The sequence below is a fragment of the Schistocerca piceifrons genome, chromosome X, assembly GCF_021461385.2.
Source record: "Schistocerca piceifrons isolate TAMUIC-IGC-003096 chromosome X, iqSchPice1.1, whole genome shotgun sequence".
Taxonomy (NCBI): Eukaryota; Metazoa; Arthropoda; class Insecta; order Orthoptera; family Acrididae; genus Schistocerca; species Schistocerca piceifrons.
The window spans coordinates 272422536-272679778 of NC_060149.1; the positions used below are offsets into that span (position 1 = coordinate 272422536).

Sequence of the window (257243 nt, forward strand, 5' to 3'; positions counted from 1 at the left end):
AAATTCAACCCTCTTATTCATCTTTACATCTTCAATCAACATTACAGCTTTTTTACCCATGAAAAATAGCTCCACATATCAAATTCCCTTTCCAGTTGATAGTAAAAGTAATATTCAACTAAATTTGCTGTTGTTTTCAACAAGGAAAGTGTGGCGCCCTTAAGAATGAAGGATTGTTGCTATACAAAGTTGACTTGTTTGCATGCTAGCAGCTGGTGTAGTCACAGGGTGTTTCTATCTTAATACCATGTGGAACAAGTAATAATAATCATTTATTAAAATAAGTCGCGAATGATGCATGATGTAGATACTGTAACTTAACACAGTGAAAGATAACTATTTAATCCATAGAAGTTCAGTCTGTACTGACAGTTTATAGTTCAAGCTTGAGTGCGAGTAGCACCTTGATACTGAGCATTTACTGTCCACCAATTGTTTGTTTCTACCGGCTGGCTGTAACTGTGGCAACTGGTGATGTGCATAAATTGGTGATGACTGGCAGCTGTTCTTGGTAATGAACTGACTGAGTGTTGCTATGGATACACATTTACCCACAAATGGTAGAAGGATGTCCATCTGTGATCTAATTGGCAGATGCGGAAAATAGTTCCTGATGTCTGTGCCCTCTGCAGTGACTGACATATTTACTGGAAGATAGAATGGACTCTACATAGGTCTCGTGGTGGAAGTGTAAATAGATTCCTATTATGAGTGCCACCTATGAGCAACAAATAAGAACTTTGTGGTGCCACAGCTGGAGATTGCTTGTGGTGGTGCCTTCTATAGTTATCACTGTGTACCATATGAGACAGTGTACACAGCATCCCTCCCCTGGGAATACTGAGGGGAGGGGGGACTGTATACTTCCCTGCCTGCCAACATTTGAATATGCTGTGTCCACACATGTTGCTCCACTTGGCATTTGCCCATAGCACTGTGGAATATTATACCAAGAATCTTGGTGAGGGGATAGTCAGTCAAGTGATTTACCATGTAAACTTCTATAGGCTCATCTATGGTGTGAGGTGCAATGTACACCTCCATCTACCCATCATTGGTTGGTTGCAACTGGATCCTGCTGCCAGAGGGAAAGTCAGGAGTGGCTGTCAGCTTCAACTGCAGATCCCTAGGATTTCTGGCTTCATTGAAGTCTTGTGAAACTGAAAAAGAGAATAGCCTACATGTTTTGCCTATATGTGCATGTTGCAGCCTCATTTGATTTCTGAGGTGTGTTGTGTCATTTTTTGAGTTTGAATTTTATACATGACATTGTCAAGCTGCTGTATGACAATGCCTGGTACCCAAGATTTCTTTCCATAGTTGTACACTGCAGTCAGCAGCAGATCACTTACCTTAAAAATTTTTTTGAATTATTGTTGTTACTGATCAGTCCGTAAATGCACAGGTGGCTTTAAAATTGACATGAAAGTGTGATGTGGTCTCCAATACAATTTTTCAGCTGGAGATTTTGTATCATGAGGAGTGGCTCTGTACTGAGAGAAAAATCAATAAAACTCTATTCTTTTACTGCTGAATGAGCTTTATCATGTGAGACTTAAAATTCCATACAAATCTTTCAGCAAGTTCATTGGCTTCAGAATGAATTGGTGCAGGTTTGAAGTGTGAAATTCCATTCCCTTTCACAAAAAAAGTTTGAACTCTTGAGAAGAAAACGGAGTACCGTTGTCTGTAACTACTGATTTTGGCAATCCTACAGTCAAGAAAATCTTTCACAAAGCTTGAATTGTTTGCATAGGAATATTCAATGACATTTGCATCACATATGGAAATTTTGAAAATCATCTATGACAATCAGCCAGTAGCTTTCTAAAAATGGTCCAGCAAAGTCAATATGTCAGTGTGTCCATAGATCTGATAACTGTGGACGTGGAAAACATTGTTGAGGAGGAGCTGATGGTATTTTTGGCATAAGTATCATTTATCCAGCATCACTTGTATGTCATTATCTATATTTTTCCAATAGCAATGTTCTTTGGCAACACATTTAGTATGTATGATGCCCTAGTGGCACTGATGTAGCATTTGTTGCGCTTCAGTTTTAAGCACTTCAGGAGTAACTACTCATGACTTTCCTCATCCTTAATGCACCAGAATGACTCTGTAGATAGTGAGAGTGATGATTTAATTCTCAGTTGATTAATCAATTTTTTATCTATATGCCACACCGACTAACTGTACTGTTTAATCTCAGATAACATTGGATTGTTTGGCATAAGTTTTGCAATTAAATTATAATTCAATGGAAAATATACCTCAGTGTCTTGACTGATTAAATCTAATGCAAAACATATGTCAGCAGAAGAATCAAAAATTTTATTCTTCCCTATCTGTAGCTGTGATACCAGATCTGCGCTCACATTTTGAGCTGTGGACCTGAGAATTATTTCATAGTCATAATTTGTAAAAGCAGCACCCAGCACTGCAATTGTCAAGCTGCCCAGGAAAGAACAGTATTATTTGGTCTAACCATATCTGCTAATGGTTTGTATGGATAATAAAGGTACAGTCATAAATATATTCTCCAATCTTTTTAACAGTATAGATGATTACAAGAGCATCCTTTTCACTGTGACTGTAGTTCCTCTGAGCAACTGTTAGTGTTTTGCAATGAACGCTATTGGCTGCTCAAAACCATGTGTCTGTGTGACAGACTGCATCAGTTCTGTATTTGGAAGCATTTGCTGCAATTGTTAACATTTTATTTGGGTTATACATTGTGAGACATCTATCATTTTGCAAGCTCTGTTTTAATTTATCAAATGCATGTTGACTTTCGTAGTTCCAAATCCACTTCACACTTTTTGTATGTTAATAGTATGTGAAGTGTTTTATTTATGGATTCATCATGTAGAATGAACTTCCTGTAGTAATTAATTTGGCCTAGTACAGCATGTAATTGCTTGCAGAATCAGAAGGTTTTTAATTGCATCAGTATGTTGCAGTTGATGCCTCGTTCAGACAGGATGAGTCCCAAGTACTGTACTTCATGTTCAGAGGATGTGCCTTTCTGTTTCTTAAATTTTAAATTGCAGTTTGTTAAGTTTAAAAACAGGTTCCAAATAATGCCCCAGTTCTTCTAGAATTTTTCCTGAGTCAATGATGCAATTGAAGTAGCATCAGTGGTTTTCCTAAATAATTATTCTATGTATTGCTGGAATAAGCTTGGTACATTGCCAATTCCAAACAGTAATCTCTTGTATCAGTAGAATCTGAAACATATTTATGACCAAATATCTCTATGTATTCATTATTCATAAACAGGCCTCCTTCAAATCTAGTTTTGAAGAATATAAACCACTAGCTAATGTTGGCATTAATTCTTCTGGTTTTAGAATTGAATAAGAATCCGTTATGGACTGCACATTGACTGTCACTTTGAAATGTATGCGGATCCAAAATGGGTCAATTGGTTTTTGTGCAACCATGATTGTCATTGCCCATTGGCTACTGGTAATGGATTTTATGATGCCATACAGTTCTAGGTGATCTTACTCCTGTTTGACTTTATCCTTCAACCCAGTGCAACAGTTCATAATTGGAGAGAACTTCCATGATTTACAGTCACTATGAAGAAACAGAGATTACTGCATAATAGGTTTAAAGCAAAGTGTAGGGCTGTAGATCAAGAGATGCTGAATGAAACACATTTGGCTGTCAAGAAAGCAATGCGTAATGCCTTCAGTAACTATCATAGCAGATTATTATCAAATGATATTTCACAAAACCAAAAGACATCCTGGATGTATGCAAAGGCTGTTAGTAGCACCAAAGTGTGTGTCCAGTCCCCAATAAAATAATAAAAGTGCTGAAATTGTGGGTAGCAAATCAAATGTTCCCTTACAAAGGAAACCCCAGGAAAATTGCCCCAATTTAATCCTTGTACTACTGAAAAGATAAATGAAATAACTATTAGTGTCAGTTGTGTTTAGCAATAGCTGAAATCATTAAAACGGAATAAAGCTCCAGAACCCCATGGAACTCCTGCCAGATTGTATACTGAATTAGCAGCTGAGTTAGCCCTCTTCTAACTACAACCTATAGTACGTTGCTCAAACAAAAAAAACTGTGCCCAGTTCTTGGAAAAAGGTACATGTAACACCTACCTACAAGGATAGTAGCAGTGATCCACAAATTATCGTTCAGTATCCTTGACACTGATTTGTTGTAGAGCCTTAGAACATATTCTAAGCTCAAACACAACGAGATATCTTAAAAGAATGACCTACTCAATGTCATCCAGTGTGGATTCTGAAATCATCGATCGCGTGAAATCCAATTCACGCTTTTCTCACATTACATACTGAAAGCTTTGGATCAAGGCAGCCAGATAGATGCAGTATTTCTTGACTTCCAAAAAGCATTTGACTCAGTACCATACCTATGCTTATTGTCAAAAGTACAATCATATGGGGTATCAAGTGAAATTTGTGACTGGGTTGAACTTTTTGGTAGGGAGGATGTAGGATGTTATCTTGGATGGACAGTCATCATCATATGTAGAAGTAACTGCAGGTGTGCCCCAGGAAAGTGTGTTGGGACTCTTGCTGTCCATGTTGCATATTAATGACCTTACAGACAATATTAATAGTAACCTCAGACTTTTCCAGATGATACAGTCATGTATAATGAAGTGCTATCTGAAAGAAGCTGCATAAATATTGTCAGATCTTGATAAGATTTCAAAGTGGTTCAAAGATTGGTACTTTGCTTTAAATTTTCAGAAATGTAAAACTGTGCTCTTCACAAAATGAAAAAAAATGTAGTATCCTATGATTATAATACCAATGAATCACTGCTGGAATCAGCCAACTCATAACAATACTTTGTAGGGATATAACATGGAATGATCACATAGGTTCAGTAATGGGTAAAGCAGGTGGTAGACTTTGGTTTGTGGGTAGAATACTGACGAAAAAACACACACACACACACACACACATACACACACACACACACACACACACACACAGGCATTCAAACAATCATTCTTCCTGTGCTCCGTACATGAATAGAATGGGAGGAACAGGTACAATGGGACATACCCTCTGCCATACACCTCACATTGTTTTGCAGAGTATAGATGTAGATTTAGATGTAAAGGGAACATTGTGTGCTTTACAGAATTTCGGCACAGCATTTGGCTTCAATGGGACATGTGGTCTGTTGCTTTTAATACTATTTATAGCTTCTGAAAATATATTATCATATTTTTGTAACAGTGCTTGCAACTTTTCATATGGAATCTCAGTGTGAATCTGATTCACTCTTTTATGGATTGTGAAGTCTAGCATATTGAAGAGATCAAGCCCCAGCAAATTTTTTGCTTCAGGGCTGTTTGGTAAATTGCTTGCACGCAACATCCATTATAAATTGATAATTAATTTAGAGAGATCCACTTCAATTGTACTAATATTTTTCAAACCATGGCTGGTTTCAGGGTTTTAAAATCCCATCTTCAGGTGTATGAAATTATTGCATCTGGTAACACATAACATGTGTTCGAGCCAGTCAGTGCAAAAGTTCCAGTCACTGCATGTTGGCAGAAACTGTCCCTCGCTGGGCAACCAGATGGTAGGAATGCCAACCACTACAGTGTGGAAGGCCACATCAGAGGTCTCCGCGTGGCCCTCCAGACAGTAGCGGGTGGTGTTCCTACAGTGCAGCTGCCCGGCGGCAGACAGTTTCTGCCAACATGCAGTGATTGGAGCTCTTGCACTGACTGGCTCAACCACATGTTATGTGTTAAAAAATACAATAAGTTAATACAATGGAAGGTGGGATTTTAAAATCCCAAAACCAATCATGGTTTGAAGAAATATTAGTAAACCTGAAGTGGATCTCTCTAAATTGTCATGCCTCTCAGTTGCAGATGTCCTACATACCAAATCTTGTGCATTTTAAATTAACCTTTGACTGGAATTTGTTGATTGCTGTGACTATATAGCAAACTCTCAAACAAAGCTAATTTCAGTGATCCTAATATATTGTACACCTGTAGATTGACTACCAAAATTGATGAGTCTTTGTCAGTTTGAAATTTCAATGGTACTTTATTAACCCTGAGTGCCACATGTAAGGGCTTGTCATGTACAAAAAGATAGCAGTCACTTTTCTTCTTGTCCACAAATTTTTATTGATTTCCTCCTGTTCATTGTGAACACCATTTGAATTTTTATTATACTCACTTTTATGTGCTTGAGTATCTTATTGTATCGTCTGATGTGCCCCAGTAGCACTCTTTGGATTTGCAACCTGATTATTTACAGTAAATGCATTGTTCATTTCAAAAGAAACAATCCTTGTGCCTGTGGTTAACTCTGCAGTATACGCAAGATCTTAATTTTCCTTCAAGGAAGCTGTTTACAATCTGTTGTGTCCATTTGCTGCCCTGTGAGATACACTGATGGCCACACCATTCCCTTGGTCCTGGAGGCTGCATTTGTATCACAAACACACAAGCATCTCCTGATGGAACAACTCTGCTGTTACTAGAGTTTGTTCATGTGTCCAAATTAAAAGCAAATAGTCTTCCAATGACAGATTAAATAAACTAAGCAGGCCTTTGTTTAAGGTACTATCAGTGTGACTCAGCATAACAGTGTAAGATATTTTTTACACTTGTCATTTTCCCACTGAAATTTGCAATCTGTAATTAAGCTGTGTAATTGTGGTATCCAATCTTTGAAACCTGGATTTGGTTTCTTAAAGCATTGAGTTAAAGGCATTCTTGACTAAAATTGACTCATCATATCCAGTCTCAAAGCTAACCAACACCCAAGACTGTCACAGTGTGAATTTAAAGCAAACCTGATTTGCAACCTCACAGGGGCTCTACTAGCGCCACTCTTATGTGAATGGTTTAAATTTGAATATACATCATCTTTCAGGTCTAGAAACATGCCTACAAGCTTTAATTTATGTCACACAACTCCTTCTTGGTGTTATGTTTTTATGTTGTAGTCACAAAAACAAGTCTGGAGCCCAATATAAAGAGTAGCAGGAAGAGAACCGCCTACCACAAGGAAGTAAACGCTGTACAAAGTTGGCTTGCTTGCTCACTAGCAACTAGTGTCATCATAGGACATTTATATCACTACACAAGTAATATGGCCAACACAAAATGAACATGTTTCTGTAGCTAGTCCTACACACTAGAATAACCTGACACAGTGAAAGATAGCTATCTAATCTACAGAAGTTCAGTCTGTTCTGAGGTTTCTGACAGTTTATAATTCAGGTCTGAGTGTGACTCTGGCAGTCCCTGTCTGATGATCTCTTCTTTATAGTGGCTCATTATGAGGAAAGCAACTGATGATCTGTGTTGGCTGGCGATAACAGTAAGGCTGTGACAGGAACTGGGTGGCAATTGTTGCTGGCAATAAGCTAACCAAATGTGGCTGTATGTGTGCGTTTGTTCCCAGTTGTTGAAGAAAGTCCATCTGCAATCTTGTGGTTGTGGTTCTGAATTTTCTGAATACATTTTTTAAACCTTATTGTGACCAAACTTTCACTTACATATTTTATTAATACATCAATAAAGTGTTTTTGCCAGTATAGTTTCCAGTTGTCACTGTTAGTATTGGCTCTTCTAAAAAGTGTTCCCTTCTAACCACAATAGTATTGTTCAACTTTTTCCTTTATCTTTTTATGTGACTAACTCTTTATAAGCCTCCAATATTGATCATGATTTTGGTTTCTTCTTATCTCACTGAAAATATTCCTTATCTCCTTCTCTTCCTTAATCCCTTTCAAATACATTATTCTAAACTCCTTTTCACATTCCTCACTGCTATCTTCACCCCCCATCGATAGTCTTACCAAGTGATGTGATGCAGTGGTTAGCGTGCATTCAGGAGGATGATGGTTCAAATCTGCTTGCAGCCATCCAGATTTAGGTTTCCTGTGACTTTCCTAAATTGCTATAGGCAAATGTTGGGATGGCTCCTTTGAAAGCACATGGCCAATTTCCTCCCCCATCCTTAACGTAATCCAAGTTTGTGCTCTGTCTCTAATAACCTTGGTGTCAATGGAACATTAAACCCAGTCTTCCTTCCTTCCTGCTAGTAGTCTTGACAGAGACTTAGAAAATACATTTTCCTTCATTTCTATATAGTTAATAGTGTAATCAAATTGCTGTAGAAATAATGCCCACCTTGTTGTTCTATTGTGATACAGTTTGCATTCTTGTAAATAGCTCAAAGGTTTGTAGTCAGAGTAGATTGTCATTTTGTGACCCAATACGAAATTTGTAAATTTATTGAATGCCACATGGATGACTGAAAGTTCTTTCTCTTAACTATACAAATTTTCTCATGTTCTTGTAGTGTTCTGGTGGCAACATGTGTGGGCATGTGGTCTATTTTCCCACCATTAATCTTCTTCTGAAATGGATGTGCTCTCACAGGAGTATCATCAGACATATGGGGGAAAAATAAGTTTCCTCACTACAAATTTATGAGCCAGGAATCAGCTATAAAACTACACTGCCACTTAAATAAAGCAACTGGGAAACCATGACCTGCATTGTGAAAAGAGTGTAACCAGGGACAAACTCACCAGGTAAAAGCACTCAAGGGCCACTGGCAAGAGTACAGAAAGTCCCATTGTCACCAAAAACGGCACACCATCCAATAAAATTTACAAGACACATCCGCTGGGTAAAAACACTTGAGGATCACTGGCAAGAATACAGAATGTCTTGCAACCACAAAAAATGGCACATCATCCAATAAAATATACAGGACACATCCACTTATGGAAATAAATAAGAATATGTTTCAAGGCAAAGAGCGGTAAGTGTAACAAACATAAGAAACCACATAAATAAGTGTAGAGATAAAGGAACAAATATTGAGGGCTCAGAGATTATATGAGTAATATAAGGAATAAAATTATCTACGAGTCACATGTTACCTGTGTTTATGTGTCCAGATTCGTAACACAACACAGGACATTTTACAACATAGGCGAGGAGTATAAAGCATCACTATCGCACACGTTTATGGCTCCTACTACAGAGCTATGAATCAAAGTGACCGGCACTTACTGCACATAGGTGCCGTTGCCAGGTGGGAAAACAGAGAATGTTTCTAGAGTGTAATGATAAATTTAGATCCATTATATAAGATAAAAACAAGGAAGCACAATTAAACAATATCAACATATAAACCAAGGTCATGAGTGCATAGATATTTATTTAAAAAGTAACATCACAGCCTCAAAGTAACCCTGGTTATGAAAGGTCAGTTCTTTGTTGAGCCCCTTTTGTTTTGACTTGGCCAAACTGTTTAGGAATACTAAGGTACAAATCATGTCCTCTATAAATGTGGGAACACAGTTCCTGCTTCCTCACAGTAAGAAACCTGAGTTTTTCCCATTCTCAAGTTCTAGAGTACATAAAATTAAGTGTCTTGATTGTGACGCACACTATGTTAGCCAAACAGGGAGATCTTTTATAGGCGTTTTTAATGAGCATCTTTTAACAAAAAAAGGCAACTTAAAAACTATTCTTCCTTAGTACAGCATTTGAAAACTCCTCACCATCACCCACCATCCATAAATGATCTTGATATTTTGCACATTGTACAAAAAGGCAAGAAGACGAACATCATTTAAGAATTTGAAATTTTGAAAAGAGTCTATTTTAAGAGCCTGGGCCTGCTCAACGAAAACCTGACCTCTCATAACCAGGGTTACTTTGAGGCTACAATTTTAAATAAATGTAAATGTACATGTGACTTTGGTTTATGCATTGATATTTTTTAGTTGTACTTTCTTGTTTTTATTTTGTTAATGGATGTACGTTCATCATTACATTGTAAACACATTCTCTGTTTTCCTGTCCAGTAGCACCACCTAGTATGGTGTCAGTCACTTTGATTCATAGCTCTGCAGTAGGAACCATAAACATGTGCCATAAGGATGTTTTATACATCTGACCTATGTTGTAAACATGCCCTGCACAATGTTAAGATAATGTACATTTAAACATAGGTAACTTGTGACTCTTACTCACATACTCTCTGAGCCAAGGTCTCATAGCCTTCAGTATTTGTTCCTTTATATCTACACACTTATTTACATGGTTTCTTATGTTTGTTCTGCTTACTGCACTTTGCCTTGAAACATATTCTTATTTATTTCCATAGGTGGATGTGTCATGTAAATTTTATTGCATGATGTGCCATTTTTGTTGACTGGTCCTTGAGTGTTTTTACCCCATGAGTTTGTCTCTGGTTACACTCTTTTCACAGCACGGGTCATGGTTTCTCAGTTGCTTTATTTAAGTGGCAATGTAGCTTTATAGCTGATTCCCGACTCATAAATTTTTACTAAGGAAACTTATTTTCCCCCAGATGTCTGATGATGCTCCTATGAGAGTGAAATGTGTCACAAATTAAATAAATAAACAACCATTTTGCAATCAAAACTGTCTATTATTTCATAAGGATGCAGGATGTCCATGGCATGCCATTGTACCTCAGTCACTACCAGCCATGACCTGAAATCATACCTGATGTCTCCCCACACCATGATGAGAGAAATAACACCACTGTGCCCCTCCAAAACATTGAAAGAGTGAGAGCTCTCCCTAGGTCACCACCATACTTGTCAGCAATGATTATCCATGGTACTGCTAGACCATTGTTCATCACTGAACTCAGTCTGATCCCATTCATCAGCAGTCTATGTTTCATGGCATCATCTCCACATGCACCTGTTTGTGCTGTGGTGTTGATGGTAGCCTTCACATGGTATAGTAATTCCCTAGTCCAGCTGATGTTAGTCCCCAACCAATGATGCAGGATGACTCAGCTGCAAGGAGTCCATTACTTGTTCTTAGATGGCAGGTGCAGATGTGAAGGAGTCACAATATGCTTGGCGCACAATGCAGCAATTTTTCTTTGTGGCGGTCAGACATTGTTGACCAGCACCTTGACAACAAGTATGATTATCCTCACATTCCCATGCAGTCAAACAGCAAGCCACTGTCATATCTGAATATCCTATAAATCCAGATAGTGCATGATTCAACCAATTGGCCAAACGGTGATCCACAATGAGGCTCCTTTCAGTCTCTATCAGGTGCTTATAATGCTGTCTCACTCAAGTATGCAGCATCTCTGTGTTCTCCACAGTGATCGCTCAGCATCCAAAGCTGTTCATATCCCTTATACAGCCTACCAAGCCTAGTAAGAACACTAAACATGTACAACACTAATGCATCCTGGTGGCTATTCTTTCTGCCACAGAGAACTGCAACTCTAATCATTTACATACCCAGCAATTGCATGGATGCTTCCCCTTTTTTTGTCAGGCAGTGTACGAGTTCAGCAACCAAAATGTTAAAGCCAAAAGGCATAACATGGTAATGACAACGTCAACCCCCTTATAAGAATGCAATCTATTTTCTTGAACTTGGTGGAGAAGGACTCTGATGGAATCCAGAAGTGGTGTCTAGGCTAGTCATGAATTTTATATGTTTATATTTATGCTGTACTGCATCTATATCTTCCTGCCAAACAGTTCCCCTTTCCAAAAACTTTTTTAAATGTCTAGAATTAACATCTAATCTTCACTTTTCCACATGTACCTGGTATGCGGTATATTCCCAACATTGTAAGTGGGTCTCTTTTCTCCTTTGCCAATCTGAGATACTCTTTGATCATCTTTTTCTGTTTATAAATAGTTTTTATGCTGTGTCTGTGGAATATGTGGCCAAGTCTGTCGTTCAGTTTGGGAATGTATGGCAGAAAGGTCATATCTGATATTTCTTTTTGTGATGTATCACTTCGTCAAGTGGTTGATTCTGTGACACTTCTTATGTAACTGGTGGAGTACCCATTGCTCCTCAGAATGCTTTCCAGGTGTTGCATGTCATGTCTGAGGTGCTGTAGCTCACATATTTGCCTTCCTCATGTTACAAGCATATTAATGATGCCTCTTTCCTGGCTTTACAAACTGTCAAATCATCATCCAAGCCGAACAAGAGGCACGATTACTTTGCTCATTATGCAAGCAAGATGTATATATGAGCCACAGGTACATGTAATCTGCCACCGCAAGCCTGACTCCAGTCCACTACCAGCAATGGAGAGTGAAGCCTTGACACTGCCAGCCACTCGTGCTGGTGAAATATCACAAAAATCATCAAACAAGTGTCGACCAAAGAACCTGAGACAGAGGCCAATAGGCAGTTTGTCATACTGTGATATTATTCTCCAACCAAACCCTCTACAGTATAAGCATCATCTTCCTAAAAATATCCCCTCTCATTTGCATAAGGACCCCATGAGTTGGTTATTATTTCTTTCTTATTGTTTTTCCTTGCTTATTGTTTACACAATTCAGAATAATTAATTTTGCCTTTGAACAATTTCCACCATTGAAAGTCTGTAAAACTGAATTCTTTATTCCACCAATTAAGTCCCACAATCACTCTACTATCTAGTCCATGCCTAAAATGACATTTTCACTAAAATCCTGTATTATAAGACATCCCTGTGTAAATTCTGTATCATTAACTTTAAATGATATTAGTGCGCTACAGTCGCAGTTTTGAATCCTGCCTTGGCCATGGATGTGTGTGATTTCCTTAGGTAGGTTAGGTTTAAGTAGTTCTAAGTTCTAGAGGACTGATGACCTGAGATGTTAAATCCCATAGTGCTCAGAGCCATTTGATAGTAGTGCCTTCTTGGAAAGCTCTTGGGCTTCTAGCTGGGTAGCAGTGTTAAAATACCATGATATTTCAAAGAGTGTCATACTCATCATTTTCTCACAAAGTAGCCAGACGGTGATGAGTATGGCACTGTATGGTGTTTGAGTTTACTACAAGGTAGGAGTAGGTGAGTGGTCCTGTGCTGGAGGTTGGTGGTGGAATGTGCAAAGAAGGAAGCCAATCGGCTGATAAAATATTTTATTAATGAATGGAAACAGACATGGTTCAGCACAGCTGAAACAGATTGCAGATGATGGGAGGTGATCCTCGGGCCCGAGCACACTGGTACGGGTGTGCCAACGCCAGCATTTCCCATGGACAGAACCGTCAGCCTGGTTATCTGGTTGCCACAGCACACTGGTGGATGGCAGTTGATGGCTAAAGGGTAGTGACGTGCTAGCAAGGCAGTGTCTCTGTGCATGGGTGGGACACTGAAACAGCAGTCATCAGTTCGCCGCCCAGTGAAGGCAGTGTTATAGATGCGATGATGATTGACACAAGCTATGCATCATTGGACAGCCCAGCTGTAATGACTTGTTGACTGGCTAGTCCTAGTGGTTTAAATTCTGTTTCCAAGTGCTGACAGTTGCAGGAATTGCATCAAAACATCTGAAGCGAAGTCCATGGCTTGATGTGGCATAATCTGTAGGTCGGTTGCTCATGTGACTGGAGTCCACGTGACATTCCTCACTTGGGAGAACCAGCTGTGGAAGTGGAAACTATGTCTGCTGATGTTACTGGGCTGGCAGGGCATTTGACGGTAACTGTGGTCTGATTTTGGGTGCTGGGCTTCTGTCCTAGCTGTTGGTGTCTGAGCCATTACAATACTCTTGAAACATCGTGGTATTTTATCACTGCCACCTGGGTTGAAACCCAAGAGCTTTTCATCTATAGTATAAACCAGAAGAGTCTACAGTCTCTCGTACCATAGCACCTGTTTTCTCACAACCTTTGTACGTCTCCCTGTAGCTCCCCTTATTTTAATGCCTATTACAGGTACCTCAATGAAATGTAGACTTTAATTACTTCTGTTCATAAATTTTTCAAAAATGACACAAATGTGAATGTCAGTCTCTACCAGTTACCTTCCCAGTTATCAGTTTGGGAATCTCACATTCACTTTATTGCCTTTTTTATATCACTAATGATCTTCAGTTTCAATCAATGCCATATTTTCTACCATACTTTTTCTGATAAGTGCCTATTTTTCTGGTTGTGAAGCACTCATAGGCTTGTCAGATCCCCCTCACTGTCTAATTTCTTATTGATGGAATATTCTTCAATTTCAGACTCTCCCCTATTATCTAACTTATTTTTCATTTCTTCCCACAAAACTGTAATCATCTTCTCACAAACTTTCTTTACACTACCACTGATTTTCTATTATTGTCACTACTTTCAAATTTTATGTTTTATGATTTTCTCACACTCTTCCTTCTCCTCACTAATGGCTACTGATTTGTAAATGTTGACTTAACATTTGATTCTCATGTACTTCCCTAATAGTAACCTGACTTCCCCAACTGTCGCCACCACTGTTACCTTACACTACTTCTTCCTTAACTTCAATATAAATAATTTCATCAATTTCTTTACAATAATCAGTCTCACTTCTATATTCACCATTATCTTCAGCAACAACTTACAACTATTATATAATAAAATCTTTTCACCTCCCAGTGCATGGTCATCAGACTCACCATAAACTTCAGAATCAACAAGATTACTCTTAATTTCTACTCTCTCGTTATTCATTAACTTATCCATTCTGAGCTAATCAAAGCTATTACTTAACAATTCATCTTCACTTGAAATGTCATTTCCTGACATATGTGGCAACTATCGACTCTATGAGTGATATCTCTCTGCCATAGCAGGCTCTCTGACCCATGCGGACCTACCAACGAGTTAAAATTTCATAGAGTGGCTATAGGTCCGCCATGTTTGAAGCAAATTGAAGTTCTGGCCGCCATGTTTTCTTTAGTCAAGGCATTCGTCTGCTGTGTCCCGCCCCCTTGTAACTGCGTTTGATTTACTTGAAATAGCCCATACTAGCTTTATTTTTTTCTAAAACAAGCAATAGACAGCAGTGATTTCAGTGTACACTGACAGCAAAAAGGGACCTTTTTGTCGAAATATGGCTAAACTTTTCGATGTAGATAACACTACAAGACAACTCAAATAAGTCTGTCCATCCACTATAACGTTACTTGTTGCCCATAAATTAATGCAATTAGAGCAGGTACCACCAGAATATTACGGTGAAACTTCTAAACATGCTGTGGTTAACTATTACAAACAGTAACGGACGCAGAAATTCGATATTTTTGTCGCTATTTCAAAGTAAACAGTCAAAGCCTCAAAAACCAGTACACTGCGAACGAGAATTTATTCGAAATATGTGTTACAAGTAGTTAACACAAGCATAGTAATTCAATAACAAAGTCGAAGCGTTCTTGGGTGGGGTAATTTCACAAATTTTCGCAAGTAGCTGTATGCCTTGGCAGAATAAAAGTGTAGGGTCAGGGCAAATTTCCTTATTTGTTGAGAATAATGGCATATTTTAGCACTGCACTGAAGTTCCAATAGCTCCTTCAACAAACCAACTACATGTTCACTGTTTAACATATCAGAAACTGAACTACATAGCCTTCTTCTCAAACCAGCAACTAAAGTCTGTAACTGCACTATTCTTCTTTTGTGTCGTACACTAAGTTGCTTCATTTGCTTTATCCGCTTCTTTAGTCGCACATTCTCTGCTTGTACTCTGTTATATTGTGTTTTCAACTTCTTAGGGCTTGGTAGACAGTAATTGTGGTCAGCAGAAACAGATGTGGGTCCGACAGGCACTGAAAGAATGTAGTTACATCATAAGTTTATAACAGAGTTACACCATAAGATTATAATAGAAAGTATGTAATTTAAAGTAATAAGAACACGGAGTAAAATTAAATTATTGACTTACTTTGTGCTAATGATGTCACTGTAATAGCACTATCTTGCAAATTGTCGAAAGATCGCTTTCTGGGTTGTGGTCGTAATACTTAATCTTGCTTTTGTAAATGTGGTGGAAAGTTAAGGATAGTAGGAACTGGTTTTGACAAAAGGCGCCTCTGGACATTTGTGTGGTACATATATTTCTCTTCAAAATGAACTGAACAGAGGGAACTGGCTGTAGTAGGAAACCAGTTTTCTCGCTTCATATTTATAACCCATCTTTTTGTAATTTCCTTATCTTTTAAAGGAAATCTGTAATCAACGATAAATAAATTACTTCCTGCATTTGTCTTAAGCATAATTACAGTTCCAATGCAAATGACTCTTTAATAAACATTAAAAAACGTGTGTCGTATTTCGGTACTAATATACTTACTTATAATATGAAATATTTGTTGTTTTATCGCTGCGATTTGTGCAGTTGAACGCTGAACACACTGCAGGCGTGTTGACTTTATATTTTGTAACAAAAAAGTCAACTAGAAAAGTTAAATATTGCAGTAATATCACAACAGCTGACACACTTCCAACACAAACAACAGTAACGCTTTCCTAATGTTTTGACTAAGGAGAACATGGCGGCCGAGTTAGCATTGGTTGCCGCTAGGAGCGCTGCAACTAGTATCTCAGCCACTCTATAAAATTTTAACTCGTTGGGACCTACTGTGCGCCGCCATATTGCTTTCCATTCTGTTCTGTGCTACTGACTGTATAAGATGTTGTAAATATTCACGTATAATAAAGTGGTATTAATGTATGTTGGTGTGTTACTTAATGATCGCTGCCACTCCGCGTATCAGGAATAACAACATTGGTGACCCCGATCTGTTTTAGTTCAATTCACGAGTGCTATTAACAGTGATTTGTATTGTGCTACGAACAATGTTTCAACAACTGTTCAGTCCCTGTGATCCGACTTCGCAGACGCAGTTTTTCAAAGTGGAAAATGAACCCATACCAGAAATCACACTGCAGTTTCAGTGCCAAAGTGAACTCCGCTGTCAACCAGATTTTAACCTACGTGGCCTCGAGATAACCTCAACAGTTCCTGCTTGGCCACCGCAGCAGTTCCCGTGCCTACGGCTGCCTCTCGACCGTCGGACTGCATTCTGCTTATCGACGCCCCAGCACTGCCAGCGCCTGCCGTCCCTGCTCATCTGCTGCACCCACACATGACGCCTGCTCTACAGCCGCAGACTACGCAGCTCTCCACGGACATCTTACAACCACTCAGGTATGATGCAGCCATGCCTCCTGCACCGCACACCATCCCAGCTCCTGTTTGTCTTCCGCATGTTTTCCCGATGGTTTCGTCTGTCTCTGCCGCATCGGTTTCAACCGTGCCCGCTACACTCTCGTACCCGTTGTTACCAGCTCCCGCATGCCTACCGCCCGCTCCTGCGGCGGCACCTGCGCCCCACCCACACCGGTCCACAACGTTTCATCGACTTCCGCGCCGGGTTCTTTCGCTTGGCAAACACTGGTCGTGTGCTTACCAGTCTGAACTGCACCTGTTTCCACGGTACTGGAGAGTCTTCTGCACCCAACCGTGTCCCCACCAGCCGGGGCCCCAGCAACTCTACCTGCCTACACTATGCAACTAAACTCACATGTCAAGACTGAATTCTCTTCTTGCACTCCTGCTGCTTGTAAATCATGTGGTTTTGTCCTTAATAACCAGATTAGTACAGCTACTGTGTGCCAGTCTCCTGGTGCCTACAATCCCGATTTGGCACCACTCTACACTGCTACACCGTCTGCACCTCCAAGTAGTGTGTTCGCTGCACCAACCGTTCCTCAGTACCTCGCACCTAGCAGATTCCCAAAACTGCCAGCCCTACAAACGGAGAACCCTAAGACATGGCTTGCATTAGTGGATAAAATGTTGGACATTCACTGCGTCCTAGACGACGGAGCCCAATTTATGTGCCTTCTTAGTCACCTGCACCATCACATGAATCTTATTAGTGACCTGCTGCTTTCGCCTCCCATGCAGAATAAGTACGAATTTGCTAAAGCTTGTATCGTTGAACGCTTATCCCGTCATCCTGCTGACCCAATCCAACGCATTATCCATGAAGAACACATCCATGACCGTACCCCGTCACAGCTGTGGCGCCACTTACGTGCCCTTGTGGACACAGACTTTCTACCAGATGTCGCACTTTGGACAATTTGGCTACTTAAACTTCCTTCTGAGCTACAACTGCAGCTATAGCATCATTCAACACCGGTACCTCCAGCATTCGAGTCCGGCATCTGCCGCCCCCACGCATTATGCAGTAACAGAAGCCAAGCCTATCTGCGGCCGCGGCAAGACACGCACCTCGCTGTCAGCGCAAGCAATGGCCCCGCCACCCCGTGGTCGCCTGACTGCACTACCCACTTTTACGTTGCCGCCCCAAAGGTCACCGGAGACGGCCGAGCAAGCACCTGAGTACACTCTGGCCGCGCAGCTGGCCGCCTCACCGCCCAGCCATTCTCCTGCACTGCAAGCTGGCTCTCCTTATTGCTGGTTCCTCATTAACTTTGGTGATGCAGCTCACAACTGCAAACCACCATGTGCTTTCCCAAACGCTTATGGCGGGCACGTCTAGGCGCCACGTCCCGCCGCGCTGCCTCACGGCGCCTACCGGCATCTCGTCCGATGCCTGCTGCACTGTCATCTGCTTCGCGCCTCTTTGTCAAGGACACCAACACCGAACTTCATTTTCTAGTGGACACTGGAGCCGACATTAGTGTTATCCCGCCCTCCCTCGCCCCTAACATAGATCCCTTATCTGCACCGCCACTGATAGCTGCTAACAATTCCCCAATTCTGGTGCTAGGTTCCTCACATCTCCTGCATAAATTTGCCCCAGATCAGGTTTTCTCCTGGACATTTTACGTCATGGAAGGTGATGCACCTGTACTGGGCCTCGATTTTCTTCATCACTATGCCCTCTCCCCTAATCTGCAAGCCGGCTGTCTGACTCACGTCTCCGGTTTGAGTGTTCCTGGTACGTCACAATATTCCCCCCCTCAGCTCGAAGTTTCTACTGACTGTTCACACTCTGCCCCTTCACTTGCTGCAAACCTTTCTTCTGCTCTCTCAGCTTTCTTGCATGAGCGCTCAGATGTCGATGCATTGCGCACTCAGAATGTCGACCTGGGTGTTCGTATTGACGAAGTCGATGCACAACTGTTGCAGACACAACAGCAGCTTCTGCAACTCCGCACAGCCGCTCTTGCAATCGTGGACACGCCTCCTCAGCCTGGTCATTGTTCTGCAGCTGTGACCTCATTAATGGTTCGGCCAGCCTTTGCCCCTACCCCCTCTGCCCCTACCCCTCCTACCCCTACCCCCTCTTCCCTTACCCCTCCTGTCCCTACCCCCCCTGCCCCTACCCCTCCTGCCCCTACCCCTCCTGCCACTACCCCCCCGTGCCCCTACCCCTCCTGCCACTACCCACTCTGCTTCTCCTACATTTTTGCGTGCAATTACCAATGGCACATGCCACAAAATAAACACGACTGTAGGACCCCCTGTGCGGCATAAGGCGCGCTGCCGAAATGCGCAGAAACTTCGCCATGCTAAAGACATCGTTAAAGATCTTTTGGATTTCAACATTCTCCATCAATCTGATAGTAACTAGTCGTCCCCAATCCATCTCGTGCCGAAGAAGGATGGTATTTTCCGCCTCTCTGGTGACTACCGTGCTCTTAACGCACACACTACCATCGATAACTACCCTATCCCCCACATTCAAGATTTCACTCAGATGTTGCATGGTTCCCAGATCTTCTCCATTCTCGATTGTGGCAAAGCATATCATCAGATTCTCATGTTCCCTGACGACATCCCCAAGACAGCCATAATCACTCCATTTGGCCTCTTCGAGAACTGTTCCTTCCCATATGGTCTCAAAAACGCCACACAGACATGGCAACGCTTCATCGACGCACTGTTGTTTGACCTCCCTTTCGCCTATGCCTACTCATATGATATACTGATTTTCTCTCCATCTTTCCAGAGTGCTTGCACTGCTCGCTGCTAATGAAGTGGAGATCAACCATGAGAAGTCTCAGCTTAATAGTCCTGAGGTCACCTTCTTAGGTCACACAGTCACGGCCGAGGGCATCTGCCCTACCTCCTCTCGGGTTGAACTCATACTTAGCCTCCCTCCCCCAGAGGACTCCACTGAACTTCGCCGTTTTCTAGGCATGGTGAACTTCTACAGGCGCCACCTGCCCCATGCTGCATCTATCCAGATCCCTCTGACTGACGCTCTGGTGGGTAAGGATACTAAAGGCAAACAGAAACTCGTTTGGACACTGAAGATGGCCGATTCATTCAAAAATCTCAAAACCGCCCTCTCTAAAGCTGTCACACTCGCTCACCCTGCTCCTGATGCACCCATTTCTATTACAGCTGATGCGAGCGACACTGCAATTGGCGCGGTCCTTCAGCAACATATATTGGATACCCCCAACCCCTCCATTTCTTCTCCAAGAAATTAACCAAATCCCAGTCCAAATGGTCCGCCTTCGACCGTGAACTCCTCGCCCTGTATGAGGCGGTCAAATATTTCAGAGCCGATGTCGAGGGTCGCCCGTTCATGATTTACACAGATCACAAACCCTTGTCAGGTGCAATCCGTAACCCCTCACGTGATCTCCCCCCACGACGCTTCCGCCATATGTATTTCATATCCCCATATTCCACTGATGCACATTATATCCGAGGCGCTGACAGTGTAGTCGCTGACTGCCTGTCTCGTGTCAATATCATCACTACCCCACTTAACCTTACCGACCTGGCCCGCTGGCAAACCGAAGACCTCGATATTCATGCCTTGCAACAAGACACAACCTCTTCCCTCCAACTGGAACAACGTGCATTCCCCGGCACCACAGAACAGGTCTGGTGTGATGTTTCCACTGGTAGCCCCCGCCCTCTCGTACCCGCAGCCCTCCACCGCTCTGTTTTTGATGCACTCCACAACCTAGCTCACCCAGGCATCAAAGCCTCCACCAGATTGGTCACATAATGGTACGTCTGGCCCGTGTTAAACATGATTGCAGGATGTGGGCTCACGCATGCGTACCGTGTCAGAGAGCTAAAGTGGGCCGCCATGCACTTCCTCCAGCAGGCACTTTCGACATACCTAAAGGACGTCTATGACATGCCCATATTGATATTGTGGGTCCCCTCCCTCCCTCCAAGGGCTTTCAATATATCCTGTCCATTGTTGATAGGGTCACTAGATGGGTCGAGGCAGTCCCTTTGGAAGATATTTCGTCTGAGTCTGTGGCTCGGGCCTACGTTGCCACTTGGATTTCCCGATTCGGAAGCCCTACCTCACTGACCACCGACCAAGGTAGGCAGTTTGAATCACAGCTGTTCACCTCCCTCTGTTCGTACTGTGGTGTCGTGAAGTTTCACACAACCGCTTATCACCCCCACGCCAATGGACTTGTGGAGCGCTGGCACCACACGCTTAAAGCCGCACTTATGTGCCATGGTGGCCAGTGGTCTGATGCCCTCCCCTGGGTTTTGCTAGGCCTCTGCACTGCATACAAAGAGGACTTGCAAGCCTCCCACACCGAGATCCTTTACAGGGAGCCTCTGGTTTTACCAGCAAAATTTGTCGAGGATACGCTGCTACCAAGCTGTTCCGAGCTCCCAGCACTCGTCGAGAGCGTCAGAGGGCACATCGCGCTCATCAAACCTCCCTTGCCCTCTGCCCACTGTAGGCCTCGTGTGTTCATGCATAAGGAACTGGCCACATGTGAATTTATCATGTTACATGACGACACAGTACCGACAACCCTGCAGCCTCCCTACACCGGTCCATTTAAAGTCCTGTCCCGAGGCCCTTCCACATTTCGATACTTAACAACGGCAAATCAGTAACTGCTTCACTCCACCAGGTGAAACCTGCGTGGACCTTGCAGGAGCACTCTGGAAGTGATCCCGACGTACACAACACCTGCCCTCCTTCCCTGGAATCCCATCATGATTTGGACGGGCCCACCACCCCTGCCCCCCTTCCTCCCCCCTTGCAGCCTACATCACAAGCCAGACGACCAGTGGTTCCACCCTGTTGGCACAGTGATTATGTCCTAGCTTCAGTCGAGCTTGCTACACCTGCTCCCAAGTGTTGTGCGTGTGATTTCACCATGGACATGTGCTTTTGTGACCATCAAGTGTCCCACCCCCACTTGGCTGGCACAGGACTTGAGTACCACCGTGCCCCACACTGCAAAGGGGGGGCTCTGTGGCGATTATCGACTCTACAAGTGATATATATCTGCCATAGCAGGCTCTCTGACCCATGCGGACCTATTGTGCACCGCCATATTGCTTTCCATTCTGTTCTGTGCTACCGGGTGTATAAGACATAAATATTCACGTATAATAAAGTGGTATTAATGCATGTTGGTGTGTTATTTAATGATCGCCGCCGCTCTGCATATCAGGAATAACCACACATATAAACCAGTTCAGGCGACAGTAGCATCACCGGGCAAGGAATGACATGCAGGGTGCATGTAGTATCAGTGAGCATGTTGTACTTGTGTAAAATGGGAAAGGTGGGTGAGCTATTTGAGTTTGACTGATGGCAGATTTTGATGGCCCAGAGGCTCGGCATGAGCAATTCAGAAACTGCGTGACTTGTGTGACTTGTCAGGTGTTTGAGGAGTGCTATGGTGAGTTTCTTCAACACGTGAAAAAACCAAGGCAAAACCATGTCCAGATATCGTGGGATTGGGCGGCCACCTTTCTTTAGAAATTTTGGATGTCATAGGCTGGGCAGATTGGTAAAAGAGGACAGGCAGCAAACTGTGGCAGAACTAACAGCAGCCTTTAATGCTGGGCAGAGTCCAAGTGTGTCTGAACACACAGGGACTGAACACTCCTCATGACGGGCCTTCGCAGACGATGACCCATGCATGTGCAATGATGTTAGTAACTAATACTGAAATGGGCCTGTAACCATTGGCACTGGGCATTGGCGCAGTGGCAGTGTGTTCTATGGTCTGATGAATCATTATACCTTCTTCATATGCCAATGGGAGGGCGCAAATTTGTCATCTTCCAGGGGACCAGCTTCTTGACATCTGTACTGTGGGATGGTGACAAGCTAGCAGTGGCTCCAGTATTCTCTGGGTGACATTCATGTGGGCATCCATGGCTCCAATGGAGCTTGTGCAAGGCACCATGATAGCCAAGGAGTACCATACACTGTTTGCAGACCACGTACACTCCTTCATGATGATTATGTTTCCCGACGGCAGTGGCACTTTTCATCAAGATCATGTGCCATGTCACAAGGCCAGGAGTGTGATGGACTAGTTGGAGGAACACAGTGGTGAGTTCCAATTGATGTGCTGGCCCCCCAACTCAACAGATCTGAACCTGACAGAACACACCTAGGACGTAATTGAACATGGTATCAGGGCTCATTGCCCCCTCCCTGGAATGTATGGAAATTAGGTGATTTGTGTCTGCAGATGTAATGTCAACTCCCTCCTGCGACCTACCTCATACTTGCTATTAGATAGGTCATCATAAAATTCTAGCTGATCAGTGTATTAATAGTCAATGATTTTCAGAATTCCCTATCAAAATACAACCTATTTATCTCGTATGCTCCCATGTTAATTTTCCCATAAGATTGAAAGTTTATTCTCTGCTGGAACATTTTCCTTCCCAATGGGACAACCCTCAAGTTTTCCTGAACATTTCCCCTCTTATCTGGTCTTGTGTTATCTTGTGGTGTGTTGTTTTCTTCCCAAGCCCTACCTCTGTTTTCAGGTTTTCTGTTCCCATTCACATTTCTCTCATCCCAGTGAGTCCTGATACTCATTTCTGTAATCCTCTGAATATCTTCTCTCATGTACTCTCACACTATAATTTTGATTCCACAACCCATGCTGCTAACCACCAAATCCACCCTGATTAAAATAATCTCTCTCATTTTTCTCTAATGCTCTGTCTAACTCGTCAACATGTTTTAGAAACTGTTCAGGAGAGTAATTAGGCTCATACACCAATGCCCACTGCACTTTTTCTGGTGATCTTATTTTAACAGCATCTGTTTTGTTAACAGATCAAAGGGTCTGTCCAAATTAATTAATCTCCTAAGCTATTTTTCACAAAATTCTGTCATACTCCCATTTCCCTCTCTATTTTCTGGCTCATTAAAAATTCACTTTTAATTCTAGCTTTTTCTGTTCTTGCCCAAAATTTGTTAAAGAAACTCACTTTAAGACATATCTGAATTAGTGCTCCAGTTTGCCCATGAAAGTATTTCACCATCCAAACATTTCTTTACAAATTTAATTTTAAACATATCAGTTTTCCAGAAACAAAACTGCTATGACAGGGTCGTATGAAATCAATGGAACATAGTTTATACGTGCAGTACTCCAAACACCGTTACAGTTAGTGATAAAACGTTTTGCAGCAAAATTTTCTTGTAAATTGACAAGTTTTTTGTTAATGCCAGACACATTACTTTTGCATGCATCTATATTACTAGTGACCACTTTTTCCACGTCTAAAACTAAGCATTAATTGCAAAAACCTGTTTTTTTTTAATTTAAAGTTTCCTTTTGGTCTTAGTCGTTCTTCTTGGTTTGAGTTATTTCTGATTCACAATTTTGATTTTACTTACTCATGAAAGTATGAACTATTTAAAAATTATTTGCAGTTTTTTTTCCAATTTTATTCACAAGGTCTAATTCTACATTAACAACTGTAGATTCACCTACTTATACCTGAGCTTTAAATTGTCAGTGCCCCACTTATAACGTGAATTTTAATTTGTTAAGATCCTGTTTTACTTGTGCAACCTGAACACTGTTATTTAGGTGTTTCGATTTTAACTAACTTCTCATTTGTGAGAGCATGTCGTCATTTTAACTAATTTGCATTTAAATTAACGCTTTGAATTTTTGAGTTTGTTATTGAGCTGTTCATCTGATTTGTCTATTTTATAACTTAGTTTACTTTTTCCTTCCTTTTCTGATTGCTCAACAGTTTTGATTCCCTTAGTAAATGTTCAAAAACAGCATTTTCCCCTGAAAGTGAACTGCTAAAATTTTATTCATAACTTGAATTACTCCCCCAGGGTATGTCTGAAACTGATTCTTCTTTGATCATCTTGGTACAGTTCTTCTTCAGTGATATACAAAAAAATCACACTCAAAGTCCTACTGGCACTGCACAAAATCACTACAAAATAATAAAAATATTACCCTCATGGTGGTATAATAAGAGGGGATGGCGCTACAGCCTTAACATGACACGACACAGTCCTAGAGATATGATGAGGCGAGATCTATGAGGTGATGGGGCAAAGGGTGTGGTGGATTGCTTTCCCGCAGAGCTTGTTCTCTCGATGGCCCTGTCCAGCCTCCCAGTTATAATGGACCAGCTTTCGCACCCGGTCGACAAGACGGATGATGCTAGGAAGATGGGATGGTGGTACGTGGAGACGACCTCGGTCTCAGAAGAGTGTGGCATGTCGGAGGGCCATCTGGTGGAGCTTGCTCTGTCAGTGGTACCCTCCTGCTCATCACCTATGACAGACCAGTCGCTGGCAGTGGAACACCAGAAGTATGCTACTAGAGGGTCGGAAGGTCATTATGCAGATGCAGTCTCGGCTGCAGAAGCGAGTGGCCTGGCAGTTCGTCATCAGATGGAGTTTGCCTGCTGGCGACATCCTGCCTGCCACCTATGACCGACCAGCAATCGCACTACATCACTGGAAAATCACGAGCCCGTAAAATGGACACAGATTGATCTGTGCATGTATGCAACTTGCACAACCGTACACATTCTGTCGATGTGTACAACACTGCCATCCACCGGATGGATACGGGAGGCTACCTCTACCGCCAAGGTGGGGGACACAAAAATCATTATGGCAACCTGGAAGACGCAGATGGCAGTGGTCACGCCCGTCGTGCAGGCCACTGCCCCTACGCTGTGCACAGCAGTGCACCCTACCTCACTGAATGCCAATAAGACAGGAGCATCCACCCAGGATGTGGCTCATGCCCTGGCATTCCTAAAGGGAATTCTCCCTAAGGGTACACCCCTAGAAGATCGTGAACACCTGAAATCCTCACGGCGATCGCGGAAATGCACAGCTGCCTCTGATGAAGAAGACTCCACACTGCAATCTACAAGCAGAAAGTCATGGTCAAAGAAGAGGGTGCAGAAGGAAGTTGCTGCGCCTACTCCTAATTGGAAGGAAGATGAAGTGAGATTTATCGTCCCAAGCCAGTAGCACACTGCTTGGGCCAAAGTGTTCCAGACAGTGCAACAGCTACTGATACAAAATCGTTTCGATGATATACCTGAGTCGGGGGATGTTGGCGTGAGTGGCGCTGAGCCGTAACCCGTAACAGAGGAGGAAACCTCCTCCCCCTCCGCCTGTCATCTGATTTTCCAGGTGCAGCCTGAGTACAAGTGACAGTCGAGCCGCTCTGAGCTAAGAGAAGGTGGTCTCAGTGCTACCCGTGCCTGGGCCTTGACCATGTCTTACAGTCTTGTTTTATGCCGCCTTGCTGCGTCAAATGTGCACCCCTTCACCAGAGCAAAGAGTGCTCTCTGAAGAAAGAAGACACGCCACAATGCTGCAACTGCAGTGAGCCTCATGTGGCAAGTTACAGGGGCTGCAAGGCGTTCAAGGAGTCCAACAACAATCAGTGAGGAAAGGCAGTGCCATTAAGAAGGTGCGACCTGGCACCAGTTTCCTGGATGCCATCAAAGGTGGTGCACCCACTGCAGACCCACATCATCAGCCGCAGCCTACCATGGCAATCAAGGAACAGCAAGACAAAGAAGCAGCTGCACCGCAGATAGCATCCAGAGGGCGAGGCTGACGCATGGAGCACCCTCCCCCCCTCACTACACTGTGACCCACAAAACGAGCTGCACAACAGCCAGCAGCTGCTGCCCAGTCGCATTGAGCTGCTCCATCTGTAGAGGATGCCACCGTGGCTGCCACTGCACAGAGAGAAGATGCCAACGAACTCTGATCACTCCTGAGATCACTCAATGAGCTCCTACAGCAACTGCCGGTCCTGGTGACGGCAGTTACAGCAGCCCTCCAGGCCAGCACCGTTCCCATGAAGAACCATCATGGATAATCATCACATCCATGCTCTCACAGTTTTTGGCTTCAAAGCAAACACTCTGTCCCCAGCAGGGTGAATTTCGCCAATTCCTCCACCACGAGGGAATCGATATCTGCTCTCGTGTACGAAACTCGCCTCAAAGCTGGAGTCATCATGCGAGCCTCAAACTACCAATACTATCAAATTAACAGGCTGATGGCTGGCGGCGGAACTGCCGTATACATTGAGTTTGGTGAAACACCACTTGGTGCATCTGCCTGTGCTGGACACCATGGAGACAACAGGAGTCACTGTCAACACCACAGTTGGGCAGATCATCTGCATTGCAGCCTACTGACCACCGAGAGGGAGCTTGGAGGCTGCTGACATTGAAACATTGCTGACGATCCCCGACGAGCAATTCAGGTTCAGGAGCAGACATTCCACCACCCACCAGCTGCTGAGGCTGGTGGAAGAAGCCATGTGTGTCCTGGAGATGCGAGAGTACCTTGAGGCAGTGCTAGTCGATGTTTCCATGTGTTTCGACTCCATGTGGCACAATGTCCTCGTGTACAAACTCTTCGTGTACAGTTTACCGACGCCACATGCACTACTGATCCGCTCCTACCTTGCCGGACGAACATTCCACGTCTGCACTGACGACAGAAGATCGACGCAGTGGCTGATTCGAGTGGGAGTGCCACAGGGATCAGTGCTTGGGCCCCTGTTGTACTCCCTCTACACCGGGTGGCGCGCATGAAATTGACCCTATATGGCGATGACACGGCGCTACTCGTGCGGAGTATGAATCCGATAGAAATGAGAAGGCTGCTGCAACTTGGCTGCGATACACTCGGAATGTGGACAAACAAATGGCGGCTGAAATACAATGCTGCCAAGAGCCAGGCAGGGGTGTTCTCAAGAAAGTTGCTGCCACCTGATCTGCCGCCGGTTACCATCGCGGGAGGCTCCATCCTGTGGAGCAAGACCGGCCGCCACCTTGGAGTCACTCTGGAGCAAAGACTGACATGGCTGCCACACATCAGAGACGTCAAGGGTAAAGCATTAGGGCGACTTCATGCACTATACCCTCTGCTCAACCCGTCGTCCCGTTTCCTCCGCACCACGGCGTCACACTATACCTGACACTAATCAGGACTGTTAGAATACACGGCGGTGGTGAGGGGAAACGTGGCTGACACCAACAATGGGACGCTGCAGAGGGTGCAGAACCGGGTTCTGAAGCTCGCTCTTTGCCTTCCGAGCAGATATAGCACGCAAATGCTACACGAAGATACTGGCATTCCATTACTGTCAGATAGGTACAAGCAGACAGCATGACAGTTCTACGCGAAGACGGTAAGCTCCGAGAACCGGCTCATCAGACTTTGGCCAGCAGATCCACCATAGGCTAACTACGCGCTGGCCTCACCTGCTAAGGGAATAGAAACCTATCCCACCAGCCTGAGGAAGGTCTATAGCCATCCTGAAAAGAAGAATATCCAAGAAGCGAGGCACAACTACCCCAAATCAATGTAGAATGCTATGAACGGTAGCAATAGCGCGCCAGGCGCTTAACCTGCTCACAGTCAAGCCCAGGGAAGCCTTGTCATTTTGAGCGAGCGAGCGAGTACAGGCTTAACGCTGTACATTGCTTTGAAGACGGCGCCGCCGTTTTAATGCCCCAAACTGTTAAATTTATGTCGTGTGCATGCAAGAGTTGTTTTATACAGAAAATGTTCAAGTACTTCCGTGAATAGCACAGCCAGAAAGGCATTTGCAGACGTTTTTCTGGTCTTAGATGCATATTTGATCCAGTAATACGACGAATTTCGAATCGTTAATGTAATTTTCTCTTTGTTAAATGTTTCGAATATCCAAGAAGAGAGGTATGTAATATGAGAATGCTACATCCGCAAACCAGCATTTTTTATAATACAGATTGACGAAACTGATGTTCGGTCTTTGTCCTCTTCCCGAAAATGCTGAGAACATAGTTTGCTATGTTAGGTTGGTTCCCACATCGTTAGTACACAGAGCTTTTCGAGTTGAACTGAGAGGAAATCTAAATTAGAATGACAGAAGTAAAATCACTACAGTAAAAGGTAATATCGCAACCAAAATTAATGTATATAAAAGAAGTTATCACTTGAACGAGTCCACCTAAGAATGACATGCGATTCCTTTACAGTTTAGACTATAATACACCCGTAAACCAGGCAAGCTGACATTTTTCCTCAAAAAGATGGCGAACACTGCAAATCGTGAGTGTGTTAGCGCTTCAAATATAAACGCAAAAAGTGAAAAATATGTGTAGTATACGAATGTCGCGGATTTTATACCGCTCCCAAGTGTATTGTGCCTCATATTATCACAAAAATAGAGGAAAGGGGAAGCAGAAACAGTTAAACATACTGAAGCAAACCAAGACAGCAAGTGCTTAGCGAAATAATCCTGTGAATGTAGTCAAATGTGCGAAAATAAACGAGAGAAGAATCAGGCCTACAGATGTAATTTTTGCTGTTAAAAGAGAATTTGTTACAATATCACGCCAGTAAAATTTGTATAAAGCGTGGACGTAGCGTAAATATAAATCAGTGTATGTATTAGCGAAAACCTTTCGAACATGCGTGTAGTACAATTCTGAACAATATGTTTAAAGTGCCCAAACGAAATGGAAATGAAGACACCGCAGTGCCAATATTCCAGGTATGCTAACTCTAATAAAAAAATTTTTGAAAGATAAAACAGCGACACTGCTGAATGTTCCTTTAATTGTGTCACATCACACGTTCCAGTAAAAGTAAATATTGCACAAACAGAAATGGAATTAGCAGCGAAAGGAACGAGGAATCAATGTAATACAGCTATGCCAAAAACTAAAGTTCTTATGTTGACTGACGAAAACGGCAGAAAGTGTGCAAGCCTCTTAAATGCATTAGTTCAAGAAACGCTCTCTGTAACGTCCTTTGTTAAACCAGGCGCGTTATTTAACGAAGTTACTAGAGACATTCATTGCAAAATCAAACACCTAGGAAAAGAAGACACACTAATGGTCCGTGCTGGATCGAATGACAGCAGAAACTGGAAAAAGACCTATAATTTCAGAAATGCTGTAGAAGAGTTAATCAGGAATACGTTGCACACAGGGGTGAGACTATGTACAATTCCATACCAGCAAGGCAGGGTGCAGACAAATTATGTTATATATCAAATGGCTCTGAGCACTATGGGACTTAACTGCTGAGGTCATCAGTCACCTACAACTTAGAACTACTTAAACCTAACTAACCTAAGGACATCACACACATCCATGCCCGAGGCAGGATTCGAACCTGTGACCGTAGTGGTCGCGCGGTATGTTATATATCAGCTGAACAGGTACATTGTAAAAGCAGGTGAACAATACAATCATGCCACAGTACTTGATGTAAACAGATTCCTAAGAAGACAGGATTTCACACAGCAAGAATTGCATATAATCAAAAGAGGAAGAAAGAAACTGTGCAGAGAATTAAAGTATGCAATAACAACCAAAAAGCAGATCATAGTGATGAGAAATAACATAGTAGTAACTATCATACCAGAAGTAGAAAAATCTTCTGTAGAATCAAAAAACCAGGAAGATGGAAAAACTGGACCATCACATTCCAACAGTGAGATAAACCACACTGAATCAAAAAATAGACGCAGATCCAGCATTAACAGCAATATTGGAACACACACTGTAAAAAAACAGGAAGATCACAATGTGTCAACAGAAACAACTGATAGTGGGTTAAATATAATAAAGGAACCACTGCATGCAGCACCACAAAAAGAATGTGAAATACATCAAAGCACACAACCAACAACTTCAAAATTTGAACAATAGAAAGGAAACCAACATGGGCTTTGCAGAGAGTATGGGCAGTTCCCCACTATTTAACAAAAGATTTTTTATTTCACAAAAGAGAAGACGGGCAGGACAAATAATTATGAATACAGCATAGTCACATATCAAACTCCAACTACAACAGATATTCAGCAATCCAGGACTCACAAAGAGAGAAAAAAACACATGAAAGTCTTGTACCAAAATATTCAGTACTTAGCCAACAAAAAATTTGAAGTGGAAGTAGTCCTGAATGAAACACAACCGGATATATTATGCATCAGTGAGCATGGGCTAAATGAAGCAGAATTTAGCAGCCTAATATTAAGAGACTATGATCTGATTAATTAATTCTGTAGATCAAAACATAAAGGTGGAGGTGCTGCTATATACATACATCAAAAAAAGTTTTTCATCACCCCCGTTCCCAGAACTCCTGAAGATAGATGTTGACTGAGGATATTGTATCACAGACACAGTTCCTTTGACTGTTCAGAGATCTCACTAAACCCGCCCAAAGATGTAAACAACCATGCATGAGCTGTGCCTATTAGACAGAGGGGGGTCTCATTCCACCAGGAAGGAGGTACACGAATCGTGTTGTCTGTAGTTCAACCACGCCTAGATGGTCAATACTGCAGTTTGATCATGTCCACATTGTTACTTTGTGCTGGGAAGGGCTCTTACCAAGGGAAGTGTCCAGGCATCTCTGAGTGAACCAAAGCGATGTTGTTCGAACATGGAGGAGGTACAGAGAGACAGGAACTGTCGATGACATGCCATGCTCGGGCCGCCCAAGAACTACTACTGCAGTGGATGACCGCTACCTGTGGATTATGACTCGGAGGAGCGCTGTCAGCAATGCCATCATGTTGAATAATGCTTTTTGTGCAGCCACAGGACATCATGTTACAACTCAAACTATGCACAATAGGCTGCATGATGCACAACTTCACTCCTGACGTCCGTGGCGTGGTCCATCTTTGCAACCACGACGCCATGCAGTGCAGTACAGATGGGCCCAACAACATACCGAATGGACCACTTAGGATTGGTATCACATTTTCTTCACTGATGAGTGTCGCATATGCCTTCAACCAGACAATCGTCGGAGACATGTTTGGAGGCCACCCGGTCAGGCTGAACACCTTAGACACACTGTCCAGTGAGTGCAGCAAGATGGAGGTTCTGTGCTGTTTCAGATTTCATTATGTGGGGCCGATGTATGCTGCTGGTGGTCATGCAAGGCACTGTAATGGCTGTACGATACGTGAATGCCATCCTCCTGTCTAATAGTGCAACCATATAGGTAGGTAGCATACTGGCGAGGCATTCGTTTTCATGGATGACAGTTCGCTCCCCCATCGTGCACATCTTGTGAATGAATTCCTTCAGGATAACAACATTGCTCGACTAGAGTGGCCAACATGTTCTCCAGACATGAAGCCTATTGAACCTGCCTGGGATAGATTGAAAAGTGCTGTTTATGGATGACGTGACCCACCAACCACTCTGAGGGATCTACGCTGAATCGCCATTGAGGAGTGGGACAATCTTGACCAACAGTGATGAACTTGTTGATAGTATGCCACAACAAAAACAGGCATGCGTCAATGCAAGAGGATGTGCTACTGGGTATTAGAGGTAATGGTGTGTACAGCAATCTGGACCACCACCTCTGAAGGTCTAGCTGTATGGTGGTACAACATGCAATGTGGGGTTTTCATGAGCAATAAATAGGGTGGAAATGATTTTTATGTTGATCTCTCTCCCAATTTTTTGTACAGGTTCGTGAACTCTCAGAACCGAAGTGATGGAAAACTTTTTTTTGTGTGTGTACAAGAAGAAAATTGGAATTGTAGAAGATACTGAATACTGTAACTATGTAAACCTTCCAGCTTGCATTGAAAAAGATTTTGGAATTACTGGTGCAATGAGTGAAAAGCTCAGAATTTTCTGTGTTTACAGGTCCCCAAGTGGTAATATTACACATTCCTGAAAAAACTAGAAAAATTGAATTAAAATGAAAGAAATTGTAGTATGTGGAGACTATAACATAGATATGTGTAAAGAATTAAAACCAAAACAAAAACTGATAGAGACACTATTACACTGTAACATGAAAACAATAACAGATGGGCCTACAAGAGTGACTGATCATAGTCAGACCATCATTGACAACATTATCAGAAATACTGAAAACATAAATATTGAAAATAGTAAATGTGAAGCAAAAGTTCTACAGACAACAATTTCTGACCATCATGGCCTAATAATTCATATCCATATAAACAGGAGCTTAAAAACAGAAGAAATGCAAGATAAGAAAGAAGTCAGGATTATCAATGTACATAACATGAACATTTTCAAAACAACACAGAAAAGCAGGGTCGCAGTAAGAAATGAATTACAAAAGAAATAATTGAACTCCGGACTAGAGTGAAGAAACACAGACAAGCAGGGAGTATGAAGACATATACACAATATCAGAAGTAGTACAGGCAATTAATGAGAGAAGCAAAAGCAATTTCAATACACACAACCATAGAAAATTCGAATCAAAAAAGTGAAACAACATGGTATATAACCAACAATGAAAGATATAGAGTAAAAAACAGCGATTTTATTAAGTGAATGAGAATTGATGACAACATAGTTAATGATGGATCAAAAATTGATAATATACTAAACAACAACTTCATAGATGCCATACAAAATTTAAAAGGGGAAACAAGTCATCAGCGGTCGAAGCATTTGAGCACACACAGCCAACCACCCCACTCAATGTTTCTGGAGACAGTGACAAAAACAGAACTCATTAAAAAAAACAGAAGTTAAAACCCACAAATTATTTAATAAAACATTTGAGTGAAGAAATACTCAAACCAGTTTTGGATATTGTAAACTCCTCATTTAGAGGCGTAGTATTCCCAGAAAAATTAAAAGTAAGCAAAACAGTGCCAATATTTAAAAAAGGAGACAAAACTGATCCACATAACTATAGACAAGTATCTTTAATCTCTGGTTTCTCAAAAACACTAGAGATGCTCATCCATAGTAGGTTGACCACATTCCTGGAGAAACAAGTATTCTGACTCCAGCACAACATGGTTTCCAAAAAGGGAAATCTACAGAAACCGCCATCTCAAGCCTACGAGGCATTATACGTAGCTATTGCAACTGGCACCGATATCTCATTGGTTGGCGGTAAGGGCCAATGAGACGTACCTGCTTGTAGGTAGATCTTTGAACATCTACTTTATTTATGATTTCTGAGGGTAGGGGGGAGCCATCTTGAAGTGTGTATTTGTTGTGCCTTTCGTAACTGAGAGCATTAAATGGACGTATATCGAAAATTTACTAAGTGAAGATATTTGATTTGAAATCATGGGTCAGTTAATATCCCTCCCATCTTTAATGTCGAAAAATGTCACATTTTGTGTTTTGCATTTTTTACGATATTAACATGTGGAATGAAATAAAAATGTTGTGTATACTAATTTTGGATCATCTGATTTCAGCGTCGTGTCATTTCCTAACTGATCTATGTCATGGCCTTTTAAGTTTATAGCAGTTGTTTCCGATGTGCAGTTTTTGTGAATGCTTTACATGGATAATGACCTTAGAATAATTCATTCATTTTGAAATGCTGAAGAATATTTTTTAGCACCTGGGGAAAGATTAGGTAAATTTTGTGGTTTAAATTTACCTGGGGCAACATTCTTGACAAAACGTATTTCAACGTTCAGGGAACTATCAGTTGCTGTTTCGGAAGTCTTAATACGTAGCGTTAAGCATTTTCTTCCCTAAGCAGCTGCCCGTCTCAACCTGTTTTATCGCTTCAAAAGCAGCGTTACATGATCGAATCACAGATAAGCATTGTTTTAAATGATCAGTGATTGGTTTCGTAGAATCATAATAAGACAGAAGTTCCTAGAACAGTAGTTGCTGTAGGTGATACTGCCAGCATTGGTCAATCAAAAGTGGTTGTCTTGTGTTATTGGCCAACTGCAGAGTAGGCTGTTATCCTGAACAGTGAAGTGTGGAAAAGTATATAGGCTAGCATGTATTGCGTGCTTGTCAAGTAGGTGATGCAATTTGGAATTTCTGTTCGTTGAGAGTTAATCAGGGTAGACCTAATGATTAATTTGCAGGCTGTTAATGAGTTTTAGACTGCTTTCTTCAGTGGCAAACAATCATCTGCTATTTGTTTGCGAACACAAATTGTGTGTTGCCATCCAGAAAGCTTTACATTGAAACTGTCAACAGTAATTTAGCACATTTACTTCTCCACAACTTTAAATCCATACAGGAATTTGACATTTTTCTGCATAGGGGTTCCTCATACTCCATAAAATTCAGATCCGTATATGTTTTCTAAATTAGGCCTTCACATAAAACTGGTGACACTCTTCCTCCAGAAGTGCAAAATTGAAAAGCAATATGTGTTTTTTTACTGAGAGACTGTCATTTGAAAGTTAGAGATATTAATGGTGTGCAGAGGGATACGAAAAAAATGGTAAAACTTTACAAAGGGCTTTTGGGGAAATTTAAGACTGCGGAACAGCTGATTTGTGAATCAACGTTTCATATGATTTTTTTTTTCCTCAAATTAAAACAGGAGTGGGGGAAGATAAGTGATCAGATTTTGTCAAAAATAAGAACACATTCGCTCTTCATCATACATGAATGGGTGTTGCCAACATCTGCACATGGGCGGCCCACTGTAAACTTTAGGCAAAAAACTGCAATTTTGAGGTGAATTCCACAAAACACAAAGGTGATATAGGCTACTCCGCCATAATAGTGTCTCAGGATACCATGTTATCTCACCTGCTTGCCAGTGTTACATATTAGAGGTCTCGAACTTGCCAAGCAGTGAGTCAACAAACTGAAATTTGTTGAAAATTTTGTATTGAGAGTACTCACCTTTCCAGGACTGTGTATTCCCAATATCTAAAGGCTCTAAAAATTAGTGATATGATAACTTTGTCATCAGTGACAGAGCCACAGCTGGTGTCTACAGTTTTCAAATTAACTGAAAAGGGTTGCTTTCTGCTAAGATGATGATTGTGGATGTTTAGAAAATAATATTTACATGTTACTCACTTCACGTATTTCATCTGCAAACATGTATTTTCTCTCACTATGACTGCTAATGGGTTTTGCCACTTTGTAACAAAACTGTACATTTAGAGTGATAGACCATTTGCTCAGTCTCTGTTCTGAAACAAGAGCTCTGTTTCATGATGAGCACATTAGCCTATAGCGGTATGAAAATTTGTGCAGGAGGTGGACACTTTCTATTCCCTTCCAACTGATAGTGAAAAAAGTGTTAACAGCAATGTCCTCAAATACACTTTGCCACGTGGAAAAAAGATAAAAGCTGATTTCAATGAAAATTTTTAAGAATGCTGCATACATAACAAACTAGTTTGGATACATTACATCTGCCAACCTGATCCCTGGATGTAATTGGAAAGAGCGGTGCAGTAAGTGATAGGACATTTCTTGACAGTATTAAAATTTTCCACTGCTTGCTTAAGTCGTATCAATACATACTAGAGATGTGATATTAATTTTCGATCTAATCAACATGTCAGCATCTGAGAACAAAGTAACCCATTGTGGAAGCAGGATGATCTGATATTCATTATGTGCACAGTGCGAAAGTATGTACTCGTGCTTGTCATACCAAGTAAGTTAGGATGTGACAGCAGAAATATTTTGAAAGGCTCTCCTCCTTGAATTAATCACTGTATCACTTTTCTCTCGTCGCAAAAACAATTTTTGAGTCTGAACAAGGAAGGCGAATGTTACATTGTTTTCAGTCCACACAAGTAAGACCTTTATACAGTGCATCCACCTGCATTTCTTACTGCACAAAGTAAGCTGTTAAAAGCAAAGTTGGATGCCCTATATAGTAACAGTGAGATCAGTATTGCAGCATACTTGTACAATTTTTGGAAACAGCTAACACCAAAGAATTTCCTGCTGCTCACTATGATCTTACAATTAGTACAGTCTGGAAATTCATAGTTAATACAGTTTTATAGGCATCACTCATACTACAAAATGAAAGGAAGGCTGCAGGTCAAGTGTTTGTTATAACCTGTGGGACATTTCATTATAGTTCACACCTACAATGCATTGCTTTTGAAATTTGATTGTAGTTATGATATATACAGTTACCAGTTTGTTGAAACTGCACAGCTTCGATATTCATGGAGTGAACATTAGAGTTTCTAAAAAAAAAAAAAAAAAAAAAAAAAAATTAATTGCATTTTCCATTTTCTCCGTAACCATTGTAACTTTGAGTGAAGATGAATTGGTAGTGACAGGCGGAGTTACATACAACCTTGAAGTTCACAAAATGCTTTTACCTGTAATGAAACAGGTGCAGGAATATTTTTAAGTAACGCTCATGTCACATTTTGGTACTTTTCAAAGCAATTAGCTTCTTTGGATAATCACTTGTTGAAATGAATTGTGCATGCTGTAGCTGCAAGAGGGCACATGTTCAGAGAACTAGGTCGTACATTCATTCAAAGAGTACGTAATGATCAAGACATTTTTCGAGCTAACATATTCTTTACTTTGGTGAACTACTCTTACAATATGATCTTTCAACCTACGTTGTTACCATTCATTGTCCTTTATGCCTCAAACATTGCAGACCTTTATAATTGTAGTTATTTTCAAGATACAATAAATTTTGCTTTCAATAAGAAGGAGATAACAAGAACTTAAGATTTGTCAAATGCTCTGCGGGGAAAAATTATCTTCCCAACATTGTTCTGAACATTCTGTAGTAGAATTGCAGTGTCAGCAAATTACTACGGACCACCACCCCAAGAATTCAACCATATAACTAATTCAAATTTTAATTACTACATGCATTTGAGATTTACAATTGCAGTAGCATTAGCCTGGGTTTGTGACAGACATTAACTGTTACATTACATTGAAACAACATTTCTTGCCCACAGCTATATCAATTTATTCATTACAACCAATTTTGCTTGCTACAGATGATTGTTAAGGTTATAACACATTAGATGTACACCATGTTATTCAGAATGTATTCAAAAGCAACTGTAATGTCCAATTAATCTCCATGTATAACTAATTACAACTGATTCCATTTCCTGTCAGTGAATGTTACAGATGCATCTGAATACATTCTGAATAACATGATCAGATGTACATAATCTTGAAGGTGGTCTGAAGTGACCAAAATCGATACAGCTGTGTGCAAGAAATGTTGTTCAGAAAGTTCTGAATAGCTGTAAATCACCACTTAACAAAACTCCGTTACATTTCAGTTGCTCAGTTCTTAACAGTTTATCTTCCATTTTGTGTTCATGTGCAGGTGAATGAAATAAACATTGACACAGTTAGTTAAGGTTTGAAACACAGGAGTAGAAGTTGAACACTTAGCACCTGTATTAAACTAAGTTCTGAAAGAATTTACTTACTGGCACCAAAGATAGTCCATACCAACATTGAGATTATAGTCTACTTGGTTCACATCACCGATCTGCAACTATGCTGCTATCACTAAGGTAACAATCTTATCATCCAAGGATCAATAAAACACATTAAATGATATAAAAAATATTTTATTTGATTATTAAGTCTCTTCAGGACACATTTCCATTACATACAGAAGTAACAAAAATGCTTGAAATCTTTCATAAACATAAGAAAACATATCTTAAGAAACAGAGGGAAACATTACACCAGTCATTACCAAAAATCAAAAAGAGTATAAATATATGACAACCATCATGTTGTACATGAACCCACATTATTATAGACAGACACCAGCTAAAGGAAAAACCTTGAACAGACATATACAACAAGACAAGGACATATGTACAATTCAACAAAAAGATGTGTAACATTTGGAAATAGTGGGTAATTTATCTTTGTACTCAACTGGAAATAAAGGATATGACAATGCTTCTAGGTGACTTTTACATTCCTTAAGTTAAACACTATTCTACTTATGTGACAGGATTACTTAGTGATTTATCTTATGAGATGCTATACATCATCATTCTTTCTCTGTAACTCATTATGAAAAACAAAAGCTTTACTGTCAGCCAATCCCAATACAACAAGAATAATCAGTTAAGAAACTGTTTTTTTTATATTTCATAATAAAATTACATAGTTAACAGAAATCCTTACAATTAAATCTGGACAGAGGAGATATCAACACTTTCACCAGGAAACCAACTGTTTCAAAAATAAATAAATAAAAATAGTAGAACATAGGAGGAAAGTCCTGCTAACTAGCAGCTATGGGAGAGGCATGGGCCAGACCTTGTGGAAAAATTAGATGACAGGTACCAATACCATCTGCAATGAATGATACTAATGTTGACTTGGTTCCTGCTTATATGCAGTATGATGGCCCAACTGAACAGCTCCGTCAGGAGGGTCAATACACAGCTAGATCATCTGCTTCAGGCAACTACTTAGTCAGGCATAGGTTTGGTTCCTGTTGATGCATTGGTAGGTGGGACTTTACAAGGCATGGCCAGCATCTGAATAGCAAAGGGGTGAAAAGCAAAATCTTGAGGGGGGGGGGGGAGCAGGCACAAACTTGCGGGGGTAACTCGTTTTTAGGCTACGAACTTATGCTATTAGGGTTATTGCAAATTTTGGTGGTAAGCATACCAGTAAATTAGCTTACTATGCCTATTTTCATTCACTGCTTTCATATGCTGTCACATTTTGCGGTAATTCATCATTAAGAGAGAAAGTATTCATCGCACATAAGTGCAAATCAGAATAATGCCTGCAATCCATCTACGATCAGCTTGCAGACCTTTATTTAAGGAACTCAGGATATTCACAGAACCTTCACTAAACAAATATTCACTTATGAACTTTTTTGTTGTTAATAATTCATCCCAATTCAAAAATAACAGCAAAGTGCATAGCTATAACAGTAAAATAAAGTATGATCTTCACTATTGTGGGTTATATCTGACTTTGGGATGAAAAGGGGTGAATTACACTGCCACAAAAATCTTTGTTCATTTACCTAATAGCATTAAAAGTCTGATAGCCAAACAACATTTGAATTTCTAGATATGATTTTTGCATATGAAGTAGTAATTGTAAAAAAACTGTGTAACAATAACATTCCACTATTAAATGTAGTATTCATGAACTATGGAATAAGTATTAATTTAATGTAATGTAATGAGCAGCTCAGTCAAAAGGTAAAGGGCAATCCCATTCAGAATATGGTCACAGCTGTGGTGCCTCTTTCATAGTTTTACAGGATGTAATATGGCATGGTTAGTGTAAAGTTCTATATAGCATGCACAAAGCACAATCTCTCTGTTGGTAGCCTACAGCTGAAAGAGCAAATGTTCCCGAGTTAATTGCATATGGTGTTCTAATGCTACAATCTTGAGAAGAAATTATACCTATTAGTGCAAATGTGCTGTGTAACACCACTGTTGACTGTGGATGAATCTGGTGCAAGATCCCGTTATTTACTGCCTCACTACACACACACACTAAGCGTCGTCTATGCAGGTTTTTCTTAGATCAGATACAAAAGTTTACTAGAAACACCAAACACAAGACGACAGTCTCATCATCAAAGCTTTTATCAATACAGTTTGGTGATTGTGACAGCTACTACAATTCCAGGAGAGTGTAGTTGTGGTTTATACTGACCACAGGTTGTGTGCCTTGCATGCTGGCCAGAAGTGGAGTCAGAGGACATGCGCAAAACATAAATGGCAATTCAATGTTGAAGAGTACTGTGTACACTGTGCTGAAAAACCTGCACATCCAAGCGCACAAAAAAAAATCTCAGAGCTACTGGATGGTTTCCTTACTTGTCTTTTGCATATACATGGTCTCAGCTACTGTTTCCACTTCCCAAGAGGTCTTGTATAATCGTCTCAATTTCTGCACAGGATGGTGTTGCAAATGAATGTTCCTTCTTTTCACATGTCTTCCTTACTGATTGGAACTGTCTCTGAATCCTGCATGTCTCATTTGGTGGAGCTGAAGTTACTGGAAAATGTGGACCAACGAGTTCTTTTTGCGATGCAATGCCTGCCCTCATTTCTTTAATTAATTTATCAAATGACACAAGGAGAGAGCCAGCAGTTTCACTGTTAGCACTTCTTGCTAATTGTTGCACAATAGTCAGCCTGTCTTCCAAAGCAGCTCGGTAGTCAACAGTGCTGCCAGCACCTGAAGTCTGCTGAGCAACTATGTGTGTTAACTCCTGCACAGATGACTCTCTGCAGAACCTGTCTTGCATAGGGAGCTTTACAGTTCCTTTGCTGATTTCCACTGCATGAATGTGTTCATAGAGGTTACCCTTGATCAAATTGTCTGTGCAAGAACACACCCAACTGTGCACACAGATCTGAAAAGAAATACAAAATAATACATAATACACACATGTGGATTAACATCTCTTAAATTGGCACAAATGGTTGTTACACCTAGGAATTTAACTGTTGAAAATAAGTGTACATACCTTGCACTCAGTACAGGACAATGGGCATGCAGTGCAAGAGTTCTCTGTATAGGTGACAGTATATGGGGGCCGATCAGAAACGGTGTATACATGCCATGTGCCATCTTCAACACAGTGTATCAGTTCCTTATTGATACCACAACCTCTTCTGTGACTCTTACTTATTTCAGCACTGCGTGTAGTTCTCTCTGTCCCCTTACAAAGCCTTATTAATCTTTGAAAAAGTGAGTCCCTCATTCTGTGCAACAGGGCCTGGATACATTTATCTACTCTGTTATTTATTTTCTTCAGTAAGTATGAGTATTTAAGAGTTTTATGGTTTGCTTCTAAGAACATATTTGTATTAAGGCCAAGTCCAATTCTGTAGCTGTATGCCCACATATGTGCCCTCCATGAATATCTATCTTTAAAGTACTTGCCAAACTCCTCAGTTCCTTCCTCCTCTGCACACCAAGTAAGAAAGCCATCCAGCAGCTCTGAGAATTTCTCTCTATCTGTCTGTAAGTGCAAAGTTTTCAGAGCTTTGTATACAGTACTCTTCAGCATTGCATTCCCATTTACTTTTGCACATATATTCCGTCTCCATGCCCGATCAACGTGCCAGGTACATAACAACCTATGTTCACTATGGCCCATAACTACACTCCAGGCACTGTAGTAGCAGTCACAGTCATCAGACATGAATACCTATAAAAATCAAACACACATGTTAATGCTATAGTTATTTTCAGCAAGCAGTGGATCAAACATTCTCTAACGAAACTGTCTTCTTACCTTTGTTTTGATGTTTCCAATACATTTTTTAATCTGCTCAAAGAAAACTTGCATGGACCTTGTATCAGTATGTGTACTGAGGCAATAAGAAACTGGACATCCAGCACCAAATTCATCCACGGCCAACAGTGTGGTCAGATAAAATTTATACTTATTAGTGCCATGTGTGCTGTCTATCAAAACTTTTTCCGCACAGAATTTTTTTGCCATTTTCTGCTGATACTCAGTCATAAGGACTATCATAAAGTCACTTTCTGATAATCTGTTTCCATTATCCTCAGTGCCTTGGGCTTTGTAATAAATCACCGGGGAATCTTTCCCTAGGCGCTCTTGTTGTCTCACCCACAGATCAACACTGGTTGCATCATCTTGGTGTGCACTACTATCGTCCAGCTTGTATTCTTTCCTAATATTTCTAATATCTTGTTTGCTTAAAAGATGAACTCTTCTGAAGAGTCCAACTTGAATGCTCTCTCTCACTTTCTTCAAAATTGTAGTATCAGGAACACCTTGTGCAATTAATTCAGCAACCATTGCCCTGTCAGCTGTGGTCAGATGTAGGCTACCCACAGAGAGACTGTCCTGTGTGTGTCCTGTAGAACTTGACATTAACCATGTTAGATGACACATTTTTTACTACCAAACAGGCAGGGCACGTGCCGCCAATTTTGATTGAAGATTCCCTTAACCTTTTGCCTGAAGCTGTTTTGTCAACATATCCAGAACGGTGGCAAACAAAATAATCACATTTCTGTTTTCCCCTTGGTCTTATGAAGGAAACCTTCTCTTCAGCTTCCATCTGTTCCTTCCACAGAAAGAACTCTGAAAATAAAATTACAATGCATAAGTAATACAAACTTAAGTACAGCATTTGTGTGTTATTCTGAGGAAATAATTTAGTTGAAATACTCAAGATAACACTGAGTAAGATCAAAACATATTAGCAGCTCTCTAATAATTATTATAAGCAAAGTGCCTGTGAAATAATGGTAATGGAGACAGTCTCTCCTACTCATGTGTCATAAGAATCTAAAAATGGTTGTGGTATGTACATACAATCAATGTCACACTGCTTTATGCCAACATTCCAAACTAAGCCTAGGGCTACACTACAGATCAGCCTGTCACCACCACCAAGATTTAGAAACATGTAGCATGCTGGGGCAAATCCAGATTAACAACTTAACAAGTCCAACAGTTTAGAGTAGTTTTAAGTTATACACTGAAGATATATTGCCAATCATTGATTACCCTATGATACTTTCTTACCTATATTTACATAAATGACACCCAACATGAACACTAATAAATACTAAATCATATCATAAACTCACTGGAAAGTCCTACATATACAAACAATGTACAACATCAGTTATCTGGCAAATACAAATAATAAACTATACTTTTGTTTCCTCACCTTCCACAGAATTAAATGTCATTTCCTTGCACTCCATTTTCTGTTGGTGAACACACTCCAAATGGTGTATCAGTTCTTGCCTCCGAGAGCATCTAAATGTATTGCACTCGGTACATGTCATCTAAATAACAAAAAAAAAAACAACAGGTTTTTGCTTAATATCTTAATAGCGTACTGCAACGGAAAAAGAACGTGTAAGCACAATTAATGCACTTATTCGTCCATCATGTTTCATACTGCCAATTATGAAGGAGAATCTTCAGGGATGTGGAACAACACAGTGAAGCCGCGGTGAGAAACTAGGCCCTGCATTACTTAAATATCTAAAATAAGTTATTTGTGCTTCATGAAACTACTTTAAAAATTTAGAGGAAAGGCCGCATCCCTGATATCACACTGGTGATATCTCCATAACGTTTTCGCCAATATAGCACGCTTCACTATGAACCAGCCATCTGCTTGCAGTTACATTAAGATTCACGCAGTACTCATATGGTGACAGAGAGGTAACCAACTTGCCTCCTACCTTTCCAGACGCGAAATTGTGTCTCTTCATGTGTTTGTTTACGTCTGTTACCAACTTGTCGCAGATATTACATATTTCTTTCCTAGGCTGTACATAAATATTCTTGCGATGCTTCATCCTCATATGTCGGTACAAGCTTTTTCTTGTATTAAAATTTGTTCCACACACTTCACACAAGCCTGCCACACCACGAGTCCGTTCAACATTATCCATAGTGTACCTTGCGACGATGAATTCATAAAAGCACCACACACCAAGATGGGTCCCGCGAAAATCATACGAAGCGTTCAAAGATCTACCTACAAGCAGGTACGTCTCATTGGCTCTTACCGCCAACCAATGAGATATCGGTGCCAGTTGAAATAGCTACGTATAATGCCTCGTCTCAAGCCTCACAGAATCAGTTATAGATGCATTACACAAAAGAAACTCTGTGTCTGCTATGTTTCTGAATTTGTCTAAAGTGTTGGACACAATCACCCGCACTACATTTATTCGAAAACTTGAAAGCTATAGTATTCTTGGACATGTAGCAAAATGGATAAAATCATATATCAGAAACAGAAAGTATTATGTGGAAACAGGAACTGGATACAGATCTGAAATCACAAATATTAAGTACAGAGTGCCTCAAGGATCTGTACTTGGCCCATTTGTGTTCAACCTATTTCTAAACGATATTGATGTCAGTGAGAATGATTTAAAAAAATACTATATGCAGATGACATGACAAAATTGAATGCAGAAATAAATCTGGAAACACTGGAAAGAAGTGCGTTCATGTCACTAAATAACACAGCACAGTGTTTTATACAAAATGACTTAATTTTAAATCTAAAAAAAGACAATGTTCATGGTGTTCGCAAATAGAGAAACAGAAGAACAGATAGATATATTCACGGGTGAAACAAGACTGGAAGAAGTCACCTCTATTAAATTTGTGGAGATTGTAGTTGACAATAAGCTCCAGTGGAATCAACATATAGATAATGTTTGCTGTTAATTAAGCACTGCACATTATGCCAACAAGGAGCTTCTATGTACAGTGTACCATGCTCTATTTGAGCTATACCTAAAATATGCAATTACTGTTTGGGGGAATTCCAGCAGCAAAAATACAAAAAGAATATCTAGAATGCAGAAGAAAAGCAGTTAGGACCATCTTGAACAAGAAACAGAGACTCATGCAGAACTGTTTTCCATAGTCTGAAAATTCTGACATTTCCATCTCTATACATTTACAATACAATAATATCATTAATAAAAGAAAATGCAGTACTAGGAAGAAATGCAGACGTTCATACATATGGAACAAAAAATAAAGGTCAACTGAGAAGTGTACAATACTGACTGAGAGTTGCTTAAAAACGGTGCTCGATACTTTGGTGTCAAACTCATCAAGTGCCTTCCAAAGAGTTTGCAGGACAATGTGAGCAAAAAGACATTTCAAAACCTTTTAAAGGGTTATTTAATGGAAAAGTAATTTTATAGTGTAGAAGAGTATACGTATCAGTGAATGAAAAATGCTACTACTACTGTTGTAGAAGTACTGTAAGTAACTGAAGATATTCTGATATGTAAACTACATGAGAACATGAATACTGAGAGAAAAGTGTAAATATGAGTATAACGAAGTATGTAAATAATTTTCAGAACCTAAAAAATGGGTGAAAAATGTATGTAACATTATTATAAGTATTGCCACTCTGATGTATTATATTGTAATAAATAGGTTGAATATTGCAAGAAATTAGGTTTAAGGTGACCTATCCTATATTACAAGAAACACCAAGATGTAATCAAATGAGATCAAATGAAAATCAATCAGTCAAACCAGTAGCTAATTCTTTGGGCAACTAACATGGCGGATGTCGGCTTCGCCTTTTTTGTTACGTCATGACAACTCCACCTCGATAGCGTCTCAGCGATATCGTGTCAGAGCGTGGGTCCGTTGTGGACTATCTCTGCATAGTCTTTGGATTTACAAGAATGAGTGGCGTTTCTGGTTTTGTTTATTGAGAAGCCGGTAGTGTTGTTTGTATGCTCTGAAATAAGCTGCACGGACGGTGACATTTAATATGGAGGAAGAAATTGATGATATATGCCGTCTTTTCGGCATCTTGTCCATTGATGTCAATCGACGACACACCCTGAAGGAGATATTAAATTTAGTTGGAAGCGTCAGGAAAGAAACACTGCAACGTGTTGAAGTGGAAATACAGTTGCCACGCTTGTTTGACTGTCTGAATACATCGGACGAGTGAGTTCATTTTTATATCTATACATCTGCAACATGCTTATTTAGTGTCATAACTATTTCTTTAACTTTTTGAGACCATACAGTAGTTTAACTGTACATAAGCTACTGTCACGTTTCTTAATGCTGTTGTGCCTTTATAGGGAAGAAATCAAGTTGTCTTGTGCAATTTTGGATAAAATTTTACCTGATATGAATCCAGAAATTGTGTTCACTCGTTGTTTGCCGTGCTTACAAAGAGCGCAGAATCATCCAATGAACGAAGTTAGATCCATTGTTTTGAAAGTCGTAAGTAAAATTTTCATCTGTAGCTTTAATTGCATGTAATTAGCATGTATTAGTTGCTTTTGTATTCTTTATTCTTACTATTCGCGTGAGGTATAATTTTCAGATTACCTTTTGCAATGCTGTTCTTTCATGTCACAAAGCGCACAGAATTACATGGTTTAAGATTAACATGTGAGAAGGTTAAATGACGAAATAGTGATTTTACGAGAAAATTTTCTGTGTACACCGAATTGACACTTCTCCCTATGTGCTGGGGCAGTAGAAGCGTTCACTTCTTGAACTTTTTCCGTGTTGTGTGTGTGTGTGTGGGGGGGGGGGGGGGGGAAGAAAGTAGCTGCTCTTTCCTTGAACTGAGTATGCCCATACTGATTCACAGTGTTATCAGAATGTTATGTTTTTTAGCTACTTACTTTGAGCCCCATTGTGGGTAAACTGTCTCACATGGCAATGCGTTACATGATCTGATGAGGTTTTTAATATGTAAGAAAGTGATGACATTCAGGGAATTTCGCTTATTAGTGTGTCTACTTACTTTCTTTCTCAACCTCCCTCGGGATGATTGGGTGTTTGTGTTGTCCTCATCATCATGAAAGTGGGCGAGATTGAGCTGAGCAAAGGTTCGGAATTTGTACGGGCACTGATAACTGCGCAGTTGAGTGCCCCACAAACCAAAACATCATCTTTCTTTTACACTGCCATGTTTAAATGCAGTGAAAGCTGCATTTCACCAGTCTCTGTTTGATAAAAGTTATGTAGTATCCCCCACCTCTTAATCTTTTTGTAGTGTGTGCAATGGCGACTCTAGAGTATACATGCTGGGTGTTCACAAATGTTTAGATTCAGAAAAAATGAGAGTGTGAAATTAATAGCGTCTGCTGTATAACAGTTATGCTTATTCAACAAGTTTATACAACTACAGCATTGCCAATAATATACATAATAATAATATACATAACCTATCTGACAACAGAAATAATTGCTATTGTGGAATTTTGTTGATTTGTACATAATTAAGTACAGTTATAGGGTAATACATAATAATGCACAAGCTTTCGTAGCTCTCCATTTCACCTTTTTTGTGTAAGTGGGGAGTTTTTGTGCTTTTTCATTTTTTTGGAAAAATGTAAGAGATCCCTAACAGATGTATTAGTTCACTAATTTACTTCCTAGGTGCTGCACCCACACAACACCTTATGCTAACTGTACAGGCTCCATATTAAATGTTTGCTCATAGTCACGCTTATTTGATTTTGTCACTTTGTCAGTCAAAGAATCTGTTTCTCGGAGGCCCCAGTTTCTTTGCAACTAATTTTTCTGACAATTTACTTTTCTGTTTCCAGAATGAGATATTCACTGTGCGGCAGAGTGTGTGTTGATATGAAACTTTCTGGGCAGATTGAAGGGGATAACGGAAGTGTCAGATTCCACTCCTCTGCTTTGACCAATGACATTGCCAATATGGTAGAAACAACCATACACAACAACTCCCATACCGCTCCTATGATGTCGTAACGTAAACATTACAACAACAGATATTCCTCCAAAAATATAATGAAACTAACGGGACAAGTGGGGAAATTGGGGGGTTTTTGGGTGGGGACAAACTAAATATAAACACACGCCACTACACCAAATGGCAAAAAAACACTAAAATAACAAGAACCCAACAGCCTTCCCAAATTCCACTACACACAAAAGCCACTGTAATCGATCACTTCCCATGACCTATGTACGTCAACAGCAACTAATGTTACCAAACCAGCCATAGCCACAACCACACCTTGCAATCAAACACTTGCCTATAGTCATAGAAGTAAACAGCAAAGCATAATACCAAACAACTCACAAACACTCCACCGACCATTTAATGAAAAAAAAAAAAAAAATCACAATCACACTCAACAACTACCATAACAAAAATATCCTCTACACAAAATAAAAAAAAAAAAAAATCACCCCCGCCACATCCCTCTACAGACTTCACCAACAATTAACCACCGCACCCCTCCCCCAAGCCAAAGTCACCACCCGCCACCCAACACCTAACTAACCCACAACCTTCGGCCTATGCATCCTACTAACCGCCCTTAAAAAAGCACTAAAAATAAAATAGCCCTCCGTGATGCTTTTCTGCCAACACTACTCATCTAGATGAGGCTGAAGGTTGGAAGAGCACCTCTTCCCCCTCCCAATCACTGACTTAACTGCTGCCCAACACCCCTCTATAGTATATGTACAGACTCCCGTCTCATAATTCTTAAACTCAATACTTTGGTTCACTACTAAATAATTGTACCCCTGCTGACCCAGTCTGAAACTATAGTGGTACCTTCTTCAATAAAATCCTCAATCAATCAATCCCACTAATTCCCTTTTTGTCCGGCCCTCCAAAACCCTAAATACACATTCTGAAAACCCATCCTGCGATACCACAGCCCCCCCCCCCCCCCCCCCCACACACACACCCATAAACCAACCAGAGACTTAACCCTCCCACACTTTCTCTTCCCAAACTGTGGCTCATCAATCTCCACAACAACACCAGGCCCACCCAACCCACACCTGTACATAATATATTCAGAACACACCTGACGACAATAAGAATACCAATCGTGAACCGTTCTCTCCCTCACACCCACCTCATGCGCACAGAAACTGTGAGAGGATTTATAAAAAAAATGATACGTGATTAATAAAATTTCTCGCATACTCAACCCAAACTTCTCGAACCAGGAACCTCGCCCAATGGAGCGCCATAAGTTATCCTTATGACATCTCCACATATAGCCGTCCCTGGTCAGACACACCGGAACTTTAGTAAGGCTCATTTCTTCATGACACACTGAACACTTCACAACTTCAGCCAACAGCCCAAATAGCTGAAGAAATACACTGTCCCCCATCATCACCAACAACCAAAAACTTGACCTTGTCAGTCATATCCATACCTACCAATGACATAAACAAAGTAATTTACCAAAATTCACACATGCCGAACAGAAAAAAAACTACAATAATGTCGACATAACAAAACCAAAATCATTAACTCACTGAAAAATGTTCCGCTGAAAACACAGTCACCACAGATACCACACACGTGCAATGCTACCACGCAAATGAACCCCATACGCCACGTAACACGCTACCCATAAACACACCACCAGAGAGAACCACCGACTGCAACAATACGCCACCTATAAACACGCCACACACACAAACTAAACCAAAAATATCACCTAACATACAAACACACCACCAGAGAGCACCACCGATCACATCAACACTTACAAACACGCCACACTCACAAACTAAACTCCGAGCCGTCGTGACATCACACACAACAACAGCCTTAAGTCATGGGTCAAAGCCGACGGGTGGAATGGGACGCTTCCGGCTGTGTGCTGGACTGAGACTCAAACTTGGGATCTTTGCGTTTTGCAGTCAAATGCTCTACCGACTGAGCTACCCAAGCATGACTCAGGAGCTGTCCTCACAGCTTTACTTTTCTTTTAGCATTTAAAATAGATTCAACATAGTTCATGTTTACATTGCACATGAAAGCCGATTCCCGTAAACAACCATCTCCGATCAGAAAGTGCCGTTTGTGGAAATGCTTAAACTCAGGAAGTAATGTCTACTAACATGATTAATTGACTAGAATACAAATGTGCTGAGATCCATAAGGGCTCCTTCTGCGGGTCCGGGGTAAGAATAAGCCCGAGGTATTCCTGCCTGTCATAAGAGGCGACAAAAAGGAGTTTCAACCTTTTCGGCCTTCAGTGTGATGGTCCCCATTGGGGTTTGACCTCCATTTTTCAAAATTCTACAGGAGTACGAGCCTTTTGGGGAAGGACGCCTTACGTGGTGTATCTCAGTGCACTAAGACCTTGGCACTCATCATCATAACTGCACCCACTGTTCATCAATTTGGGCCTAAACACCTGATGGGTTGCACAAGTTTCGCTCATAGTGCGTCCCCGTCTGCACGTACAATCATGATGGACTTTCCATGGCACCAGAAATCCAGCACAGTAGCCAGCCTGTTGTGATGGGGTCGTCATTTACCCTCTAGGTTGTAGCCCCCTGACAACACAGGGATCATACTGCTGATACCCGAGTTGCACCCTCCCCACGTAAGCCAAGGAGTAGAGGACTCCCGGCAACAGTCATCCTGCCAGGTGGCCCTTGCTGAGGCTGGGTGGCACCCGTGGGGAGAGCCCCTGGTCAGAGTGGGTGGTATCGGGGCAGACGTTTCGCAGATGAAATGTCAACATGCATCAGATCACTCTGCGGTCTCATCTTCTAAGAGGAAAGGTTCTATCTCTGTTTCTGGTTCTGGTACTTCTGCCTTCCCCCCCTCCCTGGGAGGAAGAACAGGCCCCCCGGCTTTGGGCGAAATACTTCCCCCACTATTTAGTCTGTTCTCGGACCGATGGGGGGACATTCACCTCTTCCAAGCCCATGTTATTTGTACAGCATATTGAGGATATCTTCGGAGAAATCGAGGCTCTTAGTAAAATGCGTTCGGGGTCCATTCTCATAAAGACCACCTCCGCTACACAGTTGGCAGCGCCCCAGGCATGTGACCAACTAGGGGACATCCCAGTGTCCATTGTCCCACATCTGGTGCTCAATAGGACACAGTGGATTATTTTCCATCGGGACCTCCTGCTGCAATCTGATGAGGAGCTCAGGGTCAACCTGGAGTGCCGTGGCGTGCATTTCGTCCGGCGAGTCCAGCGCGGCCCCAAAGATCGTCGCGTCGACACTGGGGCCTTTATCCTCACCTTCGAGGGGGATGTTCTCCCGGAGAAGGTAAAGGTGATGTGGTACTGGTGCGACATGCGACCTTACGTCCAACCTCCTATGCAATGCTTTTGATGTTTGCACTTCGGGCACATGTCATCACGGTGCGAAGCTGAGCCCCTTTGTGGCGATTGTGGACGTCCTCTTCATGAGGGACATACATGCACCCCACCACCTCAGTGCGTCAATTGTCCTGGCCTCCACTCGCCTAGATCTTTCGACTGCCCCACATATCAGAAGGAGAAGAAGATACAAGAATTGAAAACCTTCGACCATCTGTCTTATTCTGAGGCCAGGAAAAAATATGACCACCTCCATCCCGTGATGTTGACAACGTTGTTTTCCTCGGTCGTATCCACTCCTTCCGCAGTATCCTCACCCCCATCCTGTTCCCCCTCCACCTCCTCACCCCATCTGGGGTCTATGCCTCCCCCTCCCAAATCCCTCCCTTCCAAATCCTCCTCCCTCGTGGCCCCTGCCACCTCTGCCCCAGGGGCCACCCTTCTCCTCCTCCTCCGCCGCCTGAGAAGCGATCCTCTTCTCAGGCGTCCATCGGGGAAACGTTACGGACCCCGGCTTCCGAGGTCCGGTGTCCAAAAAAGGACCCCGAGCGTGAGGACTTTCTTCGGGTCCAGCCCCCACAGCCCACCATCCCTGCGACTCATCGGTCTTCCTAGAAGGCCTCAAAGAAGAAGTCTTTATCCCCCTCTCCACCCCAGCGCGTTTCGTCTGATGCTCCATCCGACAGTCGCTGCTCCCGGCTGTCCTCAGTTTCACCGGGCCGCTCTGCTGCCAGGCGCTCAGCTGGCCTGTCGTCGGCGGATGATGCTGCCCCTCCTACGCAACCCAGGAATGTGGCCGTAGCTGACGACGACTCGATGGAACAGGATCCGCCTCCCGACCGTTGTAGCAATGTTCCCTCGAAACATGGCCCTCCACGACCGTTGAGGTGACCAGCTCTTCACCCGTTTCGTTCCCCTTTCTCTGATTCGTGATGGCTCTGTTACATTGGAACATAAGAGGTATTCAATCTAATCGGGAGGAATTACAGCTGCTCCTCTGCCTGTACTGTCCGCTCATCATTGGTCTCCAGGAAACGAAGTTACGCCCAACTGACCATACTGCTTTTACCCACTATACCTCTGAGCGATCTGACGTAACCACTGTGGATGGTATTCCAGCTCATGGTGGGGTCATGTTGCTCGTTCGGGACAATGTCTATTACCATCCCATCCCATTGACCACCCCACTCCAAGCAATAGCTGTTCGTATTACTCTTTCTGCCTTAACTTTTTCTGTTTGTACTGTCTACACTCCACCGTCATCCGCAGTTAGTCGGGCTGACATGATGCACCTGATTGCTCAGCTTCCTCCGCCATTTTTATTGTTTGGCGACTTCAATGCCCATCATCCCCTTTGGGGTTCTCCTGCATCCTGTCAGCAAGGCTCCCTCTTGGTGGATGTTTTCAACCATCTCAATCTTGTCTGCCTCAATACTGGCGCCCCGACTTTCCTCTCGGACTCTACTCGTACCTACTCCCACTTGGACCTCTCGATCTGTTCTACCACTCTTGCCCGTCGGTTCGAGTGGTATGTCCTTTCTGACACCTATTCGAGCGACCATTTCCTCTGTGTCGTTCGTCTTCTGTACCACACCCCATCCCCACGTCCCTCGAGTTGGAACATACTGAAAGCTGACTGTGGACTTTACTCCTCCCTGGCGACCTTTCCAGACCAAGATTTTCTCAGCTTTGACAGCCCTTGGCTGTTATCATCAATCCATTCCTTGTACTACCTCTTCTTCACGTCGCGTTTCAGTCCCCTGGTAGAATGAGGCTTGCAGAGATGCTATCCGTTCTGGACGATGTGCTTCACGCACCTTTCGCCGCCATCCTACGCTGGCGAATTGTATTAATTACAAACGACTCCGAGCGCAATGTCGTCGATTCATCAAAGACAGCAAAAAAGCTTGTTGGGCCTCTTTCACAAGCTCCTTTAACAGTTTTACTCCCTCTTCTATCGTCTGGGGTGGCCTGCGCCGGCTGTCGGGCATTAAGGCCCACTCCTCGATACCTGGCCTGACTTCAGGTAATGAGGTACTTGTGGACCCTGTGGATGTCTCCAATGCCTTCCGCCGCTTTTTCACGGAGGTTTCAAGCTCCACCCATTACCACCCTGCCTTCCTTCCCAGAAAAGAGGCAGCAGAGGCTCGGCGACCTTCCTTCCACTCGCTGAATCTGGAAGATTATAATGCCCCCTTTACCATGCGGAAACTCGAACGTGCACTTGCACTGTCCCGGTCCTCTGCTCCACGGCCAGATGCCATTCACGTTTCGATGCTGACACACATATCTCCGGCAGGCAAAAGCTTTCTTCTTCGTACCTATAATCGTGTCTGGACTGAAGGTCAGGTCCCCATGCGTAGGCGTGAGGCCGTCGTTGTTCCCATACCCAAACCCGGGAAGGATAGACACCTTCCTTCTAGTTACCGCCCCATTTCTCTTACAAGCTGTGTCTGTAAGGTGATGGAGTGCATGGTTAACGCTCGGTTGGTTTGGATTCTTGAATCTCGATGGCTACTTACCAATGTTCAATGCAGCTTTCGTTGACGCCGCTCCACTTTTGACCACCTTGTGACCTTGTCGACGTTCATCATGAACAACTTTTTGCGAAAGCGCCAAACGGTAGCTGTGTTCTTCGATTTGGAGAAGGCTTACGATACCTGTTGGAGAGGAGGTATCCTCCACACTATGCACAGGTGGGGCCTACGTGGTCGCCTGCCCCTTTTTATTGATTCATTTTTAACAGATCGAATGTTTAGGGTACGTGAGGGTTCCGTATTGTCCGACGTCTTCCTCCAGGAGAACGGAGTGCATCAGGGCTCCATTTTGAGCGTAGCCCTTTTTGCCATAGCGATCAATCCAATTATGGATTGCATTCCACCTAACGTCTCCAGCTCTCTCTTCGTCGATGACTTCGCGATCTACTGCAGTGCCCAGAGAACATGCCTCCTGGAGCGCTACCTTCAGCGTTGTCTTGACAGCCTATACTCATGGAGTGTGGCTAATGGCTGACGGTTCTGTGAAGATAAGGCGGTTTGCATCAATTTTTGGCGATATAAAGCATTCCTTCCACCGTCCTTACATCTCGGTCCCATTATTCTCCCATTCGTGGAGATGAGAAAGTTTTTTGGGCTCACACTGGACAGAAAACTTCGTTAGTCTCTGCATGTCTCTTATTTGGCTGCCCGTTGTACACGTTCCCTTAATGTCCTCCGTGTTCTTAGTGGTTTATCTTGGGGAGCGGATCGCACTGTCCTGCTTCGCTTATATCGGTCCATAGTCCGATCAAAGCTGGATTATGGGATACTCGTCTGCTCGGCCATCCCTCTTACGCCATCTCAACTCCATCCATCATCGGGGGTTACGTCTTTTGACCGGAGCATTCTATACTAGTCCCGTCGAGAGTCTTTATGCTGAAGCTGCCGAATTACCATTGACCTACTGGCGCGACGTACTGATTTGTCGGTATGCCTGCCGGCTGTTGTCAATGCCCGACCACCCCTCTTATCAGTCCTTCTTCAACGATTCTCTCGACCGTCAGTATGGGTTGTATGTCTCTGCCCTGCTTCCCCCTGGAGTCTGCTTTCGTCGCCTGCTTCGACAATTGGATTTTGCCCTCCCTACCACCTTCAGAGAGGGTGAGAGCCTGACACCACCTTGGCTCCAGGCTCCGGTTCACATTCATCTTGACCTCAGCTCGCTCCCAAATACTCCGGATACAGTGTATTGCTCACGGTTTGTCGAACTTCGTGCGTGACACACCATTAACACCTTTATTTACACTGATGGCTCCAAAACTGACGATGGTGTTGGCTGTGCCTTTGTCGTCGGGGACGTCACCTTTAAATACTGGCTCCTCTACCAGTGTTCCAGCTTTACAGCAGAGCTTTCTGCTCTCTATCAGGCCGTTCAGTATGTCCGCCGCCACTGCCATTCTCCGTATGTACTCTGCTGTGATTCACTCAGTGCTCTTCAGAGGCTTGGAGCTCCATATCCGGTCCATCCCTTGGTGCAACGGATCCAGCAATCCCTCCATTCTTTTGCTGATGATGGCTCTCCTGTTAGCTTTATGTGGGTTCCAGGCCATGTAGGAGTGCCTGGGAATGAGGCTGCTGATGCTGCGGCCAAGGCTGCAGTCCTCCTGCCTTGGCCAGCCTCCCTTTGTGTCCAATCGTCTGACATTAGTGGGATTGTTTGTAAGAGGTTTGTGTCATTATGGTGGGATACTTGGTTGTCACTTCAAGAATATAAGCTCCGGGCCATAAAACCATTCCCAACAGCTTGGACAACCTCCTCCCGACCATCTCGGCGAGAGGAGGTCATTTTGGCCAGGTTGCGGATTGGGCATTGCTGGTTTAGCCACCGCTACCTGCTATTCGCTGACGCCGCCCCGCAGTGCCCTTGTGGTCATGCATTGACAGTGCACCATGTTTTATTGTCGTGTCCCCGTTTTAATCAATCTCGTGTTGTCCTGTCTCTGCCATGTACCTTACAGGAAATTTTAGCTGATTACACTTGAGCAGCTGCTCATGTTCTTTGTTTTATTACCTTGACGGACTTGTCCAAAGACATCTAACTCTTCTAATTATTTTATCTGCGTCTCTGTAAGAACTTTCTGGTGTCCCCCCCCCCCCCCCTCCCCCTTGAGTTTTACCAGATTATATGTGCACTTACATTTGTGACTGTGCGCTAATGACCTTAGCAGTTGAGCGCCCTAAAACCCCACCCAAAAAAAGAAAAAAAATCCATAAGGGCCTAAAGCACACCATTGTCAATCCCATATGTAAGTGAATATCAGAGAAACCAGTGATACAGCTTTTCGTGAATTTTCATTTATGCAATGTGGACCTACAGCATAGATAAACCTACTCACCATAAGATCGACAGATTTAAGAAGCATAAATAAATGCTACCATCTTGCAATTGATGGTGATGTGCTTTAGGCCCTTATGATTTTCGCACGGGAAACTCCCATTGCACCCTCCGCAGATTTAGTGGTAAGATAGTCAAAAACTGAACACAGATCAAACATGAAAACAGGAAGAAGGTGTACTGAACTGTGGGGGGGGGGGGGGGGGGGGGGGGGGGGGAATAGAAACAGTGAATGGTCCAAGCTCGACAAGTAAAACACTGAGCACAGGCAAAGAGCCATGACTTCGTGGCTAAGCGGTGCTGGAGTTGGACTAGAAAACAGATTAGCATGTCCTCCATTGTGTGGGTTTTGTAGCCCCCCCCCCCCACCACCACACACACACACACACACACACACACACACACACACACACACAAAATTATGAACTGTCCATCCAATCATTGACATGTCTGTTCATTGTATTCAAAATTATGTCTGTCATGGTGTAACATCGAGGTGCAAGGAAAAGTCATATGATGAAAGTTGATTCTGCACAACTACTCTATTAGCAGCTAAAAAGGAAGTGGCTTTTGAATGGGAACCACACACATTTCATGACAAGGCAACGAGTCAACTGAACCCCTCATTGGAAAACACATCTGGTGTGTCATACATGGCATTAGTGACAGTACTGTGTCATATGATAGGAATATCTTATTGATGCGCCTAACTTGTACGCCTGGTGAGTGAGTGAGCGAGCGAGCTATGCCTCCGTCCCTGATTTAAGTGCTCATATGGATGTGAACGTTGTCATTCCCAAAGACATAATGACAATATAATAGTTTGTCACATAAGCTGCAACAAATGAACACAACAGTTTCACAATCACACAGTTTTCCCTATGATGTATCAGAACATACGTTTTTGAAGGTGTGTTCCATTTTGGAAGTTTTGACTCTTGAATTCCTTTGTTACAACAGTGTTCACATCCCCGTATTTGTTTCCATTTTGGTGTGATGCTTGTGTGGTATCTTGCCTGCTCTCACTATTCTCATATTATAACCAATGTATAATATGACAGTTGCCAAGACTGTGGAAAGAGAAGAAATATTTCAGTGACCAAATGAACAGTTGATAATTTTGTGAAAAAAAATAAAAATTGGCACAAGGGAGTTTTGAACACTGCTCGTCTACTTTGCAGTCCGACACTGTGACCATTGAACCACGACGCCGTGGATATCTATGTACGAGGGGGGACCCAAAACCAAAATGGGAAATTCATCATAATGTCTTTTTTTCTTAATAATTTTACACCAAATTTTGATCACCTTCAAAGTATTCTCCATTAACCGCAATACATTTCTTCAAATGATCCATCCATTGTTCAAAACAGTTTTTAAATCCACTTATTGGGATGTTCTTTATGCCTTCCAGCAATTTTTTGTTTTACCTCCTCCACAGTGGCAAAACACTTTCCTTTCATGTCCCTTTTGAGTCTGGGTAGTAAAAAGGAATCACAGATGGCCAGAACGATTGAGTAAGAGGGTGAGCAATTGGTGTCATGCCGTTTTTGGTCCAAAACTGCTTTACGGAGAGGGCAGTGTGGACCGGCGCATTGTCATGATGGAAGAACCAGTCGCCTGTGTGCCAAAGATCTGCCCTTTTCTTGTGGATACTCTTGATCAGTCTTTTCAAAACCTCCAAGTAGAACTCCTGGTTGACAGTTTGACATGGGTGAAGGAACTCTGTGTGCACATCACCTCTGCAATCGAAGAAACAAATGAGCATTGTCTTGACGCTTGACTTCAATTGGTGAGCTGTTTTGGGATGAGGGGAGCCACTTATCATCTGCTGCCTTGATTGCTGCTTTGTTTCTGGGTTGTATCCAAAGCACCACGATTCATCACCAGTAACACTTTGGGGGGGGGAAAAAAAAAAAAAAAAAAAAAAAAAAATCAGGGTCCTCTTTGAGCTGATTTTGAAGCTCGAAACATGCCTGAAATCAATGCTCCCTTTGCTCATCTGAGAAGGCGAGGGACGAATTAGGTTGCAACCCTTCCCATGTGCAAATCTCCAGATAAAATCCTCTGAATTGAACTCCATGATATTCCAGATGTCTCACAGAGTGGTTCAACAATGGTCTTCACGAACGAGGACATTGATTTTGTCAACATTTTCGTCACTTCTTGACATTGAGGAGCATCCTGAATGGGGTTTGTTTTCAATTGACATTTCTCCATTTTTAAAATTTGAAAACCACTTGTAGACTTGTTTTATTTAGGGCAGCAGCCCCATAAGCAGTCTTAAGCATTACAATAGTTTATGTGGCCAGTTTCCCTAACAGGAAACAAAATTTCACAGCTGCATATTGCTCTCTACAATCTGTCATCACATTTTTGCTGAAATGCAAAAAGTTGTTTTACTGTAAAAGCTCTCACGGGCGAACAGATACACTCACAGGGACACAACTTCGCACACTGACTTAGGTGGCATACCCGTAATGGACCTCTGGTCGAACAATGGGTTCCACCACTCTTCCTCCCCACCACAGCCCAATTTCCATTACTTTTGGGTTCCTCCTCATACACTCAATGTTGTGCTTATTAAGCTTAGACCATTTGCTGTTTCTATTTTCCTTTTTTTCCGCAGTTCAATACACCTTCTTTGTGTTTTCATGCTTGATCTGTGTTCAGTTTTTGACGGTCTATCCACTGGACCATCTTACAAAATCTGAGAGGGGTGAGATGGGGAGTTTCCCTTGTTGGCACCTCAAATGGATTACTGTGTGATAAACTTCATAACTTAAAATACTATAACTCATTCAGAAACATGCAAAATAGCAGGATTTATGTCGAGTGAACAGAGATAAAAGTCTGCTGCAGTGTGCTACCACTGATGTAAGCTTCTAGTTGACTAGCATGGGCTGGCTGTGCACATCATGAACCTCGCACATTGTTTATCAAATCTGTATGCATTTGCCCCGTAAGGCAATTATGTCATGCCAGTTGCGCATGCACAAAAGCTCTTTAAAATGTACACAACTGAAGGTGTGCTCACGACCCTGATGCCACATTTCACGGAATTAAGAGGAACAGTAGTGCGGTAATTTAAGTGCCGTATCTTTAAGATTGCAGCGTGTATGTTGCACTTAATAGCATTCAAAGAAAAATAACCAATAAATTGGCAAGGTGTAGAATGTTAGGGCGTGGTCTTTCACTGCATCCTCCACTGCGTTTATGTGTAATATGTTTACATAATACACACCACAATACATATCTGAGACTTGTTTATTATCTGATACAAGTTTTCTGAATTTACCTTGCAGTTTTAACTTGTATAATGAAAACTGCATTAAATATGGTGTGAACATAGACATCAGGCTATATATGGGATAACACTCTTACCATTACCTTTATTTCACAGTCAGTCATTGGCTTCAACAACTGGCAACCAGACTGTTATCTTTCATCACATTCTGGACCTTGGGCTACAATGCAGATCAGTCTTTAACAACCACCATGATTTCAGAGGGTGGGGATTCCACCCATTTGATTCCACCCATTACCATTGTTACCAAGATGGTGTACACCCGTATTTCAAGCAGTTTCAATATGGTGACCACATCATCACTCATTACACTCCTCAAAGAACTTAAATAGCATGTGAAAAAATTAATGCTAGCACTAAAATTGATCTAATGAGACAACTGTGGGAAGTAGGGGGCTTTGGGCAGGGACAAACTAAATATACTACAATAAGAATCTCAGCGTTGTTCCAAAACAAATGTCAGCCGAAAAATAATGCATGCGAAATCCTCAGCATTCAACTCGACCAAAAAAATGCGAAAAACACACCATTGGTAGCCTGCATTTTTCTGGATGTATATAGCTGAAACACGACTCTATAAACTAGCAACTTAACTTTCACTTAATGCTATCTCAACCGAAATCCGTGATATCACCAACCCCCACAAACTGACAACACCAGACCATACTCTGCAATATCCACTAATATAAGCTGATAGATATCTGCAAAATAATTTACCAAATTCGTTGAATATAAATTACATCAACCATTCCTAAAACCCACGCCATACCTACTAAACACTGCCCACCCACCTAACAACCAATGCCTATCCCAAACAAAATACCCATATAGGAAAGCCAATTGACACATACACGTATCATTCACAACTTCAGAACAAATAAACCACAAAAAATAAAACACACAAACACCAATCCAGAAAAAGTGTCTTCCTACCATAATACTCCAGACCGCATAAAACACAACCCCCACCTTCCAGTTTGAACTAACCATCTTTGCATTAGCCTGTGCATTTTACCCACAAGCTTCCTAAAACATGTAAAATGACAACAGTTATCTGGCACACTTTCCTTCCAACAACACTCATCAATATGAGATTGTTGAGTTTAAGTGCATCTCTTCCAGCCCCTTCCCTTAGTGCAAGCACTGAATAATTCTTAAACTTTACACTATGATTTACACTCAAATGGCAAAAACCCCAATGATCCAAATCTCTGTTAGAAGAAAAACAATGTGAAATTGTAATTAACCCCCCTGCAATGTAATCCTCTATTAATCTCACCAAAGTGCTTCCCCAAAAGCCCCATCACAACCTATCCCCCAATCAAGAAACAACAGTCCCCCATGCCCATGTTCCCTTGAGATGATCCTCCCTCCCATTCTTAGCCTTTCCAAACTGAGAACCATGTATTTCTACAGTAACCCCGAGCCCCCCCAAAAGACCCATTGTACTGAATAAACTCGGTACATACTTCATGACAAGAAGGAACACCACTCCAACACACACTTATCACTCAGATTAGCCATGTGTGCACAGAACAAAAGGGGATAACAGTAGCACCAACAGTATGTCAACAATAAAATACCTCACAGGGCCAGTTGAAATTGCTCGAACCAGAAACTTCTAATTCATCTTGTAACATTATCCCGATGATACCTCCACATGTACAGGTATGTGGTTCGAGGAGGCGGAACTCTTGATAACTTCATCAGCTCCCCACATTGGTGGCACCCAACATGCTTGGAAAACAAACCAAGCAACTGTTAAAGCTGACACTAGCCATATCATGGTAGCCTCTAACAACTGACTACTAAATTTAACAGTTGTATCCATACCTGGAAACGAACAACAAACATGTGCAGTTAGATTTAGCAAATTTCAGATGGTGAAGTAACAGCTATAAAAAAACTGAAAACCAGTCGGTTACTAATAACCTCTGAAATTAAAAATTAATCATTGACAAGCCAACAACCATCTACAAAAGCATGACTCATAACACTGGAAAAACCCAGTACAACTCTACTGTTACTCAGAACTAATTACAAAAACAAACATAACAACATTAGTGCATGCCACCACTTACATCAGCACACCCTCTACAATTACAGTCCGATTTAAAGCACGCCATGCCTCCATGACATCACACAACACAGTTATGTCATAGGTCAAAGCCGATGGATGGAATTGCAGCTATCAGGACAGCACTATCATAGTTCAGCCCTTCTTTATTACACATTTTATTGTAGCCACTTTTTCATGTTAACTCACATGACCTCTTCATTCTGATTGTTTTCACAAAATCATCATTAAATTTTTTTGTTGCATATATATATTACGTGAAATTCTAAGCTACAATTCAGCTGACTTTGATACTTGCAGCCATTGCTTCTGTTGTGTTCTGAATATGTAGTACCGGTAGTATTATAGTGTTGTGCTCATCATTATCTCATCAAATTTCAGTGTAGAAGTTAATGTATTTTATTGAATGGCGTTCATACTTGTATTGCATAGAACTGCTTTAAAATGACATTAAAATAAAAAATTAATTCCAGCCTTGATGGAAACTATTTCTTACCAAGACAATGTACATCAAAAATTAAAGTAATGTTCAGTCTATGGAAATCTTATTTTCTTTAGGCACTAAAGTTTTACATCTGTGTCACTGAAAATTTCATGATGGAGTACTTTTATTATACTGTATATTATGATTTCTTCCCCATACATTTACAGATGGGACATGAGAAGAATAATTCCTTGAACTGTTGTAGTCAAACTGTATATCAGTACATTGTGTATGGAAGCAGTGTGGAGGAGGCTGGTGAATGTACGAATACATGTAGATTCCACACAAAAGACCAGTTCTTGGCCTTTTGTAGGTAGGTTTTCATGAGATACACCAACTCTTTCTTTCAGTCTCTGACAGTTAAATTTTCTTGACATTCCATTCCACCTTTAAAAGGGTAGTCTGCCCTTGACCATTTGTGATTCCTTTCTTTACACTATCCTTGAAGTTCTCTATTAGTCTGACCTGATATGGATCCCACACTCCTGTTTGGTTCTCCAGTATGGACCAGATGTGCTTTGTAATTCTGTCCATCCCTCTTGCAGCTGCAATAGAACAACCGACAAGAAAAAAAGGGCTAGAGCACAGTAGTGTAGCCTTCCACCTCACTCTCTGAAATCCTGGTTGTGATGTCAGCTTGATCTGTAGTGTAGCATGATGTCAGTGTAGGTTGAGTTGGAAGGTAACAAGTTGGTTAGTTGCTGAATTCAGTGAATGTACATATGAAATACAAAGGTGGTTGTAACAGATTTAGCTGAAGTATAGCCTAAGATGTACATTCATTCCGTATTTAATGCAATTTTCCTCTTAAATAACTAAAATTGTAAGGTAATTGCAGAAAAACTAGTTACATAATAGAAAAGTTGGGCAAGTATTTTGGTGCATGTTATTTGTATATATCGTTCATCAACTACAAAAAATGCAACTGGGATCCACTACATCACTGTTATCCATTGCTGTGTGAATATTCTTGAGTGGTCAGGCATGGAAGATACAATACTTCTTTGTGTATTTTCATTCTTATTCAGTTGACTAAAGTCTATGGCAGTAGCAGTGTCAAAGACAGCTTATCTTCTGTGGTGTATAGATTAACACCCCATCTTTGCATGGCCAATAGGAAAGTAGACTTAGGTAAGCAATGAAAAGCAATTTATTGTGAGTTCCAAGTTTCAAACCAAGTAATATTCTTTACAAATTAGTGGTGGCTATGTTAGCTCATGAAATGTCATCTTAAACTGACCACACCAAAGAGTTTGTATTCAATTCTAAACTGACAGAAAGAAGAAATTGTAGTGCCAAAAAAATATTTAATGTAGAGTCATGAAATTTCAGGAATGCATTTGTGTAGGTAACGTATTTAATTGATTAACATTGCAAAATCAGAGGTTAATATAAGTGTGAAATACACTATTGCAGATGTGAAATGCCGGTACATCAATAACTGGTGTGACCACCAGAATGTTATATGCAAGCTTGCAAATGTGCATGCACTGTGTTGTTCAGGTGCTGGATGTCAGTTTGTGGGATGGGGTTCCATGCGTTTTGCACTTGATCAGTCAACACAGGGATGGTTCTTGCTGGTTGTGGATGATGCTGGAGTTGTCATCCAATGATGTCCTTTTATGTGGTAGATTGTAGGCAGATCTGGTGATGTAGCAGACCAAGGCAATGTGTAGATACTGTAGAGCATGTTAGGTTAAAGCAACGGTATGTGAGTGAGCTTTATCGTATTGGAAAAACTCCATAGAATGCTGTTCATGAGTGGCAGCGCAACAGGTTGAATAACCATATTGACGTACAGATTTGCAGTCTGGGTGTGCGGGATAAACACGAGTTCGCTCCTGCTGTCAAACGAAATCACACCCTATACCAGAGGTATAGGGCATCTTGAGATGTCATCAGTGTGTGGATTCCCCTTCATACCAAGTTGGAAGCAGTATTTGTGTGGGTGCAAACAATCCCAGTGATCACCATTTGCAACCTTTTTTTAAAAAATCCTCCAGGCAAACCACTTACTTGCACTGAGTTGACTACCTTAATTCAACAAGGGCCTCTTCCACCCCCCGACCCCACCCTCTCCATTTTTCCTCTTTGCTCGTACTTGAGAACTTCAGTGTGCACCACATCCCGTGAGGGGAGTACTGCTCTATCTGCTAGGGGCCTTCTAATTGATCAGCTTCTTATTGACCATGACCTGTTTCCTACCCACCTTGGCACCTTTTTTCAACTATCAGCCTAATGTTCCCTTCACTCTGTGTAACTGGCTCTTACTAGTGCAGCGATCTGCCAAAAATTTTGTCAAAATTTCATTTTCTTGGATCACTGAGAAGATAATATGTAGTCTTTCTTACCTGTTAGTCATTTATTTCCACTCTGGTAGTCTGACTCCATGGATTTCGCTAATAATTATAACAACCTTTATCATTCGCACACCCAATCAACCACATAAACAAACAGCGATTGGCACTCACCCGTTCAGGTTTATTCAGTTCAGCTTGTATAGCTCTGTCACCTTTTGTCTGTGGGAAGGTTTTTTATTTCTAGATGCAATGGGAATTCACCTGGCAGAGACATCACATACACTATGCACTCATTGAAAAATCAATTTATGATTCGTTCAGAAATCAACTTAGAATGTGTTCAAAAACCAACAGGAATGCGTTTCAAAATCATATGGACAATTGATAGACAATATGCGCTGGATGCTAGGCACTCCGTGAAATGAGGTTTTTTTCTTCAAGAATATGAATTTGGTGCACCTTAAAATTGGCGCCTCGGGCAGATACCTCAGTTTGCCTTCCCCCAGATCCAGACCTGTTTGGTCACTATATGACAATCGTTTTGACAGTGACCACATTTTGGTGATCCTGTTGATTCCTTGCCACTGCCAGATGAACAGACTACCATGTTGAGCACTTCAAAGAGCTAAATACAGTTATATGCCTGTGGTGTTACCCTCACCCTTCCCTGTTAGACTGCATTGATGAGGTTGTGCAAGACATCTCCAATGCAGTCACCCATGTCACTGGAACTGCTATTCTCCTTTATGCATCTCCCCTCCATTGCCAGCCAGTGCCATGGTGGACCAAGGACATTGCAGTAGGATCACCAAAGAGCTCTGCAACATTTCCTTTGTAGACCAACCTTATCACTTTTACACAACTTCACACTAAGACTCACTATCTAATTAAATGCAGGAAGAAGGAATGCTATGAGCATTATGTCTCCTCCTTGGGAATGTATGCCTCTTCTTTCTAGGTGCGGACTAAACTCCATAGTCTTTGGGGCCCTAAAGATCCGCAATTGTACTGGATCTGTTCCTTCAGCATGGCGTGTGTACTGACATGTTGGCTCCTGTTGAATCCCATTGGACCTACTGTGCAATGACATCGGCGTCTTGTTCTTACGTGACTAACTTCTGGACATGTTAATGACGAATCGGGAACATCCTCCTCTCCTTTACCTCATCTTACAATAGGAACCCGAGCCCTGATGCGATTCTCAGTCAGATGATACAACATCTCAGTGGTTCCACCTATTCAGGGTCTTCATTTGTATTTGGCTCAGCAGTGTCTTTCCTTCACAATGGCAAGATAAGGCAGTCATTCCAACCCTTAAGCCAGGCAAAAACCCCAACACCCATTAACAGTTACTGGCCAGTGAGCTTCACTAACATGCTCTGCAAACTGCGTGAAAGGATGATTGGCCACTGGTTGTAAATCACAGTCCAAAAGACTTTTTCTAAATGCTAACACCTCATTGCAGTTTTTTTTTACACCTGCATAAGACATGTGACCCTGCGTAGTACCATTACATTTTATTACCATCCATGACTGTGGCTGTCAAGGCTCTCTACTAACTTTTATGTGTCAGTTTTTATTGCACTGGTTGTTCAGGTTTAGTGTTAGTACTCCACTCACCCACCATGGGTCAAAGAGAAAAGTATTCTAAAGGGCTCTGTGTTGAGTGTCGCACACTCCCTCATCTACATTAATGGGCTAGTGATTTGTTTGTCAGTGACTTTTGAATTTAGTACAGCTCCCACTTTTAGCCTTTGCTGAATGCCAGTGCCAAGGCTCCATCCAACGGGCCTCTGCTTATACCCTTTGCAACAGTTTCCAAGTGTCTCCTGGGAAAACACCAGTCGTACTGTGATCCATCTTGACCCAGAACTTTACCTGGGTGTGCAGCATTTGGATGTCGTTGCACAGTCTCGATTCTAAGGACTGCTCTTTGACAAGAAGCTGACTCGGCTGCCCCATATTCATCAGCTAAAGACTAAGTTACATGGGGAAACTTAACACTCTCTGCTTCCTTGGCCACAACTCTTGAGGTGTGGACCATGCTGCTCTTCTGCGTATTTACCAGGGCCTGATCTCACACCGACTGGACCATGGTTGTCTTGTTTATGGCTTGGTGGCACCTTCAGCTTTGAAATTTAGACCCAATCCATCATCGTGGAGTTTTTCTGGCCACTGGTGCCTTCCACACTAGTCCTGTGGACATTCTCTCTGCCGAAGCAGTGATCTCCTCTCTTCAGTACCGATAGTACCAACCAAGCTTCTCAGTCACCCCCATAACCTATCAATGTCTGTTCCTTTCAGTTCTTTCACCCAGGGAGCTCACGGTTCTTCTGCGAGTCCGTGCATGGCGCACGTAGGGCCCCAAGCTATTGCATTCCATTCTTACTTCCTTGGCTGCATTTCCTTCGCCCTGCTCCTCCCTCCCTATCCTTGCTCCTTCCCCATTGCCCCCCCCCCCCCTTGTCCCTCTCTCGGTGTTTTTATATATATCCACCTGGTTCCCTGTATTGCTAGCAATTTTGTTCCTTCTGCCTGTTCTCTTTCATCCTTTTTGGCGTTTGGTTCCCTGATTGAAGTTCAACCTTTACTTCTAAGTTTGCTGTTTTCAGTGTGAGCATTTGGGGAAGAACTCGCTCCCTAGTGTGTATGACATGGGTTCCTTCCCCACGACCCTTCCTTCTCCTCCTTCCCTGCCATAGCCCCCCTCCACCTTGTTAGGTCACCAGCACTTGGGGCCAGTCCGTGTGGTGGGCCTATTATGTACCCATGTGACTGAGCCCCCTCACACAGGGATCACTCTACCGATACCTGAGCTGTTCCCTCCCCATGTGTGCCAAGGACTGGTTGCCTGTCTTTCTGGAGCATCAGAACTCCCACCAATGACTGCCATGCCAGGTGGTCTTTGCTGTGGATGGGTGGCACGCATGAGGAGAGCCCCTGATCAGAGTGGGTGGTATTAGGGCGCACACTTGGCACATAAAGTGAATCAAGCTGAAAAAATCTGTCTGTTCTCAAACAGTTGTCTCTTTGAATGGTGAAGGATCATTGAATACTGCTTCGTATGACCTGACCGCCATTCCTTCCCTGACTACACGTGGGAGGAGGGTCAGGCTCGCCATCTTGGGATGAAACACTTTTCCCACTACCTCGTCTGTACGAGGACGGATGGGGACAATTCACCACCGCAAAGCCTCTGTTTTTTTGTGGAGAATATTAATTTGTGGAGAATATCAAGGACAAGTTCGGTGAAGTGGAGTCTCAGTAAGATGCATTCGGGCTCCCTATTCATCAAAGCTTCTTCTGCTACCCAATTTGCAGCTCTTCGTGCTTGGGATCATCTCAGCAATGTCCCAGCTTCTATTACCCCTCACCAATCTCTGAAAATGGGCCAGGGAATGATTTTTCATAGGGACCTCGTCCTGCAAACTAATGAGGAACTTCAGGCTAATCAGGAGTGATGCAGCATTCATTTTGTTCAACATGTGTAGAAGGGTCATAAAGACAACTGTACTGATACCAGTGCCTTAGTTCTGGATTTTGAGGGGTACACTTCCAGAGGAGGTCAAGGTTATGTACTACAGATGTGACATGAAGCCGTACATCCGGCCGCCCATGAGGTGCTTTTGGTGCTTGTATTTTGGGCATGTGTCGTCTTCCCACAGTACAGCAAGCCCTCTGTGTGGTGACTGTGGACACCCACTCCATGAGCGAAGCCCCTGTGTTGCACCAACTGTGTGTGTCAATTGTCATCACTGCCACACCCCTCGCTCACCAAATTGTCCAGCTCACAAGAGAGAAGAGAAGATCCGAGAATATGAGTTCCTAGATTGCCTGTCTTATGCTGAGGCTTGCCAAAAATATGAGAGACTCCATCCAGTGTCACTTTCTTCAACTGTTGCCTCTGTTACATCTGTTCCCCCTCCTACCTCTTCCTTTCCCAGCCCCATCCCCCTCTCCCCTTCGCCACCCCTGCAGTTCCCACGACTTCCCCTCCAGGAGCTGCTCCCTCTCCCTGGCTGAAGAAGTGCCCCCTTCTTTGGCACCTGCTGGTGATGGCACCCCCCCCCCCCCCCCCCTCCCCTTCACCAGGCGTCTCTCAGGCCAGAAGCAAAACGCCTGTACTCCCTCTGTGCCCTGCCCTCCTCCACCTCCGAAAGAGGAGGAGGAGAAGAAGAAGAAGAAACAACTTAAGTCCCAGGGCAAGTGACCCCCCCCCCCCCCCCAAGTGACCCCAGAAGTGTCATCTCCTCCTCGCAATCTGAGTGTGACTCTTATGTATGGATGTCACCCCATTCTTGTTGGTGACGACCACAGACTGAGTGACATGACTTCCTCTTAGCTTCTTTATGTCTAATGATCATCCAGTGGAATTGCAAAGGATACTATCGTCACCTACTGGAAATGCAGTGTCTTATTTCCTCCTATTGTGCTTTCCATCTTGCTCTTCAAGAAACGCACTTCCGTGATGACCACTCTCCAACGTTTCGGGTTTATCAGGCATTCTGTCAGAACTGTACCAGCCCCAGGGTAGCACCTGGTGGGGGTCTGCACTTTGGTTTGCTCCGATATCATTAGTGACTGAATCCCTCTTCGTGCCAACCTGAAAGGCATAGTGGTTAGTGCATATGACTCTGGCAATCACCATTTGTAATGTCTACCTCCCACCAGATAGGCCATTCCCTTATGTTGAACTGTCTACCTTAATACAGCAACTCCCACCCCCATTTCTCCTCCTTGGGGGACTTCAGTGCTCACCGTCCATTGTGGGGGAGTGCCACTTCAATGGGTAGGGGTCTCCTAATTAACCAACTTATTACAGACTTCAATTTGTGTCTCCTCAATGACTGTTCCCCTACCCAATTCAGTGCCATGAGTGGCACCTTTACTGCTGTTGATCTCACGATCTCCTCCCCTGCTCTCATGGCTTCCCTACATTGGTCACCTCATGATGATCTTTGTGACTGATCACTTTCTGGTGATTCTATCGTTCCCCTACTGCCGCCAGGCAGACAGGCCCCCACGTTGGGCATTCCACAGGGCCAGTTAGCCATTATATACGTCTGGTGCGCACTGCAACACCTTCCCCTCAAATTACATTGATTCAGTCATGCAGGATGTATCTGCCACTGTTCTTCTCGCTGGTGGCACCGGTGTCCCCTTATCCACAGGTCATCCTCGCCATGGACCAGTACCGTGGTAGGCCAAGGATGTAGCAGTCGCTGTCCAAGACCACCGACAGGAGCTGCAGCGATTTAAATGACACCCTTCACAGACCAACCTCCTTCCTTTTAAGTGTCTCTGTGCTAAGGCTTGTTACCTTATTAAGCAGAGTAAGGAATGTTGGGAGTGCTATGTATCTTCCCTGGGGACATATGCATCTACATCTCAGGTTTGGTCCAAGCTCTGTAGCCTTCTGGGCTGCCAGCGACAGTCGACTGTCCTGGGACCTACCCTCCACTGTGCTCTGTGCACTGATCCATTACTCGTTGCAGAACACTTAGTGACACACTGTGCAACGGCATAATCATCCTCTTATCCCACTACCTTTCTCCAGCAGTAATGCTGAGTTGAACAGATCCCCCCCACCATTTCAGTGCTCACCACACTGAACCCTATAATGGACCTTTCACTGAATGGGTATTCTTGCGGGCTCTTACCTCTTCACCTGACATGGCCCCATGCCTGGATTCCATCCACAAACAGATGATCCAACACTTGGACATGACCCAGAGCCAACATCTCATCAAGGTCTTTAACCGCATTTAGTTCACTGGTGCTTTCCCACTGCAATGGCGAGACAGTATAGTTATCTCCGTTGTTGATCCTAGGAAGAACCCGACATCTCTTGACAGCTACTGCCCTATTAGCATGATGAACATACTTTGTAAACTGCTTGAGAGGATGGTTAGCTTCTGATTACGTTGGTTACTCGGATCGTGGGGTGTTTTGTCCCCATAGCAGTGTGGCTCCCAGGAAGGACGATCTCCAACTAACCATTTACTCAAATTGGGAACAACAATCTGACAGGCTTTTACTAGCTGCTAGCACCTTGTCGTGGTCTTCGTTGACCTACATAAAACACGGCTTGGTGCCAACAGCTGTTCCAGGTTCGAGTTGGCACTTCATTCAGTGCCCCTCGGATTCAGGAGAATGGTATCCCATAGGGTTTTGTGTTAAGTGTCACACTCTTCCTCATCGCCATCAATGGACTTGTAACCTCTATTGGGCCTGTGGTTACACCAATGTTGTATGTCAACATTTTTTTTTCATCTGGTGCAGCTTCCACTTGATAGCATCTGCTGAGCACTGGCTCCAAGGCACCATCTGATGGGCCTCTGCATTGGCCATCTCCCATGGCTTCCAGTTTTCTCCCTCCAAAACACAGGTTATACTTTTTCGTCGTTGACCCACCCCCTGATCCAGAACTTCATTTAGGCAACCAGCTCCTCAATGCTGTAGCACAGTTCTCTTTTTTGGGCCTTATTTTTTTTATAAAAAGCTGACACTTTAATACTACATGCAAGCAGAAGCTTAATGCTCTCCACCTCCTGGCCCACACATCTTGGGGTGCAGACCGTGCCACTCTTCTCCATCTTTACCTTGCTCTGGTCTTGTACAGACTAGATTATGGTAGTCAGGTTTATGGCTCAACGGCCCCTTCCACTCTGAAAGTACTTGACCCTGTACGCCATTGTGTGGTGCATCTGGTCATTGGTGCCTTTCGCACTAGTTCCGTTGACAGTTTCCTTGCAAAAGCGGGAATTCACCCTCTACAAATACGATGGAGCCAACTCCTGGTTTCTTACGCAGCGGCAGTTCGCCAATTCCCTAGCCATCCCGCGTACCAGGTCCTCTTTGCAAACAAGGGCTATCTCCCTCCAGATAATCACCCATAGGTAGGACTGCCAGTTGGAATGCAACTTATTTCCATCTGTTAGGATCTCCATCTCCACTCACTGGAATGCGCCGCATGTATTCCCTCCCAAACCCCTCCTTGGATGGTGCCTAGACCACGGATTTGGACAGACCTATTCCAGGGTCCTAAGGTCTCTGTCATCCCTATGGTTTTCCAGTGTCTTGTATGTGCCACGCTTGCAGAGGTCCAGGATGCCACCTTCTCCTACATTGATGGTTCTAACACAATAGATAAGGCGGGATATGCTTTCACATCTCCTACTGGTTTAGAACACCATTTATTCTTGGGATCACGTAGTGTATTCACAGCAGAACTTCTAGCCATTCACAGGGCCCTCCATTTTGTTTCTCAGGCCTCCCTCCACGGTGTTTTAATTTGTACCAACTCAGTGAGTTACCTGCAGACTGCAGACCAGTGCTACTCTCGTCACCCTTTGGTCTCTGCTATCCATGAACTTCTCTCTGTCCTTGGCCGTGCCACGTGCTCCATTGTCTTCCTCTGGGTCCCAAGTCCTGTTGGCATTCCAGGGAATGAGCTGGCTGACCATTTGGCTAGAGAGGCAGGTACTTGTCCCCCACTTCCTTTCATGAACCCAGGTGCAGATAAGCAGATACACGTCAGATCTCTCTTTGTCCAACAGTGGAATGACACCTGGCACGGTACTGCTCTCAGTAATGAACTCCTCACGGTCATACCAGGCTCATTCATCTTTTTCTCTTGCATAACGAACCACCCCCACAATGTCGTTGTGGTGCCAGACTGATGGTACCCCATATATTGGTGGAATGTCCCCTCCTTTTGGCCCTTCATACTAAGTGTAACCTTCCAGATTCACAGTTGGTTGAACTGGTCTTCAGTTTCCTATGTTAAAGTGGTTTTTATTTTCAGTTATAAGGTTTTTCTTCACTCCTGGAGCAGGGGCAGGGTGGTTGTGGTCGGGGCCTCTTAGCATTTTCTAGGTCTGGGCCCCTTGAACACTACACTGTGCAACAACCAGTCTTTTATCCCTGAGTTTTTTCCAGATTTTAGATTTAGCCTATCCTTTTACGCCTTTTACTGTGTGTGTTTTAACTTCTTTGCTTTATAGTTTGACTCCTCTGGCTGGATCTGGCCACTTTTAATGGACATTCTATCTTACGCAAGTAACTTTGAATTGCGGGACTGGTGTCATTACTGTTTAATCCCATAACCCCCATCAATCAGTCAGTCAAGCAATCGAAAAGATGGAAATGGAAGCGAGAACCCTCCCCAGGGGACTGACAGTCCTTTTGTCGGTACGTGTGTGGCGCACACGGCTATTGCAGCCTCCTTTCCTTTCCTTTGAAGGCTGCATAACCATCCCTGTTCCTCTCCCTCCCTCTCCTTGCTCCTTTGTCCCTGTCCCCTCTTTTCCCTCTTAGTAGACTTCTTTGTCGACCTGGCTATCCTCCTGGCTTTGTTTTGGTCTGTGCTATTGTTTAGTTTGCTGTTTCCCTCTCCTTTTCTGCATTTTTGGTTCCCTTGGGGTTTGACCTCCATTTCCAGAAATTATCCATTCATTGTGAGCCATTTGGGGATGAACTCCTTACCTAGCTTCCATGGTGCAGATTCCTCTTCCCCTCCCCTCCCCTTTCCCTTTGCGCCCTGGCCCCCTCCTGTTAGGTCACCAGCATGGTAGCCACTCCGTGTGGTGGGGCTGTTAAGTACCCACTTGGCTGAGCCCCCTGGAACCACAGGGATCACACTACTAGTACCTGAGCTGTTAAACGCCTCATGTGTGCCCATGAGTCGATGCTCATCATTTTGGGGCGCCAGAACTCCCGGCAATGGCCACCGTGCCAGACGGCCCTTGCTGTGGGTGGGTGGTGCCCACAGGGTGAGCCCCTGATCGGAGTGGGTGGTACTAGGGCGGACGCCTTGAAGCGACAAAAGCTTCACCATCCTGGCCATTCTGTGGCAGTCTCTAAGAGTGGTAGCAGACGTGACACTCCTTCTTCTGATCCTTAAGCCGTCCCCTCCCTAGCCCCCCCTGGGAGGAGGGGCAAGCTCGCTGGCTTGGGTTAAAACTTTTCCCTCGGTACCCGCTTTGTACCAGGACGGATGGTGGTAGTTTTGCCATGACCAAGCCTTTGTTTTTCGTGGAGACGATTGAAGATAAGTATGGCGAAGTTGAATCGATGAGTAAAATGCGGTCCGGTGCTTTGTTCATCAAGACATCTTCTGCTGCCCAATCTGATGCCCTGCGTGCTTGTGGCCATCTCGGTGACATCCCAGTCTCCGTCATACTCCACCAATATCTGGGAGTATGCGTGCGAAACAATTTGAAGTGGAATGATCACATAAAATTAATTGTTGGTAAGGCGGGTACCAGGTTGAGATTCATTGGGAGAGTCCTTAGAAAATGTAGTCCATCAACAAAGGAGGTGGCTTACAAAACACTCGTTCGACCTATACTTCAGTATTGCTCATCAGTGTGGGATCCATACCAGATCGGGTTGACGAAGGACATAGAGAAGATCCAAAGAAGAGCGGCGCGTTTCATCACAGGGTTATTTGGTAACCGTGATAGCATTACGGAGATGTTCAGCAAACTCAAGTGGCAGACTCTGCAAGAGAGGCGCTCTGCATTGTGGTGTAGCTTGCTCACCATGTTTCGAGAGGGTGCGTTTCTGGATGAGGTATCGAATATATTGCTTCCCCCTACTTATACCTCCCGAGGAGATCACTAATGTAAAATTAGAGAGATTTGAGCGCGCACGGAGGCTTTCAGACAGTCATTCTTCCCGCGAACCATACGCGACTGGAACAGAAAAGGGAGGTAATGACAGTGGCACGTAAAGTGCCCTCCGCCACACACCATTGGGTGGCTTGCGAAGTATAAATGTAGATGTAGATGTAGATCTTTTAACTCAGTACAGGGCATTATTTTCCACCGAGATATTCTTCTGCAATGTGACGAGGAGCTCCGTGCTAACCTTGAGCGGCGAGGGGTTCGTTTTATTCGCCGTGTGCAGCGAGGTCCTCCAAACAGTCGCATCACTATGGGCGCCTTTATCCTGGCCTTTGAGGGGGATGTCCTCCCAGAGGAGGTCAAGGTAATGGTGTATCAGTGTGATGTAAAACCTTATATTCCACCACCAATGAGATGTTTTAAATGCTTAAGGTTTGGGCACATGCCTTCGCACTGCACCACTGATCCCCTCTGTGGTGACTGTGGGCACCCCCTCTGTGATGGGAGTGCCTGTGCTCCTCTGCCAATGTGTGTAAATTGTAATGGACAGCATTCTCCACACTCACCTACATGCCCGGTGTTTGTGAAAGAAAGAAGGATTCAAGAGTACAAAACCTTAGATCAACGCACGTACACTGAGGCTCATCAAAAATATGACCAGCTCCATCCCGTGTCTATGACCTCTACTTTAGCTTCAATTACGTCCATTCCCCCTCCTACCCCCTCCTCTTCCCAGCCCCACCGCATTCGCCCCATGCCTTCAGCCGCCTCCTCCTCCTCCTCCTCCTCCTCCTCCCTCCCCTTCCCCCTCCCCCTCTACCTCAGTACCCATACCCACCCCTTCGGGTGCTGCTCCCCCTACCCCGCCGGAGAAGTGCTCCCCTCCTTCAGCGGCCGCTGGTACTGGAGCTCCCTCCCAGGACTCCTCTTCCCGGCACCCTCCTGAAAGGTGATCTACTGCTCCACATCGGCAGTGTGATCCGCGGCTGGTGGGTGCCAAGATTGCCCAGTGTAATTCCGTGCCTGCCCTCGCAGAAGTCTGCCCTTCTCTTCCTTCCCAAGAGAAGAAGCAGAAACGCAGGAACAAGGGCAAGGCCCCTCTGGTACCCCCTGAGGTGCTGCTTTCCCCTCCTGCAGTCCATGAACCAATAGAGTCTGACCCCACCTATATGGATATTACCCCATCCTTACCGGTGACGGATAGCCACTTGGTGGCGTGACCGACTTCGGTCCATTCACTTCCACTTTCGATTCCAGCTTGAGAATCCTCCAGTGGAATTGTAATGGATATTTGCGTCACCTTCCAGAGTTGCAACCCCCTTCTTTCCTTCTACTCTGCCGCTTGTATTCTGCTCCAGGAGACCCATTGTGTCAATTCTTACTCAACGACCCTTCATGGGTTCCATGCTTTGTCGGAACCGAATTGGCCCCTTGCAGGCTTCTGGTGGTGTTTGCACCTTGGTCCGCAAGGACATTGTTAATAAATGGGTTCCCCTCCATACCACTCTGGAAGCCATTGCTGTCAGGATTCATCGGGCCACTCCAGTCACAATCTGTAATCTTTACCTCCCACCTGACAGGCCGCCCACATCCCGTGCCCTCACTACCCTCCTTCAACTACTCCCTTCTCCCTTCCTGTTATTAGACTTTAATGCCCGCAACCCTCTTTGGGGTAGTCATACGACTACTGCCCTAGGCAGGACAGTTGAAGCTGTTCTGGCAGGGCTTGACCTCTGTTTACTAAGCACAGTGTGGTGCACGGCACTTTCTCAACCATTGACATCTCCATCTGCAGTCCCCGCTTTCTTCCATCCATTGAGTGGGGCGTCCACAATGACTTACGTGACAGCGACCATTACCCGATTGTTTTGACCTTCCTTCAGTGTCTCTCACTCGGTCACCCTCCCAGGTGGGCCCTATCTAAGGCTGATTGGGGTGCCTTCTCCTTTGTTCCCATCCCCCCCTGTATTGCCACACGACATTGTTGATGAATCTACTCAGACCTTGACTGCCTCCATCCTTTCAGCAGCTGTTTCAGCAATCCCTTCTTCTTCAGGTTCACCCTGCTGGAAGATGGTCCCTTGGTGGACTCCGGAAATTGATGCAGCCATAAAAGAGATTTTCCAATACAAAAGCTTTTGTCTTCTGTTCCAACTCCCAGAGCACCCTGCAGAGAATACAGAAAATGTATGTGATAGTGTGTCTTGTCCAGAACATCAAGGATACCCTGTTTTCTCTGCAAAAGCAGATGAAGAGGTTTCATTCTATTGGGTACTGCAGCATTTTGGAATACACAGTTATGAGACTGGAGTTGCAGCAGTGAAGCAGGCTTCTGGTGAGAATTCAGAAGCAAGATCCTCTGTGGACTATAGTGTCAGTACTGAGATGGACAGTCATGGTTATGTGACAGAGTGTGTGTCTGGAAACAAAGTTCAGATGGTTAAATCAAGCACCTGCCCGTGGCTTACTTCTATCCAGTCCCTTATTTAAAACTAGATCTTTTTAGTGTGGCTTCATATTGAGCATATCCCTTTAACCCATGGATCCCAATCACGTCACAAAGCCTCCAGAATGCTACACACATGGCATCACTGTAACAGTGTATCATATTTTAACAGAATATTGGTTATATGTTGATAAGAGGATATTAAATAGTTTAACTGGAGTCATGCCTTCTATTTTATTTTCTTCTGTTGGGTGAATGTAGCTTGAGTTTTAAAATTGTATGAGGAATCAGGACTCATCCTTAAGTTATTAGGGAGTAAATTTTTAGCATGTGAATAGCTGGTTCGTTTCCATTTTTTATTTTAGTGGTCCACCAGCCACATGTATTCGGGGGAACATGTTAGTGTCTTTTTATCTAGCTAATCTTCGTTTCATGACGCAGTGTTTTACTTTATGGCTATTGTAATGTTATTTAACTCCAAGGATGTTTTCTGGAATGTTCATGATAATACACAGTAATGCATATTTTTATTCTTTGTTTCAGTATAGTTTTTGTTCCAAACTGTAATTTTAATAATCAAAAATTGCTAATCAGGAAAGAATTCTTGGCTAACTTCAGAAACTGCATATATTGATGTTCAGCGAGGGCACTGACAACCGCACTATTGAATGCTTAAGTGTCATCAGAAGTTGAGAGGTGTACAACATATGAGTGTAATTGGACCTTTAATTTTACAAAACATGCATATGATGTGGTGGGTAATGTCAGAAGCATTATGAGGCTGTTTACAGATAATACTGCAATATATAGGGAAATTGCAGTGCCAGAAAATTTTACCAAAAATGCAAGAAGACCTGCAAAGTATCAGCACTTGGTACAGGTAGTGACAGCAGATCCTCATCATAAACAAATGTAAAACATCTCTCATAAATAGGTAGAAAGCAGCAAATGTCTAAATCTTTGTTCAATGTATTCTTGGTCATTGCTCATCAGTCTGGGGCGGATAACCAGATATAATTAATACAAGAGAGAGAGAGAGAGAACTTTCAAAGAAGAGATGTGCATTTCATCATGGCTACATTTGGTCGTCATGCCAGCATCACTGATATGCTCATCTGACACCAGTAGATATTTTAAAGATGATTTTCACCCATAACTATGTGAGAGCAACTTTTGTTTGTGTTGACCATATGATTTTGTCCCCCAGTAGATGATGCCTAAAATGTTTCACTACTCTCAAATGAAAATGAGAAAACTAACTTCACATTCTAATTTTTCGCCTCCAGACTGGTACTTGTGGGTTGCAACAATTCCAGTCTCGGAACCTCTGCTGAAAGCCTGGAAGTCAACTGGCTGTTGTGTATTTAATAACTGAAGTGATTTGGTGTAGGTATCTGAAGTGGTATGGAACTGGTTGAGGAGTGGGGAGATACTGAGGCCACAAAATAAAGTGTACTGGAACAGCAATTTACTATCCAAAAATTAAACCTTTTACAATGAGAAAATACACGGTTAAATACAATCCTTGAAATGCAAGGGACTAACATGATAATTAAAAAAAAGCCACATATTGGAGGCCAAAATAACATTATCAAATAATTCAAGTACGAAGCACTTGCAACCAATTTATTAATCACCTTGCAGTGTTTGTTGCTAAAAGACAATTCAAGAACATTAGCTGCCCAAACTTCGCAACTGCGCAAATGCCTTAAGGTTTTATGTACAATAATCATTAAAGAACACAATGCCTTGGCTGTAACAACCAGTTTACAGCAACATTGACCAATCTTGAGTGGACAGAACTGCGCTACAAGAAACGTTAATAGCTTTTACGACAGATACCAGTCAAATGAAGTAGTGGCCAGTGTCCATGCAACAAGTTTAAATTTGGTGTAGGACCTTCAGGATTTACACGAATTACATTTTGAATGATCTTAAGCTTAAACACAGAGACCTTAATGGTGCACTGGCATACCAAACCTTCAGGTTAAACTTATACCAAAGGCTACCTCTACACGGTGTTGTTTGGATTTACTTAAGTGGTATTTGGAAGAAATTAGTTGTATTAAATCATATATAATTGAAATATGAAACACTAGAGCAAAACAATCACTTAAATTCATGGATTACAGGAAAGCAAACAGTTGCAATAGCTGACTAAATATACAGACGGACTCAACTATACCCAGTGTGCAGAAACAACAAAGAAACAAACACAAGATAATTATTACATAGGCAGCTAGTTCAGAAAATAGCAAATGACAAGTAGTACAGAGTTACTATAATCAGCTGCCTGCTGTCTTACCAAAAAAGATAACATTTCCATATATGTATGAGGAATTTACAAAATTGTGTGTGAATGTCCTCAGACCAACCAAAAGCATACAGTGAGACAAGTTTCATTAAATAGTGGGTAATTTGTCCAGTAACACACTTTATGAGCATGGTTAAACAATATTCTAATCAAATACCAAACCAGAAATACGTCAAAGAAGAATGAGATTTTCACTCTGCAGCGGAGTGTGCGCTGATATGAAGCTTCCTGGCAGATTAAGACTGTGTGCCGGACCGAGACTCGAACTCGGGACCTTTGCCTTTCGCAGGCAAGTGCTCTACCATCTGAGCTACCCAAGTACAACTCACGCCCCATCCTCACAGCTTTAATTCTGCCAGCATCTCATCTCATACCTTCCAAACTTCACAGAAGCTCTTATGCGAACCTTGCTGAAGCACTTGCCTGTATATGTGTGGATGGATATGTGTGTGTGTGTGTGCGAGTGTATACCCATCCTTTTTTCCCCCTAAGGTAAGTCTTTCCGCTCCCGGGATTGGAATGACTCCTTACCCTCTCCCTTAAAACCCACTTCCTTTCGTCTTTCCCTCTCCTTCCCTCTTTCCTGGTGAGGCAACAGTCTGTTGCGAAAGCTTGAATTTTGTGTGTATGTATGTGTCTGTTTGTGTTTCTATCGACCCGCCAGTGCTTTCGTATGGTAAGTCACATCATCTTTGTTTTTAAATATATTTTTCCCGCGTGGAATGTTTCCCTCTATTATATTGATATCATTAATTTGAACCCAACAATTACTCCACGTGGGAAAAATTCTATATAAAATCAAAGATGAGGTGACTTATCGAACGAAAGCGCTGGCAGGTCGATAGACACACAAACAAACACAAACATACACACAAAATTCAAGCTTTCGCAACAGACTGTTGCCTCATCAGGAAAGAGGGAAGGAGAGGGAAAGACGAAAGTAAGTGTGTTTTAAGGGAGAGGGTAAGGAGTCATTCCAATCCCGGGAGTGGAAAGACTTACCTTAGGGGGAAAAAAGGACATGTATACACTTGCACACGCACACACATATCCATCCACACATACAGACACAAGCAGACATATTTAAAGACAAAGAGTTTGGGCAGAGATGTCAGTCGAGGCAGAAGTGTAGAGGCAAAGAAGTTGTTGAAAGACAGGTGAGGTATGAGTGGCGGCAACTTGAAGTTAACGGAGATTGAGGCCTGGCGGATAACGAGAAGAGAGGATATACTGAAGGGCAAGTTCCCATCTCCGGAGTTCGGATAGGTTGGTGTTGGTGGGAAGTATCCAGATAACCCGGACGGTGTAACACTGTGCCAAGATGTGCTGGCTGTGCACCAAGGCATGTTTAGCCACAGGGTGATCCTCATTACCAACAAACACTGTCTGCCTGTGTCCATTCATGCGAATGGACAGTTTGTTGCTGGTCATTCCCACATAGAATGCATCACAGTGTAGGCAGGTCAGTTGGTAAATCACGTGGGTGCTTTCACACGTGGCTCTGCCTTTGATCGTGTACACCTTCCGGGTTACAGGAATGGAGTAGGTGGTGGTGGTGGGAGGGTGCATGGGACAGGTTTTGCATCGGGGGCGGTTACAAGGATAGGAGCCAGAGGGTACGGAAGGTGGCTTGGGGATTTCATAGGGATGAACTAACAGGTTACGAAGGTTAGGTGGACGGCGGAAAGACACTCTTGGCGGAGTGGGGAGGATTTCATGAAGGATGGATCGCATTTCAGGGCAGGATTTGAGGAAGTCGTATCCCTGCTGGAGAGCCACATTCAGAGTCTGGTCCAGTCCCGGAAAGTATCCTGTCACAAGTGGGGCACTTTTGTGGTTCTTCTGTGGGGGATTCTGGGTTTGAGAGGATGAGGAAGTGGCTCTGGTTATTTGCTTCTGTACCAGGTCGGGAGGGTAGTTGCGGGATGCGAAAGCTGTTTTCAGGTTGTTGGTGTAATGATTCAGGGATTCCGGACTGGAGCAGATTCGTTTGCCACGAAGACCTAGGCCGTAAATTAGAACAGCATGCCACCCTCCACCTAAAAAAACTATCCAATCTCCTGGTTTCCCACCTCCGGAAAGGCAACTCACTCACCCTTCACAACCTTTCCAGCAAACCTCAACCTCCTCTCATTGCACACAAACCCAGTCTCTCCCATCTACTCAATCTCCCGCTTCCAGCTCCACTCCCTCCAAAACCTCAAAATTCCGATCAACACAATCTGGAACCACAACACCCTAATTCAGTAGTTAACCTTTCCTCCAAACCTCTCTCCCAATCCGAAACCTCTGTCCTATCCAAAGGCCTCACCTTCAGCCCCACTCCCAGATTCAACCAAACAGCCCTCGTCAAAGATTTACTGTCCTACACTCGTACTCTCTGCTGGAAATATCACTTTGCCACGAAGAAAAATGATCCTAATCCTACTCCTAATGATCTAACTCCCCAAGACACCATCCAAATTGAACCCTGCCTGGAACAGTTCCGTCCTCCGTCACAGCGGGACCCACCTCCTCTTCCTCAAAATCACCCTCTCCAAACCTTCCAGGAATTTCTGACTTCCAGCCTTGCATCTCAATCCTTCTTAAAAAACCTTAATCCTACACCCAACATCACCACTGCTGAAGCCCAGGCTATCCGTGATCTGAAGGCTGACCGATCCATCGTCATTCTTCCGGCGGACAAGGGTTCCACGACCGTGGTACTTGATCGTCGGGAGTATGTGGCTGAGGGACTGCGTCAGCTTTCAGACAACACCACATACAAAGTTTGCCAAGGTAACCCCATTCCCGATGTCCAGGCGGAGCTTCAAGGAATCCTCAGAACCTTAGGCCCCCTGCAAAACCTTTCACCTGACTCCATCAACCTCCTGACCCCACCGACACCCCGCACCCCTACCTTCTACCTTCTTCCTAAAATCCACAAACCCAATCATCCCGGCCGCCCCATTGTAGCTGGTTACCAAGCCCCCACAGAACGTATCTCTGCCTACGTAGATCAACACCTTCAACCCATTACATGCAGTCTCCCATCCTTCATCAAAGACACCAACCACTTCCTTGAACGCCTGGAATCCTTACCCAATCTGTTACCCCCGGAAACCATCCTTGTAACCATTGATGCCACGTCCTTATACACAAATATTTCGCACGTCCAGGGCCTCGCTGCGATGGAGTATTTCCTTGCACGCCGATCACCTGCCACCCTACCTAAAACCTCTTTCCTCATTACCTTAGCCAGCTTCATACTGACCCACGACTTCTTCACTTTTGAAGGCCAGACATACCAACAATTAAAGGGAACAGCCATGGGTACCAGGATGGCCCCCTCGTACGCCAACCTATTCATGGGTCGCTTAGAGGAAGCCTTCTTGGTTACCCAAGTCTACCAACCCAAAGTTTGGTACAGATTTATTGATGACATCTTCATGATCTGGACTCACAGTGAAGAAGAACTCCAGAATTTCCTCTCCAACCTCAACTCCTTTGGTTCCATCAGATTCACCTGGTCCTACTCCAAATCCCATGCCACTTTCCTTGACGTTGACCTCCACCTGTCCAATGGCCAACTTCACACGTCCGTCCACATCAAACCCACCAACAAGCAACAGTACCTCCATTATGACAGCTGCCACCCATTCCACATCAAACGGTCCCTTCCCTAGAGCCTAGGTCTTCATGGCAAATGAATCTGCTCCAGTCCGGAATCCCTGAATCATTACACCAACAACCTGAAAACAGCTTTCGCATCCCGCAACTACCCTCCCGACCTGGTACAGAAGCAAATAACCAGAGCCACTTCCTCATCCCCTCAAACCCAGAATCCCCCACAGAAGAACCACAAAAGTGCCCCACTTGTGACAGGATACTTTCCGGGACTGGACCAGACTATGAATGTGGCTCTCCAGCAGGGATACGACTTCCTCAAATCCTGCCCTGAAATGCGATCCATCCTTCATGAAATCCTCCCCACTCCGCCAAGAGTGTCTTTCCGCCGTCCACCTAACCTTCGTAACCTGTTAGTTCATCCCTATGAAATCCCCAAACCACCTTCCCTACCCTCTGGCTCCTATCCTTGTAACTGCCCCCGATGCAAAACCTGTCCCATGCACCCTCCCACCACCACCACCACCTACTCCAGTCCTGTAACCCGGAAGGTGTACACGATCAAAGGCAGAGCCACGTGTGAAAGCACCCACGTGATTTACCAACTGATCTGCCTACACTGTGATGCATTCTATGTGGGAATGACCAGCAACAAACTGTCCATTCGCATGAATGGACACAGGCAGACAGTGTTTGTTGGTAATGAGGATCACCCTGTGGCTAAACATGCCTTGGTGCACAGCCAGCACATCTTGGCACAGTGTTACACCGTCCGGGTTATCTGGATACTTCCCACCAACACCAACCTATCCGAACTCCGGAGATGGGAACTTGCCCTTCAGTATATCCTCTCTTCTCGTTATCCGCCAGGCCTCAATCTCCGTTAACTTCAAGTTGCCGCCACTCATACCTCACCTGTCTTTCAACAACTTCTTTGCCTCTACACTTCTGCCTCGACTGACATCTCTGCCCAAACTCTTTGTCTTTAAATATGTCTGCTTGTGTGGATGGATATTTGTGTGTGTGCGAGTGTATACCTGTCCTTTTTTCCCCCTAAGGTAAGTCTTTCCGCTCCCGGGATTGGAATGACTCCTTACCCTCTCCCTTAAAACCCACTTCCTTTCGTCTTTCCCTCTCCTTCCCTCTTTCCTGATGAGGCAACAGTCTGTTGCGAAAGCTTGAATTTTGTGTGTATGTTTGTGTGTCTATTGACCTGCCAGCACTTTCGTTCAGTAAGTCACCTCATCTTTGTTTTTATATATAATTTTTCCCACGTGGAATGTTTCCCTCTATTATATATATATATATATATATATATATATATATATATATATATATATATAATTGTTGGGTTCAAATTAATGATATCAATATAATAGAGGGAAACATTCCACGCGGGAAAAATATATTTAAAAACAAAGATGATGTGACTTAGCATACAAAAGCACTGGCAGGTTGATAGAAACACAAACAGACACATACATACACACAAAATTCAAGCTTTCGCAACAGACTGTTGCCCCATCAGGAAAGAGGGAAGGAGAGGGAAAGACGGAAGGAAGTGGGTTTTAAGGGAGAGGGTAAGGAGTCTTTCCAATCCCGGGAGCGGAAAGACTTACCTTAGGGGGAAAAAAGGACGGGTATACACTCGCGGCGCGCGCACACACACACACACACACACACACACACACACACACACACACACATGCATCCACACATATACAGACACAAGCAGACGTCTTTAAATATGTCTGCTTGTGTCTGTATATGTGTGGATGGATATGTGTGTGTGTGTGCGCGAGTGTATACCCGTCCTTTTTTCCCCCTAAGGTAAGTCTTTCCGCTCCCGGGATTGGAATGACTCCTTACCCTCTCCCTTAAAACCCACTTCCTTTCGTCTTTCCCTCTCCTTCCCTCTTTCCTGATGAGGCAACAGTCTGTTGCGAAAGCTTGAATTTTGTGTGTATGTATGTGTCTGTTTGTGTTTCTATCGACCTGCCAGCGCTTTCGTATGGTAAGTCACATCATCTTTGTTTTTTATATATATATATGTGGTGTGTGTGTGTGTGTATACACACACACACACACCACAATATCTTTGATGTAGTTGCAACCCTGCCTTTTCAACTGAAATTTAATCTTAGGCAAGAAGAGAGAATTCAAAAGGGACTACGTCAAGTGAATGTGGCAGTTGTGTGAGTGTGGTCATGTTGCCATGAAGCAACTGATATTTCTTGTTTTACACAAAAAAGTCCCTGTTTTGTCAGAGTAACAAAATAGTTCTTCCTCTTTTCTGTTTCACTAGGTGGAACAAATAACATGATGAACTTGACATGCTTTTCTTGACAGCAAACTGGATGTTTTCTTCAGCTGTAGTGATCACTGTTTATTTCAAGGCTATAATCATAAACTAATGATTCATTAACATTTAAGACTTCACAAGAAATTGATCTCATCTTGTGTTGTGTTTTTCAACTCACTGCAGATTTAGGCTGTATGATGACATTTTGAAATATGAGAAATGAGGTTCACCATAATCACTCATTTTGTATGCTAGAATGTCTTTACATGTCATATATGGCATTTTAGTAATACATCAGACATAAGAGATTGACTACCTACAGCCCTCGTGGTTCATTTCACTCACTTTTGCAATATTTTCTGACTTTTCTGATTAAAAGGCATTCTTTGCTCTATAACTGTTTTTGCCCTTAATCAGGTTGGCGGGACTTTTGGAATGTGGGTGGGGTTTCTCTTGCCACAGGTGATCCTGGAAGACCCGTCATCTGCTCTGACCTATATACCAGCGCAATCTGTATACTTTTCTTCCATAAATTGTTTCTCAGCTCTGACACTAGTATTCTTCAGTGCCTCAATAGGCTATTTTCCTATGTTAAAACAGGGTTCAGATTTTTGTTACTCTGGTTGATTATAACAATTAGATAGCATTGATGCTCAATATTCTCACAAAATATGTTATGTTTATGTAATTAAAGCTTTATGTTTATGTAATTAAAGCTTTAAAATCATTACATTTCAAGATCTGGTCACATGATCGAGAACACTGTGTTATTGGTGACATCACAAACTAGGAGTAAGATGAAGCTATATGTGTGTTATAGGAGCATTAGCTGAAGTTATGAGGTTTTTACGCACTTTCTATTTAGTAATGGAAAATGCAATTACAACATTTAAGTAACAATAAAAAGGAATTTTGTGAATGCTGACAGTGGGAGCCTTGCGAAAGTTGATGCACTTATGCTCTACCCCTTTAGAACGGCAATTTGGACAATGGCAGACATTCTTTTCCTGCACCCTGCAACAGCATTAAACTCACTCAAAACTAAGGAATTGTAGAACTTTTGCGAATGGGTCTATATATTATAACTAGATTGTTAACTATCAGTCATAAGCTACAACCCAAAACGCAATAAAACTATTCTTGGCTGAACGTGGTACTGATTTCCTGGATGACTCATTCAGCAGGCTTTCGGTTGTCCAATGGATAGTGTTTCTGATTGTAGATAAGGAAGTCACATGTTTGAATCCTGGTAAAGTCATATATATTTAAAAGTTTTACATGAAATACAAAAATAGCTTTAGCAAGAACTTATTGTAGCAGTTGTTTCGACTATGGGATGTGTTGCATATAGCTCCACATTAGTTTCAGTCTGAGAAATAGACAACAGAGGATAAATGGATTTACTTTGCGAGCACATAGTTATCTGTTTTGGACAACAAGATGTAGGACAGTGAGGTTATATGGAGAGATATAAAGTGTGTACAACATGCAGATGACACAAATGTAGGGGCTCTGATGTTTGTGAATGTAAACTTAATGTCTGCGTCTGAAGCAGACTTACGCCATCTTTATGTAAGGTGATAAAACTGCTAAAGTTTAAACAAGAAGGATCCTAGCTGGACAGTGCAAAGATAAAAACATCGTTCCTTATAAAGTAAAAAGGGTGTGGTCACATTAGCTATAGAATATCTTTGAGAGTGTGACATATGTGAACAGCGATTGCAAATGTATGTGTATGTAAACAGCAAGGAAAACACAATAACATTCTATTTCTGATCGGTGTGGTGAAAATTTGTCATTGTGATTTGGTGTTCATATGAGAGGACTGTCGAGTTGTTTTCCAGATAAGTTAAAATGTTCTTTCGGATTAGACCCGAACCAGCAATCTCTGGACATCATCATATAAAATTAGGCAGTCTACCACTCTAACAACTGAGCTACTGAACAACAGTTTTCACTAGGAGTTTAATTTTGCTGAATAATGCTAGCCTTCATTGTAACAGTAGGAGAGCATACCTCGGAGGCAAGTAATGTTAACTTCACATTGCAACACATTTTTAATTAAGTTAGTGAACTTCGACATTGATGTAGTGGCAATTTGCTGGTACAGTGCAATCACATTTTCCGCATCTTCTCGTTCTCTGGAACACTCAAAAACATCTTTTCAGGAGTCTTTATAGATGTATTTTTACAGTATGATATTACACACCATTTGTAACCAATTTTTATAAATGTAAATTCCAAAACAATTTATCACTGTGAATTAGCATTATGACAATAGGAGCAGCAAGCTAGCCAGTGACATCACAGGCATCACATGACTAGAATGGAGTGTTTTAGTGGGCTTTCTAATTATTTGAATTTCATTTCTGTTTTTATTAAAGAATACTGAAATTCAAGAGGAGAAAAGCATGTTAGGAGCAAAAAGGACATAATTAATCATTAAGACATTTTCCAGAAAACTATCAAATACACTATTCTATCACCCCTATGTACTGTCTTTATCTGATACCAACAACAATGTTACCTGCAGCTATACATGATGATGGTCAACCTGGATATTTGTCATCCTCCACAGCACAGATTCTGCCAGTTTAAATTGAGGTGGTCATGGTACATGCTTGGTATGGTGACATGAAAAACCCTTAGTGTGCACGATGTTGATAATGGTGCCTTATCCACCCAACCCACAGACTGAACGAGATAACATTTGGTTATATAATGAGTCATGACCAACCGGCATTGGTGCCAGCACGAGGTCGGTTGGCATTCCTATCATGTGACATGCTGAACTATTCCATGTGTCTATGTGACAGGAGCTGCCCTCTCCAAAACAGCAACTATATCTTATTCGACTATTTATGAGTAAAAGCAGTGTTGCTGAAGTTTGATCAAGTAATCAATATAAGAAATTTTCACACACGTGCCAGAAATCCTACCAGATACTACTGTCCCATCATAAGTAATGTTGTTCCACATGAGATGATAGTTGTTCATTATTGATATGCAATACTTCTGGTTTTCCACATAATTTTTTAATGTAATACAATTGGTGTTTTAATGTATTTATTGTAGTGTGTTTTCATGAATTTATTATGTAATTGTATGTTAGTTTGTAAATTCTTAAATCACAGAATATTTAAGTTGTGCCAATGATACATTATAATTCTGTATTTCCTCTGTGTATCAGCTTCTGAAAGCAGTGGAATTTGAGAGCCTGTTGCCAGTGATCTGTGAGCAAGGCTTACTGGCAAACTCAGTTATGTGTCTGTTTACAAACGACCTGCACCTCACAAAACTTGCATCGGAATTTATAATAAAAATGTCTAAGAATCCAACGACAATGAAGACTGTTTTATCTGGACAACCTTTGAGTTATATGCAGACATCTAAAGCAATGAATTCAGAATTCTCATTTAGAGTTTATGAGGTATGGATGTCATTCTTTCTATAAGTAAATTGTTGTTCTTTTTCAGACAATACTAAATTTTAAAACTTATAAATTTGTGACAGACTGAAAAATGTTTGGAATAGAGAAATAACTATTAAAAATAGTGATACTTCATGACAGGGAACACAGTTTCAGGACTGATAAGATTGTCGCGATGTGCATGTAAATTCCACATCATTATGATTTATTGTGCAAGTGATTCTTGGAACATGAAACTAGCTAACTCTCACCTTTAGCAACAGATAACTAAAGATGAAAATGTGTAGTAATCAACAAGATGATTTTTTTTCCTTTAAATAGTGTGCACATTCTTTCCCTTAAGTGAGAATATTAATGAATTGGGCACACCCATCTAAGCTGATATAAGAGGCGCGACAATAAAGTAATGAGAATGATGTGAAAAAAAGTTGCTTACCGTTTTAGTAAAGTTTAGTGTTGTCTCCTTCAAAGTAGTTCCCTTCTGATTGCACACACTTCTGCGCTTCTGCCATTGATGGTAACATTTCTCAAACTCATCTTCTGTAATATCCTCCAAGACCCTCGTCACAGCTTTTTGGACATCTTGTTTGAAAATGGTGTCCCTTGACCGCCGTTTTGATTCTTGGAGTGATATCTGGTGAATAAGATGGCTGTGGTAGTACTGAAATTTGTTTAGAGATTAAAAATTGCTGTACTGACAGAGCAGCATGGGATGGCGCATTATCGTGATGCAGAATCCACTTATCAGCAATGTTGGCGCAGACACGAAGAACTCTTTTATGAAATCTTTCTAAAATTTCTATGTAGTAATATTGGTTAACTGTTTGTCCAGGAAGCACCCACTCTTTATGAACAATTCCCTTGGAATCAAAGCAGCACACAAGCATGCATTTCACTTTTGACTTTGACACGCGAGTTTTTTTTTTTCGGTTTGGGTGATCCCTTTGAGCACCATTGCGAACGTTGGCGTTTTGTCTCTGGATCGTACTGAAAAAACCAACTTTCATCACCAGAGATAACATGGCTCAACAATTCTGGATTGATTTCTGTTTGCTCTAACAGATCAGTTGCCACATTTTTCCGTGTTTCCCACTGTTGTGGTGTGAGATTTTTGGGGACCGTTTTTGCACAAATCTTTCTCATACCAAGAACTTCAGTTATTATTAGACGAACCATTTCTCGATTGATGTTCAGTTCTTCCGCAATCATTTTCACAGATAATCTTCGATCAGATCGTACGAGTTCACGCACCCTGGCAAAGTTGACATCCGTCCCTGAGGTTGATGGTCGTCCACTGCGGTCTTCATCTTCAATATTCGTTATGCCTTCACTAAATATTTTATGCCAACGAAAAACTTGAGCTCTTGACATAACCTCCTCTTCAAAAGCTTTATGAAGCTTACCGTAAGTTGTCGTCGCATTTTCACCCAATTTAACACGAAAAGAAATGGCATACCGTTGCGCAGTATTATGCGGTTCCATTTCCGTGACAAGACACACAAACATGTGTTAACTTATTACAGCACAATTCATGACTGAGCAGTTGCATCGTAGTGCCGCTTGGACTAGAAGCAGCTTATAGACCAAGGTCAAAGATATTGTGCCTACGCAAGCCTGCAGGGTTGCCACATCTTGTAAAGAAAATCAGTCTCATTACTTTATTGTCGCACCTCGTAGAGACGTATTTCAGTTTTCACTATTGCAGTGATATGGAGACGTGTTTGTTTTCACTATTGTAGGTTTTTTGAAACCTCTAAAAATCGGGGTTTTTAAGTTATGCCAATGATATATTATACTTCTGTACTTCCTCTGTGTATCAGCTTCTGAAAGCAGTATGTGTAAAATCTGTGGTGTGTGACTTTATCACACCAATAGATTGTGCATTAGTATGTTACTTAGGATTTGAAGAAATGCAAGGCAAGTTCAGAAAGTGTGTATGAAGTTATTAACAATAATCTATTATTGTCTGTATGTACTTACACCAAAGCTACTGGAAATATCAGTAGAAACTTTGATATTGGTGTGGGAGCTATGTAAGAGAGAGTGTCACTGGTAAGGATTCAGTGATTTCTTCTGCTCAATGTTTCAGAGCAGTGAGACAAGCTGCAATCCAAAGATGAGTGAAAACTCTGACTGTGGATAATAGAGTATTATCATTGTAATTTTGGAACATCTGCTAATAGTCAAAAACATAATAATTTATCGTTAATATCTGGGAAGCTGTTGGTCGGTTAGAGTTGATATTAGTTGTGTACATGAGTTTGTAATTGGGAATTTGAATGCACCTGGAGCAGGAGCAAAATGTGAGCTCTAAATGCCTGCATTTATCAGACAATAAAATGACCCTGAATGTACGGTGACCCCCCCCCCTCCCTTTTTTTTAAATTGCTCTTGAGAAATTGTTATTTTTACCATACTATGACTAATCAAAATTACAGATGGTTTTATTGATATAAAATATCTGTCTAAAAAGTAAACATTATACCTATTCTCATCTTATGTCATTTATTGTCTGGATTTTTCTGTAAAAGGAGATAATAATTTTTTAAAAAAGGTTTTGCATTAATTTTTATCTTCATGTACTTTTTTGCCTATTATCTAACCCAGGGGTCTCCCATACCACTATTTTTAGTAGTCATTATCACTGTTATCATCATCATCATCATAATTTGTAAGTCTACTGCCATTTCTTCCTTCCTGGCAGACCTCACGTACATCATCATCTTCTGAGCCAACCATAGCATTGTGATATTCTGTCCCAGACAGTAAGGATCCACTGGTCCAGTATGGATACTGAAGGTTCCTTTAACTCCTATCCCCCACCCCCCTTGGAGTGAGGGCATGATCTCCTTGAAGAAACTTCTGCCTGTAAAACTGTCACAGATGAACCTTGAAAAGTCAGTTCACAACCACATCCATTTCATTGAAGTTGTGAGGTCATACCACCAGAGGTCACACCACCAGGAATTATCGTCAGGTCTGTGTTGTTCTTTGATATCATGTCCCTATCTTCCTATGTGTGACAACCCTTGAAAGAATCCAGTACCAACTTTTTCATTCTGTTAAGCAAAAAACCTAGTATTCTGTTCCAAATAATCTTCTATCAGTGTGGCATCTGTTTGTCTGTCATCAATACCTTTTCTTGGCATTTATAAGTAAATCCTGGAAGCAGTTAAGAATAGGCACGAGGTATTCCTGCCTGTTGTAAGATGCGACTAAAAGGAGTCTTACATGTTTCGGCCTTTATGTGATGGTCCCCTGTAGGGTTTGACCACCATTTCTCAAAATTTTCCCAAAGAGCGAGCCAATTGGGGAAGGGCACCTTACGTGGTGCATCGTGTCCATCATGCATTGAGATCTTTAGCCCACTTTCTCGTCGTCGCATTGCAGTTCCGCCCATTCTCCATCTCTTGGGCGAGGACACATTCCTGGGTGTGTTTTTCCACCATGCACTATGCAGTGTCACTTTCTGTGCCGACAATGACCATGGACTTCCTTGTACCTCCTATCCAGCATGGTAGACAATCTGTTGTTGTGGAGCCACCATGTACACTGTTAGTTGTAGCCGCCGACAACACAGGGATTGCTCTGCTGATGCCTGTGCTGTTAACTCCCCACGTATGCCAAGGAGTAGATGCCCATCACCCTGGGGCATCGAGACTCCCGGCAATGGCCATCGTGCTAGATGGCCTTCGCTGCGGCTGGGTGGCGCCAGTGGAGAGGGGCCCTGGTCGGAGTGGGTGGCATCGGGGTGGATGACACGCCATGAAGCGTAGTACGTCATCTCTTGCAGGTGGTCTGCTGCCAGCAGTCTCTAAGTGGGCAAATTCTAACTTTAATGCTAAGAAATATGACCCCAAGTCATTCCCCTCCCTGGCCACACCATAAGAGGAATGCCAGGCTAAGGATGACAGTGAAACTTACTTGCCCCGGTACCTCGTATGTATGAGAGTTGATGTGGAATCTTTCATGTCCATGAAGCCTCTGTTTTTTGTGGAGAATTTGGAGGACAAGTTTGGGGAGGTGGAGGGTTTGTCCAAAATCCGCTCTGGGTTAGTTTTGATAAAAACAGCATCCTCTGCCCAGTCACTCGCTTGTGGCAAGTTGGGAGATGTTTCTGTTGCCATCACGCCTCATAAGAGCTTAAATATGGTCCAGGGTATTATATTGCACAGGGACTGTCTTTTGCAGTCAGAAATTGAGCTGTGCACCAATTTACGGTGGTGAGGTGTTCGTTTTGTCTGACGCATCCATTGGGGTCTGAGGGATAACTAGGTTGCCACTGGAACATTAATCTTGGCCTTTGAGGGTGACACGTTGCCCAAGAAGGCCAAGGTGATTGTCTACCGCTGTGACATCAAGTGCTGGAAGTTCGACCATCCTCGCCTCCCATCTGTGTCAGCTAAAGAGAACATCATTCACCTTGCTTGCCAGACTGCAGGATTTTACAGAAAGAGAGGAGAATAATGGAATATAAGACCCTGGACCGACTGACCTACACTGAGGCTAAGAGGAAATTTGAGTGCCTACATCCTGTGGCTATGACCTCCTTATAACCCGCCTCTACGAGAACAGTTGTCGCCCCATCAGTTCCTCGAATTCCTGTCACTTCTCAGAACTGGGAGACTACACCTGCCCCCTTGGTCATGGGGGGGGGGGGGCATTTCCCTCCCTGTTGCTCCTGCACCACCTACTTTGGAAGCAACAACCCCCCAACCATTGGGGATTTCAGTCCCCACTTCTGAGCGAGAGAAGCGTAAGGCTTCTTTGGCTCCTCCCGCTCGGGAGGGGTCCCTTGGGTCACTCCCTTCTCAGGTTTGTGCTAGTGGGAAAGATGACACCCGCCAGCAGTTGAAGAGCCCAAAAGCAGCTGGTCATAGGGCTTCACGCTCATCCTCAGTCCCGGAGACTGATTCAGTGAAGTCCTCCCAGCCAGGGAAACCCAAGGAACAGTGCGAGAAATCGAAAAAGAAGACCCCTAAGAACAAGAAACTTGCGGTGGCACCCACACCACCGCTACCTACAAGTTCTACGTCTGAGGATGGGGTGGAGATTCTGGCGTCCCCTGAGGACCTAGATATAGCCGGACCCTCAGACACAATGGATATAGACTGCTCATTGAATTTTCCATGCGTTTCCAGTCTCATGATTATGTCATCATCCAGTGGAATTGCGGTGGCTTTTTCCACCGCCTGGCTGAGCTACGGCAACTGTTAAGCTTCACACCTGCTTTCTGCATTGCCTTCCATGAATCCTGGTTCCCAGCAATGCAGATCCCTGTCCTCCGTGGCAATAAGGGGTATTACAGGAACCATAGCGAATGTAATAGAGTGTCAGGTGGAGTTCGCGTTTATGTCCTAAACTGTCTGTAGTGAACCTGTGCCCCTTCAAGCCCCTCTTGAAGCTGTGACTGTCAGAATACAGACGACGCAGGAAATAACTGTCTGGAATGTATATCTTCCTTTAAATGGTGCAGTACCCCAGAATGTATTAGCTGCACTGATTGATCAACTCCCTAAACCTTTCCTACTTTTGAGAGATTTTAACACCCATAACCCCTTGTGGGGCGACACCTGCTTACTGACCGAGGCAAAGATGTCGAAACTTTACTGTCTCAGTTCAACCTCTGCCTCTTAAATACTGGGGCCGCCACACATTTCAGTGTGGCTCATGGTAGATACTCGGCCATTAATCTATTCATTTGCAGCAGGACTTCTCCTATCTATCCACTGGAGAGCACATGACAACCTGTGTGGTAGTGACCACTTCCCCATCTTCCTGTCACTGCCCCAGCATCAGGCCCACGGATGCTTGCCCAGATGGGCTTTAAACAAGGCGTACTGGGAAACTTTCACCTCTGCTGTCACCGTTGACTCTGCCCCACATGGTAACATCGATGTGATGGTTGAGCAGGTGACTACCACAATTGTTTCTGTGACAGTAAACACGATTCCTCGCTCTTTAGGGTGCCCACGGCGAAAGACAGTCCCTTGGTGGTCGCCAGAAGTCGCTGAGGCAATTACAGAGTGTCAGCAACCTCTACAGTGACATAAGCGACACCCTTCCATAGAGCATCTGATGGCCTTTAAGCGGCTCTGTGCCCGTGTACACCAGCTTATAAAACGACTGCAACAGGAGTGTTTTGAGAGGTACGTGTTGACCATTGGGTGCTATGTGTCACCCTCCCAAGTCTGGATGAAGATCAGACATCTTTTTGGGTACCAGACCCCAACAGGTGTCCCTGGCGTTACCATCAATGGCATGCTATGTACCGACACAAACATGATTGCCAAGGACTTTGCTAAGCACTATGCTCGAGCCTCTGCATTGGAGAACTACCCCCCCCCAGCCTTTCGCACCCGCAAACAGCGGATGGAAAGGAAAGTCCTCTCGTTCACTACACGCCACAGTGAACCCTATAATGCCCCATTTATGGAGTGGGAGCTCCTCATTGCTCTTGCACATTGCCCCGACACAGCTCCTGGGCCAGATTGGATCCACAGTTAGATGATTAAACATCTCTCGTGTGACTACATGCAAATTCCCCTCATTATATTCAACCAGATCTGGTGCGATGGCATCTTTCCATCGCAATTGCAGAAAAGCACCATCGTTCCGGTGCTCAAACCCAGCAAAAACCCGCTTGATGTGGATAGCTATTGGCCCATCAGCCTCACCAACATTGTTTGTAAGCTGCTGGAACATATGGTGTGTTGGCGGTTGGGTTGGGTCTGGTCCTCGAGTCACATTGCCTACTGACTCCAGCTGTAGAGTCGTCGGTCTCACGCTCTCTGTATGCAGACAACTTCTGCATTTCATACTGCTCCACCAGTACTGGTGTTGCTGAGCAGCACCTACAGGGAGCCATTCACAAGGTGCAGTCATGGGCTCTCGCTCATGGCTTCCAGTTTTCGGCTGCTAAGTCGTGTGTCATGCACTTCTGTCGGTGCCGTACCGTTCATCCAGACCCAGAACTTTACCTTTATGATGATCCACTCACTTTTGTTGAGACATATCAATTCTTAGGACTGGTTTTCGACACCCAATTGACTTGGCTACCTCACCTTCGTCAGCTTAAGCGGAAGTGCTGGCAGCACCTCAATACCTTCTGCTGCTTGAGCAACACCAACTGGGGTGCAGATTGCTGTACTCTGCTACAGCTCTACAAAGCCCTTGTTCAATCCCGCCTTGACTATTGGAGTCTGATTTATGGTTCGATCACGCCCTCAGCATTGCATTTACTCGACCCAGTGCACCCCTGTGGCGTTCACCTAGCAACAGGAGATTTTAGGACGAGTCCGGTGGCCGGCGTCCTTGTGGAGGCCGTTGTTGCTCCAGTGGAGATCCAACATGCACAACTGCTCACCAGTTATGTTGCACACATTCGTGGTTGTCCTGAGCATCCAAATTACCATCTCTTTTTTCCACCCACGGCAGTTCATCTCCCGCATCAGTGGTCCAGGTCAGGGCTGACAATTGTGGTTCGCGTGCGATTCCTTCTTTCTGAACTGGATTCTTTCCCGTTACCACCTCCCATCCAGGGCCATCTACATACACCTCCATGGTGTACACAGATTGGTCTGGGTCTTTTGCATGACTTAGTAACTCCTGCCGCTCTTCACTGTCACTCCCTCTAAATTCTTGTTGTGTTCCGTGGCTCTGAAGTGGTTTACACCGATGGCTCAATGGCTGATGGTCATGTTGGTTTCGCCTGCATCGACAGAGGTCATTTTGAACAGCATTCCTTGCCCGATGGCTGCAGTGTATTCACTACAGAGCTGGTGGCCATCTCTTGTGCACTTCAGTATATCCGTTCATGCCCCGGGGAATTGTTTCTTCTGTGTACTGTCTCCTTAAGCAGCCTACAAGCTATCGATCAGTGCTACCCTCGCCATCCTTTGGTAGCGTCCATCCAGGAGTTCATCCATGCCCTGGACCGGTCCCGTCATTCAGTGGTGTTTGAGTGGACCCCAGGACACGTTGACATCCCAGGCAACGAACTTACCAACAGGCTGGCCAAACAGGCTATGCGAAAACCGCTTCTGGAGATGGGCATCTCTGAACCTGACCTGCGTTCTGACTTACGCCGTAGGGTTTTTTAGCTTTGGGAGATGGAATGGCATAACAGTACACACAACAAACTGTGTGTCATTAAGGAGACTACGAATGTGTGGAAGTCTTCTATGTGAGCCTCTCGCAGAAATCAGTTGTCCTCTGCCGGCTCCACATTGGCCACGCTAGGGCAGCCCACGGTTACCTCTTGCGCCGTGAAGACCCGCCTGAGTGTCGGCGTGGTGCCCGATTGACAGTGGCCCGTATTCTGGTGCACTGTCCCACTTTGACTGCCCAGCGACAAAATCTTGGGTTACCGGACTCGTTGCCGCTAATTTTATCTGACAACGGCTCATTGGCTGATTTAGTTTTACCTTGTATTCGGGAGAGTGGGTTTTATCATTTGATCTAAGTATTAAAGCATGTCCTTTGTCCCTCTGTGTCCTCCAGCCTAGTGCTTCTGGGGTGGAGGTTTTAATGTGTTGCAGAGTGGCTGGTTTCTCCTTTTTTATTCTTGTGGTCAGCCGACCACGGTAATCTACTTTGTTGTTTTAATCTCTTCATCGTGTTTCTTGCATTTCTGTGGTTTTCTTGTCCCTTTTGTCCATTTACATGTTTGTTGCCCTTCATCGTTCTTGTGAGTTTTCCTTTCATCCTGTTTTAAGTTGTCAGTCTCGTTTGTTTTATTCTCACACTTGTGGCATTGTTTTTATCCAGAACAAGTGACTGATGACCTCATAGTTTGGTCCCTTTCCACCTCTTTTAATCCAACAAACCAACCTGCTATCTGCTTGTGCACCCTGCATTACGTTATTGCCAGAACTTCTGAAGGGTACACTTTTAACACCAATCACATTGACAGTAACATTTCACAGCTTATCAAAGTGTTGTTCTCTGTTGCACTAAGCTCTGTCCTCTTTATCATCCTCAGACACCAGCCAGTACTTGCTTTGAATTCTTCAATGCATGCAATTTGACAATTCTTCTTTACCTCCCCATTTTGGAATTTCTCGTAGTTGGGAAGCCTTCACTGCATTTGCCTGACATACATCTACATCAACATAGATTCTCTGCAAGCCACCATATAGTGTGTGGCGGAGGGTATCCTGTACCACCACTGGGCATTTCCCTTCTTGTTTCACTTGCAAATAGAGCAAGGGAAAAACCACTGTCTGTATGCCTCCGTATGAGCCCTAATTACTCATATCTTATCTTCATGGTCCTTATGTGCAATGTATGTTGGCGGGAGTAGAATTGTTCAGCAATCAGCTTCAGATGCCATTTATCTAAATTTTCTCAACAGTGTTCCTTGAAAAGAATGTCGCCTTCCCTCCAGGTATTCCCATTTGAGTTCTTAAAGCATCTCCGTAACATGTATGTGTTGTTCAAACCTACCGGTAACAAATCTAGCAACCCACCTCTGAATAGCTTCGATGTCTTCCTTCAATCCAATCTGGTACAGATCCCAAACACTCAAGCAGTACTCTTTTTAAAAATAGGTTGCACCAGCGTGCTATGTGCAGTCTCCTTTACAGATGAACCACTCTTTCCTGAAATTCTCCCAACAAACTAAAGTCTACCATTTGCCGTCCCTACCACAGTTCTCACATGTTTATTCCGTCTTGTATCGCTTTGCAAAGTTACACCCAAATATTGAAACAATAGGACTATGTCAAGCAGGACACTAGTAATACTGTATCCATACATTACAAATTTGTTCTTCCCACTCATCCACATTAACTGACATTTTACCACATTTAGGGCTAGCTGCCATTCATCACACCAACTGGAAATTTTGTCTCAGTCATCTTGTATCTTCCTACAATCACACAACTTTGATACCTTACCATATACCATAGCATCACAGCAAACAACTGCAGATTGCTGCTCACTCTGTCCGCCAAATCGTTTATGTATATAGATAACAACAGCAGTCATATCACACTTCAATGGGGCACTCCTGACAATACGCTTGTCTGATGAACACTTGCTGTCGAGGAGAACATACTGTGTTCTATTATTTAAGAAGTCTTTGAGCCATTCACATATCTGTGAACTTATTCCATATGCTCGTACCTTCATTAACAGCCTGCAATGGGACACCACATCAAAAGCTTTCTAGAAATCTAGAAATATTGAATCTGCATGTTGTCCTTCATCCATAGTTCGCTGTATATCATGTGAGAAAAGGGCAAGCTGAATCACGCACGAGTGGTGCCACCTAAAACCATGCTGATTTGTGGACAACAGCTTCTCAGTCTCCAGAAAGTTTTATTATTTTCGAACTTAGAATATGTTTAAGGATTCTGCAGCAAACAGATGTTAGGGTTATTGGTCCCTAATTTTGCGGGTCCGTTCTTTTATCCTTCTTATATACTTAAATCACCTGTGCCTTCTTCCAGTTGCGTGGGACTTTGTGCTGGGCGATAGATTCGGTAAGGGGCCAGTGCCATAGAGTACTCTTTGTGAAATCGAACTGGGATTCCATCTGGACCTGGTGACTTACTTGCTTTCAGCTCTTTCAGTTGTTTCTCTAGACCAGGGATCCTTATTACTATGTCGTCCATACGGGAGTCTGTCCAATGGTCAGATGAGGGTAGGTTTGTATGATTCTCCTGTGTGAACAATTTCTTGGATGTGAAATTTAAAACTTTGGCTTTCATTTTGCTATCTCCAATTTCCACAGACTGGTCAACAAGGGGCAGAATGGAAGCCTTAGACCTACTTAGCAATTTGATGTATGTCCAGAATTTCCTCGGGTTCTCTGCCAGATCTTTTCCTAAGGTGTGATGGTGGTAGTTGTTGTACGCTTTGTGCATAGATCTTTTCACAGACGAACGAATCTCTACTAACCTTCGCTTGTCATCATTTGTTCATTCCCTTTTGAACTGGGGGTGCAACAACCTCTGCTTCCTCAGCATCCTCCAAATTTCATTATTAAACTATGGCAGGTCTTTTCCATCCTTTATCCACTTACTAGCCACATAACTGCCCAGACCACGATTTACAATCTGCTTAAATTTTACCCATAATTCCCCTACATCCATGTTACTGGTCACTAAGTGATGCCAATTCACTTTCTAAGTGAGATGCTAATAACTGCTTATGTGCCCTATCCAGCAGAAACACTCTCCTAGCCTTCTTGACTCATTTGTTAACATTCATAGTCATAGTTGCTATAATGACATCATAATCACTAATCCCCTTTCCCATACTGACATTGCCAATAAGTTCCGGCCTATTTGTAGCTACAAGATCTAAGATAATCCCATTGCGTGTGGGCTGACGAGCTAGCTGCTCGAGCTAGTTTTCAGAAAACATGTTCAGAAGTATTTTGCATGACTGTCTATCTGTAAACCCCTCCCCCCCCCCCCCCCTCTCTCTCTCTCTCTCTCTCTCTCTCTCTCTCTCTCTCTCTCTCTCTCTCTCTCTCTCTATGACTCTAGAATAGTCACAGCAGAATTGCATTGCCGGTAAAAACATCCAACAATTAATTTGGTTTCACCTACACCTGTTAAATGTGACCAGATAACTTCACTGTCACACTCAACTTGGACCTCACTAGGGACAACAGTTTTCTCAACTGCACGAAACACTCCCACTCCTATGGCCTCTAATCTCTATCTTTCTGATATATGTTCCATGACGCACAAAATATCTCAGAGCTTTCGACTTCAGGTTTCAGCCAGCTCTCGGTCCCAAGAGTAATTTGACTGCGAGAACTGTCCTGGAGGACAGTAAATTCAGGGAAATTTGTTACAAATACTTAGACAGTTTACTAATAAAATTATATTGAGCAACCAGCTGCTCCAGTTCATGAAATATTTCCTGCTTCGGTCCCCTGAAAGTTTGGTGTGTAGAACTGCCATTCTTTAATATGTTCTTCATCTGACATCACCCATGAACATTTGCTCCTGTGACACCAAATTTTCTTCTTGCAGCACAGTTGTTTGTGGTCTATGCTTCATGAATTACCAGTAACTTAAAGTTTTTGTTGTCTTGTCTATCAGATCAGTTGTGAAGTGCAAACTTGTAGACCCAAACTTCTCAGCAGAGTCACTGCTGTGATTTCCATCCATTATTGATTGCAACAATTCACAGTTCTTACAGTGCAGAATACATAAGGAAATTGAATTTCAATAAATGAATTGTGAAATTGTACCACTTCAAGTTAACATTGTTGCCAACCTTGAAAATCAGCAGTGCTGTAGAGCAGTAGCAGCTGTAGTGTGTCTCCTGTAGAAATGTTTAAAGTGCATGCTGACAAGTAATTCCTCCAAATTTTTTATGTGACAACTCTTAAAGCTTTTAAAATAAAACAAATGTTATTAACATTCTATAACTTTGTTCTTCATGCCTATGTATTTATTTCTTAAAATGCTCATCCTGGCGATGAACACATTTTCCCAACAAGAGACCAGTTGATACCATCACTGTAGATTGTTTGACTTTGTTGACAGGGCCACATCATCACCTCTGCCTGCAGTGCTTCATCATTATCAAATTGAAGTCAACCAATGTGTTCTTTAAGTTTTGGAAACAGGCAAAAGTTGGATGGGGCGAAGTTGGGACCATATGGAGGATGATTGATGGCAGTGAACCTAAGGTGTTGGATTGTTGCAGAAGTCGCGGCACTTGTGTGTGATCTGACATTGTTGTGCTGGAGGAGAGGGTGCTCCATGTGTGGATGAACCGCCTGCACTGAGGTTGACCCCTCACCTGTGATTGAGTGGGAGATTATTCCAAAGTCTGGCAGGCAGCGAAAAACTTTCCGGGGGGCTGATTGTAGGGCCTCCCTGGTTCATTTGATGAACACGTTTCAGATGTTATCTGTGGCTGACGATGTCTCTGAGCCGGATGCAGTCGTCCACCCTGTTGCAGAGGAAGCTTCTCGGCCCGCAAGGTCTGGGCATTCACAGAGGGTGGGTTTGCTGGTATTTGAGAGCTCCAACATTAAGTGCATAATGTGGTCCTTTAGGAACATGGATGCCAAGGAGGGGAAGGAAGCCAGTGTGCATTACGAGGGAAGTCATTCTGGATGTGGAAAGGGTGCTTCCGGATGCCATGAAGAGTACAGAGTGCAGCCAACTGCAGGTGGTGGCTCATGTCGGTATCAGTGGCATGCGTCACTTTGGATCAGAACAGATTGTGTCAGGTTTCGGGTGGCTAGCGGAAATGGTAAAGACTGTTGCCAGTCTTGCTTCTGAGATTAAGGCGGAGCTCACGATCGACAGCATCTTCGATAGAACCGACTGTGGTCCTTTGGTGCAGAGCCGAGTGGAGGGTCTGAATCAGAGGCTCAGGCTGTTCTGTGACCTTGTGGGCTGCAGATTCCTTGACTTGCGCCATTGGGTGGTGGGTTTCCGGGTTCCGCTTAATAGGTCGGGAGTCTACTACACACAGGAGATGGCTACACGGGTAGCGGGGGCTGTGTGGAAGGGACTGGGCAGTTTTTGTAGGTTAGAGGGTCTCAGGGAACCACAGAAGGGGCGTCCGTCTAAAAGTGGGCAGGTAAAACACAGTAAGGTAGTTGTAGAAATGATTGGTATTGCAGTTGTAAATTGCCGTAGCTGTGTTTGGAAAGAACCAGAGCTCCAGGCCCTAATAGAAAGCACTGAAGTTCAAATAGTTGTAGATACAGAGAGCTGGCTGAAGCCAGAAATAAGTTCAGCTGAAATTTTTTCAAACGATGTAACAGTGTTCAGAAAGGATAGATTAAATACAGCTGGTGGTGCAGTCTTTAGTGCTGTCAGAGGTAGTTTGCCTTGTAGCGAAATTGAAGTAAATAGTTCCTGCGAAATAGTATGGGTAGAGGTTATACCTGACAATTGGACTAAACTATTAATTGGATCGTTTTATTGACCCCCTACTCAGAAGATATAGTTGCTGAACAGTTCAAAGAAAACTTGAGTCTCATTTCAAATAAGTACCCCGCTCATATGATTATAGTCGGTGGTGGCTTCAATCTACCCTTGATATGCCGGAAAAATTATACATTTAAAGATGGCGGCGAGCATAAAACATCATCCAAAATGGTACAGAATGCTTTCTCAGAAAATTATTTTGAACAATTAGTTCATGAGCCCACTCGAAGTGTAAAAAGTTGCAAAAGCATACTTGACCTTTTAACAGCGAACAATCCTGGACAAATAGTGAGTATTTTGACAAATACAGGGATTAGCGACCACAAGGCAGTTGCTGCTAGGCTGAATACTGTAACACCTACAACCATCAAAAAGAAACGCAAAGTCTATCTATTGAATAAAGCTGATAAAAATGCTCTTAACGCCTTTTTAAGAGACAGTCTTCACTCCTTCCGATCTGCTCATGTAAGTGTTGTGGAATGTTTTGCGAGAGATAGTATCGACAGCAGTTGACCTAAATTAATAAGTGATGGTACTGATCCCTCATGGTACACAAAACAGGTCAGATCGTTGTTGCAGAAGCAACGCAAAAAGCATGCCAAATTTCAAAGGATGCAAAATCCCCAAGATTGGCAAAATTTACAGAAGTTCAAAATATAGCACGTACTTCAATTCGAGATACTTTTAATAATTTCCACAATGAAATTCTGTCTTGAAATCTGGCAGAAAACCTAAAGAGATTCTGGTCATACATAAAGCACACCAGTGGCAAGATGCAATCAATACCTTCGCTGCGCAATAACAGTGGTGAATTCACTGATGACAGTGTCACTAAAGCAGAGTTATCAAACACTGTTTTCCGAAACTCCTTCACCATAGAAGATGAAGTAAATATTTCTGAATTCCAATCAAGAACAATTGCCAAGATATTCTCGGTGTAGCAAAGCAGCTTAAATCACTTAATAAAGGCGAGGCCTCCAATCAGATTGTATACCAGTCAGGTTACTCTCAGAGCATGCTGATAAAGAAGCTCCATATTTAACAATTATATACAACCACTTGCTCACAAAAAGATCCGTACCTAAAGACTGGAAAATTGCTCAAGTCACACCAATACCCAAAAGGGGAAGTAGGAGTAATCCGCTGAATTACAGACCTATATCACTAACGTAGATTTGCAGTAGGGTTTTGGAACATACACTGTATTCGAACATTATGAAATACCTCGAAGAAAACAATTTATTGACACATAGTCAGAATGGATTCAGAAAATATTGTTCTTGTGAAACAAAACTAGCTCTTTATACTCATGAAGTAATAAGTGCTATCGACAGGGGATGTCAAATTGATTCCATATTTTTAGATTTCCAGAAGGCTTTCGACACTGTTCCTCACAAGCGTCTTCTAACGAATCTGCGTGCCTACAGACTATCGCCTCAGTTGTGCGACTGGATTCGTGATTTCCTGTCAGAAAGGTCACAGTTAGTAGTAACAGACAGAAAGTCCTCGAGTAAAACAGAAGTAATATCCGGTGTTCCCCAAGGAAGTGTTATAGGCGCCCTATTGTTCCTGATCTATATTAACCACATAGGAGACAATCTGAGTAGCCATCTTAGATTGTTTGCAGATGATGCTGTCATTTACCATCGTGTAAAGTCATCATATGATCAAAACGACTTGCAAAATGATTTAGATAAGATATCTGTATGGTGCGAAAAGTGGCAGTTGACCCTGAATAAAGAAAAGTGTGAAGTTATTCACATGAGTACTAAAAGAAATCAGCTAAATTTCGATTACGCAATAAGGCACACAAACCTGGAGGCTGTAAATTCAGCTAAATGCTTAGGGATTACAATTATAAATAACCTAAATTGGAAAGATCACATAGATAATATTGTGGGTAGAGCAAACCAAAGATGGCAATTCAATGGCAGAACACTTAGAAGGTGCAACAGGTCTACTAAAGAGACTGCTTACACCACACTTGTCCACTCTATTCTGTAGTATTGCTGTGCGATGTGGGATCCGCATCAGGTGGAACTGACGGATGACGTCGGAAAAGTACAAAGAAGGGCAGCTCGTTTTGTATTATCACGAAATAGGGGAAATAGTGTCACAGACATGGTGTGTGAATTGGAGTGGCAATCATTAAAATAAAGGCGTTTTTTGTTGCAACGGGATCTTCTCATGAAATTTCAATCACCAGTTTTCTCCTCACATTGCGAAAACATTCTGTTGGCACCCACCTACATAAAGAGAAACGATCATCACAATAAAATAAGAGAAATCGGGGCTCGCACAGAAAAATTTAAGTGCTCGTTTTTTCTGCATGCCGTTTGAGAGTGGAACGGTAGAGGGACAGCTTGAAGGTGGTTCATTGCCAGGCACTTTATTGTGGATAGCAGAGTAATCACGTGGATGTAGATGTAAAACTATTTTGCAGTTAGAAACTCATTACAGCATGCTGTTTCTCATGCACCAACATAGTTACATTACACACTGCCATATTACATGTTACAATTTGGAGCCCTCTAGCAGCAGAGGGTTGCATCTTGCATCAGCAAAGCAGGAAAGTTGACCAAGTAATATGCGTGATAGGTAATACCTCAATGAATATTGAGAACAGAATAAAAAATTGGGAGACATTACTTTTCAGCATGCCCTCATCATATACTATTGTTGAGTATTTGTCCAAATGTAAAGTCAGTTCCATTCCAACTAGTATTGGATTCAGAAAAACTGCAATTTGATTGTGGTAGGTGGCCATAAAAAGGCAAGGGACACAATATACATTCCCATTGTTGGCAGCACAACGAAACCTGCTTGTCACTCCTATCCTCACATCATTGTAGTGCCCACCCTACTGAATTATTCAAATTAAATCTCCACGTGATCCTAGTTGCCAAAGCTTCATCTAATACAACCCATATATTAAGCTATTACACAGGGTGAGACTGCCACTTTAAACTGGTAATTGGGGACTTAAATGCCAAGGTTGGTATCAAAAAACAGGGTGATGTCTCAGTAGGCTGCCATGGAATCAATGAGAGGAATGAAAGGGGTGAAAGGCTAGTTCAATTTGCAGAAGAAAATAAATTATTCATCATGAACATCTTTTTTAAGAAACACCATAATAGGAAATGGATATGGAGAAGCCCAAACCATGAGACCCACAATGAAATAATTTTATCATCTCAAATCACACCAAAATAATTGAAGATGTTTCAGTTTTAAATCAATTTAATACTGGTAGCGACTAGAGAATAGTAAGAGCAAAAATAAACATTAATACTCAACAAGAATGAAGAAAACTAATATCACAGAAAAAAGAAATTGTAGATATGGATAAATTAAACGAAAGGAAAAAGATTTTCAGTATGCCCTTCGAGTGAGATTAGAAGAGTCAACAGAAGAAAATCTAGCTGAAATGATAATGGAAACTGCAAAACAAATAGGTGGACTGACAACAATTACTAAACAACGAGTAAAGTTAAGGGCGGAAACCAAAACTTTACTCGTAAAAAGACAAGAATGAAAATTAAAACTTCTTGTGACGAGATAGAATATTCAGAACTGTGTAAGTGTATAAGGAAGAATATGAGAGCCAACATACAAAAATACAATTAAAACACCATAAAATTATCATTAGAGAGTAAAAGGAGCTGCAAGAAAGCTAAACAAAAGCTTATGATTGCTAAAAACGAAATTGTAGCGATTGATAATGGGCACATAATGGAAAAGAAAGAAATTCTAAAGCATATAAAGAATTTCTATAGTAAATTATATGAAAGAACACATGAACCACTAGGAAAATCTTGTGCAGATGATGATGATGATGATGATGATGTAGTCCCCAAAATCATCCCCAAAGAAATAAGAAAAGCTATAAAAGAGATGCAGAATGGCAAAGCAGGGGATCATGATGGTCTGACAATTGACATACTCAACTTACAGGGGAGGAAACAGAGAAACATCTGGCTAAAGTCTTTACTTCAACATATAGAATGGCAGCATCCCAACCTGCTGGAACAAAGCAAACATAATCTTACTACATAAAAAGGGAAGTATTCATGATCTGAAGAACTACCGCCCCATTAGCTTACTTCCTGTTGTATTTAAAGTGTTCACTAAATTCCTGATACATCACATTAAAATGGTAGTGGAGACTGCGCAGCCCATAGAACAAGCTGGATTCTGTAGTAGTTTCAGTACAATTGACCATATAAACACACTGCGTGAGATAATTAGTCGAGCCAGTGAGTATGAAATGCCACTATGCATAGTCTTCATTGCCTTTGGAAGAGCATTTGATTGCCAGCCACACTGCAGTCGTACAAACACTGGCCGAGCAAGGAGTGGAAACAAAATATATAAACATACTGTGCAACATTTATGACACATCTGTAGCATCTATCAACATTGGAAAAAACAAGTGCGAATTTCCCATTGGAAAAGGAGTAAAGCAGGGCGATCCTGTATCCCCAAAGTTATTTATAGCAGTTCTCGACATGGCTATGTCCAAAATTATTTGGGACAACAGATGAATAAGGGTGAATGGTAAAAGGCTCACCAACCTGAGATTTGCGGACGATATAGTGGTCCTAGCTAGCAGTAAAATGGAAATGCAGTCCTCTTTTAGACTTAACAGATCGTTGTCAGGAAGTTGGACTTAAAATAAATCACTCTAAAACAAAGGTTATGCATAATAAGTGGTTGCTGCAGGACAAGTAACACTGAATGGCAACATCTTAACAATGCTACAGAATAGTTTTATCTGGGGCAATTAATTGAGACAAAAGGGGATTTGATACCTGAAATTTTTCGTCGAATTAAACTTGTTTGGAGGGCTTATGGAAGGAGTGCAACAGTTTTCAAATATAACATGCAAGTCTGCTTAAAGAAGACAGTTTTTGATCACTGTATCCTACCAGTTTTAACATAAGGGTGGAAAACTTGGACTTTAAATGAGTTTATCAAAAGGGAACTTAACTCTGCTCAGAGAACTATGGAAAGGTCAATGTTAGGTCACACTAAGAAAGATCGACAGAAAAGTGAAGACATACGAGCAATAACTGGAGTAAAAGATGTTATAGAACAGGTTAAGTCTTTAAAATGGCAGTGGGCAGGATATATTGCACGAACGAAGGATGGAAGATGGACAAAATCAGTTTTAGAGTGGAGTCCCAGAGAAAAATGAAGACCACCAGATCACTGGGATAAGGAACTCGGTGCAGTTGCGGGCTTCAACTGCAGAAGACAACAGCGGACAGAGATGCAGGCAAATACCCCTTAAAAACATATTTAATAACTTAGAGGCTACATCTTGTAAGGATTGAATTAGCTGAACAATAAATAAATAAATACAGTGTAAAAATGTCGACCTCAGAAACAGCAGTTTAATCTGGGGGGGGGGGGGGGGGGATGACAACTTGCCTTACAGTTGGGTAAGTAGGGGGGCACTTCTCATAAAGTATGAATCATCTTCCTTTAATATTCACATTCATTCAGTAGCACCTCTCTCTCTCTCTCTCTCTCTCTCTCTCTCGAAGACAAAGTGAACATAGAAGTACCACAGACATAAGCTTACAAGTGTTAAGTGTCATCTGACACATGTGATTCCTTCAATCAGATGCGGTCAGGTGATACTGAACATTTACAAGCTTATGTCTGTAATACTTGTATATTTACAATATTTTCTAGAGTCTACATTTACTCATGTTGTAGTGGTGCATACTGAGACTTGAACTACATTAGAGTATAAAGTTTCTGTTATGTCTCTAAAACCACCTGAACATTAGAATTCCTTCATACTTTTTAAAAGGCTGTTCTGTTCTGCAGTCCATGTTGATACTAATTTGACAGTAAGATCTTGATATCCTTCTGATTCCATGTTATTCTATATTGGCATTAACTCCACCAGTTACTTTTCCATACTTTTTTCATATTAAATGTAGAATTGGCATTTTTCTGAGGGATAAATGTAATTATTAACATGCCATGTTACATGACACAATATTTGCAATTACATTACTTCACATTTTAGGTACTTGCCAATTGAGAGGAACTTTTAATGATCTCCACTGACTGTATCTGTTCAAAGAAGGAAAAACTGAAAGGTGGAATGAATATGCACAGTTGTTAAATGATGGAAATTAACTTGAAGGCAGTATTATAGAAAGGAAGTAGATGAAGATGATACTGCGAGAATAATTTGACAGAGCTGAAGCCTAAGCTGAAACAGGGCTCTTGGAGTAGGCAACATTCCGTCATAACTGCTGTTATCCTAGGGAGAACCAACCGCAACTAAACTATTCCACTTGGTGTGCGAGATATAAAAACCACGGAAATACAATCAAACTTAAAGAGGAAAGAAATAATTCCAGATCTAAAGAAAGCAGCCACTGACAGGCGTAAATATTACTGAACTATCAGTTTAACAAGTCATTGTTGCAAAATATTGACACGAATCATTTATCGAAGAGTGGAAATGCGGGTAACAGCTGACGCTGTATAAGATCAGTTTGGTTTTTGGATAAATGTTGGAGCATGTGAGGCAACATTGACCCAAGGTGGGTTAAGGAAAGGGAGACATATGTTTATAGCATTTGTAGATTTGGGGAAAGCTTTTGACAATGTTGACTGGAATACACTCTTTGAGATTGTCTGGGTAGCAGGTGTGAAATACCGGAAGAGAAAGTTTTTTACACCTTGTATAGAAACCAGACAGGTGTTATAAGAGTCTAAGGTCATGAGAGGAAAGCTATAGTTGAGAAGGCGGTGAGATGGAATTTTATCCTGTCTCCAATGTTATTCAATCTATAAATCGAGTAAGCTGTGAATAAAAGAAAGGAGAAATTTGGAAAAGGAAGTAAAGTTCAGGGAGAAGAAATAAAAGCTTTTATGTTTGCTGATGACATTGTATTTCTGTCAGATGCAATGAAGGATTTATTAAGAGCATTTGAATGGAATGGGCAGTGTCTTGAAAGGCGAATATAAGATAAACATCAACAAAAGCAAAACTAGGATAATGGAACATGGAGTAAATCAGAAAATACTGAAGGAATCAGATTAGATGAGTTTTGCAATTTGAGCTATAAAATAACTGATGATGGCTGAAGTAGAGAGGATATAAAATGTAAACTGGTGACAACAAGAAAGGCGTTTCTGAAGAAGAGAGATTTGTTAACATTGAATATATTAAGTTTCAGGGTGTCTTTTCTGAAGGCATTTGCCTGGAAGTATTTGTATGGAAGAGAAACATGGACGATAAACAGTTTAGACAAGAAGAGAACACAAGCTTTTAAATGTGGTGCTACATAAGAATGCTGAAGATTGGATGGGTTGATCATGTAACAAATGAGGAGATACTGAATAGAATTGCGGAGAAAAGAAATTTGTGGCATAACTTGACTAAAAGAAGACATCGGTTGATAGATCACGTTCTGAGACATTGAAATTATCAATTTAATGTTGGAGGGAGGTGTGGGGGATTGGAGATGGGGCATAAAAACTGTAGAGGGAGACCAAGAGACGAATCCAGTAAGCAGGTTCAGAAGGATATAAGTTGCAGTAGCTATTTGGAGTTGAAGAGGCTTGCGCAGGATAAAGTAACGTGGAGAGCTCATCACACCACTGTTTTGACTGAAGACAACTTTTTCCTTAGTTGTCAATAGTATCCAGTCATAGTAAGTGCCTACTCTAACAACCCTACCACAACAAAGGTCAAAAATTAATTAAGATTGTAGTGTTGCTCACGCTGCTAAATATTGCATTTTCGGGCAACAACAAAGTTATATTATGTGGCAGGTGTCATTAAGGCACAGTTAATAAAGTCATTTCTTGAAATAATGGATAGACTAGGCACTCATCTTTTTGTGTTTCCCACCCTGGTCTCGTTGTGAACTCATGGCTCAATCGTCGAAAATCTAGGTAGTGATGATTCCCAGCTCGGATGCAAAGAGGCCTAGGTGTTATTCTGCGATATTCAAAAGTTTTATAGATGTGTTTCATAAACCATCTTGAAGATTGAACTTTTGCAGGTTAGGACAATGGTGATGTAAAAAAGTAATCAGCACTCCGAATTTAAGTTACACTTATTTTTTATTACTTTTGTTGCAATATCACGTAACTCATTCCAAAACATCACTTCACAATAGAAAACATACTTGAAAATATCTTCCTCACTGTTAAAGATTGCATCAGCATCGAAGCATACTAGTGTTGAGTTTGTATCTGTTCTTGGGCGCCATGACCGACCTCATTTGAACTCTTCTGTCAAGAGAGTTAATTTGGAGCTGGAACGGCTGCTCATGTCGGGTGCGGGGTCACACATTGGTGTGGTTCATGTTGATTCTCTCAGTAGGTGGGATTATACTAGGCATGGCCTTCACCTCAACAGGAAGGGGAAGGGTAAATTGGCTGGGGAAATAGCAGGAAAGTTAAAGGGGGGAGGCACTGTCATGAGTGGTAAAATACCAGTGGTTATAGGATTCAGAAAAGACCCTTTTTTAGGGTAGGGAGGACAGAAAGAAAGCAAATTTTAAGAGAGGTTAGAACTGAGACAAACCTTCAGTTTGAAAAAGAAATCAAAAAACATAATTCCAGCTTATTACATCAGCATAAACAGCCATTGGTTAAGAATTTTCAACTGTCAGCAGATATTTTAACTCCACCCAATTTTAACTCAGACAATGTGAAATGTCAGCTATCTTTATTGCATCAAAATATTCGAGGACTGAGAAATAAAATTAATGAATTAACTATATGCATAGATGAATTAGAGTCTTCAAACCCAGCTGACATAATCTGCCTCTCTGAACATCATGTGACCACTGGTATAGAACTTTTAAGTGTTACAGGGTTTAGGTTAGCATCTCACTTTTGTAGATCAGAAATGGAGAAAGGAGGAGTTGCCACATTCATCAGGAACTGTCATAAATTTAAGAACATAGACATTCATAAATTTTGCCTAGAACAGCATATGGAAGCATGTGCAACAGAATTAGATTTTCACAAAAAATCTTTCATAATATTAAGTGTATATCGAGCACCTGCAGGTAACTTTAATCTGTTTGTAAACCACCTTGAAGCTGTACTGGCCCATTTAATAACCAAAAACAAAGAAATAGTGGTTGCTGGTGATTTCAATGTAGATTTCCTTAAAGACTCTCCGAATAAGAACTTATTTGAGTTAGTAACACTATCATTCAACTTAATTCCCACAGTAAAGTTCCCCACTAGGATAGCCACTTGCTCACAAACAGCCATTGATAATATCTTTATAGAAAAGTCCAATGAACAAAATTATATTACAAAACCAATAGCCAATGGCCTCTCAGACCATGACATGCAGTTCCTTCTGTTAAATGTTAATACTGAACAGGATATAAAATCTGTTAAATCTGAGCTCAAGAGGGTAATCAGTAAGCCAAAAATTGATTATTTTAGGACACTCCTCAGAGACATTCACTGGACTGATGTTTACAGTGCTCATGGCATGAATGAAAAATATAACATTTTTGCTAATAAAGTGCTTACCTTATTTGAACACTGCTTTCCCCCAAAACTTACCAAGGTTAGAGGAAAATCTACAAAGAAGCCATGGATTACTCGAGGAATAAGGGTATCTTGTAAAACAAAAAGAAAACTGTATCTGTCAATCCGAAACATTTCCAATGTTGATGCTATAGCACATTATAAGAAATACTGCAAAATATTAAAGACTGTAATATGGATGTCAAAGCAAATATATTACAAGGAAAAGATAGTCATATCAGATAACAAAATAAAGACAATATGGGATATAGTGAAGGAGGAGACCGGTAGGACCAGACATGAAGAGGAACAAATAGCATTAAGAGTAAATGATACATTGGTGACAGATGTGTATAGTGTTGCAGAACTTTTTAACAAACATTTTATAACTGTTACTGAAAAGATGGGGTTGTCAGGTTCGGTAGATGCTGCTATGGATTACCTTAGACCAGACATTTCAAGTAATTTCCATAATATGAATTTGACCCTCACTACCCCAACAGAAATATGTCCATCATAAAATCTTTAAAATCAAAAACATCTAGTGGGTATGATGAAATATCAACAAAGTTAATTAAAGAATGTGATTCTGAGCTAAGTAACATATTAAGCGATCTGTGTAACCAGTCGTTTATCAGTGGAATATTTCCTGAATGGCTGAAATATGCTGAAGTTAAGCCACTGTTTAAGAAGGGAGATAAAGAAATAGCATCAAATTTCCGTCCAATTTCACTGTTACCAGCATTCTCAAAAATTTTCGAAAAAGTAATGTACCGTCGTCTTTATAACCATCTTATCTCAAATAACATACTGTCAAAGTCACAGTTTGGATTTCTAAAAGGTTCTGATATTGAGAAGGCTATCTTCACTTACAGTGAAAATGTGCTTAATTCATTAGACAAAAAATTGCAGGCAACTGGTATATTTTGTGATCTATCAAAGGCATTTGACTGTGTAAATCACAATATCCTTTTAAGTAAACTAGAATATTATAGTGTAACAGGAAATGCTGCAAAATGGTTCAAATCTTATATCTCTGGCAGGAAACAAAGGGTGTTATTAGGAAAGAGCTTGATACATGTCTATCAGGCATCATCCAACTGGGAACTAATTACATGTGGGGTCCCACAAGGTTCCATTTTGGGGCCCTTACTTTTTCTTGTGTGTATCAATGACCTTTCATCAGTAACATTACCAGATGCCAAGTTTGTTTTGTTTGCCGATGATACAAACATTGCAATAAATAGCAAATCAAGTGTAGTCTTAGAAAGATCAGCCAATAAAATATTTGTGGACATTAATCACTGGTTCCTAGCCAATTCTTTGTCACTAAACTTTGAAAAAACACACTACATGCAGTTCAGAACTTGTAAGGGGTGTCCCAAGAGTATATGTCTAACATATGATGACAAGAAGATAGAAGAAGTGGACAGTGTTAAATTCTTGGGATTACAGCTTGATAATAAATTCAATTGGGAGGAGCACACCACAGAACTGCTGAAGCGTCTTAACAAATCTCTGTTTGCAATGCGAATTTTGTCAGACGTAGGGGATATAAAAATGAAAAAGCTGGCATACTATGCTTACTTTCATTCCATAATGTCATATGGGATTATTTTTTGGGGTAATTCATCAAGCCAAGCTAATATGTGGTGTGAACTCAAGAACATCCTGCAGAAGCCTGTTTAGGGAACTAGGGATACTAACTACAGCTTCCCAGTGTATTTATTCCTTAATGAAATTTGTCATTAAAAATATATCACTTTTTCAAACCAACAGCTCAATTCATGGAATCAATACTAGAAATAAGAATAATCTTCACAAGAATTTAAAGTCACTTAGTCTTGTACAAAAAGGTGTGCATTATTCAGGAACACACATTTTCAATAACTTGCCAGCAGCCATAAAAAGCTTAACAACCAATGAAATTCAGTTTAAGAGAAGCCTAAAGGATTTATTGGTGGCCAACTCCTTCTACTCCATTGATGAATTTCTTAGTAAAACCAACTGATTTGTATATAAGTACAACATAACTTCTGCACAATTTCAGTGCAGTAATGTGTTCACTGAAAATGTGTGTGTGTGTGTGTGTGTGTGTGTGTGTGTGTGTGTGTGTGTGTGTAAGTATAATCTAACTTCTGCACCATTTCAGTGCAGTAATGTGTTCATTGTAAATAAGTATTACAGTAGTTGTATTACATGTTTATTACCTTATAAATAAATAAAAAACGTTTTTTATTTTAAATTCAGTGCATTAGTATTTGTAAAATGACTCTTAGTGTTCATTAAAAATGATGATCATTCCACTTGGGACCTGTGGAATGGTACATTAGCTTATTTGTTTTAGTTGTAAATATTTGTCATGTATTGTTGTTTTTCTGACATGTTCCACATCCAGGAGGACCTCCTCACTACGGATCAATTGGAATGAAAGTAAATCTAATCTAATCTAATCTAATTTCATAAACTGACTACAATTTGCGTCTTTTTAACATGACGAGTAAAGCTAATAACCGCTTACACGCCCAAAAATCAGAGTTACAAGTACATCAAAGATCATAGTGACAAAAGAAATAATACACATAAGAATAATATCATTGCAATATATACATATCGATGTATCGAAGTACCTCTACATTAATGAAATCAAATCTGAATGTTGTCACAGAAATATGTTAACTATTTTACAGAAACACAGTAGAATATTGCTGGTATCGAGAGATTGAGGTGAGGTGCCGGAATGGTTACATAATTCAAGTACCATTACACTACCCAATGAACGTTGCTGCTGCTATATTAGATATGAATGACAGTCATTCGGTATCATATTTGGCACACTAAATGGGTCTTAAATTAAATATTACAAAGTCATAAATCATCTTTACATCACAATGAAAGTTTCTCAGCTAACAGTTTTGTGAAATTATTCCTGCTATGTTCCACGACGATACCCATTTATCCGTTAAAAGTAATAAGATTTTGGCATAATCTTGCACGAACATCTAAATTGGGAAGAATAAACTGTCACAGCATGGAGGAAGTCACTCTTGCATATATGCAGTTCAAAAATTTATAAAAAATGTTGTGACCTTCACTAAAATGAAACTAATCCTGCCAAATTTACTGTGACGTATTTCAACGTGACTCAAATTGTGAAAACTCCAGATGCTAGCTAGCTAGCGGTGAATGCTTGTGTAAAATACACGCGTAGCAGAATGTCAGTCTTTCTGATGCTCAGTTAGAGTGAATTCAAACAGATAGGCGATATTGATTTTCACAGTCTCTGTTTGCATCGTCATTTTCATAATTTCTCATGTTATCTTTCCTCACATATCAAATACCTATCGTCATTCCATAACTACAATACAAGATCTGATACTTGCAGCATCTTGGCTGTAGCTATCCATTACAGTAAACCTTCCACCATTTCATCCATATTAGTCAACAAACTACCCAGTAATCTCTGTCCAATTGAAAACTACCTTTCTTTTGTCTAGCAGTGAACCATCATATCTGTCACAACGTGAATGCCACCCATGCTCTCCTCACCTCTCTATGTTTCTATTTTCTTTCTTATGTCTCATCTGCTAACTTTACGATATTGTTTCTCACTTTTCCATGAACCATTAGACTAACTGAGATTTGGTTCCTTCTGCACTGATGCCATGCATTTCTGTTAGTGTGTCAGTACTCACATTTGACATTATCATAATGAGGATATTATTCAACATAGTGTTAATAATATCAATATTACCTACATATCATATATTTATTAAAATAGTTTCTTGTTGTTGTTGTTGTTGTTGTTGTTGCATACAACTCTTGTACTATGTATATTGTAATGTTAGCACACTATCTGATTGGATGTAAGAGGCTGCCTCAAGGCTATATTCTTGCCAAGTGAAATAAATAACAATTCCCTCCCTCCCCCCTCTCCCCCACCCACCATCCCCTCCCCCCTTCCCTCTAATCATGTCTCTCTCATTGTCCTGTGCCCAGTTATCACTCTGCCCCTGTTCCTTTCTCCTTTATTAACACGTCACATCATTGCTCAGTGTTCCGTAGACAATCACACTTATCCTTCGACACAGGAAATTCTTCATATCTACTGTGCCACTTTATTTTGTACTTTCACAGGAAGTTAATTAACACTGTTACATAGTAACTCATCTGCTCTTTCCCATGTGTTTTTTCCTCAATACTTCTTACATTGCCTTTCAGTTGTGTAGTAACTGATCTTGAAGAGTTGTAGATTTTAGCAGAATAATAATTACACTTTGTTTTATCCTATATAATTATGTTCTAACCTCAGGTGATCGTGGGAATTGCTTTAACATCTGAAGAAGGTTTCGTGGAGTGTGTAATGTGTGGTCTATTACCAGAACTGATCACTGAAGTTAAACAAGAGGATCCCCTGATGCAATTAAATGCATTAGACCTCATCGGAAAACTTGCTGAAACAAGTTATGGATTTAAATACCTTGAAACTGAAGGAGTTATAATATACATTTGTTCTAAATTTACGCAAATGTACACTGATCCATCACTTTCTTTGTTGTTGCCAGGTAAGATCATCATATATAACTACATTTGCAACACATAATGTCTGCTCATAAATACAAAGTGAACTTGTATCCAAGATCATTAAAGTACAGTGAGAAACAAGTGAAAAATACAAAATTGGTGGGTTTGAATGTGCATCAACTTTGGTTGAGCATCTAAAATTATAAAAGCTGCAGGATCAAAATGGTGTGTTCTTTTTGGACATGTCCAAAAGAACAGACACCACATATAAAATTAATTGGTCATAATAAGCAACAGTATACAAACATAAAATTGTGAGTTAACTAGTTCTGAAATTTTGCATTCCAGTCATCATTCAGTATTCATATTTTTCATAAACATTACAACAGTTAATAGCACATTCAAAGTAAACTACTTCAGGAAGATTATTCTGTATCAGTCATGTTTAACTGGTATTCAGTTTTACCCATCAATTTTGAGTTGTCATGAGAAATTTTCAGTACCATATTGTGTGAGCTCCTGTGCTTTCTTGTGTGATTCTGTACTACTGGCTAGTAAATTTTACAAACTGGAAATTCTTTTCTTTGTATAGTGACAAACAAGTAATGTATGAAGGGAATATTTGTTGCTTCCTGTCTACATTTTAAAGATTGTTAGTGTTGTTTTCAGTTATGATGGTATTACGTATTCTGGATGCTCTTTGGTTTTGTGATTTGGAAATTTGTTTAAACAGTTCACCAGTTTTACTCAACTGTAGTGAGAATGAAAAATGTTTCATATTTGTATAGTGTTCTGAATGACTGTGAAGCCATGCCTCGATCACTTTTGCATATTGTGGCAAAATGCTTTGTTTCTTTCTGACAGTGTCTTAGACTTTTCCTCTTGTTTATGAGTATCTGCAAAAAATATAAATGAAGCACCATTGCACATATATATTGATAAGGTATCAAAAAGAAACCTAAGTAAAGAAAGAACAGATAATACATTGTAGCAAAGTGTGTACAGCCTAGGACTTCTGCCCTGTCGGTTACATAGTTTCCCTATCAACTCAGTGAATGGGGTAATTCGACAAGGCTCATCACAGATGTCATCTGATCATATATCGAATATCTGAGCCACAATTGCACACTGGATGAAAGAAACAAAATCTCATTAAATTTCACAATTCTTGTGGGACTGGCCTGATTATGGTTCAAATAGTCCACTAGAAAGTATGAACATTAGTGCCATGTAAGTGATGCCGTGAATCCGGAAATACCCTCGAAAGATTAAAGGTAACAATGTTCAGGTGGTACCACGTACTCTGAAATATTCACAGAAAATTGTTGGGTGGTTTGTTCCTATGAGCCAGGACTGGGTGTAAAAAGTGAATTGCCACCACAACTTTGTCTTCCGCCTCTTAATTGATTTTCACTCACACCATAAGTCCATCCCACAACATGTAGGAACTTAAAAACTTCTCATTTGTGATAAACACAAATTCCGTCTCAAAATTCGGATTTGTGAGATGAATGCTATTTCACAGCAAATTGTATCCAGATGAGGTATTTCATCAGGGATAGTTTGAAGTAGCTTTATTTTCTGCATATAATATACGAAAGAGTAACTGATTTTACTGATATTGCACATCTGGTGAAGCTCAGCTTGGAAAGAGGATGTACATAAGAATGTGTTTGCAAAATAAAGAGCACACCCACGCACAAATGGAATACTGTATCAGTGCTCTCATAAGTTACACTCTGGTCCCATGTCGAACAATGGTAAAAGATTCATGCAACATATGGCAATGCAGGATTCGACTATGGCGCTAAACGTCTTAGAACAAAGAAATGCTTACATTTGTCTGCTGGTCAAAGTTGGTATTACAGAAAATTGTGGACACTGTAACACGGCAGTTTTAGGTTTTGGATGTCTTTTGAACTATGGTTACATATGATACTGGTAGAATTTGGATCTGAACTACCTTGTTTATGCCACAGCTGACCTCAGCAAGTGATTGTGAGATAGCTGTTACCATATGCTTTGTGCACAGCACTTTACTTTCTGTTGTATCTAGCTCACTATTTTCTTTTCTTTGAAATGAGTGATGAGACTAACCCTGGTCCATCACAGGGTTAGAGTACGACTCTCATGACACCAGAAGGGATCAGCAACTCATGTGAATTCTCCTTTTGCAGAACAATGGAACATTGTTGTAGGCTGGCTGACCTGTAAGAGGGAAGCAGGGCTTCCCCCCCCCCCCCCCCCCCCCCCCCCCCTCCTACTCCTCAATTATCGGGCATTCGAAGTTGTCATTTATTTACATTCACAACTGCCTGCTACGTTATTTGCACTGTAGTGACCACACAGAGAGTATTCCTGTAAGGAGTTATTTTCAGTTGTACTTCCACTTTCACTCTACATTGTCAGTACAATCCATGGTGTTGTCAAAATACGGATCTCACAGCTCACAAAAGGGCTCTGTAATATGCTAATCAGGGCTAATATACTACAGATTTGAAATCAGCCTTCCGCAGATATTGTAATTATTGAACTTTGGGGGGGGGGGGGAGAGAGAGAGAGAGAGAGAGAGAGAGAGAGAGAGAGAGAGAGAGAGAGAGAGAGAGAGAGAGACCTTAAATCAGAAAGCACTGTGTTCACTGGTGAGAAAATGCTGCTGCTTCTCAACAGAAACAATAATTTGGTGGCAGCTAAAGCAAAGACTGTTCTGGAGGAATACTGTTGAAGTTTTTGCAGCAGCAAATATTCCACTCAAAAATCTTTAATAGAGAATAAAACCTGTTTATTCTCTTTCATTGTTATTTTATCTCCAATTACTGTTTTACTTTCTAATCTTCAGGCTTACAGCGTGGCAAACTTTCAGATTTTTTGCATCTAATCATTTAGAAAAAAGGATGCTGATTTTGCAAAAAATAGATGCTACATTTTTAGGTTCCTATTTTAATAAGCACCTGTGTCTCTTGGCAAACATGATGATGCATGTTACCACTGAGGCATATCAAATAAAGTTACTGCTTTGGCTATTAGCAAGGGAATACATCTTTTCAGCTGATATGGCGGCAGAAGGTACTGTTAATTATTTAACTTGTTAACTAAAACAAAACACAAAGATTATGTAGTGACATAGTGCAAGAATGCTAATCAGAATTCATGCATTCTGTTATTCTAAAATTGGTCTGCAATGTAGGACATTTTAATCCAACCACATATATTAATATTGGCTTTTTTCCCTATGATTTTGTAATAAATAGTTGAAACAGACATGGTGTCTATGACGAAATGCCAGCTTGCATATGATTTTTGTCATCCAGCTAGAAGGAAGTGGGTACTGCTATTCTCATTATTTTCAGAACCAAAGAAATCGATGCACAAGCCACATTTGTGAAGGGTGCTGATTTCTTACCTCTAGATTCTTTTTATGTTATAATTTCTGTTTTGTTGGAAATTCACACAAAAGTGACCCTTGTAGGAGATTGTATTTAGATATTCATTCAAAGGTGCTCTTAGGCTCATATTTGGAGATATTATTTAAAAACTATTCATTTTAAGTGTTGTGGAGAAAACCTAAAAATGAGTGAGTGAGTGAGTGAGAGTGTCTCCTTTTATGCTAAGTTGTATGCTGAAAATTCTAGAATACATCAATATATCTTTAAGCAAGAAGTTTTAGTGCCTTGTAATTTCCAGTTTTTATATATTTTGCTATGGCTTTAAAGAAACAAGGCCACACGGTTCCTCCTTTAGAAAAAAAAAACACATTTATTTGGAACAGTTACACAACCATGTCTAGTATTAGGATGTATTAGGACGGTCGTCGTAAAAATCCAGTCATTGTCTCAAGACTAGTTTTGTTGAGTGGAGGATACATGTGGCAGATATAAACATCACAAAGTAGCTCCCATCTTCTCTTTAGACACGCGGTTAAAACAGACTGCCACAATACTTGTCTTTAGACATACATTTAAAACTGACTGCCACAATACTTGTGGACCATAGCTAATGTAGAAAAGGACATTTCAGTTGTCATTAGAGTGAACAGCAGAAAGCTGTGTTAATGAGTAATATTTATGCATTATAAGTCATTGACCATCTCTCTGAACTACAAGCATTTACAGAAACAACATATGTACCAACTGAAATAATTATTCTGTGTCTGCATGGCTGTGTGGTTCCATGGCATGTGAGATTACACTCTCAGGCGAATCTTCCTGGCAGATTTAAGACTGTGTGTTGGACCGAAACTCGAACCTTGAATCATGACTTTAGCAGACTTTCAGATATCCACTGCTCAATCCCTGGGTTGTCCTATGAAATTTTTCTGACACTTAACATAATGATGCCTTTAGCAATGCTCTGCAGATGTGAAAAATGGTGATATTGCTCCATGGTTCAGACATCAAATTGACCTCGACATCATTCTTGTAACTACTATGGTTGTAAAATTAACCCTTTGGGGGAAAGAGACAATGACATATACCCCCTGCGGGTCCGGGGGTTAGAATAGGCCCGAGGTCTTCCTGCCTGTCATAAGAGGCGACTAAAAGGAGTCCAGCCCCCTCAAGGGGGTAGTTAGCGCCTGCGTCCGGAGACGGACGGTCCCACGACCTATGTTTGTGGTCTTTTTGGTTTTTCACTTCTCGTTTCTTCCGTCTTTGATTGGTTCCTTTCTTTGTTCTTCTCCATCTCACTGTCTTCCTTACTCTTTCCCTTGCCTTCTTCTCCTTGCCTTCTCTGGTCTCCACTTCGGCGTTTGAGTCAGTCTGTCCTCTCTCTCTTCCTTTTCCTCTTCTTCCTTCCTCCCTGTGCGCGCCTGAAGGCTGACCCACGCGTTCGCACGCGTAGCCGGTGACGGGGTAACGCGTAATTCCCCGCCCTGGGTAGACAAGTAAGGCACGCACGTACCCCCTGGTAAAGGCCAGGCCCAGGGAGAGGTGATTGCCTGAGCTGATACCTTCTGACCATGCCAATTGATCCCTCCGTCTGTTTCTCGGGAGGTGTGACCTGAGGTGTAAACATTCACCTAAGGCGGGAGTGCCCTCTGAGAGGGTCCCCATAAGGAAGGAGCGCGCCATCGGAGACGCTGGCAATCATGGGGGATTCCTCCGCAATGGATTTCTCTTCTTCTCTCTCGACTTCTGCCCACAAACGGAAACATGACCAGCCCCCAGTGACAAAAGTACTACCACCTACCCCACAGTTCCTCGTCATTTCTCGATCTGAGAACGGAAAGGATTTTTCCTCTGTCAACCGTTTCGTTATCCAGAAGGGCGTAGATGCCATAGCTGGATCTGTCAAATCTTGTACCAGGTTGCGTAACGGTACCTTATTACTAGAAACTGAGAGTGCCTTTCAGGCACAAAAACTGCTTTGGGCCACACTCCTGTACACGTTCCCTGTCCGGGTGGAGGCCCACCGAACTTTGAATTCGTCTCGTGGTGTAGTCTATACTAGCTCCCTCGACGGATTGACTGACGAGGAGATTCAATCTTTCCTCGCTGAGCAGGGCGTGACGGCTGTCCATAGGGTCATGAAAAAGGTCAACAATGACCTTGTACCGACCCGGACACTTTTCTTGACCTTTGATAGTGTTAAGCTGCCATCGCGCATCAAAGCGGGCTACGAGGTTATTTCTGTTCGCCCCTATGTCCCGACACCTACGCGCTGCTACCAGTGTCAGCGTTTCAATCACACTCGCCAGTCTTGTTCCAATGCGGCTAAATGTGTCACTTGTGGCAGGGATACCCATGAGGGTGACTGTCCACCTCCGTCTCCTCGTTGTGTGAACTGTCAGGGTGACCATGCAGCATCCTCCCGCAACTGTCCCGTCTATAAGGAAGAATGCTGTATCCAAGAAATTCAGGTCAAAGAGAAAGTGTCCACCTCGGCTGCTCGCAAGCTATTGGCTAATAGGAAGCCCACGCTGCTCCCAGCGGGGAAATACAGTACTGTCCTCGCCTCTCCTCGGACTACCAGGGAGGTGGCAACCCAGACATGCGATCTGACCTTCAGCACAACGGTCGTCCGTTCGGCCAGTGCTAAGATCGCGCGGTCGACGTTTCCTCTTCCTCCCATCACCCCACAGACACCAGCCCCTTCATCAGCTTCTGCTAAGACGAAGACCCAGAAGTCAGATGCACGGGCCTTCAAGAAGGAACCGTCCCGTGCAGACTTCCTATGTACCTCGACCTCCCAGCTATCGACCGGTACTTCCACCAAACAACCTTCCAAGAAGGCTCATAGGAAGCACAGTTCTCCTTCTCCGCCAGGGCGCATTTCTTCTCCTGCGCCACCCAGCGGTTGGCGCCCCAGGCCGTCATCCGTTTCGCCTGGCCGCACCACTGGTAGCCGAACATCTGGCCGTTCACCGGCGGAGGAATCTCCCCCTCCCGGCCATCCTCCCGAGATGGCCGATGAACCTATAGAACCAATGGACGATGACTGTCCACCTACTGATAGCGGCGGCAGTGCTCGCTTGAAGCCAGGCCCTCAGCGGCCTTTGAGGTGACCCCTTCTTTCATCTTCCTTTTCTTCTTACGATGGCACTTATTCACTGGAATATTCGCAGCATTCGCTCCAACCGAGAGGACTTGAAGTTGCTGCTCCGCTTGCACCGTCCGCTCGTCGTAGCCCTCCAGGAAACGAAGCTACGCCCATGCGATCAAATTGCCTTGGCACACTACACCTCTGTGCGTTTTGACCTACCCCCTGTGGTAGGTATCCCGGCTCATGAAGGGGTTATGTTGCTGGTCCGGGATGATATTTACTACGATCCCATCACGTTGCACACCGGCCTGCAGGCAGTTGCCATCCGAATTACTCTTCCCACTTTTACATTTTCCATTTGTACCGTTTACACTCCATTGTCGTCTGCCGTTACCAGGGCAGACATGATGCAAATTATTGCTCAGCTACCTGCACCATTTTTGTTAACTGGAGACTTCAATGCCCACCATCCCCTTTGGGGCTCTCCAGCATCCTGCCCGAGGGGCTCCCTGTTAGCAGACCTTTTCAACCAGCTCAATCTTGTCTGCCTCAATACTGGCGACCCTACTTTTCTTTCGGACACATCTCACACCTATTCCCATTTAGACCTCTCTATATGTACTACCCAACTTGGACGCCGGTTTGAGTGGTATGCACTTTCTGATACATATTCGAGTGACCACTTCCCGTGTGTTATCCATCTCCTGCAGCATACCCCCTCTCCGTGCTCATCTAGTTGGACCATCTCCAGAGCAGACTGGGGGCTCTACTCTTCCAAGGCGACCTTTCAGGATCAAACCTTCACAAGCTGCGATCGTCAGGTCGCACACCTCACGGAAGTCATTCTCACTGCTGGTGAATATTCCATCCCTCACCCTACTTCTTCTCCACATCGCGTACCGGTCCCCTGGTGGACGCAGCATGTAGAGACGCTTTACGTGCTCATCGATGTGCTTTACGCACCTTTAAACGCCACCCTACAGTGGCGAATTGTATCAATTATAAACGATTATGTGCACAGTGTCGTCGTATTATTAAAGAAAGCAAGAAAGCCAGCTGGGCTGCTTTCACAAGCACCTTCAACAGTTTTACTCCTTCTTCTGTTGTCTGGGGTAGCCTGCGCTGGCTATCTGGCACTAAGGTCCACTCACCAGTTTCTGGCTTGACGGTCGCGAATGACGTCCTTGTGGCCCCTGAGGATGTCTCCAATGCCTTCGGCCGCTTTTTCGCAGAGGTTTCGAGCTCCGCTCATTACCACCCTGCCTTCCTCCCCCGCAAACAGGCAGAGGAGACTAGGCCACCTAACTTCTGCTCCTCGAATCGTGAAAGTTATAATGCCCCATTCACCATGCGGGAACTCGAAAACGCACTTGGCCGGTCACGGTCCTCCGCTCCAGGGCCTGATTCTATTCATATTCAGATGCTGAAGAACCTTTCTCCTGCGGGTAAAGGTTTTCTTCTTCGTACTTACAATCGCATCTGGATTGAGGGACATGTTCCCGCATGCTGGCGCGAGTCTATTGTTGTCCCGATCCCTAAGCCGGGGAAGGACAAGCACTTGCCTTCCAGTTATCGACCCATCTCGCTTACCAGCTGTGTCTGTAAAGTGATGGAGTGAATGGTTAACTCTCGTTTGGTTTGGCTGCTCGAGTCTCGACGCCTATTTACCAATGTACAATGTGGATTTCGTAGGCGCCGCTCTGCTGTTTACCATCTGGTTACCTTGTCGACCTTCATTATGAATAACTTCTTGCGGAAGCGACCGACCGCGGCTGTGTTCTTTGATTTGGAGAAGGCTTACGACACCTGTTGGAGGGCGGGCATTCTCCGCACCATGCATACATGGGGCCTTCGCGGTCGCCTCCCTCTTTTTATTCGTTCCTTTTTAATGGATTGACAGTTCAGGGTACGTGTGGGTTCTGTCCTGTCAGACACCTTTCACCAGGAGAATGGGGTGCCACAGGGCTCAGTTTTGAGTGTCGCTCTCTTCGCCATAGCGATCAATCCAATAATGGATTGCCTCCCAGCTGATGTATCAGGCTCCCTTTTCGTGGACGATTTTACCATCTATTGCAGCGCGCAGCGTACATGTTTCCTGGAGCGCTGTCTTCAGCGTTCTCTTGACCGTCTTTACTCCTGGAGTGTCGCCAATGGCTTCCGTTTTTCTGCCGAGAAGGCGGTATGTATTAACTTCTGGCGCTACAAAGTGTTTCTCCCACCGTCCTTACGACTCGGTCCCGTTGCTCTCCCAGGCGTGGAGACAACAAAATTTTTAGGTCTTACATTTGACAGGAAACTTAGCTGGTCTCCACATGTCATATTTGGCTGCCCGTTGTACCCGTTCTCTAAATGTCCTCCGTGTTCTCTGTGGTATGTCGTGGGGAGCGGATCGAACCGTCCTACTTCGCCTATATTGGTCGATCGTCCGGTACAAGCTGGTTTATGGGAGCTTCGTATACTCCTCTGCACGGCCATCCATCTTACGCCGCCTCAACTCCGTACAACATCGGGGTTTACGACTTGCGATCGGAGCGTTTTATACTAGTCCCGTCGAGAGTCTTCATGCTGACGCTGGTGAATTGCCACTCACCTACCGGCGCGATATACTGCTTTGTCAGTATGCCTGTCGGCTACTGGCAATGTCCGACCACCCGTCTTATCGTTCCTTTTTTTGACGACTCTCTCGACCGTCAATACGGGTTGTATGTCTCTGCCCTGCTACCCCCTGGAGTTCGCTTTCGTTGCCTCCTTCAACACCTTAATTTTTCACTCCCTGCAACCTTTCGAGTGGGCGAGAGCCACACGCCACCTTGGCTCCAGGCTCAGGTCCGCGTTCACCTTGACCTCAGCTCGCTCCCAAAAGAGGTTACCCCCGGTTCGGTCTACCACTCCCGTTTTTTGGAACTTCGTTCGAAGTTCATCAACATGACTTTCATTTATACAGATGGCTCTAAGACCAATGACGGGGTCGGGTGTTCTTTTATTGTCGGGGCACAAAGTTTCAAGTACCGGTTCCATGGCCATTGCTCGCTCTTCACAGCTGAGCTCTTTGCCCTCTACCAGGCTGTTCTTTACATCTGCCGCCACCGACATTCTGCTTATGTCATCTGCTCCGATGCCCTGAGCGCCATCCAGAGCCTCAGTGATCCGTACCCGGTTCACCCTTTCGTGCACCAGATCCAACGCTCTCTTCAGCAGCTGGTGGACGTCGGTTCTCCGGTTAGCTTTATGTGGTTCCTGGCCATGTCGGTATCCCTGGGAACGAAGCTGCAGATGCCGCGTCCAAGGCTGCGGTCCTCCAGCCTCGGACAGCTTCTTGTTGTGTCCCTTCGTCAGATTGTAGCAGGGTCATTTGTCGGCGCATTTTATCGCTTGGGCTGCACTTACAGACAACAAGCTTCGGGTCTTGAAACATCTTCCCGTGGCTTGGACGTCCTCCTCACGCCCTTCTCGGCGAGAGGAGGTAGTTTTGGCCCGGTTACGAATTGGACACTGCCGGTTCAGCCATCACCATCTGCTGACGGCTGCGCCGGCGCCGTTCTGCCCATGTGGGCAATTGCTGACGGTCCGCCACTTTTTAACGTCCTGTCCGGATTTTAACACACTGCATCTTGATCTTGGCCTGCCATGTACTCTAGATGCCATTTTAGCAGATGACCCACGAGCAGCTGCTCGCGTTCTTCATTTTATCAACTTGACAACCCTCTCTAAGGACATTTGATTATGCTGTTTTTTTAATCCTATGCCTGTCAGTCTGTCTTTCATCGTGTTTTGCGTTTCGTTGCTGTTTTAAACTTGTGACTCGCGGTGCATTCCTAACGTAGTCTGGGTGCTAATGACCATTGAAGTTGTGCGCCCTAAAACCACAAAAAAAAAAAAAAAAAAAAAAAGTATCGCCAACTGTAGTAATATGTTGCTGAGATTGAGCAGTTTGTCTCCTTTACTTCATCATTTCATAATCTTGATAAATATTTGTGGTCATATGACCTTGGAAACATTAGTACACACTACATGTTTACTTGAAATTCTATCTTCATGGGAGACTCAAGTTTGTGGGAACTTCGGTCTATTAAAGAGTGACGACTGCGATTCCTTACCCTTGAAGTCAAATTTAATGGGAAAATTTCATTATGTGCAATATAACATCATCTTACAACTGTGGATCCTTCTAGCATATTATGCAGTAGCCAAAACAATGCTGGCAGAATAGATCTGCAAAACTGTGGGTTGTAATGTGTTGTCATTTTTTGTGTTTTCTGTCATTTCTTATTAAAGTTGCTTCTATATTCTTTAAAATGTGGTTTGTCTAATGCAACTAAATTATAGGCCGTTTGTATTGTGCCATAATCATTTCTCTTCTTTTTACTTGTGAAGCATTTTCAGTGTTCATGCTGGTTTTTGTATATAATAATTGTGTCATATGATGACAGATTTCTTACTAAATTACAGTTTTGTTATTCTATTATTGTTAGGTGGTGGTCCATTATTTTATGTAATTTATCGCCTTTGTCATTAGTACAAAAACGAAATCCATTTGCAAGAAACACCTGTCTAAAACTGAGCCAAGTGTGTCCTTTATCACCCACATTATTCAACATATACATAGACGAAGTCATAGAGACATGGCAGAATAAAGTAGTGCACCATTATAAGCTTAATAATCAAGTTATAAATACATTCGTGTTTGAAGATGATCAAATAATCTTATTGGACTCAAAAGATAAATTACAGAGAGCAACTTGGTTCTTGCACAAGGTAGTAAATGATTATAATATGACAATATCTGAAAGTGAAACTAAGATAATGACATTCTATGGTAAGAGCAAAAATAATAATTAGTGATAAGCCACTATAAGAAATAAACATTTTAAAATACCTAAGATGTGAGGTCTCGCATATCACACGCAATGATTAAGAATACAGAGTGCAAAAATTCCAGCAGTTTGTATGTACCATAAACACACACTCCTTAAGAAAGTTGGAAAAGAGACAGTTCTGAAATTTTGTAATGTAAGGGCAGTGCCAGTTCTAATGTATGGGTCAGAGGCTTGTCCTCTTAACTGCCATTCAAATGAGGATTGAGGCAGCAGATATGAGACTCCTAAGACCTCTAGCTGGTTACGATTTCATAGACTGAATAAAAAATAATGAAATAAGGAAAGAACTAAGTGTCAAAATCATAATTCAGAAAATAGAGCCATACAGAAATAAATGGCATGAACACACTCAAAGGATGCCAGAAGAAAACCTAAAATAATACAGAAGTATACACCCCGATGGAAAAGGAATGTTGGGCGTCCTAAGAAGAGATGCAAAGATAAGCTGCAATGTACTTGAAATTGGAACAGGCAAGGATGTGTAAACCAAAACCGGATATTATTATTATTATTATTATTATTATTATTATTAGTAGTAGTAGTAGTAGTAGTAGTAGTAGTAGTAGTATATTGTTAATGTAACTTCTCAACTTCAAAGAGTGTGTGTTAGTTGGGCAAGATTGGCTGCTATAAAATAGCTCGGACGGTCAAGAACTTTACTGTCTTTCTCATTTGAAAACAAATTTCATGCACATTATAAGATTACTGACCTGGATTTTACCTCTGTAGTATGGCTGCAACTCTTAAGAGTCTTGCGTCTTGTTATAATTTGACCAGTTTGTTAATTGATGAACACAACACTGTGTCATTTGCAGTCTCTTCACATTTCAATTGATCTTTTTTAAAGGGCATAAGTCATAATTTTTACTGTTTCAGTGTTTTGGATGTCTTACCTAATAAAGAGGTAGGTCAATAGTTTGTGTTTAAAAGGGCAGCAGTAAATGCTATTGGTTGGCTAGAAACAGGAAAACAAAGTTCATACTTATTTTTAAATAGGTGGTTGTCACTGGCATATGCCATTTTAAAAATGAACTGCTGGCCATGGAAACAGCTGAAGAGGAAATAGCAGTTGTTTGTTATTCTGTGGAGGTAGTCTAAGTATTTCTTCTTCATTTATAAAATCTTATATCCTGTAATATAATGGAAGTATTCCATGTGAAACTGTAGAAGTAAAAAAAGAGGGAGATGAGGAAATCCTTCTAGTTACAAAAGTAACAAAATAAAACCAATTTGATTGAAGGGAAACCAGTTGAAGCTTAAAAAACCTGAATTGTCTTGCGGGTAAGCTAATCTTCCATTGTATTTAGCACATACCTATTATGTTCCTTTTATATTGAAACTATTGTTGCGAAAATTAACAAAAAATAAATAGCCTAATATGTTCTGTTTGGTTATCATGAAATAACCTCAAATATCATCAGTAACGAAAATGAAACAGTTGTGATAAATATCCTTTTCATAATTCTGAAATAAATTTTATTTATTTTCTTAAGATGTAAGAAGAAATGTTTGAAAGGAACTGGAGAGGAAAATTGCTTAGACATTTTTACAAACTTTTACAGTATTTCTAATAAGGATGAGAAGGAACTATTTCTTCAAGGATTAATAGACTCTCAAATGTCAAGCAGAGATAAGAAAAAAAGGACAAAGAGGAGGATAACCCTGTGGTGAAACACAATGTTAGCTTTTTGTATCTTGTGTTTGTTGGTGCATCACATGAAGAGGTTTGCATGAGAGCTTTCCGTTCAGTTTTTGACATTAGTGAGAAACAAATATGAAGAATGACACAACTTAAGCTCTCCGGGAAAACCCCAAGGGACAGGAGAGGTAGGGGAGTTACACACAGCCTCGAATCATCTTTGTTCATGAGGCAGCATATGAACATATTCAGTCATTCCCCTTGTGAAAAATGCATTATACTGCTGAAAAGGTATATTATCTTAGTGCAGATTTTAATGTGAAACTGTTTCAAGTATCAGTTTGGATGACCGCAGGTTGAAACCTGTTGTACCAGTGAAGAGCTGAAATTAAATCTTAAATCTCCATTTCTCAATGATGTAGCAAAATGAACAGAAACTGCAGAGTTGATGATATGTCAGCATATAAGTAAGAAATTTTACTCAGCTCTCAAGTATGGAGCATCAGAGGCAACGGAGGAGATGAATATGTTGTCTGTATTATTTTATTATGTGCAAGACAACAGTCTGCTGAAAGTGTCAGTACAGGAACTGTTTTATTTAAGGAAACCTGTAGTGAATGTTTTTGCATCCATGATATAAAAAGAGGGTCTAACTCATATTATGTTTACCGTGAAGGAAATGGTAAAGATAGCCCTAATAAAGTCTGTTCCTTTCTGTTTGACCATATGAAGTCACTTACAGGTTCTGGCCATTACCAAAAAGTGCAGGAATATTATCCCTACAGTCTGACAAAGAGTTTGGAACTATCTCAAAACGACTTGTTGATATGACAGAATTTTCAGTATCCGTCAGATTATAGACAACATTATCCAAAGTACAGACAAAGTAGGCAAATTCTTAGTAACAGAAGTCAAAACATCTTAAATTCTAGACCTCAAGAACCAGTGGACAAAACATTATAAGAAAACCACATTTTGTGAAGAAACAAGGAACAAGCCTAGAACTGAAAGAATTAACTTTGCAGTCAGCAGTCTGTTAGACCTTGTTTACACGCGTGGTGGATGTGGATATCTCACAGGATCCAATAACATAAATGTATTAATAAACCACACATTCTTCTTTATATATAAGAATGAATCTTTCCTCCAGCATCAGCATTGACGTACCCTTCAAGAACAGTTCCAGTTACAGTGAAAAAATGGAAGACTTGAAGAAAGAGAATTCCACGTGAACACAGGCATTTTAGAGGAACTTTTTAACTGGCCAAAAAGTAATAATGCTGCAAACAGTAGTTGATAAACAGTAAATGCCAATTTAATTGCACATTTTTTGTAACTTACTACAATATTTTGAACTTTTAATCAGTCTTCTTCTTTGTATGTAATTCTGAATGACTTAAAGTGTAATAAAATGTTGTAATATTGTTAATTATCAGTCTTCCATTGTTTCTCCATATCCTTAGCCAGTCTTTTTTAAAAGGGCAGATTTTTCAATTTTTAAAACATTTACAACTACTACTAGGTATTATGTGTAATAAGAAGTTCTTTTAAAAACCAACAAATCTTCATTAAAACTAACAATTACAGTGTTCAGCATTATGTACATTGAGATAGTTTGCTTATAAAATAGTTTTCTTCAAGTTCCCAGTAATTTGCATTTCTTGACTGACACCCTGTTAAAAAAGACCAATTCTTGTATTGGCATCAGTAAACAAATGATAATCAGGTTGAAATAAATGATTTTACCAGTTCATATACTGCAAGTCAACATGTATACTAAGAATGTTTTGACAGTGGTATAATTTTTACAGTACTCTTTCACAGTCAAATTCTGTCCATCAAACAACATAACACTGATTTTATTATGTAGTCACTGCACTTCAAGGATCAGTCACAAGTAGTAGATATGTTTGATAATCATTTCTTAAATGCAATAGAAAACAGAGGGACAAACAATGAAAGAGAGCAGTTGCAGTAGAATGTCATAACATTCAATCATATGAATGTATCACCAACTTCTCTTTCTTAAAATAAAAAAATTATATATTCTCTCAAAAATGAAAGCTCATCCGTATTTGATGATGTTTCCAACAGATTACTAAAGAAGTTTTTCCATATCATAAGCCCTGTTTTTTCTATAATATGTTGTGTATTGCTAATTCAGAGCATTTTTCCAAAGAGCTTGAAATATGCCATTGTTAAACCTCTTTATAATAAGAAAGGCAATAGGAAATATGACAACAATAGGAAAGATGTCAGCAACAATTGGCCTGTCTCACCATTGACATTGTTTTCCAAAATGTTTGCCCAGGTGATGTTTTCTAGAATAGTATTCCACTGGAGCAACTATAATATCCTCAGTAAGTCACATTTTCAATTGCAGAACAGTTTCTGAACTGAGAATGCCATTTACATGTTCATTCACTAAATTTTACAAGCATAAATAGCAAAATAGCATTGGTTGGTATTTTCTGTGACCTGTTAAGGCATTTGTCTATGTGATTTACAATATTCTCCTAGATAAAATGTTTTGTGGAATTTATGGTATAGCCAACCAATGCGTAATGACATTCTAACCAAAAAAATGCAGAAAGTTTACTTAGTAATTAAATCAGTGTAATCGCGGGAGATTCTCCTGACTAAGGAGAAATCAGTTAGGGAGTTCCCCAGGGCCCAATCTTAGGTCCACTACTGTTCCTCATATATGTAAATGACCTCCTGCCAAATATACAACTAGCAGACTTCCTTTTGTTTTGCGGATGACACTAGCATTGTAATTAATCCAAGCGCACTCACACAGCAACTGAAAAATGATAATGTTCTTAAAAGTATCATTGAATGGCTTTCTGTGAATGGTCTCACTCTCAATTTCGGAAATACCCAACATATTCAGTTCTGCAGTTCTAGAGGTAGTACACCAGTGATAGGTGTGACACATGGTGTGGAAATAATAACTAGGGTGGAAACTTCAAAATACATAGGTGTCCATATTGATCAGACTTTAAACTGGAAAAACACATTCTAATATAATCTCCGTTCAGTGTGACAACCTTACACCATCTTACCGGAAGGGCCTGTACCACTACACTGGTCTGCATCAGCGCCAACATCTTTTGCAGCAATAACCTCACCATCATCCACGTAGTGCTTGTCGTGGGGTGTATCCTTAATTGGGCCAAACAGATGGCAGTCAGAAGGTGCGGTATCTGCGCTGTAGGGACGATAAGGAAGAACAGTCCGATGAAGTGTTGTGAGCTCTTCTAGGGTGCACAGATTTGTGTGGGTTGTGTTGTCATAAAGAAGGAGAAGTTTGTTTGCATTTTTGTGGCAAATGAGTGTGTCATGTGCACAACCTTGTTACAATGATGACAGATGCCTCGTCCAACAACTCACCACGCTTTTGTTCACTGTCAGGTCTCTGTAGACATTTTGCAAGCACCTATGAATGTCTGCAGTGCTCTGGTTTTCTGCCAAATGAAACTATGAAACTCAGTGACAGCTCTTTGTTTGGAACGTACCTCCATTATAGACACCACTTTAAAGGCTACGTATAGCACCACCGTATCTTTGAACTTCATGAAACTATAGGAGCTGAAGCAGGAATATTCCCTGGTGTCCCACAACAAATTCCATATTTTTCAACCAAACTTGGCTGAGAGGGGGAAAAGAAGTGTTGCATTACTTACTGCACGCCCATTGTATGTGGTGCTCATCCATGATCATCTTGCAGACAGACATCTATTTAAGGAGGTAGGCATTTTGACTACTGATTCACAGGGTACACTTATTCGCCCATGACATTTGTTGTAAATAATCCACTGCAATTCAAAAGGAACAATGAATGGGTTACATAATTACAAGACCAGGAGAAAAAATAAAAATCTTTACTCCACTTTAATGTGGTCTTTCACTCAAAAAGGAGTACACAGTGCTGCAAACAAAATTTTTGATCACTTGCCCTGTAATAGAAAATGTCTGACAGACCGGAAAGTAGAATTTGAAAACAAACTGAAAAAGTTTCTTGTTGACAACTGCTTGAATTACATAGAAGAATTTGTATTATTGTTACGTGTAAAAGATAGTAGGTAGGAACTTACAAATTAGTGTGTGATGTGAAAGTAAACTGATTTGTGCCAAATCATTATGATTTGTTGCACAAACCTGATCCATCGAATATGAATCAATCTATCTATCTTTCTATCTCTTATTCACTGTTCAGTTTGTATTATTGACTAGCCTAGTCAGATATGCCAAGTATTAAGATTTGTGTGTAATTATTACGATTTTTAGGCTAAAATTACTATCTTAAGGGAGCTCCTGCTAAAATTATGGAATTCAGAATTCGCTATTTGATTTATTTTAGCTGGACAACACAATGTTTTTCATTGCATCATCTTATGAACCAGTGTTGCCTCATAAGTAATCCAGTACTCTCTTATCTCTTAGCATAGATTGTATTATATATACAGACACTTCTACTACAGTGATGCCTCGCTAATTTCACTGCTGTGGGTGCTTAAACATGTTGTTATGTTGCTATTTGGCTAACAGATGTTCAAACTGTGATGTCACTGTCGAATGTAAAGCAGTTGAGTAGCATTTAAATTAACTGTCGCACTTCTTTTTAGTCTTTTGGGCACTGGTAAACAAATGTAAAGTTTAAGGTAACCGTAACAGTAACAGTTTTACTTTCTTGTTAATATGATTGTGTTTGAAGTGTCAGTGTGTACTTTCGTGTGGTTTGCCTGTTGTACTTTTTTTTTAATTCAAAATCTGGAAATTCTTTGTGTCAATAGCAGTTCTAAAGATATATTTTATGAATGCAAGAGTCATGATTAAAGTTCACTTTTTACTTCTTCAAAGATTCCTTCCTCAGTGCATACTGACTATGCAGTGTTTTGAACTATTTTGTCCGTTTAAAACTGATCTATTTCACACTCCACTCATACTGTTATAAAAGAACATTTGTGTTTTATATTTTGAAAACCATAACTTTGATTGGCAGTGGCAACGACGTATACAAAAACAAAAGCAAGACAGCCCTGCGAGGCTTCTGTAACATATTACCAAAACTATTTCAAACGAACATTGTCATCACAAACGTGCCTGTGCGACATGATTTAGCACTGTGGTCATGTGTAAACAAAGAGATTTGACACTACAATTCCGAGCTAAAGAAACTGACTTAAGTAAGACGAGTCGCGATGAACATACAAAACACAGATTCCACTTAAACAGGAAAGGGAAGGCCAAGCTAGTTTCCCACATAAGCAAACTGTGGGAGAAAGACAGTGTGGAGAAAGCTCCAGTTGCTCTGGGCTACAACAGTGAGACTTTTTTAGAATAAAGGACCATAATAATAGTTTTCAGGGATGTATTTCGGATATGACTGAGTCCCGTACACACAAAGAAATGCCATGCTGTGAAGTAAGTGCTCAGTCATTGCAGGTCAGTTCCAAAAAACCAGTGTATGCAAAAATATCGTAAAAAGTGTAACTCAAACAATTTTGATTCGTGCAAAATGGTAATTAAACAAGAAGGGATAACACCCTTAAAGTTAATGCACTTAAATGTGCAATATCTCAGAAACAAACTAGACATTCTACAAATATTCATAGAGGAACACTTGCCACATGTACTAGTAATAATGGAACATGGTCTAAAATGCAGTGAAATAATATACTATAGATTAGAAGGTTACTTACTAGCAAGTAGTTATTGTAGGCAAAACCATAAAGGTGGTGGTGTGGCAATTTATGTTAATAAGGATGTAGAAGCTAAAAAAATTTCCTTTCTTGAACACCACACCAAAGAAGGATCAATTGAAATGACAGGTATTGTACTCCACAGTAATGATCTTAAGTTACCAAAGCATAAAGTGATTGGAGTGTATAGGCCACCAAATGCTGATGTAATGCCGTTTATGGATAAACTTAGTAGTGTTGCTGGTCAGGCTGGTTCTAATGACCTTACTATATTAGGTGACTTTAATATAGATGCAAACTCAAATAGTATAGTAAACTTGAAACTCAGTGATGTACTGACCTCATGCAACCTTGTAAATATAGTGAACTCTGACACCAGAGTGACAGACACATGTTCCACTAGAATAGATTATGCTATAATCAACAAAGATGTTATAGATAAGGTAAATTACAGTAACTTAGATTTTCTTTATTCTGACCAATTCTGTCAGGTGATAGAATACAAAAATTCAGTTGTGCCTGAAATAACAAAAATTGTGCTACAGAAACGAATGCTGAATACCTCACATATTAATGCTTTTAAAGACAAACTAGCGAATGAGAAATGGGATTCTGTGTACCAGGTAAAAAGGTCGGATGAGAAATGGAATGAATTCTACTCAATTTATTGCATCATTATGAATATAGTTGTCCAGTCAGAGAAATCCAGAAGGTAGTTAAACACTGTCAAAATGGAAGTAATCCTAGACTAAAACTCCCAACAAATCTGATTAGGCTCTGGCAGCAAGTGCATGATCTAAACCAGCTTTATAAAGCTACTAATATGCAGGTTTTCAAGGAAAAATACAATAGGGCCAAGCAAACTTTTAAAACTGAAATTGTCAATCTAAGGAAGCAGATTAACAGCAAAACAATAGAACAGTCTGACAACATAAGCAAAGCATCTTGGAAGCTGATTGACAAATACCGAAAAGGTCCCAACAAGATGAACATCGAACCACTCAGCATAAGACATGATGGTAACATTATAAAAAACCCAGATACGATATGTAATATTTTTAATAACTACTACATTTCTGGTGAACAATCAATGCATATTACAGATTCACAGATAGAGATCCGATGCCACCTCACCCAGTGTACCGAATTTGAATTTGTGGAGGTGAATGAGCAGGAGGTTCGCAGGGCAATATATATGCTAAAGAAAAAATTTTCATCTGGATGGGATGGCGTATCCAGTGTTATTACTAAAGCATGCTTAAAAGAAATTTCTAAACCTCTTACTCACCTGATTAATTGCAGCATTAGAGAAAACATGTATCCAACGGTTCTAAAAATGACTGTAGTGAAACCAGTGTATAAAAAGGGAAGTAAGGAAGAAGTCTCCAATTATAGACCAATATCATTAATTCCCAGTTTTAGTAAGATATTCGAAAGCATTATCCTTTCTCAACTGTCGAGCTTGGCTAACACTTCGATGGTAAGCTGACTGTATCTACTGAGCACTGTTGGCAAGGGGGGTGCATTCAGCCCGTGTGAGGACAATTGAGGAGCTACCTGTCTGAGAAGTAGCGGTGTGCTGACCACATGCCCCTCCATATCTGGCCCCAGTGACGCCTATCAGCTGAGGATGACATGGTGGTCTGTTGATACTGTTGGACCTTCCAGGGCCTGTTTAGATGGAATTCAGTTTACTACTGTTAGTGATTGAGGAACTACACTCCTGGAAATGGAAAAAAGAACACATTGACACCAGTGTGTCAGACCCACCATACTTGCTCCGGACACTGCGAGAGGGCTGTACAAGCAATGATCAAACGCACGGCACAGCGGACACACCAGGAACCGCGGTGTTGGCCGTCGAATGGCGCTAGCTGCGCAGCATTTGTGCACCGCCGCCGTCAGTGTCAGCCAGTTTGCCGTGGCATACGGAGCTCCATCGCAGTCTTTAACACTGGTAGCATGCCGCGACAGCGTGGACGTGAACAGTATGTGCAGTTGACGGACTTTGAGCGAGGGCGTATAGTGGGCATGCAGGAGGCCGGGTGGACGTACCGCCGAATTGCTCAACACGTGGGGCGTGAGGTCTCCACAGTACATCGATGTTGTCGCCAGTGGTTGGCGGAAGGTGCACGTGACCGTCGACCTGGGACCGGACCGCAGCGACGCACGGATGCACGCCAAGACCGTAGGATCCTACGCAGTGCCGTAGGGGACCGCACCGCCACTTCCCAGCAAATTAGGGACACTGTTGCTCCTGGGGTATCGGCGAGGACCATTCGCAACCGTCTCCATGAAGCTGGGCTACGGTCCCGCACACCGTTATGTCGTCTTCCGCTCACGCCCCAACATCGTGCAGCCCGCCTCCAGTGGTGTCGCGACAGGCGTGAATGGAGGGACGAATGGAGACGTGTCGTCTTCAGCGATGAGAGTCGCTTCTGCCTTGGTGCCAATGATGGTCGTATGCGTGTTTGGCGCCGTGCAGGTGAGCGCCACAATCAGGACTGCATACGACCGAGACACACAGGGCCAACACCCGGCACCATGGTGTGGGGAGCGGTCTCCTACACTGGCCGTACACCACTGGTGATCGTCGAGGGGACACTGAATAGTGCACGGTACATCCAAACCGTCATCGAACCCATCGTTCTACCATTCCTAGACCGGCAAGGGAACTTGCTGTTCCAACAGGACAATCCACGTCCGCATGTATCCCGTGCCACCCAACGTGTTCTAGAAGGTGTAAGTCAACTACCCTGGCCAGCAAGATCTCCGGATCTGTCCCCCATTGAGCATGTTTGGGACTGGATGAAGCGTCGTCTCACGCGGTCCGCACGTCCAGCACGAACGCTGGTCCAACTGAGGCGCCAGGTGGAAATGGCATGGCAAGCCGTTCCACAGGACTACATCCAGCATCTCTACGATCGTCTCCGTGGGAGAATAGCAGCCTGCATTGCTGCGAAAGGTGGATATACACTGTACTAGTGCCGACATTGTGCATGCTCTGTTGCCTGTGTCTATGTGCCTGTGGTTCTGTCAGTGTGATCGTGTGATGTATCTGACCCCAGGAATGTGTCAATAAAGTTTCCCCTTCCTGGGACAATGAATTCATGGTGTTCTTATTTCAATTTCCAGGAGTGTATATCATCAATAATCAAATGTGATGAAATAAGGCTTGAATACAAAATTAAATATTTTTCATATTTGCTTTATCTGTGTTCTCAACAAAATGGGATCAAATAAAAGAAAAAATATATTGATGTCAGGAGTGGTACAAGAACAAGGTGGATGATTCCACCTTGCTCTGTTACAACATGTAATGAAAAACTGAAAGACAGTATTGTATTCTGAGTCAGCTTATCATCTCACTATGTCCACAAAAGTATTAGTGGAGATTGAGAATATTTCCAGTTGTAAGTAGCATGATCCGACGCTTAGGAACAGTGCTTACACTCTAGCAGAATGTTTGCTTGGAAATGATTTTAAGAATTTCCCATGCTGCACAGATTAAATACAATGAGAAAGCTATTTTAGATACTGACTCCAGTAGCTCTGAAAGATGTCACCACTTTGCCTTGTGAAGCTACTGGTTTCTAAACACCCCCTCCCTAAACACTATTAAAGCTCTTGTTACCCCCATAACATTGTCTTTTGACACTATACCTTGCAAGATACTATTTGGTACAGTACATAATGCCAATGTAGATGCAAATACTGTACAAAAGATGACATTGGTCATAATTATGAAACTTTATCATAGGTTAGCACTGTGCGCTGGGCCAGGATTCAAACCTGGGGCCTTTGATTTTCATGGTAAAGTGCTCTAATGATTGAACTATCCAAGCACAACTTGCAACCTGCCTTCACAGCTTTACTTCTGCCAGTACCTGAAAGGAGTGCTAGTCCATCTAAGTGTGCAGAAGAACTTCTGTGAAGTTTAGAAGGTGGGAGAGAGAAACGTTGGCTGAAATAAAGCTGTGAGAGCAGGCCATGAGTCATGCTTGGGCAGCTCTTTGATAAAGCTATTGTCTGAGAAAGGCAGAGGTCCATGGTTTGAGTCCTGATCTGGCACACAGTTTTAATCTGGCAAGATGACAATGAGAAAGCAATGCCAAAACCATATGTACTAGGATCTTGCTCACATGCAAATACAAGACTCCTGCACACCAAGTACTAAAACTCTCATAGCCACCCTCCATCTTTGATGGCCATCCTTCATCAACAAAACTGCAAGGTACCAGCCCACTAAATTGATAATGAAAGTAGCACTGACAAGGCAACATTTCCAAGTGCAGCTTGATTGTATTGTTTCTCAAGTGGAGATTGAAATCCTAATCATTCAGCAGAACTAGATGTGAAAATCTTCTCACAAATTTCTTCCAACATCAACAACAACATCTGACAGCTGTAACTGTGCCGTTGAGCCCTTTGGGATCGCCAGATGAACAAGTTCCCTGTCCTCAGGTACAAGGCTCTAAACAACTCTTTCACATTGATTTTTGCAAGAATCTTACGATAATACAGATATTTCTTCCTTACTGGCAAGGAACACATCTTTCAAATATCTTTTGACCTGGTCAGATGTTTGTTTCCCAGATTTCAGCACTGTCACAAGGACATTTGGGCTTCGAAAAGAGATTCTCGAATTCTTGGTCCAAGCTCACCCTCACCGTTAGTTTGTTTTAAAACTATGAAGAGGCAGGTCATCAGTGTGAAAAAAACTTTTGAGTGTCGTATGTGAGAACAAGAAACATCTGCTGATCCCAAAGGGCTCAATTGCACAGGTACAGCGGTGGAACACATACGGCTCTCGCTGTTGGAAGAACTTCATGAGTACATTTTCAGATCTAGTTCTGTTGAATGATTATGATGTCATTGTCCACTTGTGAAACAATACAATCAAGCTGCAGTCGCTAGTACATAATTAATTCTCTTCGCCAAGGCTTATCAATACTGAAATATGCCTGATATAAATCAGGATATTTAGAGGATCACCCATGAAAATTTGAAATCCTACTGAATTTTGTGTAATATTCTCTTCTCCATCATGTATATTATGTGAAGAAATTTCATTTATTTTATGTGCATGGTGTAAAAAAAAGGTTACGTTTTAAGCATTTCCATACAGATTATCATTATTGTGATTATTTTCTATCACAATAATGAGTTACTTATTATTTTCAATTAACAAAATACATGTTTGTGAAACAGCAAAATAAAATACAAAAAATTAATGTAAAATAACAATTAAAAATATAAAACAAATATACGTAAAATAAATAATTAGAATAGTAATGAATGTGTAGGTATTTTAATTAGGTATGTTGAAAATACTCAGTATCACATTGTGTACAACATATTTTCCAAAAATGATATTTCAGGATCCAACTTTATTATGTATGTGGCTATGAAAGCATCTTTAATTTATATTGTAACAAAAGTTTTCATTTTTCATTGTTATTTAATGGTGGTGGGGTATTTTGCAAAATTTCAAATTATTACAAAAGTCAATTATACAGTTCTCAAGAACATTAATTACATATCAGCTTTTATATGGAGAACATTTTTTATATATAATCGTTTCAAAGGTATTGGTAATGACAGTGGCACGTAAAGTGCCCTCCGCCACACACCGTTGGGTGGCTTGCAGAGTATAAATGTAGATGTAGATGTAGATTCCCTCTAAACCTAAAATGCCAGATTACGTTTCACAATATTTTTTAACCCTTAAAAGTGAAACGGGGCACAAAAAAAAAGTATTTCACAGTTTTGCTCCAATACATACCTGCCAAGTTTCGTCAAGATCATTTATTGACATTTGGAAATGTTCCCGTGTCAGTATTACTTTCATTGTCAATTTGATGGTCTGCTACCTTGCAGTTTTGCTGGTGAAGGATGGCCATCAAAGATGGAAGGTGGTGATGAGAGCTTTAGCACTTGGCATGCAGGAGTCTTGCATTTCCTTGTGGACAGGAGCCTATTACAGAGGCTTTTTCCAATGCTTTCTTAGTGTTGAATGTCTCATATCACTGTTAAACAAGCAGTACAGCATGAGTAGCAAAATATGAATGTTACTTGATAGACAATAGACTGTATGATTTGCATGAAACATTTCAGAGAGATTCACAATTTGTATTGTAGCACTAAAATAAAATTTCACGTTATATCCAAATGTTTTGCAAGAAAAAAGGCTCTTCAGAAGGCTTAATTATGTCAGATACACAGTAGTGTCTCAGCATTTTGTGACAATGTGTGGTACAACATATTGCTTTTATGATTATGTTTGGGGTGAAAATGTAAGTAACAGAACAATTTTAGAAACATTGTTTTTTTATTGAATAGCTTCAGAGAAATTAAATATAGCAAACACAAAGTATATAATTACAATCCTGAAACTCTTACATTGCCAGGCCCATTATGTTACAACATCCTTGTTTTTCTCCTATTTGGATGAATTACCTGACTTTCTAGTAAAATTTCAAATTCTAGAGTCTAGCATTGACTGTGATAAATTACTGTCATCTCCAGTATTACCCAGCCACAATATTATTGCAGTTGGCCTTCTGTGGCCATTATCGGAAACAGACGGTGATGTTACATTAGATAAGTACAGTGATGACTATGGAAAATGCATCACATTGTGAATTATTTGAAGAGAGTTATGCATATACTTTAAAGTAGTTCAGCATGTCCTCATGAAATAACACAATAACCACTCATGATAAGCAGGCCAAAGCACCTTCCCTCCCAGGTGCAATAATATTGTGGTCAACTAATACCAATTGTGACTAAAGTTTGGGTGAGCATTGATACTGCAAGTGAAATTTCTTGATGAAAAATATTTGATAATTATTTTAAGATGATCAAAGATGAAGCTGAAGATTTTCTTTCCATCAGGAATGAGCTTCCACTTTCATATGCTGCTTTCAGCTGAGCACATTCAGCTCAGTAGAAAGATGGTTCTGTAAACTCTGTCCGTTTCCATGAAGTGAAGTTATTTTTCAAGAACAGCTTTCAGAAAGGGGGAGATTCATAATAACCAACAACACTGTACTATGGCTGCATTCAATTTTGCATTTATGAGGATGGTTTGATAAGTCTGCGAAATTTCATGAAAGAATGAAACAGTTTTGTTGTTCCTTTGTGGTTGGTAAGCTTGATTATTCCAAGGACCGTGTAAAGAATTTAAACTCTTTACAGTGTACAGTTCATTGTTGACAGCCATCTGCGATTGAAAATGGAGATGACACGGTTTCCTGCTGCTGTTAAACATTTTCATTTGAATGGTTGGAGTGCCATACAAATCAAAACAGAATTGGATGAAGTTCATGCCGACTCTGCACCATGATTTAAGACCATTTACTTTTGGATTAATGTATTTAAAGGTGGTTGGACAAGCACCAATGACGAAGTGCATTCTGGCCATCCAGTTGAGGTCGCCACAAAGGAAACCATTGATAGAATCCACGTGAGATTGCTGAGACTGCACGCATCTCAACCGAGTAAGTGCATAATATCATGCATTGAGAATTGGCTATGAGAAGCTTGTGCGATGTGGGTGCCACGATTGCTCATAATCAACCAAAAGTGCATCCAGCACAACATTTTAACAAAATGTCTGACAATGTTTAATCGCAGTCCGCGTGACTTTTTGTGCTGATTTGTGACTGCTGATGAAATCTGGGGCCATCATTACACATCAGCGTCAAAACAGCAGTCAGAACAGTGGACAAAGATTGGTGCAAGTACACTGAAGAAGGAAAAGAAAATTTTGTCAACTGGTAGTGTGATGGTCACTGTTTTTTTGGAATTTCCAAGGAATAATTCTTACAGATAACTGGGAAAAATGCAGAACCATAAGTCGAGTGGACCCTATTATGCTTCGTTGTTGGATAATTTGAAACTTGCATTGGCTGAAAAAAAGGCCAAGGTTGGAATGTCAAAAAGGGCTCTTTCACCAGGATAATGTACCATCCCACGCATCAGTGATAACAATGGCAAAAGTGCATGAATTGGGCTGTGAACTGGTTCCTTGTCCACACTATTCACCAGATTCAGCCCCAAGAGACTTCTTTCTGTTCCCTAACTGGAACATTTTCTTGCTGGGAAGAAATTTCCATCAAATGAGGAAGTCGTAGTTGCAGTCAATGAGTATTTTGCAGAGTTTGACAGAATCTATTTTTCTGATGGAATGAAAAAGCTGGAGGATTGCTGGACCAAGTGGACATTCCTCAAAGGACACTATGCCGAGAAGTAAGGTCAGTTGTTTGTATAACAAAAATTTTTCTTCCTTTTTTTTTTACCAGACTTATCAAACGACCTTAGTATGCCCCAGTTACACAGTAATTTATTCTTCTGCAGTTACACAGAATCTACACCTACTCCCCCCCACCTCCACTCCTTTGTGCTTGATATGACATTGTTTTAGCATAATTTTCTTCAGAAACAATTAAACCTTAGTCATTTGTGCAGTTACAAGTAGTGTGCTGAGAGTCAAGGATACCAACTGACTGAAAAAAGTCTGTTATGCTGTGTTGTTTCTTCAATGATGATATCAGTGTAACTCATGTTTGGGTAGAGCAGGGTACAGAACCCCACGCAGTCCATCACAGGTGCAGTAGTTAAGTCACAGGACTCTATTTGGTGGAGCAGGCTTCAGATCCTCATCTGGTCAACCAGATTTTCCATGCTCCAGCTTTCATAGCTTTTTCATGCCGCCTCCATGGTAATTTCTAATTCTACTGTGTAAATAGTGCTTGTGGCTACATGTTTGGCAGGGAACTACTCTTGTTTTAGAATTTAAAAACTGGATTCTTAAGGGTGGTTCTGAAACCTTTTATTACAGGTACCCTTTCAGCATCAGAAAGCACCAGATAGGCCAACAGACTTCTCTTTGAGGAAGTTGTGCAAATTATGCCTTTCCAGTAAACGTACCTCCTACTTCTTCTCAGATTACTCTCTTTAAAGTTGTGTGTAATGGTGCAGTCATTCTAATTTTGCTTATTGAAAGCTGAACAACGTCAGGAATGATATTCAGGAGCATTTCATAAGTAACCACTCCTTCAAATTCAGAGGAATGTATATATTTGGTTTCCATTGTTATGTGGCTGAATCTCTCATTTTTGCCTACTCATTAAGCCACATTACCATGTATGGTAAAGGATATTTCATTTACCACCATCCTTCCCTCCGCCTTGTCCTGTTCTCTGCATGAATGTTGTGTTGGTAGAGAGATTGTTGGTAACCCTCCAGAAATTTTCTGGCATTACAGTCATGGCCTATTTTGAGAGATACGTTTGGAGGAAGTAATATGTTGCTTGGTTCTTGTTGTAACACACTCATAGAATGTAAACAGTGAATCTGTATGCTGTGTGAAATGCCTCCATTGTAGTATCTACCACTGAAGTTGGATGAGCAGCTCTGTGATGCTCTTGTGCCTACTAAATAAACCAGTAACAAAACATGGTGCCCTTCTTTGTATCATCTCTACCTCGAATTTGTGATGCTGCATTGTAAGGCTGCAGTTATTGTGGAGCAGCAGGGCACAATTAAAGCAGTGCAGTGCTGTGAGCAGAGCAGCGGTGGTGAAACAAACCAGTACTGTCAGAATGCATGATTATAGTGATGGTCAGTGCACATGATTATAGTGATGCTGCAAGCAGGGAGCAGGGCGGCACTGAGCAAATTAAACATATTCGATTCTGTGTGCAGCGACCAGAGCATTAGAGTGAACCCGGTTGCAGTCAGGTAGCACCAGCGGCATTCTGCTGTCGTTGCAGGTAACGGAATTACTACTTTTTCCAGCACTTGTTTCTTTTGTTGTAATGTTGAGAAAATGGCATCAGTGGAAGCTTTGGTAGTGGCCTCTTTTTATTTGGTGCCCTTTACGGGACCACCAAAATAACCGTCATCACAACTGAATCTTTTGGACAAGTTACATGATGAGGTGGCATCAGAATTACAGACTAAAAATACAGAATGCATTTTGTTAATCTCTCATTTCTTTCATTATTTTAAAACATGAGGCGACAAAGTTGAAGTAGCATTGCAGAGAAACATAAAAATTGTGTTATATTATGTGAGAGTAGAATGCTCAATGTCTACTGTATGTTGCTCATCGACACTCGAGGATTCCTTGTACTCCAGATTACATTTTTACAACTTTTGTTTTCTTCTAATTTAAGTACATACCACAATTTTATCGTTTGTACAGATGGATCCCAGCTAGAGAATGTCCTGCACTTTAGTATTACCTTCTCAGCAATCTTGCTGAGTGAGCACAGCAGACTGATGGGTCAGTAATTGTGTCGCAGGGGGTGGTCTTTCCCTGGCTTCCTGAACATCAGGACCTTGGCCGCCTTCCAAAAGTCAGGGAAGTGTTGATGTTTTTAAGATGGCATTCGTTATGTGTGCAAGGTGTTCTACAGCTCTATCCGTTCTCAGCTTATAGCTACATCTTCAGGTACACATAACAACCACGGTAAAATAGAAAACCTAAAATAAAAATTCAGCATTAATAGCCATTAAAGACAGGTTGGTGAAAATAGATACAGAGAAACAGACTAACTGAAAGATGATGAAAAATGCACAAAGGACAATATTAAGGAACTTAGCAGAATGTTAAACTCAGTAGTCACGTAATTGGAAGAAACACAAATGAGGGCCGGTGGAACACCGAGCGTGTGGGGGCAAGGAACCAACTGGAAAGGCCAGTACACACTGCCTGGGTAATAAGTGACAACACATGAGCATGACAGAAACAATAAATACTACAAATGAATGGGACAGAGTACGTTGGGTGACCTCCTTAATATCTGATTAACACAAAATGCCAAAATATAATCAAACCTAGAACATGAAATAATCTTGATGGGAAGTGAGACATTAAATACAACCAGTAATGATCAGCTTTGGATAATGATAAAAAACTTTTAGTTAAAGAATGTGAGAAATGTAAAGGAGACCTCAAGTAGAGAGGGGGTGGAAGAAAATGACTGAATAATTGAAAGGACGATGGAACCAAACATAAGTGGGGGGGGGGGGGGGAGGAGGGGAAAAACAGAAGGGAATAGGAAATGGGATGAAAAGTTGTAACAAAAATATATAATATCGTTATAGTGAAAATATGAATAAAATTAAGTAACCCTATTTAGACAGCCAAAATTTGCAAGCAGATTGTTATGTGTCAATTCAGTTTGGTCATTTAGTGTGTGTTGTGGGAGACAATTCTTACAATGCATTATCTCAATCACTTGTTTTATTTTCCTCTTGAGATTTGCTATACATCTCTCACCCTCTGTAACTAAATGTTTTTATCATTATTCCAATCTGATGATACTGGCCGTATTTACTTTTTTCCCTTTTTTTTCGTATTATGATTATTTCTTGTGTCAGATTTGATTATATTTTGCCATCTTTGTATTAATCAGCTATGTTGGGATTCCACCCAACTTTCTCTGACCCATTCATTTGTAGCATTTATTGTTTCTGTCATGCTCACATGGATCGCTTATTACTTAGTCTGTGTGTGCTGGTCTTTCCGATGGATTCCTATGTGACTGTTTCGCTATATCTGTTTCCTCTGCAACCTGTCTTTATTGGCTATTAATGCTCTATTTTTATTTTAGGTTTCCTATTTGACTGTGGTTTTTATCTGATCAATTTTTCTATCTGCTTGCCATGAATCTATTTTGCACTATGTTGCTCTCCCAATGGTGAGTTTATCTATTATATTCCTATTTTATTTGAACATTCTCAAACTTTGAATTTTAGACCCTATCAGTTCTCGTAAGATTTTTATTGCAGGATTCCTTGCTACCTGGAATGGTCAACTTATCATTCTCCTGATTTTATTACCTGACTAATGTTCCTTCTGTCAACATTTTATCTTGATTTCACTGAGAATGTTGGGTTGTCCGTTTAACCCCAGTTTGTATTTGATATGAACTGATTGTTAGAGCATTGATCAGTTATTTGCTACATACTTTTTTAAACTTGGGGTGTAGACAATATTGTTTCTCCCCCTTTTTTACTACTCAGATGTATACCTTAGCATGTGAGTTCAAGCTGCAAAACCAGATGCCGGCCGGAATGGCCAAGCAGTTCTAGGCGCTACAGTCTGGAACCGCGCGACCGCTACGGTCGCAGGTTCGAATCCTGCCTCGTGCATGGAGGTGTGTGATGTCCTTAGGCTAGTTAGGTTTAAGTAGTTCTAAGTTCTAGGGGACTGATGACCTCAGAAGGTAAGTCCCATAGTGCTCAGAGCCATTTGAACCATTTGCAAAACCAATTGTTTCAAAAAAAGGATCATTTAACAACCGTCCACATCTCGTGGTCTAGTGACTAGCTTTGCTGCTTCTGGATCACAGGGTTCCGGGTTCGATTCCCAGCCAGGTCGGGAATTTCCTCTGCCCGGGGATTGGGTGTTTGTGTTGTCCTCATCATATCATCATCATTCAGGAAAGTGGCGAGATTTGATTGTGAAAAGATTGGGATTTTGTATGACTGCTGATAAACACACAGTTAACCACCCCACAAAGCAAATATCACCGCCATCATTTAACAGTCAATGTGGTTCTTCATTTATCAAGATGTATTTCCACAGCTGTGTACCTGTAGTATAAAGTGTTTCGTAACAACTACTACTACTACTACTACTACTACTACTACTACAGTTGTCACCGCTGCTACTGCTACCACTACCACCATCACCACCACCGCCATCAGGTCATGATTCCACGAAATGCTCATAGAGAAGGAGCAGGTAGACCGGAAAAAGAAAGAAAAGGTAAATTTAACACTGGCATATGGAATGTGCGAAATCTGTTAAATCTAGTCAAAGGGACTATGACAAAGTGTTAGCTGGATACTCTGGGGCTATGTGAGACAAGGTGGGCTCGAAATGACAAATTTAGATCAGGAGATTTCAGAATAATTCATAGTGGAAGCCAACAGTCAGGGAAGAATGGAGTAGCTATTGTACGAACAAAGAAATAGATGCATAATACAGGGTGATTCAAAAAGAATACCACAACTTTAAAAATGTGTATTTAATGAAAGAAACATAATATAACCTTCTGTTATACATCATTACAAAGAGTATTTAAAAAGGTTTTTTTTCACTCAAAAACAAGTTCAGAGATGTTCGATATGGCCCCCTCCAGACACTCGAGCAAAATCAACCCGATACTCCAACTCGTTCCACACTCTCTGTAGCATATCAGGCGTAACAGGTTGGATAGCTGCTGTTATTTCTCTTTTCAAATCATCAGTGGTGGCTGGGAGAGGTGGCCGAAACACCATATCCTTAACATACCCCCATAAGAAAAAATCGCAGGGGTTAAGATCAGGGCTTCTTGGAGGCCAGTGATGAAGTGCTCTGTCACGGGCTGCCTGGCGGCCGATCCACCGCCTCGGGTAGTTGACGTTCAGGTAGTTACGGACAGATAAGTGCCAATGTGGTGTCGCTCCATCCTGCTGAAATATGAATTGTTGTGCTTCTTGTTCGAGCTGAGGGAACAGCCAATTCTCTAACATCTCCAGATACTGTAGTCCAGTTACAGTAGCACCTTCGAAGAAAAAGGGATCAAAAACTTTATTGGCTGAAATGGCACAGAAAACGTTCACCTTAGGCGAGTCACGTTCATACTGAGTTGTTTCCCGCGGATTCTCAGTGACCCATATACAGACATTGTGACGGTTGACTTTCCTGTTAGTGTGGAAACTTGTTTCATCATTAAACACAATCTTTGAAATGAAAGATTCATCTGTTTCCATTTGAGCTGATGCCTAGTCAACAGCGCCTCAAGCGAACAAATGTACAACTAAATGAAACTTTATAACTCCCTTAATTCGCCGACAGATAGTGCTTAGCTCTGCCTTTTGTCGTTGCAGAGTTTAAATTCCTAAAGTTGTGGTATTCTTTTTGAATCACCCTGTATAATGAACATACACTGCGGTAAAGTTTAAAGCTAACCCAGTTGACATATCAATCCCTCACAAACCTGATACAGCAAAACCACCTTTCCATGGCACAAACATGCCACAACCATCTCTATTCCCTACACAAGAAACTGTTATTGTGCAGTCCTCGCTACATACACATGTCTGTGGAGAAAAAAATAAAAACAAAAGCTTGCAGTTCAACACTGGGGGAGCATTCCAGAACCACCTCCATACATTATCCCACATGTTGACAGCCTAGTCCCACCTTGGGGCATCACTATCCATCAACACCCATTCTTCTCCCAGCAATCAAAAATGGCTCTGAGCACTATGGGATTTAACATCTGAGGTCATCAGTCCCCTAGAACTTGGAGCTACTTAAACCTAAGTAACCTAAGGACATCACAAACATCCATGCCCGAGGCAGGATTCAAACCTGCGACCGTAGCAGTCGCACTGTTCCGGACTGAGCACCTAGAACCGCTAGACCACCGCGGCCGGCTCCCCACCAATCCCTTTCATCAACACACACTCTGTCTAGCTGCCCTCTTCAATGTACCGCATCCTCCAAAATCCCCAACCAACACCCCACAAAACCCAGAACCCAAGCAAACCCAAAACACCGTTGTTAACCTCTCCACCAAAAACCTCAGTTACACAGAAGTTTCAGTCCTATCCAAAGGCCTGTCCTTCAGTCCCACTCCAAAATTTAATCACATTGGACTTGTCAAAGACCTACTCTCCTCCTCCGGATCCCTACAGCCGAAAAACTTGTTTGTCGCCAATTCTGCCAACTAATGCCAACCTAATCCCAACATTGAACCTTGCCTGTCCCATTTCATACCACCAATCAATCATGACCCTCCCACCTAACCAACCTCTAGTCAGCTTCCAGGAATTTCTTACCTTCAACTTTGCCTTACCATCCATCCTCGGGCCCCTTCCTAAGATCACTAACCTTCCATCAGAAGAAAAGACAGCCATGTGCAACCTGAAAAACAGATCCAGACTTAATCATCCAACCTGCAGTCTTAGTGGCTACCTGATGGAAGGCCTCTGCCAACTCTCTCCCCTTCACCTACCACCTCTGCCAGAATGATCTCATCCCAGAAGTTCACTGTAACCTCCAAAAAATGGCTCTGAGCACTATGGGACTTAACATCCGAGGTCATCAGTCCCCTAGAACTTAGAACTACTTAAACCTAACTAACCTAAGGACATCACACACATCCATGCCCGAGGCAGGATTCAAACCTGTGACTGTAGCGGTCGCGCAGTTCCAGACTGAAGTGCCTAGAACCGCTCGGCCACAACGACCGGCCTGTAACCTCCAGTCCCTACTGAAATTCATAGGCCCTTCCCAGAACTTCTCACCTGAGTCCATCTCCCTCCTCACCCCAACGACACCCTGCACACCTACCTTGTATGCACTCTCCAAAATCCACAAACCCAACAATCCCGGATGCCCTACTGCAGCTGACTATCGTGCTCCCACTGACAGAATATCTGCTCTTTTTGACCAACATCCCCAACCAATTGCCTGAAACCTAGCCTCCCACATAAAAAATACTAACCTCTTTCTTCACTGACTTTCCACCATTTCCACCCCCTTTACCTTCTGGAGGCCCACTCATCACTGTTGATGCCACCTCCCTATACACCAGCATCCCTCATACCCATGGCCTTGCCTCTATCGAGCAGTACCTCTATCAATGCACTTCAGACTCCAAACCCACCACCTCATTCCTTATACACCTTACTAACTATATCCTGACCCACAACTTTCAAAAGGGAAGGTATACAAACAAATTCACGGCACAGCCATGGGCATCTGCATGGCACCTTCCAATCCCAATCTGTTTATGGGCCTTCTAGAGGAAACCTTTTTAACCTCCTAAAACTCCCAATTCCTAGTCTGGTTTGGGTTCATTGGAGATATCTTCAGGTTCTGGACACAGTGCTAAGACAACCTATCCACATTTCTTCACAACTTCACCATCTTTTCTCCCATCCTCTTCATCTGGACCACCTCCACACAATATGCCACTTTTCTGGACATTGACCTACGCTCCTCCGATAGCTCCACCCTCGCCTCTAATCACATTAAAGCTACTAACCACCAATTGTACTTGCATTTTGATAGCTGCCACCCCTTCCACACCAAAAAATCCCTCCCATACAGTCTAGCCACCTATGAAAGATGTTTCTATAGAAAATATTTGTGACTACACTGAAGAATTATGAAATTGATAAACACCAAAGACAATGTCATTTTCGTGGGAGATTTTAATGTGTCAGCAGGCGTACGAGACGATGACAAATGTGCCGGTAAGTTCAGATTGGGAAGAATGAATTCAGGAAGTGAGAAATTATTTGAATTTTGTGAACAACATGAGATGATTATAACAGACATATTATAAAACTCGAAAGAGAAAACCCACATGTGGAAGACACGTGGTGGTAGTGGGAGATAAAATGATTGATTATGTTATAGTGAAGCAGAGGTACAGGCACCAAGTAAAATCTATTCCTAATTAACTTCATCCGAACAGCCTTGGGAAGGCCTAATAGTGCCAACCGACTGCTGTGTCATCCTCAGCCAATAAGCATCACTGGATGTGAATATGGAGGGGCATGAGGTCAGCACACCACTCTCCCAGCCATTATCAGTTTTACGTGACCAGAGCCACTACTTCTCAATTGAGTAGTGCCTCAGTTGGCCTTAAAAGGGCTGAGTGCACTGCACTTGCCAACAGTGCTTAATGTCAGTGATCTGACAGGAACTGGTGTTACTACTGTGGCAAGGCCGGTGCCACTCAGTTACCCAGGTGCTTCTATAGATAGTGACTGTACTCTTGTTGTGGAAAAGTGCAATATCAGATTTAAGAAATACCAGCTGAAATATCCAAAGAAATGGGAAGTATATCAAGTGAAGTTTGTGCAGCGATTCAAGCATGCAATAGTGGACTCAGGGGAGGGATAATATATACAAAAGTCGGAATACTGAACTGGGTATCAATGGTAGCAAGAAAGAAGCAAAAGCTATCATGTTACTTATTTAATATTCTCATCAAGGAAGCAGTAACAACAAGGAAAGAAAAAATGACTGGAATCAAAATTAATGATATTCGTGTTGACTGCCTCAAATTTGCCAGTCATGGTTATATACAAGAAAGTTGGTGGAGGTAAGAGACACAAAAATAGGCAGTGAGCAACTTAAAGAAGTAAGCGAATTTCGCTACCTGAGTAGCTTTCTATAGGAAAATGATAGTTGTCTCAAGAAAATCAAGAGAAGAATTACATTGAGGAAGAGTGCCTTTCAAAGTAAGAACAACCTCCTCCTTAAAAAGCACATCAGCTTCCACATTAAAGAAATATTTGTAAAGACCTTTGTATAGAGTGTCCTGACATGTGGATGTGGAGCCTGGACATAAGCAAAAGCAGGAGAAAGCTTGTTTCAAAGCTGCAGCAATGTGGTTCTGGAGGAGAAATACAAGAACTATTTGGACTAACAGAAAAACGAATGAGATAATTCTACAGGCAATAGGAGAGAAGAAAGAACTACTGAAAGTTATAGGCCAGTGCAAAACAAAACTGGGTCACTTGATCAGACATGGTATTCTTCTACAAAACATTTTTAAGACAAAATCACTGGGAAGAAAATACGGGAATGACCGAGAACATCCTGTTTCAGAAATTGGTTAGTGAGATGGGATGTTCTTCATACATGAAGATGAAGAAGACTACTGAAGGGAGGAAGCTGTGGCTGTGGAGACAAGGCTTAGCCTTCTGAAAGAAGGAGAATTTAATGTATTTCAGTTGGCTACTGTGTTGAATGAAATGCAAATATCATTTACACTGGCATTGTGGTGGTACTAAGGAATTTGGGATGTTGGGGTACTGCCCTCCAACCTTATAAATGACAATTTTAGTGGTGAATTTGCTATGTAGACTATTAGCCAGTTTTCTTTTATGTGCCTGTTAGAAGAGGCTTGTCTTAACTGACTTGGGGAAGGTGTAGCCTACTAATGAACTGAATGACTGTACTATCTTCACTTCACTAAATTTGAGTGCTTACGGTGCATGCCACATATGTAACAACAGTTACTATCTGAGCGGAATGTTCACTGCCTTCTCCATGCAGTTAATCATTAAATATTTTTACTTTCTGAGCTAAAACTATAAATAATAAAGGCTTTGCTATAATTGTCCAAAAGTCTTAACAAGATACGGGCTGCAGAAGCAGTCATTGGGAGGAAGATTACACTCATTTCACCTTTGCTTCTGATCATTTTATGTAAGTATAAAATGTCGAGATTTAAGATATTCTTTGGTTGAAAGTTTGTCCTTGGACAGAACTAGGGTTTGTTGTAATAGTATATGCCACCCTAGTTATATGTATCTGAAATAAAAATTTAAAGTACGCCGTTAAAAATGTGTATGTCTTACAAATATTGAAACTTTATAATTCTTGTTTATGGTAGTATCTTAGTTGTGTGTTAATAGATGAAGAATGTGGTACTTCTGTAGCAGTCCGTCATACATGATCCAGTCACATTAATGTGACCACTACATATGTTTGACAGCAGTGTGCAATAACCACTCACACATGGCAGCACTAGCAGTGGAGGGTATATAAAGTGTGTCCTGGGGGTGGGGAATGGGACACTGAAAACAGTGCAGTCGTTGTTGTCATAATGCAGGAACAGAGCAATTTATGTGATGTCCAAAAGGGCATGTTATTGGCTTTCAGACCAAGATTGGAAGCATTTCCAAAACTGCTAAGTTTGTAAACTGTTGCATACCGTCATGGTTAAAATATACTGCCCATGGCAAAATTGTACTATCCAAAACCCTTACCATAGATGGCAATGGTGAATGACGGATGCAGAGATGTGAGCAGGCAAATGGACATGCAACTGTTGAGCAACTGACTCCTCAGTGATCGTTCAGCGAATGTTGCTGCATAAGGGTCTCCACAGCAAGCACCTGCTTCATCCACCCATGCTGACTGCTGTTCATTGGTGATGAAAGCTGGAATTGGCACATCACTACCACAACTGGACATTAACTGAGTGATGACACTTGGCCTTTTCAAATGAATCATGCTTATGCTCCATTGGACAAATGACCGATGGTGTGCATGGTGTGAAACATCTGAAAACACACACACACACACACACACACACACACACACACACACACAGTGTATGTGCTTGGTTTTAAGAGCACCAGGCTGAGTTAACCATACTCCCCTGACCACCAAACTTTCTGGATTTATACCCATTCAAGAATCTGTGGGACTACCTCAATTGGGTGTTCACGCCATGGATCCTCAGAGCTGAGAAACCTAGCACAGTTAGCTGTGGCACTGGAATCGGCATGGCTCCACATTGTTGTCAGCACCTTCCAGAACCTCATTGACTCTCTTCGTGCATGTCTTGCACCACAAAAGGTGTCTATTAGGCTTTTGATAGGTGGTCACATTACTGTGACTGGACAATGTAATTTATAACTGTTGTTTCAAGAAAGTGATGTATTGGTTGTCCAGGTTTGATATGCAGTGCAAGTTAGGACCTGCTACAAACTTAAAGGAAAACCGATCTTACAAGTAAGACCTTTTTTTAAAGCAATTTGTGCTTTATGGCTCACCATTTAGGAACAATGCACATATTTACTGTGCAAGTAGTGCACTTAACACTTATTTGTAATGAGGAAGGTTCTGATAGAATTTAAGTAATTCAGCAGTAAAGTAGGCCATTCACCAAATAGTAGATGCATTGAGTCATCAGCAGGCGCATACAAAAGAGAAAGAAAACTTGGTAGCTTTCAGAACTCTCTCTCTCTCTCTCTCTCTCTCTCTCTCTCACACACACACACACCTCCCTGTGCTCATATGTTGGGATTGTGTTGGGTGGGGTTGGTAGAGGGGGGAAGAGGTGTGAGGGTGTGAGAGGGTGTGAGGGGTAGGTAGGAATACGGAGGGAGAGGTGGTAGGTGTGTGGGATGGGCACATTATGCACTGGTTCTCGAACCACTGAGGTGCATAATGAAGCTGACATAGATTGGGAGGAGGTGACAGGACAAAGGAAGAGGAAGCTTGGATAGAGGGTGTAGGGACAGTGGGTTGATGGAGATTGGGGCCAGGAGGTTTAGGGGGCAAAGGATGTGTTGTAAGTATACCTCCCAGCTCAGAGAAGCTGGGTGGAGGGAAGGATGCAGATTGACCAGGGTTTTGACGCAGCCATGAAATCAAGCATGTTGTGCCACTGGGTGGTCTACTTCATTCTTGGCCACAGTTTGGCAGTGGCCATTCATCCTGGTGGACAGCTTGGATAGCTGGTTGGTTGTTATATATTCATAAAAAAATATGTGCAGTGATTGCAGCAGAGTTAGTGTATGACATAGCTACTTTCAAAAATAGCCCAGCCTCTGATGGGATAGGGTAACTATGTTACAACTGGAGTAGGAAGTGGTGGGCAGGTGGATTATACAGGTCTTTCACCTGGGTCATCCACATGGATATGATTCTTGTAGCAAGGGGCTGGGCGTTTTAGTAGTATGGGTGTGGACCAGTATGGTGCGTAGGTTGGGTGGGGATGGGATACCACTTTAGGAGTGATGGACAGGATCTTGGGTGGGATGTTCCTCATTTACAGGCCTGATGCAAGATAATCAAAGAGCTGGTGAAGCATTTGGTTCAGTTGTTTAAGTCAAGCATGATATTTGATGATGAGGGGGCACTCCTTTGTAGCTGGTTCTTGGGGGTGGTGGGAGGGTTAGGGAGGTGTGAAAGTATGGTACTCACCATAACTCACCTGGCCCCAGTCTCCATCAACCCACTGTCTGCACACCCCCCACCCAACATTTTCGCCTTCCTATGTCCTGTCCCCCCTTTTACAACCCACGTTTCCACATCACCTTCATCATGCTCTGCACACCAACAGCTCTGGTACCTGTGCATCACATGCCTATCCTGTACAACACCCATCCCTCCCTACCTTATTCCTAGACAGGGAACCTGCTGCCTCCCTCCTAGCCTCTGGCTGCCCACCTCCAACTCCTCTTCCTGCCTCCCTCCTCTCTGCCACCCCTTTACTCACCCCACCCCCCACCCCACCCCACTCCACCCCACCCCACCCCACCCTACCCTAATCCACCTGCCTGGCATTGTGTATCCAGCTGACATGATTTTTATGTGTGTGTGTGTGTGTGTGTGTGTGTGTGTGTGTGTGTGTGTACTGTAGCTCAACAAAGGGTTTATTTTGAAAGCTAGCAAGTTTTTTAAATCTTTTGGTGTGCCTGTTTACAACTTTATGCTGTTGCCATTCAGTGAGTGGTATGTTTTATTCTTACATTTATTTTTGTTAAGTATGTAATATTGAACCAAGTGATGATGTCTTTTACTCACTTTGTACTCTTTGAAATTTGCGAGAGAAGTATGACCCAACATTATTATTGCGTGTTTTAATGCCCGTAGATTAGTTTTCATGGAGATGCGTCAACAGTGTTTCTTGTATACCATTACAGTTGCTGCCAGAGGGAGAATATTCACTGTATTTGAGTAAATTGTACATGAGCATTAAGTATTTGGAAGGATATGCTAGTCGGTTTCTTAGGTGTTATAATAATTGTAATCAGATTCAGCATAATCACTTTAAACATGTAGAGGTATGCGAAGAGTTACTACAGAATAAAGTTTATTTCACAGTCACTCAAGGCCTCTTTTTGCCTTTATTGTTGCCTGGCTCAATAAATGGTGCAGTGAGTATAGCCAAAGTTATCATTGGTTCTACATTGTAAACTTAGTCATAAACAAATGGATTTTGAGGCACTGTTTGTGATTATATCTAATTGCCCTAGCCTAGCTAACTGTAGCCAGCACAGTTCAAGGAGGGGTGTAGCATTATAAGATGAGGCACTGATATTAGACTATAAAACACACATCTGAAACCAACCCCTCCTCTTTAATACCTAACACCTCTCCTGTCTCTAGTGCATCCACCAACTGAAGTGCTACAGTGCTTAGCATAGTGGACTCACAATGAGGAGGAGCAGGAGGAGGGGGGGTTTCTCTAAACTGATTAAGGTGAATACCAGAATGGTTGCTACAAAAAAGAATCTGCTAACATGTTTCACAATCCTTGTTCAGTCTCATCATGTGCTTCATCTCTAACAATCTGGTCATTGACAAGATGTTTCTTCCTTTCTTAACGCTTCCTTGAAACACAATCATGATAATTTTAATTGGTAGTGGCATTCAGATTCAGAATATGATTTCAGCTACAGGAATAAAACATGTTGTAAAGTTCAGGCTGTAACATTAATGAACTCTGTGTTCATACTACTCATGTTTGCATCCATGATCTCTGCCTTAAAAACTTTCCTTGTGGTTTCAGGATACATCAAGTTCTGCGGAACCCTAGCTCATGCACATCCTATAGAGATGGCCACTCTGCATCCAGATATTATACATTTTATGGTTGGGACAATTGTGACTGATGCAACTGATCCAGTCTCTTTGATTGTCTTATTAGAAACTTTAGCATACATTGCATCATCACCAGAAGGGAAAAAAATTCTTCATTCTTTGGGTATGTACCAAGACTACGTGTATATTATGTTTGGCAGCAACATACTCTTTTCCCTTAGATGGAAAAATGTTAAGTAATTGTCCTGAGTCATTGCAGTCTACAGACCTATTTAAGTAGTTAGCTCTGAGGTCAGTATTTATACTGTTGCTGAGTGAAGCAGCTACTTTGAGAGCAACAGAGTAAATTTTCTGATTTCAGTAACTATTGTTTATGGTGCAATTTAGACATTTTGTGTGTACTTCCCTCATATTACAGTCTTACCCAAAGTCAGTTCTGGTTTCAGGATACAGTTTAGGAAATAAAACTTCTGTTACGATGTTCTTTTTTTTGTCATGGCCAGCAAAAAGCACATTGGTGCTGGAATTCTGACATGATCACTATATAACTACACATTTCTCACTGTTACTTCTTTAGTCATATATTACATAAGAATGCTGTACACTGCCAGAGCAGCTTGACAACTTTGTTAGAAGTAGTCTTATCTACTCTTATTTAGCATAATATAATCTGTGGTATATATCTTGTGCTCAAGTATTGTAGCTTTCACTGTAGGGAAGCACATTCCATGTTTGTTCATACAAAAATTGGTACAGTGTGCATGTCATTCATTAGTGTCTTATACATATTCCAATCAAATATTATTGTGTTAACCACATGCAGCTGACTTAATATTGAAACACTTTAAAGTCTGCAACTGAGACTACTGTAACAGGCAAAAGAATCTTATTTCCCAGTGGTACATAATTAGAATTCCCTGCACTCTGAATGATATTGGAAGTCTCAGAAACCATACCATTAGAATTATAGTAATTTATAAGTACATTATTACCGAATATTAGCCCTACAACTGTACTTCTGCAGTTCTTTCTGAAGGTTCGAGACTTTTTTGCGAAAAAAATACAAACAAATAACAGTTCAACGTATTTGCCATTGCTGGCCACTATTTTCTCCCATCTTTGCGCATTGATCAAATAATGTGATAGCCAGAGGGGACAATGTCTGGAGAATACGACAGGTTTGGTAGAACTTCCCATTTCAGCATTTCCAAGTATGTTTTGATGGCTGTTGCAACATGAGGTCAAACAATGTCATGCTGCAAAATCATCTTTCCATTTCTATTGCTGTATTGTGGTCATTTGCTTTTCAGTGCTCGGCTCAAACACATCAGTGGTTTTTATAATGAGTTCCTACGATGGTTTCCGTTGATTTCAGTAGCTTTAAAAAACCTCTCTTCCACTGTCATGCCATTGTTCGACATCAAAATCACCAGTCTCTGCACGTTCTTTCACTAACAGGTGCCTCACTACAGATCTTGACCAGCATTTTATGAGCCTGAGCTGCAGATTTCTTCATGTTAAAGTAAAAAATTAAAACTTCCTGCAAATGATGTGAAATGGGCTCATAAGTTGACTTATTCAATAGAGCATAACTTTTTGATGCAGTGTCACGAATTGACTAATATTTTGATGGTGTTAGCTTTACAAATGCTTAAGCTTATTGTATGACACAACCTACCATCTGCACCACCAGTTGCCACTACTGCCATCTGTTGCAAAGTGGCGGGAGCAAAGTTGTAGACCTAATATGTCAGTGTTTGCTTTAAGCCTTCATTTTGATTAGCTTTTGTATATAATTGCTTGCAGCTTTAATTTTTTTTGCGGAATGCATAAAAAAATATGTTGGAAACTGTGCATTGTCAATTATTCTATTTGCAGGTTCTGCCATGGGCAAAATTGTTGTCTTCCTTTAGCAATAACAAATCAAAATAAAATTATATTAGGATGGAAGTGTGTGTGTGTGTGTGTGTGTGTGTGTGTGTGTGTGTGTGTGTGTGTGTTGTGTGTGTGTGTGTGTGTGTGTGTGCGTGTGTGTGCGCGCGTGCGCGTGTGTGTGCGCGCGTGCGCGTGTGTGTGCGCGCGTGCGCGTGTGTGTGCGCGCGTGCGCGTGTGTGTGTGCGCGTGCGCGCGTGCACGTGCATTTTTCTTAGTCATCTTATCAACATAGGAATCAATTAACAGAACTGTAAAGAAATACCCAGTGCAGAAAATAAATGAGCATGTTAATGTCAGAACTATGAAAAAAATTTAAAATGAGAGCTACCAGTTTTATTCAACTGTGGTAGCAGTACATATGCAGAAAATACATAATATACTCATTTTCTACAGGTACACCACAATTGCTCATCAGTAACAGAATGGGGAGTATCATGAATGTGAAATGAACTTAGACATTTAGCTGACAAATGTTGCTTTCAATTAACAGTGATTTCCTTAGACATTATGTGAGCACCAAGAGGCCCGATTCATTTTAACTGACAGTAGTGCTTGCAATAGATATGCACAGCTAGCAAGTACCACCTTGTAGGATGGTATTTTATTAAGTGACACCACATGTATAATAGATTGCATGATGAGAACTGTGAGCTGCCAGATGGCATGTGTTTTTTATTTAATTGTGAACTGGGTGAAGACATGCATGCAGCGTTTGTCAGATGACTTTTATGAAACATATACAGCTACATTAACATTGTTTTACACAAAAAAGAAGGTAATATTTTTGGTGTTGGAAGGACTTTCTTGCTTAAAAGCAACATCCTTTATTTTTTAAATAAATAAAAATAAATTTGTATAAATACTCCATTACATTCAGAAAGTCCCATTTATTCAGAAAATAAACTAAAATATTTTTCCTCAGTATTTTAAAGCATCACCAAATATGAGGTTAAAGTGAACATAAAAGTTGAAGCAAGATGGTAAAACTCTCACAACCAACTTTGTTCCCCTTTTTTTTTACATGGTCTGGTGCACTGGTAAATTCAGTATTGAATCAAACCAATGGTGGTCATCAGCCTCACATAATATGTACAATTTATATTGTGCTTTTTGGGTTTCAGAATAAAGTACAAAAGCACCCACCATATAACTTGTATCTTTCAGATTGCACATGTCATGTTGAACCATAATGAGAGCAAAACCACACTAACATTTTGCTGGCTTAACATTCATGCTCTTGCCAGTAGCTGGGACCAAACTCAGATAACGCAGTCACTCATTTGAATTCTTCGTGCTCCGGAGTTTGTAAATATTTGTTTGATAGCCAGACCAGTATTCAAGTGTAGAACTCATTGCCAGTGGCATCTGATACAGAGGACAACAAACAATTGTATGCAAATATTAGTTTGGCTGTTAAAACATTTTAAATGCTCATGGTCATTTCAAGATGTCCTTTAACAAGCAGACACTCACAGTGGAGCACAGCTGACATCTGCTGATCTGAAGTCCACCTTCCTGTAAATGTAACTTCTTACCTAAATACAATAATACCAGTGATAATTTGCTCTCTGTTTGATGCAATTGTAGTACATCTAGACAGACTGTGGATCTTTGCCTTTCATGGCCAAGTGCTCTATTGACTGGGCTACACAAGCACGACTCACAATTCATCCTTACAGATTGACTTCCACCTATACCTCATATCTCACCTTCCAAACTTCACAGAAGTTCTTCGACAAAACTTGCAGAACTAGCACCCCTGGAAGGTGGGAGATGAGATAATGGTGTACATGAAGCCATTAGGACAGATCATGAATCATGCTTGGGTAGCTCATTCAGTAGAACAGTAGCTGCAAAAGGCAAAGTTCCCAAGTTTGAGTCTTGTCAGGTCAGTTTGTGCACAAAATATTGCACCGGCAACACTTTCATAATTATGGATGGCCATAGAGGCGGCATGGCTCAGTATTTCTACAGGGAAATCCAACAACTTGTTGAGTCCATGCCACGTCGAGTTGCAACACAATATTAGGAGGTATCCCATAACTTGTCACCTCAGTATATTTCTTTTACAACACCAGTAAAATTTTGATTCATGTACAATGGTTATCTTGCTTCTGTTGACAGAATCCTCCTCTCCTTCAGGGTTTCATTAGTAGTTAGACAATAGATTTAGTTCTTAAGCTAACTCACACTGGTGCTCACAGGCTGCTATGTCCATTTTCTTAAAACATCCGTTTTTTGCCATTCACATTTAAACCTACACTGGCACTTCTAGAGTGCTCAGTGCTTTGCTAGATGGTATTCGCTTTAATAATCTTACCTCACTGATGCTCATTGCTGCTCAGACCTGTGTATAAACTATGTGCATTTTCAAGCAACAACAATAACTTTTCCAAAACGTATTTAAACATTCTCAATAAATAATAGTTCAGAAATGAGATAATTCCATGACTTATTCAATGTAAAATCTGAGGTTTCAGCACGGCCTGGTGCCTTGTTTACTTTAAGCAGTCTTAGTTATTCATCAGTACTGGGGTGGTTAATATCATTATTGCTCATTTGTGATTTTGTGTTGCAGTCAAACATCAGTATTGTAGTATCCCCTCGTGTAAACACATTTTTAAATGCTGAAATTTAAAATTTCTTCTTTTTGTCTGCTGACTTCAGTTTCAGAGCCATAGATTTAATGGAATGTTCAGATCCATTTATTGACTCTTACATATGCTCAGAATTTTCTCAAATCTTTTGTGAAGATCCGATTGTAAAAATTATTATAGGCTTCACACATGGTTCTTCTTACAGATACAATATATACCATTAACTTTTCTCTACCGTTACCCCAGCAATCTCTTTTGTAGCAGGGATGTAATAGTCTCTGTTTTCACAACTTTCTGCACCTGGCACCATTGCGTTCTCTATCAATTCGACCAAATAGAAATACTCTCCAAGCTTTCTTAACGAACTTTTTGCCTTTAGTGGCCATAATTCCTGTAATAATAATGTGGCCATTTATTCCTCTCCCACTGGTGACACTGTTAAAAATATCGGGTCTGATTGTTACTAGGAGATCTAGAATATTGCTTTCACATGTTGTCATCAGTCTAGTTATTCAAGACAGTTTCCAGACTAACTTTTCAGTATTACTTCACAAGACTTTGTCCAAACCACCAGAAATGTATGCATAGTTTTCCCAGTTGACAGTGAGCAGTGAATTTCACTATGTGGCAGATGGTAAAAACAGGTTATTAATCCAAGTTCATTGATCCCAGTTACTCTTATCCATATTAGTTCACAATCAGTCAGTTTTTAAACATCACTAGACCTAATTATTCTACTTGGCAATACGAGCACTCCTCCTCTGAAGAGTATAATCTATGTTTCTGATATATGTTCCATGTCTTGTTGAAAATTTCCGTGCTCTGTACTTTGAGTTTCAACTCACTCTTAGTTCTAGGTATGATGTGGGGTGACTGCGTTCTATGAGAGACATGAGCTCCAGGACTCTACTGCAAATGGTTTGGCTGTTAACAGATAGTCTTTTCAAATTCTCACTGTCCAGGTTTTCTAGCCATTCTGTTGAAGTAATTGGCTTATCTAGTGTGGTTTTCTATTGTGAGTATTGAGTTTCACCTGATTAAATAAATAAAAAAATTTAAAAAATTAAATATATGCTTTCGACGTGTACTGTGACACTTGAGTGTCCATTTTCAGTGTATAGTGCACATTGATTCTACCAATCTTCACTGTGTAGCATAGATGGAGGAACGTACAACCAATCTTATCAAAAAACTGGTGAAGCCTCTGGCTTAGACCCTACACTGGGTTCCAGACCAGAGGACCCTGATCAGTCCTCAGAACAATGCTGCAAATTAAAAGCTGTGCAAAGACCTCGTGATTGAAGATAGTTACTTTCATCATTTCTGCCAGTCTCTGGAAAGTGCTAAGTGAAAACCCAGGTGAGAGATGTCATTGGTTCCATTGTGAGCAGTAATCAGCACACCTCAATGTATCTTGTTCTCTCAACTGCTTGGGTGGCATCTCCACATGAAAGATGTTTGTTGTGCAATCCACACTTCAGGCAAGACATTTTCAAGCACCAGCTGAAGAAACACTTTTGGTTGCACAGATCCTTGAGAATGAAAACAACTAAATTTATGACATCTCATAAATTCTGCATCAGACGTGGCAACATGTGAATGCTGAGAAATTTTTCTTGAGACTTGACACAGATCTAGACTAGTGTTAATGTAAATTTAGGCAACATAGTTTATGGAGAGCAGAAATCTGCTGCTATATTTAATTTAAAATGAACAGTCAAGATTACAATGATATTTGTTTATTTACTGATTTTGGCTTATGCAAAAGTCATCTTCAGAATTTTTGGCCCTGCAAGGGTAGGAATAGCAAAGCTACAAACAGTACTATTACATATGGCCTTAAGGTACAGAAAAGCTGTAGTAAAAACTATAAACAATGTATATGGCATTCAAAAAAACAGAGAAGGGTTATAGTGTTTACCCATATGACTGGTGCTGGTGGCTCCTTGGTTTTTTCAAGATAACATGATTGTACACTGACTGATGGCTGTGGAGCTATGGGTTAAGTAGTGTGCAATTCGTGAAACATTATCAAGCATAAAGGAAGTAGTCATTTATGTTAAAATAAAATAAACAAACTTACAAAACAACAGAAGAAGCTGTGTAATCTATCGACATTGGTGTGAAAGACACACACACAGTTCTTACTTGTGTTTTGTCGATAAATGAATAAACAAGAGAGTGATAATTATGTGCACATAGATATTACATATACAGATAATGAGAGGTAAAATTACATTAAAAGATCCAACCATTAAATATGTACATACCGTTGTGTATTTTCTAGGCAGTGCCCTCTGGTAAGAATTTAAAACAACACAATTGCCTAGATGACGTGAATTTTTAAAATTGCCGCCATGATATCATAGAAATGTGTACTAAAAAAGGATGCTGTTGTCATGGTAACATAATGGCCGAAGTGGTAGTCGAGAAACCAAAGAAGTGTGCCTGGGGGTTCCAGCTACGTTCAAGGTATCAATTCAGGTCGATATTATCAAAGACATTTGTGATGACAATTCACAAAGAAACACTGTAGGAGAGTTACTTAGTATTCTCCAGCATCATTATTGAGACCAAATGTGGTGACGAGAGCAGCTGCTGTTGTCAAGGTGCCATAGTGACAGCTCTGTATGGATGTTTTCATGGCATGGGCTTCTAGACACTTGCATACATATACAACATCATGTTGTTAGTAATATGATGATAAAAGTCTATAGTGTTAATACATAATTAATAAAGATTAGTTGCTCTTGCTGAAATGACTTGTGTGCTTGCACAGTGTCAAGTGTGCGATTGGATTCCCCTGCAAAGCATTCAAAATGACATCTCTGCTTGTACAATGCTTTTATTTGTGAGGCTGTGGCATCTTTGTTTTCTGTTTGCTGATTTTTCTGTGTGAAAGATGAAGGTCTGATAAGCATTACTTTGCACTTCCAATTTTTCTCAACCTTTTCAAAGATTTTTTTTCTTGGTATTACAATATTCATGAACAGTTTTAACTTCATAGAGTATTCTGAAATAAGCCTTTTCCACCTCTTCTTACACAACATCTTTCAGCTGTTCTTTTTGCTCATCAAACTGCTTTGCATTGTACTCTTTCAATTCAAAGCTATTTCCAGACATATGGGAAGTTTCTCCTGCAATATGAGGATTATCTCTTGATAATTCCGTTTTCAAATTACCAATACTAGTAGTTGATGATGATGTGAAATCATTTTGCCTCAGTGAATTTTACCTCCGAAGAAATATCTTCCCTTATATCTTGGGGCATGACTTGAGTCTCAGCAACGTTATAAGGCATTTTACAACCTCAAATTTTGTGTGGTCTACATATTCAACCCTTTTCAATAAACTGCTTCATCACTCATTATACTAGTGGAAGCCATTTTAGGTTTGGGTAATTCAGTCCTACCATCATTACCTTGACACTCAATTTTTTCTCCATTTCAGTCATATGAAACATCGTCATCTTGTGACAGAAAAAGCTGTTATGTTCTGGTACTTGACCAATTTACCTATCACCAATAAAATATATTTATTTAATTTTGCTGGATCTGGATGGCACTTTGCATACTTCCGAATGTTGCAAACCTTCTGGCAGCGAGGCTCACAAAGGAAATCTCAATATTAGTTTCTGTTCATGAAATGCATACTGTTTACCACACCAGTTACATTAACTATAACTATAAGATATTTAATAGCCACCATCTGGATCACAACTTGTTATATTACTGACCACCAGTTTGTCAACTGTCAAACTGCATTTTGTGACAACAGACCTGAAGATGATCTGCAGAGCCAATTGAAACTGGTAATAAGTAATAAAATAATTTGTGATCCAGACAGTGTTTGTTTATTATAACAAAATAGAATGTTGTTCCTACAACATGGCATCAGCTATGAAATACCTGTAGGTGTATCTCAGCTTGTAAAAGTTAATCGTCAACACAGAAACATTTTGTAATTAGAGTGTTGCATCTAGCCATTCGAAATTATTGTCAGTAAGTGGCCTGTTCCCAATCATTTATCAGACAATGCATCATTTTTTACTGTACCAGGAGCAAAACCACACTAAAATTATTCTCACCTATCTTTCCTACTGCTGTCAGAGATTGGACTCCGGGCAAAACTCAGATAATACACTCACCCACCTTACAGTACAGTCATTATCTGACAGTCCTGTGTCTACTGTCCTGTAAACCTATTTTCTCGCTTTATGCAGGAACACTCCTGATAGTGTACGCTCGGCTTGACACAACTGCAATATGTCAAGAAGCCTTGAGAAAAATAGGCTAAGGAAGATGTAGGCTTAACAAACAAATGGTTCAAATGGCTCTGAACACTATGGGACTTAACATCTTAGGTCATCAGTCCCCTAGAACTTAGAACAACTTAAACCTGACTAACCTAAGGACATCACACACATCCCTGCCCGAGGCAGGATTCGAACATGCGAGCGTAGCGGTCCCGCGGTTCCGGACTGCAGAGCCTAGAACCGCACGGCCACCGCGGCCGGCGTTAAGCCTACAAGCAACTACAAAACCAAATATAGTATATAGGCAATTTATTATTAAGACCTGATGGCCTCATTACTCTTGCTTCATATGGGCAACAATTTTGATAAAAGACACAAACCAATTACAAACATTGGCTACGAGCATGCATCAATGAAAGAGTGGGTAAAGTTGAAAATTTGTGCCGAACTGGGATTCAAACCCAGGCCTCCTGCCTACAAGGCAGATGCTCTGACCTCTAAGCGATCCAGACACAGTGGTCAGTGCAACTGCACAGACGACCGTAGCACACCTCCCATCAGACTCAAATTCTCGCCTTATCCTCACACTACTAATGTAGCACCCCTTGTCCATTATCTTCATTACTCGCTGCATTTTGCTATTTCCCATAAGTGTTTATACACTGAAGCACCAAATGAACTGGTATAGCCATGCATATTCAAATACAGAGATATGTAAACAGGCAGAAAACGGTGTTGCAGTCGGCAACACGTATATAAGGCAAGTGTCTTGCGCAGTTGTTAGATTGGTTACTACTGCTACAATAGCAGGTTATCAAGATTTAAGTGAGTTTGAACATGGTGATATAGTTGGAGCATGAGCGATGGGACACATCGTCTCCGAGGTAGCGTTGAAGTGGGGATTTTTCCAGACAACTGTTTCACGAGTGTACCACAAATATCAGGAATCCAGTAAAACATCCAATCTCTGACCGCTGCAGCTGGAAAAAGATCCTGCGGACCAATGATGACTGAAGAAAATTGTTTAACGTGAAGAAGTGCAACTCTTTCACAAATTGCTGCAGATTTCAATGCTGGGCCATCAACAAGTGTCAATATGTGAACCATTCTACGAAACATCATCGATATGGGCTTTCATAGCCAAAGTGCACTCGTGTACCCTCAATGACTGCATGACACAAAGCCTTACGCCTCGCCTGGGCCGGTCAATACCGACACTGGACTGCCGATGACTGGAAACATGTTGCCTGGTTGGATGCGTCTCATATCAAATTGTATCAAGCGGATCGACGTCTACGAGTGTGGAGACAAGCTCGTGAATCCATGGACCCTGCATGTCAGCAGGGGATTGTTCAACCTGGTGGAGGCTGTTTAATGGTGTGGGGTGTGTGCAGTTGGAGTGATATGGGCCTCTGAAAGGTAAGATGTACTTAAGCATCCTGTTTGATCAGATGCATCCATTCATGTCCATTGTACATTCCAACGGACTTGGGCAATTCCAGCAGGACAATGTGACACCTCACATGTCCAGAATTGCTACAGAGTGACTCCAGGAACACTCTTCTGAGTTTAAACGCTTCAGCTGGCCACCAAATTCCCCATACATGAACATTATTTAACATATCTGGGATGCCTTGCAACATGCTGTTCAGAAGAGCTTTCCAACCCCTCATACTCTTACGGATTTATGGACAGCCCTGCAGACTTCATGGTGTCAGTTCGCTCCAGCAGTACTTCAGACATTAGTCAAGTCCATGCACATCTTATTGCAGCACTTCTGTATGCTTGCGGGGGTCCTACATGACATTAGGCGGATGTACCAGTTTCTTTGACTCTTCATTGTATATTACTGTTATTCATGTTTGTAACTTCAGGCCAACCCTTGACCTGTTTCATCATTACACATATTGTGTCTAAACTCAAATGTAACGAAAACACATCTAATAGACATAAACTTCAACATGAAGTTATCGCAGAATTTATTCTTAATCTGTTTCGCCACAAAAACTATTGCTTTGCCACCCTTTTTGTTTATTTCATTGTCACTCAACTCCAATGGATGAGTCCTTCCCCTCATCAGAGGGGTGTCTTTGCACATGCATTGCCCCCTTACATATTTCTGTAAATCAAATGTCCACATAAGATATCCACCTATGCCAATGATCTAGAATGTTGTGCACAAAGCTTCCATGTAGACATCTTCTGATCACATTTTGACTTCACATCTTCCCCTCATGCAAAGCCTGTGACACATCATCCCCTGATGCAATTGTAAATGCTTTTATGTGCAAGGATGAAAATGAAATGGTTTTGCACGTGTCCCTCTGTTTTAAGGTGTGTGGTGCGTTGTTGTAAATTCACGTACAGACTACTTGTTTCATTTGTCACCCAAATCATTACATTTCTTATCTCAGGAAAGTGCCATCTTTCATCTAAGCATAGTGAAACACACATCTGTTGATTTCAAATTAAAATTAATCCTTTCATTGCTGGGGGCATGTATACACATCCTACTATGCCGTTCCCCAGATGCTGTGGACATGTATATGTGTACAGCTTGGGTTTTCCTTCAGTGCTATGGATGTCTGTCTGCATCCTGAACTGCTGATTACTCGCTGCTACAGACAAGTTACTTACAGATCTCGGTGAATAAAAAAGTTTCGAGTATTTATCGTACAACATATGTGCCTCATTGTGTGCTACCATTTTCAAGAAAACCTCATTCCAATATCACGAATCGTTTGAGATATGGTGATTCTTATGACCACACAATTTGTGATTCATAAGGATGTGAATGAGCACATTACACACAACTGTTCTTCAGATATGAAATCCAATAACTTGAGAATCAAATGAGGTATCAGTCTGCTCTCGATTTTAAATGAAATTTAAATATCTTATCTACTGCTGCAGTGTAGAGCTAAAATCAGCCATGTGTAAGCAGTTTGGTTTTGCCTCTGCAAAATCCTTAAAATTTTGTGCAATGTTTTTACTTATTTTGAAGCAGCACTGTAAGTATGATGGGTATTGGAAAGTAATTAAGTTATTTATTGAGTGAAGATACCAGACTGTAAGATATGCAAAAATCCCATTTTTCCCCTTAATAGTTTTCAAAATATCAGATGGTAAGTATTTCATATTGGCCAGGAAGTCGCCTTTCAACACAGGCACCAGTATTTGGTGACCAGTGCAGCTATAACAGAAGCCCCTCAGCATGGAATGCAGAGAGCACGTCTTTAGCAACGAAAGAGTTTAAACTTAATATCTCTCAGGTTTCTCAGCATGACTGATTAATATGTGCTTCCAGGTGTTTTGCCGAGTTGTTGTTTCAGTTTTGTGCACAATGTTTTTACAGTCGACCCAGCCATCTTCTTCAAGTGCTGCAAGTTTTGCTGTTGTGTGTACTTGCTGTCTGGACTCCAACCAGACTGCGAACTGTTGTTGGTCTCATGTCGTTATTTCTATCAGAGTTCAATTCCTGATGCCCACTATGCCCATTGATGATCTTTTGTTTACAGAGCTCATATTGATATTCCATGAAGTGCAGATTCTCTCAGCATTTTCCAACTCTGATGGAAGAGATGGCCAACAAGATTTTAATATATTGATCACTTGCACAATATGCCAAGACAAGATGGAGGAAACCATAATGTAATTAATCTCACTGACAATTGTATGGATGAAGATACACTAAAGATCCTTTGTAAAGAGCTAAATTTTGCATCAACTGGAAAAATGCTACCAATAGCAGATTACATCAAATCTGTGGAGCATTTTGTAGATTCTCTTCCATCAGAAGCAGGGAAGAGGTTTGCCACAAAATATGTAGAGTACTTAAGCAAATCACCAATGTTAAGGTCAAACATCTCCCAACAGAGAACGAGTAGCATTGAAAAATCTGTGAAGGAGTTCTACCTGCCAGCAAAGGGGACACTGTGGACCTGATGTCAGGTGTGGACTACAGTAAGATGTTTTTCAATGTTTTGAATGACATTGCATACAAACAGGCAGATTTTTATCCTATGAATAAAACAGAGAGGAAGATGATGAGTGTGCTCAATGAGTCAGGCTTGCCACATAACATTATTAAAGATCTTAAAACATGAGCAGCAGTGCAACCACAATTATATAGCCTTCTTGATGTATACAAGGAAACAATTCCTCTAAGATCCATAGATAGTAATATTGGCACATCTACATACCAGCTCGCAAAATACCTGAAATGCATTCTTAGTGAATATGTGGGGAAGTGAGAGCACCACTTCCACAACTCCACTGACTTTGTGCACTGCGTCAGTCAAATGTAGCTCCATGATATGGATATTATGCTCAGTTTCAATGAGTCTCCCTCTTTACAAGAGTTCCACTTTCTGATTCCTGGGAACTAACCATAGAAAAGGTCACCAACTGTTTCATAAAACTTTTTAGGCACATTCTAAAATCTTCTTATTTCCTATTCAGTGAAAAATATTATGAACAAACTGATGGTGTGACAATGGGTAGTCTGTTATCCCGTGTTGTGGAGAACCTATACGTGGAACACTTTGAAGCAAAGGCACTAGAATGTGCTTAATTGAAACCATTGTGTTTCTATCAGTATGTGGATGACACATTTGTAGTGTGGCCACATGGAGCAGGAAAGCTTCAAGAGTTCCTAGAACACTTAAACTCCATCCATCATAATATAAAATTCGCGATGGAACCTGAAAAAAAGGACCAACTACCTTCCTCAATGTGTCAGTTGAGAACAACAAATGAATCCCTGGATCACGGTGTGGTTTGCTAAAAACCTACAAACACTGACCTCTGTCTCCACCCTCAAGCCATCACTATCCATCACAAAGAAACTCAGTGCTAAAGACTCTGGTCTGTGCCAAAGAATTGCAACACCCATAAGTAGTGTTCTGAAGGAATGGGTACTCAGCTCATCAAATTGAATGGGCAATGCAGTCAAAATCAAGAATACCTGAGAAATAGTTTGAGACTGAGACCGAGGAAGAGAAACTAAAAATTGATTGTCTGCCTTATGTTGGCTCAATATCTAGAAAAATCTATAGACTTGTTTGGAAACATGGCATATAGTGTATTCAGCTAAGATAACGTAGGTCTCCGAAGTCTAGGTGTTTATTGAATTCCATGCGAAAGTTTCATGTCTTACATGGGGCAGACTAGCAAAATAGTTGAGGTGAAATGCAAGAAACATCAGTGACATACCTGACAAAAGCAACCAAGCAGATTGGGTGTCTCAAAGCACTGCCATGAATATTTGCATGAAATGGAATATGATGGGACCAGTATCATGGTGCATATGCCAAATTTTTGTGGCAGTATAACTAACAATTCGGTCAAAATAAAGATGTCAGATAATCTAATAAACAGAGATGGCGGTTTTAATTTAAATAATGATTGGGATCTGTCACTCAATTTATAAAAATATCATTGGCCACTGCATCCACCAGAGCTGAAAAATGCTGAGAGAAGCTGTTTCACAGAATATGAGTGCAAGCTCTGAGAAACAAAGAGAATCAAAGGTCATAGAGAATCAGGAATTGAACTTGGCTATAAATGGCAGCATGAGACCAACAGTAGTTTATAGTCGTGTTGGATTCCAGGCAGCTAGTGCACATTACAGCAAAACTCGCATTCCTGTAGTGGCTGGGTTAGTCGACACAATATTATACATAAACTGGAAACAACAACATGGCAAACACTCAGAAGTGCGCTATTAATTAAAGCTAATGTTGTTCTGTGGCATATGGAATCCAACATTGGCATGATTATCCCACATTAGGCCAGCTCATAAAAATAATAGTTTCCATGCTTCAATGTGTTTGGTAAACTGAAAGATAGCTTGTATGGACAATGAATTAAAGGAGAACAGATGCAGAGAGTGTTTCTCTAATGACCCAAAAAGTACTTTTGCATAAATACCAAAATCCATCATTGCAACTTGGAAAAAGCCAGCTAGTCTATATGCATCTTATCCTCCACAATAGGTCTTTACTCACAAAATTAGACTGAAAAAAGTGAAAGATGTTAAATAGTATATTGGGATCTACATTTTAAAAAATAAAAATGAGAACTATATTCTATAATGGAAATTAATCATGCGCATACTGTGTAATTTCAGAGTTCAGTTTTATGGGCATGTATGAAGAAGAAATGCCTCAAAATTGATGAAATGCATCTTGAACATAATTGTCTTGAATCCAAAAACAAGAATACCCAGTACTTGAACATCAAAACCATGGACATTAAAACAGGATGTGAAGCCAAAACTGAAACATATGTCTTTAACTCATTGGTATCTACCCAGTCAGCTTAGGATTGGTGCTTGAAATGAGTCTGTGAGAGATTAAAACTGTGGTGGCAATAAATTGAATCTGGGAGGCACAGTGCTGAAGACAGTGCACTCCAACGTTCATAGAGTGCTAATGTTTGCCCAGGTATTCGCATTTAGGTTTTCTTTGGTTTCAATAAAACACAAGGTGAATGCAAAAAGAGTTCCATGTAGGACAGACCACGGTTGATCTTCTCTTTCATCTGGCTCAAAGAGCCAAATCACAGTGAAATTGACTAGTTCTAAAATCATAACTTTTGTATCAACTTTTACTTTTTTTAAATAATTGCAAAGAGAATGTAGTTTCAGACTCTGAAGATTGCCAGTGGCATGTTAGATATGCATAGTCTACTGTATGGTGGGACCTCATTCATAAAAGCAAAATATCCAGGTCCTTACAACTATTTTGTAGTTCGTAATAACATATTATGAATAAATCCTGTGAAATTAGCAGTAAATTTTATTATAAAATTTCAGTTAAAAAGAATTTAACTTTGAAAGTTATGCGCTTTTTACACAAAAGTGTGTTAAAAAATTCATCAATTAAAATAATGTGTTTTAATGAGTCCCCCTGTAGCATATGTAACTTGGATGTGTTTTGACAGATTTCTCTAGGAAATCCTGTTTAAACATTGGAGTGGATTAGACATCAGTTACTGCATTACCCCATTTTTTTACAATATATTTTCTTAAAAGCCATAGCTTTGGTACACATTTTCATCAACATTGTTTATGGAACATTATAGCCAGCGTTGTCAGCTGCATCATTCTCAACTACAAACCTCTCTCTTTCATCTCTCATCATATCTACCAATTGAGGAGAGGGAGGGGAGAGTGTGTGTGTGTGTGTGTGTGTGTGTGTGTGTGTGTGTGTGTGTGTGAGGGGGAGGGGGGAGACAGAGAGAGAGAGAGAGAGAGAGAGGAAGGAAGGAAGGAAGGAAGGAAGGAAGGAGATACTCATCACAGGTTATAGTGCTTGCACCAAGTTGATTGTTTGGCTACACTGTTGCTTTCTATGAAAGTCTAAGGTTATGAAAGGTAAAGATCCTTGATCTTTGTCGTATTCAGTAAGTCATTTGCTGATTAAACTTTGAATCATGTCTACAGTTTCTCTCTGCAAAGATATTTAGTCCTTACTTGACACTTAACCTTTCTGTAAGAATGCAGGGTCTCACAAAGGTAACATTGAATAAAAAGTTCTCAGGTTTCCAACTGCATCAAGTGATTAAAATTACATGAGCTTTTGGCCAAGCACTCCGTGGCCATTGCCAAGTGGTATGACTGCCAGTGTGCTGCTGGTACACTCCTTATGTACACTAGTTGCCAGTTGCGACATCACTGGTGCTTGCAGCATCACCATAATATGGGCATATGTTGACTCAGCGTTCGATGTGCCTGCTTACAGTGATCACGTGGTTGAAGTAGGAACATCGAATGCCAGGAGCACTTGGCCAAAGCCCATGTAATTTTAATCATGTGACATGGTTGGAAATCTGAGAGCATTTTTTTCTCTTAACCTTTCTCTTTCATACTTCATGTAAGCTGATGAGTCTGTTTAGAAAATTCGTCAGTAGTATTTTTTATAGATAGCTGTCCTACTGTAGATCATTTATAAGTTATTTCAGTGATATCAATCCAGATGTTTATGGATTTGTTCATGGCTCTTTCACTGTAGTTGCATTGTTTCCCTGTGTATTTTCCTATATTAGATACTACCTTTACCATTTGGATTTTATGCTATATGCATCAGATGTATTGATAATTCTTCCAGTTATTAAGTGCTTGTTAACACAAATCTGCTACTATACTTTGTTGGCTTTAATTGCTTTTCAAAATCAGATTTCTATCAGATGATTCTTCATCAGAATATATATACATGATGCTCCACTTAAGTCATCAGGCACATTGTCCCTGGTGTTTTGACAGATATTTGCAATTTCTTTTTTGCAATATGTAGCTGGAGTCACTCCAGACAAATACTGCTCATCATGTCTTTCATGCAATGCCCATTGTGGACAGAAAGCGTCAGTGTGTTTCCCATTACAAACAAAATGATTTTCAAAGTGGAATTTTACGTGCCCTTTAAATAAGGTGCTCCCAAATTAGTCTAACACATTACTTGTTTTACCAATATGTGTTAATAGGGGCAGTAGACCACGAAGTATAAGCCATACTCCAGCAGTGTAGCCATCACCCTGGCCCATGCTAACTGCTGCCACCAAGCAAGAGCACTGTGCAGTTGCTGTTGTACTGGTTATTCTTCATGTTTTACTGTTCCTGTCAATACATATTGATGAAACAAATATCACACCAGACTTATTTGGGACCACTCTATCGAATGGGCATGTAAATTTCCACTTGAAAAACCGTTTTCTTTGTAAGGGGAAACAAACTGACTCTTTCTGTCAACACTAGAAGTAGCATGAAAGGTGTGATGTGCAGTATTTGTTTGGACTGACTCCAGATAGACATTACAAATATGAAATTCCAAATACCCACCAAAACATCAGAGAAAATGTACATGACCTCTCTTAGAAGGGCACCCAGTATATGTCCAGTGTGTGTGTGTGTGTGTGTGTGTGTGTGTGTGTGTGTGTGTGTGTGTGTGTGTGTGTGGAGGGGGTGGTGGGTGAGTGAGTGAAGTCCTGCCTACTTCCATTTCATTTTCGTCACAGCTTTCTCTAGTCAATTTTTTTTCTTTTCCCTTCTCTCCAATTCCAGCTTTCGTCTCCTCATTGCTTGGTGGACAACCCTCAGTTTTTGAATGGTTTTAATATTAAAAGTCCCTGCCCCACTGCCATAATTCAGAACTGACTACCCATGGTGAGGGCAAACTTCCTTTTTCAGGTAAAATGAAAGGTTTGTTTTGTGAAATACTTTCTTCAATTTACCAAAAGCACGCTTCTATTTTTATTTTTTTCATTTTTCTCAGATACAAAAAAAAATCTAGAACTGGTTATACGACTTTGTTGTTAATTTGTACTATTTTCCTCACAATATGTTTTTTATCATTATTTCAGTTTTATTGTAATTGATTTTTGAACCTACTTTGTTTTGCTGTATTGAGTGCTTCTGTTCACTGTCGTAATTTATTTTCACTAGATAAATAGTACGATGCCATCACACAAATTAATGTGATTCCAGTATGTTTCATTAATATGAATTCTTTCTTCATTTTCTCAGTGTAAGGCCCAAAAACATCTCTAGTACTGCTGAGAATAGTTTTGAGACTGCAGAATTTCCTTGATCAAGTTCCCTTTCTATCTTGAATTTCTCACTATCCTGATTCCAGTTGAAATCCTTTGGGAGCTGTAACATTGGTGTATGTATTCTTCAGGATACTAAGTACCTGAAAGAAATGTCTGTTTCTGAGAGGCTGTTAGTATGTATTTTGTTGAAATCATTAAAAGTACATGTGGTTGGTGAAAATCACAGTGAATTTCATGTGTGTTACAGCTAGGAGACTGACAGGCCTTTCTTGTTCGTTTTGTCTTCTTGTTTGTGCCCTTTCTTCTAAAGGACAATAATTAAAGCAGTCTCTGACTTAGTGAATATTCCAATCCTCTTTTGCAATCAATGTGTAAACAATTTTGAAAGTTTTTCTATATATAACATTTCCTACACCTTTAACACTTCTAGGGACTGATGACCGTAGCAGTTAAGTCCCATAAGATTTCACACGTCTTTAACACTTTGAGGACTGGCAGTTCAGCTTCCTGATACTGTGCCTTTTAATAGTTTCTTTAGATTTTGTGTAACACACTGATGGAATAAAAATTAAAATGCCAAAAAGTAATTAACGTAGAATACTGAAAATTTGGGAATACAGTTGTGTAGGTAACATATTTAAGTGATTAACTTTGCAAGATCATAGGTTACTCTAAGTGCGAGATAAGTGATTCCAAGTGTGAAATGCTGTTCCATTAGTAACCAGTGTAATCACCAGAATGTTGAACACAACAGACCTCCCCCCAGGGGGCTCACGGTTCTTTCGTGAGTACGTGTGTGGCGAGTACAGGGCCGCGAGCTATTGCAGCCTTCCTTCTCACCAGGGCTGCATTTCCTTGCCCTTCCCCTCCTTTCCTCTTCTTGCTCCTTCCCCTTCACCCTTCACCCTCTCCTCTCCCTCTTTTGGTGTCCTTGTTTATGTTGGCCCCTCTATCCTCATGGTTATGTTGGTTTTGAAATTTGGTTTTGTTGCGTAATCACCTCATCCTTTTGGCATTCCCTGGTCCCCCTCTGGGGTTTGACCTCCATTACTAAATTTCTATTCTGTAGTGTGAGCCATTTGGGGAAGAGCACCGTACCTAGCGTCTCCTACGTGTGCCCTTCTAGTTCATTCCACGTTTTCTTTCACGTCGTTGTCTGATGCTAGGGTAGCCAGCCCGTGTGGTGGGGTCGCTATTTACCCTTTTGGTTGAGCCCCCTGAACACACAGGGATCACACTTGTGATATCTGAGCTGTGACCTCCTCATGTAAGCCTAGGAGTGGTTGTTTGGCGTCCTGGAGCATCGGAACTCCCGGCAATGGCCGCCGTGCCAGGCGGCCCTTGCTGTGGCTGGGTGGCACCTGTGGGGAGAGCCCCTGATCGGAATGTGTGGTATCAGGGTGGATGCTATGCAAATGAAACGCACAGGGGTCCAGAACTGTGGCTGTTCTTCTGCGGCCATCTCTCCGAGTGGAACTGATTGTTTTAGTGCTGCTTCTCCTGCCCCCTTCGGCCTTCCCTTCCATGGCTACCCCCCACTATCTGGTTTGTACCAGGACTGATGGGGATACTTTCACCAATACCAAACCTTTATTTTTTGTGGAACACATTGAAGACAAGTTTGGCTAAGTGGACTCTCTGAGCAAGATGCGGTCGGGTTTGTTGTTGATCAAAACTGCTTCAGCTGCCCAGTCTGCGGCCCTATGTGCCTGTAACCATCTTGGCACAATTCCTGTGTCTATTAACCCCCCCCCCCCCCCCACCAGTCTCTAAATATGGTTCAAGGTGTGATTTTTCACAGGGACCTCATCCTTCAAACTGATGAGGAACTTCGGGACAATCTCGGACGGCGGGGTGTTCACTTTGTTCAGCGTGTTCAGAAGTGTCCGAAGGACAATCACATTGATACTGGTGCCTTTATCCTGGCCTTTGATGGTGATACCCTCCCTGAGAAAGTAAAGATTATGGTTCATCGATGTGACGTGAAGCAGTACATCCCACCTCCTATGAGGTATTTTAAGTGCTTACGTTTTGGACACAAGTCTTCTTGCTGTTCGCAGGCCCCTCTCTGTGGTGACTGTGGACGTCCACTCCATGAGGGGAGTTCCTGTGTTCCCCCTCCTGTGTGTGTTAATTGTCATGGCAATCATTCTCCACGTTCACCAGATTGCCCAGTATATAAGAAGGAAAAGAAGATACAGGAGTATAAGTCCCTTGATCGTTTAACCTACACTGAAGCTCGTAAGAAGTATGCACGTCTTCACCCTGTGTCCATGACGTCTAGTTATGCTTTAGTTACATCTTCACCCCTTCCTTACCCCAGTCCCAAACCCCTCTCCTCCCCCCCTCTACTGCGGCTCCCACACCCTCTCCTCCAGGCGCCACTCCCTCTCCCCAGCCGGAGAAGTGTCCCACTTCTTCAGTGTCTGCCAGTCAAGGGCGCCCCTCCCGGGATACCCCTTCCCGGCACCTTCCAGTCAAAGGTCTGCTGCCATGCGATGACCATGAGAACCACGGTCTGTGGGCCCCCAGGTTGCCCGATCTCTTTCCGTTCCCGATCTTGCTGCAGCTGGCTCCTTTACACCGCACAGCCCTCCTTGATCTCAAACAGAAAAGAAGGAAAAAGCATAAGTCCCGGTACAAGGAGCCTCTGGTGTCACCAGAGGTCCCATCCCCGGCTTCGCAACCTGATTCTGACCTGTTGTTCATGGATGACGCCCCCTCCTTGTTGGTGACGGGTGGTGACCTGGCGCCATGACTGGCTGTAGCCTGTCAACCCCCATTTGACTCATCGTTCTGTGGTTATCCAGTGGAATTGTAATGGAAATTACCATCACCTTCCGGAGTTGATATCCCTTATTTTGTCTTACTCTGCAGCTTGTGTGGTTCTACAGGAATCTCGTTTTACTGATGATCACTCACCAACCCTGTGTGGGTTCCGTGTTTTCTGTCAAAATCAGGTCGGCCCCCTGTGATCCTCTGGTGGCGTTTGTACATTGGTCCGTACAGACATTGCTAGCACGTGGATTCCACTTCAAACTACATTGGAAGCGGTTGCTGGTAGGGTCCACCTGGACTCTGAGGTCACAGTTTGCAATCTTTAGCTCCCTCCTGACAGGACTCTTACATCTGCTGCCTTAACTGCCTTTCTTCAGCAACTTCCTCCTCCCTTCCTCCTTCTTGGGGATTTTAATACTCATCATCCCTTGTGGGGCAGGGCATTTCCATCTAGACGAGGTCTTCTCATAGACCAGTTCCTTGCAGACCACGACTTGTATCTTCTTAATGATGGCTCCCCTACTCATTTTAGTGCCAGTCGTGCTACCTTTTCTGCCATTGATCTTTCTCTTTCTTCTCCCTCCCTCCTCCCTTCATTACACTAGTCGCCACATAACTACCTTTGTGATAGTGACCATTTCCCGTTGATTCTCTTGCTCCCTTCCCGCTCCCCAATGGACAGGTTACCTCGTTGGTCTTTCCAACGTGCCGATTGGTCTCTATACACTGCACAGGTCGTGTTTCCTCCCTCTTTGTTGGGTTGTCTTGATGACATCTTACGTGACGTGTGTGACGCGATTGTTCACGCTGCTAGCCTTGCTGTACTGCGCTCATCTGGACCATTTCGCTGTCGGCAAGTCCCATGGTGGAGAACGGCCATTGCCATTGCCATCCATGATCGCCGTCAAGCTTTGCAACACCTTAAGAGGCACCCATCCTTTCCCAGCCTTATTACTTTTAAATGCCTTCACGCTAAAGCCCGTTGCTTAATCAAACAGAGCAAAAGGATGTGTTGGGAATTCTTTGTTTCTTCCCTCGGTTCTACTGTCCCTATGTCACGGGCATGCGCTACACTTCGCTCTCTCCAAGGTTGCCATCGGCAGTCCACCCTCCCAAGCCTTCATCTCCCGGATGGCCTTTGCATAGACCCATTGATTCTCGCGGAACATCTTGTGACCCATTTTGCAACAGCATCAGCATCAGCCTCCTATCCGGCTGCTTTCCTTCACCAGAAGCAGCGGGCCAAAGCTTCTGCCTTATGTTTTACCCTTGTCAGGCAGAATCTTACTCTGAATTTTTTACTGAATGGGAACTTCTTTCCACACTTTCTTCTTCTCATGATACGGCCCCTGGCCGAGACTGCATTCATAACCACCTGCTTCAACAACTCAGTGCTCCACAACGGCAATATCTTCTCAGCGTGTTTAACCGTATTTGGCTCCAGGGTGACTTCCCTTCTCAGTGGAGGGACGCCATTGTGGTTCCTGTCCTTAAGCCTGGTAAGAACCCCCTGTTTGTCCCCCCCTGCGGGTTCAGGGGTAAGAATAGGCCCGCGGTATTTCTGCCTGCCGTACAAGGCGACTAAAAGGAGTCCCAAAAGTTTTGGCCTTATGTGATGGTCCCCTCTCGGGTTTGACCTCCATCTTTTTGAATTCTTCCGAAGAGCGAGCCAATTGGGGAAGGGTGCCTTACATGGTGCACTGTATCCGTCGTGCGTTGAGACCTTTAGCTGGCTTTCTCGTCGTTGCAATGCTGTCCCGCTCGTTTTACATCTCTTGGGTGAGGATACGTCCCTGGGTGCGATTACCATGCAGCACTGTGCAGTGTTGCTTTTTGCTGCGACGACGACCTTGGACATTTTTGTACCTAAGATCCAGCAAGGTAGCCAGTCCGTTGTGGTGGGGTCGCCATGTACCCTGTTGGTTGTTGCCCCCAGACAACACAGGGATCGCTCTGCTGATGCCTGCGCCGTTAACTCCCCACGTATGCCAACGAGTAGATGCCCATCTCCCTGGGGCATCGAGACTCCCGACAATGAAGCGTGGTACATCATCTCTCGCTGGTGGCCAGCCGCCAGCAGTCTCTAAGCGTTCTCGGGCTCAATTTAATGCTCAGAAATACGATCCAAAGATGTTCCCCTCCCTTGCCACACAGTGGGAGGAGCGTAATTCTCAGAATGGCAATGACAGTTATTCGCCCCGGTTCCTAGTTTGTACGAGATCTGATGGGGAGTCTTTCATGCCCACCAAGCCTCAGTTCTTTGTAGAGCATTTAGAGGACAAGTTTGGGGAAGTGGAGGGCTTGTCCAAAACACGCTCTGGGTCAGTTTTGATACAAACGGCATCTGCAGCCCAGTCACGCAGGTTACTTGCTTGTGACAAGTTGGGGGATGTTTACGTATTATTTTCCATAGGGACCTACTTTTACAGTCTGATTAAGAGCTGCGCCCCAACTTAGAGCATCGAGGTGTTCATTTCGTCCGGTGCGTTCATCGGGGTCCGAGGGATAATCAGGTTGCTACCGGTGCCTTCATCTTGGCCTTTGAGGGTGATACATTACTGAAGATAGTCAAGGTGATGGTCTACCATTGTGACATCAAGCCGATGCAGTGCTTTAAGTGCTGGAAGTTCGGCCATATGTCTTCTCGCTGTACTTCCAGCCTCCCATCTGTGTCAACTGTGGAGAGCCTCATTCACCTTGCTCGCCAGACTGCAGGATCTTACAGAAAGAGTGCAAAATCATGGAACATAAGACCCTGGACTGACTGACCTATAGTGAGGCTAAGAGGAAATATGACCGACTACATCCTGTGATAATGACATCTTCATACGCTGCTGCTACATCAACCGTGCTAGCCCCATCAGTTCCGAGAATTCCATCCGGATCGACGAACTGTACAACTCCACATCCCCCCTTGCCCGTGGGGGGGCTCTACCCACCCTGTTGTTCCTGCGCCACCTACCTCAGGAGCAACACCCTCCCACCCATCGGGGACGTCCGTCCCCGCTTCTAAGCCGGAGAAGCTACCAACTTCTTCGGCTTCTCACGCTCGCAAGGGGTCCCTTGGGTCCATCCCTTCCCAGGTTTCCACAAGTGGGAAGGCTGACGCCCAACAGTGGCATAAGTGCCCACAACCAGCTGGTCGTAGGGCTTCGCGATCCTCCTCCGTCCCGGAGACTGAATCGATGAAGCCCTCCCAGCCAGTGAAACCAAAGGAGCAGCGTGAAAAATCCAAGAAGAAGAGCTCTAAGCCCAAGGAACTCGCGGTGGCACCCACCCCAGCACAACCTTCCAGCTCTGCGTCTGAGGATGAGGTGGAGATTCTGGCGTCTGCTGAGGAACTCGATCTCACCGGTCCCTCAGATGCAATAGTTTGCACTTGCACAGGTGCTCAATCAGAGGCAGCAGGTGACCCAGCGCCATAATCTGCCTCCCCAGTCCCTTCACGCCTTTCTCAGCCATGGACAATATCATCCTCCAGTGAAACAGCAGCGGTTTCTTCCACCATCTTGCTGAGCTCCAACAACTTATCAGCCTTCACCCTTTCCTCTGCATTGCTCTTCAAGAAACTTGGTTTCTGGTCCTCCGTGGCTATCGGGGTTATTACAGGAACCGGGCAGCTTATGAAAGGGTATCTGGTGGCATCTGCATCTATGTCCTTCACTCCCTTCACAGCGAGTCTGTCCCTCTACAAACACCTTTAGAGGCTGTCGCTGTTCGGGTGTGGACGCCACAGGCTGGTATATCTGCAGTCTTTATCTTCCTCCAGATGGTGATGTCCCACAGCACGTCCTGGCTGCGCTGATAGTCCAATTGCCACCACCTTTCTTGTTACTGGACGACTTCAACACCCATAACCCTCTGTGGGGTGGGTCAGTGGCAACAGGTCGAGGCGCCACTGTTGAGCATGTATTGGCACAGCTCGACCTTTCCATTTTAAATGATGGTGCGTTCACACATTTCAGTGTGGCGCATGGCACATAATCAGCCATCAACCTTTCGATCTGCAGCCCTAGCCTCTTACCATCTGTCCAATGGAGTGTGCATGACGACCTGTGTGGTAGTGACCACTTTCCGATCTTTCTGTCATTGCCACAGCGTCACTCTTCTGGGCGCCCTTGCAGGTGGGCTATGAATAAGGCTGACTGGGACTTGTTCTCCTCCATAGCCGCTATTGAGCCTCTTTCTAATGAAGCCATTGATGCGGTGGTTCACTCGGTCACCACCGGCATCGTTACTGCCCCAGAATCTGCCAGTCCCCGTTCTTCTGTGTCCCCTCAGCGGAGGACTGTGCCTTGATGATTGCCTGAGATTGCTGCGGCGATTAAAGGTCGCCGGCGGGCGCTCCGGCGTCACGAGCGACATCCCTCCATAGAACACCTCATTGCCTTCAAACGGCTGCGTGCGCGGGCCCGCCGCCTTATTCGCCAACGCAAGCAGGAGTGCTGCGAACGATAAGTCTCCACCATTGGGCTCCATATCTCTCCATCACAGGTTTGGGCCAAGATTGGGCGCCTCTGTGGTTATCGGACCCCTGTCAGCGTCCCTGCACTCTCACTGAATGGAGCAGTTTGTACTGACTCCGACGTAATTGCAAACTGCTTAGCAGAGCATTTTGCTCTGAGTTCTGCTTCTGCGAATTACCCACTGGCCTTCCACTCCATTAAAGAGCGGGTGAAATGTCGGAGCCCTGTATTTCACACCCGCCATCCTGAATCCTACAATGTTCCATTCAGTGAATGGGAACTCCACAGTGCCCTAGCCGCTTGCCCTGATACAGCTCCCGGGCCAGATCGCATCCACTGTCAGATGCTGAAACACCTTTCAGTGGACTGCCAGCGACGCCTCCTTGCCCTTTACAACCGTATCTGGGTCAAGGGTGAGTTTCCGTCGCAATGGCGGGAAAGCATTGTTCTCCCCATTTTGAAACCTGGCAAGAACCCATTGGAGGTGGACAGCTACCGGCCCATTAGCCTCACCAACGTTCTTTGCAAGTTGCTCGAACACATGGTGAGCCGGCGGTTGAGTTGGGTACTCGAGTCTCGGGGCCATCTGGCCCCGTCTCAGGGTGGGTTCCGTAAAGGCCGCTCTGCCACCGACAATCTGGTGAGCCTGGAGTCAGCCATCCATTCGGCCTTTGCCCGCCATCAGCATCTCGTCGCTGTCTTTTTAGACATTCGGAAGGCATACGATACGACATGGCGCCATCACATCCTCTCTATGCTTCATGGTTGGGGTCTTCGGGGTCCGCTGCCCTATTTTCATACGCAATTTTCTGTTGCGTCGTACCTTCCGCTTGCAAGTCACGGCCTCCCATAGTTCCTCCCGAGTTCAGGAGATCGGGGTACCACAGGGGGCTGTTTTAAGTGTCTGTCTGTTTTTAATTGCAATTAACGGACTCGCTGCAGCGGTGGGAACGTCTGTCTCAGCTTCCTTATCTGATGACGACTTCTACCTTTACTATAGCTCCATTGGCATTGCAGCTGCTGAATGTCAGCTGCAGGACGCTATCCGCAAGGCGCAGTCTTGGGCTACAGTGCATGGCTTCCAGTTTTTGGCTGCCAAGACCTGCGTTATGCATTTCTGCCGGCAACAAACTGTTCACTCTGAGCCACGGCTTTATCTTGCCGGCAAACTTCTTGCTGTGGTGGAGACACATTGTTTTTTGGGTGTCGTTTTTGATGCCCGGTTGACTTGGCTCTCACATATTCGGCAGCTTAAACAGATGTTTGGGCGGCACCTTAATGCTCTCAGTGCTTGAGCCACACCAGCTGGGGCGCCGACCAATCTACCCTCTTACGGCTCTACCAGGCATTAATCCAGCCCCGTCTGGATTATGGGAGCCTGGCTTATGGTTCAGCATCCCCATCTGCATTGCGGGTGCTGGACCCAATTCTTCACAGTGGGATCCGACTTGCCACTGGTGCTTTCCGGACCAGCCCTGTGGACAGCATACTTGTGGAGGCAGGTGTCCCTCCACTGCGGTTACGGCGCCAATGTTTATTGGCCGCTTATACTACGCATGTTTGTAGCTTGCCCGGCATCCTAACTATCGTCTTCTGTTCCCACAGTCGGTCGTCCATCTCCCAGAACGTCGACCCTGGTCGGGTTGTACGATCACGGTCCACGTCAGAGAGCTTCTCTCCGGGCTTGGGGTTTTCCCTCTTCCACCTCCTTTCCGGGCCCCTCTGCATACACTCCCATGGTGTGTGCCTCGACCTTGCCTTCGGCTCCAATTGGCACAGGGCCCGAAGGACTCAGTCCCTCCGGAGGCCTTCCGTCACCGCTTTTTTTCCATCCTTGCCACGTATCAGGGCTCTGGCGTTGTATACACTGACGGTTCGATGGTTGCTGGTCGGGTTGGGTATGCTCTGACTCTAGGGGACCACTACAAACAACATTCATTGCCGGCTGGCTGCAGCGTTTTCACTGCTGACCTCGTCGCCATCTTTCGTGCCCTAGAGTATATCCGCTCCTGCTCAGGTGAGTCCTTCGTCATCTGTAGCGACTCCCTGAGCAGTTTACGAGCTATTGACCAGTGTCTCCCTCGCTCTCATCTGGTGATGGCTGTCCAAGAGTTCCTCCATGCTCTTGCACGTTGCGGCCGCTCTGTTGTCTTTGTGTGGGCCCCCAGCCATGTTGGGATACCCGGCAACGAACATGTCGACCGCCTGGCCAAACAAACCACCAGTGAACCGACTCTGGACATTGGCCTCCCAGAGACTGATTTGCGAGCAGTCATCCGCCACAAAGTTTTTGCACTTTGGGACGCTGAATGGTGCGAGCTGACTACACCCATTAAACTCCGTGCTATCAAGGAGACAACAACTGTGTGGTGTTCCTCCGTGCAAGCCACTCACAGCGACTCAGTTGTCCTTTGTCGCCTCCATATTGGCCACACCCGGCTGACGCACAGTTATTTACTGCGTTGTGAGGACCTGCCTCTATGTCGCTGTGGAGCGGCCTTGACGGTGGTCCACATTTTGTTGGCCTGTCCCCTTTTAGCTGTGCTCAGGCAGACATTTGCGCTGCCTGATACGCTCTGTGCCCTTTTAACAGATGACTCTGCTGTGGCAGGCTTAGTTTTGCGTTTTATTCAGGCAGGGGGCTTTTATCACTTACTCTAAGTGTTTGTCCTTTTTTTGTGTTGAGTCTGGCATTTAGCCTATGGTTTTAGACTGAGTTTTTAATGTGTCTCTCGGTGGTTGACCTTTCCCTTTTTGTCTCTCTGGTCGGCCAATCACTGTCCGACTCTGTGTGTTTTAATTCCTTTTTTCTGGTCTCTGTCTAAGTCTTTCTTGCCTTGTGTCGTCTGTCGTCCTTTCCATTGTCATTTTTATTCTGTGTGGGTGTTTTCAGTTTTGGAAAAAGGGACCGATGACCGTGACAAATGTTGTTTGCAAGTTACTTGATCGGATGATAGCCCGTCGGCTCACTTGGGTCCTTGAATCTCGGGATCTATTGTCCCCTTACCAGTGTGGCTTCTGAGGGGGATGGTCTCCGATCGATCATTTACTTCACTTGGAATCTGCAGTTTGGCAGGCTTTTTCCCAGCGCTGCCATTTGGTTGCAGCATTTTTCGACCTTTGCAAGGCCTATGACATGGCTTGGTGCCATCACATCTTACTTACACTTCATCAGTGGGGGCTTCGGGGCCCTCTCCCGATTTTTATCCGCCAGTTCCTGTTCCATCGGTCATTCAGGGTTCGGGTTGGTACTGTTTTTAGTTCTCCACGGACCCAGGAGAATGGCATCCCACAGGGTTCTGTATTGGGTGTACTTCTTTCCCTCATTGCTGTCGATGGACTTGTTGCCTCTGTTGGTCCTTTGGTCGCCCCTGCTCTTATGGTGATGATTTCTGCATTTGGGTTGGTTCCTTTACTATGGCCTCTGCAGAGCGGCACCTCCAGGGAGCTATATGGCGTGCCTCTGTGTGGACCCTCTCACATGGGTTTCAGTTCTCTCCTTTAAAATCACGGGTGGTCTGCTTCTGTCGCCGTACTACGATCCACCGTGATCCGGAACTCTATCTCAATGCACGATTATCTGTTGTCCCACAGTTTCGTCTCCTGGCTCTTCTTTTTGACAACAAGCTCACTTGGCTGCCTCATACCTGACTTCTGAAGGTAGGATGTTTCCGTAAACTCAATGTCCTTCGCTTCCTTGCCCACACCTCTTGGGGTGCGGACTGCTCCATCCTTCTCCGCCTTTATCGGGCTTTAGTGCTGTCTCGCTTGGACTATGGTTGTCATGTTTATGGTTCAGCTGCTCCTTCATACTGCACCTGCTGGATCCGGTCCACCATCGTGGTATCTGTTTGGCCACCGGTGCCTTCCCTACTAGCCCTGTTGATAGTCTCCTGGTTGAAGCTGGGATCCCCCCCCCCCCCTTTCTGTTCGGTGGTCCCAGCTTCTGGTTTCTTTTCTTATGCAATCACTGTCTATTCCTGTCCCACTCATCCTTCCTACTCTATCCTGTTCCCAGACCATGGACGTCACCCACCTGATTCCCGCCCTCGGGTGGGTTTACCGGTTGGGCTCCACCTTGGGTCTCTTTGCTGCCGTGATTTTCAGCTTCCTTCTTTGTCCTGTCTCCCACACTCCCTCCCCAAATCCCCCCCCCCCCACCCCCCCACCCTCCCATTGGTTAGTCCCTCGGCCGAGGTCCAAAAGATTCCATTCCCCCGATGGTGTTCCGTTGTTTCTTCCGCCGAATTTTATGGGAGTTTCGGGATACTGTTGTTTTTTACACCGATGGCTCTAAATCTGCTGATTGTGTGGGATATGCCTCCACATTCTCTGTTGGCACGGAAAATCATCTCCTGCCACCTACATGTGGGGTGTTTACTGCAGAATTGATGGCAATTTCCCAGGCCCTTACCTTTATTAAACAGTCCCAACACAACCACATTTTGTTATGCACAGACTCAATGACTGGCCTTCTGGATATTGACAGGTGTTTTTCCCGCCATCCCTTGGTCTCTGCCATCCATGACCATCTTGCTGATCTTCACCGTGCTGCTTGTTCCGTTGACTTCCTTTGGGTCCCTGGTCATGTGGGTATCCCAGGTAATGAGCTTGCTGATTGTTTGGCTGGGGGAGCAGTCACTTACCCCCCATTCTCTGTAACCCCTCCTGCAGCGGATTTACAGCTTCACATCAAATCCCACTTCGCACAATCATGGGCCAACTCTTGGGAGGCTACATCTACATCTACATTTGTACTCCGCAAGCAACCCAATGGTGTGTGGCGGAGGGCACTTTACGTGCCACTGTCATTACCTCCCTTTCCTGTTCCAGTCTCGTATGGTTCACGGGAAGAACGACTGTCTGAAAGCCTCCGTGCGCGCGCTAATCTCTCTAATTTTACATTCGTGATCTCCTTGGGAGGTATAAGTAGGGGGAAGCAATATATTCGATACGTCATCCAGAAATGCACCCTCTCGAAACCTGGTGAGCAAGCTACACCGCGATGCAGAGCGCCTCTCTTGCAGAGTCTGCCACTTGAGTTTGTTAAACATCTCCGTAACGCTATCACGGTTACCAAATAACCCTGTGACGAAATGCGCCGCTCTTCTTTGGATCTTCTCTGTCTCCTCCGTCAACCAGATCTGGTACGGATCCCACACTGATGAGCAATACTGAAGTATAGGTCGAACGAGTGTTTTGTAAGCCACCGCCTTTGTTGATGGACTACATTTTCTAAGGACTCTCCCAATGAATCTCAACCTGGTACCCGCCTTACCAACAATTAATTTTATATGATCATTCCACTTCAAATCGTCCCGCACGCATACTCCCAGATATTTTACAGAAGTAACTGCTACCAGTGTTTGTTCCGCTATCGATAATCATACAATAAAGGATCCTTCTTTCTATGTATTCGCAATACATTACATTTGTCTATGTTAAGGGTCAGTTGCCACTCCCTGCACCAAGTGCCTATCCACTGCAGATCTTCCAAAATCAATGGTCCCATAACACTCCCCTGTGGCACGCCAGAGGTTACTTTAATGTCTGTAGACGTCTCTCCATTGATAACAACATGCTGTGTTCTGTTTGCTAAAAACTCTTCAATCCAGCCACACAGCTGGTCTGATATTCCGTAGGCTCTTACTTTGTTTATCAGGCGACAATGCGGAACTGTATCGAATGCCTTCCGGAAGTCAAGAAAAATAGCATCTACCTGGGAGCCTGTATCTAATATTTTCTGGGTCTCATGAACAAATAAAGCTAGTTAGGTCTCACACGATCGCTGTTTCCGGAATCCATGTTGATTCCTACATAGTAGATTCTGGGTTTCCAAAAACGTCATGATACTCGAGCAAAAAACATGTTCTAAAATTCTACAACAGAACGACGTCAGAGATATAGGTCTATAGTTTTGCGCATCTGCTCGACGACCCTTCTTGAAGGCTGGGACTACCTGTGCTCTTTTCCAATCATTTGGAACCTTCCATTCCTCTAGAGACTTGCGGTACACGGCTGTTAGAAGGGGGGCAAGTTCTTTCGCGTACTCTGTGTAGAATCGAATTGGTATCCCATCAGGTCCAGTGGACTTTCCTCTGTTGAGTGATTTCAGTCGCTTTTCTATTCCGTGGACACTTATTTCGATGTCAGCCATTTTTTCGTTTGTGCGAGGATTTAGAGAAGGAACTGCAGTGCGGTCTTCCTCTGTGAAACAGCTTTGGAAAAAGGTGTTTAGTATTTCAGATTTACGCATGTCATCCTCTGTTTCAATGCCATCATCATCCCAGAGTGTCTGGATATGCTGTTTTGAGCCACTTACTGATTTAACGTAAGATCAGAACTTCCTAGGATTTTCTGTCAAGTCGGTACATAGAATTTTACTTTCGAATTCACTGAACGCTTCACGCATAGCCCTCCTTACGCTAACTTTGACGTCGTTTAGCTTCTGTTTGTCTGAGAGGTTTTGGCTGTGTTTAAACTTGGAGTGAAGCTCTCTTTGCTACCTCCCTGTCTAATAAACTTGGTGCAATTAAGGTGACACCAGTCCCGTGGCGTTCTTCCTTCCGCCTCTCCCGAAAGGCTTCAACCACCCTGTGTTGTCTGCACATCGGCCATACCAGGCTAACCTATGGTTTTCTTTTGCATAATGAGCCACCCCCACTTTGTGGTTGTGGAGACTTCCAGTCAGTAGCCCACATTTTGGTGGAATGCCCCCTTCTTTTGGATCTGCGTACTAAGTATAGACTTCCCCGCACTTTACCTTTAATGTTGGCTGGCGATTCCCGGATGGTCGAACTGGTTCTCAGTTTAGTCCATGAAAGTGGTTTTTATTCTCAGTTTTAAGGTTTTTAATCTCAGTCTGGTGTTGGGGCAGGGCGGTGAGGGTTGGGGTGTCTCCCACTGTAAGCTGTGTTTGGAGATTCCCCACTCCCCTCCCTGGCCAAGATCCTCTTTTCTTTCCCTTTTACTCTGTTTTTATAACTTTTTAGAATTGGTTAGTCTCCTTTTCCCATACGCACTTCTACATTCTAGTGGTTGAACACTTTTAAATAGCAGGTGGTCTTGCTTCTACTGCTTCAGGGGTGGGATATTTCCTGCCTCTAGCATACCCTTGGGGTTGCTATCTTGCTGACTTCCCTCATTTTGTTTTTACTATTGACAACACGACTGCATTTTTACGTTTTTTAATGTTTTCCTTTTTATCATTCTGACTTTTCTGAAATGTCAGACTGTCTGAATGGACCACATTTGAAACAAGGGACTGATGACCTTGCTGTTTGGTACCTTCAACCCCAAACCACCACCACCACCACCACCACCACCACCACCACCACCACAACAACAACAACAACAACAACAACAACAGACCTCCACCCTGCCCTCCAGTGAGGCCTTGCTTGACACCACGGAAGTTGTAAATGACAGTGGTTTGGGGTCAGTGGGATGCACATTACAGGGTGTCTGTTTCAGAGCTGTCCTTGAAGTAACTGATTTGTAATGCTTTGTTGTGTCACTGTGTTGCTAACTGTTGCTCCGACTGCTGCTGTAGATGCAGTCCGATGTGGCGGAGCCATACGCTGAATGCTATGGTCATGCCTCTCAGTAGTGCCTCCCGGCCATCCAGAGCTTGGTCTTCTTGCAACTGTACATTCTCATGACCGTAGCTGCCAGAAATCATGTACAGTGGCTACAATCCTGCCAAGTCTTTCTGCAGTATCACAGTTTCTCGCACACCTACTACACAAGATTGTTCATATTCAGTGAGGTGTTGATAATGGCATCTTTGTTGCCTTAAAGGCATTGTTAACTAACATCAACTTACCACATCCAATGTCTAAGGTAACTAACTCACAAGATTGTTACAGCATGTATTTAAATCAAATCTGATTTGCCTCCTCATAGTGGTACTACTAGTGCCACTCTTGAGTGACTGATGTGAAATTTAACAGACATCACCTTTCAGATGCAGAAACAGATCTACCAACTTTCATTTACGTTCCACAACTCCTTCTTGGTGTTGCTTTCTTTTTCCATTAGTGTAGATACTACTGCACAGAACTCAGATCAGTTTATTGCATTTGAATGAGGGATATCTTTTTTGTGAAATACTGCAAAGGAATATAGGCTTACATGACTGGCCTTTTATTACATTTAGAATTGTTTTCCCAACAGATTTTTTTTCTCTCTCTTAATGGAGATAGAATTAGAAGTTGTTGGTACCATAAATAAAACTGTTTGAAAATACAGTTTTTTTATTGAAAATTTCTTAGTTACATTTGCCTTAATATGAAACATTTCAGTGTTTTGGAAAACTGAGTCCTACAGCACATTCTTCACAGTAACACCTGGAATTTTTTCTTACCACTTTCCCAGATTTTGCAACCTTACATCTCCTCTGAGGCCATTGTCACATTTCTGTAGTCAGAATCAGTTTAAGAAAATGGCTTCCACCGAGTCTGTTTACAGGTAAACTATTTTGAGTGGAAGTTGATTCAGCCAGACCTCATATCAAAGCTGCTGCCAATTCAGTAATGAAGTCAACAACATTTTTGCTAGTGGGACATGATTTTTTAGATGGAACATACAGATTTACAATCATCATGATGATAATGTGAAACAATCAGACAATGGAAAGTCCAAGTTCAAATATCAACAATATCATGAAAAGGATGGATTGCTACTCACCATAAAGATAACATGCCAAGTTGCAGACAGGCACAGCAAAATGACTGTTCCCTCGTGCTTTCTGCCAAAGCCTTCTCCAAACTGCAAAACACACACAGACACACAGACACACACACACACACACACACACACACACACACACACACACACACACACACACACACACACACACACGGAATGGGAAGGTTCATGTGTAAGATGTCCTCATTTCTGGACATTATGATAGATAACCAAAGTCTTGATGAATGATGTGGTTGAATTGTTCCAGTCCAGGGTGGTATTGGATGATGAAGAGTGTGCTCCCTTGTAAAATCAATATATATACACAAGCAGGCACACCTCACGCACACGTGACTGCTATCTCCAGCTACTCTGGCCAGAGTGCAGCTCATATCAAACAGAAGCAGCAGTCTGGAGTGGGAGGGGGTGGGGAAGGGGTCAAATGGCTCCAAGCACTATGGGACATAACATCTGAGGTCATCAGTCCCCTAGACTTAGAACTACTTAAACCTAACTAACCTAAGGACATCACACACATCCATGCCTGAGACAGGATTCAAACCTGCGACCGTAGCAGCAGCGTGGTTCTGGACTGAAGTGCCTAGAACCGTTCGGCCACAGCAGCCAACGTGGGGGAGGGATGGTAGGATAATGGCGGGAGGGAGAGAGGACCACTGTGTGGTAGAGCATGCAGGGACTGGATGGCAACAGTACAAGGCTGCTATGCATAGTGTCAAGGAGGGTATAGGGGGGAGGGGTTGGGGTGGGAAAGTAGAGGAGGAGAGAAAGGGGAAAGAATGGTGGGTTTGTTTTCAGAAAACAGCGCACAGTGAGGCTGAGGGAACATCAGTTGGCAAGAGGTAATAGGACAGAGTTTGGTGGAGGGTGTTGGGACAGTAGGTTACCATAGGTTGAGGCCAGGATGATTTCTGATGCAGAGAATGTGTTGCAATGATAAGTTCCATCTCTGCAGTTCAGAAAATCTGATGGTGAAGGGGAGGATCCAGATGGCCTGGATTATAAACCAGCCATTGAAATTAAGCATGTTATGTTCATCTGCACATTTTGCCAGAGGGTGGTTCACTTTTCTCTTGGCCACAGTTTGGCAGTGGCCATTCACTTAATGGATATCTGGTAGGTAGTCATACTAAAATGAAAGGTAGTGCAATGATTGCAACAGAGTTGGTATATAATGTGGCTGCTTTCACAAGTGGCCCAGTCTTTAGTGGTATAGGATAACCCTGTGACAGGACTGGAATAGAAAGTGCTGGGTGGGTGGATTGGGTGAGTGTGGCACCTGGGGTTATGTTTCCTGTGGCAAGAGTTTGGGATTGGAAATGACATAAGGATGGACTAGGATGTTGTGGAGCTGAGAAACAGAACACTGCTTTAGTAGGGGTGGGAAGGATCATGTGTAGGGTGTCCCTCATTTCTGGACATCATGACAGATAATCAAAGTCTTGACAAAGGATGTGATTTAATTGTTCCAGTCCAGGGTAGTAGTGAGTGACGGAGAGTGTGCTCCATTGTAGCTGTTTCTTTCGGGAAGTGTGAGGATGGGGGGTGTGGGGCTATGGCACAGGAAATTTGTTTGTGGATTAATTTTGTGGGATAGTGCCTGTCTGTGAAGGCCTTAGTAACTTTCACTGTGTATGTGCTTGCACATGTTCCATTTTACACTCAAATCGGCATGTGGGCACGAATAGCTATGGAAGCAAGTTTTGCTGTTGGCACATATTAGTTTGCCACTGCATTCGACTCTGTTGTCTATGACAAAATAAATTCCCATGACTTCTGAATCAGATGGCACTTTCCAATATCAGTCTTCCTCTACAGTGAGGTCCTTCTTTGTATCTAGACTCAAATTATGCCTGCAATGAATATCTTTCACTTTGCTGGTGAGATTTCTTGTCATCATCACTATTATCCGGTTTTGTCTTTGACAAAAGATATAAATACAATAAGAGCTTTATCAAAATGCTCAACATGCTTTCCCTCCAGATAGACATACTTCAAAGTCCGATACATTCTTTCGATATGCATATTCGTGTACAGCCCAGCATGCAGTTTGTGGCAATAGCTCAGAATGTGAGTTATGGACATAGTTCCCCAGAAAGTAGGTCCCATAGTGTGCTGCATCAGAATCATGGTCCAAGTTTGCTCCTACAGCAGGCAACATAATTTCAAATGCAGCAACATTTCTTCTGTAACAATGTCCTCAGGATCTTGTACACCTCTGCTTAGTTCTCTCTGCCTCTTACTTTAATGTTTGTTTTTCCTCCAGGCCTTGTCTCTGTGCCATGTACGATAGGGCCTCTTTTTCTGAGATTCCATAGAAACCTTCCACACAGTAAAGAAACTTCAGTGAAATGACTCCATCCTCAACTTTTACTCAGTTAAAGAGTAAGGACAGTAGTTGGTGACAGTTTCTTTTTGTATGAGGAATGAACAAGGGAATCTTTGTCTCATATCATCAAACACCACTAATGTTGTCAGCTCAAAATCATAATTATTGAGTCCATGTGCCCCATGTATACAAATGCAGTTAGTCTCATACTACTTCAGATTTACTGTCTGCACATTATTCATTATAATGAACACAAAATTTGTGGTTTTCAGCTCCTAGTGTGATTCATTAATTGTATCCTTCATGCACCCACACCCCTACAGTGGCAGCAGCATTTTGATGCCTAGCCATTGCAGAGCACAGATTGTAGTAACGCTCAGTGTTATATATGTCTTGTCTCATTAACAGATGAATTCTTTCAAGTAGAGGGTCAGAAAATGAGTCTCGTACTTTATCTAGTTTAGCGTGGAAAGGTATTTTCCTTGTGATATCCACTGCTGTACTTTCCTTTTCTGTTCCAGTCAGTCCCAAGTGACTAAGTCATCTGTGTGGCCAATGTAAGTAGATGCAAATTTGACATGGCTCAAGTTACCTATAGCCTGAGTGACCTTTATTTTCATGGGTCATTCACAGATTTTATTGCTGCCTTGTATTTTAGCAATCTATTGTCATTATTTTTAGACTTAAAATTCCCTCCCTCAGTGATGACATAATAATAAGGTCTTACACTATTGTCAGCAGCAAAACGTGAGCCATGATATTTTACAGACGTTACCTGTGTGACTTCTGTTTCCACTTTCCATTGTGTGCTGATCATAAGCATTCAGAATAATTCTGCTCTGTGACAACTTTGTAGTTACATATGTTACAGCTCACTGACCTAGTCTGAGTCGATGGCTCACTGTGATGATCTTGCTGATGTCATTTAAAATTGTACTCATAGCTCAAATTCTGCCCACAGATTTGACAGTTATACACTAAAAATTCCTGGCAGTTTAGATGCAGCACAATAGTGTCAAGTTTCTCTAGGTGTGCCTTTGAAACATGCTTCCACAAATTTTTGTTGTGTTTGTATCCATTCCCGTATTCTGAGCACTCAAACTGAAATGACATTGAATAGACAATGCCACCGAAAGCAATAAGGGAGAGCCACTGCTTTCTTCAATGGTTACACCACCAAATGCAATAGTGGAAGCTATTGGCCCTACTTTCTTCACTCGCTAAAACCAAAAGCAACTGAAAATGGGAGAAGAATAAAGCTTTGAACCACTAAAATACCCTATTCAATCTGCATTTCCAGTGAAGTGCTGGAGCAAGTAGTAAGAGCCATAGCAGGAAGGATTGCCATGTCACTTTGCAAACTGTAGCAGTCTGGCTCTTCCCCCTGCGGGTCCGGGGGTTAGAATAGGCCCGCGGTATTCCTGCCTGTCGTACGAGGCGACTAAAAGGAGTCCATCCCCCTCACGGGGGTAGTTAGCGCCTGCGTCCGGAGACGGACGGTTCCACGACCTATAATTGTGGTCTTTTTGGATTTTCACTTCTCGTTTCTTCCTTCCTTTTGTTGGTTCCTTTCTTTGCTCTTCTCCACCTCACTGTCTTCCTTACTCTTTCCCTTGACTTCTCCTTGCCTTCTCATTGCCTTCTTCTCCTTGCCTTCTCATTGCCTTCTTCTCCTTGCCTTCTCATTGCCTTCTTCTCCTTGACTTCTCATTGCCTTCTTGTCCTTGCCTTCTCCTTGCCTTCTTCTCCTTGCCTTCTCTGGTCTCCGCCTCGGCGTTTGAGACAGTCTGTCCTCTTTCTCCCTCTCTCTCTTCTTTTTCCTCTTCTTCCTTCCTCCCTGTGCGTGCCTGAAGGCCGACTAACGCGTTCGCACGCGTAGCCGGTGACGGGGTAACGCGTAATTCCCCGCCCTGGGTAGACATGTAAGGCACGCGCGTACCCCCTGGTAAAGGCCAGGCCCGGGGAGGGGTGATTGCCTGAGCTGATACCTTCTGACCATGCCGATTGGTCCCTCCGTCTGTTTCTCGGGAGGTGTGACCTGAGGTGTCAACATTCACCTAAGGCGGGAGTGCCCTCTGAGAGGGTCCCCACAAGGAAGGAGCGCGCCATCGGAGACGCTGGCAATCATGGGGGATTCCTCCGCAATGGATTCTACTCCATCGCTTTCGACTTCTGCCCAAAAACGGAAACGTGACCAGCCACCAGTGACAAAAGTACTACCGCCTGCCCCACAGTTCCTCGTCGTTTCTCGATCTGAGGACGGAAAGGATTTTTCCTCTGTCAACCGTTTCGTTATCCAGAAGGGCGTAGATGCCATAGCTGGATCTGTCAAATCTTGTACCAGGTTGCGTAACGGTACCTTATTACTAGAAACTGAGAGTGCCTTTCAGGCACAAAAACTGCTTCGGGCCACACTCCTGTACACGTTCCCTGTCCGGGTGGAGGCCCACCGAACTTTGAATTCGTCTCGTGGTGTAGTCTATACTAGCTCCCTCGACGGATTGACTGACGAGGAGATTCAATCTTTCCTCGCTGAGCAGGGCGTGACGGCTGTCCATAGGGTCATGAAAGAGGTCAACAATGACCTTGTACCGACCCGGACACTTTTCTTGACCTTCGATAGTGTTAAGCTGCCATCGCGCATCAAGGCGGGCTACGAGGTTATTTCTGTTCGCCCCTTTGTCCCGACACCTACGCGCTGCTACCAGTGTCAGCGTTTCAATCACACTCGACAGTCTTGTTCCAATGCGGCTAAATGTGTCACTTGTGGCAGGGATGCCCATGAGGGTGACTGTCCACCTCCGTCTCCTCGTTGTGTGAACTGTCAGGGTGACCATGCCGCATCCTCCCGCGACTGTCCTGTCTATAAGGAAGAACGCTGTATCCAAGAAATTCGGGTCAAAGAGAAAGTGTCCACCTCAGCTGCTCGCAAGCTATTGGCTAGTAGGAAGCCCACGCTGCTCCCAGCGGGGAAATACAGTACTGTCCTCGCCTCTCCTCGGACTACCAGGGAGGTAGCAACCCAGACATGCGATCTGACCTTCAGCACCACGGTCGTCCGTTCGGCCAGTGCTAAGATCGCGGGGTCGACGTCTCCTCTTCCTCCCATCACCCCACAGACACCAGCCCCTTCATCAGCTTCTGCTAAGACGAAGACCCCGAAGTCAGATGCACGGGCCTTCAAGAAGGAACCATCCCATGCAGACTTCCTACGTACCTCGACCTCCCAGCCTTCGACCGGTACTTCCACCAAACGTCCTTCCAAAAAGGCTCATAGGAAGCACAGTTCTCCTTCTCCGCCACGGCGCATTTCTTCTCCTGCGCCACCCAGCGGTTGCCGCCCCAGGCCGTCATCCGTTTCGCCTGGCCGCACCGCTGGTAGCCGTACATCTGGCCGTTCACCGGCGGAGGAAGCTTCCCCTCCCGGCCATCCTCCCGAGATGGCCGATGAACCTATAGACCCAATGGACGATGACTGTCCGCCTATTGATAGCGGCGGCAGTGCTCGCTCGAAGCCAGGCCCTCAGCGGCCTTCGAGGTGACCCCTTCTTTCATCTTCCTTTTCTTACGATGGCACTTATTCACTGGAATATTCGCAGCATTCGCTCCAACCGAGAGGACTTGAAGTTGCTGCTCCGCTTGCACCGTCCGCTCGTCGTAGCCCTCCAGGAAACGAAGCTACGCCCATGCGATCAAATTGCCTTGGCACACTACACCTCTGTGCGTTTTGACCTACCCCCTGTGGTAGGTATCCCAGCTCATGGAGGGGTTATGTTGCTGGTCCGGGATGATATTTACTACGATCCCATCACGTTGCACACCGGCCTGCAGGCAGTTGCCATCCGCATTACTCTCCCCACTTTTACGTTTTCCCTTTGTACCGTTTACACTCCATCGTCATCTGCCGTTACCAGGACAGACATGATGCAACTTATTTCTCAGCTACCTGCACCATTTTTGTTAACTGGAGACTTCAATGCCCACCATCCTCTTTGGGGCTCTCCAGCATCCTGCCCGAGGGGCTCCTTGTTAGCAGACCTTTTCAACTAGCTCAACCTTGTCTGCCTCAATACTGGCGCCCCTACTTTTCTTTCGGACACATCTCACACATATTCCCATTTAGACCTCTCTATATGTACTCCCCAACTTGCACGCCGGTTTGAGTGGTATGTACATTCTGATACATATTCGAGCGACCACTTCCCGTGTGTTATCCATCTCCTGCAGCATACCCCCTCTCCGTGCTCCTCTAGTTGGACCATCTCCAAGGCAGACTGGGGGCTCTTCTCTTCCAGGGTGACCTTTCAGGATCAAACCTTCACAAGCTGCGATCGTCAGGTCGCACACCTCACGGAAGTCATTCTCGCTGCTGCTGAATATTCCATCCCTCACCCTACTTCTTCTCCACGTCGCGTACCGGTCCCCTGGTGGACCGCAGCATGTAGAGACGCTTTACGTGCTCGTCGACGTGCTTTACGCACATTTAAACGCCACCCTACAGTGGCGAATTGTATCAATTATAAACGATTACGTGTTCAGTGTCGTTGTATTATCAAAGAAAGCAAGAAAGCCAGCTGGGCTGCTTTCACAAGCACCTTCAACAGTTTTACTCCTTCTTCTGTTGTCTGGGGTAGCCTGCGCCGGCTATCTGGCACTAAGGTCCACTCACCAGTTTCTGGCTTGAAGGTCGCGACTGACGTCCTTGTGGCCCCTGAGGCTGTCTCCAATGCCTTCGGCCGCTTTTTCGCAGAGGTTTTGAGCTCCGCTCATTACCACCCTGCCTTCCTCCCCCGCAAACAGGCAGAGGAGGCTAGGCCACCTAACTTCCGCTCCTCGAATTGTGAAAGTTATAATGCCCCATTCACCATGCGGGAACTCGAAAACGCACTTGGCCGATCACGGTCCTCCGCTCCAGGGCCTGATTCTATTCATATTCAGATGCTGAAGAACCTTTCTCCTGCGGGTAAAGGTTTTCTTCTTCGTACATACAATCGCATCTGGATTGAGGGACATGTTCTCGCATGCTGGCGCGAGTCTATTGTTGTCCCGATTCCTAAGCCGGGGAAGGACAAGCACTTGCCTTCCAGTTATCGACCTATCTCGCTTACCAGCTGTGTCTGTAAAGTGATGGAGCGAATGGTTAACTCTCGATTGGTTTGGCTGCTCGAGTCTCGACGCCTACTTACCAATGTACAATGTGGATTTTGTAGGCGCCGCTCTGCTGTTGACCATCTGGTTACCTTGTCGACCTTCATTATGAATAACTTCTTGCGGAAGCGCCCGACCGCGGCTGTGTTCTTTGATTTGGAGAAGGCTTACGACACCTGTTGGAGGGCGGGCATTCTCCGCACCATGCATACATGGGGCCTTCGTGGACGCCTCCCTCTATTTATTCGTTCCTTTTCAATGGATCGACAGTTCAGGGTACGTGTGGGTTCTGTCCTGTCCGACACCTTTCGCCAGGAGAATGGGGTGCCACAGGGCTCAGTTTTGAGCGTCGCTCTCTTCGCCATTGCGATCAATCCAATAATGGATTGCCTCCCAGCTGATGTATCAGGCTCCCTTTTCGTGGACGATTTTACCATCTATTGCAGCGCGCAGTGTCCACGTGTCCTGGAGCGCTGTCTTCAGCGTTCTCTTGACCGTCTTTACTCCTGGAGTGTCGCCAATGGCTTCCGTTTTTCTGCCGAGAAGACGGTCTGTATTAACTTCTGGCGCTACAAAGAGTTTCTCCCACCGTCCTTACGACTCGGTCCCGTTGCTCTCCCAGTCGTGGAGACAACAAAATTTTTAGGCCTTACATTTGACAGGAAACTTAGCTGGTCTCCACATGTCATATTTGGCTGCCCGTTGTACCCGTTCTCTAAATGTCCTCCGTGTTCTCTGTGGTATGTCGTGGGGAGCGGATCGAACCGTCCTACTTCGTCTATATCGGTCGATCGTCCGCTCCAAGCTGGATTATGGGAGCTTCGTATACTCCTCTGCACGGCCATCCATCTTACGCCGCCTCAACTCCATACAACATCGGGGTTTACGACTTGCGATCGGAGCGTTTTATACTAGTCCCGTCGAGAGTCTTCATGCTGATGCTGGCGAATTGCCACTCACCTACCGGCGCGATATACTGCTTTGTCAGTATGCCTGTCGGCTACTGGCAATGTCCGACCACCCGTCTTATCTTTCCTTTTTTGACGACTCTCTCGACCGTCAATACGGGTTGTATGTCTCTGCCCTGCTACCCCCTGGAGTTCGCTTTCGTTGCCTCCTTCAACACCTTAATTTTTCACTCCCTGCAACCTTTCGAGTGGGCGAGAGCCACACGCCACCTTGGCTCCAGGCTCAGGTCCGCGTTCACCTTGACGTCAGCTCGCTCCCAAAAGAGGTTACCCCCGGTTCGGTCTACCACTCCCGTTTTTTGGAACTTCGTTCGAAGTTCATCGACATGACTTTCATTTATACAGATGGCTCTAAGACCAATGACGGGGTCGGGTGTTCCTTTATTGTCGGGGCACAAAGTTTCAAATACCGGCTCCATGGCCATTGTTCGGTCTTCACAGCTGAGCTCTTTGCCCTCTACCAGGCTGTTCTTTACATCTGCCGCCACCGACATTCTGCTTATGTCATCTGCTCCGATTCCCTGAGCGCCATCCAGAGCCTCAGTGATCCGTACCCGGTTCACCCTTTCGTGCACCGGATCCAACGCTCTCTTCAGCAGCTGGTGGACTTCGGTTCTCCGGTTACCTTTATGTGGGTTCCTGGCCATGTCGGTATCCCTGGGAACGAAGCTGCAGATGCCGCGGCCAAGGCTACGGTCCTCCAGCCTCGGACAGCTTCTTGTTGTGTCCCTTCGTCCGATTTTAGCAGGGTCATTTGTCGGCGCATTTTATCGCTGTGGCATGCCGATTGGGCTGCACTTACAGACAACAAGCTTCGGGCCTTAAAACCTCTTCCCGTGGCTTGGAAGTCCTCCTCACGCCCTTCTCGGCGGGAGGAGGTAGTTTTGGCCCGGTTAAGAATTGGACACTGCCGGTTCAGCCATCGCCATCTGCTGACGGCTGCGCCGGCGCCGTTCTGCCCTTGTGGGCACTTGCTGACGGTTAGACACATTTTAATGTCCTGTCCAGATTTTAATGCACTGCGCCTAGATCTTAACCTGCCAAGTACTTTCGATGCCATTTTAGCCGATGACACACGAGCAGCTGCTCGTGTTCTTCGTTTTATCAATTTGACAAACCTCGCTAAGGACATTTGATGATGCTGTTTTTTAATCCTATGCCTGTCAGTCTGTCTTTTATCGTGTTTTCCCTTTTAGTTGTTGTTGTCAACTTGTGCCTCGCGGTGCAATCTTAGAGTAGTCAGGGCGCTAATGACCATTGAAGTTGTGCGCCCTAAAACCACAAACAAACACAGTCTGGCTCTTCCTGTTAGCATTCATCGTGGAGCTCCAGGATGGCGTCTTGTCACTAACGTAAAGTGTCTAAACAGGGAAATTCCGTTGATTACTCTGTTGTTTTCTCTTTTCATGACCCTAGGTTCCATCTGCCTCACAAGTTTACTGTATTCAACGCAGAATTATATGCGATCTTGCACTTGAACAGTTAAGATGTGTTACGGGTCTTAAATTCCTTGTCTCTTCCGATCCCCCAAATGCCCTTCACTCTTTGCAACACATGTATGTAGCAAATAAACTAGTCCAGGATATCTTCCTGTGACTACAAGGACTGGAGAAGGAGGCATCTTTCTGCTGGGTGCCAGGACACATGGATATTGCTAGGAACGAAATGGCATATATAGCAGCCAAGGAGGCATGTTGTGACCCTCACTTAGTTCAGTGTTCCATCCCCCTGCCCCTCCCTGTGCTATTGCCTCATTGTCAAGGTACACAGTCATGTGTCATGCATCAATGGGAGGAAAGGTGGCTGAAAGTGACAGACTATAAGAGGTACCTAGTAAAGTTCACAGCACAGCTGTGGCACATCTTCCAGGCACACAGGCATAGACTACAGCCCTATGACAAATGGCTTCTTGCTACAGTGGGAGGACCCTCCAGTACTTGTGGCGGACGCATCACTGTGCACGACATTTTATTGGACTGTGTTTTTTTTTAAGATCAGAGTACAGTGCCAGATTTCCCTTGATTTTAAGTGATGGTCAAACGAATGTGGTGCGAGTTTTAAGGTTTTGTGATATACTCAACTTGTTTCTAAAATTTTTAGGGAGATGTTCTTAATGTGTTAACAGGGTGACTGTCTTCCCCATGTTTTTTGTAAGTGATCAGCCAGTCACATCTCCCCGTATCATTATTTCAGTTCCTCTGTCATTTTACTTGTGTTTTTATCCCATGTAGACCTCCATGTACCCTTTCACCATTGTCATAAGGCGTGTGAGATAGAGTGCTTGTGTGGATCAACAGAAATGAGATGGGAGTGGGTGAGTGTTTGTTAATTTGTAGGTTTACTGCTCACTGTATGATAAAAATTTTAGGTATTATATCCACGTTTGTTTCTTTTAATATTTGTAAGGGCGCTAATAACCTCTTGTTTGATTGCCCGTAAACTCCGAACACAACTACTACTACCACAACACCCAACCACTTGCCACATGGATCATGCCCATGTGGAAGATCCAAGCACAAGACCTGCTCAATCCACTCACCCAGTACTTCCTATTCCAGTCCTGTCACAGGCGTATCCTACACACTCAGAGACTGGGCCACTTGTGAAAGCAGTCATGTTATATATCAACTGTGCTGCAATCATTGCACAATTTTTTTATGTTGGTACGATTACCAACCAGCTATACACCAGAATGACTGGCCACCATCAAATTGCGACCATGAGCAAAGTGGACCACTCTGTGGCACAACATGCAGATGAACATAACACGTTTGATTTCAATGGCTGCTTCACATCCTGGAGCATCTGGATCCTCTGCTCCACCATTTCTGAACTGCGCAGATGGGAGTTGTCCTTACAACACATTCCCTGCACCTGAAACCATCGTGGCCTCAACCTACGGTAACTGACTGTCCCCACACTCTCCACTCAATGGTTTCTGCCCCCTCTGTCCTATCACATCCTCTCAATTCTCCTCCCCTTACCCTCATTGTGTACCACTCTCTGCCAATGCACCCACCGCTCTTTCCCATTCTCTGCTCTTCTCTTTCCATCTCCCCCCTCCACTCTCCACCATTATCCCTCCCCCCACTGCCTCCTAACACTGTGCCTGGCAACTGTGTCCTGCTGCCACCTAGTCTCAGCACACTCCGACAGGCAGCACTGACTTCTCTCTGCCCACTTGTACCCTGCTATCGCTCCCCTTCCCTTTTCCCTATCCCACTCCGGATTGCTGGTTAGTTTTGAAGTGAGTTGCGTTCTGGCAAGAGCGGCCGGAGATAGCAGTCATGTGTGCATGAGGTGTGGTTGCTCGTGTAAATCCATAGATATGTGAGTGGCTCGAAGACTTCTACATCTACATATATACTCCGCTAGCCACCAAGCAGTGTGTGGTAGAGGGCACTATTCTCGCTGAGGTCATATCCCCCCCCCCCCCTCTCTGTTCCACGTTCGGATCATGCAAGGGAAAAACGACTGTCAGAACGCCTCAGTACGAGCTCTAATTTCCCCAATCTTTGAATGGTGATCATTGCGCGATTTGAAAGTTGGTGGTAAAAATATATGCTCTACATCCTCAGCAAAGATAAGTTTATGGAATTTAGTGAGCAGCCCCTTCCATTTAGTGCGTCATCTATCTGCAAGTGTGTCCCACTTCAGGCTTTCTATGAGATTTGTAACACTCTTGCGATTGCCAAATGTACCAGTCGCAAATCTTGCTGCTCTTCTTTGGACCTTCTCAGTCTCTTGAATCAGATCCAACTGGTAAGGGTCCCATACAGATGAACAATATCCTAAAATTGGATGAACTTACGTATTGTAAACAATTTCCTTTGTTGAAGGACTGCATTGCTTCAGGATTCTACCAATAAATCGCAATCTGGAGTTCGCCTTACCCATTACTTGTGTAATCTGACCATTCAATACGAGATCTTTTCGAATAGTCACACCCAGATACTTGACGGACGTTACCGCTTCCAAAGACTGGGCATTTATTTTGTACTCATACATTAATGTGGATTTTCACTTTGTTATACACAGTAGGTTACACTTACTAATATTGAGAGATAACTGCCAGTCATTACACCATGCATTTATTTTCTGCAAAGCCTTATTGATTTGTTGACAACTTTTGTGTGATACTACTTTCCTGTACACAACAGCATCATCGGCAAACAGTCTAATGTGGATGTCAATACCATCAACCAGATCGTCTATGTAAATCATAAAAAGCAGCGGACCTATTACGCTGTGCTTGGGCACACATGATGATATGGTTGTTTCTGTTGAAGTCTCCCCATTCAGGACGACATACTGATTTCTATCTGTTAGAAAACTTTTTATCCAACTGCATATGTCATGATATAGACCATAAGCACGCACTTTTTGGAGCAAGCGACAGTGCGAAACTGAGTCGAATGCCTTTCGAAAGTCGAGGAATGTGGCATCAACCTGGGAGCCGGTATCTAGAGCCTGTTGTGTATCTACATCTACATCTACATCCATACTCCGCAAGCCACCTGACGGTGTGTGGCGGAGGGTACCCTGAGTACCTCTATCGGTTCTCCCTTCTATTCCAGTCTCGTATTGTTCGTGGAAAGAAGGATTGTCTGCATGCTTCTGTGTGGGCTCTAATCTCTCTGATTTTATCCTCATGGTCTCTTCGCAAGATATACGTAGGAGGGAGCAATATACTGCTGGACTCTTTGGTGAAGGTATGTTCTCGAAACTTCAACAAAAGCCCGTACCGAGCTACTGAGCGTCTCTCCTGCAGAGTCTTCCACTGGAGTTTATCTATCATCTCCGTAACGCTTTCGCGATTACTAAATGATCCTGTAACGAAGCGCGCTGCTCTCTGTTGGATCTTCTCTATCTCTTCTATCAAGCCTATCTGGTACGGATCCCACACCGCTGAACAGTATTCAAGCAGTGGGCGAACAACCGTACTGTAACCTACTTCCTTTGTTTTTAGATTGCATTTCCTTAGGATTCTTCCAATGAATCTCAGTCTGGCATCTGCTTTACCGACGATCAACTTTATATGATCATTCCATTTTAAATCACTGCTTCCAGTTGCTGACCTGCTATTTTGTAGCTAAATGATAAGGGATCTATCTTTCTATGTATTCGCAGCACATTACACTTGTCTACATCATGTCTTTGTATCATGCACAAAGAGGGCAAGCTGTGTCTCGCATGACTGCTGTTTCCGTGGAACTTTACGATGTTCCAATGATCTCTGATGGATAAGAATGGTGCTATATTTGTAGCATAGTCAACATAAAATCTTACAGGGATACCGTCTGAGCCAAATGCCTTCCTGGCATCTAAGGATCTTAACTGTTTTACAATCCCAGATACACTAAACACTATGTCAGCCATCCTTGCGTTTGTTCGATAATTGAAATGGGGAATGGTGCTGCAGTCCTCTACTGTAAACAAGTTTTTGAAAGCTAGGTTTAGAATTTTGGCCTTCTGTTTATCATCAACCATTACATTACCCGTACTGTCAGCAAGAGAAGGTATTGAATTATTTGTAGTGTTCATAGATTTTACGTATGACCAAAATTATTTGGGGTTATTTTTAGAATCTGCAGATAAAATATTTCTTTCAAATTCATTAAAAGAATCTCTCGTTGACCTTTTGGCTGCTGCTTTGATTTCATATAATTTCTGTTTGTCAGCAAGGCAGTGACTATTTTTAAAACGACTGCGCAAAATTCCATGCTTTCTCAGCAGCTTCGTAATATGTTTGTTGAACCAAGGTGGATCCTTTCCCTCCCCTATATTTTTGCTAGGCACATATTTCTCTAGCACGTGGTGGACAATACCTTTAAATTACAACCAAAGATGCTAAATATCTTTGTGTCCCACAGTGAATGCTTGGACTGCTTCTAGGTAATGGAATGCTTCTAAGTAATAGAACCCAGTATGTTGTTCTCGACGACATATGTTCATCAGAGGTGAGGGTAAATGATTTGGTGGACAGGGTGGGTAGCAATCTCCTGTAGTTTGCTGCCGATGCTATGGTGTATGGTAAGGTGTCGAAGTTGAATGACTGTAGGAAGATACAAGATGACTTAGACAAAATTTCTAATTGGTGTGATGAATGGCAGCTAGCTCTAAATGTGGAAAAATGTAAGTTAATGTAGATGGGTTGGAAGAACAAACCTGCAATGTTTGGGTACAGTATTGGTAGTCTCCTACTTGACACAGTCAAGTCATTTAAATATCGGGGCATAATGTTGCAAAGTGATACAAAATAGAACGAGCATATGAGAACTGTAGTAAGGAAGGGGAATGGTTGTTCTTGGTTTATTGGGAGAATTTTAGGAAAGTGTGGTTCATATGTAAAGAAGACTGTGTATAGGACGCTGGTATGACCTGTTCCTGAGTACTGCTAGTGTGTTCAGGATCCGTATCAGATCAGATTGAAGGAACACATCAAAGCAATTCAGAGGTAGGTTGCTATATCTGTTACCAGTGGGCTTGAACAACACGTAAGTTTTACGGAGATGCTTCGGGATCTCAAGTGAGAACCCCTGGAGGGAAGGCGACATTCTTTTCAACGAACACTATTTAGAAAATTTAGAAAACCGGGGTTTGAAGCTGACTGCTGAACAATTCTACTGCTGCCAACATACATTGTGCATAAGGATTGAGAAGATATAAGGCGAGAAATTAGGGCTCATACAGAAGCATATGATAGTCATTTTTCCTTCGCTTTTTTTGCGAGTGTCACAGGGGCAGAATGACTAGTAGTAGTGGTACATGGTACCCTCAGCCATGCACCATATGGTGGGTTGCCGAGTATCTGTATAGATGTAGATGTAAATAGTGTGTGTGTTTTCTTTTCTGAAAGAAGGCTTTGGCCAAAAGCTTATGTTTATCAGTCTTTTCGTCATTCCTGTGTGCAACTTAGTGTGTCATCTTTATGGTGAGTAGTAATTTATCCTTTTCATGATATTGTTAAAATGTGAAAGAACCTTTCTTCCACCACTTTATTTTCTTCCTCTCAAAAGGGCAGTAGCCCATTAGATGGTTGCTCTGAACCACTCCAGCCTTTTTTTGATTATAATCCAAAATACAGGCAAGTTTCTTCTCCATCGTTCCTAATTTGGTTCTGACATCAACATTGGCTACAGTTATTTTGTGTTTGTCATTAAAAGAAATGCGTTCTTAATGTCTTTCTATTACACAGAAAGCAAATGGTCTCACCTGTGAGATGAAAGTTCATTACTTCTCCAATTTCTGGGCAATTAGGTCTTAAGCTGGCCCTTTTCCATTTATCACTATTGCACTTAGAAGACTATCTTGAAAATAAATACAAAGCATATTGCAGACAGCAACTGATGCCCTTTTGCACTGTGTGTGACATTGTGAGGCACGGAGCATTGCAACGTGAGAAATGTAAATGCTGAAAAGCAAGTAACACACATTATTATCTGTACTACTTTCCCAGCAATATGAGTGGTAAGTGCTGCAATCTGTGTTTTTTTCATGGTAGAACAAGCATCATAGAGGACCTTTATGCAGATAACAGAAGTAAGACAGAAGTTGGAATACGCTGATAAATGGCTAATGAAGGGCCTATGTCACTTGTCTTTTTGGAATATAATCTGTGTGACATAGGAGTGTTGCTCATCTCCCGAGTATTAACAGTTTCTACTGAAACTCTGTCATATCTTGATGCCTTTCCTTTCTTCATACCACAGATGGGTTTATACCTCTCTTGTAGCATTACATGAGAAATTACACTACTTTCATGATTGTCTATAATTTTTTATTGCTCCCTTTAACAATACAAACAGTAAAAGGATCCTTGTAATGCTTGTACATTTTTCTCTCTTGTTGTTACTTACTGTGCCATCTGTCTTTGTAACTGATAATATGTGCTGCCCTCACCAACACAAGCTTTTTTAATTCATGTTCATCATACTTAGGTTGTTTTCAGAAACTGTAAAGGAAAGTCCTTGGTGGAATGTCAATAATTTAAGCAGTAAATGTAACAAGTCTAAACAAGACTAAGAGTGTTATTAGCTATCAGACAAATTGTTCCTCAGATATTAAAACACAGATACACCTCTACAACTATATTGTTTCAGCTGACTACATTGTACTAGCACTGCAGCCAAACTGCACTCTTGTTTATCAGCAACTCAGTGTCTCATCTATTCAGCATGTTGTTACCTTTAGTCTTTAAATTATATATATTTATATTGTTTTTAATTGTTTGTCATACCAAAATTTTATTGTAACATTTCTCATTCTCTCAAAGACATTTGTGTATAGTTTTATGTAATTCAGCATATTCTGTTGTGTCATTATTGTGTGCTTGAAACTGTTGCCTCCTCTGTAATAGCTCCAGCATTCCATTTGAGATTTTCTTTTCTTGTGGTTTCTTTGTACGTGCATTGTACATGCAATATCTTTTGCTGTTTCCAAAAGTTCCCTTTTTACATAATCTCTCTTTTTTTGTATGCCTTTATGCCCTTCATTTTCTAAAATGCTGGACTCATTTCTTAATTTAATTTAATGTGGTATACGTCCTTGTTCTTACGAGGGGAGGCCACAATGTTGGGATCACATATTTACTTCTAACTTGTACACCTTTAGTAGGCTATTAATACTACATAATGTGCAAGTAGTAAGAGGCACTACTCTGGCAATTCCAAGAAAATCGCAAGAGAAGTTTTACGCGTCTGTTATGTGGCGTACATATGTGTTAGTATGTGCCGGCAGTTAGAGTTCATGGTGGTCAAGTGATTAACATTCCAGCTTCATAAGACAAAAATGTATGAGGCAACGGTTTGACTGCTGCCCAAATATAATTATTAATCTTTTTTTTCATCACTGGTCATATTATTTAATTTGTATGGCACTTGAAAGATAATATAATGAAAAAAACCATGTGTATTTTGCATGAAGTATATGCATGAAGTTACAGTTTATGTTTCCCATTTCTGCATGACAAATATCATCCTGTAATGTGTAATGTTGAGAGCACATCTGTACATTACTCTTGTGGTCTGGCACATTGTGACTTTCTATATTAATGATTGTGAATAATGTCATTCATATCGTTATTTATTGAGGTTTGACTTGGGCTTTCTGAGCCTGTTACTCGTCCTTGAAAATTTAATCACAAATAGTAAATAGTCTAATAACATTTGAAATTCACTACAACTTCATGAAAATGCATGTGGCCTTTTTGTTTTTTCATTATATTACCTCTCAGATGTCGCGTGATTTAAATAATGTGACCAGTGATGAAAAAAATATAGCCTGAAAAGTATGTGGTAGCAGGATTTGAACTGTTTCCTTGTCAACAACCCATTTACTAAACGCTAATGCTAACCACATGACCACAATGACTTCTTACAACAGGCATCTTCGCACGGATACATCAGTTACATAATAGACGTGGAAACTGTCTCTTGCCATTTTCTTGGAACTGCCAGAGTAGTACACCTTACTACTTACACATTATGTTGTTTGAATGGCCTACTAAAGGTGTACAAAGTATGAAGTAAATCCATGATCCCAATGTTGTGGCCTCCGCTTGTTAGATAAATTCTTATAATTTACATTTCTGATTTAATTACATAATTCTTTTTGTAGCTTTGTACCTATTTTTACTTTGCATCTTACTAGTGTTTGAGTACTTACAATTTGAAAGTGGTCAACTATTTTAATATCAGGTTAGCTGCTCAGTTTTTTACCATTACATAGTCTCTCCATCTTCTGTTGTGAATATGAAAAAAGTTAATTCAGAAAGCAAATAACTGAATCCTGTTTTATTAACAGGAAACAGTATACAGCTTAAAAATAAATGTACTCTTAGTTGTTCAGTTTGTCATTGTGTGTAAATATTTTTGTACCATCACCACCAACCACTAATCCCATCACCATTGCAGAAAGTGATTAACTATCATTTTTTCCAATGTGGTCTGAGACCTATAGGAGATGTTCATCCATAACACTCACTCCCACTCCACACACCCCTTCTCCTGAATTATGTACACTTTCCAAATGTATCTGTTGATATAATAATGCTAAATTTTTGTATGTTTGCTAGGTGATGCAATACCCAGATTGATGGCAAATTTTGAAGAGTATATGAGATACCTTCCATCAGAGTTGAAAGAGAGAGCTATGAGTGCATTTGGAGGCATCTTAAGACTGCAGGTAACTTTAAGTGCTTTGTAAAGTTATTGTTGATACTGTATAGTCAGAACAGTGCCCTTTTTATGGAAGGGGGAGTGGGGGAATATTATCTTCGGCTTACTATATACCTATTAAATATTACCAATGCATTATTTGCACAAATTCAGCCAATTGACTGTCACCATTACCTTGTATGAGAATGGACTTGTCATGGAACTTGTAGACTTCTGATATTGTAGGATGCAAGTTCCATTATTCCGTGAATGTCCAGTCCGAAAACACTGACAAACTGAGGTAATCAGCTCTTGATATAATCCCTAATCTCAGGCTGGTTGTCTTGCCTTCTGAAATTGCCCTTATTTGGGCGTGGGCATGGGCTAGAATTGTACAATTCATGACTCCCTAAAATATGCATGAATTACAGGTTTTTAATTATGTAATAGAATGGACCACCCAGTAGCGCAATGTATATATTTACAGAATGTGTTTAGTTTGAACGCAATGTTCCTTCACACATGTATACGTGTCAGAAGGAACACACACTGCTGACAATCACAGCAGTATTAAATTAGGAAATGTATTTGCAAACAGACAGTGTAAATACTGACACTGCACTAATGTATTTTATGCCAAAACAAAGCAATCTGACAAGAAAAACAATGTCTGTCCCTATGCAGGAATCACACGAATTGTGCATGAGCAGTAAGGGGCGTAGGCTATAAGACATTTGGAAGTTTGGGTTGGTCCTGGAGGCGTGCTTGGATAGCCAAAGTAGTTGAGACGTCCGCTTGCAACAAGCGGGAAATCTGGGTTCAAATTTTTCATTGTTTTAGTTTTCAGTTAATTTTTTGTAATTTTGACTGGTAAGAACCAATACTCTAACAAAGGATATTACTGTATCCTGCTCTTACAGAATAATACTGCAGCAATAAAACATGAACTAGAGAAAAAAAAAAAAAACATAAATTGCAAAGGAAATGCACCTTATACAACAACAAAACACAGTGCTGATACAAGCGTCTGCCAACAGCAAAATGTGTGAAGGGCTTTAGGGAGACTTTGCAGTGCTTCATAACAACAAATTGCTTCCAATGCGCTTGACGTCACAACTGTTTACATTTAGATTCGTTTTAGTAGGTACGAGCAATACATGTGCGCAGTTGAGTCACGGATGAGTAGTACCTTCTCCCGCTTCTGGATACAGAAATGTGATTGTTGGCTGTGTAAGCAGTCAGAGCAAGCAGCTAGATGCAACCAAGCAAAATTTTACCCTCGCCCCCAACCTGCCAGATTCACGCATGCGCGTCAGACCTGTATCTATGGGGGCAATTCATATTCTTGAGGGGAAAAAACCTTGTTTCACAAAGTGTCTAGCATCCAGCGCACATTAGTTTATTGATTACTCAGATGATTTTGAAACGCATTCCTGTTGGTTTTTGAACACATTCTAAGCTGACTTCTGAATGAATCGTAAGTTGATTTTTGAATGTGTGCATAGTGTACGTGACGTCTATGTCGGGAATCCTTGTCGTATCTAGAAATAAACTTCCCTGCAGGCAAAAAGAGATGGGGCTATACGAGCTGAGCGGAGTAAAGCCATACGGGTAAATGCTGATCACTGTCTGGTTATGTGGTTGATTGGGTTTGCGAATGACCAGCGTTGTTATAATTACTAGTGAAATCCATAGATTCAGACTACCAGAGTGAAAATAAACGACTAACAGGAATAACAGGTAAGAAAGATTACGTATTACCTCCTCAGTGTATCCAAGAAAATGAAATTTTGACAGAAAATTTTTGGTCAGATCGTTACACTAGCAAGCGCCAGTTGCACAGTCTCCGGTTAGCAGTCGCTTAAGTTCTATTCTCGAATTAGCGTGGAAGACGCGTTGTACAAACATGTAAAAACTCCTAACTGGAGAATAATCATGCGATAACTAAACCAGTGATTCTGGCAGGGTTAGTGAAGTTACCCGGCAAATAAGTTTTGACAATGGCAGGAATAGTTCCGGAATTAGCGATGACAAGATTTTGTTAGAATTAGGAAGGAGAAGAAACAGGGACATTGCACAAATTATGGAAGAATATGACAATTCCAAATTTATATAAAAATTTCATACTTCTACGTTTTGATCTCATGCTTGAGAAACTGGAGTGTATGAATGAAATGTGACACTAACAAAGTTTTTTGCTTGTAGGAGGCCTACTAGGCATTTGATATTGGTACTTCGTGAATTATATATATTCTGTCATGTTATAAAAATGACCATTTGTGCCAAAACAGCCTGGTTTATTTTATGTATGTTATAACTGCTGCAATATTAGAAAGGCCTGTTTTGTTTTATCTAGCAGACAGTGACAAAATAGACGTAATCAGATCGAGAAACCACACCCGTCTTGGACACTATTTGTATTAACAGCTTTTGCAGTATTAGACAACGACTTTTCGATTTTTCATGTAGCAAAACATTTGACGAACTTTGTGGAGGTAATAGATTCTTTCGCAGAAAGGAAAGCATGCCATGTAAAGCTGTAGCAAGATTAGAGAGAAAAAATTCTAGGAGCTAAGGACTGAAGAAAGGTGTACTGTCTTGTTTGTCTTTTGTCTTTCTGGTTTTATCTATCCTATATTTAGTTTTACGTCAAGAAAAAGAGAAAGGTATTGCCTAATAGTCAATAAAGAACACAATTTTTCTGAGCTCTTGTTCTCCTGATTACAAATAATCCTGTCAAGTATTAATTGCGAGGTTTTTTAAGAGGTGCAGAATGTCAAACCGGCCGACTGGGAGCAGGAGAGGCACCAAATACGCTGACAAAAAAAATCAAGACACCAAAAATTAATCAGTGTAGTGTAAAGAAATTTCAGGAATACATTTGTCTGGGTAACATATTTAAGTGAATAACATTGCATGATCACATGTTAATGTAAGCACGACATAAACCATTACAAATCTGAAATGCTGGTACATAAATAACCTGTGTAATCAGCGGAATGTTGATTGCAATCATGCAGATGTGCATGCATTGTATTGTACAGGTGCTGGGTGTCAGTTTCCGGGATGGAGTTCCATGCCTGTTGCACTTGGTTGATTTTTAATGCTGTTTATGCATGACTCTGGAGTTGTCATCTGATGTCCCATATGTGCTTGATTTGAGACAGATCTCAGGATCTATCTGTAAAGCACACTCAGTTACAACAGAGGTATGTGGGCAAGCATTGTCCTGTTGGAAAAGACCGCCTGGAATGCTATTCATGAATGGCAGCACAACAGGTGAAATCATCAGATTGGTGTACAAATTTGCTGTCAGGGTGTGTGGGATAACCATGAGAGTGCTCCCACTGTCATACAAAATTGCACCCCAGACAATAACTCAAAGTATAGTTCCAGTGTGTCTAGCACGCAGACATATTTTGCGGGCCCTCATACGTCCTCCTTATAATCAAAGCACGGCCGTCATTGGCACCTAGGCACAACCAGCTTTCATTAGAAAACAAGAGACAAATGCTCAGCCCTCCAATGAGCTCTCACCTGCCACCACTGAAATTGCAAACAGCAGTGGTTTGGGACCAGGAGAATGCAAGCTACAGGTCACTTGTCTAGGAGCTGTCCTTGAAGTAACCAGTTGGTAAGAAGTTTTGTTACTGTGGTGCCAACTGCTGATCATATTGCTGCTGCAGATACAGCACGACATGCCAGAGCCTTACGCCAAACACAATGATCTTCCCTCCCCATAGTGCCAAGTGTCCATCCAGAGCCTGGTCTTGTTGCGGCCATAAATTCCCATGACCACTGCTGCTAGCAATCATGTACAGTGGCTACATTCCTGCCAAATCTTTCTGCAGTATTGCAGAAGGAACATCCAGCTTCTCACAGCCCTATTACACGACCTCATTCAAATTCAGTGAAATGTTAATGGTATCTTTGTCACCTTAAAGGCATTCTTGACTGACATCAACTCACCACATCAAATCTCAAAGCTAACTAACAAACGCTCATGACTTTTACAGCATGTGTTAAAGGAAACCTGATTTGCATCATCATAGTTGCACTGCTCGCACCACTCTTATGCGACTGGTGCGAAATTTGAATAGACATTGTCTTTCAAATGTAGAATCATGCCTGCCAACTAATGTTTGTGGCACACAACTCTTTTTGGTATTGCGACTTTTCTCTCCCCCTTCTCTGACTGTGTGTGTTCTGACATAATTTTGTGAAAAGTAACAAACAATGTGAACTGATAGCTGATATGCATTTATGTGGCTGTGAAAATAAATGCATAATGAATGTGCTTTAAATATCTAAACTGCTGCCTTATTTATAGAAATTTTGCGCCAGCATCAATTTTATCATGAGTCAAACGGCAGAGAAGACATCAAACAAGGCAATTATGTCAGTTATTTACATATTGATTGCAGCAACACAGACCGTTTTCTTCAAGTGTTTACATAACCAAAATACTAGGGTATTGAGGTCTAATCAGCAATGTGGTCCTGAGATGTCAGTGTCAGATGTGCCCACTGCTGGAAAAATCTGTTGGTGTGGCTCTGTGCGTGAACCATATCTCTAGTTTTTATTGCCATTTCATATCTGCCAGCAAGATAGACAACGTGTTAATGAGGAAGTGAGTCCACATTATTTTGATTTCCTTAGTAGCATATGCAGTTCTATTAATCTGTTGCCAAGAATATGTGCTCATTCATTATGCAATTGCATTGGGTTTTAAATCAGTCCACATATGCTGATTATGAAGATCCATAACATATTCTTTTTACAAACCTCGCCTCATTAGTAAATAAAATCTTAGATTTAAGCATTGGATGTGCACCACATTTTTGCAAGAGCTGTTGAAATAACTGCAATTAGCCACTGCAGCCTTGTTATTGTATAGCCTGGATTCACTGAACACAGTATGGATATAGTAATTGTTCGTGAAGTGCTGCCCTTGCACACTCTTCACTGCTGCTAATTGTTTTACAGTGGTTTCAGGACTTTTGTTTACCACATGTAGCACATGCTCCTCCAACTCGGGTGCATGGACTGAGTTAAATCTTCGAATGTTTACCTTTCATGGTGCTAGAGAATCTGTTTTCTAAGACACTTACCAGATGGTACTCTGTGATGAGGATATATTTCTCAGTGTTGAGGGTATGGACTTGCAGACTAATTCTGTATCCTAATTCATAAAACAAAATCATATCCACAATATCATTTGTGAAGGTGTAGCTTTCCTTTAAGAACAAGTTACAGAAAAAATAAAATAAGATGTATTGAACACTTATACATACAAACAGGACAATTACAGTAATCACAAAAGTGAAGTCATTTGTGCAAGTAGGTAAGGCACCACAGTACGTACCTGAGTTGACTACAGCACAACTCAAACCCCACAACTGACTGCTGACAACCTAATACTCAGACTAATATGTATCTAGAGCACTGTGAAGCAGAAAAACATCAAAGTGCTTTGTTGGCTGTGTTGATAGAGTACCAGTGCAATGACTAGCAGCAGCAGCTTTATTCATCCATAGATATCTTTTTACAAGGATATAGAACATGTCAAAGTATTTACAAGTTTAGATCAATTTAAAATAAGCTAATTCATATACGCATATATTTACAGACTTCTAGTTAGAGACAATCATTAGATTTACTCCTGGTATAAGATAGTTTTTTTGCAAGTAACTTTTTAAATAATGTAATACCACACTGTTCACTCATTTCTCACTATCAGTCACTGCACACACTATTCACACATTGTTTCATAACACTTTGCTCGCTACACACACACACACACACACACACACACACACACACACACACACACACACTGGTGATCTCGGGGTCATTTTGTGTACCGCAACTTCCCATTTGCTATCCTGCAAAACTGAGTCAGCATCCCTCCATAATGAGTGAGATGTTGAGCTCAGAAAGAGGAAGAGGTGTTGGTATTGTGTTATACATAGGTTGGGGGTTAGTATTTCTAGAAAGGGAAATAAGAAGGGGGGGGGGGGGAACATAAAGTGAAGGTGTTACGTGGAATGTTGGATGTTTTATAATCATTATTATTATTATTATTATTATTATTATTATTTATTTGTATAACATTTATTATCTAACCCCTACTCTGTTTTATCTAAGTAATCCTTCAATGTATAAAATGTATTGCATAACAGATACTTTTTAGCTACCTTTTTAAATAAGTGTATTTTTTCAATTTCTTTTGGTAATTTATTGTACAGTTTTATTCCTTGGTAGAAAATGCTGTTTTGAGTTTTATGTTTATTTTTTTCTTGGTAAATGTAAGTTGAGTCTCTCTCTCTTGTTGCATAGTCATGGACAGAGCTGTTTGTGCAGTAATTACCAATTTTATTTTTGTTGTGTACAACTGACTGGTAAATGTATTTACATGGAGCAGTTAAAATCCCCAGTGTTTTGAACAGATCTTTACAATGAGCTCGACTAGTATTTTTGGTTATTATTCTTATGGCTCTTTCCTGGAGTTTGAAAATTGTGTTCATATTTTGTGCATTTGTTCCCCAAAAAAGAATGCCGTAGCTAAGAATTGAGTGTAAATATGAATAATATGTAACTAAAAGACATTGCATGTTACACACTGATGATAGGAGTCTAAGGGCATAACATGCTGATGACATTCTGTTTGCAAGTACCTTTGTGTGTTCACACCACTTCAACTGAGAATCAATATTCATTCCTAGAAATTTTGCATTTGTTACACAGTCTATAGAGGTGCCATCTACATTTAATTTAACATTGTCATTTTTCCTCTTCAAACTGAAATTCATGGCATTAGTTTTCTTTATGTTCAATGTCACTTTATTGCTTATTGACCAGTCATAAACTTCCTTGAGAATTATATTTGCTTTCTCAGCAAGTAGTTCTCTTGTTTTCTCAGTGACTATAATATTGCTGTCATCAGTGAAGAGAATTTTTTCACCATGAGTAACACTACTCAGAAAGTCATTAATGTATATCAGGAACAGTATTGGTCCTAATATGCTACCTTGTGGAACTCTTATATTAATGTATTTTGATTCTGATAAGTGTTTTACTAAATGTTTAGATCTCTTTGAAGTATGTGTTATCTCTACTCTCTGTACCCTATCTGTTAGGTATGATCAAAACCAGTCATTAGCTACCCCTCTTATTCCTAATGCTTCTAATTTATTTAATAGAATCTTGTGGTCGACTGTATCAGACGCCTTAGAAAGATCCAAAAATATGCCTGTGGCACACTCATCTTTATCAAGAGCATCAAGTACAACTTTTGGGAATTAACTATGGCTGACACTGTATTTTTGCCACTTCGGAAACCAAACTGTAATTCGCTTGAAAGATTGTATTTATTCAGGTAATTCATTAATCTGTCTTTCATAATTGCTTTATTATTTTTGAGAATGCTGACAGCAGGGAAATGGACCGGTAATTTTCTGTGTCTTCATGCATTACCTTTCTTAAGCAAAGGTACAACTCTTGCCTGTTTTAACTTCTCTGGAAATGTCCCTGATGTGAAGGATTCATTTATTATATTTGTTGGGCCTTGTATAATCCCTATGCATTGTTTCAGTACACACTTTGGTACTTCATCTTAGCCTACCGACTTTATATTTTTTAGTTTTTGAACAGTTTTAATGACTTCATTCTCTGTGGTTTAGTGCAACATTATTTACAGGTGTTATATTAGTTTTGGGGAATTTTTGCTGTAACTTCTCTGCAATACTTGAAAAATGCTCATTTACATAGTTTGCTAAGTGTTGTGGATCATTTATTACCTTATCCCCCTCCCTTAGCAGTATGTTATTCTGTGTCTGTCTGCTTCTCCCGGTTTCCTTTTTTATAACATCCAAGACTGCTTTGCTTTTATTCTCTGCATTATATATTATTTTGTCATTAAATGACTTTTTTGCAGCAGTCAGCATCTTCCTATAGATCTATTTGTATTTATGATAGAAATTTAAGAATTCTGGATCATTGCAAATATTTTTCATGGAACTGAGGTGTTTTAAGCATTTGGGAGGACTTCTTAATACCTGTTGTTAACCGTCTGTTTTTGTGAGATGTTGATACAGACATGCACACTTTTGGAAATGCCTTCTCAAATTTCAATTTAAGCAATGTTGAAAATTTAGAGAATTTCATATTCACATTGGTTTCCTTATACACTTCATCCCAGCTTTGTTTTTCTAGCTCTTTTGAAAAACTTTTATTTTGATTTCTGATAGATGTCGTTTGTAGGCTTGTAGTTTAGGGAATGATTCGATGCCTGATTTTACTGTTGTCATTTGACAGAGATGGTCTGATAGTCCGAGATCTTTTACAGCTACATCACATTTTTCCCTGTCCATATTTGTGGCCACATGGTCAATTACTGATGCAGTTGTTGTAGTTACCCTTGTTGCACTATTGACCAGTAGGGACATGCCAAAACTTTGAAGGATGTTTATGAAGGTGCTGCTGGATTCATTTATATTAGTGTTGATGTTAATGTCCCCACACAGAATTATGTTGACCTTTGTACTTGAGACTTTATCTAGAACTTCTGTTAATTTATTGAAAAAAGTGTACACACACAAAATGATTAATTTCTTGGTGATATCAAGCCCTGTTAAGTCAATAACTGATATTTCAAAGTGTTTGTCTTCACTTACTTACTGAGGTCATGTCTTGATTTGAACTGCGTTCCTTTTCTGATACAAATGCATGATCCTCCACCCCTTGAAGTAGTTCTGCAGTAAGAGGTTGCCTTTTCATACACTGATTATGCTACATGTTGGATTTCTGTGTCTCTACACCAGTGCTCAGTAATACAAACTACTGTGCAGTGCAACGATTAGAGCTCAACTTCTAATAGTTGTATTTTATTTTTTATTGACTGCATGTTTTGATGGAGGATTGTTAAGTCTGTGATATGCCCCCATGTTACTCTTTCCAGTGACTTGTTTTTCTTCGTGACATCTGGTATATGTGATATTTGAGGTGTTAAAATTTGTCTTGTGAGTGATTGTTTCAGTATTTTTTAAAGTGCTGGAGATACTCTTTAGGCAGGGGAACCTGTTGTTTGGATTTATCGTAAAAAATACCTGCTTTTCCTACCTATGACAACAGGTATTTGACCATGTGTGGCCCGAGATCCACCCCCTATACTTTCATGAGTCAGCTGAACCAATCTTCCCTTCCCAGTCCTGTTTAGGTGTAGGCCATGCCTAATGAAACCCCATCTGTTAATAGTCTCGACGGGCACCAGAGAAACGTGAGCAAAGCTGTCTGTCCTCAGAGCCATCCCTAACCCCACACTGATACACCTCCATCGAGGTGTGGTCGATTATGACACCGGAACAGCTCAACAAAGTGTATGTTGGTGCCATGAGTCAGGGAAGCTATCTTGTCCAAGTCACCATCTGTGTCATAAGCCCCAACTCTGTCCAAACTGTTTCCCACCCCACCCACTATCACTACATGGTCCTCTTTTGTAAAGTCCTTACATAAAGACCCTAGGTCCTCTATCTACAACCAAGCATCTTTCAGCCCCTCAAATGAACAAGTATTCAGATATCAGAAAGTGTGCATTTCCAGATCCATGTTTACTGGACTTGGTGGGAATGTTTTTATGTTCTTTTAACATACTAATGGAAGCCAGTGATGGAATTCCAGCTCAACATGTTTGCTATTTGAATTCGTAAATACTTACAAGTCATAAAGTGCAGTATACCCCCACTCTTATGTTTGTGGCATTAAGTTTTCTTACCATTTACAACACTTTTTATTGCTTACATCAAATTTCCTGTGTTAAAGATTTTAATTGGCGCTAACACGTATGTGATTTTCCTGCAATTTACACTTTATGAAACAATGCCCATGGAGAAGAAACAAATAATTGACATAAAAGATGCTGGCAAGGTACTGGTCTTCAAGTAGTGTTTACAAACATTATGCAATGAAGTTTCTTGACACCAGGGTGCTCTACGCAGCAGATCTGAATTGGTAACACTCTTGAACGATCCGTGCTTTGTCTCTTGCTGCCACTCTACTTGGTGTGGCAGCCGAGGAGAGAAATTTGAAGTACTGCACCTGTTTTTACATCTTTAAGTGCAAATATTTACGTAAGTATTTTTTGTGATGTTTCACAAACAAGCAGTGTGAGTTACGGTTTGTGTGTGTGTGGTTTTCTGCATAATGGAGGGGCATGGTATATATTATAACCTCAAAAAAGACCACTACAGTGCAAGAGAGGCAGAAAACAACACAGAACAATCACATAATATACTTAAATAAATATTTGCACTTGACAGTGAGAATAAATTCTCGAAATACATTCTGCTTATCATGGAAAAATATGTATCAGATGCAGTGTTTCATTATCTAAATAATGAAAGTGTAAAAGTGGGTTTCCACTATATTTACATATGCTGATTCATGTCATACTTTATAAATATTGGAATCAAGATATTATAGAATTGAAGATTAATGTGTGTTTGTCTTCTTCTCAACATAGCCTGAAGAGCAGACAGAAGAATTGCTGCATGTGACAAATCACTGGTTTTCCAGGATACATGCAACTCCATTGGATTTAATTATTGCATACTGTTACCAGCCATTTCCTGACGTGCAGTTGGCAGGTCTCAAGCTCATACAAGTTATTGCAGAACAGCCATGGGGAGTCCAGGAAATCAATAAACAAATTGGTCAGTAGTATATGATTTCTGTGCACTTGATATTTTCATATACACAAAGAGAATCAAGAAGTGTGTTTCAGTGTTCTGCTAAGTAGGTTTGGGACAGTGAATTAAAAATTTATTCAGTAGTCTTAGGTTATTATATTAAACTTGATTTTTAGATAATGACCAAATTCTGTGTTACCATGGAATGAAGTACTATGTTCTCTGGCAGTGTTGTTTCACTTTGACAAGGTAGTGTCGTCCTTCATTGTCATTTTACTTTTTTATAAGTGAAATGTTACATCTGTTGGGATACTAGACCCTTATTTGGGAAGGGTGAGATTCAAATCCCTGTCCAGCAGTCTTGATTTATTTTTCCTTAAATTACTTCGTGTGAGGATCCATGTGGTCCCATTAAAAATAGTAGTATCCAAAAATTTACCGCGTCCATTTCAAACTGACTGTCACTCTATCTTTGTGTATATTAAATTCTTTAATTATGTAGATAAAAAATGCACTCACCAAGCATCAGCAGGAGAACACACATATAAAGGTATTTAAATGTGCAAGCTTTCGGAGCCAGAGGCTCCTTCGGCTACCAGAAGGGTTGAAGGTGAGGACAGAGGGGTCAAGGAAAAGGACTGGTGAGGTTTAGGAAATGGGGAGGGTTTGGAGAAGTCGTCCAGAACCCCAGGTCAGGGGAGACTTACCGGACAAGATGAGAACAAAAGACTCTGTGTTAGCAGTTAGTCTTTCCTTCTCATCCCGCCTAGTAAGTATCCCCTGACCAAGGATACTGGTTGACTTTCCCCAAATTCTCCCCATTTCCTAGACCTCACCAGTCCTTTCCTTCACCCTTCAATCCTTCTGCCAGTAGATTAAGCACCTGGCTCTGAAATGTCTCCTACCACCACTTAGTGAGTAGATTTTTTTTTTTTATCAATCCAGTTACATTATATTTTCAAAAAGTTATTATTTTTGTTGAAATATACTAAATTCTGGTATTACTATAAGAGAACGTGTAGGTGGAGGGAGGGATAAGAAAGGAATACCATATAATTTCAGATTGAAACAGCAGCAGTTGGCAGATAGAAAATCCATATGCCATTCTTCACAAAACTACTGCTCGATACATGCATGAAGGTATCTTCTTGTAGGTTTGTAACAAATGATTCAGTTTTTTTTTTTTTTACAAATATTATTAACTTTTAGAGGGGATAGTAGTATGTATTATGAGTGTATGTGTTAGTTACTGTCATCTATGAATAACTGAATGTAATGTTTACTTGGGGTTGCTTCAGGGATATGTGTCGTAGATGACATACCAAGGGAATTGGAGGTGTTTTATACATCAGCACTCATGCCTAAGGCTCACGTGCTACAGGTGCTTCATCGACATTTAAGTGGCAAATCCGATATCTTCTTATAAAGACATCTTTCTGTACATCCTGAATTACATGTAAAAACATTTGATTACCATGCCAGTATTCTGGTGTATAAAGCTTATATACCAGTCCTGTCTTGCAAACAGAGTAAATCCTCATTGGTTGCAAAAAGTTAAATTACACTGCTCATTGCAGCTCACTTTTTTAGACATAAAATTTCACTTGCTCAATGTTCAGAATTCTTCACACGCACTTTCACACTTTCCAGTCAAGATTGCGGCCAAAATTCGACAATCAAAAAGTGGAAATAAGTAAACCACAATCTGAAAAATGTGACGCTAATGAAGAAAGAATACTCGGTCTCGGGAAAATGGAAGGTAATGACTGAAGGAAGTTGTACTCAGTAGGTAAAAGATCTGAAAGACAATGAAAATTTAGTGCAAAAAAAATCTTTTGAAGTGCTTTCTGCCGTGAATTCAATGAACACATCGGAAAGGGTTGAAAAGTTGGAAAACAAAGTAGGCAAAACATTCCTCATTGTAAGTAGGTCACAGTGAAAATATAGCATCAGGAGATATTCTAAAAACTCCGAAAATAAGTGCGCACACCTACACTACCTCAGTCTTCAATGCAAAAAAGGAAACTACGTTAAAAAATGTATCTCCAGGGAAACTGCAAACTGAAGAACATTTAAAATATGTGCGGCAAAAAAACACTAGTCAGATGAGAAGAACCTTAAATCCTCTGGTTACGAAAGGTGTGAAACACAAAACAATCTGTGTGTTAGGTGATAGACAGCCGTGAAATTTCTGCAATGTTGATGAGAACATGTAGTTTCAAGGCATCTGGTTTCATAAAGCCAGGGGCTCCATTGAGTGAAATAATGGACCTAACAGCATTAACTGACATAGCTAGCTTGAATAAAGATGATTTCGCCATGTTAATAGAAGGATCAAACGACATCTATAGAAACAAGACATATAAGGTTATTACAGAAATGAGGAAATGTTTAAATAATTTAACCCACAAAAATGTACTCATTGGGAACATCCCACATCGTCATGATTTACCACCTTGGTCGTGTGTGAACCGCGAAATTAATGTTGCAAACGAGTGTATCACTGAAATATGCACTAACTTTAAGAATGTCGATACCGTAGATATAAACAGATTGGAGCAAAGGTTCCATACAGTCCATGGACTTCATTTAAATATGCCAGGAAATAAATTACTAGCCGAAAAAATATGTACTCGCATTTCGAAGAAGAGCGAGGAAAAAAGTATAAGTGGCAAACAAACGGAGATTAAGAAGTGCTGTAGATGAGTTACAAGCTGTGCCATCAGCCAAACGCAAATTACTAAGTGGTTTAAACTGATTAGGTGAGAAACAATCAAGTCGTCAGCCAGATGAAAATTATGAAATGGTTTAAACCGAAGAGGACAGATGTGGATGAAGCAAAACTTATACAAGCTCCAGAATTTAACTCACCTGCTGATTGCCACCATCAAATAAAAGCCACACACAAGAAAGATATCAAAAAAATTTTAGGGTAAGTGCTGTATTAGAAATGCCATTAGATAAAGAATCAGAAACTGTTTCAACTAAAGTTACCAAATACCCAGATTTTGCTATACTACACCATAACATTCAGTCACTCACAAATAAAATTTCCATGTTGGAAGCACTACTCCAGTATGCACTAAATGTAGACATAATTGGCATTACTGAACATTGGCTACAAAATGACAAAGTAAAATTAACCTCAATCTCAGGATATAGGTTAGCAAATCATTTTAGCTGAGAGTTTTCCAAACATGTTGGCTCTGCTATCTTTGTGAAAGAACAAATAAAGTTCTGTGATGTCAGTAAAAGTTATATTGACTCAATTGAAAAGACTTTGAACTTTCCATTACTAAACTGCCAGAGCTTAATTTCATAGTTATTAACATATATAGAGCACCGAGTGGAAACCTGCCAGTCTTCATGAATAAACTAGATGTTCTGCCTAACAGGATCAGTACACTAAATATGAAGATAGTGCTTTGTGGGGATTTCAATTTTGATTTTTCAAAAGACAGCAGCACCAGAGATGCTTTGAAAAATATGACCAACACATTCAGTATGATCCCCACAATACACTGCCCAACAAGATTAACAGAATGCACAAATTCCATTATTGACCAAATATTCATCTCAGAAACAAATTACAGATTCACAAGCAAAGTACTGAGCATAGTTATAGTGATCATGAGGCACAGCTGCTGTGTATAGAAGTGCCAACAAGTACTAGCAGTTCCGAAAAAGTAGTTGAAGAAAGAATCTTTTCTGAAGATAACATTAGAATTTTTAATCTCTTACTGGCGAAGGAAAACTGGGAAAGCATTTCCACTCAGAACAATGTTGATAGCATGTACATGAGTTTTCAGAGCATCTTTCTTCACTATTTTAATGTAGAATTTCCAAAAGTAGTAAAAACAGTAATACTACTACCTATATTTAAAGCTAAACTAAAAGCATTTCCAATAAAGCACTGTTTCTACTCTGTCAGAGAATTTCTGAATACGTAAAAAAATTAATTGTAATAGGTACCTATTTTTAATTTGCCTACTATTTTCCTAATACTATGTATTATTGTAACTTATCTTTGACGTGTCCAACATCAATTGTACAATGTGTGGCGTATGATAAAACTGGACCAATAAAAAATCAAATCATCTGTGGCACCTATAATTTATGACTATATCAAATGACAGGTGTGTAAAGTATGAAATCTTTATGATGTTAAAATTGATGTAACCACACCGAACAAAACATTAGTCACCCCTAGATAAGCGTCGTGTAATACCATGTTGTTCCACCCCTGGACTTGATAACCACCTGGTTGCAGTTAGGAAGTGAATCCACAAGGGTGTGCATATACATCACTTCCAGGGTAAGATGCTCTCTGAGGATTGGATCATACAATTCGACCAAATTGGGGCAATGCTGATGTCAGCATTTTACTCACTGTTCCAACATGCCCCGCAGATTTTCTATGGGGGTTCAAGTCAGGTGATTTTTGCAGGCCAATTGAGAGGTAATAGGGTGGGGGAGTATTCAGAAAATGAGCCACATACTGTTCCAGTCCAATGAACTTTGCTGTTATCATCTTTATGTGCAGGGTGAGAATTCTTCTGGAAAACTAGGAAAGCTTATAGAATTACATTTTACCTGGAAAAATCAAGAGAATCTCAGGGAATTTCAGGACTATCATAAAAGCTCAGGGAATTCTGTGTTTTTAACCCAACATTGAAGATTGATTTCATTAACTTTTATAAATCACAGATTTTAAAATACTCAATATTTCAGAATGCATTAATTATGTGAACATTATTCCATATACAGGGTGTTTCAAAAATGACCGGTATATTTGAAACGGCAATAAAAACTAAACGAGCAGCGATAGAAATACACCGTTTGTTGCAATATTCTTGGGACAACAGTACATTTTCAGGCAGACAAACTTTCGAAATTTCAGTAGTTACAATTTTCAACAACAGATGGCGCTGCGGTCTCGGAAACTCTATAGTACGATATTTTCCACATATCCACCATGCGTAGCAATAATATGGCGTAGTCTCTGAATGAAATTACCTGAAACCTTTGACAACGTGTCTGGCGGAATGGCTTCACATGCAGATGAGATGTACTGCTTCAGCTGTTCAATTGTTTCTGGATTCTGGCGGTACACCTGGTCTTTCAAGTGTCCCCACAGAAAGAAGTCACAGGGGTTCATGTCTGGCGAATAGGGAGGCCAATCCACGCCGCCTCCTGTATGTTTCGGATAGCCCAAAGCAATCACACGATCATCGAAATATTCATTCAGGAAATTAAAGACGTCGGCCGTGCGATGTGGCCGGGCACCATCTTGCATAAACCACGAGGTGTTCGCAGTGTCGTCTAAGGCAGTTAGTACCACCACAAATTCACGAAGAATGTCCAGATAGCGTGATGCAGTAATCGTTTCAGATCTGAAAAATGGGCCAATGATTCCTTTGGAAGAAATGGCGGCCCAGACCAGTACTTTATGAGGATGCAGGGACGATGGGGCTTTTCGGTTCCCCATATGCGCCAGTTCTGTTTATTGACGAAGCCGTCCAGGTAAAAATAAGCTTCGTCAGTAAACCAAATGCTGCCCACATGCATATCGCCGTCATCAATCCTGTACACTATATCGTTAGCGAATGTCTCTCGTGCAGCAATGGTAGTGGTGCTGAGGGGTTGCCGCGTTTGAATTTTGTATGGATAGAGGTGTAAACTCTGGTGCATGAGACGATACGTGGACGTTGGCGTCATTTGGACCGCTGCTGCAACACGGTGAACGGAAACCCGAGGCCGCTGTTGGATCACCTGCTGCACTAGCTGCGCGTTGCCCTCTGTGGTTGCCGTACACGGTCGCCCTACCTTTCCAGCACGTTCATCCGTCACGTTCCCAGTCCGTTGAAATTTTTCAAACAGATCCTTTATTGCATCGCTTTTCGGTCCTTTGGTTACATTAAACCTCCATTGAAAACTTCGTCTTGTTGCAACAACACTGTGTTCTAGGCGGTGGAATTCCAACACCAGAAAAATCCTCTGTTCTAAGGAATAAACCATGTTGTCTACAGCACACTTGCACGTTGTGAACAGCACACGCTTACAGCAGAAAGACGACGTACAGAATGGCGCACCCACAGACTGCATTGTCTTCTATATCTTTCACATCACTTGCAGCGCCATCTGTTGTTGAAAATTGTAAACTACTGTAATTTCGAAAGTTTGTCCGCCTGAAAATGTACTGTTGTCCCAAGCATATTGCAACAAACGGTGTATTTCTATCGCTGCTCGTTTAGTTTTTATTGCCGTTTCAAATATACCGGTCATTGGTTAAAAACTGCTGTTTGTATAGCTCAGCTGAGGAAAGAAAAGCCCCATTATTGTGATACAACATCTCTCCCACTCACCATTAATTTATCAGGAACTTCACATAGAGCATAACCCCGCTTTTACACTTTTCAAGGGACTTGAAAAAAAATGGCGTAAACTGTTTTACTGGTTGTGTATGGGGCCCCCCTTTCCATTTTCTTAGTTTTATATGATACATGTAGATAAAAGGCAAAAACTACTCATCAGGGAATGTTTATTTTTATTAAAGGTTATCTGAATTTAGTGCTATGTTTAGCAGGTGATATGACATTCACTGACAGTGTAGCACAACAAATCGCATTAAAACTAATGCAAACCACGCGACCGCCATGTTGATTTACGTGTTTGGAAAGCTAAAGTGATGCAGTTGGTAGTTTTAGTATTTATACTTGGTGCCTATGAAAAGTGCATGTCAAGTGTATACTGCATTAAAGACCTCTCTAAACTGCATCATTTTTAGTGTAACTTTCCTGCGAAAGTGGTGTCAGCAGATGTATACAGTACCGGTCATTTATCTTGCTGTTTTTGATTTTTTATATATAGGTGCGTGAAATATCGTAAAGTACGTTAAATATGGCACTACACTACAGATCAATCTGTCACTGCAGCCTTTATTTCACACTCACTGACTTAGTCAGATCCTAGCCAAACTGACACTTTCAAATCAACGTGGACATTGGGGTTACGATAGAGATCGGTCTGTATCTACAGCCAAAATTACAGGGAAGCAAACAATACTACACTTAAGCATTTCTAGCACACATTTACAAAACATTAATATGCCCTTTATATTTATTACACTGACTTTTAATTTGGCTGGTCTATTAACACGACGTTAACAAATGAGTAGAGTAGTTACTACTTTTTGGCAAAAAGTCCAAAATTATGGGTTGTTCTAATTTTGTTTGATGAATTTTTTCAATGTGGTTTTCGAGTTCATAAACACATTGGAGGACTTTGTCATTAACATTTGCAGCTGAAATATATTTCTTAATTGTTTCCACTGTGCTGCATTGACAACTGCAAATGAGGGAACCTCATTGTCCTCATCACTATCACTATCACTGTCACTTTCTGCATTTTCTTGTGTGTGAAAGTCGCTGACGTCATCAACAGAAATACTTTCCACAGTGACGTCGTCGTCTTTAATGTGTAGGAAATCGTGAACCGGATGCTGAAGCTGCAGCTTTTCCCATGATGAAGCAAGCAGTTTTTCACCGCTGTCACTAACACTCACGTCTGGTGCATCAGATCCGTTTGTACCATCGGCTTCGATGAATCCCGCTTTGTGGAAGCAATTGGAGATGGTGGCCAATGTAACTTCTGTCCATGCCTTCGCAATATAATGCAAAGCATCTAAAATTGACACTTTAAAGGAGGTTGGGTCTTTCCCAACTTCCATCGAAGTTAATACCTTCTGCGCAATCACCTTCCTATAGTGTGTTTTGAAGGCATGGGTGATACCCAAATCCAAAGGTTGTAATTTGCTTGTGCAGTTTGGTGGCTGTGTCTCTAATTACACATTATGTAGGCTTATATTTCTGGGATGCGCAGGGCAACAGTCCATTAAGAGGAGAATTTTTCTGTTGTGAGTACCCATTCTTGCATCAAGACAATGTAATTCTCTCTCGAATAATTCCGATGTCATCAACACTTTTTTGTTGGCACTTTAGTTTGTTGGTAGTGTTTTTTAGATTTGTCAGTGCCTAACATTACTGTCAGGCAAACTTTGCTGTGTTTACCTCCATGGCAGTTTTTGCTTTTAGAGGCAAGCATTTTATTTGGCAATACACTGTAAAAGAGACCTGTTTTGTTAATATTGAAGATATCCTTCAGTTTATACTGTTTCAAAAATTCTTGTAACCAGCCACTCTGCCATTCTGTAACAGATTTTATGTCCACACTGTTTTCTTCGCCACATACAGTTTTATACACTACAGTGTACCACTTCTTGAATCTATCTATCCACCCATTTGATGCTGTGAAGTCCTCCATCCCAAGTACATTGGCAACTTTCAGTGCCTTTTCACACATCATCACACTGTTTCTTGGAATATTCGATGCACGTGCTGCCTGAAACCAGTTCTTCATAATTTCTTCCAATTCTGCGTATTTCGAATAGCTGGCATATTTCATTTTTTTGGAATTTGGCCCACTGTTACTTACACTTTCCAAAATAGTCTCCCTGTTTTTCTTGATAGTGTTCAATGTAGATACCGGTGTTCCTAAACTCTGTGCTAATGCAACACGTTCCACGGTGAGCATCAACTCTTTCCAGAATTTTGACTTTTTCTTCCATAGAAAGGATTTTCCTGTCTCTTTTGGCAGTACCGGCATTTTCCATCCTAAACTGCGACAGAAAACAACAATGTGAATGAAACAACTAACCACAGACTTAGATCACCTCACACAAGGCCACGAACACACTATGCGGTACACACAAACAAAGTAACACACACAAACTCTTCGCACAGCAGTTGTTGAGAGTAGCTGTATCGACTGAAATCGACTCGCTTTGGCTGTAGGAACAGGCTTTGTTGCATTGCCAACCTTAGATAGCAAACAACACTGTACTTTATTTATTTATTTATTCCATGTGATCTGGTGGTACACAGTGTGTTGCAGATGTCGGAAAATATCATTTAACATTGTTAACATATATTAACATAGGCCTATAGTATCCTAATGTATTATATTGCTCAATGTTTTCAATTTAACACAAACAGCAAGATTACTGTTCTAAGTATTCATTTACAGAGTAAAAACAGTGACACAACAAATATGACTTCACGGCTTTGCTAAATTTAATGTTGTCTTCGATGGACTTAATACTAGTGGGAAGATTGTTGAACAGTTGGAGGCCTATGTGGAAAACTCCCTTTTTACACAGTTGAGTGTTTGTACATATAACATGCAGGTTTGCGTTTTTCCTGGTGTTGTGTTCATGTATTTCACTATTTTTTACGACTCTGGGGTCAGTTGGCACTATGTGGTTTCTGAAAAATTTTAGAGTCTCAAGAATGTAGAGGCAAGGCAGTGTAAGGATTTCCAACTTTCTGAAGATGGGTTTGCAGGAGTCTCTGGGTTTGCTCCCAGTAATAATCCTCATTGCTCTCTTCTGGATTCTGAATGTGCTCAGAGCAATTGGAGAATTTCCCCAGAATATTACACCATATTTTAGGTGGGCTTGTATGTAAGCGTAGCATGCACTGGTTAATGTTTTGAGGCTAGCACATGTTTTCAGTACACTCAATGCGTAACAGCCAGTACAAATCCTGGCATTTACCTTTCCTGTATATGTATTCCATTTCAGGTTATCTTGAACCCACAGACCCGGGAATTTGAAAACAGTGTCGGTATCTATTGACTGGTTATTTATAGTGACAAATGGCTGAGAGGAATTTGCATTTTGTGTTATGTGAAAGTAAATGGAAGCTGTCTTTTTGGTGTTGATAGTTAATCTGTTGATTTTTGCCCAGCTGCTGAGTTGTTCAGTGGCCAAGTTCACAGCTTTTTGCACAGCCTCTGTATTCTCCCCTTTGAGGAGTACAGTTGTGTCATCAGCAAATATTATTGTTTTGTGTGCATCAACATTCAGGCTCAAATCATTAAAATACAGGAGGAAAAGTAGGGGTCCCAATACTGAGCCCTGTGGAACACCTTGCTTTACGGTTTTATTACTTGATAGTATTTCGGTTATTGAGTTGCTTTGTCTATTAGTATATTTCATGCTGACTCTCTGCATCCAATTGGTTAGGAATGTAGCAGTCCGGTTGTTTGCAATTCCTCTGATACCGTAGTGTTCTAATTTTTCCAGTAATATTTTTTGGTCAACAGTGTCAAAAGCCTTTGACAGATCCAGAAATATGCCTGTTATGGGTTGTTTTCTATCTAACAGTTCTAAAAGCGTATTTATGCAATCATATACTGCAGTTTCAGTAGATTTGTTGCTTCTGAACCCATGTCGAGCTAAACTTAGTAAATCTTTTTTTCAATGAAGTCCATCATTTTTTTGTACATTATTTTTTCAAAAACTTTAGAAAAGCGGGATGAGATTGAGATAGGCCTGTAGTTATTCATATCTTTATCATCACCTTTTTTGAAGACAGGAATTACTTGAGAAAGTTTCAGAGCTTCAGGGAAGATACCTGCCTGGAAAGAACAGTCACAGAAGTGAGTTAATGGTTCAGCAATTGTGTGTTCACAATTTTTGATTACAGCTGCTGGGAAACCATCAATTCCAGCTGAATATGAATTTTTTAACTCTCTGAGGGCTTTTGCAACATCATTTTCAGTGACTTTGGTAATGAAAATTGACTCTGCACATGTGTTATATTTTTGGTTTGCTGGTCGGTAATTTGTGTTAGGATTATTTTGGACCAGTTTTTCAGCTATGCTCGTAAAGAAATTGTTGAAAGAGTTCACACACAACTTCGGGATTAGATATAGATTCATTGTTGAGTTTGATTTCTATGTTCGTGTGTGAAACTTTCATTTCCCCTCTTTCCCTTTTTATGATATTCCACATTGCTTTTACTTTATTGCTGGATTTGTCAATGTACTCATCATTCTGCATCCTTTTTGCTTGTCTGATCACTCTTCTTAGGATACATGTGTAGTTTTTATAGTATTCTGTTAGTTGGGGGGAGTCACTACTTTGTTTACATAACATGTGGAGTATTCTTTTATGTTTGCAAGAGATTTTTATAGCTGGTGTAATCCAACTCTTGTTTCTATTATTATTATTATTATTATTATTATTATTATTTATTCTTACTGGTTTTTGCAGAAAGGCCTCTTCAAAGTGGTGGATCATTTTGTTAAGAAATATGTTGAGTGCAATGTGTATACAGACCAAAAGGAAATTACCATATATTAGCAAGTTACAAATACTGTAAAATGGATACCCTCCGTATGGGATCATCATCACAGGGTAAAGCTAATGCAGAAACGATGCTGATACAATAAATTAAGGGTAGTACTTATTGTAGCACACAGTACTGACAGATAAAGTCGGTGTCGACTCGAAACAAATGAATGTTCCTCAGGAGTTCTTCCGTCTTCTATTGAAGCAGTTACTCCTATCAGCCACAACGCCGAGTTGTGGTTGGCAGCGGCAGGATACAAATTACATTTTTTTCTGACTTAAGATTTGCTAAGTGGAGCACCTGGTGTCAAGAAAGTTAAACGTAAAATGTATGTAAACACTACTTGAAGGCAAATGCTGTGCCTGCATCATTTTATGTCAATCGCACCAGTTTCTTTCCTTGTCGAAAATTGTTTCATAAAACATAAATCATGGGAAAATTACTGATATGTTAACATAAAAACGGGTGCGAATTAACATTGTGAACATATGAAATTTGAAGAGAGTGATAAAAAAATATCATAAACGGCAGGAAACTTTAATTCCGGAAATGTAAAAGCAGGGTTATACTGTACTGAATTGCCATGGGCATGGCCAAACATTATTACCCCCTTTTGCCACTCCCTCACGTCCTTCCATTTACCCATGTTTACATACAATGTCCCCTTGAAATATAAGTATCTTACTGAACAGTACTGCACTGTGCTCACAGAGAGGCAGTGCATGCATGGTAGAGCACATGGATCAGTCCAGTAAGCTTACATTATGATACACAAGTTGTCGTGTGTACATGTTATAGCTGTCAAATGCTAAACAGCCACACTTATTGGCCATAGTAAACACTCAATGCCTGAATATGTGTCTGGCAAGCTCGTGGTGTATAGTAATGTGTCTTTTTTAAAAATACTTACAAGCTTCAGAGCACCAAGCGTACAAGATTTCCACGTGGGGATTACTGTACAAAATTATGATTACGTACTACTCATTTATTTTCTAAGAAATGTAACACATTGTAATGTAAATGAAGCTGAGCAATTGTAATCTGTCTTTCTCTTTTGGAATGTTACCATTTGATTTGCATACTGTAAGCAAAACTGGATTTTATTGGTAGAAAGAAACCAAACATATATAACATTTCTTGTCTAAAATGAAGGATTGCTGACACTGACTTCAGTATGTGCCATATAGGCTGAGATAAAAGAAAGGCCCCACATTGTTTTCATCTGTCTGTCTGGTGCCTGCTGTGTACTCCCCGTGTTCAGTTATTATATGTAGCTTTCTGTGGAGAGTTTGAAGGATGTGAATCTCTCTCTCATTGCCGCCATATTAACAATTAATTTTTTTTGACAGTATATTGTGTACACCCAACCAGCAAATCATATTTCAGTCATGTCGTGTTATTTACCAACTGTACTGAAACTTATGCACAGTCTTTTATGTGGGCATGACATAGTGTTTACTTGAATGATTGCCACTTCAAAACTGTGGACAGAAGTGAAGTTGACCACCCAGTGGTTCCAGACACCATATGACATACCACAAAATGGTCAACTTCAATTATTGCTGCCATCTGGATCCCTCGTACATCACCAGTTTCTCTGGATACTTGGATGGGAATTGTCCTTACAACACATCCTTTGATCCTGCATGCCTCTTGACCTCAGTTTTCACTAGCCCATGTCCCACACTCACACGCCCACACCAACCCTTGTCCTTGTGCTTCCCACTTACTCCATTAATCTACCAATGCATTGTTCTATCTGCTGTTGTCTCCTCCTCCTCCTCTTCCTCCTCCTCATCCCCCCCCTTCCTCCACCCACCCCCCTTTGCAAGTTACATGCAACTCCCCTGTACCAGGGCAGGCTCACTGACACCACATTTCTGTCCCACTTGTGTGCTGCTCTTCCTCCCAGCTTTCAGCCTCTCCTCCATTCCCCTTCTCTTCTGGGATCTGCCAAAGCAAAGACTCATATGTCAGTTTTCCCCCCTTCTTGGCCTGTGTGGTTGCAAAGTAATCATCCTTGAGATTGAGAGTATATCATTGTGATGTGAACTCATTCAAAGAGTATACATCTTCAAATACCTATCTTGTGATGATTTGATAAATCCATACGAACTTTTCAGTTTTTTGTTTCTCATTTTTGCAGTTTTTATCATCAAGAAAAAAATAGGAATCTTCTATGTAGTAGTGTAACTGAGAATACATCAGGCTTCTATGTAGTAGTGTAACTGAGAATACATCAGGCTCCCCTATACCCCACTCGGAGATGAGAAGTTCTGCATGTAGCACAAAACCCTAAACAGCATTCTTCTCAGCATATCTTGTGCATCTCTGGACCTGTCACACTGTCCACATAGTTTCATAATGTATGTATTAGTGTATACAATACTGCCATCCATTGATTTATCATCAGAATAAAGGGAAAACAGTTTTGCCAGAGTATTTACTGCTATATCTAGCCCTGAAGCTCCTAGTTTGTCTTCTTTTCTAACTGATTGGTTTTGTTTGTCATTTAGTCTGCTCATCCATTTTCGAGTTACCTGCCTCTGTGCCCGGGATCACTAACACACACTTGTGTGGTGGCACTAGACTCGGGGGTAAGCCAGTCTGAATCCCCAACTAGGGGAGGAGAGGTGGTGGCGTGAAGTTCCTGATCACCATACTTCGCACCAATGTCCTGGTTTAAATACAAAACCTCTCTGCAGTGTCTCATGAAGTGAAGGGGGACACTGTTGATGCTGATCCGTCCATTGGATGGGGATGTTAAGCTTGGCGGCCTCTTTGGTACTATTTGAGAGGAGTAGGCTGTGTGCTGGCACTGGGTTTCATCCTCTCTTTTCTCTCATCATTGTCATACAACACTAACATTGCACTGCATTACCCCTCCCTCTCCCCCCCCCCCCCCCACACACACACACACACACATAGTTTTACAAATATTGTGCTGAAGCATTTGGTAAATAAATAAACAAAAATCCTTATTCGAGTAACAATTATTTAGCAGATGCATTCAAAGTTCCATTAGCTGAATAGCCAATCCACTCAGAATGTATATCATGTTCACTTGTTTCAACAGTGTCATCTCGATCGATTCTAATTTTCCTTATAAATGGAATATCAGTTCATAGTGGTCCTATCCTCATGTTGTTCTTGGCTGTGGGAAAGAGTAAGCCTTATGTGCATACAGTGAAAACATACAAAACAAATAACTGATCATATCAGTGGTAAAGGCAAGTTTACTTAAAGGCTGAAATAGGTAGAAGACAGAAACAGTTATCACACAGATGTGGTCATGCCGTAGAGGTGTTAACTGGAGTTCACATTGACCCAATGGCAGCAGCTAACCCTTAAATTATCAAAAATATTCCTTGCAGCATATACTCCCGTAAAGAGTTGTAAAATGCAGGAGACTAGTCATTAGAGATGATACACAAGTTGAGGCAGTGGCTGTGACAGTGATCATTAGTAAGTTGATTTCCTTGTGGAATATGCCACTTTTCTTTTAAGACATAAAAATTGTATATGATTACCATTTTCAACTTGAAAATATATGAGGACTGGTATTGTTGAGACACACACACACACACACACACACACACACACACACACACACACACAAAGTTGAACATTGCAATAAGCTCCAGATATTTATTTACATGCTGTTAAAATGTAACCACTGTACTGTTTCCTAATGGGCAAACCAATGCAAGAAATTCAGTAATATATAAAGAAATGCCATCATTCTCACCCTTGTCGAATCCTAGATATATTGCTTAAATAAAACTATAGATTGAATTCATGAAAGGAGATAATATAAAAACACATCAAATGAAGCGGGTAAAAGGTAATACAGAACTCTAAAAAATGAGAATGACAGAAAGTGCAAAATTGCAAGTTGTAAAAGGATACAATAGTATGGAAAAGATAGGTGTCACATGTAGGAAAATTAAAGAAAAGAGAAGCAGCTGTGTGAGTATCAAGGGCTCGGATGGCAATTTAGTAACAAGCAGACTCAGGAAGGTTGGAAGGTAGACGTAATATATAGAAGGTTTTAAATTATATGGAGAAAAAATTGTAAGAAAATATGATGGGAAGTCAAAAGGAAGGGAAGGAAAGTGGTATATTACGAGATTGGGAATACACTGCTGAACTTATAACAGTAACTTATAGACAGTAGATAATGCTCAAAATTTTTATGCTTAGGCTGAAGTATTAGCTAAAAACAGCAGCTGAATAGTATCAGTGGAAAGACAGTTGCTTTGAAAAAAGCCATTGCCCTTCCGCTAAGATGTATAGCAGGGCTTCACAACATACGTGCTCGCGGAGCAAGCTGTGAGCAGCAAGGCGCGAGCACGGAGCAGCGCGAGCACGCTACCCCCACTACCGGACCAGAGCAGAGAGTGGGGAGAGTCACGTGGGGCACACAACAGCTGCCGCCAGTCAATGTAAATCCGCAGCCACCTGCAGGGATATCACTCATGAATTATTACTGCGACGAATGAAACAAATAAAGGAGAATGTACACGTGCCACATAATTTTATTAGTTTAGTGTATGCCTCTACATTCGTATTAATTTGTGAACTGTTACACAATAAAAGGTGTCACTGAAGTATAGGATTCTCGGTTATCTTGTACTTTTTGCCCTTTACAATTGCGTCTATGTTCGGTGTAATTGTTCTTGTGCATTGTAGGCGCAGCGTGCAGTTGAAATTTCGATCAGACAGTGCGTTTCTCAGGCGCGTCTTGTTACATTTCATTGCAGAGAACAGTTGTTCACAAACATACGTGGAACCGAACATTCATATTATTGTAGCCGCCAGTTTGTGCAAACGAGGAAATCTATCCTGAGGGAAGTGTCTGTAGAATTCCAAAATGTTTTTCTTGTTCTGAAAATTGTATTCTCTGTCACACTGCAGGTCAATAACTTCTAGTTACAGCTCAGGACAAATCTCTTCAATATTCGCTGAATATGGAGAGGAGAACAGATCAAAATCACTGTCTAGTGCTGTCAGATCTTGAAAGCGTTGATCAAATTCTTCCTTAAGGGCAACTAAACTATGTGAATAACATTCACAGTCTTTGTGAACATCTTGCATGGATGATAATTTAAGAAAATGAGCTACATTTCCTGTTTCCAGCTGACTCGCCCAAAGTGTCAGTTTCATTTTAAACGCTCGTATTCGATCTATGAAATGAGTAATTAGCAGATCTTTAAATGTTCAAAGCATTCAGATGGCTAGTTAAATCTGCTAAGAACGCGAGATCACATTTCCATGAAGGCTCTTTCAATTCAGGAACACACATGTTATTTACTTCCATGAACGTATTTATCTCATCTAATAGGCAAAAAAATCGATTTAATAATTTGCCACGACTAAGCCAGCGGACCTCGCTGTAATAAGGCAGGCTACCATACTGGCTTTCTACAGCCTCAAGAAAGCTTTTAAATTGCCTGTGTTGTAGCCCATGTTTCCTTATATAATTGGTTGTACGAACAACAACACTCATCACATTTTTTAGAGTGATACTCTTTGCACATAAGTTTTCCTGGTGGATCACACAGTGAATGCCCCTTATTTCATTCGGCACGGTCAGTTTTTGCATTTTCATCTTCAACAGCACAACGAAATATTGTTTTTTCCCTGTCATCGCTGGTGCACCGTCTGTAGACACTGAAACTAAAGAATTCCACGACAATCCTATATTTTCAACACTTTCTTCAACACTACTTAAAATATCACCTCCGGTTGTAGTGTTCTTCATGGCTACTACATCGAGGAGCTCGTCCCTCACCTGAAGATCTCTATTAACACCTCTAATAAATATGGCAGGCTGAGCTGTTCCAGTGATATCAACACTTTCGTCCAGAGCTAGAGGATACGCCATAAAATCTTTACAGATATTTGCAAGCTGGCTCTGGACATCGTCTGCCATGTCCTCTATGCGATGCATAATGGTCATGTTAGATAATGGCACAATCCGAAACTGTTCAACTTGAGATGGACACAAATGTTCCGCTGCAACTACCAAACATTCTTTTATTAAATCGCCATCAGTGAAGGAGCGCAGGGATTTCGCTAAAAGCAAAGCAATTTTGTAACTCACTCTGAGAGCTGCCTCAGTTGATTTTTCTTCGTCGTCCAGATCTTCTGCGGATAGCTTCCTTTTAAGTTTAATAACTTCCTCTGCATGATCTGGTCCATCACATTTTCCACTTCCGTAGTCTTTCGCGTGGTACGACATATAATGTCGCTGCAAATTAAATTTCCTAAAAGAATTAAGTGTTTTGTGACATACTAAACATTTTGCAACACCATCTTTTTCTGTAAACAGATACAATTCCACCCAATGGGGGTTGAACTGCAAAAGCATGGTTGGGGTTACACAACGGCGACTTGACATGATTCTTAACCAGTGAAGTGACTCTTAGAGCTGATCGTAGTACTTTAAACGTTACACAGTCGGCGCGAATTCAATAGGCACGCTGCGGCCCTATTCAAACGTGTGCGCGCATTTCCCCTCCCTCCCTACTCCGCGACCTTGCACCTGCTCGTGAGCACGTGCCTGAGCAGACGCGAGTACTCGTGCTCAAAACCGGCCAGTTGTTAAGCCCTGATATATAGCAATAAAGAACTCGGGAAGTAATTCTCACAGTTATCTGCAAGAGTATAGCACTAGTTGTAAATGGTTGTTAGTGTACATTTCTGAAATGGCCTAAAGTAGCTGCCACTCACAATTAACATATAATTTGACACATTCTAAGCCCCTGCAGACTTATCTTCATGACAGAATTTGTAGAACATGCTGTGTGAATGAATAAATGATATACAATAAAATCCATGAAAATTGCAGCATGCACCAAGAATAGTCTGAGTGAACCAAAACTTGGGGTGTGGACAGAAAAATGTACTAGTAATAAATAATTAACATTGTGAAAAGGTGGTAGACATGTAGGCCTAGCAGTGTCCTCTCTTTTGATTCTAGAAAGGTCAGTATTATGTGCCAGGCCTAATCTCCAAAAAGCAATCACACCAAGTGGAAACATGAAGGCAAATGCCAGTATCCTTGATAACATCAGTAGGCATAATACAGCATGTAAGTTTGAGGGGCAGAGTGGTCAATCTCTGCAAAGTAGGTTTGTCATATGACAATACCCAAGGTCATACAGGGTATGTTGTTACTGTGACAACACGAACCAATGGATAGAAGAGGGTAAAATGCAGTAAAAATGGGTACTGGATCATGTAATTTGACCAGAGCAACTGGTTCCTGTTGGCCAGCGTACAGAAGTGTAGTGATTTTACACATTTTCCTTTTTTGTAGAATGTTATCAGTCAGAGCTATAGTCATTACTGAAAATGGTAAATTTGATTGTCTTTAATTCAATTTGAAAGGCAGATTTTGATAATGAAATTGATATGATACCATGCACCATGTACAGGAAAATGCACATTTTTGGATGATGTTATCTTGCAGGGATTGTGGTATTGGTGATTGTGGTTTTTCTGTAAATACAGGAGAGAAAGATTATTTAAAGCCTTGTCATAAATTTGATAAGTGCAGTCTCATTATGTTGGTGTGGTAACCAATAATAATAATAATAATAATAATAATAATAATAATAATAATACATTAACAGTTTCATGTTTTACTAAAAGAATTCAATGCAAATCAAAAGTGCTAGGCTGATTAATTCACTGTCATTTGCCAAGTTATTTTAAAACTTATAGTTTCATGCTGTCAAATTTTTTAATACCAACTTAGACACACAAATAAGATCTGTTAACACTATAGGAAAGTTCTGAATATAACAGTTAACTACACATATGAATAGTTCAATATTTTTAATTGGCCATTTATCCCTAGTCATTTCTGAATATGCTCATTACTTTGGGGGGGGGGGGGGGAGGGGAGAGATTACTATGCTGGTATAAGTGACTCTTACATATTGAGAGCATCTGAACAACAACTATTACATCATTATGAAGGTTCTAGTGAAAGAGGTACTCCATGTGCCATACTTCAGCATGAACATGCAAATTTATGTGGCAAGCAATGTAAAAACTTTCTTTGAAAAAACGTTGTTACCACTCTTTCCCTGTTCTGCCTGTTTGACCACTGAACTACGTGATGGAGTTATAAGCCATTTGCTTCATATACATGATGAAAGCAGTTTAAATAGCTCTTCAGCCATTCAGATTTAGGTTTTCCACAATTTCCCTACATCACTACAGGTAATTGCCAGGATGGTTTCTTTGAAAGGGCACAGGTGATTTTCTTCGTAAGTCCAAGCTTGTCATTCAAGTATAATGATTTCATCATTGATGGGATGTTACACCCTAATCTTCCTTTTGCATGTTAGATGGACATGTTGCCCATCAACTGTGGGATATTGTTGATGGGCAACTTGGGTGTCACATTCCTCCTCCAATGCTTTGTCTTGTCATCTTGCATACAAACTATGTTATGAAAGGCTCACCAGTGAAATACTCTGGCCTACTTTGATTCCATGCAGAGATGCTTCAAAACTCTGAAAACTCTGATTGCAGGTGATGGGTTTCACACCATACTTAAACTGTCTGGTCACATTAATGGGACCATCTGTCAAAAGCCTGAATAACCCCCCTTTGCGGTGCAGACTATGCAAGATGTACAGGGAGAGTGTCAGTGAGGTTCTGGAACTTACTAACAGCGATGCGGTGCCATGCCAACTACAGTGTTTTGACAGCTGTTCTAGGTTTCTCAGTTGAGGATCCATGGCGTGAACAGCCCAACTCAGATGGTGCTACAGATTCTTGATTGGGTTTAAATCCAGAGAGTTTAATGGCCAGGGGAGTACAGTAATCACATCGTGGTGGTTTTAAAACCATGCTCATAAACTGTGAGTTATGTGACATGTTGCATTGCCCTGCTGGCAGATGCCATCATGGTGAGGAAAAACAATCTGCACATGGGAGTGGACAGGGTCTCCAAGGATAGATTCATACATGTGGTTATCCATTGTGCCTTCCACAATGATGAGATCACCCAGAGAATGACACAAACACATTTCCCAAACCATAACATTCTGACTATAGTTGCAGAGTGTTTACTTTCAGATGTTTATGCCATACACACTAACAGGCATGAGTCTGATAGAACATAAAACACAATTCATCTGAAAAGGCCACCTGTCGCCACTCAGTGGATGTCCATTTACTGTATGGGCAATCAAATTCTGGCCGTCACCACTCATGAACTGCAGTCAACATTGATGCGTGAACCAGGTACCTGTTGCAGAGGCTCATATGCAGCAACATTCACTGCATGGTCATTAAGGAGACACTTTTGGTAGCCCCTTGGTTCATCTGGACAGTCTGTGGTATAGTGGCAAGCATTGCTGCCTCTGGATCACAGGGTTCTGGGTTCGATTCCAGGCCGGTTTGGGGATTTTCTATGCCCGGGGACTGGGTGTTTGTGATGTCCTCACCATATCATCATCATCCATGTCTGACTAGATTGGATTGGGTAAAAAAATTTGACTGTGTAAAAATTTGGACTTTGTATGGATGCTGATGACTGCGCAGTTGAGCACCCCACAAACCAACCACCACCACCACCACCACCACCACCACCACCACCACCACTATCATCATCATCTGCACATTTCTGTATAGTCATCACTCACCTGTGTCGTCTGTAGCCCGTAGTATACCACAATTGCCGCAGCATCTGTTTTGGATAGCACCATTTTTCCTTGCACGGCACACACACACACACACACACACACACACACACACACACACACACACACACTCTCTCTCTCTCTCTGTCCCCAAATTTTGCCTTTTGGAAATGCTTCCACCCTTGGCCCAAAAGCCAATTATCATGCCCTTTCGGCACATTACAACAATGACTAAACTAGTTTCCCACACCTCTGACACCCTCCATATACCAGCTACTACTAGTGCCGCCACTTGCTGTCTGCAAGTGGTTATTGCACATCAAACATAGGCAGAGGCCACATTAATATGACTGGTTTCTGTAATTCTCTGCCAGAGAGCATGTTCTGTAAACCTAAATATTTGTGTATTGTCATGTTATTTAATCATAGCTAAAAAGTTCATTTTGATTGCCTTTATCCTTCTTGCCATGTTGGTGTTGATATATCACTAATTTTAGTTTATTTTAAGTGTGAAAAGTGTGTGTGTGTGTGTGTGTGTGTGAGAGAGAGAGAGAGAGAGAGAGAGAGAGAGAGAGAGATTATTGTGCATGTATCTAACCAAACAAAATATACTTTCAGGGCTGATTGAGTTCCTGTTAGACAGAAAGAGGGCCAGTAGTAAGGAAAGTAGAGAAATAAAGTATGAAATTATACGGTCTCTACTTCATTCACATATAGCTGAGTCTGTATTCAGCCCAAACATATTGTCTCAAATGAGAGAGTACGTAAATCGTGGACCATTCTATATTGAAGCTAGTACAGAAGTTGCTGTTGAAGAGAAGGCAAATTAACTGCATTACATGGTACCCAGGAGAACTGAAGACTGAGTAGCTGTTGGTATTAAAATATCACAATGTTATGTTGTTGTTTCTGTATGTTTCAGTAATTTGTGGACCTTGTGAATCACAACCAAAGTAATGTTCAGTATAGCAGCATTTTATAAAATTTGTTTATTTAATTCACCCATTAACATATTGACATGTTTTTAGAAATTTTGCTCCAAAAGCAGTGTTTTTTATTTATGAAAAAGTCCTTAATTAGTGACATTACATACAGATATATTAGGGTAGCTTTTAAAACTCAAAACTCTGTCAAAATAACAAAATCTAGACTACTCAGGACTTTATGTTAGAGGTATATTTCCGCCAAAAAAATATTAAGTTATTGCTGTTTGTTCTTCATGTAGTACTCAGTCTTAAAAGATATTGGATATGTTTTCGTTTTAAATGATTTGTGTGTTGGCTTTATTTTTAGTCATGAAATCTGAGACATTTGTACTGGCTGTGGAAATCTAATTTCAATTATATTTACTGTTCTGAACGTTTCAGCTAAGAAGAAAGAGGAGTTGTTTTCTTAATACTAGATTCTTGTTTCATGAAACTGTTAACTGTTACATATATCTACCAATAAATGTTTTTATTTTGAATTAACCTTAACTTGTTTGATCCATGATGAAATACCAGTGAAGACGAAAACTGCAACCAGACACATTATATTTTAGTGAATAATTCATTTACTTTTCTTAACTTGAAGATAAGGAAATACAATGGCGTACAATTTTTAAACGTACAGGAAACCTCCTGTGGATCATGTTACAGTCAGTCGCACAACATAAACATCCCCAAGCACTCTAAAATGGTATATATTGCATGGAAATGCTCCATCAGAAAGGAAGGAATACCATGATATTAAAGATAGCCACAAAATTAAACTGATAGCTCTGTGGTAACCAGTAAACTCTATAAAAGCATTGCAAACAAATATAGCAAAAAAAATACAAACAATGGGAACTCCATATAGGAATATCAAAAATGTAGGAAAACACAAATTCCTACTTACCGTAAAGAAGACATGTCAGGCTGCAAACAGGCATAATTAAAAGACACTCAGATGAAGCTTTCGGCCACAGCCTTTGTCAGTAACACACACACACACACACACACACACACACACACACAGAATGCAACATCATGTGGGGAAAGATGGGTGGATGCATTGGCAGAGGGCTGTAAATAAACAGGGTGGGAAATGAGTATGGGGAGCAGACGATAGGACAGAGGCGGGTAGAGGGGGTGGGAATAGTATGTTACTGTAGGTCAAGGCCAGGATAATTACAGGAGTGGAGAATGTTTTGTAAGGGTAACTCCCATCTGTGTAGTTCAGAAAAGCTGGTGGTGGAGGGAAGGATACAGATGGCTCAGGTAGTGAAGCAGCCATTGAAATAAAGTGTGTTTTGTTCAGCTGCATTCTGTGCCACAGTGTGTTCTACTTTGCTCCTGGCCACAGTTTGGCAGTGGCCATTTATCCTGGTGGACAGCTGGTTGGTGGTTATATCAGTATAAAAAGCTGTGCAATGATTGCAGCAGAACTGGTAAATGACATGACTGCTTTCACAGATGGCCCAGCCCCTGATGGGGTAAAATGAACCTGTGATAGGACTTGAATAGGAAGTGCTGGGTGGGTGGATTGAACAGGTTTTGCACCTGGGTCTTCTGCAGGGATATGATCCTTGTGGCAAGGGGTTTGGATTGGGAGTGGCATAGGGATGGACTAGGGTGTTGTGAAGGGGTTGGGTGGGCGACAGAACACCACTTTAGGAGGGGTGGGAAGTATCTCAGATAGGATGTCTCTCACTTCAGAGTAAAATGATAGGTAATCAAAACTCTGGTGAAGGATGTGACTCAGTTCTTCCAGTTCAGTGTGGTTCTCGGTGATGAAGGGGACACTCCTTTGTGGCTGGTTCTTGGGGTGGAAGGAGGATTGAGGGTGTGATGGGACTAGGTCTGGAGGTAGTGCCTGTCTGTGAAGGCCTTGTTGAGACCCTCAGCATACTGAGCAAGGGACTTTTTGTCACTGCAGGTACACTGCCCCCATTATTTGGTGTGAAAGGGATGACAGCTGTCAAAATACAGATACTGTTGATGGTTAGTGGGTTTAATGTAGACAGAGGTGTGGATGGAGCCATCTCGGAGGAAGTGGTCAACATCTAGGAAGGTGGCACGCTGGGTTGAGGAGGACCATGTGAAGCGGATGGGAGAGAAGGTGTTGAGATTGTGAAGAAACAAAGATAGGGTGTCTTGGCCCTAATTCCAGATCATAAAGATATCATATATGAACCTGCACTAGACTCAGGGTTTGGTGTTTTGGGAAGCTAGGAAGGTCTCCTCTAGATGGCACATAAAAAGGTTGGCATAGGAGGGTGCCATGTGGGTGCCCATGGCTGTGCTGATGATTTGTCTATATACTTTTCCTTCAAATGAGAATTTGATTCTAATTACACAAATACGCAGTTCACTGTTTTGTTTATTTTCTATGAAAGAGTGAGGATTGTAGATTATTTGAGTTTCGCAAAGTGGATTTTGTGCAGATTCATGTGTTCTGCTAATAAAAAAGCAAGTGGCATCCTGCAAAAACAAACTAATTGAAGATTTAATTATTTATACAATATCAGTTCCTCACTAAGAGTTTATTGCAGTCTCAAGACAATGGATTCACAACCTTGAGTGCTGTATTCTGCACAGGAAACAACTACTATAGAAGACTGCAGGTTGGTGAACATTAATTAGAACTTATGCATTCAACTCAGGGCGGTGGATGCAAGTAGGTACCTCGCGTGTACTGCAATCTTAATACAAATGAGATCACTGACACGTCATCTGGTAACACAGAGGAGATATGAGGGGGAGAGATTTTTGAGGGAAAGGGTTTATCATATACACTAACAATCTCTCTCTCTCTCTCTCTCCCTCTCCCTCTCCCTCCCCCTCCCTTCCACTTGCTGTAATTTGCTTTCCACCTGCCTGTTAAAGTGCATATTTCTGAATTTTTATCGTATTTTAATTCATTAGCTTAAAATCAATTGACATTTGTTGTTTCTCTGTAGGTTGTCATTTCTACAAACTCTGTGCAGGTGTTCACATGAGTTAACTGGCATGGCTGGCCACTCAGTGCAAATGTGCTGGTAATATATGTGCGGTTATGAGATTTTTTTTGGTCTTACATTACAGTACGACTATCCTACTTGTTTGTATTCGAGAGGGTGTGCTTTAAGCCCCACGTAAACGACAGGCCAATGAGGTAACAGCAAATGCAGAAGTATACATAGCGAAATGTTTATATCAGGTTTATTTTTAACAGTTTGTAAAGTCGGTGCTGTTTGGTGAGTAATCGACTCGAGCACCTACGTGTAACCAAGCATTAGAACTGTTTGTTTACTTTGCAAAGTTTTTGTTGAAGTGAACTAAAATCATGGATAAAAAAGAAACACAGTGTTGCGTTTAAGTGAAAACGACAGGAAAAAGAAGAGTGTACACAAAAATTGACAAATTTCTTACTCAGCCTTCTACAACTATTTCCAGTCGAAACATTTGTGTTGATTGTGACTCAGATAATGTGGTATCTGTTGAGCAGCCTATTGAAGACGCTCCAGCAATAATTGCAGTTAAAAATGCTGCTGGCCACGATGACGACGCCCATCATTTTGACATCATCTGCATGGCATACGAAACAGGGAAAGAACCATTGTCCTATACACTTTTCGAAATGGTAAGTAAAAATTCTTATGACTTGGGAAATCTCACAAACAAGGCACTGAGTGATAAAGAAGAAAAATCTAGTTCTTGATACGGGACTGTTACAGCCTTCAGGACCATATCCTAAAGATCCCCACCAGGTGTTTTCAATACTGTGTTTCAGTTTCTAGGTACGCAACAGTTAATCATTTTTGTCTCTGTTTTACTAAAATTCTAGATGCTGCCTATTGTCAACTTTGCTGATTGTTTGCTTCATAAAGTAGTAATGTATGGTGCGTGAGTAATTGGGACTGGAAGCATTTGTCTGAAAGAATTAAAGAACACAGTTTCTTGAGTGGCTGTACAGAAGCACGTGCTGCGTAACTTTGGAAAAAGGATGATACTATCGACAAGGAAGTTGAAAATGACATTCGTAAAGAAGTGTTATTTTGGAAAATGCTTCTTGCAAGGTCACCCAATATCATACTTGCTCTTGCAAAAAGTTCATTGGCTTTCGAAGGACACAGAGGACGTAAGTCAGGAGGAAGGGTACCACGGCAATTTTCTGTCCGATATAGAGCTTATCGCCCAGTATGATCACATTTTGCGGTAAGTTTTGAATATGCCCAAAGGGTAATCATTTTTAGTTCTAAGAAATTTTTTCAGCATTTTATTTTTGTTTATTTACTCAATTGCTTACATTGGAAAACGTTTCTAAAATTGCGATCTATCAGGTGTGTAAGCCCAACAAAAAATGGTTCTGAGCACTATGAGACTTAACATCTGCAGTCAGCAGTCCCCTTTGTAAGTCTAACAATTCAAAATGAAATGACTGCGTGCTTAGGAATCAAACTTGAAAATACGCTGCTGGAACAAATTAGAGCCTCACCGTTTTTCTTCATCATAGTGGACACTGCACAGAATATATCGAAGGTAGATCAGCTAAGCATTGTTCTGATAACCAGATTGGAAAATGAACAACCAATCGATATAGAAGTAAAGGAATTATTTCTTGGCTTTTATGCGGTTATCATACATGGCACAACAGATTTAGTGAAGCAGGTGACTAAATTATTTTTTTAATTGACAAAAATACAGATTTTAAAAAGTGTGTGGGTCAAGTTTATGATGGGGGCCAGTGTGATGAGCAGTGTTTATAATGGCGTCCAAATGCGGAGTGTGTACAATGTGTAAACTTTTAGATGGCAGACCTCTCCCTAGTCCTGAATCGGTAGAAATCGGTAAACGTCGGGAGGCTTCGGTAGGCACGCAGTTTCGACTGCTGCCAACATTACGTAGCTGACTGTGTTGTACAAGGTAGCCATTATCGTCTGCTTCGTTATTGTTTTGCGCTGTACTGTTCTGCGTGTTTTTATTGTGCAGTTGTGCTAAACATTATCAAAATGAGTGAAGAGGCAGTTGCTGGCGCGTCTCTGGAGTCGCCAACAACCCCTACCGGTAGGCCTACGGTTGGTTTCACCAAAGTTTCATTGCAATCGGATGAATGGTTTGTGAGTGCATAGTAGACAAATATATATATTTTAATGTACATGACGATTTCAGTTTCGTTTACGAACAACATTTAAAGCGAGTTTTACTTCCAAGCCTTTCGTCTGCTTTCGTGTAAGCATGACGCGTAATTTGTAGTGCCAGCACTGTAACTGGTAGGCGTGCCTTGTCCCCCACCCCTTCCCCCCCAACGGCTCCTCACCCCTCGCCACCAATGCTTGCTTCGTCCTCTCCCCGCACTCCCCTCACATATCATCTGTCATACAGTTAACACACTGTACATTGCGCCAGTCATAATTTGAATTTAGTAATAAATTATGTCTTTAGCAGTTGTGTGGAAGTACAGTTTTTTTTTCGCAACAATACAAGACTTGTATAATTTTTTCGAGAACAGCATGAAGCGTTGGGATCTACTATCGAAATTTACTGGCGAATCAGAATCCACTCTAAGACAATCAAATCCGACTAGATGGTCTACCGGAGTTAATACGATGTCTGCAATAAAACTTTTTTTCGTATAATCAAGGCATTATCAGAAATACGTAGTACTGAGGAGTTCCAGTAAAGATCAGCGTAGCGAAGCAGAAAGTATTAAAACAAAAATGCTAAATTCTGATTTCTTTTGTGAGTTCATGGGCCACAAATTTAATGACATCAATATGCATCCAAAATTTTACAAAAAAAAAAAAAAAAAAAAAAAAAAAAACGCGATATCTATTTGGACGAGGCAAGTAGAGCTTTAGTAGATACTAAAATTGATATTTTATAGAAATGATTTCGAACAGTTCAAGCGCAAAGCCAGACATAGATCCCAGATAGATAAATACACGTTTTACTGGGATGAGTGCAATCTGTCAATTACTAAATTTCCTAACACCATTTTTGCTCACTGTAGATGGAGCAACTTTACTACAAAAATGTGATCAGTTCCAAAGTAAATATTTTGATGTAACAATGTCCTAATTTTTCACTTCAATGTATTAATACTTATCGCCTTGTTCTACCTAAATTGACTGCGTCATCTTGTTCTACCTAGATTGACTGTGATATGGACTGTTCACCAATTATGCAAGGAAATTATAAACATGCAATGCTAGCTACATTACGGAAGTGTTTATCGAAGTTTTATATAATACCTGTCTGTAACATCCGAAAGATCCTTCAGCAAATTAAAAAGATTAAAACTTATTTAAGGAATAGTTTATAGGTCAAGTTCGACTCCGACATTTGGCACTCATAGCAATCGAAAACAAGGCCGCATTAAGAATAAATTCAACGGTACTTATTGATGATTTTTCAAAAACCAAAAACAGAAAATGAATGTAAAATAAACTTAAAATTGTCTACTTCGTTTTAGTGTCTATATTATTAACTGTAATCTACTACAAACACGAAAACATGGCCCCTGCCTCCGACGCTTGCTGATCGGAAATAATTGCTCTAAAGGAAATCAGGCTGCTCGGTAAGGCGCACTAGTTAAGCGAGAATGATTTGCCGGCACTGACGAAAGCCAGTCTACCCGCAGTTCTTAGTCACCGCGGACGCGCTAGTCCTGACTTCACTGTTTCTAACGTGCTTCGCGGCAAGGGAACATGTTTCGTGGCTGAGTACTACATTTTTTTGTTTTTACTTGCTTCTGCCCGCGACTTTCTTTGCCTAGTGTGGACCAACACTGAAAATTATCCCACGGGATCATTTTATCGGTATCAAAGTATCCTATCCAGGTCTAACTCGTATTGTACTGCGTGCAAAATTTCATCCAAATACAGCTAGTAGTTCTTGCGTGAAATTTATAATATTATTAGAAAGTATGGTGAAATATCTGCTGCGTTACACATAATAATTTACTTAGTAGTAAATAGGTTTGCTATTATGCTGTCCAGTGGGCGGTAAGGAAATGCTATTCCCTCCCCCCCCCCCCCCCCTTTACTAAAGCCACTTCTGCCGCCGCTGCTGCTTCCTCCATTGTCCGGCAAAGAAGTAACAGAAGAAAAAATCGTGAAACACGTAAACGTGCACTTAACACGCTAGCTTCTTTGTTGCCGTAGAAAAAGATACAGAAAAAGGCCGTATCGTGGATGAAATGAAGAGACTTGAAAATGAATTATCACTACTGAGAGAAAGAAAAACTAGTTTAATACCTGAAAACATTACATTTGAGGACGAAAAACAAGAAGCAGTGCCAAAGCCTTCAGTGTCTACAAATGATGGCTAAAGTACAGCAAGTTTTTGTATTTACGGACACACAAACTAAACGTCTCATGATGTCCGAGAAGAGTACAGGTTGGAGTCAGGAAGATGGAGGCAAAGTTTTGCGTCTGAGCTATCTGTCCAGAAAAACTTACATTTATTTGAGGAACGTTATGGGTATACTGTTACCGGGATTTTCTGCGTTAGAAAGATATATTTCAAATCCTTATTGCTGTCTTCCTGGCATTTTGACGGATGTGTTACACTAAAAAAATGAGTACGCAAGCAACAAGCTTAAGCGAGGTAGAGATTGAGATTTTATGAAATGAGTGTGGACAGTCGTATACGCTACGACCAAGAAACTGACACCATATACGGTCCCCATAGCCAAGAACAGTTTGTTATGGCACGTGGTTTATGTGGAACGTGGAAGCAGCCTGTGTATTATAACTTGCTGCTGCGATGAATCGGGATTTGCTGGTCAGTATCATCAAAGAGATGCAGAAAGTGGGATTTGTTGTAGTTGGCATTGTATTAGATTTGGGAGATAAAAATGGGAAACTGTGGAAGGAATCCACATCGATTGCACAAACACGTGCTTCATAAACCCTAACGTTGAAACGAAACGTGTTTGGTTACTTGCTGATGTACTGTTTATGGTGAAACATTTGAGCAATCACTTTTTGGACTACGGTTTTTCATTAAGCGATGGAAGGAAACAATAACAAAATGCGTAATCGAGCAGCTGTTGTTGGAAGATTATGGCTCATCATCCGACACTTTCCAGAATGAATCGACAGCGCGTTCATCTTGCCTGCTAGCTCTTTCCCAATATTTTGTCACAGACAGTTTCTTACGTAATGCCTAAAGAAAAAGATACTACAGAACTTTTTTGGTTGGTAAACGATACGTCTGACATTAGGAGTTCGAGAGTACCCGTTGGAAACTGACCAATTTCAATTGCTTTTGGATTGTGTATGGAGACACAAGAGGAAGTTTTTCGCAGCTTCTACTCCATCTGTGAACAAAAGAGTAGGAAATCATAAAACTTTACCTCTTTCCAAACGGGGTTACTCACCTCGATACACTCACTATTGTGTTATTTCTCTGATTTGAGACATAGCTACGATTTGGTGTATGTATTGACCTCATGATTCAACCAATACTGCCTGGAAAACTTATTTTCCCAGCTAATAGCAACTGGCAGGGCGTATGATCCTCTCTTACCAGTGGAGTTCAAACGCCGTTTGCCTATCTTAATTATGAACAGAAGTATTGTTGACATTCAATTACGTAATTCTTCACTAGTCGCAGTGGAAACTGATACAAACTATCCGACTTCCAAGTTGTTTACAGGACTTGGGTGGGACATTGAGGAAGCGTTGGCAATGGCAGGAGGTGAGCAAAAAATGACACACATCACACGAGATGACTGGAGTGTTTCACCGTTGATAGAAGCTTCAGAGTGTTCTCTAGAATGTCTCCGCTACGTCGCTAGATATATTGTCACGAGATGCGCCTCAGTAGACAAATCACTCAACTATCCTAGAGGCAAGATAATGGAAGTGTCAGAAGAATCTACAAGTTCTGTGTGCATTGGGAAACTCACTCGTGACGGCTTAATCGTCCCTTCAGATGAGTGATTTGAAGCTATTAAGCAGTTAGAGGTGCTATTTTCAAATTTTCATGGCAGCAGTCTGTGTAAAGACGCCAGTGTGATTAGACCCCTGGCAAGACTTAATTGGGAGGTTTCCGGCTATTTCTTAAGAGGTCATCACAATGTATGCTAAAACCATAACCTTTACTCGAATAAGACACCTCAACAAATCAGCAAACGGCACAGAGCACCAAACAAACAGCACGGAGGTGGAGAGCTTCTGCGGTTCACTACATATCGGGTTAAGGTATTTAAATTATTCTTCACATTCTTGAAAATGAGGCGATTAATCGTCTAGCTTCTGTATGACGCGTAGTAATGTGTCAAGTAACTGGACTTATAGCGTTTTCTTACTATTTAATATCTTAATGAGAAAAGTGTTTTACACTATTTAGCCGCGTGGTCTCTGGCCCCTTGCCACGGTTCGCGCGGGTCCGGAGGTTCGAGTCCTCCGTCGGGCATGGATACGTGTGTGTTGTCCTTAGAGTAAGTTAGTTCAAGTTAGATTAAATAGTGTGTACGCCTAGGGACCGATGACCTCAGCAGTTTGGTCCCATAGTACCTTACCACAAATTTCCAAAAATACGCTGTTTCCGACTGTGACGCAAAAATATGGTTACTAAACTGAAAGCTCTTGTGAGCGACTGAAAATTGTATATTATTTGAAAACGGTCTGAAAGTTTGCCACGTTATGTTACCTAATAGAAAAGATTGAATAATAGAATATGCATGTTAAGTGGGCCACAGTTAATAGTTTCGCCATCACTAGAAAAACAATATAAGAGTTTCATAGTCGTAGCAAGCACTGTATCGGTAAACTATCGAACACGTGACTGTTTACATTGCGCTTCAGCTTTCGTAAATGTTACATGAGCGGAATAGCACCGTACGTGGGCGTGAGAATAGGCCTCGCGGTGCTGATGGTTCTCGACAGTGACGTCACTCGGAAGCGAGCGATCGCTGCAGAAAGCATTGGCACAACGGTCAGCCAATAGGAATATCACTTAAGTAGTGCGAACACACAAATAGGAAAGTTCATGGTTTAAATGACTATACATATAGTATAGCTACAATAAAAGCTAGTTGCAAGTGTTACCTTTTAAGGCATATCAAACACAGATGTGCCAGTAAAATTTTAGATTATGACAAATGTCTGGTCTTCTGGGTCTGAAATTTTTCGAAGTGGCTGGTCCTAAAAGTGTTAAGTTTTGAATGAGACTATATGCTCTGCAATTTAAGAAATTCATCGCACATTCTCACATAATATAATTCACCTTGCGTAAAAGGAAACATATTTTGGAAGCAATGCTTCTGAAACCACCATTCGCAATATTTTCCAGTAACCTGTTAGAAATGTAAACATTTGTGATGTTACGCTCCTCGAAAGCTGTTTGTTGTTGTGAAGAATTACATAATCTTCATCATAAAGCCTTTGCCACATTTTCTTTGTAGTTTAACTTTTATATTGGTGTTTCTCTATCGTTCATGTTTTGTTGCTGCATTATTCTGCAGTAGCAGGCTGAAATAAAATATTTTGTTAGATTATGAGGTCTTACCAGTCAGAATTACAAAAATTTAACTGAAACTAAAACAATGAAAAATTCCCATGTTTTTCCTGTCTTTCTCCCGGATGAAAAAATTCCCAGCTGTCCGGGGAATATACACCCTGTGTATGAAGCTCCTTATCTTCATAGATGTGCATAGAAATAACCAGCTGTACCATGTGGGCAGTTTAAGAGACACATTTAGTCAAGACTTCTTTTTCATGGACAATATTACCATGCCTGTTAACATCCACTGCATGAACTGGTCAGTTAGGTCAACGGAACTGAATCCAACAGAGCACTTGTTTATTACGGTGGACCCCTTAGAAGGTAAAGCATCGAAATTGTTTGGTACTACATCTAATGAAAAATAAGTTAAGCTATTTATAATAAACTCACGTGGAACTATAACAAAAAGTCCATATCCATTAATGCAAAATTGAGGCACTACAACACTGTCGTACTTCTGGAGGCACTGTATGCATCTGAAACAACACAAATAGGTGGGCAAAGAAATAGAGAAAGAAGAAAGGAAAATCCTCAGGAAAAATTTTGGCCCAATACAAGAGCAAGAAATCTGGAAGAAGAGACCAGCATCAGAATTATATACATACACAGACAAGATTACGGATACAATAAGGAAAAGAAGAATGCAGTTCTACGGACATATCCACAGGATGAATGAAAACAGAATTTCAAAGCGAATTCTTAAAGTCATCAACTCAGGCAGGGGAAAAACAAAATGGATAAAAGAAGTTGAAGAGGACCTCAGACAAGCACACATAACAGTAAACGTTGCAGAAAATAGAACTGAATTCAGGAACATCATCAAAAAACATAAATTTGACACAACAACACAGAAGAGACCAGGGTGCAAATGGACAGCGGAGCGAAAGAAACAACACAGTGAACACATGAAGAAAATTTGGGCTCAGAGAAAACATAAACAATCATCATAAAGGAATTCAAGTTCAAACGCTCTCTTAAATGGGAATAATCGAAAATAATAATAATAATAATACACAGATTATCCCAGGAGGAATGGTCAGTATTCATGGATAACAGGAACCACCATTCAAAGCAAAAATGCCTAATAAACATTGGCCCTAAAATGCATGCCTTAAGAACTATGAACACTTGTGTTTCACTTCATTGAATATGAAGAAGTGCTTATAGCTCTTAAGGTATGCGTTTTAGGGCCTATGTTTTTTGTTTTAATGATCATTCCTGCCATATCCCTGAATATTGACAACTCTTCCTTAGACACCCTCTATACTGTAAGTAGGTGCAGTGGGCAGACAAGTAAGACAGGGCAGCATTTTCAGCTTCAGGATTAGTATCTGCATTTTATGAAAAGTTGACATCTCAAGTAACATTTTTAATAACTGAAAAACAACTTTAAAAGAAATCAGTACAAATCTTGATGTAAGTCACTGAAACTTGATAGCATTAGGTTCAGTTCCCATCAGCTGAATCCCAAGGTCAGCACTGACATCTTTGAGTCTGTTCCTGTACCTACTTTTCCATGCAAATTACTACAGTAAACACACATTCACACAAGCAGGAAGTGAGAAACCATCATAATTCCTGCTGCTTACTTTGTTAAAACAGGCCAATCGTAAAGTGCTCAGAAAGTCTCAACATTTTGCTTCTCAAACTTTTTTTATAGTTCTTGCTCTGCAGTTCTAGCAGCCCTTTGCTCAGGTCGGCAGAAGACAATCCCCAACAAACTTTATATGATTCAGGTCCTGGAAAGTATTCAGGAGTCTTTAACATTTGTGTAAATACTGTACAAGATGTCTAAAAGGCCGATTTCAATGTTTTCCAAAATATGAATAAATTCTGGAGACAAGAAAACCAACAGTTGCCATTTGAGAGTTATCACTCCTGGAGTTTTAATTTGTTCCTCGTAGCTACAGTATTGCTCACCTTGAAATATTGCATCATTTTTTTTCTGATAGATGCAGGTTTAATGTGTTGATATGTGAGAACACACCCAATAGGTAAGCAATCTTTAAAAGTACACGTCTCTCACATAAAAATGTCTATTTGGTCGTCGGCCTGACTTCTTGTGTAACAAAATGCTGTAAGATTTGACTAGCTAATAGCTAAGAAACTAGTAATATGTAAATAATAGATAATAGTTGAGATGGCAATGGATAGATCACGTCTGTTACACAGTATTTGTTTTGCTCTGATGCCACCGCGCGCATTCAACTGTTATGAATCACCCATGCATGTAGCTAAGACTTGGAGCTGGGTGTCGTTTTGTGTGTGTGTGTGTGTGTGTGTGTGTGTGTGTGTAGCTTATGCGCACTCAACGGCAAGGTTGTCAGTGCCCTTACCCACAGTAAAACAAACATATGTGGGTTAAAGTCCCTAAAATTGCTGCACATGGTGAGGAGGAAATCTATAAAATAACACTCATTCACTTACTCCCACCTCACTCATATTGAGCCATGCAATCACTTTATCTCATATGCGTGAAGACAACTGAGAAAGTTTGAAAGGTGCTATACCTGGGATTAAAACAGATGTAAAACCGTGGAAGAGCTAAAAGAAACTCAAGCAGATATTTCATCGAGATTCCAAATGGCCTCAGTGCCCAGGGATGATTTGTAAAGTGGCGTTCTGTAGCGACATGAGCAACGGTACAGTATGTAGAGGAAGTTGGAGTAGCGAGTATCTGACACACTGTGAGAAGCTGGCACCGGATGGTAAGTGGCACAGGAGACAGGCATGGGGCTGGTCCTATAAGCAACCATGGCCAGTCTGATCAGGTATCATTGTGAAGAGCTGTGGAGTACTGCTAGGACCCAAACTGAGACAATAAAAATATTTGCCAAAATATGTGTCAAAATTGGTATTAAATTGAAAACTGTCACCTCATATGATTTGTAAATATGCTCAGAATTATGGAAAACTCAAGTCAAAGAAAAGCTTGTGTCAAAAGAAATCCAAGACTCCTATAAAGTTCAGTGTTGAGCCAATGTGAGAGCTACAGTAGCATCAAAAGTGAAATGAGAAACAGCACAAAGCTATAACACAGCTTGCTCATCAGGCATTCAGTGGAGTGACCAACGGCAATCCGAACTTGTAATTTATCTATTCTGTAACCACTGAACTGTGTGAGCATAGTATCATAGACATTGGTAATCAGATTACATATTAATACAAGACACATCTGGTTTTATTCAAACGTTTTCACTAAAACTATGCCACAAACCTGAACGGAGCACACACAAATTTTTTATTCTTTTTCCATCCTCTTACATAAAAACCGAATGTGATAGCACTGCGCCTTTTGAAAGCCAATGAACTTCAGTATATGAATAATTCTTTGTGTGTGTTATCCTCATCCTTACAGAGGTGTTCAAACGATGTTGATTTTAGGCCTAACTGTTAACAAAATTTACCTGTTTAAATATCTCCATTTAATGGTTTTGTTTGGCAAGCCCTGTTTGCAGAAAACAGTAATACAAAATACACTTCTAAGGATAGCAAGAGCACTTAAAAAAAAAGTGAACCACCCACTGTCCCCCACACACCCAGTATCAGAAACAACACTAATTGGTGTGAGTAGAACAGACTCCCTCCCGTCACCAAGTATTGGTTCAAAATGGTTCAAATGGCTCTGAGCACTATGGGACTTAACATCGGAGGTCATCAGTCCCCTACAACTTAGAACTACTTAAACCTAACTAACCTAAGGACATCACACACATCCATGTTCGAAGCAGGATTCGAACCAGTGACCGTAGCAGTCGCGCTATTCCAGACTGAAGTGCCTAGAACCGCTCGGCCGGACTTCTGGCTCAGCCTTACTGCTATAGAGCATGTTGGGGAAGCAGTGAGGAGGTGAAACTAGTCTGTCATCTGCTACCAGAGATTTATTTCTTCTTAAAAACCTCTCTCTTGGTTTGAGAGCAAATCTAATTATATGTTTTAGTTGCTGTTCTGTTCTCAGTGTCTTGTGATTAACCTTTTACTACTTCAGTAACCCTCCACATATCTTGATCACAAAATGTGTGTGTGTGTTTTTCCCTTCTTGATTATAGTTAATTCTTGGGTATTGTATAGTGAGGTGAGACAGATGCAGTCCATTGCAGATGCTTAATTGTTTCTTAACGGTCATGTGAAATACATCCTGAAGGGAAGCATGC

At 41.8% G+C, this 257243-nt stretch overlaps 2 protein-coding genes across 2 annotated transcripts; one reads left to right on the forward strand and one right to left on the reverse strand.

The window, feature by feature from the left end:
* Window positions 1–42586: 42586 nt before the first annotated feature.
* On the reverse strand, window positions 42587–44312 carry LOC124722305. Its single transcript, XM_047247487.1, has 3 exons — window positions 43968–44312; window positions 43442–43562; window positions 42587–42846 (listed from the first exon to the last, which is right to left on the reverse strand). Exons 1-3 carry the CDS (start codon window positions 44178–44180, stop codon window positions 42587–42589), a joined length of 594 nt encoding a protein of 197 aa, XP_047103443.1. The 5' UTR covers window positions 44181–44312.
* A 1612-nt stretch (window positions 44313–45924) lies between these two features.
* On the forward strand, window positions 45925–243008 carry LOC124721581 (26S proteasome non-ATPase regulatory subunit 5-like). Its single transcript, XM_047246625.1, has 8 exons — window positions 45925–46227; window positions 46368–46512; window positions 87908–88147; window positions 115910–116162; window positions 157166–157360; window positions 210004–210113; window positions 220605–220794; window positions 242249–243008. Exons 1-8 carry the CDS (start codon window positions 46046–46048, stop codon window positions 242458–242460), a joined length of 1527 nt encoding a protein of 508 aa, XP_047102581.1. The 5' UTR covers window positions 45925–46045; the 3' UTR covers window positions 242461–243008.
* The last annotated feature ends 14235 nt before the right edge of the window (window positions 243009–257243 follow it).

Excerpts from the sequence above, each read along its gene's own strand:
- LOC124721581 (XM_047246625.1), top strand. The coding sequence starts at position 46,046 with ATGGAGGAAGAAATTGATGATATATGCCGTCTTTTCGGCATCTTGTCC. Across the intron at positions 157,361-210,003 it reads AAAAATTCTTCATTCTTTGG|GTGATGCAATACCCAGATTG; the intron begins GTATGTACCAAG and ends TATGTTTGCTAG. Across the intron at positions 220,795-242,248 it reads GGAAATCAATAAACAAATTG|GGCTGATTGAGTTCCTGTTA; the intron begins GTCAGTAGTATA and ends ATATACTTTCAG.
- LOC124722305 (XM_047247487.1), bottom strand. The coding sequence starts at position 44,180 with ATGGATAATGTTGAACGGACTCGTGGTGTGGCAGGCTTGTGTGAAGTG. Across the intron at positions 43,563-43,967 it reads ACAATTTCGCGTCTGGAAAG|ATGACATGTACCGAGTGCAA; the intron begins GTAGGAGGCAAG and ends TTTGTTATTTAG. Across the intron at positions 42,847-43,441 it reads GACATTTAATTCTGTGGAAG|AGTTCTTTCTGTGGAAGGAA; the intron begins GTGAGGAAACAA and ends TTTTATTTTCAG.